Source organism: Python bivittatus, unplaced genomic scaffold, assembly GCF_059951505.1.
Source record: "Python bivittatus isolate LINGU-HERP-01145 unplaced genomic scaffold, Pbiv_v1 ctg000480_np1212, whole genome shotgun sequence".
NCBI lineage: Eukaryota > Metazoa > Chordata > Lepidosauria > Squamata > Pythonidae > Python > Python bivittatus.
Window position 1 is genome coordinate 1,368,951 of NW_028277075.1, and position 251,354 is coordinate 1,620,304.

Consider the following 251,354-nt stretch of genomic DNA (forward strand, 5'->3'; position numbering starts at 1 on the left):
GACATTCCTCTGAAGCTTAGGGAAGCTGGTTATTCTGCAAGAAGATCATAGTGATAGATGAACTCCATAATGAAGGTTGATAGGGCTAGCCCTTGATATCCTACAATAGATGTTACAGTGCCTTGGGAGACCTAAACTAAACCTAGCCCTATTCTCCCCATGTTCATACCTAGCTTTGTAAGTTATTCATTTTAATTCTCCAGTGTAGCATTACTTTAAGGCACTTTACTTTGGCTTTGTGTGTGCGTGTGCATGCGCGTGTGTGCCTTTGAGTCAGTTTTGACTCCTGGCGACTACCTGGACTAGTCCCTGCGGTTTTCTTGGTAAGGATTTTCAGAAGTGGTTTGCCATTGCCTCCTTCCTAGGGATGAGAGAGTGACTGGCCCAAGTTCACCCAGCAGGTTTTTTGTACCTAAGGAAGTACAGTACTAGAACTCTCACAGTCTCCTGGTTTCAAGCCTGGTGTCTTAACCACTACACCAAACTGGCTCTCTTATTTAAGCATTCCTTTACATTATTCCCCAATGTAGCACCACTTTAGGGCACTGTGGGAAAACACTGGGCCTGAAGGTCATATTGTTGCTTTCCAAAGTCATTATCATTATCCTATCAGTGAATGATGATGATGATGATGATGATGATGATGATGATGACGACGACAACGATGACAATGACTCTGGGCAGTGTATATAGTTAAAACACAAGTAAAATCATAATCTTCTACTATTAAAAACAATTAAAAAATTAAAGGCTACATTTAAAATACAATAATAAAAGGACAGAGGAGAGTGTCCTCTAAATATATACAATATAACATTTAATGGGCTCCATACTTCCTTGGGATTCCCAAGTCCAATGGCATATCCAAGTTTTAAGGGCCTTCCAGAAGCCTGGAAGAGTTGGGGCCAATCTCACCTCAGAGGGAAGGATGTTCCAGAGGGCAGGTGCCATGGCAAAAAAAAGCTCTCTTTTTGGATCCTGCCAAACAAGTTCCTTGGCCGATAATGTTACACACGCTGCTCCCAGGTTTGGCTTACGGTCACTCACTCACACACTCACAGCCTGTAAATCACTTCCAACCGAACTATGAGGCACAAGAGGTTCTTTGTAATACACGGAGACCCAGTGAATTTAAAGTAACAGCAAAACTTTACTGGTTGCAAGGTACATTTGCTCTTTCTCATACACACACGCACACGCTCATCCACACTTACCCAAGTCCTTCCCAACTAGGCTGCCAGGCACTAGCTAGAGGGACGGAAGCCGCCACGTCTGGATCCAAAGGTGACTCAGATGACTCAGGTCAGACGATTCAGAGTGGGCACGCTTTGGGACCCTTTTTATCCCCAAAAGTCCTTGCTTTGTTGATTCACAAGTCTGGCAGTTGTTGATGGGATTGGGGTTTCCATGTGCTCAGGCCCAACTTCTTTTGTCTGGTTCAGGTCACATTTTTCCTTTGTTTCCTTAAGGACTTCCTTCTTATCTACCTCCCCAAAGGGATCTCATAGACAAGATTCCTGGTTTTTGTCCTCTCTGCTTACATGCCTGCTTCATCTTTTGGTTATGGCAGCTTCAGCCTAGTCTCACAATGGGACCCCCCAACATGCCCCTTCTGCCGGACCTGATGGGACAGGTAGATGTAATTGAGGAGAGGTGGTCTCTCAAATAACCTGGCCCCATGCCATGTAGGGCTTTAAAGGTCATCACCAGCACCTTGAATTGGACCCAGAAGCAAACTGGCAGCCAATGCAGCTTGGGGAGCAGAGGTGTGACATGTGCAGTTCTTGGAGCACACATAACTGTGTGCTGTTACATTCTGTACCAGTTGAAGCTTCTGGATACTCTTTAAGGGCAGCCCGATGTAGAGCACATTACAGTAATCCATTTGGGAAGTAACTAGGGCATGAGTAACAGAGTAGGGCCTCCTGATCCAGTAATGGGTGCAACTGGCACACAACATGAAGCTGTGCAAAGATCCTTCTGGCCATGACTGCCACCTGCTTTTTGAGCAGGAGTCATGAGTCCAGAAGGATCCAAGAGTGTGCACTGGGTCTGTTTGGGGTAGTGCAACCCCATCCAGCACCATAGATGGTAAAGCCCTGGATACAGAAGGTCCCAAAACCCCAAATCACTCAGGCTTGCCAGGGTTCAGTTGAAGCTTGTTGTTCCCCATCCAGATCCCCACAGCCTCCCAGTACTGAGAGATGATGTCAACAGCATCACTTAGCTCACTGGGGGCATAAATGTATAACTGGGTATCATCAGCATTCTGATGATACCTCACTCCATGGTGATGGATGATCTCACCCCATGGCTTCATGTAGATGTTAAATAGGAGTGAGGAAAGTACTGAGCCCTGCGGCACCCCATGTAGGAAGAAGGAAGTTTACCAGCACAATACCATGTCACCCATTCCCAAACCCCAAAGCAGATCCAGAAGTATACCATGGTCAATGGTATCAAAAGCTGCTGACAGGTCAAGGAGAGCAAAGGTGGATGCACTACCCCCATCCAGTTCCCACCAGAAGTCATCTGAAAGTGTGACCAATGTTGTTTCTATCCCATATCTGGGCCTGAATTCTGACTGGAAGGGGTCCAGACAATCCATTTCATCCAGGATCCTCTGAAGTTATTGCACAACCATCTTCTCTACAACCTTCCTGAAGAAGGGGAGGTTAGATACTGGACTTGCATCTAACAATTGTCTTGTACTGTGGGATCCAGCAATGGCTTCTTGAGGAAGGGGCACACCAATGCCTCTTTAAGAGGCAGAGGAACAATCCCCTCTCTCAAGGATGAATTCACCACCACTAGAACCCACCCACGTCACCTCCCTGGTGGCCTTATTCAGCCAGGAAGGGCATGGATCTAATAAGCAGATGGCTGAGCTTAAGGACCCTGTCCACTTCCTCCAGTCCAACAGGATCAAACCAGATAATCGGCAAGACTGTACCCCAGGCATCTCCCCAGGACCTGCATAAACCTCGGAGTCCAACTGAGAATGAATCTGAGCAATTTTACTCAACAGATGTTCTGCAAATTCTTCAGCACAACCCTGAGAAGAAGGACCTCAGGATCCCCTTTACCCAAAAGGCTTTGTGTCACCCTGAATAGGGCTGCCGGTTGGCTATCTGCGGACTTAATAAGAGTGGAGAAGTATTGACACTTTGCTATCCTTAGTGCCACAAGGTAAGCCATAATAGCTGCTCCAGCCCACGTTTGGTTGAGTTCATCCCTTGTTGATCTGTTGAATGACTGAAGTTAATAGTTGGCTGCTGAAGACAAGCACACAAGATACAGTGTTGTCAACTTGTAGCTGAATATCAGAAAATTCCTTTGACAGCAGATACATTTAGTTATAGTTACATTTTTAAAATTTACAATCAACACTTTCAGTCAGTGTAAGAGATCTAGAGATCCACAAATAATTTAAAGATTACTGGTCCAGGTAGCAATTTGTTTGCAATACTGGGCATTAGTAACATGGCTGGGATTACAGAGGAAGAAACATCCCTTGAAGCTAATAAGTGAATTTCTGTTTTAAAGATATAAAACATCTGTAGCTCTATATAAGTTGGTCAAAATCATTTTCATACTCGGGACTCTGAAATTTACCTCTAAAGCTGTAAAACATAAGAATTAGACTCCACAAGATGGAACATAGTTGGAGGATGTCTGCTTGGTACAGGAAGATTATTTGCTATGTTTGGAATCCAGATTGTAGTAGTTTTTACGCAATGTTAATTTATTTGACCCAACAGACTGAACTTGGAGAAAGCATTCCTCTCATCCCTTCTGTCAAACTTCCTCCAAAACACAGCTGTTGGTTGCAAAGGATGATGTACAAGAAACTATTAACTAGGCAAGCTGATAGAAGAATACATTGCTATTCATTTTTACAAAACTATCTGAACGAATAAACGAAAACTGCAAACCTAACTAAATATTTGATCTGAGAACAAGCTCCACAGGATTAATTTTCAGTGCTCCCAGTTCTCACAAATGATGTCTCATAATAGCTTGCAAAACCAGATTTAATAGGTACTGTTGTCTAGTCACATGGTCTAGCCACATGCTACTGTTTCTAGTTTCCAGCTGTTAAATGATCATTTTAAATAGAGTATAGATAAAATAGATTTAAAAATAGGAAACAGATTTGTCATGCACTTAAAGGCTAGGTGCAATAGAGTGGGAATTATATAATTCTAGAGACTGGCCTGTACTAGTAACATTCACCTTACATTGTCAGTCTTCCAAATTCTGAAATATTAGGACTGAGCAAGTGCACTAGTGCAGGCTGAGTGATTGCTTGTGCTTAGCTTCTCCCATTAACAGAGCATGGGGCCTCCTGTATAAGTTCTGTGATAGTCCATTCCACAATGGATCCTTCACATGTTGCTTTACTAATCTATCCAAGGCAGTAGTAGTATTTACCTTTTGTCTGTGTGGCACAGAATGCTCATTCTCCACACAGCATCACATCAAAAACAACTGTTCTTTCAAACACATCAAAAATAAGAGTTAAACTCATGAACTCTTCTTCGAATACACCCAACTTCCTTTGTTTATGCCTTTCCCCCAAAATCCCTATTGTACAACTGGCAAATAAGAAACATAGTTTGCAAGACGTAAGGGACACTTTCCCAACAGAGGTGATATCACTAGAATCAGTGACTGCTAGTTGGTAGTAGATGGCAGAATGCCCTATGCATTAAATGTGCATGTTTCCATTGAGATAAAATGCATCTACTCCTGCCTTTTGCATTATTTGGCTTCTTGGATCCAGTGTTTACATAAAGACATGAATACCTATATGTTTACAAATTCACCTGCAGTATTTAGATTATTTCACCTTACACCATGGAGTATAGCTTATGTCACAACAGTTTTTAACCTTTTAAAATCTCATGGGCTCATAAGCTATTTTCATCTCCCTACATGGATTAACAATAGATGTCCAAGCAACAGATTTTGTAGACAAAAATATAATAACTTAATAGCATGAAAGAAAACCCTCACTTTGAATTGCATTTCAAATAATGAATATTATCCTCCACAGGCACTGGATGCAATAATTTAAAAAATAGTAGTGAACAATGAGAAGTTCTTAATTACATATATTTCTGACATGAAAATAAATTTTAAAGGCAGCAACGCAAAGAAGACTTTAACATGGTATTGCTTCATGATAGAAATAGAACTATTCAGATGGTCTTCTTTTAGAAACCAGGCAGCTGGGAAATAAGAAGATTAACAAACAGGCAGGAATGCTTGATTACTGAAGGGTAATGGAACTTGGTATCATACTATTTGGAAGGACACCGCTGAGAAAGGATCTGTTTTTAGACCAATTTAGTTGAAAAATTCTAGACAAATGAAAAGTGTAAGAATCAAACTGTTGTAAAGCAAAATTATATGCCTATATGCTATCTACTCTAGTACAAAGGCCAGTCTTACTGAGGAGATAGAGTTTAATTTTAATTGGCTTTGGATCTGCACACCTCTTAAAAGTTTTCTCCAGAATAGTACTGCTACATGTAATAACTTGGGAGAGAGGTTTTATTTTGAGGGAGGGAGACCATCTTATTCTAAAGTTAAATTGTTAATCTGAAGTTTTAGAAGAATGGCATGCAAATTCATGAAAATTTCTTTTAATATGCATTTCATCTTTAAAAAGAACTCTCTAGGTGACTTACAAAAATACGTAACATCCAAGCTGTACAATACAATCAAATCAACTAGATAGAAAACACTGAAAGTACAAATCCACAATACTAGCAAATTTTAATAAAATTGTCAAAATATTATATTTTAAAAAATCAGTTCCTCCAAATGGAATAATAGGCCTTTAACTGTCTTCTTAATGTTGATGCCTATTTCTCAAATTCAAGCATGAATTATATCAATACATTGCATAAAATCAATCTATCTGTCCTACAGCATTGATTTCTTCATTCATAGCCATACTGTGCAAAGATACTCTTGCTAATAAAGCTCACAGGGATAAACTGCGTATTAGAAAATATATGCAGAGATATTTAACTTATGAAAAAGCCTTGTGACTCTTAAATATAGAGTTTTTAAAAAATCAAAGTTGTTTTTGAAATGTATTCCTTCCTAGTTTGAATAAATGTTAACCCACCTCATGTAAATTAAGCAAGAAATTGCCCCTTTTTTCACAGTGAACATTATGAAATGTAGAATTCTATGACATGGAGTTCAAGAACTACAAGAAGAAGATAAAAATGCATTAGTTGTTCAGTGAACTCTCATTCTAACGTTAGCAAAAGGCTTCTTGCAGACTAAAACCAATGGAACAACCTTGCTGGATTTGTGATTTCTTTTTTCCCCCATACAGTGCTCTTCTGCTGTACTGGAGACTGCCCTTCTGGGAATGGAATCACCTTTCAGTTAACATAGGTATCTTCTGAAATATGTCATTATAGCAAGCATATATTTTGGAAACAGTAATAGCTGTCTTTTAAAGTCAATGTACTAGCTTTTTAATGTGGTAATAAGACCACTTTAGAGACCAGTCATTATCTAGTTGTAGGAATTTTGCTCCCTTAGGAACTATGATGCCTTTTTCTGCTTCCTTTATATCTTTCAGGCATATGATTAAGAAAAATCTGTTATGGAGTAGAGCTTAAAACCCATATAAAACTATCACGCCTGTATGTAACAGCCCAGTTTAGTAATGATAATGGCAAAGATATTATATATGTCAAAGATATTATATATGACATAAAGATATGTCCAAAACACTAAAGAAAGGTACCTTGAAAACATCATCAATATACTTTTATAAGCTTCCGTAATATACTATATCCACCCATTATACACATCAGAATGTTAATAAAGACCAGATTAAAATCTATGTCAATTCTCAGGATGGTGAGAGGGGAACTACTTTGAAGAAACAGATTGATTCCCAATGAGTATTCACTTTGCTTTTATCAAAACAACAATGTACAATTTGCTACAAAAATCAAAGGACAGACATAAATGATTTTAATTGCAAATCAAGAACATTTTAAACATAGAGTTGTTTTATATTTTTAAACAGAACCTTAATAGTTTACATCCATACTAACTTAATTACCTTTAGTTCCCATTGAAAATAATGGAAAAAGTTAATCATGCTGAAATCTCATTGCTTTCAAGAGAAACTAAGAGCAAGATCAAACCTCAAATAGTTCTTGTAAAATGATCTTTAAGTTGAAATGCTACAACCTGAAAAGTTGTATTACTTTGAAAAATATAACCAGCAAAATATACAGGATATTTATATAAAGTAACCTTTCCTGGACTACATCGACACTGGTTCATCTGCTAGAAATATTTAGTAATGTCTACTAATTATCCTTATGCATACTGTAAAAGAATCCCATAAAAATAAAACAAGTCCATATGTATCATATTTACAGATCTCCTTAGACAATGGCATACTGCTCATATAAAAGGTCTCTAATTTTATAGAAATCTTCACAGAGACAGCCTTCCAATCCAATACGTCCAGTTTCAGTCTGTAACAAAAAAGGTTATATCCAGTTATGTACTAGCTTTTGAAAGATTTCTTACAATTGATACATTAACTGTACACACACACACATTCACTATATACTTACCCTGCGAACAGCAACCAAGTTGTTACACACTAGGACTCCTCCCACAAATTCAGCTTGAACTCCTTCTCGCAACAGAACCTGCTTAAAATCAGACAATCTTGGCTCATTCATAAAGACCGACTGATGTCCAGGAACCTTTTGGGAAGAAGGTACAAGCCAAAATTTATTTTCAATATAGTTCAAATATCTGAAGCATCCTGCTGGTAATGTTATTCTGTTTTGATGTCACACAATTCATACAAATTTGTACAAGGCAATATGTTTCATAGAAAAAATGGCTTATAGGTTGTATACATCATGGCAGTTTATTAAAAGCCTCAATTCTGGTGAGGGCTATATAGCCTTAGCAATTTCAAAATTTTGACAAACATGCTCTTAGAAGTGGTATGCTAAATCTAGTCGGTAAAGCCATTTCATGATTCATGACAGATCTGGCACGTTCGAACCTTGGCGATCTAAAAAAAAAAGCTTAGCTTTCATTTAAAAAGGAAAAAAGCCATTCTTGACACAGAGAAATAAAAATTGCCAATTTTTTTTTTAGTATTTAGTAAAATGTACATGAAAGACAGTAACTCTTCATTCCTTTAATTACTCAAGGAACTATTTTGATTTTAACAGTAGCGAATCTTCTACAATTCTCCAAAAATTGTAACTAAAACTAAAAACCAGGATTCATGTAATGAAATGTATTTCAAAAATTTCTTTTTATACAAGTCCATGTTCCAAAGCAATAAAAGCTCACTGGGAAAAAGAAAAATTACCTCATTGGGTGGTAAGGGCTCCAAAGTAGGAATAATTTCACTCTCCTCGCAGATTTCTTTGTCATCATCACCAAAGAGACTCTTAATGGCCTTTTGCTGTGCCACAGCACTGGAATCTGAAGAGGGTGCATCTACTTGCATTTCAGTATCCTCACCATCATCTCTCAGTTCCCCTTCTTCCAAAATTACCCCTGTATCTACTTTTGATACTCGCATGTCCAGAACTCCATCTATCCATGCCAGTTCTGCATCTTTAGCTTTACAAAACTGAAGGGAACTGACTAGAGAGTCTTTTAACCTAACCTAAAATACAATTGTAAAAAAAGATATTATTGAAATAAGTAAAGCAGAAAGAATTTACAGTTTACATACATTTATTTGCAACCTTAGGTTTTAGCAAAATTCATTTAAAATTACAGCAATCCATATCAATTCAGTCCATCCCCTCTAGTATTTGCTGCGCTATTTATCAACATTTGCTTCCATTTGATATGTAACAAATCAAGTTGCATTTGTGAACAATGCAACTTGATTTGTTACATATTCATTTTCATCAGACAACAAAAAATAGATTTTTTCTAGATTAGTCTGATTCAATTAATTTAGCAAAGGTGTAATAAATCTAGCTCTTGGTTCTTGGTATAATCTACAATATAATAGATAATGAGTCAGATCTTCCACCTGTGAGGTATTACAAATACATAACGGTGTATAGTTGGTAACCCTTTATATCTTAAAACGAAGTTCTGTAAAAGCTTGTCTCGGGGACTGGGGTATGGAATACTGTAAGTAATATGACATTCCTTGTCCATTTTTAAGAAGACGATACCATTTGGCCAACTTAAGCCTGCATACCTGATCTCTATCCTGTCTAAAATCTTTAAAAAATAAATAGTCCCTCAATAGCGTATGATAGTTTGTGTCGTTAAACCGTTCCTGATCTAAGGATAATTGATAAAATAGTTTTTGACACAAAATTGTCCATCTGTTGCTATTAAAATATTCATAAAGGCATTTTTTTGCCAGATAATTATTCGGCATAAGAACTAATTTCCTATAATTTAGGATTATTGCCTTCTTTACTCTTATATTAATCGATGGGAGACTGACTTCTAATCTCAACATTGCCACTGGTATACATGAAGGTAAATCGAGGATTGATCTCACAAATTTATTCTGGACCACTTCTAATTCTTCTAATTTACTAAACCCCAAATTGGGGCCCCATATATCAACTGTGATATTGTTTTCCCTTGGAAGATCTTAAGTGCAGGTTGAACTAAGTGTCCTCCTTTTGAATAGAAGAAGGAACAAATAGCCCTCATAGATCTCATGGCTGTTATTCTTATTGATGCTATATGTGAGTTCCAAGACAATGTTTCAGTAAACTGGATACCCAAATATTTAAATGACCTCACTTGTTCTATCTCCTTACCATCTAGAGTCCCTCTATGTCTTTGGTCTTTTGGCAAATATTACCTCGGTTTTAGAATAATTTATTTGCAAGTGGTCTTTCTTACAATACATGCCAAATTCTGTCAGAATTCTTCTCATTCCAATTAATGTCGTTGACATAAGTACCATATCATCTGCATACAGTAATATAGGGACCTTTCTACTTCCAACAGATGGAGCATGGAAAGAAGGATTATTTAAGTCTTCTACAATATTGTTTATATAAAAGCTAAAAAGGAAAGGGGCCAGTAGACAGCCCTGGTGCACACCTTTTGAGGTTTTAATCTGCTTTGTTAAAGAGCTGCTCTGATTTATCTTTACTTGTATGTAGGCGTCTTCATATAATATATATATTAAATAAAGTAATCTTCTATCTATATCAGTAACTAAAAATTTCTCCCATAATTTCCCTCTATTTATTGTGTCAAAGGCAGATGATAAATCAATGAATGCTGCATACAGGCATTTTGAAGGTCCATTCATTGATTTGTGGATCAGGTGCTGTAAAATGAAACACTGATCTATAGTACTATGTCCCTTTCTAAAACCTGCCTGTTCTTCTGCTATAATCTGCCTGGTATCTGCCCAATCAGTCTATTTAAAAGATATCTTGTATATAGCTTGCACCCTATGTCAATAAGACTTATAGGTCGAAAATTAGCTGGATTTGTAGTATCTCTCTTTTTATATATTGGGATTACTACACTATTATTCCAACCTACAGGTAATTGACCAGTGGTGTTGATATAGGTAAACAAAGAGGCAAGTATAGGGACCCACCAATCGGCAAATGCCTTAAAGATTTCTGGAGGTAACATGTCCTCTCCTTAAAGAATTTACATATTCAAGAGCACTGCTAGCAGAAAACCAATAACCAAAGAAGACAGTGTGAAAGACAATGTATCAAAGCATTGTTTTTATTTTGGCACTTACTGTAAGGGCTGCAATGGCTTAGCAAATAACCATTCAGTTACTGGAGTCTGACAGCCATTTATGTGCCAATAGCAAACCAAGCTTACTATATACTACACTAAGTAATGGTTTGGCAAATCATAGTTTACTAAATGAACCACAATTGCCTACGTCTCTATAATTCAGAAAGCCAGAAATCACTCTTTATTAATCACAATTGATTCCTACAGGACTCTAAGCTAAAACCAAAGGAATCATGCAATGATTCAGCACAAGGATGAACCCAACATCCGAACAAGAGGAAGACCTTGTAGGGGATTATGATGTCGGATTTTTAAGTAGAAAAAGACCTGCTTTGGGACAAGAACACATTTAACAAAAGCAATCAAAAAGGAAATATTGGCTAATTTCATAACTAACCTTGCTACAGACGCAAAAATGTTTACCACCTCACAAACCAATTTAAAATATTTATAAACCTTTCTTTCTTAATAAAAATGTGCCCAAGAAAATATATTCTTATAAATTGCATTAGACTATTGAAGTACATGATATAAATAAGAACTAATACAGTAAAGCATTTTCTATAATATTAATATAGCTAACATAGTAACACAGTACAATGACATAAATAATTGCAACAAAAATCACACCTCATTATCTGAATGTAAAGCTCTACCAATCTGACAAAATAATTTTTAAGGAAGCACCTGAAAACAAATGGGATTTTCAAGGATCTTTTTAAAAGTAGCCAGTGAGGCAGTCCAACATTTCCTATCAGGCCAGCAATCTACAGATATGGTTTCATGGATAGCCATGTAACCAGGCTTCAAATGCAAGTCTCAAAGTAGGGTAGACTGACAGAATGATTGCAGTCCCTCAGAAAATGAGGGCACAGACCCTCTAAAACTTTATACCAGAACTTTAAAATGCTCTAGAAATGCATCATGAGGCAGCTTGACAGTACAATTTCATGATCTGACTACTGAGCTTAACCATGTCCTTTGCATTCTCTTGTGTATGACAGGTTAGAAAGAATCAGTAGAACCATGCAAATCCTTTGAAGTAGGTGGTTTGGAACATGCAAGAGCACATATGAATCATGTTTTAAAAATCATTAAAGCAGCTTCATCTTGTTCCATGCTTATACAGTTCCTCTGGAAGGTGTTGCCAGGTGTCTCCACATGCATATCATCCATCAGAGCCAATGGATACAGTTGGAAGCAGCTGTGTGCCTGCATACACATGGAGACAGTCAGGAGCGAGTTCCAAAGCAGTTCTACAAGTCTGGAAAAAGATGTGGCTGCTTTAACAATTCAAAAAGAAGTGGTTCACATATACGCTTGCATGTTCTAAAGCACATCTTTCAAAGGATTTACACAGTCCTCTTACTAACACTTGGAAATGGCTGAATTGTGCTAAGTACACATTTGACATAAACATATGCAAGTCTTACTTGATATATGTGAGTCTCACTAGTTGCATCTACGGTTTCATGCAGTTTGGGCATGTAAACTTTAATGTCTTTCCCACCAAAGGCTCTACAGGATTCAGCGAGATCTTGACTGGCCTCAGGTGGTCCATGGACAATAATCAATTGCCGTGGCTTCATCTGATTAATTATTTTTTTAATGGAGTCCCCATCAGAGCGGCCTTCATAATCTATGTATGTAACTCGAGCTCTAAAAATGTGACAAAGGAAAAAAAATGGAAAAAGGAGAAAAACAAAAACTACCTAATCCTTTACTGATTGCACTGAATATAAATTTAAACTTGTCATGACAGAGCAATCATTCAAGCATACTAAATTGAAATCTTACATTTTGTAGCTATAACATCATTGTGATTTATGTAAGGCAATCATCTGAGAATGTTTTAACAATAATGCAACCTTCAAGGCTGATTAACTATCAAGTCAGATAGCATTATTTAATAACTTTTGCAGAATGCTGAACTTTTCCATTTAATACAAAAGGCAGCAGCTCCAATTTTTTCAGATGTGCATATTCTGCATTGTTAACAATGTGTTTCTTGCAAAGTGCCATTAACTGATTAGAAATCTGAGGGTTACAATCAAGATGAAGTGATAGAAGCAATCTACATATTTTTAAAAAAACTTTAACTAGGCCTGTGAAAATTAGTCATCAGGAAATAAAAGGTCAACTATTTTTACAGATCAACACCACCATAAAAACAGCCTGGAAACAGAGAATAGTTTTCACAATGAAAAAAAGTGAACTGAGATTTCTCCTGATATTGTCATCAATCGTTTAGTCATGAAGATCAGCAAAATAAGTATTTCATAGACTCTTCTAATTAATATGGTAAATCCCAGACAGAAGAGCTTCAAAAGGATCTTTTCAAACTAATAATGGAGGTTCAAGGTAGACATGACATAGAAAAAGGAATGCTTCCTTCAAATCAAACTTGACTCCTGATAACTGCACAGATGCATTCATGAAGTTTCCTTGGTAACAGCACAGATGTGGTTCATCACTGCCACCTTCTGAAATTTTTGTTTCTTCTGAATCTAATCTACAGCACTAGAATTCCCTGATACTTGCACCCATTACGTAGTCATGTGTCTGCACTGTCCCCATGTTAATACAGCCTATTGGTTAGTATCAAGTCAAGGACAGATTATTCTCTTGTGCATTTTTATACCCATTGCAGGAGAAAATTGTCAGCCAAAAAAATCAGTAATTCGGTAGAAGCACTATGCTTAGCAGAGTTTGTCTCCTAACTGATGTCAACAGATTTCAAGTGTCCCATTACTATAACTTCATGCTTCTTTGAAGATTTGCAATACGCTTTTATAAAACACAATTTGTATCTTCTCCTTGGCTAAACAGGTTATTATAGACACAAAAATATTGCTTTTGTGTGTTCTTCTGATTACTGTAAACTAGCATACTTTCTACAACATTGGCAAGTTTATTCATTTGTATTTTGGGGCAAGGATATTTTTAACATACTATAAACTCTTTTCTTTATAGTGATTTGTCCATTCCCCTCTACCCTTTAAAAATCTAATGTCCTGTTCCACTGTATCTTTTTCCTAGCTGAAGGCTCAGAGCCTATGTTGGGCGGAAGGGGTTGCAAAAGTCTGCAAAAACTCTGTTTTTGAGTTCCAGCAGTGCAGAGCATCTTTTACAACTCTCATTTCTGGTAGCTGCTTTCATGCATTGGGCTTGCTCCTTTGATACATTTTTAACTTTACTGTACACAGCATTAATTCACTTCCAATTAAACAGCCTTATAAATCAAATGAAATAAATTTCTCCCCTAATTATTATGTATTATTTAATCAATACTCATTAAAATTTATTTGATTAATATAGATGTTAGCGGCTTTAGTTTCCAATACCCCTCCAAGAAGCTTACTTCTAATGTTTTGTGTTCTGCTTTGTATTCTATACATACCTTGTCACCCAGAATTTTATTCTATATAACATCACACAGTCCATCTCACAGTGTTCAGTATATGATAGAAGAAACCTTCAACAAATCTTAATGCACTCACTTTATTTCCATTGATTCCATTGCTGAAATGCATTTAGTAGGAACATCTGATAAATCCTGATCCATAGGTTCTTCCCCATTTGTAAGGCCAGATTCTAATTTGTTCTTTTCTTCTTCTGTTGCCTGAAGTTCTGGAACGAGGAAATCCTCAGGTCTAAATACAGGAACGTTATTAATTTTGTATTCAGGCAGATTGACAAGACAACCTCTGGTACTTTTGTACATGAAAGTACTATGTATAAATATTCTTTCTTTTTATTTGCTAGACCTAGTAATATTAACAGCATAGGTCACAGAAAAAGTATTGATCCAAATCTGGGCATCCTGACGCATCTAGAATTCTACCTGAAGAATGGCATCCCCTCCTCCCATTACTTCCCCTCAGTAGCCCCTTGCTCCCTATCCACCAGATCTGCTTTAGACAGCTTCCCTGTCCCCTGGTGCTATAAAGGATTGTAAAAGGGCCAAATAATGTATTCCACCATTGGATTTCATTCTTTGGTGAGTTATCAAGGCTGATTTAAAACTATTTAAATATAGCATATGTCTTTTCAGAGAAGTATTCATTTCTTTGAGATAAAATTTTATTTGGAAAAATGCATATTTTTCATGAAGACAGTCAATTAAAATGTATACTAAAATTTAAGAATATTAGAATAGTAAGCTTTCCCCTCGTTTCCCACTTACTTGATAATCTCTCCATATTCATCCCATTTAATTCTCTCTTCTGGAGCAGGAAACATAGGATAAGATTTTTTGGCTTGTTTGAAGAAGCTTCCTTTTCGGTTCCCTTCACCTTTCATCATGAGATCATGTTTGGTCTTATGAACAGATGGTTGATCAATATCCTCTTCAGCATCACTCTCATCACTGGAATCTATATCTGCTCTAAAGTGGGAGCCCAGAATAATTATACATATGAAGCAAATCAACAAAATATTTATGTCACAATCAATTCACTGGCCCCTCAGTTCTTTGCTATAAAGACAAAATGAATACACTTGCAAAGTATATTCTACATAGCTATTAATTTTGAAGTTAATGAAGCTAACAAACCACAAATTGCTATATTTCTGCTTAGGAGGTATTTACTTATATGATTTACTTAATCATAAATCATATATAAAGACAAATTTCACTAAAGTCAAAGAAAAGTAAAGCCTTCTTTAAACTGAAATCAGTTCTTGTTTCCTTGGCAACATTATAGAAACTGCCTTCAGGCAGAATGTTTCTTTTAGCTTCCAAATCGAGCATACAAATATGGAATTCCCAAGTGGTTTTCCTGTTTGAGTTCTAACCAGAGCCAATCTGGCTTAGCTGTCTAGACCAGCCAAGGCTGTCTAGGTGCTGCTACCTGCCGAGGCAGTCAATAAAGCCATTTCAAATATGTTTAGAATTGGGCTATTTAAACTGTAATTCCAGTTGGTTTATTAATGTAATAAAACTGGAATACTGAGAGTTCTAGTCCTGCCTTAGGCAAAAGGCCAGCTATGTGATCTAGGGCCAATCACTCTCTCTCAGACCTAGGAAGAAGGCAATGGCAAACCACTTCTGAAAATCTTCCAAGAAAACTGCAGGGACTAGTCCAGGCAATCACCAGGAATTAACACTGACTTGAAGGCAGAAAAAGAAAAGAAAACCTTAAGTAATAATAAAACAAGTATTCTAAAATGGATGTTTTGAAGCATCCATTAAGAAGTTGCATTAATGTAGTCTATAGATACTCACTCTTTTGACTGCTCTAACTTTTTTGCTGCCTCTTTTTTAATTTTTTCCTTTTCCAGATATTCCTCAAGTTCCTTTCCTTCAAGTTTTACACGTTTCCTGAGCTAAAAGGAAAGTATATACTAGTAACTCATATTCACATACCTAAAGAAAAGTTTGCATGCCCAGATTTTACAATGAATTCTTAAATAACAATGGTAGTACACAATGGTAGTATTCAATAGCACATATTGCATAAAAGTTTAATCTGGAATAAAATATAATAAGACTTCTGACATTATTTTGGTATTATTTTACTTCGTGCAAATTAGCTTAAGACTAATGGAAAATTCTTCAAGCAATTCAGGGACTTTATATGTATGTGTAAATATTTTTCTACATTTTAAACATCAAGTGAATACATATATTATATAGGTACAGTTATTATGGAATGTTTATGGCTCTTCATAGCTAACTGATCAGCAATTCTATCATTTTTGTTTTCTTCAAAATAAAGTGTGAGCATCATTTATATAATTGGCCAAAAGCCACTGCACAAAAATATGTATTGCATATGCACTGTCCCCAAAATATGTGCATATTTTTTGCAATTAATTTTTCACTAATAAAATTCAAAATTGTACATACTGTAATGCATGCGTGCATTTAGGTGTGCCTAACTAGCAGTTCTTTTATTGTTGACTCTGCTTTGAGTAGAGGCAAACCATTGCACAAGATCAATGTATTGCTATTCTTTAAAGTAGCTTAAAGATGCAATATTTTTACCAAAAAGTACTGCATTTTCTTACCTCTATGTCTATAACTTTTTCAGAGGGATTATCTATTAGGAATCGTGCTAGTGTTCCAGGAGTTGTTCTATAAGTCAAAATGATAGAGTTTTTGGGATCCTGACACCATTGTATAAAGAGATCTCTTGAAAATCCACAGTCCAGATCTGGCTGGCTAGCAAGAACAACTTTGGGACTAGGAACACGAGCCAAATCTGCAAGCCCATGACAAAGAGACAGATGACGAAATTGGAAAGGATTGTTTCTCTTATCTTCAAAGCACCTCATTAGCTTGTCACTCATCCATTCCACCTGTTTATGGAAAGAAAAGTACAGATCAATGCCCTTTTTAATACTAAGTTACAACTTTCCACCAACATTTTAGGCAGTGGTTTAGAAGGACGCTCGGGTCGCTCTGCATAGCATGCTCTGAATGGTCCATACAGTCCTAATATCTTATTACTTAGATTTTATGTTACTTGATATATAAGGCTAAAATACCTGCTCTGCAACAGTGAGCTTCAAATATTTTATAAATAACCTAATAAAACAAACCTGAGATTTTGAGAACTCCACAACATTGTAGCTGACATTATTTAAAAGTGCCAAGGAATAGACTCCTAAACCAGCATCTTTTGTCCTCCATATTTGATCAAGCAGTTGGGCAAGTTCCAAAACTCTACCTGCAGTGTCCACAGCTATTAGGACATTTCCATCACCTCTCAATGTTTCCAAAATATTTGCTGGAGATAAAAACACAATGAGTGAAGTTACAACATTTGTATCCTTATATGTACAGAAGTTTCTTGACAATAATCAGAGGAAAAACCAAACAGCATCAAGGTTAGTTTCTAATCCACACGTGATAAGTAGCAATTTGATGTATTAGCATAATTGATACAACTACATAACTTTTTAAAATAGAATTGCTGGAAAAAAATCATACAGAGGACAATATCTAACTAAAAATCCCTAACTATGCAACACGTATGTCAACTAAATGGTAATTGGGGCTTACTTCAAGGTAAATTACTATAAAACTAACTCTTTTGTTGCCCTGGAAAAACAGTTTTAAGAAAATTATTTGTTTTATAGATTTCCAAAAGCTTTAGAGAAGGGTACATGATTTCATACATAACACTAGGGTTGCCAAAGAAATTCCCTAGCATACTTCCAATTTTGTTTTAATGCCTGGAAAAGAATGGCTTTACATGGTTGAATTTTGTTTATGTAGGGAGAGGCACTTTCTCAAATAACATCCAAAAAACAGAAATATATTCTCCCTGAGTATCTATCAGTAATATAGTATTTCCATTAAATTAATTTATGAAATAAAATCAGTAATATTTCTCTTAAAAATATGCACACACAGCCCCTTTCACATTAAAACTGAAATTATTTCAAGGTCTTAATTGTCTAGAAAACTATTGCATTGGGAGTGACCTCAAATGCACAATCTTATTCAAAGAGCAAGACTGTACATTCATGAGCATCACATAAAAGAGAGGATGAAATCCTGTCAAGAACAGAGATCATTCCATCCTTAGTCCCATACTAAATTACTGTTATTTCACTTGTTATCACAACATACATACTTAGCAGTTGCTCATCTCTTTGTTTTCGCCTTGGCTGTACATAGGTAGCATTAAACGAATCAGTGATAAGCAAGGAGGGTCTACTTAACATTTCCAAGGAACATCCATTTAAATGACTGAAAAAGAAGTTAGATCAATTCCAGTGTTAAAATTACACAAGTGTGACAATTAAAACCTGCTGAATGTAAAGGATCTCAGTTTTCTATTTTTCCGTAATGTCAGTTTTTATAATAAAAATATTTTCATTAGAACATAGTGAATTTCATTGCAATCACTCTTCATGAATTTAAATGTATTTATACATCATCAAATCTACATGATGCTATAAAGAATTATAAATACAAAAAGAGTTAAATTTCTCTGCCACAATCAATCTAAAAATAAATAATGGAAGGAAACAGAGGGAAAAGGAACAGGTAAGGTGGCTTGATGCAAGGAAATACAGTTACTAAAAAGTCACTACAAGGCTACACTTGTCACGTTAACTTGGTAGATGTATTATTTACCACATCCTATACTGCAACTGAAAACTCATGCTATTCCATATGCTGCAGATTTCTGAGCTCATATGTATTTCCTGAACTGTCAGAATAGATACAGCATAAAACACTAAAGCAGAGAAGGAAAAGCCAGCAGAAGATCCAATTTATTTTGGAAAAAGGTTTTAAAGTCCATACTTTAAAAAGGAACAAATGATATAAACAGATTTCAAAATATGTGCAAAAATTATTTCCCTGAACTGTCTTCTTGATGTCATACCTAAAAACAATTTTAATTTAGCATTAGTTTGTTTTCCAGAATTTACAAAAAAAGCCCCAACAACCCACTAAGAGGTATGTACTTATGTTATGATTTCAGCACTTACTGATGCACTTAAATAATTATTTCTCAATTCCTTGGTAATCTACTAAATTAAATTATCTCATTATTTCTCAGGAAAATAATTTTGTTCCATGTTAGATTTCAAATTTGATTTCATTTTTGTAACATTTATGAATTCCCAAAATACAGCTGCAATGACATCCTAAAGAAACATATATAAAACAATGCATCTTCCTATAAATAAAACTGATCTACCACTTTTGACATTACAGAAAGTTCAGTAGACAAAATATGGAATCTGCTTCTATAATTAAAGCAGAGACAACACTTCTCTAATTAGAATATGGATGACACTGTAACGCATTTCTAAACGCACGGTTCTTTTTAAAACTGTAATTAAATAGTAAGAAACTTATTTTCCCTCTCATGATTAGACAGCAAATTTTAAAATGAGAGTTAAGGATGCCATTTTTAATTACTTAGTAGAACTATGCAGCACTTCAGATTCAGAAGGAAAAACCACGTTAGAAATTTGATAAACCAAGTTTTTTTCCTAGAATCATACTGCTGTAGTGAGGGTTCACTGCCCAATGCTAGGAAAAGACTTAGGTGGTTTATCAATCTGCTGACAGGTGCTCCATGAGACTCTTCATGTGCAGCACCTTTTCCCGTTCTGGTCAGAACTTATTTTGAAAAAGACAACTAAGCAATGACACTGCAGAATGAAGGAGGATACCTTTGACTGAGGAATATTTCGTTTCATAATGCATTTTAAACTTCAAGTCACTAGAAGTTTAAAAACAGTTATTTCTCCAGATTTCCTTGCCCTCAAGTTTTAATCCCTGCATGTGCAAATCCTTGGCACATATAGAAGTTTCTTAAGATTAGGAATTAAGGAAGATTAAGGAAACAAGGTGTCTCTGTGTTACTAATTTCAACTGATTTTTCTACTTGTAACTAAGACAAACATGTCCACGTATGCAGGTTCCAAAAATTACCAGAGCTGCAAACTAGGATGGGAATTAAAAAAAAAAAAATCCCAACCCAAGCATTTTCAAACGATTTCCACACTACTGCCAAGAAAACTATCTGCATGTTCACTGAATCACCAGAAATAGAGCTCTGATTTTAAAAAAGACTACTTTCACTCATAAAACCATCCAGGACTGAGTGCCTTTAGACATCAGAATCGTTAAGGAACTGTAGCAGGAAAGTAGCAACAACTGTGTACGTACATCTCCCTCTTGTGGTTGAAATCAACTGCATAAACAATTTCTTCTTCTCCATCTTTAACTATTTTCCATATTGTACCTCCTATCATGTGGCCTGCTGGTAATGGAGTGATGGACAAGCCATGCCCTTTCCCTAAAGAAAAAACATTATTTTATATACACCTGAATTATGTAACAGATATAGTAATGCCAAAAAAAGAACACATCAGTGAATTTTAATTTCCTAACCATGGCTCCAATTCTTTGTACCAATACAATGTATCGAAGTATTATCCTTCCTCCTTTCTTTTTTGCTAACAAATGCAACTCATAATAATGGAACCCTACTTCTAAGGAAAAATGGAAAGAAAAACCTTTCATATAAGTATTATGAAAATAATGAACAGGCCCATGGAACAATCCGTATCTCCTGATGTTGGTAGGAAAAAAATTAGAATGGAATTCTGCAACAAAATGTTGTCCTATGGAGTACCTCTGTTCAGGATTCTAGCAACTCTTCATTCCTTATTCCCCTGCATTTTTCTCTTACCCATCAGCCTGCACCCCATGGTGTCCACTGACCACTGATTCTAAGACCTCACAGGGCCATTTGGGTTGTTATAGCCACTCCCTCCCCCATTCTGTTATTAGTTGATTTTCCTTGCATTCACACAACATTCTGATTTTGGACTCCATCCCTTAAGGCTTTTCCCCTCTGTAATTTTTTTATATCTCCAAACATTTCAGGATTTCAGCATTTTTAGATAAGTAGTGGTTTGGACTATGTAGCTATACTTGAAATCAACACCAGAAGGTCTGGACTAGAGACAGGGGAAGGATAAAGTTATTTAAAAAAAAAAAAACTAATTAGAGTGTTATGTACTTCAATTAGCTTGACATCCATGCAATTGTATAACCATTTGCTAAGTTTGGGTGTTTATTTTATTTATTTATTTATATTTCAAATTTAGATACCCATCTCACAAAAAGTGACTCTGGGCGGTTCACAATAAAACAGCAATAAATATTAAAATACAATAAAACAATATAAAATACAGTAAAAATAGAATAAAAACCAAACACATACACAAATAATATCTTCCAAGATGTTGATGGTCAGTAAGATGTTAACATATGGGAGCATCTTCAAGATGCTAGCCACCCCCAGAATTGGTTGCCCTTTTTTGCACCCCATGCCAGTTGGCAGAGCCAGGTCTTGACTGCTTTCCGGAAGGACAAGAGAGTTGGGGCCTGCCTCACCTCTGGGGGGAGAGTATTCCATAGGGCAGGGGCCATGGCAGAGAAGGCTCTCTTTCTGGACCCCCCCAGTCAACATTCTTTCATCGACGGGATCCGCAGCATACCCTCCCTGCCTGACTGGGTGGGATGGGTAGATATAATGGGGATGAGACGGTCCCTCAGGTAACCTGGTCCCATGCCATGTAGGGCTTTAAAGGTGATAATCAACATCTTGAATTGGACCCAGAAGCAAACTGGGACCCAATGCAGCTCACGTAGCAACGGTGTAACATGTGCCATCCTTGGGGCCCCTAAAATTGCCCGCACAGCTGCATTTTGAACCAGATGAAGCTTCCAGATACTTTTCAAGGGTAGCCCCATGTAGAGTGCATTGCAATAGTCTATACGGGAGATGACTAGGGCTTGAGTGACTGACTGAAGGGATTCTGGAGCCAGAAAAGGGTGTAACTGGTGCTGAACACGTAGTTGAGCAAAGGCTTAAAAGAATAGGAAGATTTAGGTTTGAGAAAAAGGAAGTGGAGATCCCAAGTAACAGGACAAAACATCACTTTAAGAGTGTTCTTTTTCACCTTTCAAATTGACAATCTGAGAAAATTTTAGTTGCTGTATTTTATCAAAAGCTGCATCCACATCATCCAGAGTAAACAAAGTGAAGTCTTCCGTATTATGGCGTGACTAACCAAAGAAAAAGAAAAGGAAAATATTCTCAGTTTAAATTAACAGCACTGAGGGAAAATTTAAAATCATACTTCTAAAAAAACAGAGGTATAAATTTTACCTGATAGAGGTCATACATGAACATTTGGCCCATTTTGTATACAGGAATAGTTGCATAAATAGCACAGTTCAACCCCATCTTTCCTACTGCATATGGGAGAGCACCCAAGTGCAAAGGATCAGGATGTGAAAGAAGTACTGCATCAACCTGGTGAACATGTCTATAAACAAAACAAAGGGATAAAATCACTCCATTTCATTATCTAAAAAAAGAGTACTTAGTGACAGTATAGTGTACATCATTTGCGAACTGATACTTCCCATCCAAAATATGTCTTGGGTCTAGAGTTCTATTTTTAAGCAGGACTTTCCAATGAAATCAACCTGTCTCATAAAAGCTCCCCATCAATAGAAAGGAGCTGTGATTCTCTCTGTAGGCTCTAATGTCCTGCTCTCCCAATATGCTCTGGAGGACTTCCAGAACAGAGCAGTGATCCTGATCTTCAACCAACAGGAAGTATGAGCAAAACTGCCACTAACAGAATATTCCACTAGACTGAAACCACTGCATGAACTGGAGAAGCCTTCCATTCATAGAAAAACACCTAGAAATCAAGCTTCTGCTTTCATGTTTTAGCATGTTTCACTTCCAAGGAACATGGGGAAAAAAAACAAACTTCTAGTTCCAGGGATGAAACTGAATTTGGATAACAATGTTCAAAACTCTAGTATTTAGTAAATCTTGCGGATACTCCTGTCATCTGAGACTAAAGATTATGCAAAGAAAGGCAAAGTGTACATGTATTACATTATTACAGTGTAAACTCAGGAAGCTATAGCTAACGAAAATCTTACTCTGTAGACCTACTCTTATCAAATACATTCTGCATGCAGAATTTCCACATATGGAATCTAATCAAAAGGCATTGTTTCTGTATTTGAGAAGTTCATTGAACAGCTGTTCCATCATCATAACACCTTTCTTGCATTTATAACCAGGAAAATAAATGTAATTCCAACCTATAAAGTGGCACAGATTCTTAATTATAATTTGATCCTGCAATTTTTGTTGCTGTCTCCATGAACATTTAAAATATATTACTGATGTAAGTAAAGCAACTCAGAGGTCAATATAAAGCAGAACCATTCTAACTGCTCAGCAAGGCAATTTTCATATATAGTAAGGAAAACATTATTCTTGATATAAATGATAATTTTGTACCACAGATCTTTAATAATTTAAACATCCACAATAGTGCCTTATATAATTATATAAATATGCAATAATAAAAAAAACATTGGATTTTGCAAGGGTTCAGCTCTTTAACTGAAGTCAGATTCTACTTACTTCCTCAGGGAATCAATGATGTCCATAGAAAAATTCTCATCCCAGCCGCAATCCAACAAAAAGCGAAACTCATCTACCTGAAGTAAGTAGCAGAGAGCAGATTCTTCCTGAACCCCTGAGAGGGTTGTTAGCTTGATAATTGATGTCATTTTTCTTTCCCAAATGTTCTCACTAAAATAGTTACTGTAAGGGAATAAATTATGTTTTAAAATCCTTTTTTTTTTTTTGGTTATAGTTTTCTTTAAACGTACAGCTGTAAATTTAGAGATACTTTATATTGTATTATTTCAACATATTTCATAGACACAAGTCCCCAACAGTCAACACAAGCAAACTGGAAGTTTCCCCAAATCGATCTATAATGATCAAGACTTCATTGTGATTGGTTTAAATTGCAAGGTTAGAGATATAATCAAATACTCTCTTTCTTATAACAAATATGAGAATCACTTTTCCTCAGCATGGCGAACAGGGATACCAGAAGTAAGGGAAGGGTATACCCTCACCTCAGAAAAAAGGAATCAGGCACTTACTGACAGGTATCATAATAGCATGGATGTAACAATAAATTATGATTCAACATGTGAACAAGCCTCAGATTTATCAATGTCTCCTCTGCTCCATTTTGGTACAGCCTGAGAACTGAAAATTTTCACTACAATTGTTTCAACATAAGCCTATCACTAGGAGTATATATGTGCTCCTCCCACTCTTATATAATTTTGTGAAACATATTTCCTACTTAATTCTGACATTTATTAGATACTCACATTTTTAAATTTATTTTATTAGCTAAGGCTAATAATAGTTATCAGCTAATGGCTAACATTATACTTTGTATCAGAAAAAGTCATCAAACACAAGTAGCTGCTTCTTTGGACCTATCTCTAATTTTACAAAATCAAGTTGGCTTTCATCTATAGCAGTGGCGTCTCAGCAATCAGCCAAAGATACACAAAATAACCAACCAAAAACTAAAAGCGAAAACGGAAAGTATACTGCGGAGCAACCTAGCCATTCCATCTTAAGGAGTAAAAGAAACAACAAAAATTATCTCACACAAACTCCTTCATTCAAACCCAGGTGGCTCAGCAAAGTTACAGAAAACTTGTATCACGAGCAGAAACTACTCCATTTGCTGAGGATAGGCCGTCGTTTGACAGATGCAGCCTTTTATTACGGAGGCTTTCATTCGTCTTTTAGATCTGAGTCCCAAATCCTCACCTAGGCTCTAAAGAGGGCTTCGCTAAATCTTGGTTGTCAGCCCGAAATTCGCGGTGCCCGAGCTGCGCGGAAGTCTTTCTTCCGCAAGCTCGGGCATAGCTGTTGTACCCATGCCTCCTTAATTTTCCGCCGGAAGAAAAGCGGGGAGTCATGCACCATTCCTTGAGGAGTGAGCCGCATTAGGGGAAAGCAAAGTGTGCCTAACGCGGCTCCCCTCCGATACACTTACTTCATTCTTACCTGTTTAGTACCCCTCGTTATCTGCGGGCACCTACATTTAATGGGAAACTGGAAGGAAAAAAAGGGAAACCCGCACATGCCCACTCAGCCACCCCCAGCCCAGCCTACAGCCACTGCCGCCATTTTGGGGGAGAAACCGGCAAGCTCGTTGGAGGAAGAGGAGCCGCCGTGAAGGAAGAGACACGTGGATTGTACTACCTACACAGTTAAGAGGGGGAGCAGTGTCAGTAGTATCGTAATTCTTACATATATTATCCACCTGAATTGTATTTATAGTCATGCTTTAAGGGAATCTAATAAGAAATTGACTCCCAAGGGGATGTATGAAGTAAAGTAGCTTTTCTACCCGCACTTCTTTCCCCGCTCGCCTTAATGGTTTCTCCCGGATACTCGTAGCTTGTCCGTAAGCTGTGCGGTCGCTTTGAGGTTAGCCGTCTCTAGTTGAGGCCTAGGCCGTCAGGATCGGTAAGGTTACAGTAGTGTTGCTGGGAGCGGAAAAGGAGAGTCAGAGTGGGAGATAGGAGGGTACGTCTGGTGTCTCCAGGAGGCGACATTGGTTTGCCAGTACTGGATCATGCCATGCACTCTGGAAGATCTCGGGGTTGTCTGCCACTTTACCTTTTCAATCACTAATTCAGACTGGATGCATGTGTAGCTTAGTATTACTTAGAAGGATGGCCTCCTATGGCCAAATGGGGTGTATTCCTAGGTCAGTTGTTGCAGGGTGTACAATAATATTCTGGGCAAGATATGTTGGGGAGAGATATTACTCGAAGAAATGAGTGAGACTAGAGAAAACGTTTGATTTAATTTAAATTAGTAGTTGTGTTCATATACAATGTAACTCGTTCAGTTATAAGCATGTTAAAAGTATGGGACAAACATAGAAAAAGAATTAGTCCAGACATATTGCCTTTACTTCAGTGCTAAGTATTTATTTTCATAAAAGTGAATGTACTAAGAATTTTGACTAGCAGAGAGACAACTTGTATAAACTGCACAATTTTATTAGTAAGGCAAAAATCAAACCTTTTGAGATTCTTCCTTCAGAATGGTAGAATTTTTTCATTGGTTTCTGTACCTCCAAATAAACAATATAGTTTTAAATGAATTACGCGGTAGAATACTCAGAGACTTGATTGAATTTGAAAAAAAAATTCAAACATTTCAGAACATTTGCTGAGGCTTATTTACAGGTTGTTGGTAAAATATGATTCAGAATCTGTGAGTGTATGATTAAATGGATGCAGAATTTAAACAAGACAGTTGACATGTAACTATGGGAATATCAATGGAAGATAAAGATTAAATTTACATTGAATATTACACTTATGGAAAATTAGTTCAAGATGCTTTAGTAAAGATGCATTATTCCAACACTGATTGCTATAATAGATCATTTATTCTCCGAAAACTGTTGGAAATGCAGTAATCAGGCCAATTCTGAAAGACAATCTATGACAATGAAAGACATTTTAAAAGTTGAATTCTTAATCAGTGGTATAAACAGATGAATTAGTGCAAAGACAGATTTATAGGGACATCTATTTGAGTCCCCAAACTTTTGTCCATAGGAAACTGCTCACCTATACAATGCCTGCCAGGAGTACATAGTTGCAAAACAGAGATTTACAAGAATGCTACCTATCTCCATCCTTTCTGCAGGATGCTTCTTCCCTGCTTACCTTTGTCTTTTTTTTTCTATGATGCAACCAAGGTATTCCAAAATGAGTATCTTACTCCCACCTGATCTAGAGGCAGCATTATAAAGGCTTCTGACAGTGGTTGCTGTGAGAGTTGAAAGCTTGCTTCCCCTGTTCCAGCCTTCCCTTGCTTTGTATTGGGGTCCACTGAACATCCACATGGCCAGGATTACCTTGATCACAGATTTTCCTTTACTTTCATCTTTCTTCTGGAAGCTTCATCCCACTGTTCAAAACCTAAATTATCACAATTTGGTGCTTAAGGATTCCTCAGAGCAGTGTTTCTCAGTCTTAGCAGCTTTAAAATGAGTGAACTTCAACCCCCAGAATTCCCCAGCCAGCATGCATGCCATAAAGCAGTGTTTCCCAGCCATTTTAAGATGTGTGGGTGGCTGGGGAATTCTGGAAGTTGAAGTCCACACATCTTAAAATGGCTAAGGTTGAGAAACACTGCCTTAAAGTGTTCTGACAATTGGAGACAACTTCCATTCTAGACCATGCAGCATTTTATCCCCCTGCCTCCCTGCTGCAATTCCTTCAAGACCAATGTGGGAGCTCCTGAGTCACCAGCCACAAATATCTTGGAGCTACTTGATGGCATGGTCACTGGAGGGGAAGAAAGCTGGAGGTGCTTTCACTATACAGTGATGCAATAAAGCCAGGCTTTGCAAGGTAGTAACTCCTCCTGAAATCCCAATACTTTATCAAATTTGAATTCTCTGAGTTCTCTTTCTTGCTTTTTAGTTTGATACAGGAGAAAAGTAGTATCTTGTCCCATGAGAACAGTCAGACATCTTTCTAGCCTTGCATCTGGAGTGGGAGAGGAAATATCCATTTCAGAATGCTATAGTTCTGCTATAGAAAAAAAATCTCCATAATAAATTCAAATTTACTGTCCTGGCCAGTGGCACACTTTCAAACAAAGCATTGGGCTGCAGCTATCCATTATTTTTACTTTCTAAGAATATATGTGGAGCCTGTTGATTCTTAGAAATAAAGATAATTGATTTATTCAATTTATATAGCCGTCCATTTCACATTTATAACTCTGGACAGCTTACAATTAAAACATAAACAATGCCAAAAACAGAGAATAAAACTGATGATGGAGACTGGCCTTTTGTTTTTGTACCTCCCAGTTTTTTAAAGTTTTCTCCTTTTTTTTAACCGGGTGAGGTAAACTGTTCTGCTGTTTAATGGGCAGGTTGGTGATTCTTTTTAATGAACATTTATAAGCACTATTAGCCCATTTTGGCTTTTCATTAACATGTATTATACCGTAGTAAATGGTATGTGTCAAAATACATATGTATGTACTGCATGTATCAAGTGTGAAGTGATTGTAACTTTGGGATTACAAATTTGTGAACAGGATTTTCACATTTCACTTAGATTGTTAATTCAGCTGCAGTTCCTTTGACTTGTTCCACCATCACAAGCGTGTCTCTGTGGGGGAAAGTGTGGCAAATGATGAAGCATGCATCTTGATACAAAGTCTGCTTCTTTTGTATGTAAGGGGCAAGCTTACATTGTGACATCCCCATGCATGTTTCATCATTTTTCATCGGCTTGTGGATGCTTCTATACCATCTCTCTACACTACAGTCCAAAGACGTTTTCCATATAAAAGTGCCTCTGAGTACAATTTTTGTTATGTATTGTTTCCTCCATAATTCCCATCGATCCAGTTGGACTTGTTACATAATAAACTTGATCAAATATGTCTCATCTTTTATTATAAGTGCTGTTGCTCATTTAATTGTTCTGAGAATGCAGCAATATGCTATTACATGTAATCCTTTCTTTGTCCTTTTTCCCTACAGTAACTATGATAAATATTATCCACTTGGTGCGAGATCACTGGGGTGTTGCATTGTTTCCCATAGGATTTATGGTGGGATGGTACTTTGACAACAGAAATGATGAAAAGCTGGCAATATTCAGAAACAAGAGCAAGTTATTTCAAAGGTTAATTATTTTAATTGACTTCTTACTAAGCAACATATTCTTAATTAGAAAATTACTTTCTGAAAATTATATTTGAGGAAAGTTATTGATATAGTTAATGCATTTTCATTGTTGTGTATAACAATAATTCACAATTATTAAATTCTGAATTTAAAGAATTTATCTTGTAATGTGTTATGTGTAGTACTGTTCCTGAAGATGGTTTTGAAGCTTTAGGTAGTACAGAATATGGTTGCCACATTCCTAGACAGGCATGACTGATATTCATCCTTATTGATTTATGCCAAAGCAGTTTACCTGTAAAGAAACACCTGTGCTCTATTTTTCCCAACTCTAGAATTTAAAATAAAGTACTGTTGCTTCTTGCCCTGTCTGCAATTGTTGCAAATTTAAAATGAAGTATTGCCTCTTACCTTGTCTGCAATTGCCGCAAATTTCCTTAATAGAATCAACTTCTGTATCAGGTTGCAAGTGCTTTAAAATCTGCCAAAGATTTTCTCTCTCTTACTCTTCAATCCTTGCTTAACCTTAGAGCATGTTTACAAAACATACCTCAATTAGTAAAAATAACAGGTAACTTGGCTTATCCACTGCATTTAGACAGTTGAGAAAACTAAAAGCTGCCCTGGTTATATCAGGAGCAGCATCTTAAACAACATTGTAGTTCACCTTTTTGGTGGCTATCTGGATGCTATTCCTGTTGTTTTATAATTTAGGGGGGAAATGTGAGCCAGCTGAGATCAAAGCACTGCAAAGAGAATGGGGGAAGGCTTAGTTTTCCCCAACCATTTGTATCCTCATTTTGCCTCATATATGTGCAGCTGTGGGTGGAGGGGCTGAATAAATTTTGCAGCTGGAGCATTCAGAATATTCCTCTTTTCTGGATGCATACAACATGGGGAGCTCAGGATAAGATAGGTAACCTACAATTAACCTTGGCAATACCAAAGGGGAAAAAACTTTTCGTAAACATCTGCAGGAACAAGCTATTTATGCATGTAATTGTATATATGGAGAATACCTATCCATTATATCTGTGAGAAACTTTTGCTTTCCATTTTTTTAAAGCTACTTATCAGCCTATTTTTAAATGTACTGTATAATGTACTCACCTGGCATAATTTATTTTTAAAGCTGTAATATTTTTTTTCTTTTTCCAGGGAATTGAAACCTGATGAAGATACTGTATGGAAATAATGTGTCAAGTGAGAGCTGTTTCCCTAGTTTCCTCGCTCCATGATGAAAACAGAATCTAGTATTCCCTTTGTTCAAAATTTGATTCCTAAAAAAGTATGTAGCCTAACTATATAGGGCAGTTCAGGCATTCTGTTTGGAGTGAGGGTGATGGTACTCTGAAGGCTGGTACAGAGTGTTCCTAAGAAACTGCTCATCTCTCTGAACTTGATCAGATACAAGATTGTTCATATATATATTTTATGCACTTCCTGGAATTTTTTTTCCCTTGAGAATTGATAAGATCTTCTCTTCCTGCATTTAAATAAAAGTACTTTGAAATAGACTTAAAACACATATTGCAAGTTTTTACAAAATCTTATTGATACCACCTTTGGGGGGTTTGATTTATGGTGACTGTAATATTTAGTTCTTTAAGTGGTGTTTGGTTTCTATTACTTATATATCATATTGAATGTGTGCTTGTAGAAAATCTTAGCATGCTGGGCTATGATTTCTTTAGCTTTGACATAATGTATGTTATAAATCCAACCAGATGAAGTTACTAAAAAAGCCCCAGCTAAACAAACCATAGCTTAATGTGTTGGATGTGAGAGCAATCTGGCTGCGAGATCTGTTACTCCATTGACCTTCAGGGTTGATTTGGCTGGGTAGGCAGGTGTTCTTTTGCATCCCACCCAAAGCTGCACTCTCAGCAGAAGAAGATGAGCATCCCAGATAGTATATTATTCTTTGATCAAAGGTATACAATAGTTGTGCTCCCCTGCTAGAATCCCAAATAAGGTCATGTTCTACTCAAAGAACATAGATAATGTAATATGTAAGCCAAATCAATAAGTATCATGAAGATTGACTATGAAATAAGGGTTGATTATGTCTAATAGAGCTTATTTCCAGAGAAGTGAGTATTAAATTAGTGTCTCAGTCATTTTTTCCCTTGCTGGACAAAGATTCTAAATGCACATTATTTCATTGAAATCATCAGTCTTAAGCTGGAACTTTCTTTTTAACATTGTGAGGCAAATATACACCTTAGGAAATCATAATAAACCTGACAGAATTCACATATGAACAAGAGGTATAAAACTCATGTTGCATGGAAGAGCAAAACATCTCCTTCCATTGTTCCAGCACATTGAAATCTTCAGCTTGGGTATGGAGTAATTGTTAAATAGCAACATGGTTTAAAAGATACTTTTAAAACAAGGTTATTCAATACTAAAACCTCAATAACAAAATGTTTAATTCCAGAAAGGCTAATGCATTTTTATAATATATGCTTTTCTGAACTACTTCATCAGACATGCAGAGTATTATCTTTAGAGATAATAACTATTTCACCCATGGTAGGGAAAGTAGAGCAACATAAAAGGGGAGATTAAGAGAAAGTGAAACCTAGGAGAGTAAAAATGTAAGGTTCACACTCTAGTCTAGATTTAGACCTCATACAAAATGCTCTAGGTAAATAATCTTAAACCCTAGGGTAAACCATGAATACAAATCATGGTTAAGGACTAGGTTTGGACACCAAGATAAAATTGAATCATATTGTTGCCTAGCACATTCTACAAAGTAGATTTGGTGCCAGAGTGGAGAATGTATATAGCCCAGGGCTGAATTGTTTGTTTCTTAGTGTTCTCTGAACTTCTCTTAGTTGCCTCTTTCCAACAAACTGCTGTTTAAAGGAAGAGGCAGTAGAATGCATTTCAGGACCATAAATGTTAGTTTGAATACTATGCCATAATGATACATTCACATGGGATTCTCTATGCTTTCCCCATCCTGTCATCTAACGCAGATGGCATCTGCATCTTAACACTGTTCTCTTAGACTTGTGATTCTTGATCACACTTGGTGATGTTATTTATACACCATACTTGTATAGTGGCCAATCTTGTGACTCCCTAAGGCAAAAGTAGGTAAAACAAAACCATTGCAATAACTTCAAATGTGTATCTGAAAACCTGTTTTGCTGCAATATTTTATAGTGCCACTATCCCAATTTTATTAGGAGAAAGTTGTGTGCGTGAATTTGTTTTATTTTTTATTCAGAAGTTCCCAGAGGTGATAGCTTGATGAGGCAGGATCTTGGCGTTCTTTTTTTAATAATAATTTTTATTGAAATTTACAGATACAAAGATAAAAAACTAATACAAACTAAGGAAAAAGAAAAGAAAAAAGAACAAGTGCAAAGAAAAAAAATGGTAAATAGTAAGGAGAAAAGAAAAGATATATAAAGAAATGACTTCCCCCTTCATCAAGACAAGTATAATTTTGGAACTTATCACCTCCTCTGATACTACAGCAAAAGATCTCTTCCCATATCTCATCTTTTATCTATAAACAAATTTTAAAGCTTGGTCATTCAATCTTAATCAGCAAGTCCATTAAGAGTTACCAAAAATAATATATTTTTGTTGTTGTTTAGTCGTTAAGTCGTGTCCGACTCTTCGTGACCCCATGAACCATATTGCGCCAGGCCTTCCGGCCCTTCACTGCCTCCCTGAGTTTGCTCAGTTTCATGCTCATTGCTTCAGTTATGCTATCTAACCATCTCATCCTCTGCCGTCCTCTTCTCCTTTTGCCTTCAATCTTTCCCAGCATCAGGGTCTTCTCCAAAGAGATCTCTCTTCGCATTAGGTGACCAAAGTATCTGAGCTTGAGCTTCATTATCGATCCTTCCAATGAGCAATCAGGGTTGATTTCCTTTAAGATTGTCTGGTTTGACCTCCTAGCAGTCCAGGGGACTCTCAAGAGTCTTCTCCAGCACCACAGTTCAAAGGCATCAATTCTTCGGCGCTCCGCCTTCTTTATGGTCCAGCTCTCACAACCATACATTACTACTGGAAAAACCATAGCTTATTCCTTTCCTTTAGCTTTAATACTCATCACTTTCTCTGAAAATGCAACAAAAAATCTCTTCCCATATCTTTTATCTATAAACAAATCTTTAAAGCCTGGTCATTCAGTCCTAGTAAAAAAAAAATCCATTAAGAGCTACCAGACACAACATGAGGATCTAACCTAACCTGTTCTTTCAGGTCTCCCAACGGTACACTCATCGCCACTACAAAACTGAGTCCCCCCCCCAAAAAAAATCTATTACTTTAATCTTTTAATCTAGGGCTACTACATCTGAGCTGCTAAAATCCAGACGACCGCTAAACGGAAACAGAATTACAAAAAACTCTACATTTGGCAGCCCAGATCTGGTAGTCCTGCACATTAAAACGAAAAGCGATAATATAAAATAATCGCAATGATAGCAAACTACCGCCACCGCGAACCAATTCGCAAATACAGATTATGCTCTTTCCCCGGTGTTTGGCCCCCTCTGGTGCTGCCCGCTGTATTTCTCCTCCGCGAGGGCCCCTGAGACGCCGGAATCCGGCTGCGGGCCGGCGGAGAAAGCTGCGCAGAGCGCGGCAACGGGCTCCGAGGCGTTTGTTGCGCTCATCTAGGCGGGTCAGCGGAGGGAAGCCGGGCTAAAGCAGGCCGAGCTTGGCGGGACGTAGAGGTAGCCCCGGCGATTGGCTGCAGTGGGTCACGGAGCAGAGCGTGGCTTGATTGGCTGGGTCGGGTCATGTGGTGTGGAAGCCGATGGTGGCGGTGGGAGACAGATAAACATGGAGGCCATCTTTCACGAGAGGGTGAGTGAGTCTTTTGCCTTCGCCTAAAGAAGGAGGGATGTGAGGTTAAAAAGAGGGCGAAGCGAGAGGCTGACCCTATGAAGAAAGGCGGCTCGCGTGGAGCTTGCCCGCGTTTGAAACTTTGCTGTTTCGGTTCCTCGGGTAGTTCAGAGGCGATGGTGTGATGTTTACAAAAATCTCTTAGGCTTTTATATTTCATATTTAAGCTGCAGAAGGGGAAAATAAGAAAAAATAAAGCCAATGTCTTGTAATTCAGAGGTACTTAAAAGGCAAAGGAGGTAAGGGGCGAAGGTTTCTAATAGGTAGTAGGGGAGGCCGGTCCGCAGAAGCTTGTTACGATAAAGGTACTGTATGAGCTTCGAAAGACCTTTCGATCGCCAGTCTCGTGAGGAAAAGCGTTCACGTTTGTTTAAAACGGGTGGTTACTCTTAAGGTGATGCTTTTTAAAAGTACATTCCTGAATTGGGTGGTACAAGGAGGCGTTTTCTCTCCCATGCTTTTTAGTGAATCTTTTCGGAGTATCGGGGCCCCTAACCATGCTGGCAGGATCATTGAGCCGAAAACAAGAAAGTGGGAGCTTAACATGGAGGACAGGAACGTATGAATTAGTGTTACCAAATACTTAACTTGTTTGAGAGGTGCTGCTCCAATGAGAAGTGGTTCCATTTCATTGGAATGTATATACTCCGTATTTCACTTCAATTATTCATGTTTATACATGCAGCACAAGACAGTACTTGTTTTTTTTTCCTGCCTTACTGATTGAATTGGTCGGTTGTTTTGAAACTGTATGCCCCATGCATCTCTATAATTAAAATGACCCCTTTTTCTTTGACATCAACATTATGTATAACCTGAATAAACTGCTGCTGGGGGAAGATAATGGTTTGGTTTTTTATCTTTGTTTTGTGTGGTATGACATCTCTAGATATAAATTGTTTTAAAGATTAAATGTTACATTTCAGATTGATTCTGAAGGCAATGATATATTTTGGCCATTTCCTATCAAATAGCTTCTCCCCAAGGTTTTGGAAAAAGGGCATGGATTTAATAGCCTTATTAAGTGATTGTATCCAACCAACCTACTCTATTAGGGGACAACAGTTTTATATATAACACACATTTGCTGAGTGCTTCCTCCTCCCCAGAGCTGCGTGTCCCTATACAACATCCCAGAAGGTTGGATTTCTCTGACGTGAAACAAAAAAGAATCACTAGAAATGCTTTTGTACAGGCATGTTTGGGCCAGAGAGTGTAGGAAGAGTTGTACTATATCCTATTTCCTCAATGGGGTACCAAATGCTTTCATGCAGGATGTGAGTATAGTACCACCTTGCCATCTGTGTTGTTTAGCAACTGATACTGAAAGGTATTTAATGCTGGAGCAGTTTGGTCTAAGTCAAATTGATTTAAATCAGTAGTCAGGAAGACTAATAATTGAAATCATAGCCAATAAGATTCTGTTGTTGATGATAATTTCTACTAAAAGTCTTCTGCTTTGTTATAACCTTAATGCATATTCCTCAGTCCTCAGGGATAGAGGCAACTTTTATGTTTATATGTGTTATATATTATAAAAATATTTTTCTTCTGGTTTTCTTCTGATTAAATTTTATTTAAAAAACAAATAATTTGTTATTTGGTACCAAAACAGATATATACTGTCACAATTCTTAAGAAATGAACTAGCAACAGTTCAGTTAAACATGGATATATAGAGAATCATTTTGTTGTAATGTGCTAAACAACCATAATATTATACATACCATGTAAATTCATAATTTAAAAAGCAAATGATTTTTTTAAAAAACCAACCCTCTTCTGGAGGTACAGAGTAGCAATCATAACTAGTAGCCATTGATAATTTTATCCAAAAATTGACAACATGGCACTTGCGGCATCTTATTACCCAGGACACCTCCACTAATTTGTTTGGTCATTTGTATGCAGTTCTTCATTGCATGTGATAGCTCTCCCTAATCCAATATCTTCCAGGTGGTTTAAACTATTCTTATAGTTTAATTCTAGTCATACTGTTTGTGAATTATATTAGTGTTTAAGTCTGCCTATTACTTGTATATAATGCTGAATGATGTGCATATTTTCTCTTGGTAATAAGTAATAAGAATAAGTTATCATCAGTATTATGTATGACTTAATTTGCTAGGAACAGTAGAAAAGCTGTGTTGGAAAACTAAAGATGTGATTTGGGAGACTTAAATGATAAAGATTATGAATGTCTTTCTGCTATTGTATGTAGAAGTAGTTGGACTTGTTTGGGTACATACGTATATAAATATGCATAGATAAGTACATATGCACGCACGTGCATAAATTTCAGCAATGAATACTTCATTGGAAACAATGAGCTTTGTTTAAAATACATTGTCATATACAGAGTACTCATTTAATAGTTCAAATTGATATAAAATACATTAAAATATAGTGCAGATATGTTAAAAACACAGTAATAAAAATCCTTAAAGAAATCGTGAAGGAGGCTATTGCAGTACATCTGTTTTACCATCACTGGCAAAGCACAGACGCATGGTAACTTAAAACTTGATATGGTTTTAAATAGCATTTGAACAATAAAATGAATTATGAAAAGGCCATATAATAGTTACTGCATTTTTTTCTTTTTTCAATTTTTCATAATTTAGCAAGAAGGTTCTCTGTGTGCCCAACACTGTTTGAATAACTTACTGCAAGGAGAATATTTCAGTCCTGTAGAACTCTCTTCTATTGCACAGCAGTTAGATGAAGAAGAGAGAATAAGAATGGCAGAGGGAGGAGTTTCGAGTGAAGAATATAGAACATTTTTACAGGTAACAGTTCTTCATACGGATTTACATTTATCTGCCAGTTTGTGTTCTGCATATTTTCTGACTAGAAAAGCTTATATTGAAGCTGAATTTCAGAATGATAAAACGTAAAATTATCTGTTATCCTTCCTAGCATAGCATCCTCCAGATATGTTGGGATTACAGTCAGATTCTCAGTGAAGCTTCTGTTTAACATCTCAAAACATGAATAATTTTTTTTTTTTTTAGAAACTGGAGAACTTCAGGTACAGAGTTTCTTTTGTCCTAAGCTGCTTTTAAATTGGGGTCCACAAATGAGTATACAAACAGCAAAATGAGGAAGGCTACTGTAGTAACCATTAGGGTCTCAAATTTACCTGGTGGTGTCTATCTGCATAGTTTATCTGCTCTTTCTTGCTGACATAACCTGTAAATCCCAGGATGTCATAATACTTGTTCCAGCTATCTTAATTTGTCTGTTATAATCCATCCTGGTCTCATACCTTCAAAATGGTTTATTAAAAGTATTTTTAGACTGGTAAAGTTTAAGATTTATTAATTATGATTAATTGAATTTATTCTCTACTTCTGATTTCCCAGAAGCTTCTATAGCACATAGATTAATCTTCTCTCCTCTCCTTTGCATTTGCTGAACAGCAGCCTTCAGGAAACATGGATGATAGTGGTTTCTTCTCAATTCAAGTAAGCAGTCCCCATTTACTTTTTTGAAAACATTAAAATAGAACATTTGAAAATTCTTACTGAAATATACCCTGGGCTCCTATTTTAGAGCTGTTTAGGAGGCAGCTGTGTTCAATGGATAAATTTCTTAAAGTGAATGTTTGCCTCCCAAAATGTACAAGGAGCAAATCCATGGTTACAAAGAGTCCTTTGTATTTCAAAGCTACACTGTGGTTGCAATTCTGTAGATAGCTTCAATGCTTACATCCCACTGATTTTCAATGGAATTTTAGCATTCTAATAATTTATAGAATTTTTCTACATAAGTTAGGATGGGGCTGATTTCCAAAGTGGCAAAATGCTAATGCAATAAATTATTTGGGGTTTTTCCTGCCTTCGTTAAGCTGTCCTTTGGGGATTTAAGAAAATTTGCATTAAGTTGTTTCCTGGGTAAACATATGAGCTTATTTATTTGTAATCAGGTAATTAATAGAAATCTTCCTTTGTATGGTACACCAAGGATAGTGGAAGTGCACTTTTTATGTATATGTGTAAAGTATTTGTACTTTCCAAATTAATCATTAAAAAGTGGAAGAGATCTGCATACATGAACATGCCAGTGTAATTAATCTATTTATCTTCTCCTTATAGCAAGCTGTTTTTGGATGGATTGTTGTATGTAGTAAATAACTAGGCTAAGTAAATATTGAGTAAACTAGGACCAAAGTCTTCAGATCCATGTAAGTTAGTATATATGCCCTGCAGAGTACAGTAGTTTGTAAGTATCAAAATAAGCTTGTTGCTATATGCAAAGCTGCCTATATTTGTATCAGTCTGAAATCACTGAAGCTGGCAGACTTACATGCAACTTACCATTCTACTTATCTATAGATTGCTTTGCTTTTCTCCTACCTCTTCTACGGAATGTGGACTGAGGTGAATTTCTCTCTTTAATTTTCTAGCAGTTAGCAAACAAGTTTTATATTAATAATGTATTTCAAACAAGAAATTTAAGGACAAATTTATTACTTTGTCCCAAAATATGCAGGATGTAAATAAGCAGTTTTTGGTAGAACTCAGTGATGTCCAGAAATACACCTCTCATGCAAATAGATTCTCACTTACTGAACATTTAATTATTTTTAGTGGCATTTTAGGGTGGTTGTTAACATCTTGTGCTTTAAAAAATAGTTTAAATGTCTTTTGTAATATAAAGTAAAACTTAAGTTTACCAGATCACATTACAGCAGGCTCATTCACGAAGAACCAGATTTCTGCAGTGATTTACAACATTTGCATCTATGTAATTTGTGTAGTGATATAAATCATATAATTACACAAATGACACATATCGATGTAATTATGTATTATGTGTTTAACAGACATCCATGAATTAGGAAACTTCCTCCCCACAATTAGTCAGTTTAAATGGGATTTCACTGTATAAAGAATTATACCAGTAGGTTTTAAATATCTTGCCAGCTACACATATAGACATTCAGAATAAAATCGATGCTTCAACAGTAAATTGTTTGTATATAGCTGCGATAATAACAACTCAGGTATATATGTGATTTTTTTAAAAAAGAAAGTTAAGTTGTGTATTTGTTATTCATCCTTAAATGTGTTTTATATGTGGTCTGCTGAATGTAGATTCATGAAGGTTAGCTTCTTAATTATCTTAGCCCAATGATTTTCTTGTAATGAAATTTGATTTTTTTCCCCACTCCCAGTTTTGTGAAAACAGGATGGATCCAGATTTAGTCAGACTAAACCTATTAAAATCAGTGTGACTGTAGTCCTGACTACTGGAGTTCCATTGATTTAAGTGGTCTGTTCTGAGTATGACTATATCTAAATTCAGTTAAATATATTTGTCTTTATAGTTCTAAAATGGTTGCATTGCTTAAATTTTATAAGTGACTGGTTTATCTCATGAAAAGTGCTGTTTTTTGACAGGTTATAAGCAATGCCTTGAAAGTTTGGGGTTTAGAACTAATCCTCTTCAACAGCCCAGAGTATCAGAGGCTCGGGATCGATCCTATGTAAGATTTTCTCTTTTAGCTCCCTAATTCCATTGAAAAAATATTAACAGTAATGCAAGAAAAAAATCCCTATCCTTTCCTTCAGAATTTCTTTTGAAAATTATTATTTCAAGTTCTGGTTTTATCCACTCCGCATTTTCTTTTTCATATTATTGAGGCCTTACATATCCATTGTCCTCTGAGCCTTCATGACAACTCAGCATCTGTGGCATTATGGAATGCTGACTTTGAATGATATGTGGCATCATATCTGCTTAATGACCTCAGTGTGTGTCTGTATTTATCAAGCATATATAGCAATAAATATATTTCGAAAACAGTGTTGTTACAATATTCTGAACTATCAGTGTAGTTGAAAAGATCACATAATCTGAATCATAGCTTCACTTACTACAGTGTTTTTAAATACAAAAATGGTAACACTGATTAATACTTCTGTGCTCAAATATTTAATTCTGTGAATACTTTGTGATTTACTTTCAGAAATGAAAGATCTTTTATTTGTAACTATAAAGAACACTGGTTTACGGTTCGAAAATTAGGGAAACAGGTAAAATTTCTTTATTTTCCTTGTTTAAAATTGATGTCAAGCTTGCCATTGGAATCAGCTATAAATTCAGTCAATTTAGTGCAAGTCTAGTGGCAAGCACTGCATGCATGCACAGATAGATAGATAGATAGATAGATAGATAGATAGATAGATAGATAGATAGATAGATTTAATTCACCGTTAATTGGCAAAATGGCCTCATTTTGACATTATTCAAAAATTCAGATTTTAAGATGGGAAGGGGAACTGTTGTTTCCCAGAGCTGGTTTGTTCCTATTTCCATTCTGAAGCTGGAACTGATATAGAATGTTATAGATGACTTTTATGTTAATGAGTACTAGATAGCAGCAGCCAGATTTTTTGCTTGACATTTCTGATTCATCAGTTTTTCTGATTTTAAATCAGACTTTTGCCTCGCAGTAGATGTTTCCTCAGCAGAAACTATAATGTGTGCAGTTTCCTGTCACATATGCATGGCACTCCTTTGATTACAGCCTAACTTTTGTTCCTATAACTAAATGCTAATGCTTCCATTTAACTTGCATATAGTCTCTAAAAATGACTAGAAGAAACTACGAGTTTTTTATCTTACAAGCTACTTGCAAGCAGTCAAATATATACAAATAATACTATTCCATGGTGTAGTAATTAATACAAAATAGTTCATTAATTTAAATTTTAAATTGATTTGCATGTATATTTCACTTAACAATTCTTTTAACAATGGCTAGATGTTTTGCTATGTATGAAAATAAATTAATGATCATACTGCGTGTTAATTTTCTTCCTTTGCTTTGAACAGTGGTTCAACTTGAACTCTCTCTTGACCGGTCCAGAACTAATATCTGATACTTACCTTGCACTTTTCCTGGCCCAGCTACAACAGGAAGGTAATGCTAATTTTCAGATGCTGAACACTGTTATTTGAATGCAAGAAAATTGGTTGTAGTATTCATCTAAGTAAACTGTTTTCCTCTGTTGTTTGACTGAGGTATGCAGAATGGGTAACCAAATTGGCCAATATTTATAAAGAGGATTTTCCTATCCATTTGTACCCATCCCACTGTTAATCCCTGGTTTTTTTATATTAATTGTTACATCATCTTCCTTCATAATCTGTTCATATGCTTTTATCTTCCACAGGTTATTCAATATTTGTTGTAAAAGGCGACTTACCAGATTGTGAAGCTGATCAATTACTGCAAATGATTCGGGTGCAGCAAATCCAGAGGCCAAAATTAATTGGGGAAGAGACACTACAATCAAGAGATCAGAGGTAAGGGACTTCTGGGGAAGCAATGGCGAACTGAAGACGGCTTTGCTTTTAGTGGAGCTGATGACCACGGCAGAATAATGAGTCAACGAACAGATTGGTGCTTCAAAATTCATCCCCGGACAAAGGGGAGGACTTGGGATCGCCCATAAAGCTCCTTACAGAGGCTCCCCGTGATGAGACTACAAAACAGTGGTCTCCAGTGGGTTTAATAGCTCTGGGACCCGAGAGTGTCAACTTGCTTGAGCCGCTTTCAGAGCCTTCAAAGAGACCACTTCCTTTCTTAATCACTTCTGAAAATTGCTCGTAAATTGCTTTTTGGATACTAAGAACTTCAGAAAGACAAGTTTTATTTCACTGGGTGATTTCCTTCAATCCTCAACAAGAGAAATTTCCTTCAATCCTCAACAAGAGAAATTTCATGTAAGTTTAAGAACTTAAAGAAAAAAATTATTTGGAAATAAGCAGCAAAAGGGTGATTAGAACATTGATTTTGGAAAGTTCTAAATGGACTAAGGGGCTAGATTGACTGGAAATAAGATTTTGACATTAACTATAAGAATCCTTTCTGTGGTTTGTTTAAAATCCTATTAAAATATATGAAGATCTTGAAGTTAAGTGTAAGAAATCTTTTCATGGGAAAATAGTGTGGATAGAGAAAAACATGATAAAAGGAAACCTTGAAGACTGGCTACTAGAGGCAATCAGAAAGAACTAAAGATAACAATTAAAGGAGAAGACCCACTAATACAGAATGGAGAAACATATTTTAACTCTGGAAGATTTCAAGAATATTTGGCAACAATGTATTCTGAGCTTTCTCTTAAGATTGTCTGATACTATAAAAATGGGTTTTGAAGAGATAGAAGAGGATACAATTGAGAATCAGGCTGTTTTGGATATGGGTTTTAAAATGATAGAATACAAGAATAATATTGACAAAAATGCTACACAGGACTTACAAATGAAACCGGCTGATGTTTTAATAGCTAAAAGGAACATACAAATAATAAATCAGAAGAGTGACTTGGATGTGTGGATCTCAATGCAGAAGAGTGACTTAGACAACTTTCTTATTTTGGACTTAGAAAAGAGATGTATTACACTTATGAAGGAGTTTCTGATAAAAGATAGAGAATGAAAAGAAATCAGCTTTTGGGACATTACTTAAAACGAATAAACGTCAAGGCTTTTAAAACCAAAAAGAAGGATTATAACATCAGTTTGCTTGATCAAGGTTAAAATATATGATGTTTTTTCTTTTAGTAGTTTTTAATGGATTTTTCTTGACCAGGACTGAATGATGAGGCCTTAAAGATTTGTTGTTGGATAAGATATGGGGAGAAGATTTTTTTTGTTGTATGATTAGAGAAAGTGATGGGGTTATGATATTAAAATTGAAAGAAAGTGTTAAATTTTGAAGGAATTTCTGAGAGGAGATGAAGAGAAAATGATAAATTAATTTGTGAGATATTATTTTAAGGGTTTAAAGATTAAGATTTTCTGGTAGCTCTTAATGGAATTTTTTTTATTAAGTTTGAACAACGAGCTTTTATGGGTTTACTTATAGATATAGGATAAAATATGGGAAGAAGATTTTTTTCTGTTGTATTTTTAGAGAAAATGATAAGTTACTGTGTAAAGGAAATGAAATGAAATTGATTTACTTGTTTAATGTTATATATATTATTTCTGGTAACTTATAATGGGCTTTTGCTGATTAATATTGAATGATAAAGTTTTATTATTTACTAATAGATAAAAGATGAGATATAGGATGAAGAGATCTTTGGTTGAAATGCTAGAGAAGGTGATAAGTTACTGAAATTGTTTGTATCTGTCTTGATGAAGGCGGAAGTCATTTCTTTATATATTCTTTTTATATATTTTTCTTTTCTTCTTTTCACTTTTTATTGTTTCTTGTTTCTTTTTATGTTTTTCTTAGTTCATATTAGTTTTTTATCTCTGCATTTTTAAACTGTAATAAAATTATTATAAAAAAAGATCAGAGGTAAGGTAAATAAATGTTTGTATTTTAATAAGTGTTCATAAGTATTTTTGAATCCTGATTATGAGCAAAGAAAACAGCTAAAAAGTAGAAGGTACTATATGTTTCCACATGGAATAGACTAAAACTATGTTTGCCTATAGTAAAGTTATTATCTATGTCTAATAGGTGATATACCAAATACAAAATAAGTTTTGCATAATTTCTGTACATTTTCTAAAGGATTGGGGAATTTTTTCAAACTAAGGCTTAAAGAGAAGGCTTAGAGTACCTTCATAGCTATCCATCTGAATGCAGCTATTAGAACTCTAAATGAAGAAGATGGTGTCAAAGATGCTATATATAAATTCACTGACTGTTCATTCTGATATTCATCTTCTTTCTACCTTTTAAACACATACATCCTTCTCTCTACCACACATCCAGATATAGCACAGCATTTTTATTTCCTTTTGTCTATTTAGCTCATCTGCAAAAGAAGATATTTTGTTCCTATTAAGTAGCTTAAAAGTATCTGTAACATAATTTGTTTTATAGCAATAGCCTGTTGCAGTGAGCCAAAGTGCAGGATAGTTTGGCAGCTATCATATAGAATGTTGTAACTTGAAGAAAGGGAAATTCTCCAGAGGAAGGCAACCCATTTCCTTTTATTCTCTCAGTTTGTACATTCATGGATAGGATTGAGTGAATATGTTGGATAGTTAGTATTTTTTTCTGCAGAGTGGCTTTACTGCCAGTCTTAAACATTGTTTTCTTTAATTGTCGAAGGCTTTCACGGCCGGAATACGATGGCTGGTGTGGGTCTTCCGGGCTGTGTGGCTGTGTTCTGGAAGTTTTGTTTCCTAACGTTTCGCCAGCATCTGTGACCAGCATCTTCAGAGAGCAAGAGCACAGACAGGAGCAGTTCTCTCTGTGCCCAGGATGAGGTGACCCTTTTGTGGGTATTTATAGAGATCTGAGGGGGGATTGGGGGTGTGTGGTGGTGGGGTTAGGGGTGTGTGGGGGGTGGGGGGTTTGGGTTAACGAGTGGCTGCTTGTTTTGGTATCAGAATATGTGTGTATCTTCCCTGCCTAATCCCCAGGAAGATACACACGTATTCTGATACCAAAACAAGCAGCCACTCGTTAACCCAAACCCCACACCCCTAACCCCCCACCACACACCCCCAATCCTCCCCCTCAGATCTCTATAAATACCCACAAAAGGGTCACCTCATCCTGGGCACAGAGAGAACTGCTCCTGTCTGTGCTCCTGCTCTCTGAAGTTGCCGGTCACAGATGCTGGCGAAACGTTAGGAAACAAAACTTCCAGAACACGGTCACACAGCCTGGAAGACCCACACCAGCCATTGTTTTCTTTAATTCTTTCAGTATGGTAATTTAGAGAATCTTATTTGAGAATTAAATATGTATAAATTGATATTTTAAAAGTTGTATAATATTTTCCTGTTATTTTGAAAGTGAGTTAAATTTGTTTAATTTGGCTTTAGAATAAAACTATTGTTTCTACCTGTGTAATTTCTCCAGGGTGCAAAAAACAGACTTGGAACAAGCACTAGATGTTAACCAACACGTTGATAGTACAGTCATGTTAGATGAAGATGAAGAAAATTTCCAAAAAGCACTTGCACTAAGTAGACAGGAAATTGATATGGAAGATGAAGAAGCAGATCTCCGGAGGGCTATTCAGCTTAGTATGCAAGGTAAAACCTTATATTTTGATTTAAAAATTAATTGATATGCTGTATGTTTAATCTTATTCAATCGTAATACAACAAAGCAATAAAACTACACTGAAGTGCTTTTTTGCTTTTTTTTTTTTGCCTTTGAGTCAGTGTTGACTCCTGGCGACTGCCTGGACTAGTACCAGCAGTTTCTTGGCAAGATTTTGGATGTGGTTTGCCATTGCCTTCTTCCTAGGGCTGAGAGACAGTGACTGGCTGAAGGTCACCCACCTAAGATGGGACTAGAACTCCCAATTCCCTGGTTTCTGGCCGGATTTATTTATATATCAAATTTGTCACCACCCATCTTGTTAAAAAGCAACTCTGGGCTGTGCCTTAACCACTACATCAAACTGGCTGTCTCACTGAAAGATTATATACCTTTAAAATGTCCTAATCAGTAACATATACACACTTTAAAAATGAGTTGGAAGAATTGCTTTAGACTTAGCACAACTGCTAAGTCCAAAGCATTTATTCCAAATCATTTTCAAACCATGCACAGCCCTAGTAAATAACAGTATTTTATATAGAGATGTGCTTTGGATTTAGTTAGATCCTAAGTTAAATCAAGTTGTTTCAGAGAAATTTTTTCTCTAGAGCAGTGTGGGATTCTTTCTGAAGTGATCAAATGTAAGCATTTATTACATTTATTACTTATTAGCTTAAGTAATGATTTGACACTTTGGTGAAGAAGGCAAATAGAGTATCTGCAAAAAATTGTTTCTTTCCTTCTACTTTCACATACATAGGAAAGTGTGAGCAAAGTTGAATGATAAGGAACGGTTTACCAGAGCTCTGCAGTTAGAGTGCTTTGGTGGTAAAGTGGTGTTGGGTATCAAAATTAGCTTCTTTCTCTTTCTGTCCCATCAAAGCAGAAACAAGAAGAGTAATCTTGATGTTTCCTCTTAGTTCAATAACTGAATTCTGAGGTTTAAAATAGTGTGTCTCACATTAATATAGAAAGTGCCAGCTTTGCAAGACTGTTTTTAGGGAGTTATCTAAAAGATTTACTATCTCTGCCTTTCTATCTGCCTTATGCCAGGCTGAAATTCCTGGCCCTGACAAAGGTCCTCCTAAGGGCATGCTAACTCAGGAGCTAAGCATAGTTGCACATGTCTTTCAAAATTACAATACCACTTCAACTCATCCATCCATCACAAACATCAGTCACCTTTTTTTGCTGTGTAAAGATAGTTTAAAATAGTATATTCCAAGAGAATTGGTGTGGTGTAGTGGTTAAAGTGTTGATATACAAACAGAGAGAGCCAGTTTCTAGTCCACTCTCAATCATGGAAGCTCACTGGGGACCTTTGGGCCAGACATACTTTCTCAGCCCAGCCCAGCCTACTTCTCAGGATTGTTGTTGGGAAAATAGGTATTGTACTGTGCTTAGATATAATTGCATATCAATATACAGGTAGTCCTTGCTTAATGACCATTCATTTAATGACCATTCAAAGTTACAACAGTGCTAAAAGCTACTTACAGCCGATCCTCACACTTACGACTATCACAGTGTCCCTGCAGTCACGTGATTGCGACCTGGATGCTTGGCAACCAGCTCGTACCTACAAAGGTTGCAGTTTCCCAGGTTTGTGACCTTCCCAGCCAGCTTCCAGCAAACAAATTCAGTAGGGAACCACATGATTCACTTAACGACTGCATGATTTGCTTAATGACTGCTGCAAAAATATCATAAAATTGGGTGCAGTCACATGATGCCTTGCTTAATGACCACCCCGCTTAACGATGAATTTTCCAGTCCCTATTGTAGTCATTAAGCAAGGACTACATTAAGTGAATATCGGATAAAAATACTAAATGCTAAGATACAAGTGCAGATATTTTACATGCAACTGTTTTAAGTAGCTAGAATTACCAAGACTGTTGCCGTAGCTTTACACTTGCCTTCCTATAAATTGAAATTATAAGAAAATGTGTGTGTGGAAATACGAATCTGCTATTGACTAATTTTGAGCAGTCTTCCTCTATCTCATGTTAATCTTGCTCATATAAAATATACTGATAGTCTCCAAATTTAAAATATGCATTGCTGTTTATTATAGGACTTGAAGATTATTTGAAACATTAAGCTGGTAGCCCAGCTACTAAGTAGGATTATATTAAGTTAATAATGAAATACAGTGATATTAAAAGAACAGACTACTAGTACATGCATGGGATCACAGGTGAAAGTGTTCATTTTGAGCTTCCATTTATTCAGTAGCCAGGATGAGAGCCAGGATCATGTTGTGATTTGAGGAATGTCCTCCTTTAGCAAATCTAGCCGGCACCAGCCTTTTTATTGCCAGCAATGGAGGAAACCAATCTTGGTTGTTTTTCTTTTTACACTTTAAAGTATGGTTGATGGCAGTTGCTTTTGTTGATATGTTTTTATTTTAGATTTTTATATTGTTCCTTGTTATTGCTGTTTAATTATTTTATTGTATCATTATTATTGTACAAATTTGTATTGTAAACTGTTTTTACTTTATCAGAAACATAGTTATTTTATAAAAAACATAGTAAATATCCCTGTCAACTTAACCTTCCCAATAAGTGGGTGTGTGTGAATTTTAGGAGAACATCGAAGTGGCTTCTCAGATTATTGCCCACAGAACATTCCACATTCATCTGCAACAGGCCAAACTGAATCTCTCCCATCAGAAGAATTGCGGCGGCGAAGACAGGCCTATTTTGAAAAGTAATGTAAACTGTGTAAAGCATCATTTGTGGGTGGCAAGCCCCAGAAGCCTTTATTAAGCGATATTACTTTCTTACTTGGTGTTTTTCAGGTGTTTTGGATTATAGTTCCCATTTTCATGAACACTGACCATGCTGGTTGGAACATGGAATTGTAGTCCAAAGTACTAGGAGAGTGCTGGGTTGTTTTTTTCTGAATTAACTCGTACCAGTGTTTAACTGGTGTTTAAACTCCTGAACCACTTACTCAGTTTTGCAAATATCTTGATTCTTTTGGCTTGATATTATAGTACAAGACTGAGGCACCATGCTGGCTGCAGATAGCAGGACTTCCGTTCTTGGGCAAATCACGCTACCTACGTAACTAATTCATTGGTCAGTTATATAGATGTTCCAGTTTGAAATGCAAGTGAATGTATGATGCTTTATCATGATCACATAAATCTTTTTATTTAGGGCAATGTAAATTATGAACCAGTAGCAATTAGATAATTTCTCTCTATTCCCATATTTTTGTGTTCATTCATTCATTCATTCATTCTTGGCAAACTTCATGTTTTCTTGTTCAAAAGAGTGGTAGCAGTGTTACTATTTTTAACTGAAAATGCTATACTGCCTGCCTCTTGATATCATTGTTTTTAGTGCTTCTTTTTAATAAGACTTTATTTCACAAGCATATTACTACAGTATGTCTGATTTCTCTTTTGGCTTGTTCTAGACTATAAATTAACCTGGATATGGTACCAAAATACATCTCCTGTTTTTATTATGTATTGATAAAATATATTCATTAGCAATTGGTACTCTTATAATCCATATCTATTTTGTGCTTATAAATATACATATTTTGTAATTATCTTTTTCATTTTTATTTTGAAGAATGTTTGTATGTTGCATCAATTCAAGGAAAGTAATAACTGACAGTGCATCTTCTGGAAACAGGGAGACTTAATTTCCTCTAATAATCATCACTATAATTGTTGTCCAGAAGCACATTCTAGTAATGTGCCAAACTCCATATTTTATTTATTTTTTATTTTATTGTTAAATTTGTATGCTGCCCATCTCCCCCCAATATCCTGGTCAGAGAACTTTCAGGTGTTCCTGGGAATGTTTTTTGTTTCCTTTTTTCCCCTAGAATGCACTGGTTTAGCCTTTTTAGGGATGGTTTGTCTTCTGGCTCTGGAATTGGAAGTGATTCCCAGTATTTTCTGAACATACTCTCATCTCAAAATATTGTAGTGTTGTATGTTCTGTGTTAGGAGAAAAATGAAACCTAGGAGAAAACACCAAAATGTGGACTATGTCAACACTTGATAGTAAGCTTGTTGGCTAATACTCTGGGATCAGTACACTGTAGCCATTTACACCTATCCAATCAATTTTTTTAGAATTGGATATTTTAAACATTACATATATTTATGTATCTAATTGGTAAATTGAATTATATTGCTCCAGCTTCCTGTACTCTGAACCTTTCAAATATTACTCCATTATTAGGAAAAATTAAGTTGGATGAGGAAAGGCAAGGGGCATAGAGTTACAGACTTTTCTAAATATAATAAAAATTAATGCTGCATGTTTCTCTCTTTGATTGGTTGATTCTTTTAGACAGCAGCAGCTACAACAGCAAGTTCAGATTCCACAATTCCATGATGAACGAGCTACAAGTTCAAACACACTAGTTAATGACACAGGTAGTGCTTTTATTTGACACATTTTGACACATTTTTTCCAGTTATTCTTCCCATCAGATAAAGAGCCAAGGATATCTTTAACTTTGTTTAATACATTTTACAAATCTCTTATTAGCTTTCAGTATCATTGACTAGGATATCCTTTTGGGAAATGCTGTCTGAAATTTAGACAGCTTATTTCAAGAGGCACTTCTGCTCTGCCCTGTGGGAGTTCCATTTTAGTTCCCAAAATGCTATTTTGTCCTCAGTGTTTTATTTTGTACATCTTCATTATAGAGGTTATATAGAGAACAGTGTGTGATTCATGCCCAGTTCTGTCCTTTCTCATCAAATACAAGCATGGCAACACTTGTTCTGAACTGATGCTTGAACTCAGTAACAGATGGGGTGACAACTAATAAACTGGGAAGAATCTGTTCAGTCTGTTCTAAATGGGATCACCCCTCTTGATTAGATTTGTAACTTGGGCATGTTCATAGAGTCAGTTCTAAGCCTGAGGGTCTCAGTGCCATGGTGTAAATGCACACTAGCTGCCATCCTATTCGGGTGTCATAGATACCTAAGTTCCATTAGCCATTCATTGAAAGTCTGTTGCTGGAGCTTTGCAATGCATTGTATATGGGACTAACCTTAGAAAACTCCAGTTTGTGCAGAATGCACATTGGAACTGCCCATTTTGAATGTTATCACTCTAATGTTGTGTTAACCACAGGGGTGGCTGGTATTTTTTCTGCAGTTCAGTTCATATTCACCTTTAAAGCAGTAAAAGGCTTGGGAACAGATTACCAGAAGCAGCATATATATTCTGTTTGGAGGATCTTTTCTGGGTATTATCCAGAGAATGAATAATGAACTAGAATGAATAACTAACTAGGCTCATGAGCCATTGTGGTATAGTACTTAAAATGATGGACTGAGACTAGAAAGAATCACATTTAAGTCCTCACTGATAACAATATGGCCATTTTCTTTTAGCCCAGCAGGAAATGTGGGCTATAAATGTAATAGAATAAATAAAATATTTTCTTTCTTTTAGAATTTATATCAGCTTTATTATTGTTTTTGTTGTTTGGTTTGGTTTACAGTTTTGAACTGTTCTGAAAACGTGCTAGTTCTGCAGTAGATGTACAAACTAAATATGCTTTAAGGGTTTTATATTTTTCTAACTTGGAGCTTTTTCTCATAACTCAATATTTGCTATAGCAGTTGAAAGAGTGATATGAAGCATTCCTTCCTTCTCCTTTGTATTGTATTTGTAGAATCAGCTAAATGAGGTCTATCTTATTCTACTTGTTATATCAGCTTTCATCCACTTTGTCAATCTCCTGATCTATTAAACCACAGCTGTCATTGTATCTAGCCAGTGTGGCCATTGGAAATTGTATCTAGAAATATTAGAGTTGTATCCGATGCATCTATAAGGCATCAAGTTGGTAGTAATGCTTATACATGCACTTCAGTGTATACTGATCAGTTAAATTCAGCATCAGTCTATGCGATGACTTAAACATTAATGCTATTTGGTAAAAGCTAATAAAGCATTCAGATGTAGCTCAAAAAATCCAAATAGAGTCAATAGAGAAGGACATCTATTAACTGTGGTTCAAGGCTTCCTAAACCCCACATCCTAATTTATTTTCTTGACTAATATTAAGCCAGGGTTTTCCTGTTGAGAGGAATCTGTGGTTGAATGCAATCTTCAGTCTTCTCTCTGAACCTACGAGCAAGAGGAGAGAAGGAAAAAAAGCAAGGGGAAAGTCATGACCCCAGTCCTCTTTACCAATATCCTAAACCAGCAGTGGAGAACTGGATTTAGTTCTAAGTAAATCCAGCCTCCTACCTGACCTGGGAGACCATATGACATTGCAGAGGTTTAATTGACATCAGTCTGTCAGATCATTTATGCTTTGAGTCTTAACTCCATTCTCTTTAAAAGGGGGCACAGGTAAAGTGGATCTGATCCTGCTTATACTCCAGCATGATTGCTAGCAGAAAGTGGGGCAACAATTAATAGGTCTTTGGGGAATTGCTGGATAGGCCAGCCTGGCAGCAAGAAGTTCCCCACTCCTGTCTTGCACTAGTAGCTTTGGGCATCTGAATTAGATCATTTTCTGTCTTTTTAAATGACTGATGTTCTAGAACCTAATGTATTTTATTTTCTTATTTCTTCTCAGGAGTTGATATGAGTGAAAATGATATGCTTCAAGCCGCTATGAATATGTCCTTGGAAACCGTTAGAAACAGCTTGAATACAGAAGAAAAGAAATGACAAATACTTGTATTTATTCTAATCTGAACACTACATTCTGTATTAATTCTGTGTGGGTGGCATAAAGGTAGGGTTCATTTCATTGATGTACCAAAGCAAGATACAATCTTGAAATTTCAGGCTAAGGATCAGAATTAAAAGACAATTTGCTTATTATAAATAAAATCTCATTAGTTTATAGTTATACTGTTGACCTTATGGGTAGTTCTAATTCAATCAGAAGAACTGTACATGAGAAAAGGGGTATGAATATACCATAAAATCTCATCCAATATTTTCCTGATCCATAGATAGATCTTTGTATGGGGAACAGCCCTCTCAGTTCTTGTAGATTTTGTTCTTAACAGCAAGACCAGACACTCACATGATTATGCAACAAGGCCTTGGAACTTTGCTAAATAAGATTATGTGACATCTAAAACTTTGTAGTTTCACATATATGCTCAAAGGCATTCTAAGTACCATGTTTAGAGTGCACTTCCAAGGTTCCAGAATAACAGGCTGAATACAATACAAATCACCTTTCACTTTTGAGAGATATTTGAATTACATTATAAATCAGCAGTACTAATATTTGTTATCCTTTCAAATAAGAACCACTTATAATCCATCTGATTTAATGTTTTATTAATATTTACAAAAAGGTCTCTTTAATTCCAGAATATAATCAGTTAACAACATTTTGACTAAGAATAGCAAGAGATTTGCAGACCATCAAGCCTATTTTGGAAGACTTTAAACCATATAGATAATGATAGAGTGTTATAAACATCATCATGAAATGGAACATCCTGCTTTTCTTCTCCTGCTCCTCCAGATCTGCTTCAAAGCATTCCAATCTTCCAAAGCTGATTTGATGGGCACACAGGAGGAACCCACTCCAATAGCAGACTCAAGACTTATTCCTTTTTTTGCTCTAGAGAAGAAAAATGCCTTTAGTATTCTTTACTAAATGTTGGGCAATCCTGGCTATGATGCACTGATCTAGCATATATATTCAGCCAACACCTAGAATCTGATTAACTGAGGTCAAAATGATGGATATAGTTGATAAATGTTACTGTAATTCTTATTTCAGCTCGATATTAATATTTTATTTTATCCTCTCCTGTTGGATATTTTTATAACTATTAATACTAGCAAGCTGAACATAAGTTGTGTTGTACTGAGTCAACCTATTGGTCCATTTAGGTTAGAACTATCTACTCTGATTGGCAGTGATTCTCCAGTGTCTCAAGCAAGAATCTGGTCCCTGAATTGCTTTTAATGGGACATACTTGGAATTAAACCTGGGACTTCTGCATGCAAAGCATGTGCTCTGCCACTGAGCTATATTCTTTCCAAAATTCCAGATTAATTTTGGAATGAGGAAATTAAGGAAAGATTTTGATGCCATGACTTCAGTGCCACATTATTAACGTGCACAACTACCATCTGAAGTGAACCCCACACGGTTACTTATGTGTTAAAAATGGATATACATAAATGAATGTGTATGAGTATGTATTTTATCAGATGTTAATGAATGTCTTCTTGTAACAGATTTGCAGCTTATCATGAATGGTCTTCATTCATGCACCTTACTGTTTATTCTGTTTCTGTTACCAAGGGAAACTGGGAAGCAAATTCTGTAAGCTAGTTTTATTCTAATAGTGGAATATACATTTGATATAAAAATTATTATTGCAGGATGACTGAATTTGGCATTCTGTATTAGAAAATAGTTTTCTTTTTTGTAAATGGTGCTTTAAGCATATATTCTGTTTACATATACATATTAAGACTATAGTTTTGGATACAGGCTATACTCATTAAACCTATGGGCACTTGCCAGAAACACAAAAAAAATCTTGTGAAATTTATTAGATTTTGCTAATTATTTTAAAATTATTATACTGCACCATGTTGATGTGTCATCCCCTGCTACTGAATGATAAGTAACTGTATGCGGATATATGGTACTATAAAAGAATAATACAATATTAAAATTGATTTTGATAATATTTGTTTACAAAAAAATTCTTTAAGTGGATAGTTGAATATGGGAACCAAATGCCACCTTATTTTCATGCTTCATATGTTGTTGATTTCTGTGAAACTGTTGCAGAAGTAGAGGCACTGGGGTTTGGGCCAGGGATAAATACTATAAAAGTGTATCTAGCTTTGCCAGTCAATAAACTGAAGGGTAGCTATGTTTGGATCTATCTAATTTATTTATTAAGAGAAAATTAGCTTACCATATTTAATGCATGTTGTTTGGGGGGGGGGGAAACAGCATTAGTTACATAAAGCTGTGTGCATTCACTTTAATTTAATTATGTTTAAACTATTACTTGAAAACAAATATATGAAAAGATGTATAGAAGCCATGAAATGAAATCATACTAGTCTGTAAAAATCATAGTTTTATTTTTTTATTACTTTTCCAATAAATTGTGTCCTTCTGGACAAGCTGAATCTAGATGGATTTAGGTCCACTTCTTTCAAATGTATCTCTGCACCAAAGCAAGATATCTTTTCAAAACATATATATACCATATAAATTATAAAGCAAACATTTGAAAAATAACTTTTCCGTATAACATGTGCACTTAGAACAAGGTGGAACTCTGCTTTAAGAGTCAGCTTGTGATAAAAAGTTGTGTGGTTTACATAGAATTAATGCAGTACCTTTTGGGAGAGATAGTTTTTAGTAATTTGGAAATGCAAGGTTCTGTTATATGGACAGTCTTGCAGAATTTAGCTTGAAAATGCTCTGAAGACCATGTGATCACAAGCTTTCTTTTTGATACTGATTACTATGTGATCATAAGCTCTTTATTTCTCTAACTGGGGATTATATTAATGGAAAGCCTTGAAAATTGTCTACCTGTAATAGTAAACATTCCTAAAAATGAAGAGTGTAGAATCCACATTTGGTGGAAGACCTGAAAGAAATGTGGATTTTATTCATAACCAAGGCCTTTTTTTTTTTTTTTTTACATCCTCTCATATTAAAGTTACATTTATGGTGTTTTTTGTTTGTTTTCTTTTTTTGGTCCATCAGCATTCTAACCAGATCAATGCTCTAGAATTATTTATTTATAATGTTTATATGGCCGCCCATTTCACAAAATGACACTGGGCGGCATACAATAAAAAACCATAAATGACAATATTAAAAAACATTCCACAATTAAAACATTATCAAAAGGCTAGGAGAGAGAGCATTAGATGTTACAAACAATGTAGCCACCCCATTAAATTACCATTTCCTTGAGACTCCCAAGCCTGTTGACACAGCCAAGTTTTGAGGGACTTCCAGAAGGACATCAGGGAGACCCAGTCTTACTTTGGGGGTGGAGATGATGTTCCACAGGGCAGGAATCTCGGTTCATTACTCTACTTGCTCTCAGTCAGACTTAGGTGTTTGGGGAAAGTATGTGCTTCAGCTATAGTCCCAATCTTTTAATAAAAAAAATGTGATATGTAGGATACAACTACTTTTTGTGTAAATAAGCTATAATTTGAGGGCAAAACAAAGTCCAGCTTACCTTCAGCTTAGTGATAACTAAATGGTTTCTTTAGGAACTTTTTGAAGACATTGGTGCTTCACACACAGGAAAGAATTGGTGCTCAATATATATATTAAAAAAAGGACTTTGGTCACTGGGCCCAGGGATATGATACACTGTGTTATTGTGGCCTAAATTAGCTTCCATAAACTGACCTTGTTGGCTTCAGAAAGGCTTTCAGAACATGGCTATTCTCCTGGGCATTGGGCCCAGGAGGAGTAGAGTTCCCTTTTGGAAGGGAGCATAAATATGAGCCAGGTCAGCTGTCATTGATTGCTTATTTTTTTATCTTGGATTGCTGTTTATTGTAAGCTACCCAGAGTTGAGACAGGAATCTTCATCAAGTTCCTGGCCATATTTGGTTTGAATCATCAAATAGTAATGAGAAATAATTTTATAATCATGAAAATTGAAAAGTATCTCTTTAAGCTTCTTGTTGAAGAAACATACTTTTTCTTATGTTTTCTTATGCTTATTCATGTCCAAGCTGTTAAACTTTTTAAACCCTAGCTCTGAATTATGTACTTGCATAATGAAAAAAGCACCAAATGGGGTAATTGGGTGTAATTTGTCAGCTCGAACTCCTGTTAGGTATCAGGGCTTACATGAAGTTCTGTAAACATTCAGTGACAAAGGAAAGCAAAAATTCAGAAAATACAAAAAGGGGCAAATACTTTTTGACATAACGGTAGATTCTTTTTTTTCTACACAAAGATAATTACAGTATTTTATTGCAGGACCTGATTACTATTTTTACTTCATCTCTCTCTTCAATAAATTGTTACTACAATTAAATCTATGAAATCAGGAAGATTGTTGCCCTCATAGTTATACTGACCCCCTTCTAGTGGGCCAGTATAAAAATGTGGGCTTGTGTATGTATGTTTAGTCTTCGCTAGAGGTACGTAGTAAAGCTTTTTCAAAGAAATCCCACCTTTAGCATTAATGAGGCAAATATCCACAATTACTCCTCACCTCAGCAAGTCTTCCACTATGCATTCTTTATGGACTTATTTCCTTGATATATGTGGATGCTAAGATATTAACAGCAGTTTCAGCCTATATATTACAGAATCTTAACTATTATGTATGCCACTCAGGCTGAATTTATACAAGACTGTCAAGTGTCTAACAAGGTTAGATTTTAAACTGATGTTCTTGCTTCAACTCGAAATAGAGAAGACCCAGCAGCTATGTTTTTTGGACACTAAGAAAGCTTTTATGCACTTTTTTGTTTTGTTTTTTGGTAAGGGTTTGGGGAGGGGGGGTTGGCTTACCTGGAGTTTTCCCAAATGCTTGTGTTATATTAATACGATTTATTTAGCCCCCAAATTATGGATGGTTTTAAGTGCCATACTCAAAGTCATGAACACGGAGATCATACTGGATAGTGGTGCATACAAAAAAGAAAAAAAAATCTAGGCATCTTTGTGGTTCCCAGGATGGACTTGGGACAACAGGGTGGTGCTGGTAAGCAAGCAGACAAATAAACTATCTTAGGCTGCACCTAGGATATTGTGTCAGTTCTGGTCACTACAAACTACAGCATGTCTGCTTAGGTGGAAGTTAGAAGCATGTAGTATATTTAGCCTGGAAAAGAGAAAACTACAGAGACATATCATTGTAGATGATGGTGTGGAGTTGTTCAAAGTTGTTCCAGAAGACAGGAAAAGGAATGGGTTTAAATTACAAGGAAGAAAATTTTTCCTGGACAACAGGAATAAAAAATCTAGGTGGTTAAGGGATGGTTGACAATAGAAGAAATTGCCCTGGGAGGCAGAGAATTCTCCTTAACACAAGCGTTTAAACAGAGGCTAGACAGGCATCTTTTGGGGATACTGTATTTGTGGCTTACTTCACTGGGCAGTGGGCAGGAATAAATGGTCTCCAAGGTCCATTGTAGCCGTTACATTCTGCCACCTTTTGAAATAAATGATGGAATAAGGATTTTCTGATTTATACAGCTCAGCAGTGAATATTCATGTTCGTATATTATGCAAAATTGCACAAAGAAAACTAGTAGAAAGATTATCCTAAAAGATATACTGTATTTTATTAATTAGCTAAAGGTTTGGGGAACAGGCTAAAGCGGGAGATTGCATCTATTCTGAAGCACTGTTTTTTTTTCAGTCGTACTGGAACAGGTAAGAGCTTTTACTGTTCCTAAAAAACTGATGAAATTACAAAGGAGGGCACCCACAAATACTTTGGGATACCTTGTAATCCACCACGCAATAGATCACATCTGTCTACACTAGGGAAAGTCTTAGGATTTATCGGCAAAGAATAGGAATCCAGTTGCACGCCGAGTTGGGAATAAGCCACAGGTAAACTGATTTCCAAGACTGGTGCTACACCACCCAAATTCTTGGAGGGAATGGGGCTGAAGCCAACTGAAATTTAAACAGCCTTCACGGTCATCCTTAAGCTGAGAGCAGGCAACCTTTCCACTCTCCCGTGTCCCGGCGGCCTTTGTTTCTTGAGACGCGTGCCCCAACGCCTACGGGGCATTCTAGCCTTTCGTGCTCTATGATGAGCCGGAAGTGTCATGGCGGCCGTTGAGGTGGCAGCTCGATCTGGAGGCCCTACAGCTGATTGAGAAACCCCGGCCGGGACGGCGGGCGGGTAGAACTGCTATGATAACAGCTTTTTTAGAACAAAAAAGTCACCTGGCAACGTGTTGCTCTTCTTTAAGCGGCTAAGCCGAGGGACGCACCCAACTTGGGTGGGGAGAAGCGGCGTCGGAGAACCCAGCTGATTGTTACCGTCCTGCTTTCTCCTTCCCGACGACTGCTGAGCATTGGCTGGGATGGCGTCGTGGCTGGGGGGTCTCGGTGCGGGATTTGGCCAGTCCCTGGTGGGACAAGTCGGAGGCAGCTTGTCGACCCTTACCGGGCAGATCTCCAGCTTCACCAAAGATATGCTGTTAGAAGGCACGGAGGAGGTGGGAGGTAAGAAAAGGCGGCGATGGGGAGGAGAGTGAAGATCAAGAGGCAAAGGGGCTGCAGTGTCCAGAAGCCCGGGGGATGACAGGTCAGAAGTTTCCGGACCGGGGCGAGGGATTCTTCCGAAAAATTCTCCAATGAGTTTGTGGAGATACTCTCCGTAAATATTACCTGTACCCCGCAGGCGGAGAATGGCGGCATATGTTTGCCTAATGTGAGGAAGACAAGGTAGAGATCTTGGACCAAATACTTCTAAAAGAGAGGAAGGCAGTTGTTTTGAACATAGGATGTTTTATTTGTTTTTAATTCAGCCTTTCTGTCTCGCCTCCCTTAACAATAACAATTCTGAATATTGCAAACAAACCAAGCAAAAGAATATCTCCAACCTGATATACTCCAAAGAACTTGGGACTGCAACTCCCAGAATTCCTACATGCTGACTGGGAATTCTGAGAGTTACTGCTTAGTATATCTGAAGATTTCAGGTTAGGGAAGGCTGCCTTTAAAACAAAGAAACAGATGGATACAGAAGCAAAGAATCAAATTTCATACCATACAATCTTGAAAAGCTTATTTAAAAAAAAGAAGGCTTGGGTGTTTACCCTGTAAACTGATGGTTTTCTTTTCGTAGGGCATTCTGCTCTCAGTCTTAGGATCCAAAGCAAAGGCTACATAGTTCAGGTGGATAAGACCATTAAATGATTACAAAGTATGGGCAGTTTAATGAAACTGAAGATTTTTTAATAAGATTCTTATTAAAAGGTTTTATAGCTTTATGTATTAAAAACATTTATTTGATCTGCACTAAGAAATAAGTATCAGTGCAACTGATAAAAATATTCAAATTGTCTTCAGGCTCTTTGTTCAAATCCTCTTTATGGATAATTCTCTTACAATAAGCATATCTTATAAGGGGAAAGATAGCAACATTATAATATAGGGAAGAAGATAGTACTGGGCATGACAAATGTATCAAAAGGTTCTTTAAAGTGTGATTGTCCATAAACTATGTCACAAAGCAGCTTTTAGAGAACCAATGACAGCGTGAAATAATTCTGACTCAAATATAAAAATAGTTGCTTGAATAAAGAGTTTTACAGATTTAAACTAAACCTGTAGTGAGTGAGCTTCCTGGAGATAATTTAATTGCTAATGATGTAAAGGTCCAAGTCCAAGACCCGTATTATAAGTTTTATTATTAAATTCAGACAAGACAACAGTATTCCACAATTTCTGTACAGATTAATGTTTTATTCCATAAGTATTGCTTTCTTTTAAGAAAAGCTGCTAATTAGTATATACTATATACAAGTTCATTCTGCACCCTAACACTATATATATAGTACATATGCTTTTCCTGCATGAGAGTGGCCTTCTTAACAATCATGTTATGTACTAATATCAGCTAGCTATTGAAAGTGATCTCTAAAGTATCATATTTTGTTATAGAACTTGTTTATTTTATTCTGAAGAAGTAAAGTTGGTTGGTTAGAAGGGCTTTTACAGGTAGTCCCTGAGTTAAGAACGCCTGGGTTACAGATGACCCATAGTTAAGAACAGAGTCTGTTGTAGCCAGATTTGAGTTAAATGCACAATGATTCGAGTTAAATACACAATGGTTCGAGTTCATTATACAATACTACTTATACAGTATTATACAATAATACTGTTCCGGCTCATCTTAAGGACAGACTTTGAGAATGGAACTCATTCTTAAACTGGGGACTACCTGTATATCCTTCTGTCTTGCCTGCTTTGGGCATACTTGGACAGTTGGTCCTATGGGCAGATGTTGTTCTTCTATAGTCTGAGTGTCACAAATATGATGGCAAGCAAGAAAAACAGTTTGGATGGGTTTGCAAGCCAAAGAGGCAGAGCTGTGAAGCAGACCAGACCATCAGCATTACAGCCCCAGATTTGAAATTAATCTAGCAGATGGGTTTAGAAAGGACCTCAGTAACCAAGTTGATGATTGATTGATTGACTGACTGACTGACTGACTGACTGATTGATTGATTGATTGATTGATTATGTGCCCTCAAGTTGGTTTCCACTCTTAGCAGCCATATAGAAAGACTTTCTTTAGGATAGTCTGTCTTCAGTCTGGCCTTTTTAGGTCTCTTAATAGTTCATTCATTGCTGTTGTAATCAGGTCCATCCACCTTGCTGCTGTTCATCCTCTTATTCTCTTCCTTTCCCCAATGTTATAGACTTCTCAAGGGAACTGAGTATTTGCATAATGTGTCCAAAATATTATAGCTTGAGCCTGATCATTTATACCTTGACTGAGAACTCTGGATTGATTTGTTCTATGATCCGTTTGTTTGTTCTCCTGGCTATCCATTGTATACTCAAAAGTCTTTTCCAACACCAAAGTTCAAAAGTGTCAATGCTGTTTCTGTTCTGCTTCTTCAAAAATCCAACTTTCACATCTATGGAGTGTCACAAGGAAAGACATTGTTTGCATGATTCTAATCTTTGTAGATATTGACATGTCATAGCATCTGATTATCTTTTTCAAAGTCTTGATTTATACCCTACCAAGTGCTAGTCTGTAGTGTATTTCTTGACTGATGGTTCCTTTAGTGTAGAGAGCTGATCCTAAAAAGCAGAAGCTGTCCACTATTTCAGTGTCTTCATTGTCAGTTCTAAGGCTGTTTGGTGAACCTATTGTCATTATTTTGGTCTTTTTAATTAATCATAGTCTCATTTTTTCGCTGTTCTCTTTTCATTACTAGAGCTTGCAAATTATTTGCATTTTAAGAATAATTTATTAAACTTGTATGCCGCCCAACTCTCAATGATTCTGGGTGGCTTTTCAGCTATCCGAGTTGTGTCATCAGCATAGTGCAGATTATTGATGTTTCTTTCTCCAGTTTTAAAACTATGCTCATCTTTTCCAGTTCAACTCCCTTCAATATTCAGTATATTCAGTATATAGGTTGAATAAATAAGGCGAGAGTACACAATCTTTTCTTGTTCCTTTGCCAAACTGGAGCCAGACTGTTTTGCCATGTTCTGTTTGGACTGTAGCTTTGTGCCCTGCATATATAGATTTTGCATGAAGGCAATACAGTGTTCTGGGAGTCCCATTTTCTTAAGGACATTCCCACAGGTGGACACGACTAAAAGATTTTTTGTAGTAAATGAAGCATGTTTTGATTTGGGGGGGGGGGATTTTTGGCTTTCTCATTTATCCAGCATGCCTCTGCAATAATGTATCCTCTTCCTCAATCTTTTCTAAAGCTAGTTTGAACATCTGACATTTCCCCTTCCATATAAGGACTCAAATCTACATTGAATGAGGCTAAGTATTATTTCCCTAGCATGTGAAATTAAGGATATTATGTAACAGTTTGCACAGTCTGTTAAATCCCTTTTCTTTGATATTGTATGTAAACTGACCTCTTCCAATCTTTTGGCCACTGTATCATTTGCCAATTGGAAGCCCAACTGAAATTAGTCCAAATAAACAGTATCCAGATGCATCTGAAATTGTGAGGCTGCCACCTTCTCAATTGCTTTTGCAGAAATGGGTGCTTGAAACTAGCCTATAATTACACAGGTCTTCTGAGCCAAGGAAATGTATCTTCAAGAGTGGACTTATAACTGCTTCCTTTAAGCAGGATGGAATATACCTCACCTACAAGGAGATATAGATCATCTCCCTTAACCATGGGCTGAGTCTTGCCCTGGCTGATTTAGTCATTCAGTCATAGAATTGGAAGGGGCCATTTAGACTATTGAGTCTAACCTCTGTTTCAATGCAAGAATACCAGACAGATTGCTGTCTAGCCTCCACTTAATACAAGAACTCCTCTTGTGAAAGAGGAGCCTGCCACCTTATTGGGTGTTTGGTTCCATTGTCAAACTTTCTTACTGTTAGGATGTTTTTTCTAATATCCAGCATGGGTTCTATGTCTGAACTTTGGAATGAGAAAGAACAATTCTTGACCTTATGTATGACAATCTTCAGGTATTTGAACAATGCTATCATATCCCCCCACTCAGTTGTCTTTTTCATGGTTAAATGTGCCCATCTCTTTTAACATCTTTTCGTAGGACTTAACTTCTAGTCCCCTGATCATTCTTATTGCTTTATTCTGAACCTATTATAATTTTTCTGAATTCTTTTCAAAGTAAACTGCCGAGAACTCAAGGGTGGGAGTTTGATTAAAGAAGAATACAGTGGAATAATTACTTATTGTGAGTTCCAGAATTATATTTGTTTTGGTGCATTTGCCTTTTTTCCAGCCACATCCCACTCTTGAAATCTAAAAGCAGGTCCTATCAATTTTATCTGCAAAAAATAATGAAAATTATTCAAAGTGAGCCACGGATGCTTTCAGCTTCCTAGAATTAAAGAGCAATCCCATGTTTGGTACTTGTGTTGGTATATATATACTGTATGTACTTTAAATAACAGGTTTCATCTTCATTCCCTTCCCTGCTCTTTTCAGATGCTGCAGTTGATTTTCCTGTATCTAACTCTAGTCTGAGAGACGTAGAAAGCACTCATGCAACACTGAGATCAGAGGTAGGATGTTATTTCTGAAAAACAATAGAAGCAAATAGAAAAAATAAATTTTTGTTCTTGTGCTTGGGAGCCAAAGTATATACTCAGGGTTAAATTGGATTTAGGCTATTTTTATTAAAGTTCCATTGCATTTTTTCCCCTAGAATGACAGATTGAAGAAGTTTTGTAATGATCTTGAAGAAAAGAATGAAGTAGCAGAGCTTCAGATAAAGCAACAATCCATAGATTACCGTAATCAGCTACAGCAGAAAGAGGTAAATAATCGCTAAAAAAATGCTGAACAGTATCAGTTTACCCTTTGAATTGTGGTACTGGACAGATTTTTGGGGAATTCCTTGGACCACAAGGAGAACAAATCATTCAGTAGTTGGTAAAGTAAAACCAGATTGCTTACTGAAAGCACTAATAATGAAGCTAGAGTTTAAATATCTAATGTGAAGGCAATATCACATTATCTAATATATATAATGTGAAGGCAAGAGTACTGGAGAAGACCGTGATGACTGGAAAAATAGAAGGCAATTTAAAAAAGGCCAGTAGAAGACAAGGCTGCTGTCAGATAGCCCTGGTGAAATGACATCCATCCTGTCACAAAGATTTCAAAGTGGCTGAGTGACTGAACAGCTGTTTTATCCATATTTAATTGTTTTAAATGCCAAAAATGTGGATTTGCTATTGTACTAAATTCCCATAAGGTATGCATTTTGCATTAAGTGTTTGAGATAATGTTTTGTAACATACATTTGTAGATTCAATTGTGTGCCATAATTTTGCTTAAAAGGAAATTTTCATATTCCTAATGTGAGCATCGTTGTTTTTGGTTACTAAGTAATTTTCCTTCTTTGACAAATCTTAGCATGTAATTCTTGTTCCCTTGGGTCAAAGATTTTTTTTCCATGCTGGAAGGATATAGATGAGTGCGCATACATCTTCTAACTCATATAATATGATGTCGCAAAGATACTCTCTACTTATAGGACTCATAATGCATGCACTTTTTTCTGAAGGCAGACATGCTCCTCCTCATCACCACAGGAGGAAGGTCTTCAGGCCACATAAATATCTGACTGAGATACTGCGCAAACATTGCTGTATTGTAACATCAAATCCAAATTATATGATTTATTTCACGGATTATTTCATGAAATCCATGAACTAAATAATACTTCTTCCTGATCAAAAATAATCACACAGCTGGCACCATTCAGCAATCTTGGCTTATTATGAAAAAGGTAAGCAAAGCTGAACCTGATTAGTTCTCAGATGAGAAACAACCAGGAAATTCAAGACCATAGCCTAGTCTGGGAAGCCAAAAATAAAAATCCAGAGTGCAATGGCTAGCCACTTCTGTATTGTTGACAAAAAAATGACAAGGACATGTCCATGCAGTTGGAAGAAGTTGAGCTTAACTTGAGGGATTGTCCCTTATTGTAATGAAACAGGAAAAAAGTACAGTTAATGAAATAGCTTTGATCCAATAAGAATCATTTTAGTAGCTGTTAGCTAAATTAAGTAATATTTAAAAGAGAAATTAAAATTAAAAGTTGCAGTTAACGTGGGTTGAAAGTTTTCTTTACTGAAATGTACATGTCATGATGTGTTATCGATCTAGGTGGAAATCAGCCATCTTAAAGCCAGGCAGAATGCTTTACAGGAACAACTACAGAAGATGCAGTCAGCTGCTCAGTCATCACAGTTAGGAACTGTTGTTTCTCCATCAGCCACTACATCAGCTCCTTTTGTTCCTGTAGTTAGAAATCATTCTTCTGATTTTCATGGAGATGATATGGATTTTGGAGATGTGATCTGGTCTCAACAAGAAATAAACAGATTGTCCAGTGAAATTTCTAGGCTTGAATCTGAAGTTGACCACTGGAAGCAGATTGTACAGGTGGGTCTCTTTTCTGAATAACTTAATATATAGTATTTATAGTATTTACTTTGAATTACACACATACATATGTATCTATCACACTTTCGGACTGTACAATATGATACAGAGTGCAAAAAGGGAATAAGAAATAGCCAAAGAAATTAGACTTCTGAAATACAAAAATATAGCTGAATCTTGCTTATAGTAATACCTGTCGTTACACTTTTCTATAGCTAACTATCCTTGAAAACCATTCATTGCTTTTTGCACATTAAACTTCTCATCTTTCTCTTTTTGAAGACTTCATCAACTTCATCCAACAACTTTCTTGGACTTCCCCTTCCCCTTCTTCTTGATTCATTCACTCTTCTTTCTTATATTTGTTTTGAAATCCACTCTTCCCTCATTCCCTCTGTATGTCCAAACACCTCAGCATACTACTTTCATACTGGTTACTCACTTCTGTATTCAGTCCATGTTCGTTCGTTCATTCATTCATTCATTCATTCATTCATTCATTCATTCTTGATGCTATCTAAGTTTACCACACTCGTTTTTAAGCAACCCATTCCCTCTTTCCTTATGTCCACTTTCCATTCATTCTGTTGGGAGGTTAATCTAGTTTCTAATCCTTTTTTATTCAAGATTCATATTTTCTCTTCCTGCAATAATTCTACTTTCACTTTAGTTGCTTTTACTTCATTCTTTTTCTTTCAAGACCATTTTTTACCAAGACTCACTCTTCCCCATACCAAAAAATGGTCTGCCCTACATTTAGAACCTCTTATCCTTCTTCATTCCTTTCCAGGTGTACATATGAATAGACTTACATTTACATATTTGAAACAAACTGACATTTTTCTGAGCGTATACTGACAAGTCACCATTCTCATTCATTCTTCTCCAGTCAACCCAAACCTATTTTCTGTATTCTTACATTTCATTTTCACCCATCCGTTCATGTCAGCTAATAAAACATTTGTCCATCCAGGTCCCATTAATTCAGACTAATTAATTTGCACATTTTTTGATTCCTCCTTGATTATCAGGGTAGCATAACTCTCAACTGTCACCCAATCTATGGATTTCTACTTTCATATACACTCCCCCAACAACCTAGGGGGTGTTCATATGTATTCATATTTGCATTCATAATTAAATCTACACTTGCTCTTCTCTCCATGAATTCATCTACTCCACAAGCTCAGACCACTTTCATTCACGTCTGTGACATTGTTGATCTTTCTGTTAATTTTACAGGCATCTACTTTTCTTTCTTTCATTTCATTTGTTAGTTCATGTTCTTTACCATTTAGTCAGAATATAAGAAGTATAAGAATATAAGCCACAATCTTCCCTATAATAATAATAATCAATAATTTATTAAATTTATATGCTGCCCAACTCCCAGCAACTCTGCCACGATTGTCACCAGATGGGCCAGCCATCATGGTTTTGGTCAATCAAGGCTTTCACATAATTCATTTAGTAAGATAGATAGATATAAACTAGGTTACCATATATATAGATATATCACAATGCAGCATTCTCTGCTAATGATAAGGATGTTATCAAGTGCAATGGAAGGCCACTTTTACCCCAGCATGTTCATGTGATTCCCTGCAAGCTTGGATCTCTAATGCAGAGATTATCATGCAAGCTTATTGTTGCGCACATCACACAGCTTGAACGTATATTCTGTGTACTGGCATACAGATTAACTAGTAGGGTTACAGATAGTGTTACAAGAATTTTTTTTTTTTTGAAACTAGTAAAATGTATTCTTACCTTTTCCCTTGAAATGGCAGTATGAATAAAGAGATGTATTATTAACTCCCTCATTTCTAAATCGGGGAGGCCTTACTCATGGAACTTGCATGAGTGCCACAAGTGACAGAGTTAGTGTTCTGTTTGACATTTGATTCAGAGTCCACAATCTCTGCAGGCTTATAGTGGAATGGAATGTTATTCAGTAACTATTCAGAATTCCTGCTGTCAGAAAAAAAACTGAAACATAGTTATCAATGTTGGTGTATTGTTTTATTCAGTGCACCACATTGATAAGTATGTTTCAGCTTTTTTTCTGACAGCAGGAATTCTGAATAGTTAGCTGTGTATATTTCTGTAACAGTTTTGTTTTTCAGCATAAACATGAATCATAAGTTTGCTTTTGTGAATATTGCTTTATTATGTTTAATGGGGCTGTGTGGGAGGAAAAGGCAAACTGCAAATTGCTGCACAGATAGTTGAGCTTTATCTTATAACTCACCCCGAATTATTGACTATAGCTAACATAGATGCAGTATGTATAACATAGTCATTGTGATGGGTCCTGGTGTTCAATTCACTAGACCACACTGATTGTATAGTTTCAAAGTTTTGATTTATTAAACACTGTTCAGGAATAATTTTCTAAAACCTTAAGAGCCTACCATTGTTCTTTGTTGCTGCCACATGTCATTTTTCAAACTTATTAAGCCTAAATCATTTTCAGCATTTTAAATTTCTTTTTTCCCCACCATCTTATTTAGTTTTCTAATCCACAAGGAGCAAACAGTACAGATCAGAATGAAATCTGCAAGCTGCAAAATATTATCAAGGTAAAAAAACCCAACAACCCTCTTTTCCTAACTGAGATCGCTCCTTATAGTTACTACAATTTTATGATAATCCTCTAATGCACAGATATTTATGAAGGTCTTTTGAATGAAATACTTCAATTAAAAGTGAATATGAATATAAATATTGAAAGATTTAGAAATCATGTTTCTTTATGAATTAAAGCAATGATTTGCATTATATCTTTTGAGTGCTGCTTAATAAAACAACAGGGTACAACCTCAAAATCATTCATGGATATTCCTTACTAAAAGTTCCATATTTTACCTTGTAAGCAATTCAGTCTTCAGATGTTTTGCATTGTTAGTGTATAAAAAAGCTCCATAACATTAAGTCACAAACTTTAATTTTCATTAATTGCACATTTTAGGAACTAAAACAGAAGTTGAGCCAAGAAATAGATGAGCATCAGCATGAGCTTTCAGTATTGCAAGATGCACATCGTCAGAAATTAGCAGAGATAAGCCGACGTCATAGGGAAGAACTAAGTGAATATGAAGAACGAATAGAAGAACTGGAAGATCAGTTACAGAAAGGTCTTGTTTATTTTTTAAGAGTTCTAAAAGGATTTTTTGAGAAGTTGTTACCATACTGAGCATGTTAAAAAAAGTACCAGATTTCAAGTATAACCTTCAGGTTCCTTGCTTAATTTATGAATTCTGAACTGCTGTACACCCATAATGGTTACTATGACATTTTGTAGACATAACCTTTCCAACTTACTGGTACAGTACCCTTAAGAAAAATCATAGCTATAAAATTTGTGAGACAGGAAATATTAACTGTAATTAGTGAAACGGTATGGTGAGTTAAAATTCTTGGATATATAAACATGCCTAGTCCTGGAACTGAAAATACTATACTGCCAGTGCTAGAAATATTTTTGTAGGTGAGAGTATTTTAGAGTCTTAATGCTAATATATGAACATCTGCAATAAACCAAGATTTGTCAAGATGATGAAATGTGCATTATGATATTATGACGCAAGCTTTGCCCGTTAAGTACCTAGGTATGACATTGTGACACAAATATTAAAGGGATGGAGTTTGTGTCACAACATCATGATGCACATTTTGTTTTCCCCTGCAGATGCCCATGGTTTTTCTGTTTTTAGATATTTGATACATTTGTACTGGTGATTCTTGACAAAGGTCTAAAGTGAATGAATGAATGAATGAATGAATGAATGAATGAATGAATGAATGATCTGCTGTGGGAAGAATAATATCTTCAAATATTTGTTTCTAAGCCATTTTGGAATTTTTAAAGATGACTATCAGGATCTTGATTTTGGCTCAGAACTGAATAGAAATAGTTCTGATTCTGAGAGAAGCTTACTAGATGATTTTGGACCTGTCATTCTCTCTCAGCTCAACCTACCTCACAGGGTTGCTCCATTGGGGAACAGGAGGAGGAGGAAGGGCTATGTATGCCATCTTAACTTCCTGAATTTTCATTTCAGGTGGGATATACACCAATACTGTGGGACCAGAAATGGAGAATTTTCATATTGTTCTTACATATCTTTTATTCTGTCACTTATCCCTGGATATAGTTTAGCTTGTATATCGTGTGGATTTAAGGCTGATAATGTTTTTTTTTAAATGTGGCATGATTCTACATAGGTTTGAAGTAAAGTATACTCCTACATAAATCTGGTTAGAATTATTGACTTAGAAATGATATTTCATTAATTTAACTATACAAAATAGTATAGCTGGATGGAAAAGTCCTCTTAGTTAAATACTATTTTATTTAGAAAACGTATTGCTCTTCCAGTAAAATGGTCTATCTTTAAAATGTGTATATATTGATTTTAGTTTATTGTGTGTATATGAAGTGGAGCTACTGAATGCATCTTCAGAAAAAATGTTTCATTTCAAAGCCTTTCATTTAAATTGCACAGATTTGTATATGCCTTTTAATTATTCTAAGATATCCTTTTCCTCAGTTACATTTAAGAAAATGGGGATAGCTACCCTAGCTATACAGAGGAGGAGAGGAGAGAGGAGCACAGGGGTGGCCAGTCTTGCTTTACTCATCCCTTAAGACCTTTCCAGATTTGTCTTGACCAAAGCCTTAATAACTGAGACATTCTGGGTTTCAGTTGTCCAGACTATAAGCCACCTGGAATAGTTTGGCCCAATTTTTGACCTGCAAATATGCTTGTTCTAGGCATTGAACAAAAGACATTGTCCATTTCATGCACACCCTTTCCCAATTCACTGTAATCATGTTAATGAAAACAAAAGTACTAGGGTATATATTATCTTGACAACTTTTGTACCACGAGCCTGTAAATGGCACCAACAAGGAAGATCCTTAAGTTAAACCTGGATTTTTTCATTCTGTTTGGCTGCCTGTTGCCACTAATTTCTCACTTTTTTATGCTGCCTTCATTTTGGGGGGAGAAACAGTAGGTAGGTAGGTAGGTAGGAAGGAAGGAAGGAAGGAAGGAAGGAAGGAAGGAAGGAAGGAAGGAAGGAAGGAAGGAAGGAAGGAAGGATGGATCATTTATTTTGTCTCTATTATCCACAATTGTAAAATGAGTTTAAAAGGGAGCTTTACAGTATAAACATGGGAAAGATTGGACACCATGGCCAAGTTGGTGGTTGATTTTCTCAGGCTTATGGTCTTAGGGGACTTCAACCTGTCTTTCTTGGGCATGAAGTTGGAAGTGGTTTGGGAATTCATGACTACTATAGCAACTATGGACCTGAGTCCCTGACACACTATGACACTATGGTCATCGAGTGCCTGACACACATTGAGATGGTGAGGGTGGAGGAGGATCTCACAGTAGTGGTAGCATGATCTGGAAGTAGGGGACATTACTTTTGGTCCCTTCCCATGGAAAGATCACCTCCTGTTAGCCTTGGAGTTCCATCTACCAGGGTTCAGGTAGTCTGAGTCCTTTTAGTCTTTTGTAGAGCTGTGAAAACCTGTCTTTTCCCTTGTGCATTGGGCCAGAAGGATGGTAATTGAGTCCATTCTTCTGGGAGAATGCCTGTTATACCCAGCTTCGACTGTGTTTGTGTGTATGATTGTGGCTGGTATTTTGGTTTTATATTACTTTTACTTTTTTGTTTAATTTTGACTGCTTATTTTTGTGGATGTACCTCACCCAGAGTCATAAACTATGAGTTGGGCTATCTATCTATCTATCTATCTATCTATCTATCTATCTATCAATCAATCAATCAATCAATCAAAATAAATAAGATTTTTGCATGAAGTGGCACATTGATACAATTAATGGATGACCATTCAGTTAACTTCCTTAAACCTTAGGGCATAATTGTTCTCTTATGGCATTAATGGTACTGGCAGCTCCTAGTTCTTGAGATTCATGTATTTTCAGTTTTATACCATTAATATCCAAGATACCTACTGTTTTCTGTATAGTTTCTCATTACAGTCCAAAAGAGGAAGGGTATTCACTTGTAATTAAGATATGCATGCAGGACATATATTTTAATTATGCCCAATACTTGCAAACAGTCATTTTCTACAGAAAAGCTATAAAGATTAATGCTATGTAAAAATTCAACAGAAAGGCATTTCTCTTCATGTTATATAGACACAGAAGGTCTGCTTGCCTTCAAAGCTAATAATGGACAAATATCCATTAAATCAGTAGGTCATGAGAAATACATCTTGAATTTAAAACTCTGAGAATATATACAATCCCAGACATTTTTGCAGTGCAGTAGGCAATCAAGTGCCAGGCTTCTTTCTTATTGGCAATCAAAATTCTAATTTAGCTAAGCCATGCCTGTGAGCTTCTACAAGTCAAACCTGACAGTGCCAATGGAAATATTGCCAAAATGCTTTGCAAAGTACCTATTTTTAATACTTTATGCAGAAGAAATTAAGAAATAGTTAATTTTGCAAAACATATTTTTCCTGGAATTCTGTTTTAACTTTGTTATTTTTATTTATTTATTTACTTGATATAATAATTATAACACTGTTATAATACAATATCTATGAGTTCTATTATAAATTTCTGGTTTTTTGCTTAGTTGGTGGGAGTACTGAAGCTTCTTCTGAAATTGATCTACAAAATTGTTTGTCTGGATCAAAACCACCACTCTTGAGTGACTTACAAGATAAAGTGGAAAGTTTAAGTCAACAATTGTCTTCAGCAGAAGAAGAGAAAAATATTCTCTGGAAAGAACTTGAATTTGTAAAAAAAGAGAAAAGTCAACTAGGAGAAGAATATGAAAGACTAAAATCTGAATGCAATAAACTGCCAACATCTATTCCTGAAAAACTGGACAGTGTAAAAGTAGAGGAAGTCCCTAATTTTGTAGAAGAATCATTGAAGGCCGAAGTGGAACGATTGCAGCAAGCACTAATTGGTATGAAACCAGTGGGAATTCACCATAATGGGGTATTGCATTTTAGCATCTGAACACAGTTTTGTGAAACACAGATTGGATCAAAGAGATGTGTGCACAAAATGCTTCTTCATGTAGCATTGTTCTATTTTGGTACTTTCCTTTTGTGTTTTCCTCTGACTTTTTCAGTATTAAAAGCTGCTGTTCAAAGAAGAAAGCTGAAAAATCCTCAGTTCATACATTGCTCTTTTATTCTTAGCCCAAGTACTGTATGTGAAAGAGAATGTTCATACTTAAAAAGTGTTCATCGAACCTTTTTAGAAGAACAAGTTTAAGAAAAGCATAAAAGCCAAACCTGTTGGCCTACCTTGCAGTACTTTCATAATGTTGAAAAATAGTTCTTTTGGTTGTCTTTCTTCCGAACCCAATTTGTTCTGAAATGGTACAAAAGATGATAGAAAATAAATGTACTTATTTAATACAGAATCAGATTTAATTGTTGATTTTTTTTTACTCAGTATATATTAATTTTAAAATGGCATGCTTTAAGATAGCAATCTGAAGTTGTTATATTCTTGCATTAGAAACCTGAATTCTCTGTGTATCAACCAACTTCCTGCTTACATTTTTACAGATGCAGAAAGTGAAATAACAAAATTGAAAAGATTAAATCAGGTAAATATATAAAAGATAATATAAAATAAAAAAATTAAAGTTCTTGAAATGGTATTATAGAAATAAATATTTGCTTTATGAGATTAAGCTTTTGAAATCAAGAAAGAGTTCTGTTTTAGTCAGAATAAAAAAAATTGTTTTCTATTTCATACTATGTATTAATTAAATTGGCACTACTAACATGTAGTACTGTTTGTTGTTTTGCTGAATAACTATATATGGGGCCTGGATGGGGTGCAATGGGCTTTGACTCAACCCAAGCAAGACTGAGTGGCTTTGGGTATTTGGGCCTTCCAGTGACAAGGTTTTTCCACCTTTAGACCTGGATGGGATGGCACTGCGCCAGACGGACCCAGTATGCAATCTGGGGGTCCTGTTGGACTCACGGCTCCTGCTAGAAGAGCAGGTGGCAGCTGTGGCTAGGAGAGCCTTTGCACGCCTTTGGGTTGTACATCAGTTGCATCCATTCTTGGACCAGGAGGCTCTGATCACAGTCACACCCTCGTGACCTCCCATCTGGATTACTGCAACACGCTCTACATGGGGCTGCCCTTGAAGAGCATTCGGAAGCTTCAACTGGTGCAAAATGCAGCTGCATGAGTAGTAAATGGTGATGGATATTCAACACATGTAACACCACTACTTCATGAGCTTCATTAGTTGCCAGTGTGTTTTCGGGTGCAATTCAAGGTGCTGGTTGTCACTTTTAAAGCCCTTCATGGCTTGGGACTGGGTTACTTGAGGAACCATCTCCTCCCAATTTTTTCTACCTATCCAATTCAGTCCGGCAGGTTGGGTATGCTACAGGTCCCATCAGCTAAGGAATGTCAGCTGATGGGGACTAAGAGTCATGCCTTCTCTGCCGTAGCTCCTGAATTCTGGAACGTTCTCCATTCAGAGATTAGGATGACCCCACCCTGTTGGCCTTTCGTAAGGCCTTGAAGACCTGGTTATGTGCCCAGGCCTGAGACCTCGAGTGTGTTAAGGGCCCTGTTTTCTGGCTATATTGATACCTAAGGTTATAATTTTCTCAGCTGCTATATATGTATGTATGTATGTATGTATGTATGTATGTATATTCCTGTGTGTGTGTTTTCATGTATGTATGTATGTATGTATGTATGTATGTATTATGTTTGTATTGGTTTTAACTGTTTTTATAATTGTTTGCCGCCCAGAGTCACTTGTCTGAGATGGACAGCTATAGAAATTAAATAAAACAAATAAATATGTTTACATTTTTAAATATATTCAGACTTCAGTTATCTGTATTTTTGGTCTTGCATTTGTTATCTCTCTGACCACACTACCTACAGGTAATACTCACATGCAAACATGTACTTATTTATGTTTAATTAATTTAATTGTTTTTAAGTGGTTTTCATAGTATGCTTTAATTGTTCATTTTATTGTACACCACCCAGAGTCACCTTGTGTGAGATGAGTAGCCATATAAATTAGACAGACAGACAGACAAATAAATAAATAAATATAAACACAATATGTTTATTTTATTGTTTGCCAATAAATATAACATTTCATGCATCTAATGGACTATAGTGAGCTATAGCATGCAAAAGCTGTGCTATTACCAGATTTTTGTCATGTTTTAAGATGTTGGCAACAGAGTTACCCTTCTAGAAAAGCTAGAGAGTGTCTCTATATAAATAAAAAATTATTAGAGCAAAAATTGTGAACCAGTTGCTCTCCACATGTTTCTGAGATACAGTTCCCAGTAATACCAACCAGTATGGCCAGTGATGAGGTTTGGAGGATCACAAATTCCTTATCCCTGACTTATAGAACATTCAAGAAGTCATTATTATTACTATTACTATTACTATTATGATTATTATTTTATTTCAGTCATAGATGAGCATAACACTAATAACATAATGACTCTAAAATAGAAATAAAAATAAAAAATCATATTGATAGAATAAAATAAGGTAAAGATAAAATTACTAACATAAAATTACAGAGTACAGGAATTAAAACATGAGAGAATCCTATAAAATTACAATTAATTTTACAATGAATAATCTAAATGCTATGATAACTAAGATGACTATAAAAGGACATAAGTAATACTAGATTTTATAAAACACTACAAGAATATAAAGTTATGTTAACAAGCCCTGCTAGGGTTTGTTTGGATTAAGACAATTATAGTCCAACCAATTATAGCAAAAAAATAGCAAAATAAAACATAGAATGTAGCCCGGTTCTGTGTGAGAGCTATGATTAAACATAAACAACTCCCCCAAGTGAGGTGATGCTGAGCCTTACCTAGGCTTCCATAACTCAATAAATGTTCTCTTCCTTTTTTTTTTCTTTCCTCTCCCCTCCCCCTCTCTTTTTTCCTTTTAAATATACACATACTATTTAAGAAGTCATACATTCACATTTTCCACAAAGGTACACTCTTCTATTTCCAGTCTAGTGTCAGGCAGATATTTGACCTTAACTCATTTTGGAACAAGACAGGCAATTCAGATGATCAGTTGTTGAACACACAGAAGTTCTGTGGAAACCTTTGCCATCTTACCACCAGATGGTAATAATAAGCTAATAAGAGGCCACAGAAAACTTGAGGCTTATATGAGAAACTCTTGTATTGTACCAAAGAGCCTGTAGTTCCTGTGTTTCAATAATTGGAGATGAAGGATAGTTGTGTCCCTTTCTTAAAATGTATATTGTAGCATTTCCATTGTACCAATTGATATAAATGCTTAGATATCAGCAAGATTCCTTTCTTTGTGAACAATTTGCAGAAATATTTTTAAATATCTTTTATAGATTTGATGGTATAAAAAAGCATAGATTGTTAGATACTTAGAATTATATTCAAATCGATTTTATCCTATTAAATTTAGGGTCTTTTTTGTGTCTAAATTAAGGAAGGAATTCAGAAAGAAACTGGAAGTTTACAACCCAAGTGTGATAGTACTATGGATGCATCAACCAAAGGACAGAACTTGGAGTTAAATCAGTTACAAGACGTGCAAAAGAAGCAACATGAATGGAATGAAAGCAGTGCTGAGAAAGAAACTCTAATAGCAGAACTGGAAGAACTGGACAAGCAGAACCAAGAAGCTACCCAGGTGAGAAATATAAGGGAGGGGCAGGAATAATGCATAATTTACAAGCTATGTGCTTTTATGTTTAAATATCTGTGCAACAAAACTATGGGTTTCTGGGCTTTCCTAATCAACATTTTTTTAAAAAATTAAATTTTAAAAGAAAAATAACACTGTTCTTCAGACAGCAAGCTCCCTCTCTCTCTCTTAGCCCCTCCCTCTCCCAAAAGACACAGACACAGACATACATATATGCACTTTAATTCTCTTTACAAAGATTAATAACTGGTTTGGAATAATATGGCTAATAAAGATATATTCTGTACTGATTTATTTGTCATGAAGGGCAACACAGTCTCTTCAGAAGCTTAGGTTTGAAGCCCACTTTTGCCACCAAATTTGTCATAGAGCCTTTTTGGATTTATAAGACACTTTTTGCTCAGTAGATTGTGCTGCTTTCTTCCTCCTTCTTTCTGCCTGTTGGCTACATTAATCTACTCATTACCTGTGTTTAATTTTCAGTCTGAAGCATGGCACGCTACCATAATGTGGATCTAAGCCAGGGTCAGACCTTATGATCACTGCTTTTTAGTTATCTACATTTCCAAAATGTTATGTGTATTTTACAGAGGAGTTTAACTTGTTTTTAACTTGGTATTTCATAACGTAACTCATCATATTGAGGGAAGTGAATTAACAGTTTCTCGGTAAACATCCTCAGCAGTTTCACAAAAGCTACAACTATTCTTTCAAAATCTGGGACAGAATCTAGGACAGTTCTCAATGTATTTATTGGCTTTTATTCAGGAATGGACAACCTACATAGGGCCATATGTGGCTGTCAACTTCACACATCTCTCCACTTAATTTTAAAAACCCTCTCTAATTTAGACCTCTGTCTAGTATAATCTGCTTTTTCCCTGGAAAGAAAAAAATTAGCATTTTTGAAAAAAATGAAAAGGGGAAAGGATACATTGGAAATGGGAAGAGATAGGCAAAAAGTAACTCCACTGATTTTTGACTGTGACTTTGCTCCCCACATATAGCCCCAACAGATTTTCCTGAAATAATGCCCCCCACCTTTGCTCTCATTGAACAAGATGGACACCCAGCAAAATGTCAGTACCATGAACTGGGAATTAATCAAACCCTGACGGTCATTCTGTTAGCAAGGAGGCAGTTGATCTTACTTAAGAGAGTGGTAAACTGCACTGCTGCTGAAGAGTTGTCTTTCTTTTGTTAAACGCTATATTTCTACAGTGATTGCTATTAGTACTTTACAGTAACATAAATACAATACTTTGAAAATATTCTGAAATGAGAATAATTTTTTCCCTCAAAGCTTTACCACTTGTGTGTCATAAATAAGTAAAAAAATACTTTTTTTTTATTTTAGCATATGATTATGTTGAAGGAACAACTAGCCAAACAAAATGCAGAAGCTGCTAAAGTTATCACCCAGCTAAAACTGGACGTAAAATTTGAGAAAAGAACAATATCTATGTTGGAAGCTGAGAAAACAGAAATGAGCAAAGAGCTGCAAAGCCAGAAAGAAACATTGAATCAATGTACATTTGCACTTAATGACTTGCATATGACTAAGCAACACCTGGAAAATAAAATAAAAGAATTAAAAGAACAACTTAAAACATCCCAATATTGTAGCTCCAAAAATGAACAGGAAATTATAGAATTAAAGAAAAACCTAACTGAAAGAGAAGAAGAATGTTCTCTTCTCAAAAATGAATTAACCAGGATAGGTGAGAAATCTAACAGCTATAATCAAGATAATTCAACCACAGAACGAGAAAAAGAAATGTCAGACTTGAAGGAGCACGTTTCTGAAAATAAACTGATAAATACAGATTTGGAGAAATCTATCTTAAATCTTCAAACAGAAAAAGGAAGACTTCATTTAGCATGTGAGGAACTTAAACAGCAGTTGCAAATAGCTAATAGTGAGAAAAGTAAGATTAGTTTTGAAAAAGATACTATGCTGGAAGCTTTGAAACTTGAAAAGGGACAGTTAGAAAGAGAATTAAGCCAATCTGAAAAACAATTGTTGGAACAGGCTCATAAATATGAGCAGACCATTGAGGAGTTGTCAAATGCACGTAATATGGATACTACTGCATTACAATGTGAACATGAACGGTTAGTTAAACTTGCTCAAGACAAAGACTTTGAGATAGCAGAACTCAAGAGGAATATTGAACAGATGGAAGCTGACCATGAGGAAACTAAAGAGATGTTAACCACTAGCTTAGCTGGGCAAAAACAACTGACAGAGCTCATAAAAGAGAAAGAGGTCTTTGTTGAAAAATTTAAAATCAGAGTTTTTGAGTTAGAGCAGCAACATGAAGACTATATTGAGAATGCCAAAAGAGTTGAGCGTTTAAAGCAGAATTTAGAAGAAAAGGAGAAAAGTCTTTCAGCTATGAAAGAAGAGAACAGTCATTTGAAAGAAGAAATTGAGCGATTAAAAGAACAACAGAGCAGGTCTCCTCCTTTGGCTGAGCCCAAAACCTTAGATATCATCACAGAACTTGAAGCAGAAATAACACAATTAACTATACTTAAAAATAATCTCGAAGAAGAGGTGAAACTGAACAAAAAGACATTTGAGGATCAGAATTTGAAAATGGCCCAACTACAGCAATCCCTACAAGAGTATAAAAAGGAGACTGAGGAGTCCAAATTTCAACATGAACAAACGAATATAGCACATAGGCAGGTATGCCTGGAGAAGGATGAAGAAATCAAAAGCCTACAGAGAACATTAGAACAAATTAAAACACAACTAAACAATCAGAGAGAGGTAATTCAGCAAGACCCTCCTGATCTTTTTCAGGAATCTAAAGTTCAGACACTTAATGGTGAAAATGGGAATGAGAAACATGACTTATCTAAGGCTGAAATTGAAAGGCTGGTAAAAGGCATCAAGGAGAGAGAAATGGAAATCAAGCTTCTGAATGAAAAGAATATATCACTAAGTAGACAGATTGATCAGTTATCTAAAGATGAAGTTGGCAAACTTACACAGATCATTCAAGAAAAAAACTTAGAAATACAAGCTCTTCATGCAAGGGTTTCCTCCCCATCTTACAAGCAAGATGTTCTTTTCCTTCAACAGCAATTACAGACCTATGCCATGGAAAGAGAACAAGTGCTGGCAGTTCTTAGTGAAAAAACTAGAGAAAACAGTCAGTTAAAAACAGATTATCACAAGTTAGTGGATATTGTAGCAGCTAAGGAATCAGCTGTGAAAAAATTGCAGGAAGAAAACCAAAAGCTATCCAGTGAATTTGAAAGTAGCAGTCGCGATATGTCTCGGGAAACTATAAAGAACTTGTCCCGTATCATTCGAGAGAAAGATATTGAGATTGATGCTTTAAGTCAGAAATGCCAAACTTTATTAACTGTCCTGCAGTCTTCCAGTATAGATTCAGGCAGTGAGTTACAAGGAATTAATAGTAATCAGTTTGAGGAGCTTTTACAGGAACGTGACAAGCTGAAACAGCAAGTAAAGAAAATGGAAGAATGGAAGCAACAAGTAATGACTACTGTTCAAAATATGCAGCATGAGTCTGCACATCTCCAAGAAGAACTACAAAAGCTTCAGACACAAATTTCAGTTGATAGTGAAAACAATTCCCAATTGCAGATAGAGTACAATGGTTTAATACAGGGGTATGAACAAAATGAGAAAAAGCTGAAAACATTTACTCAAGAATTAGCCCAAGTTCAGCAGAGCATAGGAGACCTTAACAATACTCGGGATATAATTCTTGGCAAGCTTGATATGGCACCACCACCACAGTTGGTAACTTCTGTTGATGGAAAACCATTAGAGGTTCCCAGTAATACTTCTTCTCAGTTGTTTGACAGTGAGTCTAAATCACTAAATGAGGAACTAGAGTTCATGAAGAAAACATTGCAGGAAAAGGATTCACTTATCCAGACTTTACAAGAAAATAATCAGAGACTGTCTGATTCTATGGCTGCATCATCAGAGGTCGAAAGAAAGTGTCAACAGGAATTTGGCTTGGAAATAAAGCAGTTAAAGGAGAAATGTGACATTTTACAGATGTCCCTCAAGGAAAAAGATCTGTTAATAAAATCAAAAAGTGATCAATTGCTTTCTCTGAGTGAAAATCTTAGTAATAAAGAGAGTGAAAATGAGCTGCTGAAGCAAGGGATCACTAACCTGAAAGAGAGAACTCTTATCTTAGAAATGGATGTTTGTAAATTGAAGGAAGAAAATGACAGAATAGTGGCAAAAAGCCAGGAAAAAGAAACAGAATTTCGAGCACTACAAGAGACTAACATGCAGTTTTCAATAATGTTAAAGGAGAAGGAATTTGAACATAATTCCATAAAGGAGAAAGCTCTTACATTTGAAAAGATGTTGAAAGAGAGAGAACAGGTATGTGTTGAGTTTGAATTTTTATTTAAATTTAATTAATTAAAAATAAATGAGTCCCCTATTGTAGGGGAGATGGGCGGGAGAGAAATCTAATAAATAAAATAAATAAATAAATAAAATAAAATAAAATAGGAGAAAATGTGATGCCATTATGTGAAGTTATTTAAATTCTGATACAGGATTCCCATTTCCTATGCAGAATTCAGACAGTGATATCAGGAGGGTTTTTTCCCACTAGAACATAAGTAAGGAAAATGGGCCCCATGGATTCTAGCATGCCTGTGAGTGCCCACCTGACTTGAATTATTTTCTGGTTGGCCATGGGAGAAACAAAATGGCAAATTTAGATGGACCTTAATCAGATCTGGGAGTTATTTGTTTATTTATTTATTGGATTTCTCCCCCGCCCATCTCCCCCACAATAGGGGACTCTGGGCGACTTACAAAAAACATTAAAACTATAAATATATCTAAAACACATCATCATCATCATCATCTCCTCTCAGGGCTATTCTTACATTCTTAAGGGTTTTTTTAATTAATTAACTTAAATGGGAAGCTGCCATGATGCAAAGTGTCAGCCTCTCAGATCAAATTTACTTTAAAAAATGCTTTGGGGATCCACATAAGCCTCAGGAACAACAGTAGAAAATAAAATTGGTGGGTGGCCACATTTTTTTTGAACATGTTCAAACAAAGATTACTTGTCTTGATGTGCTGTACCAGAGCTTTAATCTGCAATTCTCTTGTTATTTTTATTTGTGAAAGGGAAAGACAGGAGAACTAAACCAGCTGTTAAATGAAGCCAAGTCAATGCAAGAAAAGGCTGTTGCTTTTCAGCAAGAGCGAGATCAAGTCATGTTGGCCCTCAAACAGAAACAAATGGAGACTAGTGCTCTGCAGAATGAGGTAAATGATGCAAGAAAGTAGTGAATAATGAATAGATGATATAGCATAAGGAACTAAAAGAATAGTTCTTCAATTACATACAGGTGCAGTATTTACGTGAGAAGGAGCAGCGTCTAAATCAAGAACTAGACAGGTTACGCAATCATCTTTTAGAAAGGGAAGATACCTCCACACGTGAAGCTTTAGCAGCTGAGGATCGGGAATCAAAGCTAAAAAAGAAAGTCCAGATTTTGGAGGAAAAGCTTCTGTCTTCATCAACTGTAGTGGAAAATGTCAGGTAATAGTTTGTCTCCTCAATAACTGCTGTTTGCGTGGATATGTGTTCCAGGAATGGATACAAGAAACTATCTGTCCCAGTCATAGTGGACTCTGGGCAGAGTATAATAAAAGCCCCTCCCAAAAGGCATTAACAACCCACATGTGTAATAGAAATCAGCAATAAAAAATTAGTGCCATTCACTTAACCTAAGTACCAGATGCACACTGGGACAGTGCTTAATCAATACAATGAACGGCCTATTTTTAAAATACTTGTAGAGGTCATCTGTGTTTCTGGGAGGAGAGTGTTCCATAAAATAGGGACCACCTCTAAGAAGACTTATCACCCAGCCTATATCTCATGAATCTTGCAAGGGGGCGGCAGGGGGGCACAACAGGCCTCTCTAAATAACTGCACCAGATGGGCAGATTTTATTTTGGCCTGATATATTGCAGTGCTACTGGGGTCACAAAGAGTCGGACACAACTTAGCAACTGAACAACGAAATTGCAGTGCTATGCAGTAAAAGGAGTTTAAAGAAGATAACCAACACTTTGAATTGGGCCTGAAGCATATTAGCACCCAGTGCTGCATCTTTAATATAAGTGCTGTTTTCAGTTGGCAGAGTTAACCCATCAGAAATCGACTGCTGTATTTTGTGCCAGCTGTAGCTCCTAGTCATTTCCAAAGGCAATCCCATATAGAGCATTTTGCAGTAGGCCAGCCAGATACATGGCATGGATATACTGTTGCTAGGACATCTTGGTCAAGGTTCAGTTAGGGTTATAACTGAAGCTGGTCAAAGGCTCCCCTGGCCACAGCTTCCACTGCAGTTTTAGTAGGAGTTGGGAGTCCAGGAGAACCCGTTTAAATAATACAGGGAAAGCATCAAACCCTTAGAAACCCCCTATTAGAGTCCCATTACATTATCCCTCATAATGGTATGTGGGAATGATTTTGGGAGACAGGAGGGAGAGCTGCAGATGGGTCAACTGGCATGTAAAAGATGTTTCAGCCCACAGAAGGGGGGATGGTGTGGAAAACGTTTCAGAAGTTTTCCTCTCTAGTTTTCTGGAGAGTAAAAAGAAAGGAGGGGAGAAATAATTTCAGTCTTACAGGATTCTGTTACTGTAACCTTACAACAAAAATAGAGCTAGTACTCCTGATTGTGCTTCTTATCTGGACTACCTTGCAGGGCTAATACCCTTTATGACCATTGATTACAAATGCCCCCCAAAGTAGGAGTAGAACCAGTATAAAATAGTGCCCCTAACTTCTAATCCCTGCAGACAATCCAGAAGGATAGCCGTTGATGGTATCAAAAACTACAGAAAAATTTAATAGGACCAGGAAGGTTGCACTCCCCTCACTGAGATTGTGGCAGAGGTAATTAACTGTAATAGGCTGTGAGAATAACCTTGAGGATTAGAAAAAGAGCCATAACCAAGACAACAGTCAGATAAGAGAAATCTGAGTCCAAAACAGAAATATAATTTGAGAAAGTGTTTCAACTTGACCCTCCCTAGTTTTCTTGAATGTAAAGGCAGGGAAGGGAGAGGTGCATTCAGACTTACAAGATTCTGTTACTATAATCTTATAACAAAAGTAGTATTAGCATTCATAAATTTGGTTTCCTGGTCTCGACCACCTCAAAGGGCTGACATTAACTAGAGAACCAATACTGTTTCTGTCACATTACCAGGTAGGATCCAGATAATCTGTTTCATCTAGGAACCTCTGCAGTTAATTTGCTATCACATTCTTAACTATCTTTGCAAGGAAGGGTAGATTGGAAGCTGGGCAAAAGTTGTCAAAAACTGCTGGGTTCAGAGAAATCTACTTCAGGAGAGGACATGCTACCATCTCCTTTAAAGCATTACACTTTCCCCAGAGGGGGATTGACTGTCTCCTGGAGCCAGCTGCTCATACCTCTCTTAGCCATTCAAATAAGCCAGGAGGAGCATGGATCTAGTCTAGAGGTAGTAGAATTCAGACTACAGAGAACTCTATCCACTACAATTATTAGATGTAGTACACACAGAGCAGATCCTTGTGCTGTGTTTCACTAACTTTGGGAAATTGCTGCATCTAACTTCTGTGTACATGTAACCCAAATGATCACTCCAATTCACAAAGCATGGGGAGTCATGACCTCAACAGATATTAACACTTACAATTAATAAGGAAAGTTTAGTTCAAACATTTAAGCCATATACTTTTTGAAGATACAAATGCACAAACATAAGGAAAAACAAATACATATAGAAGAGAACAATTTTTTGCTTAGCACACCCACTCCAGCATACAGGATCATACATTAATACTGCCTGTTTTAACTTAGAAATTATTGAAAGAGTGGAAAGTTGTGCAGGAGTGGAAGGTTTCAGAGAGAGATTGGATTAGATAGCTAAGCCAATAGAAGCTTATTTTGCTAAAGAGACTACAAGGGTGAAATTGAGTCAGGGGAATAAAACAAGAGAGTTTATAATCATTCAAGGGAAATGGGGGGGGAAAAGCCTTAATTTCTGTATGGTTTCGGGGAAATTAATTCAGTATGTCCTTTTATCTTCAGTTCACGTTTAAGATCTTAAAACATGATTTAGTGCTCTGGTAACAGTTGTGCCTTGATTGATTGATTGATTGATTGATTGATTGATTGATTGCCATTAAGTCAGGTTGACTCTTAGCAACCACAAAGATTGGCCAGGATGGTCTGTCCCCAATCTGGCCCTTCAGGTCTTCCAACGGGGCATCTATCACCACTGTAATCAAGTACATCCACCTTTCTGCTGGTTGTCTCCTCCTGTTTTCTTGTAGACTTCTCAAGGGAGCTTGTGTCTTCACATAATCTGTCCAAAATATGATAATTTGAGCCTGTTAATTTGTGCTTCAAGTGAGAATGCTGGATTGATTTGTTCTATGATTCATTTGTTTGTTTTCTTGGCCATCCATAGTATTCTTAGAAGTCTTCCCCAACACAAAAGTTCAAAAGTGTTACTATTCTTTATATCCTGCTTCTTCAAAGCCCAACTTTCTTATCAATAGAATGTCACAAGGAAATCTTTGTTGATTCAACCTGTCACGGCATCTGAATATCAAAGCTTTCATTGGCACTTATAAATTGCTAGTCTACGGCATATTTCTTGACTGCCAGTTCCTTTACTGTTGGTAGTTGCTCCTAAAAGACAGAAGCTATCCACTACTTCATTGTCCTGATTGCCAATTCTAAGTCTAGTTGCTGTACCTGTTGTCATTATTCTGATCTTTATCTTAGTCCCATTTTTCATTGTGTTCCTTGTCTTTCATTACTTCAACTTCCAGATCATTTGCATTTTCAGCTACCAGAGTAGTGTCATCAGCATTGCACAGGTTAATTTAATTTAATTTAATTTAATTTAATTTAATTTAATTTAATTATTTCAAGATTTATAAGACCACCCAGCTTAGACTGTGTGACTCTGGGCAGTGTGCAATATAAACACAAAATAAAACAAAAATAATAAAAAAAAACAAAGAAAACTTTCTAACAACAAACAAACAATATAAAAATACAGAATCTAAAAGCTTAAATGTTAAATAGCAACCAAGCACACAACAAAACAATCTCAAGGGGGAATCCCACTCAACATATATATATATATATATATATATATATATATATATATATATATATTTTAAATCTCCTCTTACCCCTATTGGTGGTATGTGTCTTCCTCAATCTCAGGTGCTCTGTCAGAGGCCTGGGGGTTTGAGGGATCTGCGCAGTATCTTAGCCGTTCCTAGCACTGCACTCTTCTGGACAGAGAGTTCTAATGTTGTTCCTGGGATCTGTTGGAGCCACCCTCCCAGCTTAGGAATCACAGCCCCAAGTGCTCCTACCACCACCACTGGGACCACTTTGCCCTTTACTTTCCACATCCTCTCTAGTTCCTCCTTCAGGCCCTGGTACTTCTCCAGCTTCTCATACTTCTTCCTGTTGTTGGCACCACTACATCTATCACCACTGCTGTCTTCTGGTTCTTGACTACTACCACGATGTCTACTTCATTGGCCAGTACCTGCCTATCCATCTGGACCTGGAAGTCCCACAGAGTCTTAGTCCTGTTATTCTCCATGACCTTCTGTGGAATCTTCCAAAAACAAAAACAGAATCTATTTTCCACAAGAAACTGTTTGTTCTTTATAATTAATTCCAAAATCTTACTGTAAAAGTTTCAATATTAGTCCATTTATAACTTTCTAAGATCAAAATTTTATTTAGTTTTTTGCTGTTTATTTCAGATTCTTTAAATTCTTAATCATATGATTAAAATTTTCTTTCATTCAGGATTGAAGGCATACTCATCCAGCGTTTTCAGACCTGTCAGTCTGAAGGTCTCTACTGTAATAGCTTAGAAGTAGTTAATGAGCAATTTCCAAAAGTGATTAGAAAGTGAAGTTTGTGAACTTAGTGTCCTTTAAAAGTCTCTGCTGCAGTTGCAAACAAGATAGCTAATCCTGTTGTTTTCCAGCACTCAAACCCACAGAAAATTGCTGTCCTGCTATCTTCTCATGAGGAGCAGCCATCAAAAGCACATGTGGGCAATCTCTCATCCTCTCCTTATCCGGAGAGGTTCCAAGGTACTGGTCTACTCACTAGTTCATTAGTCTTTGCCACAGCCGTCAGTTCCACTTTCACAGAGCAATCTTCAGTTTGCCATACCTTCCCCAGAAGTCAGAAAAGGCATGCTTCCTAGATCTCATAAGATGACAAGACTTAAAGGAAGGAAGGAACCTGGGGCATGCTCTCCCTGTGGGAGCATGTGGGGCAGGCAGATATTCTTGGGAGAAGGCAGTCCTATGCCAGGCTATTGATGTTTCTTCCTCCATTGTTAAAGCCACCTTCCAATTCAGCCTCCTTCAATATATATTCAGCATATAGTTTGAATAAATAAGGAGAGAGTATATAGCTTTGTCTCGCTCCTTTGCTAACCTGGAGCCAGTCTATTTCACCATGTTCCATCCAGAGTATGAGTACATGTCCTCTACATAAATTCCACATGCAGACAATGAGATATTCTAAGATTCCAATTTTCCTAAAGACATTTCACAACTTGACATGGTTGATACATTCAAAGGCCTTTCTATAATCTATAATTGACTTCGTTTTGGTATTCTTTGGCTTTCTCAATTATCCAGCCTGCATCAGGAATAATGTCTCTTGTTCCTTGGCCTTTTTTACAATCAGCTTGAACATCTGACATCTCCCTTTCCATATAGGGCTTTAGATGATCCTAAGCATTATTTTGCTAGCGTGTGAAATTAAGAATGTAGTATAACAGTTTTTAGACTCTGTTAAGTCTCCTGTCTTTGGTATTGGTATGTAGACTGACCTCTTCCAATCTGTTGGCTACTGTGTCATTCTCCCGATTTGCTGGTATAGCTTGGTTTGAAGCTTTACTGATTCTTCTTGTATTGCTTGCAATATTTCTTTAGATATTCCATCAATTGCTGTACCTTCCAACTTGAAAATGACCAGATTGCTATTTTGACTACTTCTGACTGAATCAACTCATCCTGTACACACATCCCAGATCAAAATACTGAGAGTTTCTTTCCCATGACAGATTTGGGGGAGAATGAGAAGCCAGTACTTCTCAGTCTTCTTCTGGAATTCCAGATAACACCCTGGCTCCTGACATTAAGAAAACCTGTTAAGACCAAGCTCTTCAAGCCCTTTGCGAATTACAATCTTGTCATTTGGAAACCCAGTAATTGTTATGATTATGAGTTCTATACTTTAATAATTTTTATGATTTATTAATGAATTAATTGTTGTCACAAAATTATTTTTGATTGTAAACTGTCAGGAGTCTTTTGAGAGTGTGGCAGTATAAAAAAGAAGGAAATAAATAGTAATTAAAGCCAGATTTACTAACTCAAGCCAGTTAGACACTTTCCACAATATTGTTATTAAAAAACATACAAACACCATTTTATTCAAGTATAAAATTTAAAGTATCCGAATAGCTTTATTTTATTTACACCCAAAGGACTGTGAGGAACAGCTAATTATTATTAATTAACTTTATATAGCCTCTTCCATTAAAACCAATTTAAAAATTAAAAGCTACAGTTAAAATACAATAATAAAAAGACAGAGGAGAGTACACTCTATATACAATATAACCATGTAATGGGCTCCATACTTCCTTGGGATCCCCAAGCCCAATGGCACATCCAGGTTTTGAGGGCCTTCCTTATGACTATGGTGAGCATAGAATAAGACTGATGATATAGTAGTTGGGTTTTTTTTCCAGTGGAAAAAGATTGCTATTGAATACAGATCTTTTTTTGCTGTGTATTTAGTTAACTTATAAGGAGAGTAGTAATGCTTCAGGATTGGGCTGCTTTCTCCACTGCTGTGCACAATTCAGAGGTTTCCTTCATGAGTTCCCCTCAAGAAAGTCAGAATGGCGATTGCCAAATGGCAGAATGATAGGTATTTTCGTATTCGAGTCTCTCCCTTTACTCTTTTTAATGGAAAAAAAATCTTTTCATTCAGTCAGTGGAGAAAATATATTAAAACAATTGCCCTTTTGCTCCTAGAGTTTCACCAATGTTCTAGTTTAGCCACTTCTTCTAGAATAGATGGAAATTTTGAGTCAAACTGTCTGGATAACATCTGATACCATATGCGAAGAGAAAGTGAGCATATTTGAGTTCTTCATTTATTTCTTTAGCCTGAGTCTGCCTAAATGTTCAGTAACTGATTTTGTTGGAGAAACACTGAGAAAGTTCAAGCATCCTTCCACAAGTCCCATTGGCACTGAGACTCCTCCTGTGTTCTCTGTCAGAGATTACAGATGTTATTAATAATATTGTTCAACCTCTTCAGACCTTTACTGTCAATAGGGGGCCCACTTGTAACTTTTGACCAAGTATCTAATTTTTGCCTCTTTTTCTTCTCCTACTTCCCTTGCCTGCCATTTTGTATATGCTACCCTGCCTCTCAGTATTAATGCTTAATGCATGGTAGTGAATAGTTGCATGGCTCAGCTTTCTGAGGAAAAGGAGGATACAAATGTAATAATAAATAAAACAATAATCAAGTAAAATATTCTTAAACCTGGGATCTAAAGACATTTTAAAATCTTTTCTTCTTAATTAGGGAGCATTTGAAAAAGACAGTGTATTTAAAACTTTTAGATGAGGCAAAAAAATAACTAAAGGATGTCATTAAAATTCTGTCTGTCTATCTATCTATCTATCTATCTATCTATCTATCTATCTATCTATCTATCTATCTATCTATCTATCTATCTATCCATTCTATCCATCCATCCGTCCTTAAAAACACATACCAGAAAACAGATGCATACACATAGTATGCTAAAAATTGAGATTTTTTTTCCTCCATTGCTCTAGAAAAGCCTTTCTCAACTAGGGTTCCATGGAACTCTAGGGTTCCACAAGAGGTCGCTAGAGGTTTTGCAAGAGATTGTGACTGAACAAAATCATGTTTTGATGTACTCTGAGCTGTGGATATAATAATTATTATGCCAGGGTTCCTTGAGACTTGAACATTATTTCAAGGGTTCTTCCATGGTAAAACACCTAAGAATGGTTGCTCTAGAATTAAGGATCACATTAATGTGATTGATAGTTGAATCAGAACAGGTATAGAAAATATTGTTTCAGACAATTTATTTATTGAATTTTCCACATTAAGATTGATGGTGATCACTACTTAGATGAAATAGACTTGGACATATTTATTGAGAAATCTCTGGGTAATTACTAGCTACCACAGCTAAGTATGCTCTCTGTATTCCAGAGGCAATTAATAATAGCCGTAGGAAATACCTGAGTGAGAACTGATGAAGACAGAATGCTAAACTCAACAGTCCTTTTAGTTTCATTCAGCACAATTCTTATTTCTAAGCTCCTTATTGAAAATCTTCTTCAGAGCAATCCTTGATGGTCAGAGGATATTTCAGTTACATAAAAGCAAGCATAGCCAATGTTTGTGCTTCCCAAAGACCCATGGAACTGTGGACAGGCAAGGCTGTTATGCCAGAGGATATCATGCTTGTGGATAGGTTTAGGGCCTCACAATTAAACACATATGGATTCACATCCATAGAGTTATTTTTTTATCACATAAACATAAATGCCTCTGCCACATGCACAGATGTATTCTAATGCAGCCATTCACATCCAGGTTCTCTTGTTCCCATGCATGAACATTTTTATCACCACCACCACAAACCATGCTTCGGATGCAGCTAAGATTGCTATCAGTGTGGGAATATTGAGTGCATAAATAGCTTTGGCAGTTAAGGTTAAGTGTAAAAAAAAGGCAGACAAAACTGCTGTCTGCACACTTAGCAATGCAGAAATAATTTTCTGTCCCCCATTGATCCTTTAAATGAAACAGAGAAGTGACTGCATTTCCCACACAAGAAAATGCATATGTGAATGAATAGATGTGGGGAAGAGTTTTCTGTCTTTAGATGTCAGCTAAAAATGTCATACAATATTTTTCATATATGACCATAATCTATATAGAGAAATGGCATTTTCTTTAAGCAAGTTCATTTTAATTATTTTTCATTATTGTGGTCTCAAGACAATGATAGACAAGTACTTGCTTATTTAAGTAGAATTGCTTGCAGGATAAACTGGTTTGTTTTTAAATTTCGGTTTGTTGTTGTTGCTGTTGTTAACAGCCCTTTCTGGAAAAAATACGTGTCATATTTATATTTTGAAATTGAGGGGACTAGAAATAAGATGTACTTGGAAAACAAAACTAAGATTTTTTAAAATAATCTCATGCATCGTTTACGTTTTACTTGAAGCCATCAGGCAAGCATGCAGGTGGAATCCTTGCAAGAACAATTGAACCTTGTTACTGCACAAAGAGATGAGACTATGCTTCAGCTAACACTTTCACAAGACCAAGTTAAACAGTACGCCATATCCCTGACAAACCTGCAGATGGTGCTAGAGCAGTTTCAGCGGGGTAAGTTAACATGAGTAGATTGCCATGATTGTCTTCCCTTTAATCTAAAAATGTAATAGCATTTTCCTACTACTTGTTTCTGAAGCCAGGCATTTTGAAGTGGAAATCTCCCTCCCATTCATTCGGGAGGCAGGACTAGAAAGGCTTCCTTCCTACCTCTCTTCTCCAGTTCCAGCCCTTCATTCTTTGGAGACAGACACACTGTGGACTCTGCCAACCACCCACAGGGACAGAATCACCTTGATTACAGATTTTGCTTGTTTAATTTGTTTGTTTGTTTTTCCATTTCCTTTTCTTTACTTTTCCCTTCCTTTAGGGAAACTTCAGCTCAATGGCTAACAAACTAAAGACAGAAATGCACTGTCCAGGGATTCGTCAGAGTTTTGCAGCATCATATTCCCTTATCTCCCTCTTATGATTCCCTTAAAATAATGCAATCAAAGCACAGCTCTCAAGTCACCCTTTACAGGTTACCTTGACTCTTTCTGATTTGGCAGCCATACAAGTCAAATAAATAAAAAACCATGTGTTTCTTACCAGTACTGGAGTGTTTGATGGCCTGGGTACCAGAGGGAATGTAAGCCAAAGGCACTGCTTCTCCACCACCTCCTCATGACCCTTTGCCAACAAAATGGCAGTATTCTAGCTTCTACACTAGCTTTGCTAGGTAATGCAGTCCCTTCTGAAGCATCAGGGACTTTCTGTTCTCCAGAGACTCCTGGTGAAGGCAAGGGGGTTCCTAATAACAGATGAGGTCCGCACCTATACCCAAACACTCTGTCAGGAACTGGAAGAGCAGAGTGTTGGAACTTCTAGCCAGAGTGAGCCATGGGAGCAAGCAAGGAGGAAGTAGGGAAGAAGCCATGCCAGTCCCCCTGTATGTCCTTTACCTTTGGGGACCTTTCTCCTGACCCCTGCCATAAAGGGTGAAGATTGTAGGGAAGAAAAAGTCACTAGGTATGGGGAGAGACACCTCCACCACACATCCCACTCAGGGAAATCTGCAAGAACATAGGCCTCAAAGACCAACCTTATACTCCCACAGGGTCCTTGCTGGACATGCTGGCTGCAAAGGTCTTCATAGAAGCTATTAATGCCTCCCCTTCTCAGAAGCAATCCGCAAAGTCATTGAGGCTGAGTGGGAGACCCCAAGGGCACTGAGAGATGTCTCCTTCCTAGTCACAAACCTAAGGCTACTCGAGAACTTCTCAACCTCAAGTAGATGTTCAGGGAGTCTGGACCGAAGAGGAGTTCCAGCAGCATAAACATCCTGGAACTGTGCATCATGATTAGCTTAAACAAGTTCCAGATTCTCCAGAAAGTACAGCATGTCTTTCTTCTAACAGACAGTGTAACAATCAGAGAAGTAGACATAGGATTAATGCAGACAAATTGCTGCACTGAGATGAGAAAATACACCTTCCTTCATGGGCTAACACATCCAGGGGATCCACAGCAATAAACTGGTTCAGCCTCAGAAATCTAGACCCTGAGAATGCACCTTCAACCCCAGAGTGTTAGAACAATTTTAAGGAAGCCAGTGTTGGCCTTTGTAGCAATTCCCACCAATTGCAAGGTAGGATAGCCAAGGAGCAGAAGCAACAAATATCTTCAATGCCTCCTGTCCAAAGAACTGCTTATGACACCCCCCACTCCCATTCTAACTAATCCTAGACTTCTGTCACTAGTTTGAAGCTGGAGAGCAGAACTAATAGTAATAGCACCCACCAGCCTAGAAGACTCTAATACTCAAATCTTGTCAGCATCCTGTCCAAGTAGTCTCCTGGCACCCCTAGACCTGATGAACCAGGGGATTTAACCACCCGCATCCCAGTTGATTACAACTGCATGCCCAGAAGTTGAATGGGACCATGGAACCATCTTGCTAGCGAGGGATTTGATAAAATCAAACAAGTCATCCTAGCATCCATATTTTTTTTCACCACCTGCATATATGAACTCTCAATTTCAGGCTTTTACAAAGCACTACAACCTCTGAGGACAAGTGTCAGTTCTCTTCTCAGTCCTAACACCAGGGAGTAACCCATCCTCATATCAAGAGATTTTCAGAACAATCTCCCTCCTAAGACCACCAACTATTCACCGCTATCCATTATGGGACCAGCTTCAGCTAATACTACAAAACCTCACCTGAGCCCTGTTTAAATTCTTATGTTAATCATCCCTCACCTGACTTGGAAAGTAATGTTCCTAGTAGCCACAGCCTCTGCTAGGCAGGTGTAAAAAATATGTGTGCTCTCAAAAGGAATTCTACATTATCTAGCCACATGTCATCACTCTGTGCCTAGACTCAACTTCATAACTAAGACAAATTGAGTCTTCCAACAGAATCTCTAATCTTCCATTCTACTCAGATATTTTGATGGCCGATCTAACATCCAATTTTTGCTAGTCCTTCTACAATTTGAACTTGTCCCAAATTACCAAGTCTTGGACAGCTTCCTAGTTTCCCTTCAGCAGGCACATCTTGACTATAAAATCTTCCTATGATAATCAGTTGAATCAAGCTAGTCTACAAGATTCAGCAGGGAATAATGGCACACTTCACAAGATGCACAGCCACCTTGGCTCCCCTTGACATTATTGCCTCTCCCTGGAAACATTTGTAGGACATCTGTGTCATTCTTTATATAGCATTATAAGATTAACTCTTACACTTTGGCCAAAGGATCCTTTGCTAGGAAGGTATTTTAGAAAATACTGCTAGCAGAGAGCCACCCTCCTCCTCAAAATATGATCCCACTCCTAGGGGCAGCTATGGTATGTCCCATTTCAGAATGCCCTGGCTCCACTCTGGAAAAAGGACCTTCATGGTAAGTCCTATATACCATTTTGGTGATACTAATGCTGTTGATCAAGCTGTTCTCTTAAATACCTGATTTTAATAATGAATGTTTTTTAAAAAGCTAAATATGCATATTTTAACTTTAGAAGAGAAAGCCATGTATTCAGCTGAGCTACAAAAAACCCAAAAGCAGACTACAGAATGGAAAAAGAAAGCAGAGCACCTAGAAGACAAAGTGGTTTTGTTGCAAGTAAGTTGAGATTATTCTATTTTTGTTGTTGAGTCGTTAAGTCGTGTCCGACTCTTTGTGACCCCATGAACCATATTGCGCCAGGCCTTCCTGTCCTTCACTGCCTCCCTGAGTTGGCTCAGTTTCATGCTCATTGCTTCAGTGATGCTATCTAACCATCTCATCCTCTGCCGTCCTCTTCTCCTTTTGCCTTCAATCTTTCCCAGCATCAGGGTCTTTTCCAAAGACTCCTCTCTTCGCATTAGGTGACCAAAGTATCTGAGCTTGAGCTTCATTATCAGTCCTTCCAATGAGCAATCAGGGTTGATTTCCTTTAAGATTGACTGGTTTGACCTCCTAGCAGTCCAGGGGACTCTTAAGAGTCTTCTCCAGCACCACAGTTCAAAGGCATCAATTCTTTGGCGCTCAGCCTTCTTTATGGTCCAGCTCTCACAGCCATACATTACTACTGGAAAAACCATAGCTTTGACTATGTGGATCTTTGTCGGCAAGGTGACGTCTCTGCTTTTTAATATGCTATCTAGGTTTGCCATAGCTTTCCTCCCAAGGAGCAAGTGTCTTTTAATTTCATGGCTGCAGTCTCCATCTGCGGTGATCTTGGAGCCCAAATAAATGAAGTCTGTTACTGCTTCCATTTCTACCCCTTCTATTTGCCAGGAATTGATGGGTCCAGATGCCATAATCTTAGTTTTTTTAATGTTGAGTTTCAAGCCAGCTTTCGCACTCTCCTCTTTCACCCTCATCAAGAGGCTCTTTAGTTCTTCTTCACTTTCTGCCATTAGGGTGGTATCGTCTGCATATCTGAGGTTGTTGATGATTCTCCCTGCAATCTTTATTCCGGCTTGTGATTCTTCCAGCCTGGCATTTCTCATGATGTACTCTGCATATAGGTTAAATAAGCAGGGTGACAGTATACAGCCTTGTCGTACTCCTTTCCCTATTTTGAACCAATCGGTTGTTCCATGACCGGTTCTAACTGTTGCTTCTTGGCCCGCATACAGATTTCTCAGGAGACAGGTAAGATGGTCTGGTACCCCCATCTCTTTAAGAATTTGCCACAGTTTGTTGTGATCCACACAATCAAAGGCTTTTGCATAGTCAATGAAGCAGAAGTAGATGTTTTTCTGGAACTCTCGTGCTTTCTCCATGATCCAGCGAATGTTGGCAATTTGATCTCTAGTTCCTCTGCCTCTTCGAAACCCAGCTTGTACATCCGGTAGTTCTCGGTTCATGTACTGCTGAAGCCTAGCTTGTAGGATTTTGAGCATAACCTTGCTAGCATGTGAAATGAGTGCAATTGTGCGATAGTTTGAGCATTCTTTGGCGTTGCCCTTCTTTGGAATTGGAACATAAACTGACCTTTTCCAATCCCGTGGCCACTGTTGCGTTTTCCAAACTTGCTGGCATATTGAGTGCAGCACTTTAACAGCATCATCTTTTAGTATTTTAAATAACTCAGCTGGAATACTGTCATCTCCACTAGCTTTGTTGTTAGAAATGCTTCCTAAGGCCCACTTGACTTCACTTTCTAGGATGTCTGGCTCAAGGTCAGTGATCACACCAGCGTGGACATCAGGGACATTAAGATCTTTCTTGTATAGTTCTTCTGTGTATTCTTGCCACCTCTTCTTAATCTCTTCTGCTTCTGTTAGGTCCCTGCCTTTTTTGTCCTTTATCATGCCCATCTTTGCACTAAATGTTCCTTTGATATCTCCAATTTTCTTGAAGAGATCTCTAGTCTTCCCCATTCTATTGTTTTCCTCGATTTCTTTGCATTGTTCATTTAAGAAGGCCTTCTTATCTCTCCTTGCTATTCTCTGGAAATCTGCATTCAGTTGCTTATATCTTTCCCTTTCACCCTTGCTTTTCACATTCCTTCTTTCCACAGCTATTTGTAAAGCCTCATCAGACAGCCATTTTGCTTTCTTGCATTTCTTTTTCTTTGGGATGGTTTTAGTTGCTGCCTCCTGTACAATGTTACGGACCTCCGTCCATAGTTCTTCAGGCACTCTGTCTACCAAATCTAATCCTCTAAATCTATTTATCACCTTCACTGTGTACTCACAAGGAATATGATCTAAGTCATACCTGAGTGGTCTAGTGGTTTTCCCTACATTCTTCAATTTAAGCCTAAATTTTGCAGTAAGAAGCTCATGATCTGAGCCACAGTCAGCTCCTGGTCTTGTTTTTGCTGTCTGTATAGAACTTCTCCATCTTTGGCTGCAAAGTATGTAATCAATCTGGTTTCGGTATTGACCATCTGGTGATGTCCATGTGTAGAGTCGTCTCTTGTGTTGTTGGAAAAGCGTGTTTGCTATGACTAGCTTGTTCTCTTGACAGAACTCTATTAGCCTTTGCCCTGCTTCATTTTGTTCTCCAAGGCCAAACTTGCCTGTTATTCCGATTACTCCTTGACTTCCTACTTTAGCATTCCAATCCCCTATGATGAAAAGGACATCTTTTTTTGGTGCTAGTTCTAGAAGGTGGTGTAGGTCTTCATAGAAGCGGTCAACTTCAGCTTCTTCGGCATCAGTGGTTGGGGCATAGACTTGGATTACTGTGATGTTGAATGGTTTGCCTTGGATACGCACTGAGATCATTCTGTCGTTTTTGAGGTTGTACCCCATTACTGCCTTTCCCACTCTCTTATTGACTATGAGTGCAACTCCATTTCTTCTAAGGGTTTCTTGGCCACAGTAGTAGATATAATGGTCACCCGAATTAAATTCACCCATTCCCGTCCATTTCAGTTCGCTGATTCCCAAGATGTCAATGTTCAGTCTTGTCATCTCATGTTTGACCACATCCAGCTTGCCTTGGTTCATAGATCTTACATTCCAGGTACCTATGCAATATTGTTCTTTACAGCATCGGACCTTCTTTTCGCTTCCAGATACATCCACAGCTGAACGTCCTTTCGGCTTTGGCCCAGCCGCTTCACTCTTTCTGGAGCTACTTGGAATTGCCCTCCGCTCTTCCCCAGTAGCATATTGGACACCTTCCGACCTGAGGGGCTCATCTTCCGGCGTCATATCTTTTAGCCTTTTAACATTGTCCATGGGGTTTTCTTGGCAAGGATACTGGAGTGGGTTGCCATTTCCTTCTCCAGTGGACCACATTTTGTCAGAACTCTCTGTCATGACCTGTCCGTCTTGGGTGGCCCTGCATGGTATAGCTCATGGCTTCACTGAGTTACGCAAGCCCCTTCGCCACGACAAGGCAGTGATCCATGAAGGGGAGATGATTCTATAGCACAGCTTATTTATTCAAACTGATCCAGCAAAGAAAAAGAATTAGGACTGTCAGAAAATTTTAAGGAGCAATAACAGTTGATATACAGTGGTGCTTAAACGTTGTGAACCCTTTTGAATTTTCAATATTTCTACATAAATATGACCTAAAATGTGATCTGTTCTCTACACAAGTCCCAATACTAGATAGAGAACCCAATTAAACAAATGAGTGAAAAACATATTTTTTCATTTATTTATGGAGGGAAATGATCCACAGCTACATATTTGTGTGTGACAAAAGTATGTGACCTTTTACTTTCAGTAACTGGTGTGCCCCCCTTGGGCAACAATAACTGCAGCTAACGTTTCTGATAACTGTTGATCAGTCCTGCACATTAGCTTGGAGGAATTTTAGGCCATTCTTCAGTACAGAACAGCTGTAACTCAGGAATGTTGGTGGGCTTCGGTGCATGAACTGCCCGCTTCAGATCCTTCCACAACATTTCTATAGGATTAAGGTAAAGACTTTGACTTGGCCATTCCAAAACATTAACTTTCTTCTGCTTTAACCATTCTTCAATTGGATGACTTGTGTGTGTGGGGTCATTGTCTTGCTGCATGGCCCACTTTCTCTTGAGCTTCAGTTCACCTACAGATACCCTGACATTTTCCTGTAGAATTTACTAGTACAATTCAGAATTCATAGTTTCATCAATAATGGCACACTGTCCTGGTCCAGAGGCAGCAAAGCAGGCCCAAACCATAATATTGCCACCACCATGGGATCACAGGTGGGATAAGGTTCTTATGCTGGAATGCAGCTTTTGCCTTTTGCCAAACATAACACTTTTCATTCAAACCAAAAAGTTCTATTTTGGTTTCATCCATCCACATATATATGCCAAAATATTGAAAATTCAAAAGGGTTCACAAACTTTTAAACATCCCTGTAGGGAGCAAGATGCTGGATGATAGATTCAGAAAGATAAGAGTAGAAAGTGGGCAAAAGAATTTCTGAGAAGGATAGAGATGCCTCATTGCACTCACTGCCTACAGAAACTTTTACCTTAATAACATTCATATGTTTATGTGCGATCTATATGAGTGAAATAGATTTATTTTGATTGCTCTGGTAATCATGGTAAATTTATTTTAACAATCCACCTCATCTTACAGGAAAAGTTGGATGAAGCAAATGAAGCACTAGATTCTGCATCAAGATTAACAGAGCAGCTGGATCTGAAAGAAGAACAAATTGAAGAACTTAAAAGACAAGGTAACAAGATTATTTAAAATTTTGCAAACAAAATACCATAATGTAAGGTATCTTTTATTTTAGTAAAGTTAAAAGTCAGTGGAAAGTTGTAACTGAATCTTCCTCTTTAAAAGTTGTTTTACTTTCTACAATTCATGTAAAGAAAGAAAGTAGCTGCCTTGTGTTTGTACAATTATTTCTTCCTTCATCAGTATCGTAGTAGATTCACTGATATGACCATTGGTATGCCCCATGTTCTTCTTATTCTAATGAGGCAATAAGACACACTTCAACAATTTAATTTAAAAAAGAGTTCTTAAGAATGGAAATGTAGTTGAGTTATTCCTGTGTACTTTGATGAATGCATTAACAGAAAATGAAAGGACTCTTCTTGATTGCTAACTTTTCCCTGAACATCATTAAGAAATTACTGATGTTTTGTGGACATTGCTCATTTTTATTAGAAAACTGTCAAAACAATAAGTAAGATAAAATAGCTTTCCATAATTCCATAGCACATAGAAGTTCTATTGGTCATAAAAATCAAGACAATTTGTCCTTGTAAGAAAATAGGAATGGGAAACCTACTTTATGACGAATATAATCTGCTCAAACTCCAAAAATGTATCATAAATAATATTTCATCAAATAGTAAAGATCTTCTGTTTTCAACTATTTTTATCCACTCCAAATCATATATTTAATTTCTCTAGTGGGTCTTTTTCAGAAGTTGAAATGACCCATATTAATACTGAGAACTACTGCATTAAGTGCTCTCCTTAAGTTATAGTTAGGTGGGCAGCCTGTTGCCTTCCAGTTGTTACTGAATTCTGTTTCCCAGCATTTGTCATCATTGACCATGCTAGCTAAACAACTGCATTTGAAGCTGAGAGACACCTGGTAGGACCAAATGTGGTCCACACCTGCTGAAATGTAGTAAAAATTACAAGTATTATATCGATACAATAAAATATAAAATTCCTTCCCTTTCCACAAGAAGTCTTATGTACTAGGTAGCTTTTATTTTCAGAAAATACGAACTTCTAGACTAAAAAACAATCATTTCAGGCAGACACTTGGCTGTACAAATAGTGAATCCAGTTGTGCATTTGCCTTCAACTTTGCCTCCTTATTTTTGGACTAAATATACTGAAGTGTTGATGAATGCTGCTGTAATATATTTTATTTACGTTTTGGCCAGACAGTAGAAAGATTTGCCAACAGAAACTTTTTTTTTTCAACAAAGACGCTAATACTGCTTATTTTAGTAATGCAAATATATAAAATGTAAGAAGAGCAGTATAGACCAACTTATTTTCCATAAGTCAAATTGAGATTAATTGTTTCTTAATAGTACAAGTTAAATATATTCATAGGGACTTCTGTTTTAGCAAAGTATAATTGAAATTCTCTTTGTGGTAATATTTTTTATAAAATAAGTGTACCTTAAAGGCAAGCATTCATTATTAAGCTAATTTCTTGAATGAAGATTCTGTCAATCTGAGCATATTGGCAAATCAGAATGCATAACTTAAAAAAACTTAAGTCATAGCTAGAATCTGAGGTGGGAATATTTTCAGGAGAAAGAGCAGCATGCAAAAAGCCAGACTGCATTTTTATCATTACTTTTCTTTCAATGGTATTAACTGTTTTGTTTGTTGTCCTTTAAAGAAAGTAGGTACCTCTAGTTAGAAAAACTGAAGAAAATCGAAGTAGTTTACAGAAATCAGAATCAGTACAAAATATAAAACTGTGTTTGGGTTATACTGAGCAAGATAGCGCTTCACCTTACTCTCATGTAATGCACAGCTGCCTTGATCATTAGATGTGAGAATAGTGTTTGTGGTCAGTGAAACAGTTGGGGATGTGGAGAAATTTGGGATTTGGCCACATGAGATCAGCAACCACTGCATGAGAAACTATGATGCTTATTGCTTAATTGTATAAACATTGCCCTAAATTCCAGCTGTGTGTTTACAGTTGTACTTTAATAGGATAATAGCACGTAAAGCACATAGTACATCTTGCAGCCAAGTTTCAGTGTGCTTCATGCCCATTTTTTTACCTTTGAATTGCCCTCTTGTAATTGGCATGCACAACTTTTTTTAGATTTATGTCAGCTGGTTATGATCGACCAATACTTTGTCCTGTTGTACATAGATCAGTTAATTGATCAAATACTATTGGGTGATCAGTCAAATATTTGATTAAATCATTACATAGGTAGTAGCTTCCTCTATTTCAGCGTAGTCAAGGCTGCCAGATCAGGCTGCAACAGCAAAGAGAAACAGCAAATTCTTTGCAGCCTAAACCCAGTAGCCCTAATAGTGGTGTTATTTGTTAGGGAGTGTGGAATTGAATGTTGTTAATGCTATGCTCTGCATTAGCAGTATAAGAAAGATTCCCCTACAGCCACTTGTTATATCTGCTTCTTCTCGTTCAGACATTTGCTTGCTTCTGACTTTTGTAATCCAACAGACATCATTTTGCCAGGAGTGTCTATTACTCACTGCTTCTTTGAGTTTTTGTAAGATTGCACTTTATTTCATGGCTGTAGTCACTATCCTTGAACATTTTGAATGTTGGAAAATGTTATACTACTTTAATGCCTTCTCTGCCTATTTACAGTGGGTTGGCATTGCTTCTTGGCATAATCTTAGCTGTTTTTTTTTTTAAGTATTGAGCAGCAGACAGGATTTTACACACACTTCTTTCACCTTCAGCAACAAAAATTAAAAATCTTTCCCACTTCCAGCCATTACAGTGGTATCAGCATATCTGAGGTTATTGATATTTCTGCCTACAATTTTAGTCCCAAATTTTACTTCTTCCAGTCTAACATTTCTTATGAGATACCTTGCATATAAGTCAAAAAGGTAAGGGGACACTATAAAACCAGTCTCTTTTCCCACTTTTGAACTATATAGTTGCTTTATATTCTGTTCTAACTGTTGCTTTTTGGTCACCATACAGATTCTTCAATAGGCAAATGAGATGGCTCAGTACTTCCATATTTTTAATGGCTATCCATAATTTGTTGTAGTCTTCACAGTCAAAATCCTTGGTATAACCAAGGGACTCCCTTGCCTTTCCTACTATTCACTGGATATTCACAATGTGATCTCAGGTACCCCACCACTTTTGAACACAGCTTGTACATGTGGCAGTTCTTGTTCCATGTATTGCTGCAAAATCATGAGCATTATCTGACTAGCATGTGAAATAAGTGTAATTACTGGTAGTTTGAACATTCTCTAGGACCACCCTTTTTCAATATTGGAATATGAATGGAATGATACTCCATTCCAAACCCCTTAAACCCTGGCTAGTCAACTGATGAAGTTGAGATCTTGTCCTGGTGCCTAGAGGCTGTAAAGGGCTAGATGAGGAGGAACAGATGTAGGCTCATCTCTAACAAGACTGAGTGGTTGTGGGACCTTCCCAATACAGGGGCTTTTCATCTTTGATCCTGAATGGGCTTGCACTACCCCACTCAGGACTGGTACACATCCTGAGCTCTTCCGAGTGGAATGGTCGTACATCGAGGACTACCTGTACTGCTTTTGAGTATTCAGGGCACAGGGCAAACTTATCCCATAGAGTTATGCCATGACTTTGCATTGTACAGAAGGAGGAAATTTGCAAAAATATTTATTTGAATAAGTCACTGTGTGATAGACAAAGGGAGAATGATCCATCTAGCCTGTTTATAGATAGCTTCACAGCTTTAAAAAATATGTTTAATGCCTAGAAATCATAGTCTGTTTGGGATGTGTAAGATTCAGGACTAAATTAGGAAAATTCAGTGCTGCTATTCCTGTCAGTGGAAACCTCACATGAGAGGTTTGCACTTGGAATTCTTCACCAATGGTTTCTTATCTTTTGATTTTTTTTTAATTGGGTCTCTTCCTGCAATGTGTGGCCAGCTTCACTATTTATGAAGAACATTAGTTAGTGGGATTGGAGAATGAAACATCCCCCATTCTCTCTTTGTGATTTAGCTTAAGATTATTGGCCAACTTCTTACCAAGTAAACAAGTACAAGTATAGTAAAAGCATAAGAGTCTTTCTGTGGAGCATGTTTATTGCATAAATTTTGGATGTGTTGAAAAGAAAATGGGTTGGAGCTTATTATATATCAAATCTTACCTTTAGCTAGTTCACTTTTTTCTTTTCTCAAGTAAAGGAGACTTTATTCAAAGGCTATTATTTGCACAAGAAAACATATAATGTCTTCTTGAATAGTGGCCAGATACATTCCGAGACACGGTTTTCTTGGCCTGAACTGCTGAAGGATTTTTAAATTGATTATTTTGGCAGCAGATATTACAATTGTGGAAAAACAAAAGACATACTAGATTTAAGTTTTTGAATTTCCATAAATGGTTAACAAATTGAAGGAGAATATTTTAAGTATCTGGGTCCACAGAAGCTTTGAAATTTAGCCCTGTTCTGTCTAACTTACCATCATTAATATAGTATTATATCAATTTCTGAGGTTCATAATGTGATAGAATAAATTGTATGGGAGACAGATATTTATTGATTAGTTTCATTCATCCAGTAGACAGCGTGCATATAGAGTGTATTGTTTAAAATTCACAGATGTTAGCAACAACCCTAGAGTCCTTTTACTACACTAGAGGTGCATTATTCATACCTCCTGCACTAAAAGTATTGTCAGCTAGACTTTTGTTCTGAGCCCAGTTGGACTGCATAGCTTGGACATCTCACAGAGAAGAGTGAATATTCTATCAACTCCTCCCTATAGTGCCTCCATCAAATCAAAGATGTACACATAGATGAAGATGAAATTATGGTCTCATTTGATGTCATAGCACTCTTTACATCCATAAACCCAGAACTTGCAAAAGTATTCATATTAGCAGTACTACACAACACACCCGACCTAACCAAATACACCCAGACCGAAATACCCAGAATCATGGACCTCATCAACCTCTGCCTCACTACCTATTTTCAGTTTGGTGACAAATATACCAACAAATCAGAGGCACACCCATGGGATCACCACTGTCATTCCAAAACACCTTAAGCAAACCAAAGCAGAGATTGTAACTCAACGCCTAGAAACTATAGCACTTCCACACATACAACCTAAAATATGGATCCGGTATGTAGATGACCCCTTTGTTATAATAAAAAAGGATCAACTAGAGAAGACAAATGAAACCATCAACAACATCTTCAAAGGAATAAAATTCACCAGAGAGGAAGAAAACAACAACACAGTACCCTTCCTAGATATCCTCATCAGCAGATGAAACAACAGTAAATTAGAAACCCAAGTCTATCAGAAGACAACCCACACTAATCAAGTATTCCATTACCAAAGTAACAACCCAACCTCCCACAAGAGGAGCTGTGTAAGAACATTATTCAAACGAGCACAAACACATTGCAGCAACCCAGAACAGCAGAAAAAGGAAATAGACCACCTATACAACATCTTCCAACAAAATGGATATCCACGCAACTTTATCAAAAAGTGCCTGATCACACAACCTACTACAACACAACCAACACAAGCAATGAAAAGGATAACACTGCCATACATCAGAAATGTCTCAAAAACTACCAACAGACTATTACAACCACAGGGCATCTCCGTAGCACACAAACCAACTAAAGCCCTCCAAAACACCTTAAGCAAACCAAAAGACCCAGTAGCCCGAGAAGAAAAAAACAGGAGTCATCTACAACATGCAGTGTAAGGACTGTAACAACCACTATGTAGGATAGACAGGCAGAAGGCTTGCAGAGTGCATCCATGAACATCAACTAGCAATCAGAAGACATGATGAAAACTCCTTAATCTCATAACACATGGACAGATTTTATCATAGTTTCAACTGGGAAACTGTCAGCATCTGAGACCAAGCTAAATCCAGAAGTGCAAGGGAATTCTTGGAAGCTTGGTATTCAGACAAGGCAGCCATCAACAGGCACATAGAGATAAACAATATCTACACACTATTCAAAAGAGACAATAGAAAGGAAAACAAAAGACCAGAACATCTCACCAGCAGTCATCACCCAGATAAACAGAGATTAACACCAAGATTACCACCAGACATACAAGCAGTAAACAATACCTTAATCAAGAAACTACCAGAGGGAAAAAATAGAACAAAACAAAACCCACACCAACACTGGCAGGGCATACCACAATATATAAACAGAGAGCAAACCCCATTCCGTTCTAGCACTGAAGATGTTACCTAGCCAGGTAATGAAATGTTTGCAAGAAAACAACCAAGCTCAGAGAACCCCAAGGACTCCACAGTTCAACCCTGAGCTACACATTCTCTTCTAGTAGTACTGTTTTTTGTTTTTGTTTTAATCTGCGCTCAGTCGTTACCGACTCTGCAGTGACTGCTTTGGACAAGTCCTTTGCAGTTTTCAAGGCAAGGTGTTTCGGAAGTGGTTTGCCAGAGCCTCCTTCCTAGAGCAGAGCCCAGCTGGCGAGCGCAGGAGGCGGGGTTTCCGTTGCTTCGCGCCCTTTTTGGGCGCGCCCGGTTTTTCGCGCTTACCAGCAACTGCTCCCAACTCCTTTTTGCAAGGCGCCGCCAGCATTTTTCCTCCCACCGGAGTGAGAGTCCCCATTTATCTACTCACATGAGTTTTCGACCTGTTGGGTTGACAGGAACTGGGGAGGAAACAGGAGCTCACCCTGTTAACGCGAAGGCTGGACTCAAACCACTGAAGCGTCGACCATTTCTGGCTGGCAACTTTCAGCATCATTAAGCCGCTGCGCCACCGCATCCCCTGTAGTACTGTACAGCTCCTTTACCTCTTTGATTGATTTATTATGTGCCATTAAGTCATCAACTTTTAGTGACCACAGGGATAGATTTTCTCCATGAAGATCTGTCCCTAACCTGGTCTTCCAATGGTGCATTAATTGCCACCATTTTGATTTACTATTTGTAAAATATGTTACCCCTTGATCACACCTGCTTTACAGTTACTGGGTTTTACTGTGGTTTTTATTTGCGGTCTCAGATTTTGTTTTCTTTCTCTTTTGGGCTATTCTATGACTGTAACAAATATCTTGTCTATCTTGGCTTATTGAGTGCACAACTAGGTGAGCATTCAGACTCTGTCATGTTTAATTATAGATGTGTAATATCAAACTGAACATGTTTTTATAAAAAGAAATAATATAGTAGCACAATTCAACTCACATGTTTTATTTCATTTTTATCTTAGCTGTCTTTCAGAAAGCACCAGATAGTGTACATGTGTGCATGGTTCTTCTTCCCTTGCTTTATTTTTACTGTACCGTAGAAGAAGGTTGGGCTTAGTGAATGAATGACTGAAATTACTTAGAGAAAGTTTAATTTTTAATGTAGGTTCCTCTGTACTAGTGACCTCCCTTTAAAGCTTTATTTCATATTGAGTTAAAAATATGGGCTGTTTAATTGTTTTAGTCTGACTTTATTAAATCTGTGAAAGTAACTTCCCTACTTTTTATTCTATAATTTATTAGTTTGTTTAAAAGCCTCACTCTTGCTTCATGCAGAAATCTTATTCAATACTGCTAAAATTTGCCAGCGTTTTGAATCTTTTATCTTCTCAAATTACAATTCTCCACTAGGATAAATGAAGGTTGTAAAAGGAATTGGTTTATCCAGTTGTGACATGGGATAACATCTGGAGCAGATTGGGTGTGCACATGGGGAGGGGGAAGAAGGCCATTTCAACATCACTAATGTATTTGATGAGAATCACATTTTTCTGGTGGCTGTTGTTTGTGTTATTGCAGGAGACCTAATTTTTTTCAACTTTAGTTAATTTAACCAAAGCTGAATGGTTTCCATAATCTTGCACTTGGATTTATATCTTCTTGTTTGTCTTTTAGTTACGTATCTAATTTTTGTTAGTAGACTGAAACAGATATTTTAAAATAAATTGAAATTTATTAATTCTAGTAAAACTTTTCCTACAAGTGTCATTCTTTGTAAGACAACTTGGTGCTTTAGTTTATAATCCTCTTTTATTATAGATGGATTATTTCAGATGATACAAGGAGCCACATGTAGTTATTTCCTTGCCTTTATTCAGTGAACACAAAACTGGGAAAGTTTTCAGTGTAAAATCACATATTTTACTGCTTGAGGATAGAAATATAAATTTAAAGTTGAGTTTGGATCATGACTATTGAGATTCCGTTTTTTATTATTTATTTAACAATATTTATAAGCTGCCCCATAAGCTGACAGATTTTGGACAGTGAACAACAGAGAACAAAAACAAATCTAAGACAATAAAAACAATTAATACAAAGTATAAGTTGTGCTAGTATGTGATAGCTTTTACCTATTCCTATCAATCCACATCTTATTTTTGAAAAAATTTCCTGGAGACTCAACTAATGCATCTCTTTTTGTTTATTTCTTACTTAAAACAATAAATATAATTTATTTCTATAGGTGCAATCAAACAAGAAATGTTAGAAGATGCACAAAATAAATTAATGAACCTCATAAACAGTACTGAAGGAAAAGTAGATAAGTGAGTATTTGTTTTTCCACATTGTATTTTAACTGTAACTGTAAATTCTTTAGTTTCAGAGCCAGCACAAGGTTGTAAAAATAAAACAGGGCTCATTTTTAAATGGTCTCTAAATATTAAGGCTGCAGTATTTATTCTGTCCAATTAATTAAAGTGCTTCCAATGGGAGGGAAGGCAATAATTTAAAAAGGAAGAGAGAGGATATTTTTCCTCTAATATAATGCTTTATTGACACGGAATAATTTAAGAAAGTTAACTAGAAAGCAATTAATTGAAGATATAAAATACTGCACCCTTAATCAATATAGACTATTTAAAAATTAGCTCTATTTTATTTCTACAATCTTGTGCTGGTTCTCAAAATAAAACTTTTGCAATTTCTGGCTTATCAGTGGCAATGCTGATCTTACCATGATCTTTTAAAAATCATTCTTTTGCAGATTTCTTTAGGATTAAATAAATTAGTTTAACTGTTTGTAATCTGGACCAACCTGTTCAGAAACATGTTCTTTTCTTTCATAATGACTACTTTTACATAAACCTGATTGACAGACAAAAGTCTTTCAGTAAAATAATTGGGTGTCATTACTAGTACTCATGGTTGTGTGTTATTCTATAGCAGTGCTGATGTCTGAATTAAGTTGGTTTAGAAGGCACAGGACACATCATCTCTCAGAGGGTGTTATGTTGATACATAATTTTCATATCAAATGTTACTTACTGTCTGTTAGAAGTAAAAACATGCAAAGCTCTTCCTGGAAGTTCCTAATATTTTTCATGAATTATATGCAGAGCAGTTAATTTTAGTCTTAAGTGGGCTAAACCTGCTTTTTCTTCACAGATTTTATCTCAGTGCTAATACGACGTTATCAATGGTACAGAAAATATGAGTTAGGGTTAGGGTTTAATCTTGTGACATGAAGCAGGCTTTTCTATCACAAAGTCAATTGCACACATGAGTAATTTCCTCTTTGAGCAGAGGAATAATGTCCATCATATAGGAGGCAATATACAAGAAGGAAAGAATAGTATATGCTGGGTGACTTTGGGCCAGTCACTCTCTCTCAGCCCAACACACCTCACAGGGTTGTTGTTGTGGGGAAAATAGATAGAGGAAGGAGTATGAGGTATGTTCACTGCCTTGAGTTATTTATAAAAATAATAAAGGTGGGATAAAAAAAAATCTTTTAAACATGCACTGCTTCCATTCTGTGCTTGGCACAAAATAGTTTAGGAAAACACCTTATCTTCATCCTTCATTACCAGTCAGTGTCAAAACAGCTTTCAAATTCATCCACATTCTAATCTCTTACTTAGAAAATCCTTTCCTTTCCTTTCCTTTCCTTTCCTTTCCTTTCCTTTCCTTTCCTTTCCTTTCCTTTCCTTTCCTTTCCTTTCCTTTCCTTTCCTTTCCTTTCCTTTCCTCTCCTCTCCTCTCCTCTCCTCTCCTCTCCTCTCCTCTCCTCTCCTCTCCTCTCCTCTCCTCTCCTCTCCTCTCCTCTCCTCTCCTCCAGCTGCCTTTGTATTATTAGTTATATTCCATGTTATTTAAAAATAGTATTGGGGGAGATATAGAATCATGGCAAAATAAATACTCTATAGTTCCTCAACTTCTTTTCTCTGTTTTAGGCCATGTTAAGTTACACTTGCTTTATCTTCATTTTAACAGAGTCTTGATGAGAAATCTTTTCGTTGGGCATTTCCATACTGCAAAGGATAAGCGTCATGAGGTACTAAGGCTAATGGGAAGTATTCTAGGAATTAAAAAGGATGAACTAGAGCAGGTAATTCTTATCTCTCCTTTGGGTGTGTTTTGTCTATTTAAATGTCAATAATGTATTATTATTTAAATGCTGGGCTAAACCCAGTGAATCTACTGCTACGCATCTTCAATTTAATCATTAGTGAGAAGAAAAAAATTCCTTTGAGACAAAAGATCTTCCTAGTTTTATATCCTGCTAAGGGGTGGGAGAACAACAGCTAAGTATTTCATATAGGAGAATGGATTTTGCAATCTGAAACAATGTATTTATTTTATTTATTTATTTATTGGATTTCTCTCCCGCCCATCTCCCCTACAGTAGGGGACTCTGGGCGGGTTTCCATTTTTTAAGCATAAATTATTTTTTCTTGTCAATAATGAAAAAGAAAAGCCTGATATTTTACTTGAAAAATAGCCAATTTGAACTTTTCCTTTTAATTTAAATTGCTCTCTAGTTACTGACCGGAGATCAAAAAGGTGTTACACAATGGGTGACTGGCTGGTTTGGTGGAAGAGCTGCTGAATCAAAAAGTGTCCCCAATACACCTCTCAGACCAAGCCAACAGTCGATTTTCAACAGTGTAAGTGTTTTGAAGTAAATCCTTTTTATAGAAAATGTAGAACTTTTTATGTTGTAAATGCTGATGTTTTACGCCATTACTTTTAGACTTTAAGAGCTGAAGTTCTACATCAATATTCTTGCTTTTCTATTTCAGTTCAATTTATTTTCTAGTTGTTCATTTTTCACAATGTTTCTCATATTTAATTGTTTTCTCTTTGGAAAAAAATACACTGCTCATTAATTTTTGTTATATATAATTTTGTTTCAGGATTTTGCTCATGAACTCTCTGCTTAATGTCTCTTGCTTTTGTTTTGTTTTTTTAAACACAAAGTGACATAGACTTTTTAATTAATGAGAATCTCAGCTGTTTTTGTGCTACATGTATAAAATCATATACCCAACTTTCTGTTCCAAGGTTCTAGAACCATACTGAACTAAATTGAAATATTATTCCAAAATCATATACTTTTAGAATGGGTGAAATTTGTTAGGTTACCTGAGAATCTGGCAATAAAGGCAAGTGTTGAACCTTTCTATTGGGTAGAAGGGGAATGGTCATAAACTCAGGTTACCTTTCTTTCAGGTAAATATATTACTTGGCAATCTGATAAAATTAAAAATATTCTTTTGGAGATTGGCCTTCAGATGAGCCAGGAACTATGATTCCTAGGAATCAGCTACCAAACTGTCATAATCTTAGTGCAGGGGTCAAACTCTTAATCAACTCATCTTGAATTGATAAGTCAAATACATCATGTCTTTCCTAAAATGTTTGCAGTAGTTAAAAAAACGTTTGCATCTTTTCAGTCTTTCTCAGAACTGTTTGTGAAGTTCCTTGAAACAGAATCACGGCCAACTCTTCCCCCACCAAAGCTTTCTCTTGATAACATGAAGCCTTTAGGAATGACAGGAATTAGTAGTCCTTCCAGCAATCTGGCAGGTAATGTCTCCATTTTCAAAATTTTACATTATATTGAATTTTGTAATATTATGTTGGGTTTTCAAGACTGTATTTATTTAAATGGTTACAAAATATAAGGAGAACGGTGAGTACATTTAGAAGTGCTAACTTAGCAAATCTCTATACTCTGTTACTTGAAGTTAGTCTGTTACCAGCTCATAGAACCAGTGGTCACCTCATGCTAACAAATCAGTGGTTATAAATGAATTCTGAATACCTCTGATTCTTTAACATTTTTATTATAAGATCATGAATTATGATCTGCATCTCCAGGGCAACAATTTCATAGCAGCAAAAGAATACATGGGGTATTGAATATGGTTTTTAATGTGACATTAAAACCTCTGTAAGAAGAATGTTGCTTGCTGCAGATTTGCTAAAGTTTAGCGCTTACGAATGTTGGCTTAAAATTATTGTAGTAAACTTGAAAGATTTCCAGTCTGAAACCTTATCTTGAAAGTTTGTGCTTCCAATCATATATGTTTTATATTCCTTTTGTTCTCTTGTTACTGTCGGTATAATAGTGAAAGTGCCCTATTTTGCTTGGCGATCACCCAGTTTTCTTGTCTGGCTAAACCTTTGGAAGGACAAGTTCTATTCCAGGAACTGGATTGTTGCCTTATAGAACCAGACATACATTTTCTATCCCTTAATCATTTGGGTAATTAAGATTGTTTTTTACATAAAGAGTAGACTAAAAGCCACAAATACATTTCTCAGGTCAGTTTCTATGAATGAAAGATTTATTTGTGACTTTGTTTATGAATTCTGTTTCTTGTAAGGAAAACAAAGTTTCTGTTCAGATTTTTGTAGAGAAACTAAAGCTAAAGGCCTGAGTTATAAACCTGGGCACATATGAATGCAGGACTCAGAGTGCAAAGAAATGAACCTACCTGTAAAATACCAAATGTGAGTTGGGTAGTAGAGGTAGTGCCAGTTCTCTTGAAGAAAGATATAATCTTCATGGTCTTGAAAGAGGCTTCACTGAAATAATTCCTGGATAGGTAATAAATAGGTTGTTGTACTTCTGAGACTGGAAAACTGACTGACTTACATTGGTAGGTGACTTTGACCAGAAAATGGACAGGGAGGATGCAACACATTCAGAGAACCTCTGATTCTCTGAATGGCATTGTGTAATAAATAACTTTGACATGAAAAAATGCAAATTCCAGAAACATAAATTACTAGTTTCAAAAAGTCTAGACAAATGAACATTCAGTCAGGCATCCAAAATTAACTTGTATATTAATGTAAGTCTGTGTTGACTATCAGCATCATACATTCAATTTTTCATCAATGTCATAGTGATAAAATAGGCAGCTGGAAGCATTTAGCATTAAATTTACATTTTTCACCAGGTCTCAGCATTACTAAACTACATTTCATTTTCACAGTGAAATTTTATAGGATGCTATTTTTTATGATTCTTTTGTAGTTAATTCACTTTTAAAATATTTTGTGGAGATCATTCTAATCATACACTTCTAACAGCTGTACAACAATGGAAGATTTGTACTTTATTGTGCTATGATTTGCCTGTGTATGTATATGAAATGTATATTGTTTTTGGGCCCTCATATTTTCGGTGCTTGGAAAACCTTGAAAGGCATTTCCTCTTTTTTCCCCCCAGTTTCTCAATTGTTAATTTATTGTAGAATTAATTATAATGTATATTTGATCATTTTGGATTCTGTTTTTTTTGTATTTTGTATATCATCCTGAATACTTGAGTAGAAATGTAGGATATAAATAAAATAAATGATAATTTGTTATTGATGTCCATACATTAAATATTTAGAAAGGATTAAATTGGTCTGTTGATAGAGAAAAGAGCAGCATATGGGTTGTAAGCTGAAAACAAAATTATTGTGAAGAATGTCTTGTATATTATTAAATAATTAACTGTATTACTTTGTTTTTTATCAAATGCAACAGGCCCAGGAACCAGTAGAAGACCAGATGTAAATCCATTCCTTGCACCTCGATCAGCCGCAGTACCACTCATCACTCCAGCTAATCCTGGCGCTAGTGGATCTGGGCATCTGCTTATGAAACCCATTTCGGATGCCTTGCCCACCTTCACCCCAATGCCAGTAGCACCTGACGCTAGCGCAGGCGCAGTCTTAAAAGACCTGTTAAAGCAATAGACTTTTATGAATTGAATAGGATAGCACTTTAAACATAATATATTGTACCTATCACAAAGAGGCCTTTTGTAAAAAGTTGTTAGTTTTCAATAGCTCTAAAAGTAAACCATTGTACAGATAAAAACAAATTAACATTGGAGATCTAAACCATTTACTGATAATTCTCCAACTATGCAACATCTGTTTTTACATATTGCTGTCAGTCTAGTCACACATTTTTTTCCTTTTCCTTTTCCTTTCCTTTTCCTCAACAGGCATCTGCTGTTGATCTGGAGTGTCTTTATATATAAATCCAGTTCAGTGGTGATAGAAATAGATGGTCTGCAAAATCCATCTGGTTTAGTAAATACCACTGTAGCTGTTCCCTCTCACAGCTTACAGGGCCTGGAATGATAAGGCAGGAGCGATCTGCTGCTGTGTGTAACATCCCAGTCTGTGCATTAGATCATATTCTGATCTAATTTGGAGCAGAATTCCGTTATGTGAGGAAGTGCATATTATCCAGTCACAGTATCGATCTGGAATACTTTTGTGATTTCAACTGGATCAACAGAGATCACAGAGGAATAAGGATCAACTGACCAAGTCTATTTTTTGGGTAAAATATTAAAAACAAGATCATAGTATCGTCTCTCGATTACTAAGTAATACTCAGCTAAGATAAGATGGATACATTGGGGAGAGCCAGGTTTGTCTTCATTCACACACACACACACACACACACACCATTCTTGAATTCTGTCATAGTGTCTGTAGAAGAAAAAGCTTTTCTTAAAGTTCCATAAGAACTGTAAAAGCCATTCTTTATTTTCCGTGCAAAATGCTTCTGAATTCTTATTTATGAGTTACCTATCAGCATTAAGGAGTTCATGGACATTTTTCTGTTTTCTGCAGATCATATTTAGTGTTGGACCACTAGTAAGAAACCTGATATCCATTTGTAAATTCATCGTGTAAGAATGTTTAAAGTATAGTACTGTAATGAGTTAAGGTGTATATTTAAGAAATAATTGTTTATATTCATAGGTTTCAATGGAAATTTTAAGTATGAATATATGTATAAAGCTGCAATGAAGGATGATGCTTAATCCAAATATGTAAATAAGTCCAAATAAGAACAAATAGAATTCTGCAAAACTAGCTGTACAGACTTGTTCTTTCCCTTTTGGAACAATAATTAGAGACACATCACATCTTTACAAAGTGGGGTTTTTTCCCCCCATAAAGCTATTTATGACATTATTCTTATGACTAGTATTAAAAGATAATTTTACATCAAATTCAATTAGTTATTCTTGCTGTCAAGTGGCTTATATCAATGGAAGAGGGCTGCATTCCTCCTCTCCTCCCAACAATCCCCTTATGTCTTCAAAAATATATAATGGTGGAGTAAATAGGGCGGGGGATGGCACAAGGGAAAGAAGTAGAAGAGAATATTATGTTGCATGAACAAAAGTTCTTTAATAAAACCCTGGATTTTGTGCAGGTTGGTTTTTGAATTTAGAATTTCTGTGATGCCTATTTCCTACTCTGCTGTTTGAACTGATATTTGAGTATGAAGTGAATCATGCAAATGCTGCTACTTAGATGCTTTCAAATTAATGGGAAAAGCCTTTTGTTTCTCTTTGTATCTAGATAGAATTCCACACCCTTAACAAATTTGCCAAGGTTTCAAAAGTGTCTATTAATAATTGTTTTTTTTTTATTTCATATTCTTAACAGGAGTATTCACTGATTCTATTTTTTATACATCGGAAGAGGATGTTTCATTCCAAAGAGACACTCAAGGATGGATTGTGGTTTAGAAATTTTATATCGATTTCTGAAAGGTTAATTCTCAATATTAATTTATAAGCAGTTTTTACTTTCTGAATTCTCAGTTAGTGGACACGTTTTCTGTATGAAAATGCTAAATTTACATTTTCAGAACAGTTTCTTCATGCACGTTAGACCACTTGAAAAGTTTTTATGGAATGGCTAAACATTTTTCCAATAGATTGCAAAGATGTATTTTGTATATCTATATTCTGTGGCATACATTTTATATCAAAGTATTTCACCATAATGTCCAGATCATTTATTGCTTATGAATATAACCAGATGGCACCTAAGAACAAGCAGAAGCTTTGTACTCTAATGGACTCTGCATTCGTATACCGGTTCTTTTGTCGAGAGCTCTGTACATTCCATGCTTACTCAGTGCAGGTGCCTCAATATGAGCCCAAAATTCAGGACGGGCTCACGAACTCTCTGCTTAATGTCTCTTGCTTTTGTTTTTGTTTTTTTTAAACACAAGGTGACGTAGACTTTTTAATTAATGAGAATCTCAGCTGTTTTTGCGCTACGTGTATAAAATCAGCATTCCTATTCTTAAAAATAAAATGCATAGACCTCAGCATTACAAAGAGGGAGATGAAAGCTCATTTATAATAATTCCATAGCTAATTAGCAGAACTTCTGAGATAACAGAAATGGAATGATTTATGGAGATTGAAACATTTATCCTTTGCACAGGATTTAGTGCGTACGGTCCTTTAGTGCATATAGTCCAACTTGTTGCCCAATAGCCTCTAAGAAGCCATTATTAGAAGTGTTGAATGAAAATACTAAAATAAGATAGTGGTTATATTTATATTCAAGGTATATAAATCTTAATTTATTCTCCTGAAATTATTTTTTTCTGTCATGAAAACATGAGAGTTGATGTTATTAGATCAGATCTTTGCAATTCTGTACGATCCCAGGTCTAGTACATTCATTTTGCTCCAAAGAAATTCTAGATATGCAAATTTATGTCTGACTATCTGAGGCTCAATACGGCTACATAACAATGCCCATTCTAACTGAAAATGGTATAGATGGATGACTTTCTGGATTCATACTTGGAAGCTATATGTGCAGCAGGATGCGTGTGCAAATAGCTATCCATACATAAATATTTGGATTTAAATTTAAGTGCATATCCGTAGGGAAGGTATGTGTGGTAAATATAAATATATTTCTGGATACAACCTCATGAATGGTACTTTACGTACAATTATGGAACTACATGTAGATGTACAAATGATTACATAAAGGACGTGCATCTATACTTTCACAATGGTTTCAGTGAAGGATAACATTTTGTTCTTTTGTTAATAACATTAAAAACAATTTAGGAACTTAATCTAAAGGGCAGACATGATCACATGAAACTCATACTAACGGGCTGTAGTTGTACATCCATATTTGATATTTGGCACTGGTAAGTTGTTTTTAATTATGATTAGTGGTACAGAACTTACTTGATTTGTTTATAAAGTCATTGCTTGTTACTGTAAATTAAGATCTAACAGTGTTCTGAGTAAAAATTAGGACAAATTTTCCTCTTCCTTATATCTAGCCTTATGCCTCATTATAATTTTTTCTCTCCTTATGTCAGTTGGGTAGTTTGTTAGTTGATATATCTTCCTAATACCCCGTCCTTCATATGGAACAAATATCCTCTCTTTGAAGGTGCACAGAGTGACACAACAGGATGGGTTGAGGATGGGTCTAGAATGCTAAAACCTTATATAAATATGAAATTGCTTGAAAGCAAAATAGCTAAGATTCACACTGGAGAAGGTTTGTAGCTCCCCCCCCCCAAAAAAAATCCCTGAATCTGTTTGTAATTGTTCCCATGGTACATCCTAAATGGTGGAGCTCTCTGAGGGATAGAATTACAGAGGCTTGGTTTCTGCTGCAGTCAAAATTAATTTGGTACAGTGCACAAACCAATAGAGTAAATGGGAAAGGATAGGTTAATAATACTTGATAATGGAAGAAGATAAAATAATGATTTGCTTATGTGCTTTCAACATTATTATACTTACATCAAAAATATCTTGTTGAGTTCTCTATTATTTAACTCTGGAAATTTTATCTTTAACTGCTGCATGTTACATTCATTGTACTTACCTGCATTTAAAAGGAAGATGCCGTGTTTTGGCTAGATCAATGTGGTTGTATGATCACTATTCAAAATCAATGCCATCATTACAGCATAAGACATGGTTAGTAAATCCTACTTAGTGCCTTGGCATATTCCTGGGTATTTGCATGCATATGTAAGAAAGACACTGCTGGAAGTGAAGAAGTGACAGCTGAAGGATACCTCCTATTAGCAATGTCAGGGTGCTGTGCAATGGTTGTGATCATCATGCTTAATTAAATAAGTCACGATTGGCTAGATTCATACAATATGCTATCCAATAGCCCATGATTTACAAATTACACTGGCTGGATTTATAAGTTACACTAAGCCACAAACAAACCACAGTTTGGCTTTGTGTGTCGTGAACCCTGTCAACCTCAAAAGTGGGGAGATGGAGAAATTAGTTATCTACCAAGGACAGAAGACTTCCAAGGTCCCTTCCAAACCTATGATGCTATGACAATAGTTAGAAAATCAGGAGAAGAGGAACGCTTGGAATTACACACTGTCTCTTTCCCTTCGGATAGTAAAAGAGCAGTCTGCACTTATCCCAAAAATTAAGACAAAATTAATTTATACATAAAGTATGTGCTTTTAAAGGTGAGATCATTTGAATGTGCTACAAAGCAATTGCAAGTCCATTAGCATAAGCACTAAGCCGCTGAGATTCAGCTAGTGTGAAATGATAAGTTAGTCCTTGATCTCATTTGCTTTTTTTCTTTATTGTTTTGAATGATTTGCATGGCTGAATGTTAGCATTACCTAACACTGCCTATTTATATTCAGCATACAGTTCTTCCTTGTTTCTGTTAACTCTGGTGAACGATTATCAAGATAAGAAATAAAATAACCCAGTATGACGTCTGCAGCAGTTAAAATCCTAGCAGTAAAGGAACAAAGAAACTGTAAGATAATAGAATCATGGGACACTTTATGGAAAGATTAATCCTCTAATTATAAATAAACAGTGTTTAAGAGTCTCCTTAACTGTGGTGGACTTTAATAAAAAAAAATTGTTCATAATTGTTTTATTTTAAAAATTGTATATCTTAATGTGAATAAAATTATACTGAAGCTTCATACACACACCCAAACACATATATAAATATGTATAAATTTATTTACCATAAAGTGGGATTACACTACAGATGTAGAGGAACATATTCATATTCAAATCTAGTGACTTGTATTTAATTGGGTTAAGTTGGCATGATATGCTAAGCATGGTTTGCTTACTATAATTTTCTGGGTTCACATAACATGCTCAACTGAGAAAAGCAGCAGCAGGAGATGGCTCTGAAGACACACTTTGGCACATGAAACGGTGCCTAATCCAGGGCTTTTCAAACCATGTAGCTGGGGTCTGGTTGTTTTCAGTACCTGTTTTGTGGCCCAAACGTATAAATACATAATTGAAAAATGGAAAAGAAAAAGAATAAAAAATCTTTGTTGTGATGAAATGGATTAAGAATTTGACCACTTTTTCAGATAAATGTGAATATTTATTTCAACAATTCAGCCAAAAATCAGAGACTTTGTCAAAATGCATTTTAAGGTAGAATTCCAGGAAAATTCAATTAATGAATCAACTTATAATACCTTGAATTATAATATTTCTGAACTGAACTGAATCTTTCTTCATTTTCTGTGTCGATGGTAAGTGGTTCTTAATCCATAATTTATTGGCATCAATTGGAGGAAAATATTAATTTGAGCTTGATGTTAGCCCTAAGAGATGTTCTTTGCTACAGAAATCACAGCCAAAATACTAGTTTCATCATATTACTCTTATAATTCAGTTAAAGTGCATATAGTAATGCTTTAAAATTTCACTTATTAACTTTTGTTAATGAGTCCATAAATGAAGCTTTTAAATGATTGTTTCAACATTTTCATGAACTTTGAAAATACTAAATTTAGTGTTTTGTAATTTCAGATTTAATTCACATAAAAACCACAGTATGTCATATAACCCACAATTGTTAACCAATTAAAATCACCAAACCTGGCTTTAAATTCTAATATTTTGGCTGATGGAGGATATAATTCTTCATTTCAAAGTTCTTTCAAAACATTTTCTTTTGACAGCCATCACACCTCCCAGTGTAAAAAGAAATGTTCATCTTTACGTCATAATACTTTGCACAGAGCAATTCATATTACCAAATGTAAAAGAAGAGATTTTATATAATTCATAAACCCCACACATTTTTTGAAGAGAGGAATTCAAAAGCGAGGGCACAATTATCACAGTGTTCCTCTGTGAATATTAGAGTGCAATCATGCACAGCCTGGGACTCTGCTGTTGCTTCAGTCCCATCGTCGTTCAGTCCAACACATATTTTCCAAGTCGGTATTGCTTACAATAATAAATTCATCAATTAGCTTAAAATGGTTTCAGCTGTTCTTGTTGGAAGTAGTTTACTAAACACAAGATCTTCTTGAATGGATTCTTTACAGTCACATCTAACAAAGCACTTCAAAATTGCCAGTGTCTGCTATATCAATGCTTTCATCTACTTACAGTGCAAGTTGTCTCTGCATTTGGAGCCTTGCAAAAGACATCGTGGCTTTAGTGATTTAAAGAGAAATGCTTCATTCACATTCTTGGGTGCCGTGAAGCACCTTGTTAGAATTGTTTGCATAGACCTAGTATGCAACCTGTGGCATTCCAGATGTTGCCGACCTAGGAAGCACGGTCAGTGATGATGGATCCTGGGAGGAGTAGTTCAGCAATATTTGGAGTGCTTCGGGTTGCTTAACCCTGGTTTTGTGCAGTGTGTGAACCCAGTCAACATGATACGTTTTCCATATGTCTCCCTCTGTGCTATCTAGTAGCCCAGTCAATAGGCTTTCATAATGTACACTATGTTGGGATCTTTTTTGGGGGGTGGGAGGGGGGAGTCACTGGATTAGAAGAAGGTAAATCATGTAATGTAGGGCTACCATATCCGGTTTGCAAAAATCCAGGGAACCACTTTTTTTTTTTTTTTTTATCTGAGCTCAGTCGTTACCGACTCTGTAGTGACTGCTTGGATGAGTCCTTGCAGTTTTCAAGGCAAGTGTTTCGGAAGTGGTTTGCCAGAGCCTCCTTCCTAGAGCAGAGCCCAGCTGGTGTGCGCAGGAGGCGGGGTTTCCATTGCTTTGCGCCCTTTTCGGGCGCGCGTTTTTTTGCGCTTACCGGCAACTGCTCCCGACTCCTTTTTGCAAGGCGCCGCCAGCATTTTTCCTCCCATCGGAGTGAGAGTCCCCATTTATCTACTCACGTGAGTTTTCAACCTGTTGGGTTGACAGGAACTGGGGAGGAAACAGGAGCTCACCCTGCTAACGCGAAGGCTGGACTCGAACCGCTGAAGCCTCAACCATTTCTGGCTAGCAACTTTCAGCATCATTAAGCCGCTGCGCCACCGCGTCCCCTGACCCTAACCACTAGGTGGCAGCAAAGAGACACAGAAAACCCCTGGCCACCATATACTGGATATATTTTAGCAATACAGATACAGTAGTCCTAATGTGATATTAATCCTTCAAGGAAATGCTAATGTCCCTCCATCGTGGCAAAGTGACGCTTTCATCTCAATATGTTCTTTGGCAAAGGGGTCACATGAGAGAAGGAATCCAAAATGGAAATGCCAACATTTAGGATATAAAAATTCCTCAAACATTTTAATTTGTTGGATATTTTGAATAAAATACAGTAGTTATATCTAATCCTCGAAGAGGCAATTGACAAAGTTGACCTTCTTATGTGTCAGTTGGATGAAGCTATTTTCCATATATGCTATTGGCAAGAAATGGACACTAAATAAGAGGATGAGCCTCAAGTGAGGTCATTCTCAAGCAGTCTTCCACAACCTGATGCCCTCCAAATATGCTGAGGCTACAGTTCCAGAATTCCCAGGTAGTCAGGCTCTAGAGGAACATCTAGAGGAACATCTCAGTATTTGCAGATCTCTCCAAAAGATCTTGATAGAAGGCTTTTTGCTCATGCCCATTGTGCCAGTCCTGCAGTACACTTCTCAGGAAGTGTTTCCTTTCCTTTCCTTTCCTTTGCTTTGCTTTTATTTTATTTATTTTATTTTTCATCTGGCAGGCTTCTTAGGAGTGTTGTGAGGAGTCTAGCCAGTTGGTGAGCTCTCTAATCTAAACCAGCTGTCCGTAGATTGAGGCCTCCCATTTGCATTGTTTTAACATACTTAGAAAATGAAGTATTCATTTTTAACATTCCTCCTCCAATTGGTTTAATGTTGAATTACAGAAGAAAACTAAGCAAAACCAGGTGCTTTTGCTGTATTCACTCCAGTGTCTGAGGAGGAGCAGACCACTCTGATTCCCTTCCCTCTCCTCCCCTCCCTCCTCCTTCCTTCCCCTTCTTCCCCTCATTCTTTCTGTCTCTCTTTCTCTCTCCCTGTTTCTCTATGATTTGGTCTTTCATTCTCTGGAAAATAAATGATGGTAGGTCTGAAGTTCTAGCAAAAGATTTAATGTACAAAAGTATTTTTAGATATTCAGCTGTACGGGCATTATTGTTTTACCTCCTTGGCTTTATTCATCAGTTTTGGACATGACAGCATTTAAAAGGTATGTTCTCTGCATTACATTATTTTGTTTCTTTTCTGATAGTTTGCTGAATGCAGTTCTGAGTCAGCTGCTTAAGTTATGCATCCTATTATACTTGTAAGAGACTGTGCAAGGGGGGAGGAATAAGTTTATTCTTTAATATTACGCATATCTAACTTCTGACAATATGCCTCTTTGTACTGAATTCAGCTGTTCACTGGAGCCATTTACAGAGTCTATGAAAAGTTTTCTGTGCAGAAGTGTATCAACATTTATTGTATCCAACAGCAAAATCACTTTATAGCAGTGGAATGTTTTTAAAAATATTTTTCGCTAATAATCTGTGGGCTAACCCAATTTCTCCTGAGGGAACTGTACAGACAGATCATATACTTTGTCTGTTATTTTTTCCCGTGAAGATAAATATCTTGAAAAGATAGTTCCAGATTGAACTCTTATAGAAGGACGTTTCTCTTACTTTGCAAACCAGGAAAAAATGTTTTATGGGGAAAAAAGAGGAAATCAAGACACTGAAATGATAAGAAAGATTTGATGGATTTTCTATTGCTATTTACTATTTCTATAGCTGTGCTTTGCGTTCTTTTGGGAGTCTCGTAAAGGAAAGATCACTGCCCCCAAGAATGTACAGTTTAGATTTTGAATAGGAGACATAACAGAGGAAAGGGTACAAAAAATAAGAAGAAAGATATCTGGCACCTTCAGTTACATGCTGTTAGACTTATAGTACTTTCCTGCAGGTGTGGCCCATCTGGCTTTTTCTTTTAATACCTCTGAAAATGACTCCCTGTCAAGTAGTTGACACAACTAATAGGAATGTGAAAGTAACATTTTTAATACAGAGCTTTTCCATCTCAGGAGGAAAGATTTAATGGCAGAATGGCTAAATGGGACTTCTATTTTAAAACCATGATCTGAATGGCATAGAAGAACAGCCCTGAGAGAAGGCAATTCATTGTCATCTAATTGTTTTTATGGAGTTTCTGGCTGCAGCTGGTTGGCCATGATAGGAAACAAGGTTCTGGGTTCAGTAGAACTTTTTCCTGCTCTAGAAGTGTAATTATTTATCTTCATATGTTCCAGTCGTGCATACACCCAAAGTTCTTGTGAGATGTGACTATAATCCACATACTGTATGTTTGCAGACATAGGTGTGATGTGAATATGCTTGTCAAGGTGCCCAGATTGGCTGCAATTTCCTGTTGAATTAGACACTGGCTGTTGTTTATGCCACTGTTTTGTTTTTCCTTCCCTTTGCTCTGTGAAGTGAATCTTCCTTTGGGATATGCAGTCTGCATTTGGATTTGCACTGTTTCTCTGAAAAGATTTTTAAGACAGAGAAAAAGCACAGCAGGATATGATGGGTGATGTAGAAAGTCTTCCCAGTCGGGCACCTCCATTATGTTGGGACTACAACTTCCAGCATCCCCAGCCATTTCCTCTGCTCAGATTCTGTTGTCCTCGGTCCTCATCCACAAATAGTTGCTGTCTTCCTGTAGAGTGGTGAACTATGGATTTTTCGTTGGTGAAAAAAAATGCAGTGAGTGGACCACTTGGAACAGAAAAAACAGCTGGAAGGGACAGGATGAAAACTCATCTGAACTGCAGCCATTTTTCTCCTGCGACCTTCCTCAGTGTGGTATCCACTAGAGGGGCTAAGGCTGCAACTCCTAGAATTCCTGACCAACAGGACACTTGAGAGTTATAGTCCTAATACCTCTAGAGGGCACTGCTACAGGAGGCTGTTCTGTTGGAGCTCATTGTTCCTCAGATACGGGAGCACACTGTGTATACTCTGCCCCTGGGCTGTCTGTTTCTGGAAATTCTTCTGGCTATTTGAGACCTGATTTCAGTCTGTTATTCTGCCATTATTGTTGTTGTTGTTGCCTTCGAGTCAGTGTTGACTCCTGCCATCTGCCTGGACTAGTCCCTGCAGTTTTCTTGGCAAGGTCCTTCAGAAGTGGTTTGCCATGGCCTCCTTCCTAAGGCTGAGAGAGAGGGGCTGGCCCAAGGTCACCCAGATCACTTTGTGGGTGGGACTAGAACTCCTGGTCTCCCAATTTCTAGCCTGGTGCCTTAACCACTACACCAAACTGGCTGTCAGCTACACAAACTGGCTCTATTCTGCCATGTTAGCTGTAAATTATTGCAGGCATTGGCATATATTGTCAGAATGCAGTACTGAGATGATTTGCATTTAGCTCATGGTTGGGGAATCTGTGTTCCTCCAAGTTTGTTCCACTACATATATCAGCAACGTTTATCATGCTGCTTGGGAACTCTGGTTCATCCACATGAGAAGATCATGGATTTCCACTCTTGCTTTAGCCATACTTTCCTCTCATGTAATTTTGAAAGCTGTGCTGTTGTGTTAAAAAACAACTGGTTTCTACTTACTTCAAATCCCCATTGTGAGTGTACATATAATAACTTTCTCATACCTCTTGCAGGTTAATGCCCATTTTCATGGCTGTTGGCTGCCTTATTAGTCATGGAAAGACACAGGTGAGATACAGACTGTGTGTGAAAAAAGGCAAAAGATTACATGTGGGCTGGGATGGGGGGAAGAGAGAAATAACACATTAGATTTCATTGTAAACTTCACCAAATATAAAGAACATGTATAGCTCTTACGAAAAGAAGAATCATGGACTGCACCAGAAGTAGATGCTCTAGTAAAATGATCTGTCATCTCACCTTGCTGGCTTTTGTTCAGCTAATGATCATCTTTCTCATGCCTTTTGCTGCCAAGGGAAAGAGAAAAGTATGATGCTCCCTCTTGATCTGTAATGTTGCATTCGTCCAAATGTTCACTGTCTGAGTCTTTTTTCTTTTCTGTTTAGCAACAGTGCTCAAATGGGTTTGAGATGGATCGTGCCTCAGGCCAATGCTTAGGTAAGGTTTTGATTATATCGGTTCCTCTCAGCTAATATTGTATCACATGTTATAAACAGTGTGTGCGGGAAACATTTGGGTTCTTTTACATCCTTTGATGGAAATGTATGGTTTATTAATTGGATATTCAAATGAGTATCACTATTCAACTAATTTAATTGGAACTGACCATAAAAGCAAAGAATCAATATCTTGATTGCTGAATGTGAAATACAACATCCAGTATGGCAACAAAAAGCCTAAGTTGAAATCCTGCTTTATAACCAAGGAATTAAAATAATATGAGCAAAAAGCAAATGAAAGTGCTGCTATTGAAAGTCTGCAGTGAAAATGTTCAACAGAGATATAGAACTAAGACATTATGGAGCCTATGGAAGAAAATCTAGGCAATACATTGATTCTGGTGCAAATCTAATAATCAACTAAATGGCAGTTTTCTTCCTTCATCACACCAGTCCTGCTTGTAAATAGTGCAATAATTCAAGTAATGCCAATGTGTTATCAGTGTTTCTAAATACTATCTAGCAGGCTTTGCTAACTTAATGTCCTCCAGATGTGTGGACTGCATCTCTCATCATTTCCAGCCAGGCACAACAAATAGTCGTGCTGTTTGCAAGTGATGGGGGTTGTCATCCATGACAGTGGGCAGGAATTAAGTGAGGAAAATTTGTCATAGGAGTTTTGAAGAGTCAATTCTCTAAAACAAGGATGCAAAGCCTGAAGCTCAAGAAGCACAACAGCTTTGGATGCAGCCCTGAAAAGGCCTCTAAACAATGTGACCAAACCATAATCATTTATGACAGAAAAGGAAAACAATGGAAAATAATTGTTTTAACTATACAGTGGTACCTCGGGTTACGAATTTAATCCGTTCCGTGACTCTGGTCGCAACCCAATTTGTTCGCAACCTGAAGCAAATTTTCCCATAAGGCTCAATGTAATTACGGTTAATCCGTTCCGGCGTCCACAGACCACGCGTCAAGGGCGTAAAAACGGCCGCGGACCACGCAGCAGGGCGGAAAAATGGCCACGGACCACGTGGCATGGGCAGAAAAATGGCCGCGGACCACGTGGCACGGGCGGAAAATGGCCGCGGACCACGTGGCACGGCGGAAAATGGCCGCGGATCCGGTTCGTACCCCAAGGCGGAGTTCGCAAACCGAGGTAAATTTTTGCAGCCGGAGCTGGTCGCAACCCGAAAAGTTCGTAAGCAGAGGTGTTCGTAACCCGAGGTACCACTGTATTTAATTAATTAAGACATTGGTGATATAATTTAAATGTCACGTCCAACTCAGGTTTTTTTTTCCCATCCATTTCTTTGTTCTATCTTTCACTGCTTTTTGGAGTATGACCATTCAGAAGCAACATTTGGCTTCTGGCTCACTTTGGCCCTGCCTGAACAATGCAGAAGACTCAGCAGTCTCCTCTCCTAATCATCCAACCCATTTCAGGGTGCTAGCAGGGTCTTTGTGCACCAGCCATGTTTACAGTCCTCCCAGATGGTACCAGGGAGTTCTGGGAGATTGCAGCTTCCTCTTTCACTTCCTGCTCCTTGTTGTTGTTATTCATATAGACATCTTTCTTTATGATCAAAGATAGATCCAACAGAAACACAAATTTATAAAGCATTATTCAACTCTAGCAGGAGCCAATCCCATCCAAGGATCGTGTTCAATAAACTATTTTCAGGCTTTTACAGCAGCTGCCCAGAGGTTGGCTACCCTAAATATTAGGTGATAAATCATATCCAAAAGGGGCAGAATCGCTGTTGTTCTGTTTGTCACTGATGCATATCTCCTGCAGTGGAAAAGAGGTCATGGTTCTCAAATGATGATGATGATGATGCATGTTAGAGCCCAGCCTTTGCAGTCCTTCGGTCAAAAAGGACACACAGATGCATGCGTATTCAAATAACAGCATAGCTTTGTTACTCTAAATGGGTATAACCTTCATTCTCCAAAATGGCTGTTGCTCTCCGATCTTATTCATCGGTTTGTTCATGCCTTTCTGAAGTCAGTTTAGTACACCCTGAAAGTGCCTAAAATGTTGCTGAGAGCTAAGAGGAGATCTCAAATGAATCCTCAAGAGTTCAAAATTCGGCATTTATGTTTACATAAGGAAGAATATCAAAGGCGCGTGGAGTTCTAGATCAAGAGCCAAGATTTACAGCTGCCAAATCAAACCTTCACTGTCTTCAAAAAAAAAAAGCCAACCTAAAATGTGTGTGCCAGTGCTGTGACTTCAACAGGAAAAGGCTGTCATTTTTCTAATTAGCAATGAAACTGTAGGTTAGAGCAAGAACAGAAAATCAGACCATTTCTATTTTTACTGAAAACATAACAGCAAGGTAAGGTGGACTTTTACTCAGCTGATACCAAAATAGGGTCTGTTTAGTTTATGCCTTAATGTGTCGTGTGATCACAGCCAACTGTAAGTATTTACTAAACCATCGTTTTGCAAACCTTGGCTTCATTCACAAATCACATGAGACAAAATGAAACAAACCACTTTATGAAAGGTGAATCAGTCTAGGGCTGAGCATAATTTTTAATCTTACCTTTTGCATAAGGTTGCAAAAGGTAAGATTAAAGCACATGTTGACCTGGTTCTTACATTGTGTTAAGATAAGTTGTCTATCCATAGTATACTGAATATATCATAACTGGGTTTGCACAATATGATAAGTTATAAACCTGGTTAAAACAAAAGCATCTGGGCTCATACAATATATTAAGCCAAAGACAGATGAATTTCATTATGACTTAGCATGATGGGTGCAGCCAGTTGTAGAGTGACAGCTTCCACTGGAGGAAATGGTTGGAGAAGGGTTTACCTGAGTTGCCCCTCCCCCTGTATCACCCTGGGTCCCGGCCCCCAACCCTCTGAGGATTAGAGGATTCCCCCCAACCCCCTGCAATTGCTTTTAAGGAACAGAGGGAGCTGCAAAAAAAGGGCCTTGTGAAAACTGTGGCTTCATTTTCATGTCTTTCCCTATGAAGCTCTCTGTAAGTTGAGTCCTGTTCCTTAACAGCTTGGATCAGTACCGCTGTATTTGAGTTTTCCCTGGAAAATTTCAAGAGCTTTAAACCATAATATTTAGGAAACAGTCTAGCAATATTTGGGAGTAAGACCCATTGGACATGCATAGCATTGTTCTGAATGTCAATTTAATTGATATATTACTAAACCTTAGGACCAGCAATTGACTGAATTTGGTTTTATTTATTTATTTGTTTATTTGTATATATATCACTTGTTTATTATTTGTGCCCATTCTATTTATTTGGTTTGATTTATTTGTTTGTAATTAGTATTTTTTGGTTCTTGCTGTTTTATGCGCATTACATTAAGGGGTGGTGGTGGTGGTGGATATTATTAAAAGCTGATCTATGTCTGTAAACATCTGTTCTTCTTAAATTATTTCAAAAAGACATTTACACTGAAATATTACATTTGAAAATGAAAAGCAGAATAAGTAATTTATGATGTGATTAAAAGTAAATATATTAATTAGCTGATTGTAACAACAGGGGATTAATCAGACAAAAACTATTAATCTGCAGACAGCCAAATTAACCTTTCCATTTCTGGATTATTTCAGATATTGATGAATGCCGCACTATTGCTGAGGCCTGTAGAGGAGATATGGTGTGTGTCAACCAAAATGGGGGCTATTTATGCATTCCACGGACAAATCCTGTCTATCGATCCCCGTATTTGAACCCTTATGCATACCCGCCACCTCCAGCCCCAGCTCCTGCTCCCAATTATCCTACCGCTGGAAGAGCTCCTCCCATTTGTCGGTTTGGGTATCGAATGAATGAAAACAACCAGTGTGTAGGTAAATGGCGAGACATTTTATTTGTGCCAGCTGTGTATAGATGTTTTAGTCTATCACATTTTGCTATCTGAATTGTATTTCTCATTATTTTTGCAAAGAGATTGAGAGAGAGAGTGTGAGTATATATGGGTCCAAATTTTAAAGGCATGTATGATTAAATAGCAAAACACTGGCAAAAGGATAGCACAGCATTTTCCTGCTGTATTGTGCCTTGTTTATTTTCCAGTGGGTCAATGGCCTCTGTACCACACTTGGATTCCTTATTCTGCCAAAGCAAGACATTTATCATGGTGAAGTTTTAGTTTTGTTGTTTTGTGTTTTGGACTATTACCTTATACATGAGGCATGCAGGTTCATGCTGATGCTTTTGGCTGCATGCTATTCGAACAGTCTAATGAGGGATAAATAGTGAATATATTTCATTCCAATGACACAGTGTGCCAACTGCCTTACTCATGAAACACATAATTCAGACTACAACCGTACTGTTTTCTTTCAAACATCTTTGTAACTTGTTGCTTTAACAGCTATTTATTTGGACAATTGCAGCTTCCTTGCATTTTTTAGTATACAGGTAGTCTTTGTTTAGCGACCACAATTGGGACCGGCAACTTGGTTGTTAAGTGAAGTGGTCACTAAGTGAAACCGTGACTGTGCTTATAATCTTACTTCAGCTTTCCTTTATAAAACTGTCTAAAAGTAATAAAGATTAGATATGTTGATATAATTTGATTGTGGGAGTAGGCAACTCCCAAGGAAAGGATGGATACGAGAGTGCACCTTATTCCTCAAAGGATGGATGGTCAGGAAAGGGTTTATTTTATTTTATTTTATTTTATTTTATTTTATTTTATTTTATTTTATTTTATTTTATTTTTAACACATGAAGGAATGAACATGTAGATACTATGGATTGGATTTAAATAACACACACCCAAACATCCATAGTAGAACCTGGAGCCTGCAAGTTGCTGTCTCTTTATTACCAAACCACCTTGTCTTTCAATCATATCCTGCTTCTCCTGCAGTAGAGCTTCTTCCATTAGAAGCACTGTGGGTTGCTTGAACTGAACAGCAATTGCATTTTGAAAGGTTACTACTGTCCTGATGCCTCATACTGGGAAGGAATTCCATGTTTGGTCCTACCGAATTCTCTTGGTTATTAAACAGATACAGTAGCAGCTGTTCAAGATTATTGTGATGGCCCTCTACTGGCATTATGATGAGTTATCTTAATATGCATGTTTATCTCATCAGTTAGTAACTGGAAGCCTTTCAGTTAAAATTAATTCATGGTAAAACTATGTTTTGGTAATGTTATTTTGGAACAAACCATTAGTTATAAAAGAGGATTGAGGAGGAGGAAGACGAAAGGAATATGCTGAGAGTGAAACCTTGGCTGGATAATTTTTTGGAGGCTGTAGTTCTGTCATGCCAGATGCTATCAATAATGCAGGGTGCAGATCTTGTTCTTTCTTTATAATTAGACTAAATATATTGGTTTCCTCTGAATGTTCATACTGACCACACAATATGCAGAGTTAATGCTTATTTGCTCTGTTTACACTGATTAGCATTTTTGACATGGTAATATCTGTGACAAACATTTGTGCAACTGTTAATTGCACCTGCGCTGGATAAACTTGCTGTAGTTAAGTCTGCCTATTATGGGTGAGCCTCTGTGAAAGTACTTTTTAAATGTGTGATTTTGATTCATTGGTCAACATTAATTCATTCTCAGAAACTTAAAGGTGTATCTAGGAAAGAGATGTGCTTACATCATACTAGGATGCAGTATATCCCTTTCCAGAGTTGGTATATAGCATCATACCTGTGAACTCCCCAGCTTTATTGTTTGAACATTGCTGTGGTCAAAATGTTAGCTAAATAGCATCTTTGGCTAATTCAGAAAGGTAATTCTTTTTTCTTAAACATATATAACCATCACTGTAAGCTAGCATTAAGCATCTCCTATACTGCTTCTATGCTAGGAATTCAGCATGGACATTACGCCTATCTAGAAATAAATTCATGGGTCATTATAACTACTTGCTCCTGGAGATGTTAGTTTGCAGCATTGTGGTTTCTCCATATATAGAGAGAAAAATAGAAGGGTGGTGCAAAATTAGTCCCAGAATAGACTCAATATCAGACTTCAGGAATCACTGAAATGAAAAGAAAACAGTACAACCCAGTAATCTAAGGAATGACAGAAAGATCAAAGGTGGACATCATTAAAACAATCTAGATAGCGTCAGCAAACTGACAAGCCATACTCCACAACAACAACAACAACAACAACAATAATAATATCCACACACATTTGGCTACTTACACACACAAAGAAAATCCCTTCTTATGTCCTGAAACAGACATCTTGACCAATACAAACTTTAGAGGTTCCCATTAGGTGAGAATGCATCCACAACTGACCTTTTGACCCCTCTCTTTTAGATTTATTTTTGCTCTTTTCATTTGTACCCTTTTCAAGCACAAAAAGGCAAAGGCAATGAGGGCAAGTGAGATATTTTATTTTATTTTACTTTTGTTCTTGGGAACAATGATTCGTTGGGATAGAGCTTGCTTTAGTGTATGCTCTTGAGAGGCAACCAAGTGACTTACAATGCCAACACTGTAGAAGAGAATGCTAAGGTTAAAATGCTAGCCTGCAGAGAGAGAACTGACAAAGTCAACCAACTGGGTTGCAGCCAAATGGGGGCATGGGGACAGTCCTCCCTGATAAAGAACAACTGGAGCTGCAATTTGAATAAAGGAAGTTGGAGATGAAATGAGAGTGAGAAAAGCTACAGGTGGGCGTAAGAATCCAACCTGCCAACAAAGCTGAGATGGCAATTATATAAGTGCAAACCACCAATTCACTGTCTACCCCAATGGCTAATCCCATAGCAAGACACAAATTTGCCCCATGAATATTATACGTGCTGTCTCTGGCCACATCTCAGTGGAACACTGATACAGAAATGGAGGTAGAGGAGATGAGAGGTCTATACATTGTTTCAGGGCAAGGTAAAGTCCAGACTGGGCCTTATTGTGCAAAATGTCCCACAAAAGTTCAGGAACCTGCAGAAAAAGCCCTATGAGACATTCCAGACTCACTAGGTGTGAGTTGTGGAAGGAGAGAGCTGGAACAGAGACTGAAGAAGACATCTGGAATATCATATAGGTAGAACAGTACCTATAGCATCTACTAGAGGCAATACATAAATTTATTTTCAGTCAAGTTCTAAGATAATTCCACATGCATTCAGAGGAAGAAGGGAAGAATCTCCACAAAGACAAAGGAAATCACCTTACAAAAAGAGAGAAGACATTATGCAGCAGTGGCACTGCCTCCAGACCTGGTGTTTCACATGTCAACCATCCTATGTCCTTTTCAGGATGATGCAAATAACTATAGAGTGCTAGTTGTTTCAGCACACTAGACAGAACATATGAAGAGTCTAGATCAGGGCTGGCTGGGGAATTCTGGGAGCTGAGGTCCATACATCTGAAAGCTGCCAAGGTGGAGAAACACTGCTTTCTATGGATCAGGTCAAGAGCCCATCTAATCCTGCATTCTTCATCACAAAGTGGCTAATGAGATGCATCTAGAAAGTTTCTTCCACTATTCGTCCCCAGCAGGTGGTATTTAAGATATGCTACCTGTCATTCAAGCTATACAATATAGCCATTGATTAACTGATCATTCGTCTAGTTCCTTTTAAAGCCAACTCACTTGGTGAATATCACCACATCTGATGGCAATGAATACTATGGTTTAACTGTGTGGTGGGTAATGAAAGGAGAAATAACAAGTACAGTATTTTCAAGCTCTAGCAATGATAGACAATGTCTTCAAAAGCAACCATATTCCTATATTGAAATATTGGTGCAGATATTTAATAATTAACATTGTTTATACAAATATTGAATTGGTGTGAATCCAAAATTTAGAAGAAGCTCTGCAATTTGTGTGGCATTTTTGTTTGCAGGAGTAACACCAGAGTTAAGTGAGAATCCCAGCTAAAGGTCAGTCTCCTTCAAGTCAAATTTGACACTTGCTGACTTCACGGACTCTTTCATGAAATTTTCTTGGCCATGTTACCAAAGTGGTTTACCACTGCCACTGGGGAAGATGATTTTTGACATCCCCATCTAATCTACAGCCCTGGGATTTCCTGGTAGTGCCTTATCCGAGTATTAACCAGGTCTCATCCTGCATAGCTTTTGAGTCCAGACAAATGCCACTTGTTGATACATGAATAATAGGTAAACAATATATACACACACACACACACACAAACACAAACACATACATTCTAGAGATGCAGCACAATCATATCTTCCAGATACATTCTTTGCGGTTTATAGATATATTTCCTAAGAGAAAGAATGTGATTATACCCATGATATACATTATTATGAAACTTCTTGAATCCTGGTGGGAATGGATTATATTTCTGAAGTAAAACACAGCATCACATCTAGACCAACATTTTTGTTTTGGCTGTTTCCACATTTAACCCTTTCAGTCTTGTACTCTTTCAAGTTCTAGATTGCTTAGCCATAATAATAATCTTTTTGGTTAAAGAGTTCAACTCAGTAACCTTCTTTATTGAAGCAAAGCTTCCTATTCTTTCACTACATTTTCTAAGCTGAAAAAGACAGTTGAGGTACATAGTAACAAGGGTAGAGAATAGAGAAGTTGAAACAGGAAGAAATAAGTCCATCCTGTACTCCTCACTTTGCCATTTGTGCATGTTTTCACCAGGAAAAAACTACAAGAGACTTCTGGTAATTTTGTAATACCTGTTTATTTACAAATATACAAAAATGGCATAGAGGAGAGACAGATACCAAAGAGACAGACCAATCTCCAAACAGCAACATTCCCTTGAAACCAGGCTCTTACTGCTCCTGAGATACAGGTTTATTTATCAATATTTAATGCTGTTAAACATTTTAATGTCCCTTTTTCAAGTAGGTAAGGTTTGATGGCTGGCAATCCCCAGACATGAGCAGTGATTGGACAACAGTAAGCTGAAAATGTGACAGTTTCATCCATTTCACTGACAAATTTCAGCTGTATTGTGGAAATCTGGATTGCATGCCAGCAATTAAAAAAAAGGTTACCCATCCCATGCAACCTAAAATATAACCTTCCTAAAATGCAGGCTGTTTGGTTTGTTCCCTTCCCTTTTATGCCAAAAAGTGCAGATAGCATTGCAGGTGAGGGCTTTGCTCCTGCAATAAGTCTGGTGTATTTACTGCTATGCATGTTACAACAGGTACCATGTCTTCTCATATACAGAAGGATGATGGAAAACAATCAGATTGAGCAAGTGCCTGGTAGTCCTTCCCTAATTATTGCCTGTGCTTCTTTGGAATAGCACTAACCTTCAAAACTTAGTGTGGCTAAGTAAAAAAGTGCACAGATAGGGGACTCCCCTCTCCTTACATTAGTTTTACGTCCACACTCCTCACATGTCTTCTCAGGTCCCCTGGGGTAGAGTGGAGATGTTTCTAATTTTATTTTGGGATGGTGAATCTCTGCCCAAAATTAGCAGTCCCCACTTTTTAATCCCTCTACATCAGCATGCTTAGCGCTTTATGGTTCTTAGTTTCTTTTCTTATTGTTTCTCACAATCAGCCGTTGGATTCAGCCATCCTGATTGCTATTTTTACAGATGTGGAATTGAAGCTGAGGCATAATGTTTTTTCCCACCCAATGAGTCCATTTTTATGAGTTGGAATTTGAACTACTATTTCAAGTTCCAAATGTAACACCCTGTCCTTTGGCTCTTCTCTTTCTCGGTTTGTTTTTCATTCCTGATTGTTCATCTGGGACTAGAGACACTAAATTTAAATGTGTGTTGGGGGAAAGGGAACAGTCCCTATTCTTATCATTTTTATAATGCTTTTCAGTGTTGAAAGCACTGAAAAGCACCTTCTAGTTCCAAACTACAGATTTATTAATTTTTTTAAACAATTTTTTGGCTTTTCTTTTGCATGCAGCTCTCCTTCAGAAAACAACCAAGCTCAGAGAACCCCAAGGACTCCACAATTCACTTTTATAAATGTGTAGTGAAGAGATCATTTCTCATGACATTAAATTCCATAATGAAAGACCAGTTTTCTTTCATTGGACAATGCGGCCCTCACAATACAGTGAGACTTCCTGTCATCTAAGCAGGTTCATCATAGAAGGAGCAGATGTGAACTGAAACATTTGGTTCTCAAGACCTGCAGAATGTAATTATGTATTATACCTTTATTCTATCCTTCTTTCTAGGAGATTAGAATAATGTTATTTTTACCTATTGTCTTTACAAAAACCCTGAGAGAAATATTAGACTAAAGCCTGAAGCCCTGAAGTTTCATTGCTGAGCAAGATTCAAATCTAGATCTGCTCAGTCTTTCCATTGCAGCACATGGATCTGATTCTCGTGTATATGGTTTAGAGTGATGCGAATGAGCCTCAGAATAGTTTATTTCCTTCTTTCTCTTCACCGGCACAGCTTTGCAACTTACCATGGTTAAGACTAACTGCAGTTTGCTGAAGCATAGATATGAAAAACAAGAGCAATGGATTTTTCTTCCTTCTGACTTCACCCAAGGGGAGAAAAGAACAGGGAGCTATTATGTCTGGTGCTTAGTTTAAGGTTATGTCTAAATGAAGCAAGTAGCAATTTTATTTGTTGCTTATTCTCTTTCTCAAATCTGAGCTGGCTTTTCTTTCATTGCAGTATTCATTTTTCTCTCTTTTAGCACTGGCAAAACATTTACATTTAATACAGGTTTTAATATTTCCAGTCTATTTTAATTTAATTTAGCATAGGAACCATTTCACATACTGAATAAAAGCATATAAGGAACAACTAAATTATCTTGCCCATTAGTAGCTTTTTGTTATGGGCTACAAGATGATTGAGAAAAAAGATCTGTTTAATGCACCAAAAGCTTTTGCACCTATATTTATGGCCTTGGATTAAGTTGGAGAAGTTCCACTGATTCTTATTTCTCCAGAATTTATTTTGTCAGTGACTGCAGCTTTTCCTGCAGCTTGCATATTAGTGTTTTTGTGTAATTATTAAGGACAGTATTGCAAGTGTTCGTTGTTCATGAATGTTTTTGAAAAAGGAGGCACCCAGCTCTAATGATCTCTAAGCCATATTGCTTGTTTCTTAATGGCAACATGTTAAAATGCTATCCTTCCTAGCTGCAAGCTACCAAAAATTCCATCCATCGCTGTTTGCCTCAGAAACAATCATCCCATTCCTGCCCCTGGAACTGTGTTGGTGAGGGGAGAAGGGAAAACAGATGAGAGGACTAATCTTCCCTCCCATATTGTACCAGCCCCAAACAACACCATCCCTAATCCCCTCCTATGTATTAAGTCCATTGGAGTCCATTGGGCGGCTAATAAATCAAAATAAATAAATACATTATAAAGAAAGGCTCATTGGCATGAATTAAATTTGTTGGACTGGAGCTGGGAAGGCTAAGAGGATTTCACCCCTAAATTTATTTCCACCCTCATTTCCATCCACTGGCCTACCAAAGCCTATTTAGACCTGAATTTTGCTGAACAATGTTTTAGTCAGTTCAAACAGAGAATCTGTAGGCTTTACTCCTCAGAAGTTCTAAAGAAAGCCATTGCCTTAACTGGTGAAAAACTTATTTGCTTTCATATGTATTTACTCGAGTGTACATCTTCTGTCAAACTCAGGAAATAAAGAACTTCCAATGGTGGCTTTTCCAAGCTCCTAGTTTGGGTATTCTTCATGTTATACTCCACTGTAGCAGCTTTCTGGAAGGTTCCACATGTCTGCTGTCATGTTGAAATAGTCCTCAGTCTTCTGGAAAATTGTACTGTCTGTAGCTTTGATATAACATCAAGAGATGGCAACACTCATATTGACACATAAAACTGATTGCTATTCTTGGCTCCTGATATATGTTTCTTGGTTCAGTTTTATTTGTTTCTCTTCATTTTGATTCCAGACCTAAATCTGGCTGCATTTCTATGCCACAATCAAGATGTTTGGCCAAAATATATAGAAATATGAATTCGTTTATCAACACTTGCAAATTTGCCAGACTGCATTTTCAGACTTAAAGGGTACAAGATTGGCCAAGGCTGCTATAAGAAAAGGCAAACGTTGCTTTAATATCTTGTCTCAAGAATAAATGTATCCTGCCTTTTAGAAATGTAAATGCTGCATTTCACCTTGTGGACTTTCCATATATCTGACTTTTGCCAATTTTTACAATTATATTCCTCCTGAAATGAGCCACTTTTTACAATATATATATTTTAGAATAATAATATACACATTTTGTAAATGATCCAAACATTTGAAGTGTGACAATGACAAGAAATATCTGAAAAATACATTTATCATATAAGAGCCAACACTAGCTGCAACTTCCTGTTGATTGTACAATCAGTGGCCAACAAAGGATGTGACTATGATATGGCATTTACATTTTACAGAAAGTAATATATGTGAGAAGACAAATCAAAGTTCTATGGGAATGCAATTAGAAGTGCTTAAAAGAAGGTATGTTATCATTCCAAGTACATTTAAAATCTACAATTTTTCTTTGGTTACTAATTCACATACTTCTTCTTTCCCTTTAAGTTTCCTCACAGTCTGAGTAAGATAAATATGCTATTTGTGAATTTATTACATCTGACAGTTGGTGGAGTGGTAAAGTATTTAGATTTTATGGTATGCATCTCACTTCACTTTTAATATATCTTAGAAAGAATCCTGATATCAAATGATTTTTGAATGTCCCTATTTTTCCATCATGAACTGCTCTTAATTTAGGAATTGTTTTCTAATAGTCATTCATAATCTGTCCTCCTGTCACTTAAAACCATTATTCCATGTACTCTACTCTAGAAGGAGAGAGAACAGATCTTGATGTTCCTTTATGTGGCAACCTTTCAAATATTTGAAGAGGGCTATCACAGCTCCTCTCACTTGTCTCTTCTCAAAAATAAGCATTTCCAGGTCCTTCAGGCTTTTTTTATAGCGTTTACTTTCCAGCTCTCTGATCATTGCCCTTCTCTGAACCTGTTCTGATTTCGCTGAATCCTTCTTGAAGCGTGATCCTCAAAACTGGTCATTGTACTTGAAAGGGGTCTGACCAAGGAAAAATTACTTTGGATGATTGGGAAATCATATTCTGTTAATGCAGCTTAAAACTGCATTGACTTCTTTGAGTTCATATTGCACTGCTGGCTCATAGTCAGATTGCAATCGACTCTAACTCCAAGACAGTTTTTTACCATTACTATTATCAAGCCAGATATTCCTATACTATATTTGTGCATTTGAATTTTATTTCCTAAGTGAACTTTGCACCTGTCTCTGTGAAGTTTTATTGTTACTATGGTTACTTTCAGCCCCATTCTCCAATGCATCAAGATCATTTTGAATTTTAATTCAGTCTTTTCCAATGCAATTTTGTGACATTGAGATTGAATAAGTATTCTGTCTACCTCTTCATCCAAATCATGCTACTCCAATTTGATGAGCATTCTTGATTTTCAAGACAGCTATGTGGCCACTTAATTGCCATGATATTCAGCCCACATTTAACTAACTTCTCTAATCAGCATGTCATGGAGTATTTTGTCAAATGCTTTGCTACAATCAAGATGTATTATGTTTATAGCATGCCTCCCATCTAATAAAGAAGTTTCTCAATCAAAAAATGAGATAAGATATAAAGATTTGTTACTGACAAGTCATTGCTGACTTCTAGTTCTTACTGCATTGTTTTCAAGATCTTATCTCTTTATGATCAGCTGTAGAATCATTCCAGATATCAATGTTTCACTGTCTGGTCTGTAGTTTGCTGGATCTTTCCTTTCCTCCTTTTTAAAGATGGAGACATTTGCTCTCTTGCTCACCTTCATAATTTAGCCATACATACATAAATGCTCAACATAAGAGCCAAACTGGACTTGGGTCCAGCCCACAGATGGAAGATTTCTTATTACAGAGCACCCTATCTACTTCCTCAGGTTCCACAAATTCAGAAGAACCTCAGGTTACATTGCAAGATATTCCTCCACTCATATCACATGGCTCTGCCCAAATGTTGTTTAACCCTGAATGCACATGAGCAATTTTATCCACAAAGAAATGGACAGAAGCACGACAGTGGTTTGCAAGCTTCTTGTCCCTTGTGTTGCTCCCCAGGATAATCTGTGTCACCCTGAACAGGGATGCTGGGCAGGAATCTCTGGACACAAAACATTCAGAAAAATACACACACCTCACCACTCTTATTGCCACTATGTAGGTAAAAAATAGGTACATACTTATCCTTGGCCCTACTCACTTTTAATCTTATGCCACCATTGATCTAGGCATCTTTTCATTTGCTTTATTCTTCATCACAACTCTAAAAACCAAGGAGTCACTTGGGATTGGCACCTGGGAAAAGGCCTCATAGGGTCAATCTCATCCAATGCTCTGGCCATCTCTTTATACCAGAGATTGACCAGACTCAAGACACACTAATTGCCCTCAGAAAACCTTCAGGATTGATCAGACACCTGGTGGATTGCTGTAATTGGTCCACCAAAGGGTCCTCACGTTCTGCAGCCTGACTGGAAATGATCTGATAACAGCAAAGAACAGTGTCCTCCATATTCATGTCTGTGAATATGCATTTTATGCATTTGAAGTAAAAACCTGATCCAGCATATTTGTTTCAAGAAAAAGATTATCTAGGACAAACCCATGGTCATCATGGAGGCTGCAAAACCCTAAGCCAACCAGGACAACTACCTCAAGGCATTCACCTGTAGCAAAAGCTTAGGAGACTCACCTAGGTGATGAGCCTTAGGAACTCCAGGAGAGCCACTACCAGGCAACAGGAGAATTGTACACCAACAGCAACCCTAGCTTCTCCCTACAGTCCCATCTCACATAAGGTATTCACATCTGATGACCTCTGTAGCAGTGCTACTAGTCACTACTAAGTCTCATGAATGATTGAAGTAACCTGTCCTCCCTACCACTGGCATTGTGCCTGCTACAGATCTCATGCCAGATGAGCGTTATGATTTTTCTCTGACTGGTCTAAGAGGCCCCATTTCAGCAGCACTTCCACTTTCTACAATGTACATGTCTTTATCTATAGTTCTGAGTTTAGGGTTTTCATTTTCATACTTCACAAGTTTCAGTTTAAAAGCCTTCCTAATTAACCTCACCGAACACATTTTTATCAAACTTTGTGAGGTGCAGTCACTCTTGTGCCAGCAGTCCATAATCCAGATAATTCTGTCCATGTCCCAGAAAACAAATCTCTCTTCTGGACATCATTTATATAGTCAGTCACTGGTTTGCAGTGTTCTTCTTTCTCTTCCTCAGATCCTCTTCCATGAACAGGAAGGATGGATGAGAATTCCAGCTGAGCCTCTGGTGTGATGATGCAATTCTGTCTGTTCTTTGGAGCATCATTTTCCCCAAGGAACTGTAAAGGAAGGATAGTTGTCAATGAATTTGATAAGTCTTGGAAGCTGTTATGTCACATTCTAGTTCTTGCTAGGATTGATAGTAGAGTTCACAAGCTGATGGGTTCAGTCAACATATCTGTTGTAATTCAATCCCCACCCACCCCATCATGTTTTATAATTAAGCGCTGTATTGATGCTTTGTTGTTCTGAAGTGTTTGTCAATGAAACAACCGTTCTAAGAATGTTTCTGCAAAAAAGTTATTTCTGACTCGCTCAAAAACTATTTGGTATTTTTCCCTTAGCTATATACAGCGGGGCAAAAAAGTATTTAGTCAGCCACCAATTGTGCAAGTTCTCCCACTTAAAAAGATGAGAGAGGCCTGTAATTTTCATCATAGGTATACCTCAACTATGAGAGACAAAATGGGGAAAAAAATCCAGAAAATCACATTGTCTGATTTTTAAAGAATTTATTTGCAAATCATGGTGGAAAATAAGTATTTGGTCAATATCAAAAGTTCATCTCAATACTTTGTTATATATCCTTTGTTGGCAATGACAGAGGTCAAATGTTTTCTGTAAGTCTTCACAAGGTTTTCACACACTGTTGCTGGTATTTTGGCCCATTCCTCCATGCAGATCTCCTCTAGAGCAGTGATGTTTTGGGGCTGTCGCTGGGCAACACAGACTTTCAACTCCCTCCAAAGGTTTTCCATGGGGTTGAGATCTGGAGACTGGCTAGGCCACTCCAGGACCTTGAAATGCTTCTTACGAAGCCACTCCTTCATTGCCCGGGCAGTGTGCTTGGGATCATTGTCATGCTGAAAGACCCAGCCACGTTTCATCTTCAATGCCCTTGCTGATGGAAGGAGGTGTTCACTCAAAATCTCACGATACATGGCCCCATTCATTCTTCCCTTTACACAGATCAGTCGTCCTGGTCCCTTTGCAGAAAAACAGCCCCAAACCATGATGTTTCCACCCCCATGCTTCACAGTAGGTATGGTGTTCTTTGGATGCAACTCAGCATTCTCTCTCCTCCAAACACGACGAGTTGAGTTTAGACCAAAACGTTCTACTTTGGTTTCATCTGACCATATGACATTCTCCCAATCCTCTTCTGGATCATCCAAATGCTCTCTAGCAAACTTCAGACGGGCCCAGACATGTACTGGCTTAAGCAGGGGGACACGTCTGGCACTGCAGGATTTGAGTACCTGGCAGCGTAGTGTGTTACTGATGGTAGCCTTTGTTACTGTGGTCCCAGCTCTCTGCAGGTCATTCACTAGGTCCCCCCATGTGGTTCTGGGATTTTTGCTCACCATTCTTGTGATCATTTTGACCCCACGGGGTGAGATCTTGCACGGAGCCCCAGATCGAGGGAGATTATCAGTGGTCTTATATGTCTTCCATTTTCTAATTATTGCTCCCACAGTTGATTTCTTCACACCAAGCTGCTTGCCTATTGCAGATTCAGTCTTCCCAGCCTGGAGCAGGTCTACAATTTTGTTTCTGGTGTCCTTCAACAGATCTTTGGTCTTGGCCATAGTGGAGTTTGGAGTGTGACTGTTTGAGGTTGTGGACAGGTGTCTTTTATACTGATAACAAGGTCAAACAGGTGCCATTACTACAGGTAACGAGTGGAGGACAGGGGAGCCTCTTAAAGAAGTAGTTACAGGTCTGTGAGAGCCAGACATCTTGCTTGTTTGTAGGTGACCAAATACTTATTTTCCACCATGATTTGCAAATAAATTCTTTAAAAATCAGACAATGTGATTTTCTGGATTTTTTTTTCCATTTTGTCTCTCATAGTTGAGGTATACCTATGATGAAAATTACAGGCCTCGCTCATCTCTTTAAGTGGGAGAACTTGCACAATTGGTGGCTGACTAAATACTTTTTTGCCCCACTGTATTTCATCAGTATGTGGATTAGTTATGGGCCAAACTCTACTTCCATTGTCTTTGTGGCTTCAAAGCATTCTGTATAATTACAACAGAATTACGCCCTTCACACATTACTTAAAATATGTTATGTGACATTTTTATTTGTAACGAGTGTTGTTAACATTTTGTGCCAAGCAGATAGTTTCTGTGTGAATGGACCCTGCAAGACTATGTTATACTACATGTTGCTCTGCAGCCACGTTCTATGAGATAACAAGTCCAAGTTTTCTTTGACTTTAACAATATAGCATATATGATATATTTGCAAAAAACAGTAAACTGCAGGTTCCAACTCTGAGAATGAGGATAAAGTGATAAAGCAGCTGATATGGGGCTTATAGAAAGAACACAATACAGTAAGGATTAAGCCCACTCTTCCCCTCAGGCTCCAGATATGAAGCCTTGTAATGGCTAAGGAGTTCTTGAGCCAATAATGTTACATGCAACTATCTGTAGTATCTAACTTGGCCCATAATGTGCAATGATTTATTATTGCTTCTGTCAGTGCCTTCTATTCATTATGTTACATGACAAAAGAATTCCTGCCTGAGATGCTTATAGTCTGAACTTTTGCATAAGAGGCAACATGGAAAGGGGCAGAGATTGACGACAGAGGGAACATATGTTCAGTTCATTGATACATACCATCACTAGGAGATTAGCTCTGTTGCAAATTCACCATTTAGTATATAGCTGGAAGTGTGACTACAGTCCTGAGGAGAATAACCATGATATTTCATTTCATTCCATTTCAGCTCTTTTCAGAGATCAGGAAGTTCTAGGAAGGGCACGCTTACAGGCAGGAACCATCAGCTGATCAGCTCTAGCTTCTTTTGGCCAGTAGCATAGACAGCTACCAACCAATCAGTGTCTGTCCACCTGCCATTAACTGACTGCCATGAACCTGCCCGCTACCCAGCCCCAGTTCATGCTTATACTTCCTCTATTTGTTCACCTGATTATATGCCTCCAACCTCTTCAAAGTTCTGATTCTCCAGTTCATAGACTTGGTTGCTTTTGGGGTACCATCATAATGATTCTCCTTAAACACACAAACAACATAAACATATGCATTTGTGGACCTAATGAAGCACTAGGCTATTTTTTTTTTTTTATTAAAACTCATGCAGAATTGCAACAATTATTTTGTGTCTTTTTGTGCCAAAGGCTAGCATAGCTGTGTTTCTTTATCCTGGTAATGGACTTCCTTAAAGTTTCAATACTATAAAGCAGTTAATCAAATGAACCACTAAGGATAGACTACACACAGCTAAGTACTACATGTGGTCAGATCCTGATTTTTTTTTTCATTTATTCATGGTGACTTTTAAAGTAGAACACCTTTTTAAAATAAATGGTAAATTGCAGCATAAATGAAGTATTCTTTGAACTGGTATTAAAGGCATTTCTAAGTAACTTTAGTACTGTACTTAAAATAAGTAAAGGGGATAGGGGCTTTGTAATGTGTACATTTGTAAAAACATTACACAGACTCCGTCCATTTAATGGTAATGAGGACACAGCTGTTATATTTTTCAAGCCAAAAACACTCAAGGATGTTTCTCCAGTGCTGGCATTTGTCCAACACATCTTCTTTGCTTAGAAAGAATCCCCAAAGCCACATTGCTTAGAGAGGAATTAGTGTAGCTTTATGAAGGTTGCACTTGAAGCACAGCTGGCTAAGGAACAGACCCAAAATTGAATAACATTTGAAAAGCAATTTGCTTTCCCCTGTATAAGCTGTCTGGTTTCAGCAAAGCCAAAGATCACACATAAAGAATGGACAAACTTTTTTATTCCCCCAGAACCTATCAGGATTTTTCCCAAGGAAACTGACAAAATGGTGGGTCAGAGACATCAGTGAGAAATTCATCTTTTCCACCAACCCTCTTAAAAGATTATCATCACCTTTGGGCTAGAAGAGAATGACTAAATATCATAAAGCTGATGAAATCTCATGCCTTATAATTAAAAATGGTTAGTCTAAAACAGTGCTACCAAACTCTTTCTAAAAATCATGTGTTGCTGTAATAATGTCAGCCAGTTGCCAAGGCCAAAGCGCCTGTCCTTCTAATAATTTGGTGACAAAGTGTATTAGTTGGCTACAGAATATAAATGAAGCATGCTGATTCAAGAGCTTTTACTTGTGTATGTTCCTGGGCTGGTTGTTATAAAGCAGTGTTTCTCAACCTTGGCAACTTTAAGATGAGTGGACCTCAACTCCCAGAATTCCCCAGCCAGCATGGCTGGCTGGGCAATTCTGGGTGTTGAAGTCCACTCATCTTAAAGTTGCCAGGGTTGAGAAACACTGTTATAAAGCATGCAGTTGCACAGGCAGTCAGTAGTGGGCAGTCTCAGAATAGCTTCATTTGTGCCCCACAAGTTGTTCCTAATGAGAAGCCAGGCCAAAAGCAACATTCTGGAATGTGTACCATTTGGTCACCTCACCTCAAAACGGATATCCTAAAACTAGAAACTGTGCAAAAAGAGACAAAGAAAACAATGCTTAATGTCATTTTAATATTCATCTTGGGGAAAAGCCAACAGGCATTTCCAAGCATTCAGTTTGGGAACAATCTTCTGTGGGAGATGAGGATGCTTCTGGAATGTTCACATGAGGGTGGGGAAGAAACCAACAATAAGCCCCAGACTAAAAGGACAAAGGGTGGAAAGAGAAATTACACCAGAGAGTAAGTATATCAAGAAAGGTAGACCAATGCAATGTTAGAAGATCAGAGGCAAGATAAAGAAGCTTCAGTCTGGTATAAATGAAAGCCAGAAGTTTGCTTTTATTTTTTTTAAAGAAATGCTTTTAGTGGGGGGTGGGCAATTGAACAGCTAAACGGAGGAAAAAATCAATAGAAGATTGAATACATAAAGAGCTGCACTTTTCACATATGGGGATGACTAAAAGAAATACGATACAACACTGGATTGATAAATCTGAATTTGATGTATAGGAATCCTTTGCTGATGTGAGCTGTTTGTCAATGTTTTAAATAGTCTTTGTTTTTCAGCCTCCCACATTCAAATACGGATAAGGTGCTGTCATCTGCCTTACATCTTCTGTACAGTAATGAAAACAAATGCAAAATATTCTTGGCAATCTCCTTATTCCCTTCTAGACCTCCTTTAATTCTCTTGTTATTCCAACTGCCACCCCAGTTCATTTCATGCTTCTGATATATTAGTATAGCGAATGCTTTGGTATTATTATTACTATCATCATCACTGTGTGGGCTACCTCAATTGCTGAGGCAATTCTAGGCAGTGTACACAGTAATAAACAATTTAAATTGAAGAAAAACATCTACTACAGCAATAAAAAATCAGAACCCCTTACAGCAAGGAATAAACAATGCCATATAGCAGTCACCAATCCCTCTGCCCCATGGCCTGCTGGGAGAGCCAAGCCTTTAAAAATGCGGCTCTTCTGCAACACATTGAAGCCCTACTTTATTTGCTCCACTATCAGCAACATCCTAAAGGATATTTGTGATTCAAGCTTCTGGTTATGAGCTATAAAGCCCTACATGGCATAGGGCCAAGTTAATTGAGGGACCACCTATTTCCTATGATATGAACCTGGCCGGTTCAATCTGGCATGCTCTAGTTTCCTTCAATTAAACAATGGCATCTACTGGGACCCAGGAAGTGTTCCTTCTCGTCACCACGAAGTCCTGCCTAATTTCCATGTGGCTTCCATCCTGATAGCACTCCAGGAAGCCTTAAAGACCTGGCTGTTCTCCCAGGCCTTGGGTTAGGGTGGTTGGGGCCCCTGCTGGATTGTGTGTGGGAGTGGTTAGCTGGATCTGGATCTGCCATTGGTTCTTGTGTGTGTGTGTGTGTGCGTAATCACTGTGTTATATTTTTATTATGACTGGTTTTATTGTATACCACCCAGAGTCAGTTCGGAGTTAGGCACTGCCTAAATTGAATACATTAAATTAATGTGCATGAAAAGCAAAGGTAGCTAGTTTGGCCTTAAGAAAAAGTCCAAAATCCATATTAAGTAACATCTTTACTGGACCATCTTTACATCATAATGCATAATGAGATCTTTCAAGTACTTAAAAATCTTTCAAGAGGGCATTTTACATACATAATATTTTTAAATCTTTAGTTGAACTTGAAAATTACTGTCTTTTTAAGGATTTTAGATTTTTTTTATATACAGTTATTTTTCATGAGTATTCTGTTGATTGTTTCCATTATCAATAGTATTTGCACAGGATTAATACATTTAGGTTTCTTTGTATAACGAATTCCTTTTGTATACATCTTAGGATCTGACCATTTAAACACAACATCTGCATAGAGACACAGCCTTAAAACTGCAGTGAATGTTACGCTATAAGGACAGAAATAGGTAAATCGTTTCAAGAGTAGTAGGAACAGTTTGCAAATGTTCTCAGCTGCATTTAATATATTCTTAGCTTTCTAAAAGGCTTGGAACCAAAGTTTTAATGACTTATTGCAAATGTACCATTAGGAATTTACACATTAATAGGAATGTTAAGTGATCACCATTTGGAAAAATCTATTAGCTGACTTTTCCCCTCATTTCTACTAATGATTAATCCAAGCTTCCTCAGGAAAGATAGTAACACAAATGGAATGAGTCCTGCTGGATCTTATCAAAGGCTCGTATTTGCATTATAATATATCTACTGCTCTGGAACCTTACAATACCTTGCCATTAATTTTCCTGTGTGATTTCCAAGTGTTTAAATTATGGTTGCTCCTCATATGAACAAACTTTTTTCAGATAGAAAGTTGGGTGCAACCAAAACGTCATACAATGTCTTCCTGTAGCTCAGAGAAAATTATACAGTATTAGGACAGACTGAATTACATTAAGCTGACTGTATAAAGAAGCAGCTGTCTAAAAAAAAAAAAGGATTTAATCTATCTTGTTTTCTGCCCCTTTTGTTCATGACGAGGGTTCTCAGGGGGTTCCATGTGCAAAAACAAGTAAGATTCTAATAAGGAATTAAAATTATTAATGGGAGGGTTATGCTGAAATTGGGCTGTTCTTTCATATTAATGCAGTATTAGCGTCACAGATTATATGCTTCTGGGTCGGAGATACATGGCCATACTTTCTAATGAGGCCCATCAGTCCAATTCTTTATAAAAGACAAGGGTGAAAAAGTTGATAAACTGTATTTGGTTATTCGTTGCAGGGATGTTCCCAGTTCAAGGCCTTGGCAGCAAATTGGTGGGTTGCATTAAGCTAAGCAGTTGAACAGGGAAGTTGTGTTTGCACAATACTCTCTGGTCGATTTACTTTTGCTAAGAGTTTTCCAAAAAACAAAAAGGTGCCAAAGAATGTCCTTGGAACACTTGTGTGTGTGGTTTCTCTCTTTCTCCCTATCGGTTTTGTTTGCTTTTGTTTGGGTTTTGTATATCTAGCTCCCTATAGCCAATAAGTCTACACATTACTGTCTTTTTCTAGAACAGTTGTGTTTGCTTTTTTTCCTATTAATATTTTTTATTTCATCTCAATCACCTGTTCTGATCTGATCTCATGCTACATATATGTTAGAGAAGACTGGAGATGGGTTCAGTTTCTGATGCTATTCTAATACTTTCTCCTTTTCTACTGACAATATTCAGCACTGTGTGTACCCCTAATGCTTTATGCCTTATTATTATTGTTGGTCACACAACCAGATGTTTAGACTGGAATTGCCATTTTTATCTACCTATCGAGTCCTTTCCAAGGATCTGGGATAGGCAGATGTTGTTGTTTGATGGTATTAAAGATATCACCACAGGATGGAAGCTGTTCCAAGTAAAGCTGCCTTTTGCAATTGACTGATGGTGATTTTGTCAATGCCGCTGGTCTTCAAGTGGTGCTCCAAATGTTTTGGGATTGCACCCAAGGTGCCTGTTACTATTGGTACTATCTTTGCTTTCTTTTGCCATGGTCGTTCTATTTCTATTTGCAGGTCTTTGTATCTTGTGATTTTTCCAGTTCTTTCTCTTCTATCCTGCTGTCTTCAGGTATTGCAATGTCCACTATCAAGACTTTTTTGTCTTTCCTATCAACAATTGTTAAGTCTGGGGTGTTGTGGCAGGTGCTTGTCTATTTGAATTCTAAAATCCTAGAGTGCTTTAGCTCCTTCATTTTATATTACTTTGTCTGTTTTGTGGTCCCACCAGTTCTTGCTTGCAGGCAAATGGTATTTATTTGCAGATATTCCAGTGTAGATATTCCAATACTCCTGCCTCCTATTTTCCCCACAACAATCCTCTGAGCTGGGTTGGGCTGAGAGAGAGTGACTGGCCCAGAATTATTAATGGCATTTATATCCTGTATTTTACTGTTATTGATTGATCACATGGCTGAAAATAATGGTGGTAATAATAATAAAAGCCCAGAGTAGTAATAAACCAGTCAAGTCTTAGCATAAAATTGTAATTGAAGCAGAAGCAGCACAGCTGTTCCTCATTCACCAAAACATTTGGATAAATAGAACTGTGTAAGATTGGCACCAAAGCTTACACAAGTCAGGGAGGGAGTTCCAAATGGCAGTTGTCCCACCACCACTTATGGTACTTATGAGACTGTGGAGTCCTTGGTGCTTTCTGAGCTTGGTTGTTTGATTGCAATCAACCAACCAAACTCAGAGAGCACCAAGGACTCCACAGTTCAACCCTGAGATACAGATACTCTCTTCTATTGGTACTTATGAGATCATCTCCCTCCAGTGGTGTCTACCCATCCTGTGAGATCTGGCGGGAGAGGCACGCTTCAGGTCTTTGCAGCAGCTCTCACCATCCCCTGGGTTTTCTTCCCAGTAAAAACAAAAGCAAGGACAGAGACAGAATGCTGGATGCTGAGTTGGTATGAATTCAGAAATGTTATTTTCCAGGAATGGGACCAGTAGATGTAACATAAGAAACTAGAAACACCCCCTGACATTGAATCAACTTGATAAGAGACAGAGTATCTAGTGGGTGGAGATGTTTCTTCTGTACTGCCAATTATTTTGATCCATTCAGATCTTGACACAAAGTGAATTATTTCCAATGCCTCAGAGCCATTCTTAAAGCAACTCCAACTGTATTTTGGCATTCCTCTTGATTTATTTTGTGACATGAATGTTTTTATGTTGTATCATTGGAATGGGACACAGAACTTAAAAAAAATGCTGCTTTCCTTCTGAATAATCAAGTAATCCTTAATTATTCCCTACATTACAGATATTGATGAATGTGCAACTGAATCACATCAGTGCAACCCTACCCAAATCTGCATCAACACTGAAGGAGGATACACTTGTTCCTGCACTGAAGGATACTGGCTTTTAGAAGGCCAATGCTTAGGTACGTTATCATGGGATGAGCTACTGTTTTGGAAACTGCTGCTCAGAATTTCTACATGATGCTCAGAAGAAAAACCTGTTCTCCTCCTCCTCTAAACTTCTATTAAAAGAGTAATGAGGATAGTATGGGAAAAAGACGGGAGAACTTTAGGTTACAAGTGGGGTTGAGAAAAATAGCTTATGATTCCCTTTCAATACAGATAGGCCTTGTTTAGCACCCACAATTGGGCTGGCAACTTGGTCGTTAAGTGAAGCAATTGCTAAGTGAAACCGCAACTGTGCTTATGATCTTACTATGCACTACCATTCTTGAGAGTGCTTCTTTTTTCTTATTTATTTATTTATTTATTTATTTATTTATTTATTTATTTATTTTCAACTGCCCATCTCCCCCCAATGGGGGAACTCTGGGCGATTCACAACAAACATTAAGAACATAAAATATATAAATACATAAAACCTTAATTAAAAACATTACTAAAAAGAAGAAGGAGAGACCAAGAGGATGAAAAATCTGAGGCTGAAGGCAGAAGGCCTCTATGCGGCTAGCCATCCCCATGCTTGAGGTATTCCCACCCCATCCCAGGCCAGGTGGCAGAACCAGGTCTTCAAAGCCTTACAGAAGGCCAGGAGTGTGGGGGCCATTCGCATCTCCAGGGGCAGGATGTTCCAAAGATCAGGGGCTACCGCAAAGAAGGCCCGCCTTCTGGACCCTGCCAGTCAAAGTTCTTTCACTGAGTGGGTCCGAAGCATGCCCCCTCTGTGTGATTGGGTGGGATGGGTTGAAGTCATAATGGAGAGGCGGTCCCTTAGATAACCTGGTCCCATGCCATTTAGGGCTTTAAAGGTGATAACCAACACCTTGAATTGGACCCGGAAGCAAACTGGCATCCAATGCAGCTCACGGAGCAGAGGCGTTACATGGGCCCTCCTTGGGGCACCAACAATAGCCCGTGTGGCTGCATTCTGGACCAGCTGTAGCTTCCGGATACTCTTCAAGGGTAGCCCCATGTAGAGCGCATTGCAGTAGTCTATCTGGGAGATAACAAGGGCGTGAGTGACTGTTCGAAGGGCATCCCGATCCAGGAAAGGGCGTAACTGATGCACAACCCAAAGTTGTGCAAAGGCCCTCCTTGCCACGGCTGCCACCTGCTCTTCAAGCAGGAGCTGTGAGTCTAGGAGGACCCCCAGATTATGCACTGGGTCTGTCTGGGGCAGTTCCACCCCATCCAGCATCAAAGATGACATCCCGGGTACAGAGGAGCCATTAACCCACACCCACTCCGTCTTACCAAGGTTCAGACGAAGCCTGTTGTTCCCCATCCAGACCCTTACAGCCTCCAGGCACCACGAAAGGGTGGCCACAGCATCACTTACTTCACCAGGGATGGAGATCTATAGCTGCGTATCATCAGCATACTGATGATACCTCACCTCATGATGACGGATAATCTTGCCCAGCAGTTTCATGTAGATGTTGAAAAGGAGCAGAGAGAGAACCGAACCCTGTGGCACCCCACAAAGGAGGGGCCGAGGATGGGACCTCTCACTCCCTATCACCACCGATTGGGATCGGCCCCAGAGAAAGGAGGTGAACCAGCCCAAAACTGTGCCACCCACCCCCAATTCCCTGAGCCATCCCAATAGGATACCGTGGTCAACGGTATCGAAAGCCACTGAGAGATCAAGGAGAGCAAGGATGGTTGCACTTCTACCATCCCGCTCCCGCCAGAGGTCATCATAAGTTCGACCAATGCCGTTTCTGTTCCATATCCAGGCCTGAAACCTGACTGGAAGGGATTCAGATAATCCGTTTTCTCCAGAACCCTTTGGAGTTCTATTCTATTTAACCCTTCTAGGGGCATAAATGGCATCAATAGATTAACCCGTTTTCACCTCTTGATTAGGGTTGAATGAGAGCCGAAAACATTCCTTTTACTTGTATTTGCTCATACAATATCAGCACATAGCCAAGTTACGCTGTTACGCTGGCAAATAGTACTATCACATTCATGACATGTTTATCAGTTGGTGAGATCATGAATTCCAACTATCAAGAGGAATTTTTAAAAATGTTACATGAAAGGGCATAAAAAATGGGTGACCTTTCAAGGGCCCCCCAAAACATGTGAGCTGGGTCAATCATTATCAAAGGAATGAACTATCTGAAACACTAGGAAAGTTCTATAATGGATTCTTTGCTTTGAATGCATTGCTTTTGTTGGCTATGATTGGTTTTTCCAGCCTTTTAGTTCTGCTTTGAACTTTTGCAGTTGTCTAAGTTCCAGCTGATTTCATCAGATGGTGAAATACATTAGTACAGTCTAACAACCTTACTGGGAGCAGCAGATATCTGGCTTCTCTCCCTCCAGAACAATCTCCTGCCACATCCATCTGCTCATCATATAGTCATGTTGACCAGACTATATATATGAATGAAAGAGCAGGGAAAGAGTTTCTTTTCATTCCTTTTCCTTTTGCATCATGCTTTTAAATTGTAAGCCACTGTGATTATCTCTATTCTATTCTTTCTACAGAATGTAATAGCTTTAGAATACTTCTCTTTTATTATTTTATTTTATATTGGTGCTTAATCTAGGTGCTTTTAATAAGCATTTAACTGAATTTGATAGTGTCCAGTTGTCCTGCTCCACAGGTGGGTGGATGTGGGTTCCTGTATGCAAAATTGGGCACCAGGGATAGATTAAATACATCACCCACTTTGCCATCCATAATCATCCCTATCCAAGATACTCAGCCTCATCTCATGTATATGGGATTTTAACCTGTCTAGGGGACGGGTTCAGGATTTGCTTGGGTTTTCATGGGTTCATGATAATTATGGGTTTATTTCAAATCATCATGGGCTCAGCATACATGGGGAGTCACTCTTGGTCACCAGCTTTCACTTTGGAGCAGTGAGAATGTGATCTGGAGATGGAAGACATTACCATCAGTTTTTTATCATTCTGATTACCTTGTGGTCACCATGAGGCTAACTGGCACCATCAATCTCTGCAGAGGGAAGGTAACAAGCAAGAAATCCTGCCCCAAGTGCCTTATTGATCCTTTCCCAACAATCAAGCAGGCAGTCAGATGCCGAGTCAATCTCTGGAATATGGAGAAGGCAAAAGCACTTCATTTATTTACTATTTATTACATTTTTGTTCCACCCTTACTTTATGTCAGCTCAAGGCAGTGTGTGTGTGTGTGTGTGTGCGTAGCTCAAGGCAGTGTGTGTGTGTGTGCGTGTGTATACATACACACATACATACATCTAATATCCCTCCTTCCTATTTTTTCCACAAAAGCAACCCTGTGAAGTGGGTTGGGCTGAGAGAGACTCCAAATTCACCCAACCAGCATGAGTTGGACCCCTGGCCAAACAGAATCCAACAAGATGAAGGGGTAATCGAGGATCTGTTTGATCTAAAAAGAAGTGAAGAGTGAGAGGAGGTCTTCCACTTGTGTGCTCGATCCATGCCATTCCTGGTTTCTTCAAACTGCCAGTGAAAAAATGAAAGCCTGGATGTGGGAGGTAGGGAGTGCCTCTTTGAGGAAGGAGATGGTATTGAAAGCCTTTAAAGAGAAGGTTGTGCAGCTTCTCCTTAACTCAACAGCCATTATCATTTAAGACAACTATGGGCCAGTCTCGCGCCTTTCCTTTTTAGGGAAGATTGAGAAGGTGGTGGAGGAACACTTACAGAGGGCTTTGGCTGAACTTGATTATCTGGACTCTTTCCAGTTCAGGTTGAAGCCTGGACATGGAGTGGAAACCACATTGCTTTTTCTTGTAAATGACATGTGTTCCTCTTTGAGCTGCATCATCCCTCAGTGGCATTCAGTACCATCAATCACGATATCCTTTTGGGCTGTTTGCAAGAGCTGGAAGGTGGGCACTACTTTATAGCAGTTTTACTCCTTCCTGTCTCTATCAGTGTTGTTGGAGCAAAAAGGACCCTTGGACATTTCAGTGTGGGGTGCTTCAGGACATGGCTTTCTCCTGTCCTTTTCAATATTAGGAAAAATCATTCATTGGTTTGAGGTATCAGCATACTGCTGATACCCAGCTTTATATCTCCACCACAGGCCAAGCAGGAGATGTATGTATGTATGTATGTATGTATGTATGTATGTATGTATGTATGTAATTAATTTGTATGCCGCCCATCTCCCCCAACGGGTGACTCTGATAGGTACTGGAAGTCAGTATGCAGTGCCTGGAGGCTGTGGGGGGCTAGATGGGATGGAACAGGCTTAAAATAAACCCCAGCAAGTTACTGTTTGTTTAGAAAACCTCAGACTCCAGAAATCTTCCATCTTTAGCTCTGGACAGGGTAGTACTACCCTGCAGGATCAGGTCTGCAACTTGGGAGCACCTCTTAGCTTGTGGCTACTGCTGAATCACCAGTTGGAAGCTGTGGCCAGGAGGGATTTTGCCCAACTTTGGTTAGTACACCAGTTGCAGCCTTTTCTGGATAGGGAGCTCTAGTAGCTCATGACCTTATCATTTCACACTGGCATGCAATACTGATATTTTATGGTGGAAACCTGAACTCTTAGCCCCAGGTTTCTGTTGAAATATAGTGAACTTCCAGCCTTACACTTGATCCAAGTATAGCAATACATTCCAGTTTGAGGAAAAAATTACCTCTGTTTGGAAAAAAAAAATCCATTATGACTTGTTTACAGGAAATAGAGAGAAATGTTTTCTAGTACTATCTCCTCCATCTGCTGTCTGCCAAAATAATTGAAGTGCTGGGAAAGGTAGACTATGAGTATAATCACAGAATTTTCCAAGAAAAAATGTTGGAATCATCCAAAAGGCACTCTTGGAATAGAGTAATTAACTTCAAAATTATTGTGCGAATAAACATGGCCTAAGGATGCAACCAACTGTAAAACCAGTACAAGTAGAAGAGAAATGGCAAAGTCAAAACCAAATTAAAGAGGATGGGGAAATGGTTAGGGAATTATTTTTTCTTCTTTTCTGGGATGAGAACGAAAAAAACCATCTGCAACCCAATGTCAGAAATATTGGCTTCAACTCTATCAAGTAATGAGTTTGTCTTTTGGCCATACCTTGGGTCTTTAGGAAATAAAGCAATCTTTCTGGCTGCAGTTCCTCCAAATGCATCTGCTTTTTAAATTTTCTGAAATTATCTTATAATGCAAGTGAAAATATTTCAGCGGATAACTGATAGAATGCCAAAAGTCAATCCTGCTTGTTTATTGGAATTTTAATTGTATTAATTTTTTCTGTAAACGTTTTAAGCAGATAAGCTTGAAAAAGTTAATGTTCATGCACTAACATAGGTATCTGTGTATTTTGATATTTGTAAAAGCTCAAACGTAAAGTAAAACAAGTTATCAAAGAGGAGATTAACAAAGTATGGGAGTCTATCTTTGAAAAGCTTTTCAAAAGAGATTTGAAGTAGATCCTGCTTTGAAAGATGCATAAAGTATTTGAGCATGGTGCCTTGGACTGTAATAGTTTAACTGAATGTATAACACATGTTATCAACTGCTATGGATTTGTGTTTCTCCAGCTTTTTAAAACTGACATTTTTTATATGCGTCTCATACAACTGGACTAGGCACAGAGCTACAATTGCCTTCTGCTTCCCATTTTCATTTTCCCACCTTTGAATCCAGGCTAATTGAACTTTCTGTCTACTGCATCACCATTCCCTTGCTCTTGGCTAGTTGGTGGCCCCTTAGGCTATCTGAATGACTAAGCACACTCTCTTACATCCATCATTTTATAGTTGGAAGAACAAAAGTTGACGGTATATTAGGGATCCCCTTCAGAAGACTAGTCACTTCGGTGTTTCTGCTCTACGTGTCAATTCATTTTTTTATTCTGTCAGTGAGCTCAGATAGCAAGATATTAACTATGTTAAAAAAAAAAAAAAAAAACTTTCAGGAAAAGTGCACCAAGAGGACAACTACCAACCTGTCAGCTGTTACACCAAATGATCTGTTAGTTCCATCCTTCCTTCCTGATTCTTGAATATTGCACAGCATTGTGACAATCTGTGACCACTAGAGAATTTATGAGCTAAATTTGTACTAAATCATCCATGTTGCCTGGGTTTACATATTGAACTAAGCCATGCTTTACAAACCACAGATGTTAGATTAGCACAACCACCTAATGATGTGTGTGGTGTGAACTCCACCAGAGTAGAATGAATTATCCAAGGCAGCCATCCCTTACCTAGTGTGCTAGATTCCAACTCCCAGAATGTCCTATCTACAACCTGCCAATTCATGGACATGATCAGAAATGGCTTCCTTTACATAGTTTTGAGGCTATTCAGGCATTTCATGGGTCCTTTCCTCCGAAGAACCTCAAATGAATGAAAATAACTGTCCACCATTTTGGTTCCCCCACTGTGTCTGAGTCTCAGCCTTCTGCGTGACATGAAATAAGATTCAGTTGCCAACCAATTGACTTCTATACATAGAAATAGAAGGGTGGTGCCATCTTCTTTGCCTCAAGAAGCAAAAAGTCTGGGTCTTCATCATCAATTCATGCACTCAGGCCCTTCATTTTTCAGCTCAGCTGTGTCATGCATATCAGAAGCTCAGATACGTATTTTGCTCATTTCCAGTCAAACTTCCTCACAAAAGATTTGCAATATGTGCAAAAAAAAATATCTGTGCTTCAGATGAACATGTCAGGCAGTTTGATCCCTGTTTGCATGGCATGAATTAGGCTGAAAGCAAAAAGAGTGCAGTTGTAAAGAAGGTCATGATCTCAGCTGCTGACAGTAAGCTGCTCAGGTAGATTTTAAGTGAAAGGAGATTGTAATATTTAATGAAATAATATTGTGCATACAATCTGATAGCCTGAACAACACAACTATTGATTATACTGTAATAATTTAAGTTCTGTTAACAAATATTGTTTGGAAATATTGGATGTGAATAGCTATGAGGGTTAATATTTCTAACTTTTTTTTCCAGTGTGGCAAATGCAACTATAAGTTTCACTTCTAATTCAACTGTTTTACTAGACATAGATGAATGTCGCTATGGATACTGTCACCAGCTATGTGCCAATGTACCTGGCTCCTATTCCTGTACCTGCAACCCAGGATTTGTCTTGAACGAAGATGGAAGATCATGTCAAGGTATTGCATAGAGGAGGGAAGGGTGAGAAAAAGAAGGATTTCAATTCCCAGACCAGGAATTTATTTCAACATTCATATAACATTATGAATATATTTATCCCAGCAACTTTATACTATTTCCCATATTGAAAATAAGTTGTCAGCAGAGTAAAGTAATTATTCTATAGTTAACTATACAGTGGTACCTCGGGTCACGAACAGCTCCATTCGCAAAATTTTGCCTCCGTTCGTGAACACTGGATCGGGTCACGAACAGGATCCGCGGCCATTTTCCCTCCTGTGACATGTGGTTGTGGCTTCCTGTAGGGAGGGGGACTCTCCCTCCAAGCAATAACTGCCTCCCCACCCGCCTTCCTGTCCTCCACGCCAGAAGTCACGTCGAGCAAGGTTAGCGTTCTCTCTCTTCGTACTGTATTTTGTTTCATATTTTTGTGGTTTAAAAAAACAACAACATATGGTTCAGAATGGATTAACCGTAATTACATTGAACCTTATGGGAAAATTTGATTCGGGATGTGACCAAAATCAGGTCACGACCAAATTCGGAGGGGTCAGAACGGATTAACCATATTTACATTGAACCTTATGGGAAAATTTGATTCAGGATGCGACCAAAATCAGGTCGCGACCAAATTCGGAGGGGTCAGAACGGATTAACCGTAATTACATTGAACCTTATGGGAAAATTTGATTCGGGATGCGACCAAAATCAGGTCGCGACCAAATTCGGAGGGGTCAGAACGGATTAACCGTAATTACATTGAACCTTATGGGAAAATTTGATTCGGGATGCGACCAAAATCAGGTCGCGACCAAATTCGGAGGGGTCAGAACGGATTAACCGTATTTACATTGAACCTTATGGGAAAATTTGATTCGGGTTGCGACCAATTTGGGTCGCGACCAGAGTCACGGAACGAATTAAGTTCGTGAACCGAGGTACCACTGTATTAATACAGGACCATTAATAATTTAACAAACAGTTACATGCATTAAACCCCAACATTTATGCATATATTCACACTTTCAGGCCTGGATTAAATGATAAATGTTTAATGGACACTGTAAGCCACTCCAATGCTTATATTTTCTCTAACTTCATTACTAACTCTCTAACTATATACTGAGGTCTATGTGTTCTACATTTATTCTTTATCTCTACTTTTTCCTTTTAGAAAAAAAAAACCTTATACACCAGTAAAAATTGGATTTGGTATACAAAATGGTTATTAGGCAAGTTCCCATCAATTCAGTGCAAAAATGGGCCATTGGTTATGAGCACTAACAGGGAATATTTATTGGTAGAATCCCATTTTATGTCTTGAATCATAGTATAATTTCTCAGAGGAATGAATTTGGCTTAAAGATAGACAAATTCATATTCCATACTAGATAATGTTATGAACTTTGGCAACTAATAAATATATGGAAATTAGGAAAAAAGAATTATATGTGAGACTTCTCCTTTCCCAGCTGTTGATCACAGAAATTCCACTCATAAATGTAAATCAGCTCCAGATAGGCCTTTGGCAAACTGCCCTTCAATTGATCACTTCCTATTTTGGTGAGTTGTGGTAGGCTAGGAGCTGCCATTTCAGTGATTTACATTTCTCTTGAACTTTACAATCTTGGTACAGTAGTATTGTAAGGAATTCCGAATACTGTACAAACAGCTTTAAAAATATAAGTAGGTTTAGGGGACTTACTAAGGCCTTAAGATCCAATACCTCTACATGTACATCATGTGTTGATCACAAGTATACCAGCATTCATGTACTAACACAGGTTTGTGAGATTTTTCTAACTGTTTCTCACCCACTTTTGAACACTTAAAGTAATTCTCTAGATGATCTTTGCATCATGTGTTAATTTATCCAAGGGTGGTACAGTTACAGAATGCCTCCTTTTCAAATATAAGCATCTGAAGATAGTTTTTGTTTTTTTAAGCCTTGGGGGAAGAATACAATTCTTTGTGCTAGTTCCTCAGTTGCAAAACTGTCAGTTGTCTGATCCTTGATGTGAAAAAACTCTAGATAAAATTAAAAATGATCCCAAGGGTTACATCGACAGTGGGTGGCAGTCATTGACCTTCATGTATTTTTCCTTTTGTTTTCTCCTGCTGCATTTAGTCAGATTTTGTTACGATTAAACAATTGGAGCCTTAAAATTAATAGATAAACAAGGAAACATCTGCAAAATACATTAAATTTTGTTTGCCATATTGGTCTGATCCCAAATAGAACATAAAGAATATTTTTCTATACCTCCCTTTGCCTCATGTAGTCTGGAGAAATAAATCAGAATAATGCCTACTCATTATAAAGTAGAGTTCTGCAGAGAAAGCTTGAGTGACTTATACACTATTTAGTCCTAACTTTTTGGCGAAAGTGTAATTTGTTCATCTCCCATGAACTCTACAATATTTCTTAGAAACAGTGAGATCTGCTATGCACTATTGTTTACTCTGTGACTTCTTAGGAAAGGCACATCAAACATACAGCATACGTTTGCATGCAGAAGGGGCTATATTCAATCCAGGCATCTTCAGTTTAAAAGCTATCAGATATTAGGTAATGTGAAAAACTTCTACTTTTGACTATAAAGCTTCTCTGCCAATCTGAACAGGCACCTCTGAATTAATGAAAGTATAGTCTGATCAGATATAAGCTGACTTCCTATTTTTTGTATTGGATCAAGCTCCTGTACGGCTGCAGACAGAAAGGTGAGAATATGTATTATGGCCCTCAGTTTCAGGAGTGAGAAGAAGGAAACATTTGCTGCTCTGCCCCCAGTAGTAAAATATACTGAACATGCCTTACGTGGCCTAGAAATGTTTATAGAGAATAAGAAATAACTGACCTGCTCTACCTGGTTGGTCCAAGGACTCTCTGACTGGTCTGTGTTCCCCTCTGGGTCCAGTACTGCATACTGTAGTAGCTCTTTCTCTGGGACAACTTCTAATAGCCTGTATAATAGTTAAAACCATATGAATGGGTGATTTATTGTACTTGGGGCAATATAATGCATTTGTATTCATTCATGTTTCAATGCTTGGACTAGTTTCCAATGTTCTTTAGGCAATGATTCAAGTTGTTAATTCTGGGAGCCTTATGCCCAAATATATTGAAAATATTTCCTTTCCCCAAATCTATGTTCATCCTAAACTGATTTTTTGAAATATGTTTCTCCATACATGAGAGAAACAAAAAGGGCACCATCTCTTAAGAAGGGAGAGTATGCAACTATGTGCCAGATTTTAATCATGATGAATAGTTCTTATGCCTCTGTTCCACCTTAATGCAAACTCCTATCAGGAGCACATGGTGGTCAAAACATTTTAAACCAATATGAAAGTTGATATTATACTGGTATTTTATATTTCATTTTAAATATTTTATATTGTGGTTGAAGTTAGTTTAGTTTGTTATTATGGTTAGAAGGTCAACATGCAGAATATTGGAAATATTGGAAAACCAAACATAAAACTTCTATATAAACTAGAACCTACATGGGGACATAAACCTTTATCAAAAGTTAGTTACTTTTGATTAAAGTTGGTTAAATTTTGCTAACTAACAGGTGATGTGGAAGGCAACCAATGGTGTTAAACTTTGCTACATTGCTGGAGATACTCAACCTGTGGACTGACAGGAGATAAGAAATACAAATTTAGATCCCCTGCATGGAGATTAGAGTATTGTATGCAGTTACCTTGGAATAGAACAAAATAGAAATATAGATAACCAGAATCCCATGATTTTGAGGGTGGGGAGTAGTTATATTATTATTATTTTAAACATCTAAAAATAAGTTTTGACTGCATTATTTATTGTAGAAAAAATGTTTCCAAACTGTAAATATTAATTAAACCTTGAGAAAGATCATTAATTTTCTAAGAATTGGCTATCCACAGATGTGAATGAATGTACAACTAACAATCCTTGTGTACAAAACTGTATCAACACTTATGGATCATTCCTTTGTCGTTGTGACCCTGGCTATGAGTTGGAGACCGACGGCATTAGCTGTACTGGTAAGTAGAAATTATTGCTGAGCATCTTTACTATGGGAGGAAAATAAACTTTTTGGGGTTAAATAAACATAATGCTTTCTCATGTCATAACACTGAAGATAAGAATTCTGAAACTGGGAGGTAAATAAAAAAATTAATTCTTACAATATTTAGAATATTTTTGCAATAATTAAGAAACATTTAGCAACTTGTTCAAAAATTTCAAATACTGCCATTTTCCACAGCACAGTATGATCATGTTAGAAAAAGGATTCTGAAAAAATATATTGAGAATTGAGTCAAATGGAAAATGTAGCTGTATCTAAAGTTATAGTATTGGGGTAATTTGAGGTAATGATTAAAGGCACTGGGCTTGAAACTGAGAGACTGTAAGTTCTAATACTGCTGTAAGCACAAAGCCAGCTGGGTATCCTTGGGCCAGTCATTTTCTCTTAGTCCTAGGAAGAATACAATGGCAAACCACTTTTGAAAAACATTGCCAAGAAAACTGCAGGGACTTGTCTATGTAGTTGCCATAGTAATGTACACAAAGTAATTGTAAGGATGTACAAACAGCATATTTTTTCTTCAATTATAAACATAACTTTATTTAGTTCTAAACATATTTCAGTTCTAATCATAACTTAGAATGGGCCAGAAATCTCCCTTGGCTGCAAAATTCTGTATGTGTAAAAATACAGTTGATAGTGTTCCTGCTGGTGATTAGCACTGAACAATTCCTTCCTGTAAACTGGGCACTCTGGGGACAGAGCACGGAGAAATAAAACTGACCTTGGATCTGTTGCATCCAAAGTCACCCATCCACCAGGGGCCATCCAGAACTGGACTACTCCTCTACATCAGCATATTGATTTAGTTAACTCTGTCCCTCGTGGAATCAAAAGTGGGGGAAAATGAGAAAAAGTTGCGGGAACAAAGGGAGGTCCACCTCCCATCATCTCTTTCCCTGGTTGGCATAACCCAACAATTCTTTTGGATTTTGATACTCAATTATGATTTGTATTTAATATTTTTGACTTCATGGTTTACAAGTTTGCCTCCAATAGTGTGTGGATTTGGGAATCAGATAACATTTCACATAGCTGATGAAGTAGATTCTAATTCATAAAAGCCTACGCCATAATAAATACATTAATCTTATGGGTGTCACAATAATATTATTTCTGGGATAACCATGTGAGCAGAAACATCTCAAGTAAAAATTATAAACAGATAAACTGCTAAATGTTCAATGAAACAATATTTTCACGGTAGATGGTAACATTTGGTTTAAATCTCCCTGGCCATGTGATAGCACTATAGTTATGGAAATGTATACATCTGCATTTGATACAAATGAATTGAAGTTACTTTACTTAGAAGTAAGCCCATTCCTTCAATAGATTATACTCTCAAAAATATGCCCCGGACTATAGCAATATGTATTTTGCTGCACTGGTGGTACACAACAGCCTCAGCTACACTTCACTTGGTCTTCAGCAGCGAAACTGAAAAGCAAGAATCACAAACCTTCTGAAAATGACCACTGACATTACTCAGTGGAGTCAGTTCAAGCCCACAATAGCAGCAAGAATTACATAACTGTAACCGGGGATTTTTGTTTTTTGGTTTTTGCATGAAGCATTTGGTTTAGTATGAAAATGATATTCTGAAAAGTCCCTTGTGCCTATTTAAATGAGAAAGTCTACTCAAGCAGTACAAAAAATAAGTATCTGGGGGAAGATTTCTCTTTCTTCCAATTTACTATAATTTTGTCTCCTGGAAGCAACGAGAGTGTGTGTACAAAATTGTAATTTTAGACCATTTCAAAAGGACTAAGACCCAGCCCTAGAGAAGGACGTCTGACCCCTTCATCTTCCCACATTAACATTTATTCCATGATGTGCTGGATCAAGAATTAGCACAACCCATCTTAAATATTTATTTTTGGCACATCACCCCAGGATGAAGCCACTCGTTTTCTTATTTGGGCAAAAAAATAAATATACATATATACATATACATTCCTTTTTCCAGAATCTGATTTCATTAAATATACAGTCCAAGGATTACTATGTCTATGTGCCAAACCAAAATGCTCATATTATTTTTGAATAAAAAATAATATAGGCCTTGCCCACAGGTTTAAAACAGTTTTCCTTTACTTAAATGTCTTTGCTTTTGCCCCAAACTCATTTCCATTCATAAATTTAGGAATACTAGCACATATAAATGCCATTCTCTTTCAGCCCTAGAGCGGGAAGTAGAACAAAATCTACCTACCAAACTGCACTGGAACAGTGTGGTTGATTACGGTCCATAAGGGAATTGATTCAGGATGGCAATGATAACATTATATATATATGCATTTCTTAAACATTTTTTATATTTTTTAATCCAGTAGAAAAACAGAGATTAATTATTAAAAAAGAGACTCTAGCATCTTTTTGACACAGTATCTTCAAACTGGTCTTAGATATGGCATCTGCAGGCTGGAGGGTTTGTTTTTCTTTATTACCAGAAAATAAATTTCTGCTAGTCAGATTTAATTCCAGGAGCCCAAAGAAGAAAGAAAATGCAGTTGACTGTCTTAGTTTCCTCTGTCCTATTGTCAAAAGTTATTAGCGGCTTAAACTGTTACTGCCTTTTTCTCAGTTGGATTATGCATTAAAATGGCTCTGGTCCTATATGCCTCTTCTCCCCAAATGTATCAAATAACACATATTTGCATCTGGAGTCCATCAAACTTTGTGAAGATTGCATAATCATCACAATATTGTGAAATCCTTTACTTGAGTAGCCCTTCATAGACCCTACATTGAATTATTTATGTTCAGAAGTTTTTTGTGCCTTTCCCAACCTGCTGTGCTCCAGATGTGCTGAAACGTAAGTTCCAAGAATTGCCAGTCAGCATGGGCACATCAGGAGGGCACCAGGTTATGGAAGGCTGTTTTACAGAATAATTTATACAAACCAGAATCCCTTTTCCAGGAGAGAGAATTTTAGAAAGCATATGAGCCTCAAGTACAAGATATTAGTACACAGAAAATGAATGGTTCATGTGTAAATCTATTCTGTAAGCAGAACAGAGAAAAATAATTAGGAAGATTAAAACCACTATTTCAGGAAATTATACTATATAATGAGGAACATGACGTATAGAAAAGCACCATCAAGATGATAGGAGATGGGAAGTTGTTTCTCCATGCAGGCTTATCTGAGATTACATGGTAGGTCGTGGTTTTCTATGAGCCTGACCCCAACTGAAATCCAAACAATTATGAAGCATCATTACAACAGTTTTTAAGGAGCTCTAATCCATATTAACTAGCAGCAATTTTAGATAACAAGTAACAGCAATTCTACCAAGAAGGAGCAAACTTTTTCATATTCTTACATTTGCAGATATGGATGAATGCAGCTTCTCAGAATTTCTCTGTCAGCATGAATGTGTTAATCAGCCAGGTAGTTACTACTGTTTCTGCCCTGCTGGTTATGTTCTTCTTGAGGACACTCGATGCCAAGGTAAGAATATTCCACAAGTTTTGTCTTTTAAATAAAATCAGAGACTAAATAAACCAGTATTACTCTTCTGGAAATAGTAGTAGTAGTAGTGGTAGTGATAGTAATGCATAAGAGAATCGGGTTTTGCAGACTCTACTACAAAAAGACAGTGTTGAGAGGTATTACACAATATTGCTTGAAGCATAGCTAAGTGAGCAGTGTTTCAAAGTTAATGGCTTTTCTGGCCTAACCAACTATTTTCCGAGCAGCTAAAGGTCACCTAATGGGTCCTGTGATGCTTTTCTACACCTATTGTATTTTGTATATTGTATCATATTTTCCAGTAGGGAAGGCTTATTAGAGAAAGCTGATTCTATACAAATGGTATTCTTATTTACTAGCTTTGAATAGCAGATAACTTTTTAAAACACTCTGCCAAGTATCTGTGAGTACTTCCCTCTGGTGAGCACATTTCAAAAAAACCGTTGATTGACTTACTTGGCAGAACTAAACTATTATAATACAGCTTCCTTTTCGTAGGTTCCTTACCCTTTGTTTGTTTACTGAATTTAAGCTGGATATAAATATAAGACTAATCTGTACATAGCCTTCATGTGGGTATACCAGTAGTTCCTAAATTTTCTATTTCTTATTTAACAAGAGGCCAGGATCAGTAGGCTTATTGCCTTTCTTCCTCTAAGAATCAATGCAGCTGGTGTAGCTAAGCCTTAACTAAACAGCACAGTTAAAATTTCCAGATAAATAATTGTTCATAAGTTTATATCCAAACTGAGAAAGGATAGTACAGGTAGTCCCTGAATTAAGAACATCCAGTTTAAGGATGACCCATAGTTAAGAACAGAGCCTACTGTAGCAAAATTCAAGTTCAATATACAATGGTTTGAGTTAATTATATACTACTACTTATACAGTATTATACAATAATACTGTTCCAGCTTACATACAAACTCAACTTAAGGACAGACCTTGGAATGGAACTCGTTTTTAAACTGGGGACTACACGTATAAGACTTGTAGTGAAAGCTCAGCCTCTGTTAGGGGTGTCTGCAGGGCATGGTGAGAGATGTCAGCTACCATGGTATAATCAAAGCTCTGCCTGTTTTTTTTATGTGCAGAGCTTTGATCACATCACTGTGACCATCATCTTGACCTTTTTCTCCATCTGGACTCTCCTGACCTCTGGTAATGCTAAATGAAACTCAGTGTAGTGTAGTGGTTAAAGTGTTGAGCTAGGAGTGGGCAAACCCAGGTTTTAGTCTATACTCAACCATGAAGCTTGCTGGGTGAATCTGGACCAGTCACCCTCTCTCAGCCAAACCTACCTCACAGGATTATTATGGGAAAAATAGGAGGAAGAGTTCTATGTATGCTGCCTTGAGTTCCTGAATGAAAAGTGGGATATAAATAATATTTTCTCTGAGAGCTGTGTGTATGCTTATTTTTAATATAATTATTTGCTGTATTTCTATACCACTTTTCAATTAAAAAGTTGAAGAAATTAGCATAAAAATCATTATAATATACTAAAAATAAGGAAAAAGGTAGAAACGCCAAAACCCTGAAATGATTAAAGCACTAAAACTAAATTAATAAATAATAACAGTAATTAGGGCATATAATAAAAAGGAAAATATGGAAACCAACAGAAGACTTGGGTAGACAGGTAAGTTTTTAACTTACGATGAAAACCCTTCACAGGAGGGTCCATCACAGAAGGAAAGAGAAAGGTCAACTGCACAAGTAATGGCCCTCATCTCTCCACACTCCCTATTTACTTCTACAAACTGGAAAAATAAAGGAAATATAAATGCATGCCGCTGCCAAAGTTATACCCATATGACTTGCCCTAACATTGGAATCCAAGCTGAGACAGAACAGATCTGGTCAACCTACAGTATCTGCAAAGAATGTTATAAATTGCTCACAGCATCTATCAGCTCCCTCCCTCCAAATATTGATAGAGGAGATCCTTAACAGTCTGTGGAATGGCAATGCTGTCCTGTTCTTTGCAGATGCAGAGGACGCAGAGAAGTAAGCATTCTAGTCCCGAGCTGAATCTTTAAGGCAGCTCTCAGCATGAATCATGAAGTCCCCTAGGACAACTGTTTTGGGGTTTTCCAAACTACATCTAAGACCCACACAGCCAGACAATAAAGCTTGGATGAGCAAAATACAAAGTCTGCGGACCAAAGCAACACCTTTCACAGAACCTAGCCCAAGTTAGTACTATATTATGAACCCATGTTCATAATATGCAATAATATGGAATGAACCAGAGTGAGCTAGCCTCATAAGGATCAACCAGCCATGACAGTTTATTAATTACTGCAGTTCTCCATTAACTCAGCTGGTTACATTGGCAGACTGGCTGAAAGAGGCAAGCAAACATAGAGGGTGGTAAGGATCCTTTATTGAAACCTGATAGTCCTCTCTCTTAAGTTCTTCTCTTTAGAGTAAAATTATGCCCAAGCACAGCCTTCAAAAACTTTTTTCAAGTATCTTCCTGGAAACTGTGACAAAAAAAACATGTATTTAAAAACTCAGTACAGTTTGTGGAGACTTCAAAGTAGGTTGGTGAGTTAGTTTGCTGCTTTATATTTAGCATTTCTACATGTAAGATTGACCTTGTCAGTTTCTCTCTTATCTACCGTAAATGTAATGATTTACGAATATATCCCTCTTGTCTGGTGCATTAAGACATGTAACAATCAGCCAAAAGTTCTTTTTTTTTTTTTTTGCCAAAAATATACTGGCTTACAAACTGAAAGACATATTTCAAGACTGTGTAGTAGATGATATTACCCAGATATTTCACAAATTATATTAGCAGCAGTTTTCCCTAAGAGCAAGCAGAATCCACTTGGATCTCTTAAGGTTCATTCTTTCAGTCATTTATGACATATCTTTTTTCTGCAAAGCATATTTCATTTATACAAAGTATTTCCTCTCCTACACAGATGGACATTCTGGAGAATGCTAGTCCTAATTCTATTTTGGCCGCAAAAGCCAGCAAACATCATGGATCATCTTTCAGCTATTAGTTCCCAACTACCTGTCAATGAAAATTAGCAAGAAAACAAGTATTTTTATTTTAGTTTGCCAGTTGTTAGATAAGAGACAGAGCAATGATTTTTTAAAATGTACTATGTGACAAACTATCAGAAGTGCAGAAAAGAGAGAGAGTGAGAGAAGTTGTTAGCAGTTTTTTGTAAGTAATGTTAAGTAACTTCTTTGGAAATCCGATCATTCTCAAAATGGAGAGTTAAGCTGTGTTCATTCAATGCCTTTTGTACTGGAGGTCCAAATCCAATAACACTGACTCTTCAGCACCTCATGACCTACTGACCACAAGTGGGCAGCCGGTTGCAGATAAAAAGTTAAAGATTTTCTCTATCTTCCCTCTTTATCATTCTGCTTGCTCCTTATTTAAGAGTGCTAATCTGAGATCTCTCTTCTGCCTTATTTCCTAACATAGTCAGAGAAAGCATATTTCTTTACTCTTCTTCCTGTAAATAATTTCCTTTCTGCTATAGCTATAAAATCTGCTTTATTGATCATTGATCAGTTACTGTTCTCAGGAATGTTCTTTCTCTCACACACCAGAAAGCTTCATTGTCCAATATTATGTATAATGGAAACATGTTTTATTTTTGCTCAAATCACATCTCACCAGCCTTTTGAAGACCTCAAGACTTCAGTATGTAATTCCATTTTAGTCTCACAACAGTCACATCAGATAGATTAGGCTGTGAGTGCATAAGTTCCCTAAGGATGCCCAGTAAGCTTCATTGCTATCACTGTTGCCTGAGGACAGGAATTAGAATTCAATATAGCCAAAGGCACTGGGCAATGGTTTGGGAAAGACTCTCCTAAACGTGCTAAGTGTCATATCTTGGAGGCGGACTATCTTGTAGGACTGTTAAAGCTCTGCCACTTACAACCTCCCAGCAGCTGTGCCAGAGATTCAAACTACAAGCTGTAAGACTCAGCCAGGCTTTAGATCATATACAAAGGAATCACATCCTCTTTGCTGGATTTATGAAATTTGAGGCCTTTTGGAAATTAGGGACAGAATGGAAGGAAGGATATTGAGGAAAAGTTGCTAAACCAAACCAGAAATGAGTGGGGTTCAACAGCTTCCCCCGGGATTAACTTATTGGAATTTCCAGAAAAAAGGATAATCCAAGTAAAGAGAAGCAGGAGAAGACCTATTTCAAGAGTCTGTTTTATTTCACAGAAATAGGTTGACATTTTAACCAGTTATCTTACAGCCTTTCTACTGAAATTTATAGTCTTGCTCCAGGCAAAGAATAAGCAAAGTGTAATAAACCATCGTGATCTTGTGATCTGAATGCACATTACAGTTGTTTTATTTCCAGTATTGAATTGTTGCATTCTTAAAGAATTATTTGTTTTAATATTTCATCCCTTGTATTGTTAAATAAAATTTATTTGTTTATCTCTTGTGAGATTGCTCTGTCTCCCAAGGAAGGGCTGAAATCCTCTAGTCAAAGGCTTTTACTCTGCTAGGTCAGGAGGCTGCATGATATAACTTCTTTCATTTTTCTTTCACTTTTACCCTTTTACCCACCAAAAAGGGTACAGATTGTAGGATCCCTGTCTCTTTTACAGAAGGGGTTAAGGGGAGATTGCCAAGTGAGACACCGGAAGGTATGTGCTACAGCCCAAACCACCAGGCTGCCATTCAAAGGCCAGGATATGTAGACCCAGAAGTGTGAGACCCCCAGCCTTTCATCCTACGGGCTCATAAACTTTTGTTTATATTATGAACTGAACAATGTGTACTAGCACATTTATTACAATGCCACATTCTTTGTGTTTTTTTCTTCATTTTAGATGTTAATGAATGTGAGGTTGGGAATCACACTTGTACCGTGCAGCAAACATGTTTTAATGTCCAAGGAGGATTCAAATGCCTAGACCCAGTAAGATGCGAGGATCCTTATATCCTGATCAATGAAAAGTGGGTAATATATTAATAGAAAAAATGAGGGCAATAATTTTCTCCATGGAGCACATTATATAGTGCTGGGTTACTTTTCAGACTGCAGCTGCTGTTTTTTGTTGCTGGCCTTATACGATCTTGATTTTAGGATGCATTTCCCCATTATTTTTGAAAAAGGCACTTAATATGAAACTGTCCAATGACTGAAAATATATATTTCCTAAAGATATCTAGGACTAGATAGCCACCTGTTAAGTGCATACTCATTGCCAAATCCAGTTTCTTGTGGCGTAATGTATGAAATAGCCAATAGGTAAAAATGCAGTTTTCATGGTGTGCATGCCTTTCTAGAATAGTATTTCAAATATACAAAATACTTGTCAGCATGGTTTGTAATTTTCCATAATTTCATGGTATTTCCTTCATGTTTTCTCCTCTCAGAATGGAAATGCTCAATGGCAAAAACTGTTGTTGTTTATTAATTTTCCCATTTCTTGTTCCAGTCAAAGGTCAAGGCCAAAATATTCTATACCTGCAAACTGTTTTTGCATATGTGAAACCACGTTTGGGAGCAAAACAATAGCTTCCCATTCTTGACTGCAACAGCAGTCAGAATACCTTGCAACATATACTGTATTGATCTTAGAAATAGAATTCTTAATCAAAGAATTACAAGGTGATGCACAAAATACAGTGGATGTATTTACACTGGAGTTAGGAAGACAGCTATCTTCTTTCTTGCTTTATCTATCATAAAATATAACATAATTCCCTATCAGGTCACCAGGTGGCAGGGTACTCAGCTATTTACAATTAAAATAGAAAAAGTGCTTATGAGATAATAGGAGCATTTATCATTATCATTGCTCCCCTTTAAAGTTGACCTTTTAATTAGAGACATTTCATAAGTCAGTTGTTTATGTGTTGCTTATCTCCCTCCCTTTATTATAGGCCCTACAAGGTAAAGTCATCTCTAGTCACTTTTCAAAGTTGGAAATGTTGTGCCCTATACATAATTAAACAGCCAGGGAAACATTAGAACAAAAGGAATGGAAAATAACATTTAAAAAAAATCCTATTTCTTCAGACAATACAGTTAAGGTTCATGAATTCAAACTATAAATATTTTTACAACAATTTATGGTCAAATTATTTGTGCATCCCAATTTAGATTAGATCAATTATGGAATAAACTTGACATACTTCCTTAGTTTCATTTTTTTCTATCATGCATATTACATTATAACAAGGATTGTCATCTTATTCATGAAATAAAAACAATTATTTTATGTTCTGCAATAATTTATTATTTATATTATTCCTTATATTTTTATATCACCCAGTGACCAAGTTTTTAGACCATTTGCAAAATGTATAGATCAATGAACTACAAAATAAAATTTTAAAACATCAAAACAGCTACATAAAGACTTAACTATCTCAGCATAAAAATAGCACTCATTTGCTTGCTGTTAAGCAACACAGAAAATAGAATTCTTATTTGCTTATAATAATTTGTTTATAACATCAAAAATAATAACAGGTATGAAATAATACCTAGCAATAGCAGTTCACCAAAATGCACACTAGAATAAATTCAGGAAGCTTTATTAATGTCATCTAATACATCAAAAGCCCCACTGAGTCCAATGTGATTTATTCTCACATAACTGTAAAATAGCCTTCTCCAACCTGCTGCCATACAGATGTACTGTGCCATAGTTCCCACCAACCCCAACCACCATGGTTTTATCTAACACTTCCGAGGGACAGAGTTTTTGGAAAGATTAGTCTGTAGGACTGCTTCTGAGGGTGGTATAGAAATAAATAAATAAATAAATAATATAAAAATGCCAAATCCAGTTTAAACATCTGGCTGTGCGACCAACCATAATAATAAAATAGAACGCCTGTGGCAAAAGACAGCAAAGATAGTACCAATAGTAACAGGCACCTTGAGTGCAAAATCCCAAAGCATCTGGAGCACCACTTGAAAACCATTGTCATTGACAAAATCACCATCAGTCAATAGCAAAGGGTAGCTTTACTTGGAACAGCTTACATCCTGCGATGATACCTTTAACACCATCAAACAACAACATCTGCCTATCCTAGCTCTTTGGGAAGGGCTGGATAAAAATGCCAAATCCAGTCTAAATATCTGGCTGACTGTGTGATCACCACCAACAATAATAATATGCTTCTTTTTGTTCTGTCAGTCATTGTATATGTCCAACTGAAAATCCTAGCTGTAGAGACCAGCCATTCACCATCCTGTACAGGGACATGGATGTATCAGGACGTACTGTGCCCTCCGACATATTTCAGATGCAAGCAACCTCACGCTACCCTGGTGCTTATTACATCTTTCAGATCAAATCAGGAAATGAAGGCAGAGAATTCTATATGCGGGTGAGTGGAATTTAAGGACAGATCCTTTCATTTTTTTTTAATACAGGTAGTCCTCACTTAACAACCACAATAGGGACTGGAAAACTGGTCGTTATGTGGGGTGGTCATTAAGTGAGTCACCATATAACTGGACCTGATTTTAAGACCATTTTTATAATGGTCATTAAGCAAATCACTGCAGTTGTTAAACAAATCACATGATCACTAAATGAAAAGTATCTCCAATGGACTTTTTTGCCAGAATTCACTTAACATCCATGGTGGTTCACTTAACAACTATCATAAAAAAAGTTGCAAATCATGATAACATGACCATGGGGGTGGTGCAATTGTTTGCAATGCTCGTAAGTGCGAGTACAGGTTGTAAAGCACTTTTTGAAGGCCACTGTAACTTCAAACCGTTAAACAAATGGTCGTTAAGTGAGGACTACCTGTAATCCATATTATTTTTAAGGGTTTTTTTGAAAAGTTTATGTGTTACAACTTTAAAAATTCTTAAAATTATACTTTTAAAAATATTTACAACTTAAAACCATGTTTTAATGAACTGGTGCTGATTCACTCAGCACTACTATATCCATGTACTATATTATGTTCAAACCACGATGATGATGATCATCCTATACAATAATGTAAAAAGCTCCATTAATAATATACTAGCCTGTCATACATTTTCTTAGCCTGTTTGAACAGTAACATAATCACAAAAATATCCATATTTTTAAGAACACTAGATAAATCCATGAGTGCCCATTAGCAGAGATAAAGAAAAAAGCAGTTTCAGATGTTCACAGGCAGGTTTATCTCCACCTAGCAAGTGCTGGACCAAACGTGGGGGTTATCTCCACAACAAGATTTTGTTTGTGACTTTTCCAGGGCCACAGGCTAGCTGGGGAAAGGACATTAGTTAGATGGAATTTCTACCTTACTCAATATAAATATTTTATTTTTGAGCACTATAGAATAGGCACTGAGGCAGAACTGAGAACCCTAATTCACCTTGACATGGGTGAATTAACTTGACATAGTGAATTAAAGTCTTCTCCCAGGAAGACTATGATGGGCTAGACAGGGATGTAATTTTACAGCAGCCACACTGCAGATTTAAGTGGCCTTTGACAAAGTAGTTTCTGCCCTCTCAAAACACTTCCATCAATGGAAAGAAGGAAGAAGGGAACAATGTACACACCTATACCTTTGAAAGTAAATTTCTACAGTCAGTGAAAACCAAGACTGGCCCTATTGGTTTCAAGTGGCATTTGCATCTACTGAGAACCGAACCAGGGCTATGTGAAAAATCTGTTATTTAAATGACTGTATTTAAACTCCTCCCTCCCTCACTATGTCTTTTGAGCTCTGCCTCTCTTCTGTTGAGATAAGCCACTGGTAGTTATTTCCCCAATCTGTTCCTTCCCCAGAAGCAGGGAAATATCCATCCTATTTGCTATTCCAACTCTTGTAGAGCATTAGCAGCAGTCAACAAAGGAAGTCAATCAAAAGAAGTATCCAGAGAAAGCAGCAGTCAATGTGGGCAACAGTCTTCTGTCTTCACACAGTATTTATCCAGCAGTAGATTCACAGCCAAGAAGTGATATGGCAACTTGTTTTCAGTGCAAACTGCTGGTGCAGGCCTCAGTTCAGACTCAGGCCACTCTCTTCCCCCCAACCAATACATTTTAGATTAGTATTATATATTACACTTAATAATACTATAAGGATTCTTCATGGTGATTATGGCCACAGTCTTGAATCACCAACAATAATAAATCTCAACTTCCATAACAAAGCCATGATTTTGTTACAAATATTTAAGAAGACAGCTTTTGGCCACATGCTGTGCTTGAAGTACCTCAAAATCTTTCCTTTGCTTTCCCCACACAGCAAACTGGACCTATCAGTGCCACGCTTGTGATGACTCGTCCTCTGAAGGGGCCACGTGACATTCTGTTGGACCTGGAGATGGTCACTGTTAACACTGTCATCAATTTCAGAGGAAGTTCCGTCATTCGACTGAGGATTTATGTCTCACAATATCCCTTCTAAACCTAGACTGGTATCGCTTTCTCTAAAACAACCACAGCAGCAGCTGAAAAAGGACCATTTTCTGCCCAAACCTTTTTCTCAGGAGTCAGTTCTTCTAACAACTCAACATGAAATTAGTATTAAAACATGCTACAATTGCTCATATTACAATGATCGGTCAGTGCTTCTTGTGGTTTAAAGGCACCTGAGCTTTGAATTATCAATGGATTCTATAGAATTATTTTGTTTTATTTTGCTCATGAGTGTTAAGATTCTTTGGTCTTGCTTTCCAAACTTTTTCTAAAATGTGATTAAAAGCTTTAAAAACTGTGAAGCTCTTCACTGTAATGGCAATGCTGTTTAGCCAAGACACTAGAGAACTGGGGAAAAGCTGGCTTCTACTGTTCTGCTTTCTAAAAATGAAGGAAAAACAAGTAAAGCATGCTTGTGGAACCAGGAAAGCATCAGCCACTCTCTCAGAAATGTTTATGGAATAACCTTACGTTCTGAACCCTGGATCTGGGTCAGGGGGAAGAATTCCTTATTGGCCTTCCTTTATTGTTTTTCCCCAGATGGAAAGGTTTTGCTTATTTCCAGGCCAGGAAATTGACTGCCTGGAGATTATGGCCAGAATCCAAACCAACTACAGCTATTACACCTGCCTAAGAGAACTCTGCGCTTGTACTTCTTGAATATACCCACCTATACCCTAGGCAACCTGTTCTTAAAATACAGATAATTTTCAAAACCAGCTTGTACCATGGCATGTCAGGTTGAATGCTCAACTTGAAAAACTTTTTTTTAAAGTCCTATCAGGCACAAGAAATGTATTGGGCACACATCAAAATAACTCTTTGGATACTGACTATTATGGGTAGTATGCATATCACTTAATGGCATACATATTTATTGAAAAATAGGCCATTATGTTCTATATTTATTCTAGGCCCATTTCACTAACAGTCACGAAGCAGCCTACTGCTGTGTAATGATTGTTCAGTATGAAGTCTGGGAAAAAAATCCATACATATAGGTCATATTTTAGCAGCATTAACAGAAACATTTTTTATTCTTAATTTTATTAAGCATCATTTTATATTACTCTTCTTCTCTTTTCTGCATAGGAAAAGCAATGCATCTGCGATCTAAGAAAAAAGATATTCAGGCTGGTAGTAAGCATAGCTCAACAGAAGAGTATCTAAGTTCCTAGCGTAGCCCCCAGCGTTTCCAGTTAAAAGACCTCAGGAAGCAGAATGGGAAAACTTCTATCTAATGCCTCAAAGAACTGCCACAAGCAAGCCAGCCATTACAGGGCTAAATGGACCAGTGGTTTAACCTTGAAAAAGGCAGCTTTTTCTGCATATTAAAAAACCAGATGTTCTGTATCCAGTGATGTGTGTCCCAAATATAGGTAGTCCTTGATTAACAATCACTCATTCATAACTGCTTGAAGTTATGAGGGTGCTGAATGAGATGACTTATGGCTGGTCCTCAAAGTTGCGCCTACCATAGCATCCCTGTGGCCATGTGATTGCAATTCGGGCACTTGGCTACCAGCTCGCAATTACAATGGCTGCAGCATCCCGCAGTCATGTGATCACCATGTGCGACCATCACTGTTGGCTTCTGACGAGCAAAGTCAGTGGGGAAGCCGGCAGGAGGTTGCAAATGGCGATCACGTGGCATCACACGTAACAGCTGGTGGGATTTGCCTAACAACCACAACTGGAACTGCTGGAATGAGACATCACACTTTACAACGGTGTCGCTTAGCAATGGAGTTCCCGGTCCCAATTACTGTTGTTACCCAGAACTACCTGTAGACATTATGTTGTAGCATCATGCATGCATTGGGCGCCTTCCTGGCAACTGCCTGGGCCAGCCCCTGCAGTTTTCTTGGCAAGATTTTGGAACTGCTTTGCCATTGACATTTTTTTTTCCTACGGCTGAGAGAGAATGACTGGCCCAAGGTCACCCAGCTGGCTTTGTGCCTAAGGCAGCACTAGAACTCATGGCCTCACAATTTCTAGTCTTAACCACTACACTAAACTGGCTTTCTTACAGCATATACAGGAAGAGTTTATCTCTTAGGTATTCTGATACATGAATTATTCCATACTTTACTATTCATTTTTAGGATCGTCACTATGGATAAGCTGACATAAGATTTAGGTAACATGAACTAGCTGTGCTGAACCTAAATCTGATTTCTCAGTGCAGATTCAAAATAATGTATGTGGTCCAAATTTCAATGGAAGCTCAGTAAGGATTAGATTAAAAAAAAAAAAAGCTGATTGCACCTGTCCTGGGATTTGAGATCATAATTGTGATTGCACTTGCACACATATTTGGAGAACATCTGTTTATGGGAGCAAAAATCAAAACAAATCATAGTAGTAACGAACATGGTTCTGTCATTTAGAAAACATATATTTTTATTTTAAGAGTTTATTTCCTGCACTAGTAATAACATATGCTTTTTAATCGTTTCAATAGCTCTAACAATACACTGATTTTTTTAAACTGTATTTTTATTTTTTCACTTAGTTTCACCAGGTTTCCTGGAAGAAAAATATGTTGTTCAGAACCAAATTGTGAACATACAAGTTGTTCACTAAGGGACTATATTTTTCTGAATGTTCTGATCACATAAGAGGCTGTATTCCTAGTCCAACTGTGCTTAATTTATATGTTGTTTAAACTTTTCTTCAAAGTAAAAAAAGATGTGCAGATTTTTTTAAAAGGGAGATTATATGTGGCAATATATCTAAGTTTGGACTCTAAAAAACCTTAACCTTAAGCAATGAAATATATGGTGAGGCAGACTGCTACTTACTTTGTTGAGCCCACACAAAGAAAGAAAATCTACGCAATTTAAATGTCATTCAGTACTTGAGCTTGTTTGAATTAACAAGCTTGAAACATTTTGCTAGATGAGTTTGTCCTACTTTGGATGGATCAATAAGGTATGATTTAATATTATATACATAGGGAGCAGCAAACCTTGGATGAGTTAATTATAATTACTTCAGACAATGTGAAGATCCTGGGTAGCCTCCTTTCTGGTAAAGGAATTACCTGGCTTGAAAGCATCTATTTCTCTTTTCAAAGCTCCACAAAGCTGTTCCAAAGGTTCACTGTTGCTCATGCATGTAAGGCTGAACTATCTTTTCGCTTATGTCCAAAAAAGGTATTTACGTGTGGTGTGCATGTGGAAAAATATATAATGGTTATTTGGTGTCCATTTTCTGGATGTGTCCTATTTACTAATGTGACTTGTCTCCCTAACAATCAAATGGCCATCTATAAGTGCTTTATTGAAAAGATTTTCCTTTCCTGCTCCGGCTCAGCCACAGAACAAAGATTCTTTCTTTTTTCCACTGCATTATATGGTGAGGCAGTGCAATTCTGTCGGTGCTGTTTGGGCACAAAGAGTTAGAGATACTTTTTCTTTGCTGTATAAAAAGCCAATATTTACGGTGGAATACTTCTATGAAAAATGTGCAGAGGAAATTATTAACTGGTGAAAACCCTGCTGAAATATATGGAAATTATTAAGTAAATAAACTATGCCTGAAGACATAATTTTGCTTCTTGGTGGTTCTCATTCATTCCAGTGGGTTTCGAGAAGGATTTCTCAGTAGATTGTGCTGCTTGGCTACTATTGTAGAGATCAAACGTAAATTCTTCCTTCTTTGCTATCAAACGTTTCTTTTCACTTTAATATAAATTGATTATTTTGTTTGGAAAAAATAGCATTAGCCAGTCATCATTTGTCACTGTTCCACATGTTGCTGAGGTTAAATACATTATGCAAACCAGCATATTGAGCCAGTTTTGGATTCTATTTCTACATCTGTGAAAACATCCACTTTATTCCTTGTTATGTTTATCTTGTTGGATAAATAACAAGGTAGGGAAAACATGAAGACTGAGGCTTCTGGAATCCTTTACAATCCCTTTGCCAGCTGTGGCCATAGGAGACATCTTCATTATTTCGGTCAATGAAATAATGAGCTGGGTGCCCGTGTGCATGATTCTGCTCTTCCCTTGCTGTTTTTTCTGTGCACTGTGAAGCACAGAGCAGACTGCATTGGCTGCACTCTGGGTCATGTGACCAGCAAGGAGGGGGGCTACAATGGAGGAGCTGTGGCTCACCTGCCTGTCCCATAAGGATGCATTTAAAGATTTATTTTTTTTTGGTGAAATCTCTTTTTTTCCTCAGCTATGTATAGGGACCATTTTAACTTGATCTTTCTTTTGCCAGCATCTTGCACACCACCACATTTTGCCCGTTCTGGTTTTGGAGACCTATGCTATTGGTGGACAACTCTCTACATAATTTCTTTCCAACAGACCACTGGACTGCAAAGAATAAAAACCAGAGTCAACGGTTTAGATTCATCACTTGGAAATCTTTTTACCACTGAGATTTTGAAGGTTCTAGAACAGGGTTCCTCAACCTTGGCAACTTTAAGACAGGTGAACTTCAACTCAGCCAGCTGGGGAATTCTGGGAGTTGAAGTCCACCCGTCTTAACCTTGCCAAGGTTGAGGAACCCTGTTCTAGAAGGCAATGAACACGAGGAATACTTTCAAAAACTATTCCTTTTTTAAAAAAAATTCTTTCCATCCCAATGGAATGGATAAGCTTCTATATTTGTATGTGATCATGTGGAATGAGGAGAAAGGGATCATTTTCAGATGCCCTTCAATCCCAACACAAAGTAGTACTGACAGAATACTCCTCTTCTACTATTCCCAACTCATTCATGACTGATTCCATTAGGAAGGTGGAGGGATGCAACACCAAGCTGCATATTTGATACAATTCAGGTTTTTGCCTAAGTTTTCAGATCCTACTACATCTCTTATGATATACTTTATCACAAGGCTTTGGGTTCTCTGGAAATGATCAGAGATGCAGCACACAATGAAGTCTTCCACCATCACCACCACCACCACCCCTTTTATTTGTAACATAATAACAGAGATAGCAACACATTAGTTTTGTCTTTAAGTAGGAATGGCTAATTATATATAGCATTTTAATCAGACAGATAAACAAGTATTCTCCCCCATCCCCTCTTCCGTTTCAGCCATAAAGGAATAGGAACGCAGGAGTGATTTACTGCTATTTGTATCAGTATTGCTAAGTTAACCCTTTCCTTTCTTGGACACTATTATATGTCTCTACGGCTGGCAGCTATTTCTAATCCCTCTTTCCATCTCCTTTAGAGTTAAGTAAGGACATTAATTACACTTGGCTGTCAATCTCTCAGACTGCCAGGCCATTGTTGTCCTCGATCTTCTTCCAGAATATACTCCTTCAATGCAGATGACTTCTTCCCCTCTACTTCTTTATGGTATTCAAGCCGCTCTGAAACACTTCAGCCACCTTCTCCTAGGTTGCCCAAGAATAAACAAGCCTTCAGCAGCTCCAAACCTGCCTAGTCCAATATTATTTCTCAGTCATCTTCTGTCCTCTTTCTCCTTCTTTTGTTAATCAGTTTAGTCACATTCATTTCTTGTCTCCCTCTTATGAGAGCTGTTGTCATTAAAGCACTTATCTCATTCCTAGTTAATTTATCAGAATACCAGAATAAAGCATAGGTCTGGTAACCATATGAAACAATGGCAGACAGTCCTCAGCTACTGCAGTCTGTCACATACTGAATGGATGCAGTACGTATACATTAACACAGCAGGTAATGACATGGTTTGTTAGTTCATGGACTTATGAATAAACTTTAATTGGCTGGATCTGCACAATATGCTAAACCACAAACTGTAGTTTACAAACCAAACTATAATATTGCTTGCTGTGTTGAATTAACAAGATCTGAATGTGACTCATATTTGTTTCATCTTTGTTTATTCATGCTGGAATATGTGCTGCTCTTTGTGCTGACCCCACATATTTTTCATAATGAAAAAGAACCCATTTATTACTGTTAAGTGCTCTCAAGTGCTGATGGCAGTAGAATTAATTGGGGGGATTAAGTCCTGATAAAGTACCCCAAATACCTACAAAGAAGCAGTATTATAAACAATCAATTATGAACCTGAAAATATGTACTTCTGGTTTGAATATAATGTTGCATTGTAGCATAATTAGCTTTTTGTAAATGAGCTTCTTTGACCTTAAGATGTACATGCCCTTCCTCTTTCCTCTTTTCTGATGAAGCTGTGTCTCCAACACACTATTCACTGTCTGTAACTTCTCTTTATGTATGAACTGAAAAAGCTTTACAGCAGTTTCCAGATTTCATGCAGCCCTCCCATCAGACCCTGTGACCCTCCTCCCTATTTCCTTACTCTCATTCACTTAATCACATTGCAACCCTATTGCTACTGCCTTATTATTGTCGGCCACATAGTCAGCCAGATGTTTAGACTGGATTTGACATTTTAATCCACCTATTGAGTCCTTCCCAAGGGATCAGCAGATGTTGTTGTTTGATGGAGTTAAAGGTATCATTGCAGGATGTAAACTGTTCCAAGTAAAGCTACCTTTTGCAATTGACTGATGGTGATTTTGTCAATGCCGATGGTCTTCAAGTGGTGCTTCGGATGTTTTGGGATTGCACCCAAATTCCACACCCAACTATGCTCCTTGGTAAGTAGAGTCTGTCAACATTGGTGCATGGATGAAGGGCATGATTCATCATCATTATTTTTCTGGTCTTCCTATCCAGGGCTTCTAGTTCTGCTTGAGTCCAGGCCACTGTTTCAGCTGTGTATTTAATGACTGGAATTGCCCAGGTGCTAATTGCCTTGATGGTATTTCCTCCACTGAGTTTGAACTTTAAGATCTTCTTCACTCTCATGACGTATTCACTACTAACCTTCTTCTTGACTTCAATGTGCTTGATATTGTCAGCTTGAAGGACGCCCAAGTATTTGTAGTGATCTTCTTCATCCAGACTCTTGATGTTATTTCCATAGGGCTTCTTGATTCTTTCAGTTTTCACTTTTTCCCCCTATTGATGGTAAAGGTGCCACATTTGTGCAGTCCAAACTCCATTGCAATATTTTGGTTGTATATATTTCAGATAGTGTTGAGCAGCAATTCCATTTCAGGTGGTGTTTTTCCATACAGCTTCAGATCATCCATGTAAAAAAGTAGAATAAAATGTTTTTGACGTTTGATAGCCATGGCCTGACATGTTCAGTATTTTTGACAGAGGAATCAATGCAATGACAAACAGTAGTGGTAATGGTAAGTCTCCATGAAAGATTCCTCTCTCAATTTTAACCTCTCCCAGTCTATCACCATTGACCAGCAACTGCTCTTTCATTGTGCCATTGATCTTTGCACAACACTTCTGATGTTTCTACTGACTCCTGTTATTCCTAGGCACTTGATTATCCAATCATATGGCAGGGAGTCAAATGCCTTCTTGTAATCAATCTAAGCTACACTCAGTTTGGTCTTCCTTCTCTTGCAGTTTTCCAAAATAATCTTGTAATTAGGAGCTGATTTTTTTGTTCCTCTGCTGTTTGGGTGGTTTCCTTTCTGCTCAGATGGAAAGAGCTTGTTTTCAACTAAATGCTGTTGGACTGCATCAGCTACCATACCAGTTAGCAATCTGAAAGTTTTTGGTAAACAGGTAATTGGCCTGTAGTTGCCTGGTGCTGCCCCTTTTGTTGGATCTTTCGTTATCAGGTAGGTTTTTTCAGATGTTAACCAATCTTCAATTTTACCTCCTTGCAGTATGTTAACCTGCTTGGCAATGATTGAGTGCAGACCATCAGATGTTTCAACCAAAAACCATGCAGTTCATCTTCACCTGGTGTTGACCAATTCTTGCTCTTTTCTCCACCATTTCTGTTGTTATTACAAGTTCTTTCATTTCAACTTTTTTTATTCTTATCCACCTCCTTTATCCAAGCTGCATTTTTGTTGTATTTCTTTGGGTTATCCCATAGCTGTGCCCAGAATTGCACTGTTTCGTCTTTGTCAAGTGCTGACTGGTTCATTGCAGTCTCTCCATTGATGGATTGGTAGAAACGTTTCTGATTCAAGTGAAATTGGAGATTCTGCCTATAGTGTGCAATTCAAGCTTCATATCTGCTGATCTTCTTGGCTATGGCTGTTATTTGCTGCTTTATTATTTCCAGTGCTTCCTTGTCTTCCTTGTTTCTAGGTGATATTTCTTGATCAGGTATTCTTTGGTCTTCTTGTTCTTCAGCTTCTCTTCTTCCATCTGTTCTAGCTTGCTTGCATCTGATCTTAGCATGCTGATCTTATTTTCCAACCTGATCTTCCATTTTGGTGGTGCTCTGTTTGGCTTTTTTTCTTGTTTGTTGATTTTCCATCCAAGGTATTCAGTTATAACTGCAGCCATGCTGTAGATTAGTTGGTTTGTTTCTTGCAGTGAGCTGGTGCTTATATTTGATATTACAGTATTGGCATCTTTAATACTTGTGCTAGCTGTTTCTTTGTAACAAGCTTCAATGCAGGCAACCTTATTCTGCTGTTCTTGTGCTGTTCTAGATGCTCAGTTATTCTTTGTTTCAATTCCTCTTGTTTCAATTCTTCTTCTCAGAAAGAGCGATTTGTTCTTTCTGAGAAGGCAAAGGAGATGGTGCCTGGTTTGGGAATGAAAATGATTCAATAGCTATGCTGGCTTCCTCTACTGCCAACTGCCCCTGGTTTCTCTGCACAGTCTGAACAACTTCTGGCAAGTCTTCAATTTCTTTGCCCTGGGTAGGCCTTTGCAGTTCTTCCAATTCTACTTCTGTGAATACTTTATTTTGTATTATAAATTGACGTTGATCTGCTAGCCTCTGTTCTATCTGATTCTGGATGTTGTTCTTTCCAGAACTGGTGCATTCTTTTCAGATATCCTCTTCTCATGAGACTTGATTTGTAATAGTAGATCATTATTTCTTTGTTTTCAGTCTTTATATATTTGCGATGGATAAACAACTTTTCTTCCAGTAGTCCTGCAGCTGTTGGCCCTGGTTGCTGAGCCAACAGTCCTGAGTTCTATAGCCCAGTTGTCACCAGATGTCTATGAACTATAACACCTAGCGCAGTCCTCATTGACCCGGGCAATGATCAAACACATATAGGTTTCTGTAAATTATATCTCACCATATTGTTTATGGGAGACACTCTTCATCTGGCTTCTCTGATGAGACCCGTCCAGTATGGTTGAACCTGTGGCATAGCTCTCATCCTCCCTGGAGCACATAAGCCCCATAACCATGCCAAAGTAGTGCCTCACTAGGGATTGTTGCTGTTGTTGTTGTTATTATTATTTGCAGTTTCCCACTGTTTAGAATCCTTTCTGTGCAGAAGCCAGAGCATGACGTTCTGGTCTCTGTACTGAGGTTTAGAGTTCTGGATCTTTCAAGAAAACCTCTTACAAGCATTCTCCCCCACTTGTTTGCTCTTCCTAACTTACTAATATTGTAGCTTCTGGTGATTTTCTAGAAAAGAAATTTGAGCTGATTTCTTCACTGAGAGGCCTCAGTGGTTATTTAGCCTTGCCAGAATAGACCCTTCTAGAAAAACAGCAGGAACAGCTGCAACATTGGTAAGTCAGGAGGGAGAGAAAAGAGAAAGGGGTAAAAGAGCTTCTAGCAACCTTAGCTGTGTTGTATTGGGATTCTATAACCATCCTTATCTTCCACCCTTCAGGAACCTTCTTCAGGGTTTCTGGAAACTGACAACTCAGTTTGTATTTCTTCCATAAATTGATATCTTGAGCCAAGTCTATCAACTGAGTCACAATTAGCTCAGATTAATACTCCATGTTTATCTGGGAGTATTTACCATAGTAGGATTTACATCAGAATGAGCACAGAATTTACTAAACAACAGTCCAGGGGCTACAGGCAGAATTAACTACCAGCTGGATTGATTTTAGAAAAATCCACTGAATATATGTGAGACTTGCTTTTCAGGAAATTCAGGATTAATTTTCTTGATCAACATCATTAGGCTTGAACTATGTCCTCTAGTCATTCAGGCTCGAAGTAATCTTAAATAATCTTATGTAGTCTGTAGATTAAGAAATTCATAGTCTCAGATCATAAATTCTAAGGGCATTTTCTGAAATATTCTATCCATTAGTTACATCTTCCTCCTTCAGATTGTATTGCACTTACACTGGAAAATATTTCCAGTTTATCTACATGACAGATTTTTCACTGAATATTTTTCTCCACTGGAATGCTCCCCTATAAAGTTTAATCAGGGTATATTTGGAATGTAGTTTAGCTTCTAGCTCAGCCTTCCTCAATCTTCCAGATATATTGGATGATAAGTATTTCTAGCCAGAGTAATTCTGGGAGTTGTAGTCAAACACATCTGAAGCACTTCTGGCTGAGGAAGGTTGATCTGGCCACACTTCCTTTGTCTAAACCAAGGATGAGCAGATGTTTGGCAGCTTGGGACTGTACTTAGAGTATTTGTGGCAACAATGGCCGCAAAGATGCACTGATAATACAAAGTGGGGACAGTGGTGTCCCACACATTAATGGGGGCTAGGATAGGAGGGGGTTATAATGTAAAGTCTATTTTTGTTTGCATGCACTTTCTAGTAGGAAGCCATGTTGCAGATTTCCAGCAACTATAGTGGGGGCATCACATCTACACTTACACACATGCATTTTAAAAAAGAGACACAAAGTGGCTCATGTTATTTTTTTACTTTTGTGCAGATAACTCATATGCATGGCTGAGATAACAATGTCTGCCAACTTGACATTCATTGGGATAGTTTAAATTTACAAGCTATTCATGGTGCTGATAAAGATCTTGAGTGGTTTCAAGTACAAGTGAACATCTCTGTTGCTAGTTTCAAATGTCACCCAGGTCCATCTTCTCTTAACTGCACAGCAAATTAAGTCCGGATCATGTACTTGCCAAAAGATTCTTTTAAAATGATATGTCGAACCTAGTGTTCCAATATAACTTCCCCCTCAACATACTACTGACTTAACATCCCACAGCAAAAGAGGTTGAAAGTTGAAATGCCTCTAAAAATAGATCTGCAACCTGAGTTTCAGCTCTATAAATAGGAAAAACAATTATGAAAGTTTCCAAGAATGTTTAATTTGCTTTCATATCATTCTAAGTAGTTAATTTGTAGCTAGTGTAGTGGGTAAGACTAACAGACTGAGCTGATCAGGAGGTTGCCTGCTTAAATTTCATCTCTCATCAGGAACAAGATTTTGGCAAGATGGAGAGAAAACTGACCTAGTTCTTTGGGCGGATTGTTGAAACAAAGTACCCGAAATATTTGGAATGCTCCAAAGTACACCCTAATTGTTATCCAAGAAGGAAATCGCTATCTACTTAGGCATATATTGGTTTTTAAAATTTCGCTTGCAAAAAACAAATACACATGTAGCAGTATGAAGATTGTGGGTGATCCATCTGGATGAGCTGCCTTGCATTGCACAGACATCACTTCACCTCCCTGTGGCCAAGCATTTCACATTGTTCTGCCTTGAGAAACCATTGAGGTGGGACCAACATGCTTTGACTGACTGGTCTTGCTAACAGGATCTTCTGTGCATGCAATGAGTTGTTGTTGTTCCTGAGCAGAGCAAAGCAATGCAGCTGCACTGCTCCACTGTGCCTTTCCTTCACAGGGGCACTTCTGCTGTCTATCCAATGAAGCAAAGGACCCCTTTGAAGACCTGCACAGCCCATAAAATGGAATCCCCAGTAACAAAAATTCTATCCCAAGAAAAGCTAAATTCTGCTTTTTATACATGTAAAGCTACATGTATAAATTATGCAAATCAATCACTATTCTCTTGTGAAAATAGCCTAAGTGTCAGGACTTAACTATAATTTGAAAAACCATCTAGAAGATAACATGCAAAATCTTTATTCGTATCTCTACATATGGCTAACATCTGTTGGCAAACCTACCCTTTGACACTAGTGTAGCTATAGTTCTGGGATGAACAGAGCAAATAAAATCAGACCTCATTTTAAGGTAGAGGTGACTTCTCCTATAGCTGCCTAATTTTAACCAAGTTTGATTTTGGCAACCATTTTCAACTGGGTACCAACCCTACTAGATTTCCATACTGACTCAGCAAGGCAGCTGAAGATGGCATCCATTTAAGAGACAGTACCTGGGTATAAGTGATCATCTGACTCATGTGAGTAGGCATTGACCTTCACAACCATGCTAAATCAGTACTATAAGGACATGCAATCATCTGGTTGGAGAACTGGATAGAGTCTGGAATGCATAGATCAAAAGGATTACATCATGGTTTTTGTTACTTGAGGAGTTGCATTTTAACTATCATTTGCCAAAAAGCATAGTGACAATATCTTCAGAAAAAAAAAATGAGACATCTAGGTACTGTATAGGCTGGCAGCCCTGAGTGCTTCAGAATTTCCTCCAGGACATGTTAAGAAGAGTTATTTATTTACTAGATTTCTATCCAAACTATTTTGTGCAACTCAAGCAGCATGCATGATGCTCCTCCTCCTATTTTCCCCACAATATCCACCCTGTGGTGGGCTGAGGAAAAGTCAGTGGCTCAAAGTCACCCCACCTGAATCCCATTCATAAGGGAGAACTAGAACTCATGGTTTCCCAGTTTCTAGTCCAGTACCTCATGTACTACATATACGAAACCAGCTCTCAATATATTAACATGATCTTTACAAAATAATGTTTACAAACAGTTGTCAGGATGTGCTAAATTAAATACTCAAAAGTATAAGGAGACATGGTATATGGAACTGGAGTATCCAATTAATAAATACCAATGAAAGACCATTTTCACATATCTGTCACATTTCTATTGATTTAACATTACAATTAATTCAACAAATGTTATTGAATTGCATATATTTTTCTTTTATCTGTTATTGAGTTCAGCTGATTGGATATGTGTTCAAAATTCAACATTGGTTTATATGATATGGTCATGTGCTACAGTGGCTTCCTTTTGGGAAAAAGTTATTTCACATATGAATTTTATTCTGGAGCATACATTAGTTTTCATAGATGCTCATGTGTTTTTGATGATGATAACTTCTATGCCACTTCAGTCAAATGATACTAACTAAATAACTTACAAAGACCAGCAATAAATAGAATATAACAATGCATCAATAAATTAACTTGCAATTCACTGTCATTAAGCTCACAGCTCCCTTCCTTCTCTTATAACCAGGAGAAACAATGACTTCATGAAGTTTAAGCTTAAGCTTCATGTAAGCGTTAAGCAAGATGGGGCAGACAGCCAAGCTCAGACTGCCCTGTATTGGAGTGCTCATAGGTTTGTCCTCTCCTCACTACCATTGATTGGAATCACCCAATCAAGAAGGAGCGGAAGCACCACAAAACAGTGCCCAGCACTCCCAGTCTTTGCAGACTATCTAGAAAGCATTACTGTAATGCACTGTACATGGGGCTGCCCTTGAAGACACTCAGAAGCTGCAGCTGGTACAGAATGCAGCAGTACAGGCAGTTTTTGGCATTTCTCTTTACACCTATATAACACCTTTCAGGTGTGATTCAAGATGCTGCTTATTATCTATAAGGCCCTACATGGTATAGGCCAGGCTACTTGCAGGACCATCTTTCTCCCATTGTTTCTGTCACTCCACCAGAACTAGTAGAGAAGGCATCTTCCAGGTCCCTTCTATTAAACAATGTCATCTTGTTGTGCCCTGGAGTTGTGCCTTCTCAGTGGCAGTGCCTGCCCTGTGGACAGCATCCCCACAGAGATTTAGATGGCCTCAACTCTGTTAGCCTTTCACAAGGCACTGAAGACCTGGCTGTTTCCCAGAGACTTTGGGCCAGGTGTGCAGAGGAGCTCTGCTTTATGAATGTGCTTTCTCTGTGAGCGAGGTTATTATTTCTCCTTGGGCACCCAGGCTGTATGTTGTGGGTTTTTCTATGTTTAATCCTTGTAAGATGCCCAGAGTCATTTGTGTGAGATGGGCAACCATATAGATCATAAATACAGTTCCCATGATCAGTGATATCAAAGGCCACTGAGAGTGCTCACCTCATGAAGGGCTCTCTCCAATGAGACTTCTGACCCAAGCACATTCCACATGACATTGCAAAATTACACCTCAGCCAGCAATCTGGACCCAGTCCAGATGACTTCCAATTTTAAGTGATTTTACTTGCAAAATGCCCAGCCCAAAGGTCAAAGTCACAAGGTACTGGCTCTTCTGGCCCATTTGTCCCTACAAGGTCTGAGTCACTCTAGCAAGTGCCATGGGACAGCATTCCACAGATGCAGTAAGGGTGAAATACTAGGGCTTTGCCACCCTTATCACCATGGGGTGTCTTTTTTTAAATTAGGTATGAAGGACTGCAAACTAACACAAGGAAACTGACGTGATATGTTTTTATGAATCAAACACTTGACACTACAAAGTTGAACAATATCCATTCTCCATCAAATAAACAATGGGTTTTTCTATATTTGAACAAGCATTTTAGAAATATTGGCTATGTATGTTAATTTGTGCTTGATTTCTCAATTTTTCTACTGTTAACAGATTGAATTATGCAGCATGATATAAATGTATACGTAAGATTCATTTTGTGAGATATAAATTTTTGTGGCTTTTTTCTTGCATATAAAAGTGAAAAATAAAAGCTGATATTGAATATGCCCCTTTTTTTCTTCCATGGTTTTCCTATTTTATTTTTATTTGGTATTTGGATTCACTACAAAATAGTTATGTTAAACATGCAAACCTTATTATTCTGTGGAACCACAGAAAAATTATGGCTGTTATGATGTAAGCTGTTTCCTGAAATATGTCAGGTTCTTTTGGGTGTTTGCTATTAGTTGTTGGATAGAAACAACAGCTGTTTTATTGTCTCAGGCTTTTCATAGCACTGAATTATTTTTACATTTTGTTTTCCCCTTTTAAATTTGAATGAAACTTTAATAACAGCTCCTTTTTTGTTGTTGTTTACATATAAAGTTTTCTGTTTTGAATTCTCACTATGTGTGCATGTTCCATGTACTGTTTATGCAGATAATAGCATTGAGACCTTGCAGAGATGGCATGGGCTACTGAAAGTATATAGAAAACTGCTTTCTGCAAGGTCTCCATCTCTTGAGTCACAGGAAGAGGTATTTTTATATTCTGTTATCTCAAGCGCATGCAACTTTTTCTGGGCCTATGAGTGTTAGGTCAGGGATTGCCATTCAAAAAGTAGCAGATGAGAAGGAAAGATGAGTGCAGGAAATCTATCTTTAATTTCATTAACATGTATATTTAAATTAATTTGTATGATTACTCCCATGTCATGTGTTTAGTAATATTTTCCTTCTGATGCATCACAAATTCCAATTTGCTAACAGTCTCAGAGGGCCTCTGGAGCTGGACCCAAGACTGAGTACTAGGGCCTCATATTGTACACTTCTGGACTGATCATTTTTATTATTTCCAACCCAATGGAGTGTTGAAAAGGACTTATGTAAAAGCACTCAGGGCTCTGTCAGTCCATCAGCACAATAACTCATTAAAAAGTGAACATGAAACCAAATTTAGCATGACAAAAGAAAGACTGAGTTCATAAATGAGCTGGATCCATCTTGGGTCTGCAAAGAAAATAGTCCAGAAAAAAATAAGCCCCAAAGTATCTCCATGGGAGAAGCAACTGGGGAGCACCCCAACTCTCACTCTCTCCTTATTACATGACCCAGAATGGAGTATATACAGCCTACCCTATACTTCCCAGTGCACACATATAAGCACACACACAGATGCAACACAAAGTGAAAGATGTTATCTCTTTACACACAAGAAAATACAGGCACTTCCTATGGCTACTGCTGATATTGGAGAATCCAGAAGCTATACTCTGCATGCTTTCTCTACCTTATTTAACTATTCGTATTAGAGACTGAATTTAGATTCTTTTGTGCGCAAAACACATGCTGTATTATTGAATGTAATCCTTCCCAATATAGATGATGATGTTACAAATGGTGGCCCGTTATCGGTCTGTCACAGATAATTATCTAGTTCCTTCACAGTTCATATGAAAACATCAAGTGAAGTATATCATCTGGGCACACTGGTTTAGTGGAACAGGAAAAGGTATTAGTAAATGAATTACTAGAACTTGTGAAGGGCTGCAAATCAGGCATCGAGAAGTCAATTAAATCCTTAAAGGTGCATGCAACAGAATTGTTTTCTGAATCTGGTGGAGAGAATATTTCACTTCCCCTACCATTTTGCATGTGTAATGAGACAGGCATGCACTGAAAGTCAACTTGATCTCTAAGCTGCTGTGAAATGAATGCCTCCTCATGCCTGAGAATAAAAATAAGGCCTTGATGAACGAAGAATAAAAATAAGGCCAGGCACCGGAATAATTGCAACAGAAAGACACCTTCAGGCAACAGGGAGTTGGCGGATTTGAAAAGGTACAGCAATACATGGCAAACAGAATTATTTTTTAAATTGTCAAATTAGCACCATCATGTTGTTATTGTTTGAATACTTTCAGAGAACCTAGTCAATTGATGAACAAATCCTTTCTAAAATGCTATTCTACTTTATTCAGTTTCAGAAAGGTTACAATTAAGAAATATTTTTTAAAAGTTTGTGTTATTATATGTTTGTGTTATTATATGTTTGTGTTATTATATGAAAACTAATCAGCAACATAACTATCTAACTATATTACTATTTTATAAGAAACTACAAAGTTTAAAAAAGAAACCTAATCTGTTATATAAGAAAAATGCTACACGGTGAAGAAAAAACCCTATACTAAACAACCTAGAGAACAAAACACAAAAAGAAATAATAACTCTAGGAAATAGGGAAAAATGAAAATACAAAATAATCCTATAGACTAAATCAGGAAGTTAAGAAACAACAACACATCAAGTGTCTAAACTATATATCTACTTCTCTATATATTTAAAAGCCTTTTTAAAGATTGATACAGTACACGATAGATAACATATTATTAATATGCATAACTTTGTTCATATTTTTCAGTGTTGTGATTCAGTTTTTAAACAATGAATTGAAACAAGTCGCTGGGAGTTGAGCAGCTTATACATTTAATTTTTTTTATTATTATACTAGTCAATCAGAATTTTATTGTCCAGTCTTGTTGCTCCATCAGTGCAAAGCTAACTGTTGACAAATTTCTTTAATTTCTTTAAAGTCAGGGATACAAGCATTCTTCCAAGTGTACATGAACAGCTTTTTTTCCATAGTCCAAATGTGATATATCAAATGTTCTTCAGAGATTAAAAATAAGATAGCATGACAATTATTTCTAATAAATAAATCTCATAAGGCCATATATTTCTATAAATACTTTTCTAGTAAAAGGATTTCCATTTTCTTGAAAAAAGCTTTTGAGTGTTTTTTATTCTTAAACAATTAATCTAATTTGCAAATAAGACAATGCATGCGTTATTAAACAGAATCTCAACTAAACCATTATCTTTATATGAACAAATACAATGCAGTATAAGATACCTTGGCTTTCAAAATTGAGAATATTCACTAATTTTATTTGTTTCAAGTTCTTTACTCTGGTTCCATGCTGCTCTAACCGAGTGAAACATGAAGCCAGTTTTATAACTGCCCAAAACCAGAACTAAAATGTGTCCCTCTCATATTTGTGATATCACTGACCACACCACTGAATTCCTCAGAGGTCACAAATATTTTTTAAAACTCTGCCACAAGAAACTAGTATACTGCTGATTTATGTCTTTAGGCCTGTCTATCTACAAACATCATACATTTCATATAGTCACTGCTACCCAGAAACACTTACTAGTTGGTCTGAATTCACACTGCACCACCATTGTTCTGCATTGAACAAATCCACATATTACAAAATCAACTTCAGGGATGCTTGAGTTGCTCTGTGAATTTATTTTTATTGGTGAAGTATGTGCAATAACATATTCACACAGCTTACCATACTTTACAGATATATTTCCTCTGCACTGTGGGATCACCACTGCGTGAAAATATATCAAACAATATCCTGTGATATGACATGTGAAAATAACTGCAGCAAATCCTTATCGCAAAACAAGGCTATTAAATTATCTATATCTTACTGAAAGAGCAGATTCTGCCCTTAGTATCACAGGCAGCTCTAAAACATAGTTCACCTCAATAACTACCAAACACTGAAAGCAATAGAAGCAAAATGAACCACAGGTGTGGCTGTTTGTGTAATACATTGAAACACAAATTAACCAATCATATTAGTGTGTTTTGGGAATCCAAACTATTTTGTTCAATGCCTAATGCCAACTGAGAAAAGTAGGTTAATAAGTGTGTCATTGTACAATCTCTATATATAACTTTGCTGGAGATATTACAGAACCATCCCCAGGCAGAGTAGATGGTCTAGTTTTATAATAAAATACAACTGATTTTTTAAAATTCAGTTGCATGAAAATTATTTTAATTATCCTGTTGTATAAAACTTGGACAAATATGAAAACTGATGAGAGATTGCCTTAATAGTTTTGTTGCTCATATAAACACCATTTGTCACCGATGGGGACGTAAATAAGAAAACAGAATTCTAAATGAGCAGTTAACCTGTTTTACCGTACAAAGGCAGTTAACCCAATTCTAGAAATGAGGCCATGGCCTAATTTCTCTGGTTACAATATGATGTGCAGTTGTACCATGTTTCCAAATTATGAACAAGTTATTCTATGTTGTGCATGCAGCAGCTACATGTTACAAGTTCACTACAGCTGTGCTGACTGAGGCTATTAAAAAGTTTAAGGCATTCTGTTCACGTCCTGGCACCCTTGTAAGTTTTTACTTTCCAAGTGACACTCTGTATTCCATGTCTACTAAGTATGCTCAGTCCCAAAGGCTGTTTGTGGGCGGTAGGTAGCTGTTCTGTCAGATTGTATTTATATTTATATAAACACATTTTAAAAAACCTGAAAAATTCAGGGTTCTCTCAAGCATACTGATGTTTTCCTCTTTCTCAGTATTTTCTATTGATTCTCACTGAATTCATGATTAGAGGGACTAGTTAGTGCATTTCAAAAGTTCCAGAAGAGCCTGCAGTTTTAAGAAAGCATTTGTTTTCTGAATATTAAAATAATCCCACTGATCTACATAATATAGATACCTTTCACCAAAGAATCAAAATAACAGTTTAGTCTTCCAATAAGTAAGATGGCTTACAACTAATGTTATTCTATCCACCTAATCTTTTTCTACTTGAAATAATACATGAATGAAGTAGAAGTACTTTAGCAAAGAAACGTCCATATCATCACCATTTTCACTTTCCAAATCCTAAGAAATATTTGTGAATGTTTCGACTGACTTCAAAATACCAAGACATGATCCAACCGCTCTTTCTGATCATTAGAACACATCAGAGCACAAAAGTAGCATCCAGGCAGTGTCCTGCTCCCCCTCCATACCCATAATTCATTCTGTGCTCACTGGTTTGTTGCTTTTTGGAAAAACCTAAGTGGTCACCATGAGAAGGACCTTCAAAATTACCTCTCTGCTTGGCTAAAAAGATAAAGAGCAGCATGGTGCTGAGATGGCTTAACTTAATGGGAAGAGGGAGAGCTCAGGAACCAGGAAGCAGGCAAAAAACAACAGTTTCCATCAATGGGAAACTGGCCACACCTCAAGGTCTACAAAGCTCCAACTCTTAGGCTTCAAGCCAGACACAGCAATAAATCTCAGCTCTCCACACATTCAATCCCATGTTCAAGAACTTGCTTATGGCAGAAGCTCACAAATGTGACACTAGATTATTGTAGACAAGGATGTGCATATATACACAAAAGATCTGCAATACGCAGGAATCAAAGACGAAGTACCTTGAACGCTTTGGGCACTCCCTTAACTTTTCCTGGGATGGCACCGTTACAGTGCCAGCCTGGTAAAAGATACAACTTAAGATTGTGCTGATAGGTACAGTGTATGTACCCAGTTCCATTCGGCTTCCAGTCTGAAGCGCTGCACATCGCAACTCTAGAGTTTAAATTCTAAGCCTTTTCAAATCAACAAAAATGTGGCAATTCTCTTCACAGTCTTGGGAAACACCTGTTCAGTGTTGGCATATTACTTCTGTCTTACCTCAAAATTAGTGGTTCCAGCTTCCCCAACTTCATTCCTTATCCCAACAAATATTAAATAGAGTTGAAGGTAGCACCAATTCTCTTTTTAGATGCACTTTAGAGAAACAACTTAGTTATTTTCAGCAATAAAAACTTCAGTCATGAAATCCCTAAAAGTCATATGGAAAACACATGGCATTTGTTTCCATATAACCAGAAGCACACAGTATGTCTCAAATGGAAACTGATGAAACAAGGAAGGAATTATTTCCATCTATCCTTTTAACAACCTACCTCTAATTTACAATACTATTTTTGTCACTTGCCTTCCTTATTTTGGGTCATGCTATTTGTCAAGTACAGGGTCCATTGCCACATAACAAGGCCTGGGGCTGAAACTCATAAGAAAGATAAAAAATCTGATAAGGTCTTTAAAAAATAGGAGAAACTGAAGTTATCATTTCAGGTTTCAACAGGATGATGTTACAGATTCACAAAAGCCCAAAGGCCTACTCTTGATACTCTGAAAGTTACTTTAGAAAAACCAAAGAAACATAACCCTGCATTTTATTTATTTACACTACTGTGGAAAAGTTTTAGGCAGGTGTGAAAAAATGCTGTAGAGTAAGAATACTTTCAAAAATATATATTGTAATTGTTTATGTTTATCAATTTACAAAATGCAAAGTGAGCAAACAGAAGAAAAACTCAAATCAATATGTGGTGTGACCACCCTTTGCCTTCAAAACAGCATCAATTCTTCTAGGTACACTTGCACAGTTTTTGAAGGAACTCGGCAGGTAGATTGTTCCAAACGTCTTGGAGAACCAACCACAGATCTCCTGTGGATGTAGGCTGCCTCAAGTCCTTCTGTCTCTTCATGTAATCCCAGACAGACTCAATGATGTTGAGATCAGGGCTCTGTGGAGGCCAAACCATCACTTCCAGGACTCCTTCTCCTTTATGCTGAAGAGAGTTCTTAATGACATTGGCTGTATGTTTAGGGTCATTGTCCTGCTGCAGAATAAATTTGGGGCCATCCCAGATAGTATGGCATGATGGATAAGTATCTGCCTGTATTTCTCAGCATTGAGGACGCCATGGATCCTGATCAAATCTCCAACTCCATTTGCAGAAATGCAGCCCCAAACTTGCAAGGAACCTCCACCATGCTTCACTCTTGCCTGCAGACACTCATTATTGTACCGCTCTCCAGCCCTTCCCCTTCATGGATCACTGCCTTGTCGTGGCGAAGGGGCTTGCGTAACTCAGTGAAGCCATGAGCTATACCGTGCAGGGCCACCCAAGAGAGAGTTCTGACAAAATGTGGTCCACTGGAGAAGGAAATGGCAACCCACTCCAGTATCCTTGCCAAGAAAACCCCATGGACAATGTTAAAAGGCTAAAAGATATGATGCCGGAAGATGAGCCCCTCAGGTCGGAAGGTGTCCAATATGCTACTGGGGAAGAGCGGAGGGCAATTCCAAGTAGCTCCAGAAAGAGTGAAGCGGCTGGGCCAAAGCCAAAAGGACGTTCAGCTGTGGATGTATCTGGAAGCGAAAAGAAGGTCCGATGCTGTAAAGAACAATATTGCATAGGTACCTGGAATGTAAGATCTATGAACCAAGGCAAGCTGGATGTGGTCAAACATGAGATGACAAGACTGAACATCGACATCTTGGGAATCAGCGAACTGAAATGGACGGGAATGGGTGAATTTAATTCAGGTGACCATTATATCTACTACTGTGGGCAAGAAACTCTTAGAAGAAATGGAGTTGCACTCATAGTCAATAAGAGAGTGGGAAAGGCAGTAATGGGGTACAACCTCAAAAACGACAGAATGATCTCAGTGCGTATCCAAGGCAAACCATTCAATATCACAGTCATCCACGTCTATGCCCCAACCACTGATGCCGAAGAAGCTGAAGTTGACCGCTTCTATGAAGACCTACAACACCTTCTAGAACTAGCACCAAAAAAAGATGTCCTTTTCATCATAGGGGATTGGAATGCTAAAGTAGGAAGTCAAGGAGTAATCAGAATAACAGGCAAGTTTGGCCTTCGAATACAAAATGAAGCAGGGCAAAGGCTAATAGAGTTCTGTCAAGAGAACAAGCTAGTCATAGCAAACACTCTTTTCCAACAACACAAGAGACGACTCTACGCATGGACATCACCAGATGGTCAATACCGAAACCAGATTGATTATATACTTTGCAGCAAAAGATGGAGAAGCTCTGTACAGACAGCAAAAACAAGACCAGGAGCTGACTGTGGCTCAGATCATGAGCTTCTTACTGCAAAATTTAGGCTTAAATTGAAGAATGTAGGGAAAACCACTAGACCACTCAGGTATGACTTAGATCATATTCCTTGTGAGTATACAGTGAAGGTGATGAATAGATTTAGAGGATTAGATTTGGTAGAGAGTGCCTGAAGAACTATGGACGGAGGTCCGTAACATTGTACAGGAGGCAGCAACTAAAACCATCCCAAAGAAAAAGAAATGCAAGAAAGCAAAATGGCTGTCTGATGAGGCTTTACAAATAGCTGTGGAAAGAAGGAATGCGAAAAGCAAGGGTGAAAGGGAAAGAGATAAGCAACTGAATGGAGATTTCCAGAGAATAGCAAGGAGAGATAAGAAGGCCTTCTTAAATGAACAATGCAAAGAAATCGAGGAAAACAATAGAATGGGGAAGACTAGAGATCTCTACAAGAAAATTGGAGATATGAAAGGAATGTTTAGTGCAAAGATGGGCATGATAAAGGACAAAAAAGGCAGGGACCTAACAGAAGCAGAAGAGATTAAGAAGAGGTGGCAAGAATACACAGAAGAACTATATAAGAAAGATCTTAATGTCCCTGATGTCCACGCTGGTGTGATCACTGACCTTGAGCCAGACATCCTAGAGAGTGAAGTCAAGTGGGCCTTAGGAAGCATTGCTAACAACAAAGCTAGTGGAGATGACAGTATTCCAGCTGAGTTATTTAAAATACTAAAAGATGATGGTGTTAAAGTGCTGCACTCAATATGCCAGCAAGTTTAGAAAACGCAACAGTGGCCACAGGATTGGAAAAGGTCAGTTTATGTTCCAATTCCAAAGAAGGGCAATGCCAAAGAATGCTCAAACTATCGCACAATTGCACTCATTTCACATGCTAGCAAGGTTATGCTCAAAATCCTACAAGCTAGGCTTCAGCAATACATGAACCGAGAACTACCGGATGTACAAGCTGGGTTTCGAAGATGCAGAGGAACTAGAGATCAAATCGCCAATATTCGCTGGATCATGGAGAAAGCATGAGAGTTCCAGAAAAATATCTACTTCTGCTTCATTGACTATGCAAAAGCCTTTCATTGTGTGGATCACAACAAACTGTGGCAAATTCGTAAAGAGATGGGAGTACCAGACCACCTTACCTGTCTCCTGAGAAATCTGTATGCGAGCCAAGAAGCAACAGTTAGAACTGGTCATGGAACAACCGATTGGTTCAAAATAGGGAAAGGTGTACGACAAGGCTGTATACTGTCACCCTGCTTATTTAACCTATATGCAGAGTACATCATGAGAAATGCCAGGCTGGAAGAATCACAAGCCGGAATTAAGATTGCAGGGAGAATCATCAACAACCTCAGATATGCGGACGATACCACCCTAATGGCAGAAAGTGAAGAAGAACTAAAGAGCCTCTTGATGAGGGTGAAAGAGGAGAGTGCAAAAGCTGTCTTGAAACTCAACATTAAAAAAACTACGATCATGGCATCTGGACCCATCAATTCCTGGCAAATAGAAGGGGTGGAAATGGAAGCAGTAACAGACTTCATTTATTTGGGCTCCAAGATCACCGCAGACAGAGACTGCAGCCATGAAATTAAAAGACGCTTGCTCCTTGGGAGGAAAGCTATGGCAAGCCTAGATAGCATATTAAAAAGCAGAGATGTCACCTTGCCGACAAAGATCCGCATAGTCAAAGCTATGGTTTTTCCAGTAGTAATGTATGGCTGTGAGAGCTGGACCATAAAGAAGGCTGAGCGCCGAAGAATTGATGCCTTTGAACTGTGGTGCTGGAGAAGACTCTTGAGAGTCCCCTGGACTGCTAGGAGGTCAAACCAGTCAATCTTAAAGGAAATCAACCCAGATTGCTCATTGGAAGGATCGATAATGAAGCTCAAGCTCAGATACTTTGGTCACCTAATGCGAAGAGAGATCTCTTTGGAGAAGACCCTGATGCTGGGAAAGATTGAAGGCAAAAGGAGAAGAGGACGGCAGAGGATGAGATGGTTAGATAGCATCACTGAAGCAATGAGCATGAAACTGAGCAAACTCAGGGAGGCAGTGAAGGACAGGAAGGCCTGGCGCAATATGGTTCATGGGGTCACGAAGAGTCGGACACGACTTAACGACTAAACAACTCCAGCCCTTTGGCGAACAAACTACCTCCTGCTACAGTCAAATATTTCAAATTTTGACTCATCAATCCAGAGTACCTACTGCCATTTTTCTGCACCCCAGTTCCTATGTTTTCATGCATAGCTGAGTCACTTAGCCTTGCTTCCACATCGGAGGTATGGCTTTTTGGCCGCAATTCTTCCATTAAGACCACTTTTGGCTGGACTTCTCTGGAGAGTAGATGGGTGTACCTGTGTGCCACTGGTTTCCACCAGTTCTGTGCTGATGGCAGTGCTGGACATCTTCCAATGTCAAAGGGAAGTAAGCATCTGCTGCATTAAGTTTCCTTGGCTGACCACTGTATCTACAGTCCTCAACATTGCCCATTTCTTTGTGCTTCTTCAAAAGAGCTTGAACAACACATCTTGAAACCCCAGTCTGCTTGAAATTGTTGCCTGGGAGAGACATTGCTGATGCAGTAGAACTACCTTGTGCCTTGTTGCTGTGCTCAGTCTTGCCATGGTGTATGACCTGTGACATGAAACTGTCTTCCACAACCTCACCTTAGTAGCAGAGTTTGGCTGTTCCTCACCCAGTTTTAAGCCCCCTACACAGCTGTTTCTGTTTCAGTTAATGACTATGTTTCAATCTGCATATGAAATAGATGATCATTAGCACCTTGGTATAATTGGTTAATCATACACCTGACTCTAATCCTACAAGATCCCTGACTTGTGCAAGTGTACAAAGTGTGCAAGTGTAAGAATTGATGCTGGTTTGAAGCCAAAGGGTAGTCACACCAAAGATTGATTTGATTTGGGTTTTTCTTCGGTTCACTCACTTTGCATTTTGTAAATTGATAAACATAAACAATTACAATACAGTGGAACCTCAAGTTACGAATTTAATCCGTTCCGTGACTCTGGTTGCAACTCAAATTGGTTGCAACACGAGGCAAATTTTCCCATAAGGTTCAATGTAATTACCATTAATCCATTCTGGCGTGGAGGACAGGGAGGCGGCTATTGTGGCTGGTGTGGGTCTTCTGGGCTGTGTGGCCGTGTTCTGGAAGTTTTGTTTCCTAATGTTTCACCAGCACCTGTGACTGGCATCTTCAGAGTGCAGGAGCACAGACAGGAGCAATAGGCGGCTATTGCTTGGAGGGAGAGTCAGGGGTGGAAAAATGGCTGCGGACCACATGTCAGGGGCGGAAAAATGGCCGCGGACCACGTGTCAGGGGCGGAAAATGGCCATGGACCACGTGTCAGGGGCGGAAAATGGCTGCGGACCACGTGTCACGGGAGGGAAAATGGCTGCAAATCCGGTTCGTAACTCGAGGTGGTTTGCAACATGAGGTAAATTTTTGGGGCCGGAGCTGGTCGTAACATGAAAAATTCATAAGCAGAGGCGTTCGTAACTCGAGGTACCACTGTATATAGTTTTGAAAGCATTCTTACTTTACAACATTTTTTCACACCTGCCTAAAACTTTTGCACAGTACTGTATATGATTTATATAATTGCCCATTTCACACAAGTGACTCTGGAGGGCTTACAAAGATTAAAACAAAGAAGCACTGTTTTATTTACTTTTTATTTTTCACAAAAAAATAATAATACAGGGAAAAGTGTCTTGTGACCATGGAATGGTATCTATTACTTAATTGCTAATTAATTGTATTGTTGCATGCCCCACAATACTTTGAGCAGTGAGATATTCTAATGCATGGTGTTTATCCCTGTTTGGGTTCCAACCTGGTTGCAAATGAGATTAAATTTAATCATTTTATCTTAAGTTTACTAGATATTTATTTATTTACTCATCAAATTTATGTGGCTGCCCATCTCACAAACAAGTGACTCTGGGCAGCATACAACAAGGCTAAAAATAATTAATAAATACCAAACAGTTATTGCTGTTGTTATTAAAAACTTAAAAACTATAAAATATAGAAAACTAAAAAACAAATATTAGGCAAAGAGCAGATGATAATAACAGTGGAACCCCCTCATATCTCACCAGTATCCTGGGATCCCCAGGCCTGATGGTATAACCAGGTTTTGAGGGACTTCTGGAAAATCAAGAGGGATAGAGCCAATCTCACTTTGGGGAAGGATGTTCCATAAAGCAGGCACCATGACAGAAAAGGCCCACTGTCTAGGTCCTACTAAATGTAGCTCCCTAGTCAACAGAACCCATAGCATGCCCCTTCTGTTGAATCTGGCAGGATGAGCAGCTGTAATTGGGGAGAGGCAGTCCCTCAAATAACCAGCATTTTGAATTGGACCTGAAACAGACAGATAACCAGCACAGCTCATGGAGCAGAGGTATAATGTGTGTTGTTCAAGAAACACACATAACTGCCTGCATTGCTGCATTTTGTACCAGCTGAAGCTTCTGGATACTCTTCAAGGGCAACCTTATGTAGAGCGAATTGCAGTAGTCTAAGGGGGAGGTGACTAGGGCATGAGTGACTGTGAGTAGAGCCCTTCAATCTAGGAACGGGTACAACTGGCACACAATACAAAGTTGTGTAAAGGCCCTCCTAGCCATGACTGCCATCTGTTCTTCAAGCAGGAGTCATGAGGAGGACCCCCAAATTGCACACAGGTTCTGTTTGGGGCAGTGCAATCCCATCCAACACCAAAGATGGCATAGTCCTAGAACTGGCAGGTCCCAAACCTCAAAACCACTCACTCTTGCCAGGGTTCAGTTGAAGCCTGTTGCTCCCCATCCAGTCCCTCACAGCCTCCAGGTACCAGGATAAGATATCCACAGCATCACTTAATTCACCAGGGGCAGAAATGTATAATTGGGTATCATCAGCATACTGATGATACCTTACCCCATGGCAACAGATGAACTTACCCAGCAGCCTCATGTAGATGTTGAATAGGAGCAGAGAGAGCACCGATCCCTGCCGCACCCCACACAGTAGGGCCTGAGGGTGGAATCTCTCCCCCCCAATCCCTATTAACTGGAATCGACCCCAGAGAAAGGAGGCCACCTTCCCCCAAAATGGGATGTTAGATAATTGTTCAGTGATGGCTTCTTGAGGAGGGGGTGAACCAAAGCCTCCTTAAGAGATAAAGGAACAACCCCCTCACTCAAAGAAGGATTTATCACTGCTAGAACCCACTCATATGACACACACCCCGGCTGCTTTAACAAGCCAGGAGGGGCATAGATCTAAACAGCATTGTTAAGAACATATGATAAATATTGTTTATCTGTTTCCTTTAAATCAAGAGCATCTTTTTAATATTATACAAAAACCTTTATATCAAGCAAAGGAGATTGCAGTATCTTGAAAGTTTCCAAAAAAGGCCCTTTTGAATTATTTGGGATTTGAACTTGATGAATTGGCTTGGAATTCTTTGTTGCAATTCAAATCAAATCTAATGCTGTTTATCATGGTCAAAGACCAGCATCTGATGAAGTGAGCTGTAGCCTTTTAATGAAATGTATTACCCAGGAAAGAATTTTTAGCTATCATAGATTAACACTTCTCCTTTAATTGCTCAAGTGGCTGAGTTCACATTAAGCAAAACAAAGCAACCCGTATTATGGTTTAGCCACTCAACACAGCCATTATGTTTATTCTGCAAATCACAAGTACTGTACCTAAAGGTGGCAAATCTGATTTAAATAGGAAAACCTCTTGTCCTCTTTGTCCCCAAGTTAGATAATCACTAACTGACCAAGATATACTGCCTTACCTAAGTCCTGGAAACGTGGGAATGCCAGCATTTGCAGATCAAAACCTGCCTAGCTTTAGGGCCTCTGCAAGAGGGTCACATCCAGTTTAAAGAGAAAAAAAATCTGAAGCACGTAAGGAAGTTAAAGCTTCATGCCTCAGGCATCAATTCGGGAAAAGAAGAGCAGTTACACCTGCCTGCAACCTTCAGGGGAGGAAGCCAGACTCGTTTTTGCAAAAGGGCAATAATAATTTACCAAGAAAAAAAAAAAAGCACACCACACTCACAGCCTGAAAACCTGTTCTGTTACTTAGATGACGAGCAAATTCTGCATGTAGTGGGTGAGAGACTCCGGGCCGAGAACAGCTTCAGAGAATCCAGAGAAAGGAGGTCGAGTCCAGAGCGCCAAATAACCGGACCGGCGGGAGCGAAGAAAGGGGCCTCTGAACCCGGGGAAGGTCAGGAAGGCTGAACTTAAGCGGCAGGCGCGACCCGGCAGCTAAAATCTGGAGCCGGCAGAGACCTACAGGCAGCTAAGCGCAAATCCCAGGGGAAGCAATTTGCATTTCCAGAGTAACTTTGGGGATCGGCAAGCGCCCCACCGTTGGAAAGAGCAGCCCGAAGTCTGCCAGGGGGCGGTTAATTCCTTATACTTCCTTATAATTCTTTATACTTCGTGCAAAACAGACATAGGAGGCTAAGCCGGGGGGAGAGACGGGGGAAGTTACACGTTGGCGGGACAACAGCACATTCTTTACTCTGTAAACCTCGAGGGAAAAGAAGTTTTCTCCTGTGGGCGCGGGAGCCCCGCTCCTTGGCCGGCCAGGCGCTGGCGTCGGTTTTCCTCCTCGGGCGAAGAGGACTCACATCCGCCCCGAAAGCGAAGGCCGGCGGCCACGGCGGTGCGCGCGCCCGGGGAGGAGCCAGGGAGTTGCGCCCAAGGGCTGAGGCGCGCTCCCTCGCTGCCGGCTTACCCGCGGCCGGACGGTCCCGGAGGAAAGAGGGAAGAGACGGACAATGAAGAGAAGTGACCGGCGGAGTTTATTGTCGGCCGGCCGTTCCAAGCAGTAGCTTCCTGGGTCGCGGTGAGTTTTCTGAATAGGGTTGCCGAAAGGGAATCAGGACTGGGTGAGCTTGCCGCCACAGTGAGAGAATAGCGCACATTCCTTTATGCATTTGAAGCAGAAGAGAAACCGGTGCAGCAGACTTCGCCCAGCCTGATATTAGCAGGGAGCGCTGCATCAGATTGACTCAAGAGATTGGGGAGCGATTCGGGGAGAGGTGCCAGAAGAAAAGGTGTTGAGAGGCGTCTCCAGCTCAGCAGGACAGTGTTTGCGAGGGGCGCCGGGCGGCGGATGTTGGTCTGGTTGCTTTGGAAGCGTTTGGAAACCAAATCCATTTCTTGCTGATACCTTAATGCTTCTCTGAAATTAATTATTTTAGTGTTGTAACTCCGTTATTTACTCAATTTAGCTTTGTTTTGAGCTGTCACCTTGTGGCTGTGTTCGCATCACACTTAGCCGCGCACTAGCCAACGACATTTTAGCCTGCTGGGGTGGGGGAACCCAACCTGTTTGATAAGGTTTCCAGAATGTGATATTACTTTCTCCTACTACGTGTCAGCTTTCGTATTCTACTCTTCTTTGTACAAAACCCTTGACAAATATTTGAAAAGCAATGGAATATTAACAGATTCCATGTACACTACAGTAAAACTAGCAGCTACTTTATTTTCTTATATTAATGTGTTCCACTGCTTTAAATGCTAGCCCTGCCATCGAGAAATGAATGACTGTGCTTGAATTTTACCAAAGGTGCTGAAATGAGCCCTGGGTTAACATCTTCATTTATTTTAATTGGGCAAGAGACCTAAGGTTATACTCTCTCTTATAATTGCAAACTAATCAATTAAAGCTTTTAATTACAGATTTCCCCCCAGTCTGTGTGATAAGAAATGGCAATTAGTTTTGAAGAGCATTTGCCATGTAGACTTTATACCCAAAACTCATAGTTATTTTACATTTCAGAGTGAGCTATTGTAGGGCAACCAGATCTAGGCTGCAAAAATCCAGATCTCAACTAGATGGCAGCACAAAGTTAGGGTTGTCTATATGTCCATGCTGCCATTAAATGGTCCTCCAAATTTTACCAGTCATGATGTGGCAACCCTGCTGTTTGGTTGTAGCCAATGTCCTTCTCAATCTTTCATGTGCTGATAGGAGGAGAATTAAAAAAGATTAAGACTCATCAGCAGTTAATTTTAAAAGGCGTCTTTCCCTTCTAATAGCTATATGTACACAGTATGGTAGACCATAAACAGTTCTGTACAAGCCATAAAAATAACATTCACAAAACACAAACAAGCACACCATGTTGCCTAAGATCATTTGAGTAAACATACATAGTCAGTGAGTGGAAATGTAGCTTATCAGATATATAAAAGCTTTCTGCAAGATCATCAAAGATATGTTTTCACAGAGGTTTTGCAAAGTACAGGCATACCTTGGAGATACTGAGGGTTTGGTTCCAGACCACTGGAATAAAACTAATATTGCAATAAAGCAAGTCACACGAATATTTTGGTTTCCCAGTACATATAAAAGTTATGTTTACAGTATATTGTAAAGTGTGCAATAGCATTATGTCTAAAAAAAACAATGTATATACTTTAATTTAAAATACTTTATTGCTAAAAATGCTAATCATCATCGAATAGACTTGCCACCAGCTTTCAATTTGTAAAAAAAATACAATATCTGCAAAGCACAGAAAAGTGAAGCGCAATAAAACGAGGTATGCCTGTATACACATTTCTGTGTTAGTGTAAATCCAGATATATCAAAAAATGAAGTATTTAAATCAGTGGGCAGTCCTACTAAAGTGGGTTATTTTTCTGTACAGCTGAATTCTCCATATGTAATGGACTTAAAGAGAATCATGCAGACTGGGCAGGTTCAGCGTTCATATCCTGTTACAGGCAGTGAAGCCTAAGCAGATATTAAAAGGATGCTGTGCTTCATTAATGCTCTCAAATTGTTTACAGTGTATTTGTCTATTCATGTAGTCTTTGGCTCCAGGCATTCCACTTCTTTTCCATGAGAGAATATTGCTTTTATCCCGTTGTGGTACTTATATTTATTCAGAATTAGTAAACTGTGGATAGCCCATGTCTGCATAGCCCCATCTTGTTTTACAGTTACTTTGGTACATTTACTCTAAATTTAGAATGATCACACTCTGGAAAGTACTTTTACATGACTATAGGTGTCTGTATTAGGAACTCTTGAATTAGAGAGAGATGAGTCCAATTAGTTAATTACTTTCTCTTCCTTAATAGTTTCTGGATGTGTTTCATTGCAGTTAAAGGTCAAATGGTAGTCCTTCCCTGCTATCTCTACTACTGCAGATCTTATCTATGCATTTTTCTTTATAGGTAAGCCTTACCATAAATTTTTCCTTATTCTTGAATGACTACTCATAGGAGCGCAGTTTAATTAGTAAAAAAATAAAATCCCCCAGAGCCCACTTGCTTTAAAGCTTTTGCTTACTTGTCTACACCACTTTTTATCGAAATTCCATTGCTGAGGATTTGTACTATCAGGACAGTCTGTTCTGATGCATCACTTTGATCATCTAGCTGGCTGGGTGTGTTTAGAGTAGTGTTTCTCAACCTTGGTGACTTGAAGATGTGTGGACTTCAATTCCCAGAATTCCCCAGCCAGCATTCTGGGAGTTGAAGTCCATACATCTTCAAGTTGCCAAGGTTGAGAAACACTGGTTTAGAGTATCTAGCCATGTCACATAGCTGTCTAATAATAAACCAGTGTGATTCAATTAGTTTTTAAAACTTTCTTTCAAATGTGGTCTTGGCAATCCTCATTTTGGATGCATTTTTTCTAGTTAAATCCTAGCTATTTTGTGTCTAGGAAAAGACATCCTGGAGTTGTCATTCATACATTAATAATATGATTAGGAAATAGCCTGTTTACCTTTCAAGATAGAGAGCAGAATCAGCCCCTAAGCCTTAGCTGCATTTGAAGGCAAAACAATAATATTAATTCAACTAGTGCTATTGTATAACTAGGCAGAAATGGGGCTTTTCTGCATATTAACATTTTAGTAAACTTCCCCCCCCCCTCCAATATTACCATTGGGTGAACTATCGGTTTAGAATTAAAAGCTGACTGATCTTTGCTTCTTGCATCCTGTGATGATTAATATTGTATTCTGAAACTGTTGCTGATTTTTTTTATTTTTAAATGATTGTGAAGGAATTTAATATTCTTAAAGGAATTTGATTTTACTGTTTAGTAAACAAGGTTGAGTTCATGTCTCATTTTCATGGCTGATATAAAATGAATTACATTTTATTCCTCTTTTAAAACAGTTCATTTCCTGTCCCACTTCAGGATAGTAATAATTTATTAAATAATAAAAAATTATTAAACTTGTATGCCACCTGACTCTCAACGGCTCTAGGTGGTTCACAACACTCAAACAAAGAAATTACAATAAAATCAATAAAACATAAAGATAAAAGATGGCAAGTGCGATGAAGAGAGAGGTCTCAGTCTCCCTTACCAAACATGGCTCTTCTAAACAACAGCAGAGTATGGGCCGTCCAGATCTTGGGGGGAACCTCATTCTAGAATGCAGGCACTGCTACAGAGGAGGTGCGCTTCTCAGGTCCCAATAGGTGGCATTGTTTAACTGAAAGAACCTGGAGCGCGCCAACCCTGCAGGTTGAGATTGGCTGGGCAGATGTTATGGAACATGGGTGGTCCCTCAAGTAACCAGGCCCTGTGTTATGTAGGGCTTTATAGGTAACAACCAGCACCTTGAATCACACTGGAAACGGGCAACCAGTATAGCTTGCGAAGCAGGTATTGCATAGGATGCTGGGATTAATCTGTAAAGTTTGCCATGTTCCCTCCTATATGTTCCTATCCATACCCTAAGATTATTTTAGAAATGCTTCTGTGCTGAGGGGGAGTGAGTGGTTTTCAGGCAATGGCCTTTTCAATGGTTCCCCAATTCGGGAATGCTGTGCACAGTAAGATACACCTGGTAGTGACATTAACTTTTTGGAACTATGTAAAGATATAGTATATATTACATTTAACATATATTTAAATTTAACATAGACATATACATTTATTAAAAGATCCGAGTAAATAAAATAAGTTAATTTTAAATGGTTTTGCAGGCATAGGAACATTTAATTACTCTGGGTGGTGCTTTTATTTTATTAAATATTTTAATTAATGCATTTATTTTATTGGGTATCAGGCTACTTTTTTTAATCTCTGTTACTCTTAGAAATGTGCATTTATTGAAACCAAACTCCAATACATACAAATAGTTTATAGTATAAAAAAAATACCTTAGGGGCTGAAAATACAATAGATGTTCCCCTAGTAAATAATTAAAACGTGCCCCGCCGAGAGTGTTTAACTCTATTTAGACTCCACAACGCATTGGCTCATTTCTGCCACATTGCCTACTATTGGTTTTGTTTAAAACCAATTTAATTGGTTTACTTTATTTTCTCAGAATTGATTTACTGAGATACTATTTTGCTCACAAGCTACTAAAGTGACATTCCTACTTAACTCTGCTTATGGTTCTAGGCAGTGTGTTTGTTACTTCTTAAAATATCTACAAATATAGTTATAAATGCAATTAATCATTTTTCCCATTCTCACAGAGCGAGACCAATTTTTCTCTGCCTTCAAAGGGTTTGACGTATGTACTATTAGCAATTCAAATGGTGATTCTTATCATCTCTCTTATATTCCCCATCCTGTTTTAAGTGAGTCATCATTCAAACCTATTCCCTTAATCCTTAATCTGTTCTGTATTAACAATTTAAAAGTTGTGAAACTGCTTCTGGGGTGATGGTGGGTTGTAATATTGGAGGTGTTAGCCAGGCACTGCCATATGCAGATGCTTTCTGCCATCAAGCGGCAGAACCAATTTCTCTAAGATGGATCTCAGTCAGGAAAGCATGTGCAATGCATTTAATTAATTTCACCAGCATCTATAACTATGCATGTATGTACTCATGCATGCATGCATGTATGAAGCACTGTCATCTCTCTAGACTGGTGGAAAAGAAATTATATAGCACTTCTTTTCAGTTATTACATTACCCATTCACTTTAAATTTCTGCAGTAAGTCAAGGCAAGTCAGGTTTGATTCCTGGTACCTATATGAACAGAGACGTGATGTTTTCTTGGCAACAAGGTTTGCCTTTCTCTTCTTCCAGAGTGTATTTTTACTTTCATGTCTAGCTCTGAGATTCTCTGGTGGTTTTCCCATCCGAGACCACCCCTTGCTTGGGATCAGAAGAGATCAGGTGGAATTGCTGCCACCTGAATTCGCACACACTATTGTTTCCTACAATTATAGTTTAACTAACAAATGCTGTTTTAATTCTGTGTTTATATATAGCCAATATAGTTTGCAAATAAATATTGCAGTATAATTTGCAAATAAATATTGCATGCTTCTATAACAGACATGCTAGAATATTAAGTTATACTGCAAGAATGGAAAGGTTTTCTTTCTGAGACTACATTACTGTATAGTATAGTGCATAAAGTACTTAACATTGTGTAGAATATTACCACAGAAGAAGTTCTAAACTTTTAAAATTGTTTATAAAATATATTCCACTGAAGTATTAATATTTTGAAGAATTGATTTTCCCCTGTAGCAAGAAACCATCCATTTACTAGAAGGGTAGAGGGTGTGTGTGTGCAAGAATTATTTTTATTTGTTTGTTTGTTTGTTTGTTTGTTTGATTCATGAACTGCCTCACTGCAGAAGATCTATGGGCTGCCACCAGAATAATTTTCTCCCCTCTATAGCATGAGGTAAAATGCTATCCTGATACTGTAACAGCATAGTTTGCCTCACACATTGCACTAAAGTTGGCTTAAACATAGTTTCCTGAATAATTAAGGTTGATGGTATTCATATAAGACATTAGACTATAAAACTATGTTACAGATTACAGCAGTTGAGTTCACATAATGTGATGAGCGAAAGTTAGCAGGTAAGTGATAATAAGGAAATATATAGGAAAAATGCATTATATAAATGCATTTGTGACTTAAGTTTCATTAGGACGTTGCAACATCAACCCAAGAGAATAAATAATATGGTATTAATATTTTGAAAAGTGCTTAGATTGTTTTCAGTATAAATTTGTGAAGGTTCTTCTTAATCTTGTGACATTCAGCTGTGCCAGTACTCTTCTGTACATACATACATGAAATGACCAAAAACTGATTTTTTAAATAATAATAATTTGAGTTATGTGAAATTCTTTATGCAATTTCTTGTTTTTAATTCAAGATCTGCACTCTGTCACCAGACATTCCTTATTTGCTACTGTTTAGGAATCCACAAATTCATTCATTTGGTCATCTTGGCATGTGAATCCCTGAAGAGCATGGTGTACTGAGCTCCATTTCTCCTTCCGCACTTGGGCAATAGGAATAATTTCTGACCTTTTGAAGTGCTCATAGCTGCCCTGAGTTTTTGCAGAGCCTAGCATACTTGTCTAATAAAATCCCTGATTCTGAACAAATTAATTCTATGATCTTCCATTAATTCTTACAACCTCAGATTTTCTCAGTATTGTATTTATTTATGAAAACTGTTGCCAAGTGCTTTTTTTTAGTTTGACCCCTCATTTGGGGCCTTAATTTGCATGAAACCATGCTGCATCTGGATACATTTTAATCTGCAAAGTAGAATACAGTGGTACCCACATTCCCTACCATCACACTGTCATGCTACCAAGGAGTTATTAATGATGTTGCTGTGGGCTAAAATTCAGGCACTTGCATTGGTATATTTTAGCTTATTGAAATAGTTTTTATTTTAATCATGACTTAGTTATGATGGCTAAATAGGGAAACACCATGTATACACCGTATACTTTGCTGGGGTTTCTGATTACAGGTTGAGGATTTTTAGTCATACAGACTGCATTTAGCCTGATCATCCTTTTATGATTTGTTCAATGTAGGAAATTCAGAAGTTGAGTGAGCAATGCTCATGAGCAGGAAAGTTGCATATTAAGCTAATGTCTGCATCTCTTCAGCTCCTATATGCTTTTCTGTCCTCATATTCAGGCATTTGGCTAAAGTATAGTGGGTATTTTATTCAAATTATGAACTAAGAACATAGTAAAGTTACCACACAATGACTTTATCTATCACCATCTGCACAAATCTACTGAATCTGAATTTCCAGTGCTTTAATTTTATTTGTGGCATTAATTTGCATAGTTCACAGTATATTTGCTCCTGGATCCTTTGGTTAATCCCCTATGAGGAATGCTAAATAGTAGGTTGTGGCCATTCCTGATGTTGGGCAGGTATGATTTCAGTCAAATAATCTTTTGGGCTTCTTTCTTCTTTAAGCATCTCTGTATTTAAGCATTCAGTAGGGATGTATTTCTGCAAAGTCGCTTTTTTGAATTAGGGATTTTAAGAGCTTGAAAAGGCTATATAGCAAATATAAGCTGGAGCTACTGTGACCATCTCAACCATCCTATTATAAATGGTGCATTGCCAGTTATTTGCAACTGAAATTGAACTGATGTCTGCTCAAAAATGAATTTAAAAATGTAATTTTTGTAAAGGACTGGATTATATTGCTGGTCTCATAATGATAAACAAAGGACAGCAAGGTTAGATTTGAGACAGGAATGCCCAAAATTCAGGTATGAGCTTGGAAGCTGATAGTTAATTAAAACTCATTTCTTTCAAATAGGTTTGCTACTTTTCATTTTTGCTGATGACTTTTCCTCAAATAGAAATTTGTGGTAGAGCAGAAGCTTACATCACACAGGCTTTCAGCACCATTTGTAATGTCATTAGGATATGATCAGGCTAAGCAAATGCTCATCGAAAGAATGAATGATATGGAACATCAGGGTGCTAAACAGGTTGTCCCAGAGTAATAGAATTTGGGTTACTAAGGTTGTATGGGAACCACCATGTTATTTACACAAGAGTAAATATCTATCTACCCATCCCAAGATGAGAAAAGCATTCTTTAAAGCTAGACATAACATCTTTCTTTCTGCATTGCTGCAAGGCAAGGACACTAACATTCCATTAATTGAGTGAACCTGCCCATGTTGTGCTAGTGAGATAGAAACAATCAGCCATAGGCTGTAAATTTTATAGGGTCATTCAGATTACTTTCATTTTACCCCTATTATACAAACCTGTTGAAGACAATCCGACTTGTAAAGTTCCTTTTAGAAGATTTGAAACCCTCCATTGCTCACTCAGTAGCTAAGTTCTGTGTTGCCACAATGGAAATAAAGCAAAAGCTGGTACAGGGATAATTTTATCGATTTTTTTTCAGTTTCATTGTGCTCTAATTTTATAGATTATAGTTATTTTGTGGAAGTACTACCTTTAGGTTTTAGGAATTATTTTATAGTGTTTTTAGTTCTGTTGTGATCTAGATTATAGCTGTAATGCTAAAAATCCTCTTGAGAATTACAGTACTCTGGTCTGTACCTTTTATTACACTTTTAGAGTTGTAATATATTACTATGCACTTTTTTCTCCTGCTTGAGATTTTTTTTGGGCTGGGCTTGTAGGTTTGGACTTTGCATGTCTTTTATATACCTTGTGCTGATCATTGACCAAATAAAGATGACTTGACTTGACTATAGTACTAAAATATTACCATCATCTACTACAATAAGCAATAGAAGATAAATAGAATATGAAAGTAAGAATAAATAATAGTTTAAATAAAATGTACCCATTGTTTGGGTTTGAATGGCTAATAAATTTCTATTGCATGGTACAGTATAAGCAAACATGTTCTGTGTTTAGTTCCGTGGTCTGCCATTTTCTAATGCCTGACTCAGTATTTATAGAACATGATCTAGTTCAGAGGGGTTTTTTTCCTTATGAGTACCAAGTTTATTTCCTTCTAGAAGTACAATTTAGTTAAAAGTATTTCCTTATAGGAGAGAAATTAGTTAAAGTAGTAACATATCATATGTTTTCAATGTGAGTACAAGAACAGCTGTACTCACTCAGGAGCAAAAAGATTAAGTATGTTGAAGATGCCATACATCAAGCTATTTCTGATTACTGTGGGTAAATTAACTGTTGTGATCTTCGCACTTTGAATTAGAAATGGAATAACTGTGTTTTTCATTCCTTGCCAGCACTAACAAAGAGAACAACAACTCCTTGCTTGTGAAAAGCAAAAGGAGTACCTCTGGACCATTAGTAATTAGGAGTTCATTCCAGAGACACTGGAGTGCTCTCCCATTATCCAGGTATAATGTGTGATTTCTTTCCTCTGCTGATAGGTACCCCCTCCCAATTGAGAAATAGGATATTGCTTCACAGGACCCTGCATCAGGGATGGTCTCTGGGGAAAAATCTCTATGTCACAATGGGAAGAAACAGTAGAGCACAGCTCACTTTAGCTTTTAGTTCCAGGGAACAACAGTGAGGGTGAGTCTTGTACCTATTGACTGTTGCAGAGATCCATTTCAGGTTTCTCTGGTGGTAATATGAAGTTGCCCATCTTGTATAGAGTCAGACTATCTACTTAGCTCAGTACTGTCTGCATTAGTAGCTAAGTTTGGGTATCCCATTAAGCCACAATTTGTTTTAACTATAATTTGTTGAAGCCATAGTGACCTAATTCACACACATTGCAGAGTTGGGGGTTATAAATAAAAATAGCTGGGTTCATGCAGCACCCTAAGCCAACACTAAGTTAACTAATTAAAAGAATCATCAGCCCTTTGCTATTATGTATTATATTTGGAATCTGGAGAAACTACAGACATTCAGGGCTAGGATAAGGGTGATAAGCCCATAAGTATGGAGTATGGGTTATCAGAGTGCCATGGTGGGAAGGATATGAAGTGTTTTTATGTTGTTGTTTCATTGATTTTGTTGTGAGCTGCCTTGGATTATTGTATAAGATAGTCAGCCTTATCAATCTTATAGATAGATGAGTTAAAAATACTTGTTTATGAGATGGGTATACTTCCAAAAACTACTTGTTTATGAGATGGGCATGCTTCCGAAAACAAAGAAAAAACCCCACAAACCTGTACCCCCTCCCATCATGTTGTTTTTCTAAGAATGCCCCAGGTGTTTCTGGGCCCAGAAATATTCTTAGAAATAAAATTATACTTGAGGTTGATATTTTGTCTTGCATAATTTCAAGCACTTCTTTGCTTTAGTATGTTTGTTGCTGTGGTGTATAAAACTGGATTCAGTTTAATCCCACTGAAGTGGTGACAAAGAACATAGCAGTTGACTTCATCAGGGAGATAGGACACAGAAAATATATACTTTATAGGTTTCCTCACATGGCTTTAGGGATCCCCTATAAGCTGTTGCAATGCTACATGCACTTTGGAGAAGCAGAGTATAGTTCCTTCATACTTATGCTCTGCTTCTATTTCACAAAATTTTGCACTGATAAATGGCCCATTTCCTAGTCAATAGTAGGTCCTCTGTTGGACCATAAATTCAGCAGACACCTACTAAGATTAATTCACTTCAAGTTTCAGTCTTTATGTGAAGAAGAAAGGCCTCCAGTAGCTTTTTAAATATTTGTGCATGTTTTTAAGGGTATAAATGTGTTACCGTTAGGATTTGGGGCAGGCATTGATACTGTTCTAGTCCATCTCATCTGAGAGGAATATTTCAGTCTTATTTTCAGTAAGAGTCCAGCTGATGTGTCAGAGTAATCTTAATGTCCCCCTTCGTCATGCTTTAGAACAGATTAACTAGATATAGTGTATCTTACATTACATCTTTGAGAATGCATTCTCTTTCCAGATTCATATAGGGTTGATGTCCATTGTCTGAAATTTCACATTAGCAAAGTAGTTGTATAAGAAATCTAAATGGAAAATATATGGCAGAGATAAAACAAATATACTACATTCTCAGGACCCCAAGAATATTTTATAAATGGCAATCCATGTATGTTGTATCCTCTGTGGTGCCACTAGAAGACAGTTTTAGAAATGGCAAATTCTTTTAAAATTAGTAGCCTGCAAATAAGTAATCCTCTGTCAAGCAAGATCATTCTTTACATAACTTGTGGAGGAAGCAAATGGGCTGGCAGTGAAAAGATTAATCAGAGAAAGTAGGTTATGAAATATATGGCTGCAATTTGACTCCCTTTCTAAAAGCAGGAAGCATCTGGGGTGAGTGCAGGTTCCAAGAGAGTTTAGGAGCAACCATGGAAAAGGCTTTCTCCTGTGTGTCCAACAAATGAGCTCCAGAAAAGCATTTTTAAGAAGACATGTCCTGGCATTAATGATTAGGGAGATTCATATTGAATAGACACCACTCAGCTAGAAAGGCTTCAAAGCCATTTAGAGCTTGAAATGTCAAAAACAGCACCTTAAGTTGTGCCTGGGAAAAATTACCCGCCAGTAACACAGACTAATATATAGAATTGTGTAAACTCTAATCCTTTGGTTGCTTTGTGAAATGCCCTCTGAACCTGTTCTTCAGAAGGTTGAGCCATTTCCTCTCCAAGCATTGGTAAGGTTGCTTGGTATGATACCCTTTCTAAGACATGATATGGTGGCTTTGTCTGCATGCATGGAAAATCCTTCCACTGAAATTGTGCACTTTTAGCAACTTGGCTTCCACATTTTGTATCAGTTGAAGCTGCCAAATACAACTTATTTTCAAAAAGGCAATTCAGCTTTATATTTGGGGGGCTAGGTACTCAATTAGATTGTTTGGGATATTTCACACTTTGTAGCTTTTAAAAAATAATTTTTTTAAAAAAATTCTTTATTAATTCAAGTATTAGAATTACAGTTATAAATTTTCCTGAGTATGGGATAATGTAGTGTGATACTGTATACTTATCTTAATAAAAGAGATAAGAGTGGGCTTAACATTGTTCCCATTGAAACCTATTTTATTTCAGGACATTGGACTTCTAAGCATTGCACTGAATACTCAAAAAATGAACAAAATTAGGAAGGGGAGGAGTTTTTCTGAATTTCTGATCTAATGTGATTATTAATTTTCAGGTCTGCATTCTTCATTGGTTCCTTAATTTCAGCTTGCTTAGAAGCAGTAATGGCAACAGAATGCATTAAGAATTGTTGTAGGGGATGTTTATATATTGAAAAAGAAAAGCATGATGGTAAGTTAAGCTAATTTAAATATCTTAACTTTTTAATTATGATATGAGAAAATTAGTAGCCATTCCCTGGGGGGAGGCAGTTACTTTTTTCAACAATGCTATTAATTGTAGGTGAAATTTGTAAATATCTAATTGTGATGTCACAATATCTGATCTTAAAAGAACAGAACCGGTTGTATGTGCATTTAGGGCTGCAGGGTGGTGATCTTCAAGTGGACTACAATTCTCAGCCAGTATGACAAAAAAAGAAAAGATTGTGGGAGATGTAATCCAAAATATCTGAAGAGCAGCAAGTTGCCTAAAAAAAGTTCATAGGATCATATATGTGGAAGGGGCCTCTTAGGCTATCCAGTCCAACTCCAGTCCAAACTAAAGCTTCCCTAATAGATGGGAGCCTCACTTTCACTTGAACTCATCCAGAGAAAAGAAGCTCACCCCTTCTCTGAGCAATTTCATTGTCAATCTGCTCTGTGTGTGTGTGTGTGTGTGTGTTAACATCCAATAGGAATTTGCCTCCTAGTAACTTCATTATTTTGTGTCTTTTGCACTGGAACAATGGGGAATGGATCCTTATCTTCCTCTTTTAAGTATTTGAGGAGTTCTGTCATTTCCTGCCCCCAGCTAAGCATTCCCAAATCTTTTCATTTCTTCTTTTAGAGCTTGATTTCTACATTCCTGGTCAACCTTGTTGCCTTTCTCTGAACTTGTTCTAGTTTGTCAAGAAAGTGCATATAGAACTTAGAATAGAATATTTTGAGGCGGGATCTCATTAAAGCAGAATAAAATAGCATTATTGATTTGGAAATACACTCCTGCTGTTAAAGCCTAAAATTAGATGTGTACTTTCTTTGCAGCTACTCCTGACTGTCAACTCATGTTCAATTACTTTTCTAAGATCTTTTTCACCAGTGTTTCATAATAATAGTGTTACCAAGCTAGGTATCCAGGTATTCTGTTACCTATGTGAGGAACTTTGCATTTGTCGTTTTTGGTTTTTGATTTTTGTTATTTTTAAGCCATTTCTTTAACCTAATAGGATTTATTTTAATTTTATTTCTGTTTTCTCATGCATTAGCTACCCACCCATTTTTGTGCCATCTGCAGAGCTGATAAGCATTCCCTCCGCCTCTTCATCCAAGTCATTAGTAAAAATGTTAAACAGTACAAGGCTCAGGTCTGAATTTTGGGCTCCCCTACTACCTATCTCTCTACAGCTTGATGGGCAGTCTTTCAGCTCCATTTTTGAGTCAGCTAATTAATCTCCTAAATTGCCATGCTATCTAGCCCACACTTTGCTAGCTTGCTAATCAGAATGCCATGTTGGATTTTATGAAATGGTTTTCTGAAATCAAAATATTTTACAACTGCAGCAGCAGCCCCAAAATCTACTGAGGAATTTAGCCAACTACACCACCAACAAAATGAGATAAAAGTAATCTAGCATGACTAGTTTTTGCCAAAGCCATATTTTCAAATAATAGCTATGTTGCTTTCAAGGTACTTAAAGAGAGATAAAATTGGCCATTCTCCAGTCAACTGGCACTCTTTACCCATTTTCCATGATTTTTCAAAATTCATAAAGTTTCAGCTAGGCTATCAGTATTCAAATAAATAGGAGTTTCTTGGCCAAGTTTCTTTCTCTTTCAAACTTTAATCCATCTGTTTCACTGTATTTTTCATAAGGGCCTGGTATAGCATGCATCCTCTTGTTGGAGAAGATCAAAACCAAATAGGAGTTGAATAGCAATGACTTATATTTATTAATTCTTAGTATTTTGCAATATACATTTAATAGCTAGTATACTGGTTCTTTCCCTTTTGTTGTGAACTTATCTAAAGTCCTTTTTGATGTTAACATCCTTTGTTAGTCTCCACTCATTATGAGCTTTAGCTTTCCTGTCAAAGTCTGTACAATATCAGGACACCTATTCTTACTGTTCTTTGGTGACCTGTGTATCCTTTTTTGTTTTCAGATCTTTTTGTTTAGCTATATTGACAGCCCTTTTTTGTCTCATTGAAATTGTTTCCAGTTTACTTTTAGAATTTTTATGTAGACTAGCACTGGTCCTGAGCACCTTTGTGCATCAATTTTTCCTTATCGCTTCTTTAAATTTATTAAAATATGTTCTTTTGAGTGCAATATATGAATTTGACTAAACTTAGCTTTAATTTTATTTAAAATCAAGAACACCAGTGTTAAGTAGTCATTTATTCATTTGGATTTCCCAGCAAATGTGGATACTTTTAATTAGTGCAACAGTTCCTCTCTTTTATTTCTTTTGAATAAATTGTTTTCTTAATTGCTGTGTTCCAAACATTGGTAGTCAGGGAGAAACCCACATTCCATAATTTGTTCAGTCGTTAAGTCGTGTCTGACCCTTCGTGACCCCATGAACCATATTGCGCCAGGCCTTCCTGTCCTTCCCTGCCTCCCTGAGTTTGCTCAGTCTCATGCTCAGTTCCATAATTAGTAAATTCTAATTTTGTTGATTATTTACATTCACAATTATTTACAATTGCAGAATTTCCATTAACCCCAAAACCATCTCTCTCTTCCATTCCATAGCAAAAAGGAAATAATCTGACTTTCTCTTTCAAGTGCCATAATCTCCAGCCAGCATGGCCAATGGCAAGGATTTGTTGTAGTAGAATATTTTAAATATATATTTATATGTGTGTGAATGAAAGAGAAGGAGGCTTGATTTAAGTATTAATTCATGTTACTACTTTTTAAACTTGTGTTTAAATATTGTCTATATACTGTGATGATTAGAATTAAGTTTTGTCTATATTTATAATTTTAAGTAAATGAGTAGGCTTACTTATTTTAAGATCATATCTGAATCAGCACTGACAAATAATTGAAATCATTGGCTACAATATTTTAGAACCATTGCAAACCTTCCCAAAATGGATATACAGTGGGGCAAAAAAGTATTTAGTCAGCCACCAATTGTGCAAGTTCTCCCACTTAAAGAGATGAGCGAGGCCTGTAATTTTCATCATAGGTATACCTCAACTATGAGAGACAAAATGGAAAAAAAAATCCAGAAAATCACATTGTCTGATTTTTAAAGAATTTATTTGCAAATCATGGTGGAAAATAAGTATTTGGTCACCTACAAACAAGCAAGATGTCTGGCTCTCACAGACCTGTAACTACTTCTTTAAGAGGCTCCCCTGTCCTCCACTCGTTACCTGTAGTAATGGCACCTGTTTGACCTTGTTATCAGTATAAAAGACACCTGTCCATAACCTCAAACAGTCACACTCCAAACTCCACTATGGCCAAGACCAAAGAGCTGTTGAAGGACACCAGAAACAAAATTGTAGACCTGCACCAGGCTGGGAAGACTGAATCTGCAATAGGCAAGCAGCTTGGTGTGAAGAAATCAACTGTGGGAGCAATAATTAGAAAATGGAAGACATATAAGACCACTGATAATCTCCCTCGATCTGGGGCTCCATGCAAGATCTCACCCTGTGGGGTCAAAATGATCACAAGAATGGTGAGCAAAAATCCCAGAACCACATGGGGGGACCTAGTGAATGACCTGCAGAGAGCTGGGACCACAGTAACAAAGGCTACCATCAGTAACACACTATGCTGCCAGGTACTCAAATCCTGCAGTGCCAGACGTGTCCCCCTGCTTAAGCCAGTACATGTCTGGGCCTGTCTGAAGTTTGCTAGAGAGCATTTGGATGATCCAGAAGAGGATTGGGAGAATTTCATATGGTCAGATGAAACCAAAGTAGAATGTTTTGGTCTAAACTCAACTCGTTGTGTTTGGAGGAGAGAGAATGCCGAGTTGCATCCAAAGAACACCATACCTACTGTGAAGCATGGGGGTGGAAACATCATGCTTTGGGGCTGTTTTTCTGCAAAGGGACCAGGACGACTGATCCGTGTAAAGGGAAGAATGAATGGGGCCATGTATCGTGAGATTTTGAGTGAACACCTCCTTCCATCAGCAAGGGCACTGAAGATGAAACGTGGCTGGGTCTTTCAGCATGACAATGATCCCAAGCACACTGCCCGGGCAATGAAGGAGTGGCTTCGTAAGAAGCATTTCAAGGTCCTGGAGTGGCCTAGCCAGTCTCCAGATCTCAACCCCATGGAAAACCTTTGGAGGGAGTTGAAAGTCTGTGTCGCCCAGCGACAGCCCCAAAACATCACTGCTCTAGAGGAGATCTGCATGGAGGAATGGGCCAAAATACCAGCAACAGTGTGTGAAAACCTTGTGAAGACTTACAGAAAACGTTTGACCTCTGTCATTGCCAACAAAGGATATATAACAAAGTATTGAGATGAACTTTTGATATTGACCAAATACTTATTTTCCACCATGATTTGCAAATAAATTCTTTAAAAATCAGACAATGTGATTTTCTGGATTTTTTTCCCCATTTTGTCTCTCATAGTTGAGGTATACCTATGATGAAAATTACAGGCCTCTCTCATCTTTTTAAGTGGGAGAACTTGCACAATTGGTGGCTGACTAAATACTTTTTTGCCCCACTGTATTTACCATTCATTGCTCCACATCCCAGGTGCAGTCAATTTGTTGGAAAAATCTATTTGTCTGTGTTCCTATTAAAATACAAAATATCATTTTGGGTCATGAACTGAATGCTGAATGTGTTTGCTTTTTTTGTGTGTGTGTTATATAACAGCTTCTCTGGAGAAAGAATCTACAGTTACAGACAAATATAGATCAAAAGTAGTGGAGAAACCTCCTTTGTCTTCTGTATCCATGAAAAGGCAGGTTGGCTGTTCAGAAGATTATCTTCTCTCCAAGTTCCCACCAGATGGCAAAGAAATACCCTTTGTAGTTCCTCAGTTCAAGCTTGCTTACATCCAACCCAGGAACCTTGGTAATCCACATCTTGGCGGACTTCAAGGTAAAAAGTTGAAAGAGTGTGAAATTAATGTTTCTTTTTAAGGGGCTGTCTTTAGATGCATTGTAGACTTGCTTATGCAGTTGATTACCAGTTCACTACTAGAAGCAGTTCAAATTGCTAATTATGACTTAGGATCAAACTATATAGATACATGCTGCAAAAAGTGACTCATCCTGTAAGATGGAGTCACTTTTTGGTGGAGAATCTTCCTTGGGTTTTGTCATCAGTCCCCTCTACACATACAGCATCGAAACAGCAGCAGGCCCATTGAGGCTCTTTAAGCTTTCAGGAATAAAGTAAAAATACAGCTTTTCCCCATAGCTTTTGTTAGTTTTATTTGATGTTTTTATTTGGTTCTGACCCTTTTGGATCAATGTTTTAAGTGTGCATATAAAGTATCTTTTTAATTTTAATTTTAAATGAACATTATAGTTTTAATCTTTTTCCTAATTATTTTTGTTAGTTGTTTTTGAGTGCAGCTTAGTAAAAAGCAAGATCAAAAATAGTAAATATTGTAATAGCTGTTTTATTCTAAAGTAGTAATCCCTGTCTGCATCTACAATGAATTGTCGGTTATTAAAGTATGGATTTTTTCTCACTGTTTTGGATTATTCTGTGACTTCAGGGAAGTCTGTCCTACCCACCACTTGTTAACCTAAAGTGCATTTCATGTAACCATTTGTCCAAGAAGGAAAGCTCCTGTCTACTACTGGGATTAGTTTTAGTCTTTTTATTCTTTAAACATGCAGGTCAAACATTTTTTTAAAACTCTTGTTTTTTCAGATGATCGTTTTTATTCCAACTGCATGGCTTAATCTGAACTGGATGATAGAGCAAAGGTCTTGTTTCAGACAGATATAGTTCCCTTCTCATGACAATATGCTCTTTTGTCTGTACTTCTGAACTTGCTATCCTTACTTGTCCCTGGAGTCTATTGAATGAAAGAACAGTATCTTATTGTAAAACGCATGTACTTCAAGGACTCTCAGAGTAGAGAGTTGTGCAAGCCAAGAGGTTTAGTGTACAATGTATTCTTGGCCTTGCAATCTAAAAAAAGCTCAGATGTTTTGTGTTACTGGAAATTTTAGCTCTCAAATATTTAAAAGTCATCGTTTTAACCATGTAACAATTCCAGAATAAAAGGCTTACACATTAAAAGATAATCTGCACCTGCGGTTTTATAATATAGAGCACTGTTTCCCAAACTTGGCAACTTTAAGATGTATGGACTTAATTCCCCAGGGAATTCCCAGAATTCCCAGAATTCCCCTGGGAATTGAAGTCCACACATCTTAAAGTTCCCAAGTTTGAGGAACATTAATATAGAGGATAAGTGCAATTTCTTGTTTTTCTGAAATGCTCAGCTGAAGCACTTCTAAACATTGTTACCATAATGATGAATTTGATCATGAAAGTGAATTGAGATGACCCTTGTGTCCACTTTGCTCCTTTAATGATGAGAAGAGAAATAGTCCGGAAAGCCACTGTTTCCTATTTTACCTGAAATTAGAACAATGTTGAATAGTTTCTAACCATCTAAAATAAGCCATGTTCTAAAGTTAGCTTCTTTATATTAGGGTTGTTTTTTTTAAATAATTAACTGTAATTTCCACTTGGGATGAAACTGGTTGCCGAGGGTGATTCTGACTGCCTGTAAACTGAAAAGCAAAGCAATTTACAAGTATGTTTATTTATTTGTGTAATTCAGAAGCTGCCCAACTCCACAAGACTCTTATGGGCGAAAATTCATTCACATTAGCTAATCTGTGGTTGGGTTTTCATAATACATCTTGGAAATTTAGAAGTAAAAACAGCTTTATAACTTAGAAAATATGTCAGAGGAAAGACGCATGGCGACAAGAACACCCACATGCTTCCTTCCCTCATTTACAGCAGGGTGCTGCTGTTAGTTTCTTCAGTGTGTCAGTCCTTTAAAAAGTGACCAGGTAAAGAGAAAATCGTGGCAGTGTGAAGAGGGAAGTTGGAGATCCAAAGAATGAAAGAAGAGAAAAGTGACTGAAGGCAAAAGAAAGAAATACTGAATAGGAAGGCAACAGCAGAGCAGCAGTGGGCAAGCTAGCAGAAGATGGTGTAGCATGGAACATTACTGGCAACGAAACTCGCCTACCTAGAAGGGCTGACATAATCAGTACTGCTTGGGCTGCAAGTTGTTGAGCTGCTCCTACTGGAGGCAAGCCCCAATTGCTGTGTTATTGTATTATGGCATTGTGTAGATTAATTATTTGTATATCCATTTGCTATTGATGCCATAACAATGTCTTGTTCTGAGAACATCAGGGTGTCCTTCGGATCTGTTGCCAACTTTAAAATCTAATAGCAAGGTTTGATGCCTTTCTGATGAAAGAGCAGTGAGGCTTTCAGGATTGGTATCAGCCCTTTGAAATAGGCCAGGTCAAGAAACAGACACCACAGGGATTCCAGGAATGCTATTTTATTGTAGTGAGGTAGAATAACAGAATCTTGAAACCCCATCAGAGTATCTCTCTGCCCTGTTTTATAGCAGACAAAATCACAGTGGAGTTATTTCAGGTTTCTTCCTCATGCTTTCCATATTCGCAGGACTGAGTTGCCCTTTCTCTTCCCTTAACAAATTATGCCTTCCTTTCCCGAAGTCGTTCCTTTACAGGGAGAGATGGCTACACTGACTCTTAGAAGCTTTCCATGAAGGCTTCCTATGCAGCTAAATGGAAACCTTTTGAAGACTTCACTTGGAAACAAGTTTAATCCCTGAATTATCAAGTTCATCATGTTCTGACCCTTTCCTCTCTTTAGTATTATCTCCTTGTTTGTTTGTTTGTTTTTTCCCAAACTCTTTTCTCTGACCTACAGAAGCATTTCATGAAAGGCCTAACCATGTATCTATTTTAAAGCATCTCTTCCACTTTTGGCCTGAGGCCTCTGTCTTGTTCTCTCTGTTACCACCCAGTTCTCTCATGAATGGTAGTCTTTTTGGTAGCCATGGCATTGGCCTGTCAACCTGGCCTGTCAAACTGTTGCCTTATAATCCTGCCCCCCTTCACCCAGGTATTTCCTTCTTTCTAAAGTCAGTATTGGCCTTCTCCTTGGATCAAGTTATGTTTTTCCCCACCGTCTCAGCCACCTTTGGAAACATTGCTTCTTTTTCTGGCTGTCTGCTGCACTGACTTTTTACTTGGACTATTTGGTATCATTTCATTGGAACCAGTGCTTATTCCTGGCCTTGCAAGGCCAGTCTTAAAGGCATGATCTCCCCTTCAGCCTTTCTCCAAATGGATAGTGACAGCCATCAGGCTGTGCTGTGGACTGGCCAGACAGCCACATCCACTTCCAGTCTGTGCTCACTCCTCAAGAGCAGTGGCAGCACCAGCACCCTTCCTAGTCACAGACCAACTCTTCCTCCCTTACAGCTCCGGCTGGAACAACCACTTAATGTAACTTGTAATGCTTTACAAATGTCAGTAACTATGCAAAGTAAGGAACCTATCCTCACTTTTCCCCAACTGTTAAAATGGCCAGTATCAATAGTCAATGAAAGTACTTGGATCTAGTCAAAGCTTTTATTTTTATGATATTATATATTAAAATGCTGACTTTTATATAGCCATGCAACATAGGAAAAAGAAACGTCTGGGTTTTTTTAGTCTGTTCCAGGCTGACCTCATATTTTACAGTTAAATGATGACTTGCCTAATAAAATATCTCATGCTTTTCAGGTTCGGTTGTATCATCTTTCAGTGATCGGAAAGCAGAACTTTCTAGTATATACCATCAAAGACCTGTTGATGTGGTTTATAACCCATTCTATATGCAACTGCCACCTCTTTCTCCGGATCTCGATCAGTGCCACACAGAAAAAGTAGTGAATAGGAGATTATATGGATCAGGTAAAAGAATTAGTTGTAATATTATGCATTTTCCCCACTTTAAAACATGGAATTAAAAGGCAGCATGACACTGGATGTCTTCTGAATTCTGCCCTTTTATATTAGTTATGAATAAAATGAGCCTGCATTAAACCAGAAAAGCAAAAATGAATATTTTTTAAAATAATTAAGTTAATTATTTAAGAGCAGCTTTACTTCTTTGAAAGCAAAAGCAGAAGCTGCAGATATTGTCTAGAGAAGAAAATAGTTTAAGGATGGTTGCTATTTGACACAGACGAATGACGCAGATGAAGTATGGAAAGGTCCAAACACAATTAAATTATTTTGCTTGAGGGGTTAATCAATGAATAGATTTTCACAAGCATGCTGTAACTCATGAGAGCCAGTTTGGTGTAGTGGTTAAGGCACCAGGCTAGAAACTGGGAGACCGTGTGTTCTACTCTTGCCGTAGGCACAAAGCCAGTTGGGAGACCTTGGGCCAGTCCGTCTTTGTCAGTCCTAGGAAGAAGGTAAGGGCAAACCACTTCTGAAAAATGTTGCCAAGAAAACTGCATGGACTTGTCCAGATAGTCACCTGGAATCAACACTGACTTGAAGGCGAAAGGGAGGGAAGGAGGCAGGGGGGAATAGATACATACACTGTAAGACTCCAGTGTTTTTCTCAGATCACGGATGTCCACAGGGAGGGGGTCAAAAAAGTCAAGAGGGCAGCCACAACCATGTGACCCCACATCTTTTTTACATGTGTTGCTTTTACCCCATGGGTGTGGATGCTCTCTTGACTTTTTTGACCCTGTGCCGGTAGACATCTCTGCCTCAGATTCTCAGAACAGTTCTTGTTGCTTGGGAAACAGGAACAATTGTTACACATGAGGTAGCCGTAAAGTGATCAGTCAGAATTAATTATCTCTGTGTGAATATAAATCAATAAAAAGGAATTGAAGCTGCACAAGATCACAAGAGATGTTTTAGCATTTCTTTCATTTTGATGGGACTGTGTAGAAAAACTTTTCATTGGGTTATGCTATATAAAATAGGAGTCATTCTAATTTGCATTTGGTTCATCAGAAGAAGGCAGAACTTGCTGAGCATAAAACAAAATATGTGCATCTTAAGAATTTTGTACTGAAGTCAGGATAAAACGTGCTGTGTTTCTGCTCTTGGAATCAAATGTAGATATTTTGTGTGGTATCATCTTTGATTTTTCTAGCCGCTAGAGCAGAACTGTTACTTTCTGGCCTGTATTTGGGTTGCTTTCTTTTCAAATGTTTTCCAGCCTAGCTAGTATAGCAGTGGTCACAGGTACCTGCTTTTGCTTGCTGCTCATAGAGCCTTTGACAGGACTTCTTGTTAGCTTGCTGACTTTTTTGCTTCTTGCCATTGCAGTCTTGTGCCACAGAGTCATGTTCATTCATGCAGGAGTTACAGGTGTAGCTCTCTCTGTCCTGTGTTACTGTCTTGGTAGGGGAGATTTGAGGGAATGCAAGGGATCCAAGGGAAAACTCCCCCGATCATAAAGCTGGGCAGAGTCCTTTTCCAATAAAAGATTCAACCTCTGCTTCAGTTCTAGTCTTTGGGAGATTTTCATGTTTTGTTTTGTCTTGTTTTTAAAAAGAATAACCTAGTTGGCAATTATGCTTCCAATTGTGTGTCCAGTAGCAGTCAGCATAGACAGCCACCTGACCTACTTTTGCAGCACTAAAATAAAAAACAAGGGAGTAAGGCTCTAGTCTTCAGTTCCCATTGTTTGGTATGGCTAGAACATTAGAAATCAGGAAGAATCTGGTAGCATCTTTTCTGACTAACAGCTTCTATTAAAAGGCACACGCTTTTGTGAGCTACAGCTCACTTTATCAAACTTTTAATAATATTAGTCGGAAAAGGTGCTACTAAACTCCTTCTGATTTTTTGCCCCCATAGACGAACACAGCTCTCCTCCTGTAATGTCTGGAATATTAGAAATGTCTGGTTTTCTTCCAATGAAGTGCAGTCAACTTGTAACATTTCAGGAGGTGATGTTTTGCTCTGACTTCTAAACAAAATATGTTTCCTGTATTCCTATTTGTGATTGTCTAAATAAACCAGAGGTAGACCTCTCTGTTCTTAGGAAGTGATAGCAGTTCCTCACTTGCTTATGAATCGAATTTCTTAAATTTGTAACTGCTTATGACAATCTCATCTGGTATAGAATAAAAAAAACTAAATTGTTCTTGAAATTTCAGGAGGGCCTTGCCTTTGTTTCTTTTTTTCAGTTTGTGACCTAAGAAGTAGCACATTGCCCTGCTCTTCCTCTCTAAGTCATTCTATGTTTGATCTTACAAGTCCACCCCACCGATTTGTTCAGGTAAATTCTTTGGTGTTAATATGGTACCAAGCTTTATTAATAATTGTGAGTGACTGATTAACTCCTTGAGAAATTGCTTTCTTTCTCATGCCTAGTTCAGTGTTTCCAAGTGTACTTCTTAAGTAAATGTTGGTGACTGGCCTATCAAAATATTGCACGTAATTAACAAAGGCTTTTACATCCAATTCAGTATCTCCCTTGGGTAAATATTTTGCCATTTCTGTCACTGTGCACTGGGATAAGATTTTGGGAGCTTTTTAAACTGGTTCAGAGATCTAGTTATGTGCTTCTCTCTGGTCAGTGCCCAGCTATGGATTGTGGAAATAAGTGGCTGGGTATCCATTTGGGGAACCTGCTTTTCTTCTCTGTATTAAGAAATCAAGAGGCCTAATGCCTCTTGGGGCATTATTACAAGCCGAGTATGTAGTTACTGAATGGAAAAAGTATTTATTTGTATCATGTATTCAGATATAGAGATGTTACAAGTTAACTTTAGTCAGTTCAGTAGCAACAGTTCAATAACACCATAGATCAATACCAAGGCCTTATGTTCCTCCTTGAAGGAGATCACAGTGTGGTCATTCTTGAAAAGAGCTCTCTGGATCCTGAGGTTTTAGACATCTACCATGCAGTTGCAAATACTTATTCCTTGGGCATGGGTATCAGTAGAGCAACTTAGTGGATTGGGATCTGGAAATAGAACGGAAAGACCTCTTCCAAAGGTGGCAGAAATCTGTTTGGCCTCCTGGTGCTTGACTTCTAGAGTCCCATTCTTTCTCCCTGCTGGTAAATATCTATATCAAAGCACTGGGGCATCATCCAGAGATTTGGCATTCATGCTGATGATACCTCTGTAGGTTGCAGGGTTTCTGATATTTAAAAAACCCCCAGGGACTTAAGCGAGATTTCAGTGGTTTTTTCTGATTCCTAGATTTTACAGTAAAACAAACTTTTTAAAAAATTCTAAACTATTGACTGACTTTGATAGTTGGTGGTATAAAAAGACTAATAGAATTATATTTTTAAAGGCCTACTGTTTTCATAATAGTTCCTTTCTTGCTATTTAGGGAACAATTTGACAGACTGTATGAGCTTGCTTAAGTGGTCTTTTTGTTTTTGTTTTGTTTTGTTTTGTTTTTTGTTAACTAATCAGGCTTTTTTTTTTTTTTTTGGGCTGATAGAGGTATGATTCCACCTCCAGTGTACCAAGCAGCATATCCTCCAGAAAGGATTCACAAGGTAGTAACAGGAGTTTAGGTAATGAACACTGTTTGCTCATCTTCCTTCAAATCTGGTAAACTGAATCTTTAGACATAACATCAAAAGTATATATATTTTACTACTGTCACCAATGCAGATACAGGGTTGCTTTCATCAATTTTGGAAAGCACACTTGCCCTTAAAAAACATAGAAGGTCAGAGTAATCATATGATCAGAGTGGTCTGTGAACTCCAGGACTACCTTGTACAAATATGCTAAAGATATAGGCCAATATAGGTACTACATTATGTTTTTATAAAATTAAAATATATTTTGAGTCGGAAGTTCCAGAATTTCTGTTATACTTCTACTTTCTATTAGAAATGGAGGTTACACTGGTAATAACAGTTAAAGAGTGGACTTCATTGGAAGAAAGATACAGGTTGGAATTAGTTATGGCCTTAAACTTAAGTTGATTGAACCCAACAAGCATAAGACCCAGTTAAAATGTGTTGCATCATTTCCTAGACTACAGTACTTGATATAATAAATAGAAACATGAAGTTATGTTTTTTAATCCTCTGTATTAAAAAAAGAAAGAAGCCCCTCTACCTTTAATGGAATGCTAACATATCCAGAATAGAGGATTTTCATAAAGGCTTTTTTGCTGACTTACTTATTTTCCACATGGAAAGCTCTTTACCTATTCATATATATATTCAAATATGTAATTACAATATGAATTGCTAAAATGTGGAATGGCTGAACTATATACTCTCTTCCGAAGTCAACACTTTTTTCAAGTGGAAAGAAATGATTGGAAATTCTGAGTGGTTAGAGAAAAAGAGGTTCAAGGATGGGAAACACTGAAGCAAAAAGCTCTATCGATAGGAAATAGGCAGGCAAATGTTGAATACTAAGTGAGGGTACCAGTTGGAAAATAATGGGGTTAAGGAAGTGAAATGACTTTCCAATTGAAGCTCATGAAGTCACTGCTCCAAAGCTGACACCAAGGAAGCAAGCATTCTGTTGGTGTAAAGAAATATTCCTCACACTGGAGCGAACTTGGTTAAATGTGTTTGTGATACAGTGCAACCTGTGTAAATCATCCTGGCTGAGAATTCTGGGAATTACAGCCCTGTCACATCTGAAAAGTGGCAGATCAGAGAAGGTTGTTGTAGGCTAAAGAAAGCACCTTCAGAAGCTAAACACGGTATAGTGTTTGGATTCATTTGCCACTTATTTTCTGGCATTGGTCCTGTGCCTTTTAGCATAAACTTTGCTTGGCAGAGTGATGCAACACTGGTGAAAAGGTTAATCTCTCCTGTCCTACTAGCGCAGATGTATGCCAAAGAAGAATGTTGGCAATCCAGTATCTTGTTAATGTAGTTTTGAGACACTTGTATGATGCATTTACGTAGGATTAATCATAAACAGCTGAAACCTTGACAAATTTGATTTGTATCAAATACATATATTTCCTTGTACGTAATAGCTGATATGTATGTATCCTGGCAATAGGGAGAAATATTTAAGTAATGAGAACAGGCTTTTAAAAAGTAGTCTGAGTTCACTGGATAAAATAATGTTTTTTCAGCCTTTGAGAACAAGTTCCAAAAGTGTTTTTGGATTTATCCCCAGATACGATTACATTGTCAGGTGACGAAAGAGAATTTGGCAGGCTGAATGTGAAGGTGTGCTATGTTTTTTCTGTTGAGCAGATATGGATCACCATTTTGAAAGTAAGTAATCCTGAAAAGCATTCAGTTACTAGGTCCTGAATGGTTATATTAGGGGCATTGGGGAAAAATCTAGTTTATACCCCAAACTCACCTGTTAGGCAAGAACTATTAGATGGACAAAGAAACTTCCTTCTAAAAGCCACAGTGGCTCAATGTACTGTTGAATAAAAACTGGAGTGTAACCTGCTCATGGAACCTCTTACTGGGCAGTTCAAATCAAACTGACAAATAACATGTGTGGCTTTTCTTTTACTTTGTCTAGGCCTAATTTAATCGCACTTTAGCTAGGTTTGATTCAAGACTGGTGCATCTGGCTCCTGTACAAAAAATAGAAAAAGCCACCGGAATGCTTAATAAAGTGTTTTAAATGATAATCATTTTAAATAAAACAATGAAAATATATTTATGATTTGCACTAATCATTATACAGTATTTCCCAATATCTCATTCAGCTCCTCTTTTTATGCCTTTTTATATTGAGCAATACATACTGATTATAGAAACACACACACCCGTGCATTCTCACATACTGTCTCTTTCTCTCTGTGTAATCTGATACACATCTTGTGCACGTCTGGGAATTACAGACATTGGACTTAATGGCACTTTTTATTATAGATCGTAGAATGTCATTTTTAATCTAGCTAGATTTTAGTAGCAATAAAGAATATAACATACAAAGCTGCTTTATATTGAGTCAGAACATTGCTCTGGATGTAGATGTAAAACTAGAGTTTTGCTAATACAGTGGTACCTTGGGTTACGAACGCCTCTGTTAACGAATTTTTCGGGTTACGACCAGCCCCGGTCGCAAAAATTTACCTCGGTTTGCGCACTCCGCCTCGGGGTACGAACAGGATACACGGCCATTTTTCCGCCCCTGACATGTGGTCCGCGGCCATTTTTCCACCCCTGACACAAGGTCCGCGGCCATTTTTCCGCCCCTGACACATGGTCCGCGGCCATTTTTCCACCCCTGACACGTCCGCGGCCATTTTCCGCCCCCGACACGTGGTCCGTGGCCATTTTTCCGCCCCCGACACGTGGTCCGCAGCCATTTTTCCACCCCTGACACGTGGTCCGTGGCCATTTTTCCACCCCTGACACGTGGTCCGCGGCCATTTTTCCGCCCCTGACACGTGGTCTGTGGCCATTTTTCCGCCCCCGACACGTGGTCCGCAGCCATTTTTCCACCCCTGACACGTGGTCCGTGGCCATTTTTCCGCCCCTGACACGTGGTCCGCGGCCATTTTCCGCCCCTGACACGTGGTCGTAGGGAGGGGGACTCTCCCTCCAAGCAATAGCCGCCTCCCTGTCCTCCACGCCAGAAAGGATTAATGGTAATTACATTGAACCTTATGGGGAAATTTGCTTCAGGTTGCGACCAATTCGGGGTGCGACCAGAGTCGGGAACGAATTAAGTTCGTAAACCGAGGTTCCACTGTACTGCTGTGTGAAATACTTTTAACTGAAAATGAGAGGAACTGAACTGGGACCATGGGTATACAGAGCATTTACTGTTTCATAAACCAGTGCATCTTCAGACATAACATTATTTGGAAAAAGAATGTTTTGTGCTTTAATCTACTTAATTTCATTACAATGTTTCTTACATTAATTCATGACTAATATTTATTATCTCAGTTCTGTATTCCTGGAGGTATAAGAATGAGGTATTAGCATAACTTACATCTTGAACACCCAGTGTTAAATCATTTTTTCAGCAATAATTATCTAACACAGTAATTTGAATTGCCAAAGGTTGATTCTTCAGTTGCCTTGAGATTTTATAAGGTTGAAGAATCATATTTTATACTAAAAAAGTGGATGATATTAATCATTCTAAATAAAGAAAACTGACATAAGAAAACCAAGCACATAGTTGGGTTCTCAGGGGATGCATTGTTTAATTTTCAATTTTGCAGTGCAAAGATTTGAACTGGTCATCTACTTGTGAAGAACACCCTCAGATTTCCATCAAAGGAATCCTCACTCTACACAAACCAGTGCAGTTCAGATGTTTAGCAAAAGAAGCTTCCAATGTAAGTGGCACTTAAAAAAAACAAAACCCACCTTAACATTCTTCCATATGTGAATATGTGAATTAGTAAAAGCAGAGACACAAGGGTGATTATAGATAAAGATTTTTTTTTTCCAGATCTCACATTTAACTGTCGCTTTGTTCTAGGACATTGAGTTCATGGAAACATTTGTATTTCCTATTAAACTGCAACTCCTCCAGACTGCAAGACTTGTGTTCAAAGTACAATCCCTGATTCCCAGGAAAAAAACTATAGGAGAATGTATTTTGCCATTGCGCGACCTCAGTTCACAGGAAGTGGATTATTGGCTGACGATAACACCTCCTTCCAAAGCTTTAGTAAGTTAAAATATTCCAAGGAATCTTGTAGGAGATATGTGGGGCATTATGCAGGAATAGAATTCTAGGATTGGTTCTGGTCAGGTCCTTTTGTTAATATTCACTGATTATTCCCCACTTGTCTTAGGAGCTCCCAATGCTTGGGGGGGCGGGGAGGCAGGGAGAAGAAGGTCCCTTACTTGTAGAACAGCTAACTCTTCCACACTCACTTCTCCCACTGCCAAGCGGCAAACTGTTCCTTTTAATGTACAGAGGTAATGTCTGAAAAGCTATAAATTGGGTGCAAAATCTGTGATTCTTTCAATGTTGCTGACCTGCAACTCCCTTCTTCCCCATCACATGTTCTCCACCCAGCTATAAATTCACAATGGCTATATATAATATAGTAAAGTTTTTACTTTGAGGCTGGATCACATAACAGAATTTGACTTGTTTTGAAAAAGATAGCCTTAATAAGACCGTTGCTTTTCTGGTCTGGCCTACTTGAAGGGCTGACATCTCCACAAGAAGTCTAGAACTATACTTTGTTGAGATTGGCTATAATAACAATTTTGCAAGCCTGATTGTGCTGTACTTCCCTTCCTTCTTTTACTCCAGTGAATCAGGAAGGTGTTTGCCTGAGCTATTTCCAAATGCTATCTTGCTTCCTAGACTTAAAGAATTTTTAAAGCCCTCTTTGTGGAGCAATGGTTCTTGTAAATTTCTGTCAAGTTCATCTCCCTTACTCTCTGCATGCAGGACAGATTGGCATTCCTCTGGAATGGATTTGTATTGATTGTGAAAGTATTTTAATTATAGAACTTCATCACTATAGAATTACACACAAGGAAGTTATACTGTAGCTTCGCTTATTAACGTCTGCCAGAACCGGCTCTGAAGAACCAGGAAATGAATTCCATGAGCCAAAGGTCACCCAGATCTCATGAAAACGTGTTTAGAAATGTAAGGCAGTTTTAAAACAGTTTATAATCTGGCAAAAAAGAGGTCCTGCTGTTTTAAAAAATGGAAAGATTCCACAGAAATCCTGCAAATGCTTTCCCAAAAACATACACAGTATAGCTCTTTGGATCCCAATCTTGATACTGGCAAAATTGGAATGGGTAGAACTTATAATTCTATAGTATACAAAAATAGCGTATTGGGTCATTAAAAAAAAAAGCTAGGGCTATTGTTTGATTAAGCTGCTGTTTCTTTGTCAAAATGGGAAGTCTGATAATCTTCACTCCACACCTGTGTAACAAAATATCTTAGCTTTGATTTGTGAAAGTTGGCTCAGATGAAAATGGAACATTTCTTTGCTCTTTGATTCTCTGTGCAGGTGTGTTCTGCAGAACTGAAAATAGGCACCTGTTTTCAAGCAGTAAACAGCCGGATCCAGTTGCAAATTCTGGAAGCTCAGAACCTTCCAAGTTCATCCACACCATTGTCTTCAAGTAAATACTATAATCTTATTGTATATCTTTATAGTTGAGTGATTCTTAATATTGGGCGAACTCCATAAAGGAGAGCAGGTTTAAATACGAAGCAACATATCTCTGTGTGGTTGCTACTGTTGTTTAATAGCTGCATAATGACTTTTAAATAAGGGCATGTCATTTTTTAAATAATATTTTTATTAAAAATTTTCATAGATAAAAGCTAATTAATAGAGAACTAAAAAGATATACAAACAAAGAAAAAGAGAGAAGAAGAAAAAGAAAAGAAAGTCATCTAAAAGTTGACTTCCCCCTCCCTCCAAATAAGTATAAACATTTACAGTAACTTAAGACCTTCTCTATTATTACAAAAAACCCTCTTCTTCCCATTTTTCATCTCTTAATAATAACCAAATTATAAAAAATTCATCAATCTTACACAACAAAAGCAGTAAGAGTACCAATAATAATAACCCATATATTTTAACCTTAAACAAATCCATTATGCATTTTAACTATAAAGTTCTCTAATAAGTGAAACATAAAAGATTTATCCCCATAGGCATAAAAATACCAACAATAGTAACATATACATCTTAGACTGAATCAAATAGGTCCCTTTTTATGTTCAAACATAAAAAATTGTTCTTTCTCTAACAAATAGAACATAGAAAGTTTATCCCCATATGAAAAAATCTTTAAATCCTCATCATACAATCCTGGTCATAATCAAAAATTCCAATAGTAACAACCCAGAATCACAATTTAACCCTGATCAAATAAGTCCATTTTGAATTCTTTTTTTCTTCTTTTTAAGAGGCTTGATCTTCAGTCACTTCTTTAAATAAAGTCCCACATAATAATCTCTTGTCATTTTCTCCCTGTTTTCATACTTCCCTTCTGTGGATCCAAAATAAGATGGCTCTCAGAGTCACTCTTCTGATTTATAATCTGAATATCCCCCTTAATTGTGAAAACATCATCTAGCATAACTTGTAGGTCCCATGCAGCATCTTTCTCCATGACACTCTTAATATTTAAACATTTTTAAGTCCCTTTTCAAACCACAATATATTCTTTCATGTCTTCCATATCTCTTTTATAGTCTGACAGGTTTTTTTAAAGTCCATTTTAAGATCCCTATTCAAATCATCCTCAGCCTCTGCTTTATTCAATAAAATCTTTTCTTCTTCTATAACCTTTGTTAACTCCACCTTAGGAGCATCAAAAAGTTTTAAAAATAAGTCTTGAACACATGGTTCCCAAAACCAAATTAAATTCTTCTATAGTAAGATAATGTTCCTCCATTATGTTAGTAAGTATCTTCTCCTTTAATTGCTTTCTGGTTCCCTCTAGTTAACCTTCAGAGCCCAGTCTTATCTTTTGTTTCTTTTCAGAGTCAAAACTTTCCCACATTAAGGTTTCTTACAGTTAATTCCAAAATCTTCAGCTGTATTTTTATAAAATTTAAAACAGTCTATAAAAGCTATCCTTTCAGATCCATCTGGCCCCTTAACTGTCCACAGTCAATATTCTAAACTCCCTTTTGCTGTTTCAAAAATTAAAGGTTTTTTTCCCCTTTTTGGTCTTTAAACTTACTTAAATCTTCTTTTTTCAAGGATAGAAGGAAGTTCTCCCCGTATGCAGCAATTTGCCTTTCAGAAGGTTTTGAATTCCGAATAAACTGTTAATAGGTAGTTTTCTTTGTCAATTAAAAGAGGAAGTGTACGAATCTAGTGTCTTTTTGAAGGCTCCAAACTATGCAACTCCCAGAGTGCTCAACCCACTGGAGATCACTAATTTGTGATCTCTTCACAGGGAGCCTCTGTAAGGAGTACTTGTGGGTGATCCAGTCATCTCCTTTGTCTGGAGATGGTTCTGAAGAGCTGGATCCTTTGTTGGCTCCTCTTAACCGCCGTGGCCATCGGCTCCACAAAAACGGAGCCATATTCAATCCACCATTACTCCCCTGGAAGCCCCCATATGAGGGCATGTCATATCTTGGTCTACTTCAAATGTCAGTCTGCTGTTGGCTTCTCGGATACATGAAAGGAGAACTAAAAAAGAGAAAAAGAAGCCATTTCTTCTGCATCCTATCTTATTTTTAAAAAATACATTCTTAAAGTCTGTTGTTTAATATGCAAGTATGTTTAAAGATTTGAGTAGAGCTATACAGGTGTGAGGATGTTGCAGTCAAGTTAGGAGCAGACTACATTTTCTGCTACACTCATTTACTTGTATGGACAAAGTTAACTGGCAAAATTGCATCATCCAGAAAGTTTTGACTAAGAATAGACCTACTTCAGAAAGCTACTCTTTGAGTGGCTGACATTTATATTAGTGGGTCAAAAAGCAAAAACCTGCACTTGAAGTAAAATGGTGAATTTGGTTAGTCTTTCTAACAGCCTAATACTGGGGATGGAATCTGGTTTCCAATGAGCAGAATCTGGTTTCCAAGAGGTGGGCAATATGTGTCTATACATTAATATGCATCCATTCTGAGGTTCCTCTCTCCACATTTGCCCATCATATTTGAAGACATTGCATCAATTATAATTAACATTAACATGTTCTTATACTTTGGGGTTTTAGGCATCACACAATGAAAACATTAAAAAAAAATTGTCATTACTTCTACAATAGATTTTTTTGTAAAGATTGTGATGCTCAGCACCGAAGGATTGGTTGCTAAGAAAAAGACACGTCTGCTGAAGTCTACTAACAGTCAAGTAAAATGGGGAGAAACTCTGATATTCCCAGTGAGCCAGAATGAACATGGAATAAACTTTCTCATCAAACTCTACAGTAGGAGCTCAGTGAGAAGAAAACACTTTCTGGGACAGGTTGGTTTTTTTTCACCTATCACACCCAATACAGAAGTACTGAATTCCAAAACTTAAAGTTTACGTGGATCATAGGCTTTGCTTTTTAACAAAAATTATTTCCATTAATATAATCCTTGCTGAAATAAAGCAGGGATAGGAAGCCTGTAGCCCTCTGAATATTGTGTGGGCAGTAGTGAACAATGGTGGGAGTTAATGTTCAGCAATTTCGGATGGGGGCTCGCACCAGTGGAGGCCAGATGGGGGCTCGCACCAGTGGAGGTGGCTTGTGGGGTGATTGACCTTGCCCCCCCCATCATCTTGAATGTTTTTAGTATTTATGTACACGGTTTGTTGTCTGTATTTGATTTTTAATGGATTAATTTAACTATTTATGGGCTATTTTTAATTGTTGATGGGATTTATGATTTTAACTGTGAGCCACCCAGAGTCACCCATTGGGGGGAGATGGGTGGCATACAAATTTAATAATAAAATAAATAAATAAATAAATAATTCTTTAGAAACCTTTGAAATACAGATTTAATTTCAAGGCTAGATTCTTTAAAATGTTTGTTTCATTCTGAATAAATAAGTAATTTTATATCATAAGTAATTTCCTCTTATGCAACTTTATATCAGAGATCTCAAATTTATAACTCAAAGAATTGTCAAGAGGTATAAATTTCCATTCCATTCCATAAATTTTCAGGAGGTATACATTTGTGAATGGTTCAAAAGCCACATCCATTTATTTATCCATCAATCACCAAACTATAGATAGTATGTTTAATTCAATAAAGCTAAATTTTGAAGCTAAGTTATTTGTGGATTATACAGATGACACAAAATTAAATGGGATATCTAATAACCTGGAAGATAGAAATGAAATTCCAAACAATCTTGAAAGGCCAGAAAAATCACTGTAAGTAGGAGGATGTAATTTTACAAAACAAAGGTAAAGTACTATTAGGAAACAAAGACCATATGCTCAGAGGGTATCAGGCTTGGAATCATAGTTGACTGCAATTTGAAGTTGTATCAGCATAAATTTCCAGATCATGGGAGGTAAAAAGTCTGCTTCAGAGTCCTAAAAAAATAAAAGACAACATATTCCTGTTGGAATCCATTTTTAATAAAATGCATGTTTTTTATCAGCCCATGATGTCATTCATCTTAGCATCTTCTCTGCTCTTGATTCATCCTCTGCATTGTATAAACATATTTGTTTATACACTGATCAAGGTAAATGTCAAAAACAGCTTCTTTGTAATGATTCCTTGTTTTTTTTTATCATGCAGGTTTGGCTAAGCAGTGACAGCAACAGTGCTGAAGCTGCTGATCAATGGAGGGACACAGTTGCTAATCCAGAGAAGGTTGTGGTTAAATGGCATAACATCAGTCCAGCGTGATACTGCTTTGAACAGTCATTTTGGTACTGATTTGGACTTGAGCCCAGAGACTTTTGCACTTATTTAAAATAAACAGCCATCAGATAACAAGAAAAGAAAAGAAGCACCTACATGGACCATGTACAATATCATCTCTGAACAAGAAAATCACAGAGGAAACAGTAGTGTTGAAAAAGGAAGCATAGTATGTGGAATTCAAAAGCCACACTGAAAAATTAGTGGCTTGATTACTAATTGACTGTTTTAAAAAATCTATCAAGCTTACATATAAAACTTTTTAATATTTATACTCTATAAGAAAAATTAATTTAAAAACTTTGTATAGATTTTAGTCAAAAATACCATGGGAGAGCTTTCCTTCAGAAAGACTTAGTTCCATGTATTACAGTAGTTGACAACCATGCTTCAGCTCTTACGTTACTTCTAAAAGTATTCCATGGACACTTTATTATTTCTAAATACATGTTGAACAAGTGAGGTAAGGTAGGCAGAGAGGTAGAACTAATATTTTACCATTTAAATTCTTGAAATAAACACTTTAAAGTAATTTTTAAGAATGGTTGTTGTTGTGTTGGATAGTAAATTTGAAGGGTAGGCTGGGAAATCACTATTCCTGTTTTATATAAAATATTTACATTTGTTGTTGTCCCATCTTACTGTTCTGCAGCATAAAATTTGCTTTATTGTTTCGAGCAGAGAGATTAGTAAGAAGTACTCCAATGGTGAAGTTCAGAAGAATCTGATCTGCTACTTAAAGGTAGCAGGGACCCAGTATTCCATGTTTTAGGAAAACTAAAGTTACCAGTCCTTATAAAATGAAAGAAACAAAGCAAAGTGCGCAAGCATGATTCTAGCCAATCACTTTGAGAAATGAGCACATACCTTTCAGTGTTTTAAGATAACATGTTAAGAAATTATAAGGGCAAATGAAGCTCATATGGGTAACTAATCCATGAATAGCTCAGCTGGCATCATATAGGAGATTTGTAGAATCCCCAGATCTGGAGCATCTATGACATAATCAAGCAGGTGCCCTGACTACTTACTAGAGATGAAGCATTTTTAAGGCACAAGGGTCTGCATATGTTCATTATGATTTAGTGTCTTGACAACTGAGATGTTTGACAATAAAGTTGGTGATACTTGAAATAGGCACTACACAGCAGGATAATCCATACAAAAAAAAAAAAAAAAGATCAGTAACATCTGAAATAAACTTTCATGGGGATTTGAAATGCAGCATGATTTAACTTGCATGGCTTCATTGCCTCTTTCATTAGATTAACAGTTCACATTGAGCTTTCAATAAAAAGGATTCAGTTTGCTACAAAGCTGTTGCCATGTGAACTTGGAAGGGCACATTTAACATGTGAATCCTCATGCTGATGGCTGCCTCATGAATATTTATTCCTGTTTCTCATAACAACTAAGGATATACGGGATGTTTATATGCAATGAACAGAAATGCTTGGACCATTTGAAACCATACGTAATTATAACTCTTGTAGTAGAATTCCAGCATATGGATATCTTTTATAGATCATTAAACTTCAGAAACTATAACTCTCTCTGATATCTCTGATAAAAACGTTAGGAATTGGTGCAGGCAGTGTTACACTATTTTAAAATGTACTGGTTTTAAAAAGGACAAAACTTGTATCTGGACCCCCCGTTTCAGTGAGACTTGACTGGTGTTGGTGCATGAAACAGAATGCCCTAAGTGCATAATGAACTGAATGAGAAAATATAGTGGTAGAGCTATTAGCTGGAAAAATTCAGATTTTTGTGAGGAAGGAGGAAAAAAAACCATACTGCAGAATGTCAGTATGAAAAAGCAAAGGTCAGAAGAGAGGAAGAATGAATTAAGGGAAAAAATCAAACTAAAAGCAGCACCACTAATAAAAACAAGTAAAGAATAAAGAGAACATAAAACTGGAGAAGACATGGAACCACCTTAGCCCAGAACAAAGAAATCAGGAATAGTTCAGAAAAAAATGCCATCTCTTTGTATCTTCAAAGATTATAATTAGGTAGCAAAGATTTTGATATATGCATTAAATGCTAACATACTTTGATTTAAATCTGGGAGAGCAAATGAGATAGCAGGAGATATAGTGGCCAGTCCTTCTGAGGAACACTGGTCCTCAATCCAGGAGTCAGTAGAAACGAACGGGTATGACTATCATAGATAGAAACTTGTGGCTTGCAATGCATTCGATATAGTCACTGTACCCTTGAAAAAAATGGATTGTTAAGAGTTGCATTACAAATGTAAATCAAAATTTGTTTTAAATATCCTACAGTTTCTTTGTTAAGCCTTTTTTTAACAGCATACTTTATGAGCATCCAGTTCATGGTAAAGGTGGTGTTACTCTGTCATTGTAAAAACCATTTCCCTATTGCAAACTAATTGGTAAAAAGAACAAGAGGTTTTTTTAAGCAAAATAAACGCATTTGGAAAATAAATTATGAGCAAAGCTGCTTTAACAGTCTTGATACAGTACTTTATTTCCTCTTTTTCTTCTTTCTCTCTTTAATAAGCATTGTACATGCTGTGTAGTAGGGTAAATGCAAATCTTATTGAGGGCTTCGTGCAATAACATTCTTAGGGAGCTCAGATTAAAATGTCAGGATATATAGAAGTTCTACAGCATTTATAGTACTGCAATACACAAATGACCAGATGTTTTATTATATAACTGTGAAGCAATTATATAAATAGATTCTAGCCTAACTTTGCCTTCCAGCTTTGGACTTGATCTTTCTAACAAAAGTCTCCAGCCAAAGATATTTATCTTGCTTTTGCAAAGTATAGAAATATTTTTCTGTAAAGGAATTGCACATATGCATATGCACACACACACAGAGACTATTTTATTGAATAAAACTCAGGCAAAGGGGAAAAAGTCTGTCCTTCTCAGAGCTTCCTGATGACGGTTTGAAGCTGAGTATCCCAGAATTTCACATTATGCAACACGCTGGGCCTCATGCCAGGACTTTGTTTAAGAAGGGTGTGAAATGAATTGACCAACAAGCTGGTGATGCCAAATGCTAACAGTGACATCACAGTTAATCTACCTCATGAAGAATCCCAGATCCAGGCACAGATGTACAGTGCACTTGAAGTCTTCTTATTAACCCACATGCTGATTTTATTGACAATTATCTCTATTGCCTGGGCTTATTGCTGGTTAATTACTAGAAAGCTAGCACAGTATACTTTCTTGTATGAATAGTTAACAGCAATTCTGTAGGCACTTACAATCTTCTGAGGTTAACCTGCTTTTTACAGCCCAGTTTGTAGACTGCTACATATGGCAAGATAGGCTTCTTCAAATCAGCACCCAGCCTTAGAAATGATCTTTCTCCTGTGGTATGCTGGACCACTATCACTGATACATTTTAAACCTCTTTTGAAAACTCTTTATTTTAAGTTGGCCTTTCCATATTACTTGTTTTCATTTCAGTTTTTTAAATTGTAAGATGTTTTAAAATGAAAAGCAGTACTTTTCATATACTTCATTTTGCTAAAATTGGGACAATTCTGAAAATTAATGAGTTGAGAATTATATCAAAAGTTTTTACGTTCTAACTTATGAGCTGATTAGTCACTCATCACTACATTATTATGATGATTTATGTCTATAGGTGAAGCTATAAAATTTTCCAGTTAGTCTTGCAAGATGTTACCTGAATCATCTCATCAGATCCCAATTTAGCTATGAGGGAATATGAGCAATTTTATCTGAAAACAATCTCAAATATGTGGTAGCAGTCAGTAGGAAGATCATCTTCCCTGTTTTTACCCCCAAAATAAGAATCATCTTAAGGATACTGGACAGGAACATGCAGGTGCAGTAAGAGCACAGAAGTAATAACATTACTCTTACCGGCATGGTATATTCATTTCTTTGATCACATTCACTCTTTGTTTTATACCACCCCTGCTTCAGCTATTTCATTCCCTGGAGCTCCTTAGAAAACCAAGGAGCCCTTGAGATCTGCAAATGAGGAGAGACCACTTGAGGGGACAATTTCACCCAATGCTCTCCAGAGCAAGAATTCCAGAGCATGACTAGGGATATGGTAAGTCTGCCTACCTGATTTCTGTGGAAATCCCCAAGGACCCTCAAAAACTCAAGCTCCATCAAGTGCTTGGGGCGGATCACAGTAATCAGTCCAGTTCTATTCCTGTGGAGGTTGAGCATAGAGACAATATGCACAAATAGGGCCTGTCCCATATGATCTTAAACACAACCAAACCTACATTCAAGGCATGGAGATTGAAGTTGTCAACCCTAGAAGTCTGGAAGATTCCAACATCAGACCAGATATGAGCTCCAGAAGCTGATGCATGGCTGCTGCCAGCCAGCCACAGTTAGACTTGTCCTTCAACCCAAACTGCACATGCAAATAACTCACACTTGGTCATCCATGGGGCAGTGCTTCTAGTTACAACCAAGGTCTCACTAAAAAAGAAAAAGAAAACATTGCCATGTTCCCTCCCTAACCATGGAGTCATGGTTGTTCCAGATCTGAAATATAGGAAAGTATGTTTTGGACAGGGTAATATACGCATCCCCACTCAACCAGGTATTTGTCATACAGGCCAAGTCCTCACATTCCACTTCCATGAAGTTGTGGATGGATGTGCTCTAGCATTAGTATTTTTATTTGGTATGTACCTTTATCTACTGTAAATGCAGTACAAGATCTGCTTTTTTCCCCCACACAAACCCACCTGATGATGTAGGCTGGGCTGAGAAAGAATGACTGGCCCAAAGTCACCCAGTGAGCTTCCATGTTGCAGTCTGATACCTTAACCACTATACCACATTAGCTCTGATATTAACTAGTAACAGTTGGAGACCAAGACAACCATAACCCAGTGATCAGAGTGGAGGCCCCCCCCTCTCCTATAACAGCCCAATACCTCCCATCATATCTCTCATTGTTCACAGGAACAGGAGGGATTTAGTGGAAAAAATCCTTTGCTCTCTTCCTCACTTGCCACCACATCAACCCCACAGAAAATGCTTTACAATAAATAATTCCGTTTTATGGATCTTTGCCCCAGTGACAAAACATCAAGATAAACAGTTAAACATGCTGGTGAATTAAGCATTTGTGTGTAAGGAAAAGCTAACTGCAGCTTTTTAAATTTAATTTACTCATCATCAGCTAAAGCTGATACAAAGGCATTGCATGCCAAAGGTTAAGCCCTGGAGGGAAATAATTATGAAGAAATGTTGCTGTTTTAGCAGTGTTCTGGCTGAAGTAGTCCTCAAATAATAAGACCAAACCCAGTTTTGGAAATAATATAAAAATGAATATACATTTCTATATTGGCAGAGACCCAGCTAATTGAAAAGTGAACTTATAAACAAATGTAAACTTGGCTTTTAGTTGGAGTTGATTACATAGGAAATCAGGGTTTTTTTTAAAAAAAAGTTATCCTGTTTACACTGAGCTGCATTCGCTGGTTTAATGCACATTTCTCTAGTTATATGAGATTCTTTTATCATTCTTCACTAAATGACAAAGTAAAGGCTAGTGAAGAATAACTACATGACTAATTGGGTGGAGTCACTTTAGCCCCAAGCAAACACAAGTTTGTTTTAGTCCAAACAAACTTTTGTTTGTCTGGGACTAAAGTAACTTCACCTGGTAACCCCATCAGGGTCACTTGACAGGGTCAATTGGCCATGTTAGAGTATTTGCATAATACATCACTCTCTTTTCTATGGTCCAGTTAACCATAGAAACAACAAGAATGCGAACAGGGCCATGACTACTTGCATCATCTTTATCTGCACGCTTTTTTACACTGACAGGGTTCGTACATTTCAGTAAACCATGGTTTAGCCATGATTTGCTAAAGAAAACACAATTGGTTGTTTATGTATTCCACTAAAGCTAAGAGCAACAGTAGAAATACAATTTATATAGTGCACATCAGCAGTTTCCCTATTTAAAAGCTGTGTGGAATATCCAGGATTTTAAACCTTAGTTAAAAATATTCAGCAAGAATCCTTCCAACTTTTTTTAAAACACACACAAAAATATATTTAGAAAGAGTACACTGTATTTTGCTGCCACAAAGTGTTTATAGTTGAGAACAACAATATTGATATTGGATGTGTGTGCTTCTTGTTAGAATATTTAGCAAAAGTAACGCCATTGTAGAGGGGAAGGAATAGGAACAGCATCTGAGCGAGGTGAGAGCATCACATAGACTTGAGTGGCTGTAAGATGAAGAAGCAAGTCATCAGCTAAAAAGTAGACAAAGACATTCCTAAGGAAGTTTGTGCCTAATGTTATATGCATACTAAAAAGATACAAAGTAAAGTATAAAGGGGGCTATTTGGCAGTGGTCCTGCGTGGCCCGCGCCCAAACCCACTTACTTGCTGTACTTGGGCTTTTTCCGACATCTTCTTTCCCAGCTTGGAACCAAACATATCATGCCCAAAATACTGTACCATTTTGTTACTTGTGCTCTCTGCCAATTTACCAATTTAGTTCCAGGCATTTGAATGAGACATCTTTCTGCTTGTCCAGCTACGCTCAAAAGATTGGTGACAAATTATTTTCCTTTCCTTTTTCCTTTTTTTTTTTTTTTCTTTTTGGTTAAACTCTGAAAATGGAATCCTTATGGCATCTTATGTAGTTGACTATCTTAAGTGTGTGCAACATGTTTAATACCTGCCACTGGTATTTAAGGGATCAAGCCAGGGAAGGTGCCAAAGATATTAGAAAAGGGGCTTCAAAGCCACGAACAGGATGCACGTCAGAGCATACAGACAAAGCTCTCTTGCAAAGGATCACAGAAGGACCAGAAGAAGGTGACCTTCTGGGCTCCAGATCTCACCCAGCCTTTGAGTCTGTGGTAGGGGCCAAAAATAGTGGGTGGGGCTAGGACAAAAATTAAATGGGGGCATGCATTTAGTTAAATATAGTTGACACCATTATTCTACAGTCAAGTGTTTCATAATATTCTACAAGTTAAGGACTGTATGATAAAATGGGCTAAAAACTTTGGTTATAACATGCAGATGGAACAATGGAAGTGTGGTTGAAAGGACTGAAATTTACATTGTGTTATAATCTTAAAGAGAATTTTTATAAAATGATGTACTGTTGGTATTTGTCACCAGGGAAATTATCTAAAATGTATAAAGGCATTTCAAATGTATGTTGGAAATGTGTACAACAAGAAGGAACTTTTTATCATCTCTGGTGGACTTGTAAGAAAGGAAAAAAAATTGAATGAGATACATATTTTCATACAGAAGATTTTAAGGATTAATATTCAATCAAAACCAGAGAGTTTCCTTTTGGGTTTGATGGACAAACAGTTGGAAAAAACCCATGGAACTTTGTTCTTATATATGATAACAGCAGCAAGGCTTTTATATGTACAGAGGTGGAAAGATAAGATATTACCTACAATGGAAGAATCAATGGTGAAGCTGATGGAGTTGGCTGAGATGGCGAAACTGACGGCTTTGATTCAAGAAAAGACATTGTGTAATTTTAATGTTAATTGGAAACCTTTTTTGGACTTTTTGTGGGAAACAGAAAAAATGAAATTATGTTGTGTGGATTTGATGATTAGAAATAATATGGGTAAACAGAAATAATGTTGAATGTTACTTTGTAAACTTAGAGCAAGAGTTAGATGTATACTGCTGCATATCTGTTGTGAGGAGGGTTGGAAGTAAATTCTTTGCTTTGCTTTTTCTTTCCTTGTTTTCTTCACTTTTGACCTTGACTCTTTTTTTCTAATCTCTCTTCTTTTTACTTTCTTTAATATTAATTCTTGTTAGTTTTTACTGTTTCTGTTTGAAAATGTAATAAAGTTATTTAAGAAGTCTTTTATAATATTCTCCTTCTGTAAACCTAAAAATTAGATTTAGGTAACATTTTTTAGAGGCTGCTGGGGGCTGTATCCAAGTCTTTCTGAGGCTATATGAGATCCTGGAGCCTTGGTTTGTGCACCTGTTACCTGGAAATTTAGGCTTCATTATTAACATTTTAAAAAGGTGATACTAGCATTTTTTTAACATGGCAGTCTAGGCCTCTTTTCTAACTGTAGGAAAGCATGTTTTTCTTCTGGGCAAGGCCATTTCTTTTGGTATATTTGAGAACTTGCCCTTTCAGCAACTAAACAACAGAGAGCGTATCCTGAAAGTCCTTGATTACACTTGCAAGTTTTAAAGATACAAACCAGGCTGGGAAAGGGAGTGACATAACCCATACATTTGCCGCTTGTGGAATGTTATCTGGAATCAGTGTTTTCTATTGTTCAATTCTCAAGTGTAATCAATGTCTTTTATTGTTTGATTAGTTGCTTTCTGATGTATCACATATACTGAATGCATGTATCGTTTGTTTCTGTTCCCTATAAAACGACTTGACCCCCCTTAATAAATGCTTTTTGCTTTGCCTGAATTACTGGGTGGTTCGTATTTAAAAAGGTTTTCTCTCACAGATTCAGGGAATAGGTCTTCAGCTCCACACCACTCGGGGTGCCTGAGTTTTAAAGGCAACAATTTGGGGGCTCATCTGGGATAGCAGCATGGCAGCCCTCAGGATTGGCCTGCCTCAGTCACCGAACGCACTTGCTGGCACAGGGTGAGTTCACCCACATGTCTTCGGAGGAGGCAGATAACCGAGGGGCCAGGAGGAGACAAGCGCTAGCTGGTAGTCCCTTGGGAGAGAAAATGGGACAGGGGAAGAGTACACCCCTGTGGAGCCAGTTGGGGCTCAGGGTCCAGTTGTGGGACCAGGTAACCTGTCTGTCCAGCAGGGGATGACCCTGTGAGAAAAATACCTTTGAGTGAATCTTTGGATAAAAGAAGCAAGTTTTTAGAGGCCCCAGATGAATGGGATCGCCTTAATAAAATTGAAACATAAAGGAATGTGCAGCACCCTTGAAGCTGGCATGAACTAGGCTGATGGTAAACCCTTTATCACAAACATCCCCATAGCAACATAAGAGAGGATGTCTTCTTCCTGGCAGTTGGCACCTTGAACAATTTGTTTCTTCCCCTCTGACACTATTGCTCTCCTTATAGACAGCAGTTGTTCCGTCCTTGTAGATAGCAGCTAAGAACAGGGGCAGAAAGTAACTTGAGAAATATTGCTCATTTAGGTATGCCTGCATCATCATATGAATATGTATATGTATGTGTTCTTTTCCCTTCCCCTTTCTTGTAGAGCTGTATAAATATCAGGGCATCCATTTTGCCTACAGGGGAGTGTCTCCCACTAACCTTTAGTGGGGTCCCCCTCCAGTATGTACTGCCTAAAAACACTGCAGTGAAGCCCTGATTATTTTGCCTTTGTGTCCTGCGTTTTGATTCCACAACCCAAAGGAGAGTGGGCGTCCTGTGCACAGTGGAGTGGGCAAATACAGACAAATACTGGGGAGCAGAGTGGGAGTGCAGGACCCACAATCATGTGGGCACTTCCACCTGTAAAATCTTTGCCTGGTGGAGAAGGAGCTGTAATCAGCTCTGATGGAGCAGATCAGGTATTTGAGGAGTGTATGGGCATGAGGGGGAAGCCTCTGGGGCTCCCCACTTTGTGAGTAAATCAACTAGACAGCAGACAATGGAATTACAAGAATAACATGAAAAGCTAGCAGAACTGAAAATGTTCGAACCATCGCAGGAGCAGCTGGACTGTTCCCTCTCAGAATCATACAACAAGCTTACTTATGAAAATTCCTGCAGGCTTGGGATGCCAGAAAACTCCCGATTCAACTTGGAATGGGTAAGAAACAAGCTGTTTTTTTTCTAAACAAACTGGCAGAGATTTTTGGAAAATTATGGTAAACAAAATTGGATCAGATGGGAAACTTTTAATTGTTGTCAACTGAAACTTTTGAAGCTTTTGAAACTTTTTTTTTGGTAAAAAGAAGAAAATAGAAGAAAAAAATTGAGTACAACTTTCAGATTAAATTTGTCCCTACAGTTCAGAAGCTGATTGTAACACTGTCTGGAGACCTTCTCCTTGTAATTCGGCCAAGAAGCAAAATTAATCCTATTAAGAGTACTCAAAGAAATACCAGGAAAGCAATTGTTCAGAGCTCTGATGAAACTCATGATGCATTTTACACCAAACATTAAAAGAACTTTGAAGCACGCGCAACTTACTGTTAAAAAATTTTTAAAAGTTCTTAAAGCTATAGCAATTTTCCTTTTGTGAATTAATTTGCCACTGACATTTGCATTTTTTTTCTTCTTCTAGATATTGCTCAAGGTAAAGTAATAAGCCAGTTGGAAAGATTAGGGTGATTACTGCAAGGCTGTAAATTGAAACCATCAAAGCAAATAGAAAATTTGGTACCCAGCAAATACCACTACCATGCCATTACAATCAGAATAATCAGACTTTATTTAAGAATATGTAAGTAATAGAATTTATTTATTTTTGATTACTTGTCTCCCTGTTGAATGGTTTGCTTGAATTCCACATGAACCTTCCTACCTGTACCCCAAGACCATCCCTATTTCTTCCAGCTGAGAAGTAGGAAGGAAGAATTCCTGTGTCTCTGCAGGGCTGTGATGGACTGCATGTAGGAACAAGCAGGGAGGTTGTTGTTGTTGCACTGTCAGTGTTAAGGCACCAGTGTTTTCTGTTGTGGACATTTGTCTATGTGGATCTATGTGTGCATGTAAAGTTGAAAAAAGAGTTGTGAAGTGCTGGCTGGGGAATTCTGGGAATTGAAGTCCACCCATCTTAAAGTTGCTGAGGTTGAGGAACCCTGCTCTAGATGACCTAAACTTTTCCTTACCTGTTAGCTTCTCTGTTTACATTGTCAGAAGAGCTTTTTCTATTACCTCTTCAGCTTGCAGCTGTTCCTGAATCACTCTGGGGTTGGTCCTCCTCTGATTTTACATTTTTTAAAGCCTGCTGAACCCTACCACAGAGCCGTGACTCTAGTTTCGGAGAATGAGGTCACAAAGCTTCACCAGCCAAGCTACAGTTTTGCTTGCCTAAAGTTGTTTACCTGGACTATATTATACATCCAGGCACAAGAGAACTTTTCCCTGCCAGAATGGATGCTATTCTTCAGTACCCACCGCCTTCTATCAAGCACCAGGTGAGAGCCTTACTTGGAACTCTAGGTTTCTGTAAGCCTTGGGTACCAGCATTTGGCAACCTGAGTAAACTTGTGTGTGTGTGTAGGGCTCTGACTACAAAACAGCAACTTGTAGCCCACTGCTCTATACAGCTGGACCCTGTTACTTCTGGTACAGTAGGATGCCTGAGAGTTTTGGCTGTTACTGTCCTTCCTGTTCAAATATCAAAAGACTTGGTTATGGGTTTTCCATTAACTGTTTTTTGTTCCTCATGAGGTTGCTGAATTCAAGCCTTTATACATCAGTGTTTAGCTACTTCTGAAGCAGAGCTTCAAGGTACTCCAAACATGACTTTGAAGCAGTGTACACCTTTGAATCCTGCAACTCTGCTTCCTGAGATTACAGATGAAGGAAGTTACCAACATAACCATTTGCAGACCATAAACCTGGTAGAGAAACCTTGCTCACTAATGTCCCTCTACAAACTCATAACTATGAACTCTTTTTGGATGGGTCTTCCTTTGGGGTTGATGGAGTCCGATTAACAGGGGCTGCAATTTATTTATTTTTTTAATCTGCTGGGCAGAACCCTTGCCACCTTCCTGAGGGCCCAAGCAGCTGAACTTACTGCCTTAATTCAAGCTTGTTATATTGCCAGAGACAAAACTGTTAATATCTTCCCTGACTCTAAGTATGCTTCTGGTGTTTGCCATGCTACAGGTACCTTATGGAAGCTGAGAGGATTCTTCACCTCAGGCTGCCAGATTGCTCACGCAGGCCTGGTTGTTTTGCCTTTGGATGTACTTCTCCAATTTGTGCTACTAAAAAAGTTCCATGGCAAGACTCTCAATCCAGCATGGGAGGGTCCATTCCAGATTTCACTGACTACCCAAAGCCACTGTCCTGGTGGAAAAGAAAGATTCCTGGATTCCTCACAGGCGGAGATTGTTGGACTCTTGGAACTTGCCTGATGAACTTTTGTTTTTTAATCTTTGTGGACTTATTACTTTTAAGCAACCATGACTTCTGTTGGACTTTTGCTTCATATATATATATATATATATATATATATATATATATATATAATATATATGAAGCAAATGCAATGGGACAGGCTGGGAGAGCCTTGTTCAGTTTAAGCTTCATGCAATTATAAAAAATGCTAGCCTGTAAAATAAACTTGTTGGATTTCCTCCTTATGGATTTCATGGAGGTAAGAGATATCCTTTTTCCTGTGCTCTAAGTATGGATTGGTGGGTAAATCACATTACTGCATTTGATTTCACTATTATGCAGGAACACTCCAATGCCCCAATCTATTATCAGAGGACATTAATTGCCCAAATATGCAAGTGGTGTTTCTGCCATACTTGTATTAATCCAGCTAATTATGAAGCAGCTTGTGATGTTACAGTGCAAACCTGCAAAAGGCAAATAGCCAAACATAACAGCATTTACACTTGAAATAATGTTGCCTGGGCCTTGATGTATAACACGGAAGGCACCAGATTACCTGATGGACTGTGATGGACTTGCAGCATTCATGTTTTTAAAACTCTACCAAAGTCCCAGCAAGGAATTTGTACTATTTCTGGCTATGGCCAGGAGAGATTCATCTGGTCTCACCACCAGAAATTAAACAGTCATTTAGATATAACTGTAGAACACGGAAGGCAATTGCTCTATACAGAGTAAAAACTATGAACTATAAAGACATTCATAATCTGACTGCATTTGTTGTAAATCTGTCTCTAACTTTTGAAGTCTTTATTAATGATACCCTCACAGAGCCATCAGCTGCTTCAGGATGAAACCCTTTCTCTGAAAGACATAGTATTGCAAAATAGGCTGGCCTTAAATCAGTGATTAGTAGAGCATAGGGAGTCTATGTGTGCATTAATCAAAGCTGTCTACATGTTCCATGAAGGCTTAACTACACAACACAAAAGTTAGCTAGAAGAGTTGCCTCCCTAACTAGGGACAGGGAACATTTTCAAGAAATAATTATTACTTGGCATTATCATAGCCTTAGTACTCCTTGTTGTACTTGGATGTTGTCTTATGCAATGTATTCTTTTTTTTGTTTGCCTGCCATTACTCTTTTAAATCCGTTTCACAATGCACTGCAATCATTGACCCTATGCAGTTTCAAATATTAACTGCTCACTAAATATAATAGTGGTTCAGCAAACTATTAAATACTTGGCGAACCAAATGGGGGAATTGTAACTGGAATTTTAGGCTCCATTATTAGCATTTTAAAAAGGTGATACTAGCATTTTTTTAACATGGCAGTCTAGGCCTCTTTTCTAACTGTAGGAAAGCATGTTTTTCTTCTGGGCAAGGCCATTTCTTTTGGTATATTTGAGAACTTGCCCTTTCAGCAACTAAACAACAGAGAGCATATCCTGAAAGTCCTTGATTACACTTGCAAGTTTTAAAGATACAAACCAGGCTGGGAAAGGGAGTGACATAACCCATACATTTGCCACTTGTGGAATGTTATCTGGAATCAGTGTTTTCTATTGTTCAATTCTCAAGTGTAATCAATGTCTTTTATTGTTTGATTAGTTGCTTTCTGACGTATCACATATACTGAATGCATGTATCGTTTGTTTCTGTTCCCTATAAAATGACTTGACCCCCCCCCCTTAATAAATGCTTTTTGCTTTGCCTGAATTACTGGGTGGTTCCTATTTTCAGGTAGGCTAAGAAGCCGCCTTTGCAAAGGTAAAATGGTTTTCTCTCCCAAATTCAAGGAATAAGTCCTTCAGCTCCACACCACTTGGGGTGCCTGAGTTTTAAAGGCAACACCTGGAGCCTTGCCTTGTGCACCTCTGCTATGCAATATGAGATGGGCCTTTCTGGGTTACCCCAGGATACCACATTTTAAATTAAAAAAAAAAAAGATACACCAGGCAAAAGTGGCTGTTTTATTCCCTTGCTACCTATAGTCTGGCGTGGATATTTCACTTATTAATGTATTATTTTGCTTTAATTTGTTTTAATTTATATCCCTCCTTTTCTCTGAGAGTTTAAGGAGGCTTATTTCCATATTGTTGCCAAGATAAATTACCAGGAGTTGACCTTAACTCTAAAGATACTTTCTTTACTTTACTGCCTTATAAACAAATAGTATTTCCAAATTAGCTTTCCTCCATGCAATCTTCTCCTTCCAAATGAAAACCGTTCTGAAAATCAACTGTCTGGACACATATCCCTGTAGTCTGATCTGTTTGTGTTACATGCCATATTAGCCTGTGGGAAGAGAAACTGAATCCTTCTAACTGCCTTTCTGGGGATTCAAATGTAAGAATCAGTTGACTGGCTCTTTCAAAGCGGGGAAATAACCGTGCGGGGGGGGGTGAGGGGAGTAGAACTAGGTGAAAGGGCAGGGGAGAAGATCCCACAAAGCAGAGAAAGGTAACTATCTGCCCTAGCCCCATGTTTCTCAGATATATTTGACTACAATACCCATCATCAGTATCATCAGCCAGTTGTTAAAATGCTTCTATCTTTCATAAGCTATACAGATATAAGGTAGAGGAAAGATCTGCTAGGTAATCTTTCTATTAACAAAGCTGCATCTCATTTAAACTCTCGTATCAGTAAAGTCAGTCATGGCCAAGTTAGGTAAGATTTATTTATTTCGCTGCTTATTTATATGACACCCTCAGTCACCTCAATAATTCTAGGCAGCTTACATATTACGGTTAAGGTAGCAAAATAACATATATAACAAACTAAGAACAAGAATCCATACCGCTCATTGGGGAAGAAAATGTGTGGTTGGGTAGTACCTTTACTAGGTCATAGGCTTCCAGGAAGTAGCAAGTGGGATTTTGTTTCCTCCAAAGCTTTCTTCTATAAGTCCAGTACTTTGCTTTTCCCTATGGGAGAATTACAGGCAGTCACTAGTAGTAGGAAAAGTTGAAAGCCAGTGGGGTGTGGTAGGGAAGGTGCAATACTATAACCAAGAACATCTAGGTTTAAGAGCATCTTTAGCCAAGAAAGCAACTTTGAACCATGCTTTGGGCAATTCTAAATGACACCCTAAACTGCTTGTCTCCCATGGTGCTCCCAGCTGTTCCTAAAACCAACTTTACAAAGTCCAGTCCAGATTTCAGCCGTCTGGTGATGCGGCTGGGTTGGTGCTCACTCCAGAGTATGGCCATTGCAGGCCCTGACTGGTCATTCTGCATCTTGCCCTTCCCAGCCAAACAAGGAAGGCAAGCCTTGCTGGCTGGACTCGGCATGGACAGCGTCTGCCTTTTCCTTTTACAGATTGCTGCCTTCTCACTAGTCCCTGTTCTTTTCCAGATATTTATACACCATGGACACCCCCTCCTACACTTTCTTGTTTGACACTAGCAAACCCTTTCTTTCTTTCTTTCTTTCTTTCTTTCTTTCTTTCTTTCTTTCTTTCTTTCTTTCTTTCTTTCTTTCTTTCCTTCCTTCCTTCCTTCCTTCCTTCCTTCCTTCCTTCCTTTCCTTTTTCCTTTTCCTTTTCCTTTTTCCTTTTTCCTTTTTCCTTTTTCCTTTTTCCTTTTTCCTTTTTCCTTTTTCCTTTTTCCTTTTTCCTTTTTCCTTTTTCCTTTTTCCTTCTTCCTTCTTCCTTCTTCCTTCTTCCTTCTTCCTTCTTCCTTCTTCCTTCTTCCTTTCTTTCTCCCATATTGTACTATTGTTGCCTTGATGTAAAGTGAAAAGACCACATTGTTCCTTTGTTAGGTCCATAGCAATTTTGTGGCGATGAAGAACTGATAGTTCAGGCTCCTAGTAGCAAAGAAATAGCATTCATTGAAACTTTATGGCTTCATTCCAACATGCCTAAGCTGGAGCTTAAAGGGGGCAGGGGGGGGAGGGAACTATTGTAATGCAGAGGCACTGGGTGAGAAAGAAAGGAGAATATGCTTCTACCAGCCTAGGCAGAAATCAAAAGGGTGCTTGCAGGAGATATAAAGTTGCAGTGGAGGAGGGCTGGAAGAACTGGTGGGGAAAACAGAGTGGCCAGGAGACTTTACTGGATTCAGCGATCAACTGGATTTTTTTTTTTTTTTTAAAAGGAAGCTGCTGACTCCCTGAGGACACAGCAGCCTAGCAGCTGGGGCTGAAACAGCTGTATAAAGTATCAACCAGCCACTGGAGGGGCCAGGGTAATTCAGTGCTGTAGCCAATTGGAGCTGAGAATGTCACTAGTTTGGGATGCAGCACAGTAAACAGAGGTGTCCGTATGTCAAGATGGCAGATATAGCAGTGTGAATGAAGTGCCATCTGTTTTTTATGCACATCACCCATGCAGTGCCCGTAAAAACAGGCAGAGCTTTGATCGCATAGTTGTGGCCACCATCTTGACTTATTTTGACCACACCCAGAGGACACCTCTGACAGTAGACCTGCTGCTTAAGATGGCTCAGGATGGAAAACTTTTTTTTTTTTTTTGTTAATGGAATTTAAAACACAGAGGAAGACATATTTGTGGTGAGCTGGGAGTGGGTG

General features: G+C 37.6%; 6 protein-coding genes and 1 long non-coding RNA gene across 18 annotated transcripts; 5 read left to right on the plus strand and 2 right to left on the minus strand.

The window, feature by feature from the left end:
* Positions 1-5,263: 5,263 nt before the first annotated feature.
* Positions 5,264-25,332, minus strand: CPSF2 (cleavage and polyadenylation specific factor 2). The gene is made up of 15 exons (XM_007422538.4): positions 25,188-25,332; positions 23,724-23,906; positions 22,437-22,596; positions 22,228-22,333; positions 20,423-20,552; positions 18,366-18,481; positions 17,326-17,513; positions 16,792-17,082; positions 16,007-16,107; positions 14,966-15,166; positions 14,280-14,432; positions 12,213-12,438; positions 8,390-8,692; positions 7,629-7,763; positions 5,264-7,526 (listed from the first exon to the last, which is right to left on the minus strand). Exons 2-15 carry the CDS (start codon positions 23,870-23,872, stop codon positions 7,434-7,436), a joined length of 2,352 nt encoding a protein of 783 aa, XP_007422600.1. The 5' UTR covers positions 23,873-23,906; positions 25,188-25,332; the 3' UTR covers positions 5,264-7,433.
* On the plus strand, positions 25,316-30,377 carry NDUFB1 (NADH:ubiquinone oxidoreductase subunit B1). 3 transcript variants are annotated; one of them, XM_025177746.2, is made up of 3 exons: positions 25,316-25,410; positions 28,714-28,858; positions 30,019-30,377. In XM_025177746.2, exons 2-3 carry the CDS (start codon positions 28,719-28,721, stop codon positions 30,053-30,055), a joined length of 177 nt encoding a protein of 58 aa, XP_025033514.1. In that variant the 5' UTR covers positions 25,316-25,410; positions 28,714-28,718; the 3' UTR covers positions 30,056-30,377. The 3 variants fall into 3 exon arrangements, with proteins under 3 accessions (XP_025033514.1, XP_025033512.1, XP_025033513.1); XM_025177744.2 differs by lacking the exon at positions 25,316-25,410 and adding an exon at positions 25,508-25,652; XM_025177745.2 differs by lacking the exon at positions 25,316-25,410 and adding an exon at positions 25,604-25,712.
* Positions 30,378-33,583: 3,206 nt separating this feature from the next.
* Positions 33,584-53,916, plus strand: ATXN3 (ataxin 3). Of its 6 annotated transcripts, none has more exons than XR_455887.4 (12): positions 33,584-33,702; positions 36,366-36,530; positions 37,164-37,208; positions 39,147-39,232; positions 39,716-39,782; positions 40,585-40,672; positions 40,926-41,058; positions 44,591-44,766; positions 47,371-47,494; positions 49,105-49,190; positions 51,365-51,526; positions 52,120-53,916. XR_455887.4 is itself a non-coding variant. In XM_007422540.4 (11 exons), the coding sequence occupies exons 1-11, from the start codon at positions 33,679-33,681 to the stop codon at positions 51,457-51,459; spliced, it is 1,089 nt and encodes a 362-aa protein (XP_007422602.1). In that variant the 5' UTR covers positions 33,584-33,678; the 3' UTR covers positions 51,460-53,916. The 6 variants fall into 6 exon arrangements, 2 of the variants coding, with proteins under 2 accessions (XP_007422602.1, XP_088001355.1); XR_455889.4 differs by having other exon boundaries at positions 52,277-53,916; XR_003086677.2 differs by lacking the exons at positions 51,365-51,526; positions 52,120-53,916 and adding an exon at positions 47,784-47,868 and having other exon boundaries at positions 49,105-49,196.
* Positions 53,917-57,531: 3,615 nt separating this feature from the next.
* Positions 57,532-116,568, plus strand: TRIP11 (thyroid hormone receptor interactor 11). The gene is made up of 20 exons (XM_088145228.1): positions 57,532-57,964; positions 62,419-62,495; positions 62,639-62,749; positions 64,108-64,386; positions 66,900-66,968; positions 67,358-67,523; positions 71,014-71,352; positions 71,966-72,006; positions 74,907-75,110; positions 76,483-79,512; positions 80,281-80,421; positions 80,505-80,698; positions 89,521-89,684; positions 92,637-92,740; positions 97,150-97,249; positions 105,685-105,766; positions 107,436-107,550; positions 107,984-108,109; positions 108,899-109,031; positions 110,991-116,568. The coding sequence occupies exons 1-20, from the start codon at positions 57,823-57,825 to the stop codon at positions 111,200-111,202; spliced, it is 5,829 nt and encodes a 1,942-aa protein (XP_088001354.1). The 5' UTR covers positions 57,532-57,822; the 3' UTR covers positions 111,203-116,568.
* A 2,873-nt stretch (positions 116,569-119,441) lies between these two features.
* FBLN5 (fibulin 5) lies at positions 119,442-174,903 on the plus strand. Its single transcript, XM_007439512.4, has 11 exons — positions 119,442-119,738; positions 122,186-122,240; positions 122,579-122,630; positions 126,232-126,471; positions 147,115-147,237; positions 154,259-154,375; positions 158,289-158,408; positions 161,793-161,912; positions 166,770-166,896; positions 169,098-169,290; positions 171,172-174,903. The coding sequence occupies exons 1-11, from the start codon at positions 119,722-119,724 to the stop codon at positions 171,331-171,333; spliced, it is 1,326 nt and encodes a 441-aa protein (XP_007439574.1). The 5' UTR covers positions 119,442-119,721; the 3' UTR covers positions 171,334-174,903.
* LOC112542082 (uncharacterized) lies at positions 131,286-199,902 on the minus strand. Of its 2 annotated transcripts, XR_015796933.1 has the most exons (5): positions 199,758-199,902; positions 157,235-157,340; positions 154,310-154,346; positions 140,858-140,944; positions 131,286-137,973 (listed from the first exon to the last, which is right to left on the minus strand). It is a non-coding gene; the product is annotated as an uncharacterized LOC112542082 (long non-coding RNA). The 2 variants fall into 2 exon arrangements; XR_015796932.1 differs by lacking the exon at positions 154,310-154,346.
* Positions 199,881-237,256, plus strand: TC2N (tandem C2 domains, nuclear). Of its 4 annotated transcripts, XM_025173732.2 has the most exons (13): positions 199,881-200,555; positions 209,688-209,801; positions 212,550-212,665; positions 217,340-217,567; positions 221,281-221,451; positions 223,704-223,795; positions 224,977-225,052; positions 226,638-226,738; positions 228,664-228,780; positions 228,927-229,118; positions 230,437-230,551; positions 233,177-233,376; positions 234,657-237,256. In XM_025173732.2, exons 3-13 carry the CDS (start codon positions 212,599-212,601, stop codon positions 234,765-234,767), a joined length of 1,470 nt encoding a protein of 489 aa, XP_025029500.1. In that variant the 5' UTR covers positions 199,881-200,555; positions 209,688-209,801; positions 212,550-212,598; the 3' UTR covers positions 234,768-237,256. The 4 variants fall into 4 exon arrangements, with proteins under 4 accessions (XP_025029500.1, XP_007439170.1, XP_025029501.1 ...); XM_007439108.4 differs by lacking the exon at positions 209,688-209,801; XM_025173733.2 differs by lacking the exon at positions 209,688-209,801 and having other exon boundaries at positions 224,977-225,034.
* The last annotated feature ends 14,098 nt before the right edge of the window (positions 237,257-251,354 follow it).

Coding starts and splice junctions, on each gene's coding strand:
- CPSF2 (XM_007422538.4), bottom strand. CDS start 23,872: ATGACATCAATTATCAAGCTAACAACCCTCTCAGGGGTTCAGGAAGAA. Junction 14,433..14,965: donor GAATATGGAGAGATTATCAA/GTAAGTGGGAAA, acceptor TCCTGTATTTAG/ACCTGAGGATTTCCTCGTTC. Junction 12,439..14,279: donor ATGGAATCAATGGAAATAAA/GTGAGTGCATTA, acceptor TCACATTTTTAG/AGCTCGAGTTACATACATAG.
- ATXN3 (XM_007422540.4), top strand. CDS start 33,679: ATGGAGGCCATCTTTCACGAGAGG. Junction 39,233..39,715: donor AGGCTCGGGATCGATCCTAT/GTAAGATTTTCT, acceptor ATTTACTTTCAG/AAATGAAAGATCTTTTATTT. Junction 49,191..51,364: donor CACACTAGTTAATGACACAG/GTAGTGCTTTTA, acceptor ATTTCTTCTCAG/GAGTTGATATGAGTGAAAAT.
- FBLN5 (XM_007439512.4), top strand. Junction 126,472..147,114: donor TGAAAACAACCAGTGTGTAG/GTAAATGGCGAG, acceptor CCTACATTACAG/ATATTGATGAATGTGCAACT. Junction 154,376..158,288: donor AGATGGAAGATCATGTCAAG/GTATTGCATAGA, acceptor GGCTATCCACAG/ATGTGAATGAATGTACAACT.
- NDUFB1 (XM_025177746.2), top strand. CDS start 28,719: ATGATAAATATTATCCACTTGGTGCGAGATCACTGGGGTGTTGCATTG. Junction 28,859..30,018: donor AAGAGCAAGTTATTTCAAAG/GTTAATTATTTT, acceptor TTCTTTTTCCAG/GGAATTGAAACCTGATGAAG.
- TC2N (XM_025173732.2), top strand. CDS start 212,599: ATGGCAACAGAATGCATTAAGAATTGTTGTAGGGGATGTTTATATATT. Junction 217,568..221,280: donor ACATCTTGGCGGACTTCAAG/GTAAAAAGTTGA, acceptor CATGCTTTTCAG/GTTCGGTTGTATCATCTTTC. Junction 226,739..228,663: donor TATGGATCACCATTTTGAAA/GTAAGTAATCCT, acceptor TCAATTTTGCAG/TGCAAAGATTTGAACTGGTC.
- TRIP11 (XM_088145228.1), top strand. CDS start 57,823: ATGGCGTCGTGGCTGGGGGGTCTCGGTGCGGGATTTGGCCAGTCCCTG. Junction 89,685..92,636: donor GCTAGAGCAGTTTCAGCGGG/GTAAGTTAACAT, acceptor TTTTAACTTTAG/AAGAGAAAGCCATGTATTCA. Junction 109,032..110,990: donor TCCTTCCAGCAATCTGGCAG/GTAATGTCTCCA, acceptor CAAATGCAACAG/GCCCAGGAACCAGTAGAAGA.